Consider the following 288,358-nt stretch of genomic DNA (forward strand, 5'->3'; position numbering starts at 1 on the left):
CAAGCGTTCCAAGCAAGCTCTAATGGCTACCTCTCACATAGCCGACACGCCTTCAAACCTATGAATGTAGTGAGCTTACCTCAATGCCAAAATGAGTTGCCTCCTCCTTTACACACACCGGTAGCTCCATGATCCTTGATGCTAGCTCAAGCACCCTCTCAAGCCTCCTCCATCAAGCTCCATCCACCATAGCCGTGCTTGTGCGAGCAAGGAGAAGAGAGGAGAAGAAGAGAAGTGGAGATGGTGAAGAGCTTCACCCTCTTGATCCCTCACTCCCATACACTCACTCCCTCACACTCTCACACTCCCTCCCTTAAGAGCACACACGCAAGCAAAGAGAAGGGAAGAAAGGAAGAAGAGAGGTCTCTTGTTAGCCACACACCAAAGAATGAGCTTCCATTCACTTTTTGAACTTTATATATACAAGCCCTAAAATTCCATGGGCGCCCATCCTTTTTACATGACTGGCCTTGGCAAGGTCCTTTCCCCTATTCCTCTTTTCTCGCCTTATACCTTAAACCTACACTCATTCATTCCTTTACAAATGGGACAGTAGGGAGCCTAGCGCTCTTTTACAAGAGTTTTTAGAGTTTTTTGAGGTGCCTTCTCTTTAAAATTGTGATTTTGCCTCAACTTAGTCTTTTAAGGGCCGCCTTTGTGCCCTTGCTCTTTTTTTGTTTTTTTTTTGCTTTTTGCTTCATTTTTCCATCATCTTGAACTGAGGTTAACATTACCCCCTTCCAAGACGGGTGCCAATCCCATGGCACTTCGAGGTCTCGCTTGTGGAAGGGTGGATTCTGGGCAAGGGTTGGGGGACTCATGCAATTGGGAAGCTTCAAGAATGATTGGGGTCACGGAGAATTAAGGGGTGTAGAGTGGATGATGGGGGCCTCTGAAGTTGGTGGGTCGCAGCATCTTGTTGTACCTAAAAAGAGAAGGTGCTCAACCTAATGGGGGTGTCTATCTCGTCGTGCAGTGTTTGGTGCTCATGCTGGTGGAATAGGGAGTTGGGTGTAACCCTAGGTAATCCTGGGTGATGTCCCACACTTGAGAACCCTGTCCGTGTAAGGGGAGGTGCATTGTGTGTAGCTTATGATGACAGGTCTAATCCGAGGCTGGTGTCAACTCCTTAGGTGTGTCCTACCCTTGGGGTGCCCTAAGCGTGAAGTGGGGAGGCAAAAAGGGATAGGGAGTTGGAACAGGAACGGCCGACTGAGGTCATTAGACGTGCCTAACTTAAGGACCCCTAGGTGTAGTGACTGTGAGCCATGCACCACGACTTGCATGCGGATTTTTTTTTTTTTGCTTTTTTTGTTTAGTAGTAGGGAATTGTTACTCCTCATCCTAAGGAGGGAGTGGTGAAGGAGATTTAATGGAGCGGCTCAAAAATATCTAGCTCTGCATGAAATTCTTAAGGTTCAAGTGAACTTGGAGGGGAGTGGTGGAGAGGAATGGATGGCTGCAGCAGGTGAACTAGTTGTCGCTCATATCTTCAAGAACAGCAAGGCAGAAAAAAGGAAGGAGGCTGGCTTGCATCATCAGGCGGTCATTGCGCAGCTATCAATTGCATTAGGATCAAAAAAGAGTGGGGGAAGGCCACGTTCAGCCAGGGTTGGGTCCTACCTAAGTAGGATTTTTAGGAGCCTAAGATAGTTGCAAGTGGTAATGAAGGTAGGATTTGAGCAAGATGAGAAATCAGCAATAAAGCATGTCATGGTGGCATCTAAGCTTTCGAAGGTTATATATGACAGGGAAGTTGTAATGGCCATGGGTGTTTGCATCAAAGTCTACTCCTATTCTACGAGGGTATGCCATGTAGGTAGGGTTATTCCTCTCCGAAGGGAGAGTGTTATAGAAGGCCATCCATGCAAATACATTATCGCCACAGATGCACCTCCGCCACATTGGTTGGCACTCGTATATGGGCACGGACCGAGGCACTTCAAAAACTTTATTTTGCCAGTATTCCGCATCCTCGGTGCCCTAGAGGGTGGGATTCTTCTCTCTTTCCTTCAGCCACTGCTGGCTTAGCCAACTTTCAACGTTGATCACCTCGTCCACTATTTTAGGGGGAAGGACTCTGCGCAGATATTGGGGATGAGGAAGCTAAAGTTGAAGGGCTGCTTCTCCTTTTCTTGTCTCTCCGAGATTATGAGCTCTGCATGAAAACTAGCTGGCATGTCATGTGGGCATGGTGGGAGGGGTACAGATGGCTAGGCCATAGGGTTAGCCCTCAATCTTTGTCTAGCTTCTTCCACCAATTTCCTCCTCTTCTCCCTTAAGGTGGCTTTCTTTTCCGCGGATGTATCTATTAGCTACCCATGCCCTTCAAGATGGGGTGAAGGGGGTTGTGGGATCACTTCTTCTTCAAATCCGCCTAGGTCGATTTGCAATTTGGCCTCACTCTCTGGGTGCTCTTGCTATTGTACCTCTTCTACAAACCCTAGAGCATCAATCTCCTGGGGGGTTAGGCCAGCCGATAGCACGTACCTACATTGTTCCTCTGGGCTTAGCCCAACTGTAATGCTCCGCTTCTTTTTTACCACCTCCAAGGACTCCCCTTCCTCCGCATGAGTGGCATCCATCAAGATATTCACGAAGATTTGTTGTTGAGTGTTGAAGGCCACTTGGGCTACCTCTGCTCTGCCTTCTGCTAGAACTTTCTCTTTTTCCACAAGAGCCAGGCGATGCGCCAAGGTCTTCACTCTTTGCTCATTCTGGCCTGCCCACACTGTCTCTCTTTTTCATTTCCTCCATGCCTTCTCCTTGTCGTTGCACCAAGGCTATGAGCATCCGCTCTTGGTTTTCCAATTCCCTGCTCATTCTCTCCTACTCCTCTCTTTTGAGGCTCAGCCTTTTGGTCATAGTTTCCATTTCTCGGTGGTGTTCCTCCTTTTCTCGCTTCCTTCCTTCCTCCCCTGTGGTAAACTCTTTCATGCCCTATTCAATCCGACCTATTTTTGCTGCTAGATCCTTGTGTTGCCTGATCAGAAGCTTATGCTCTCCTTGCATCTTCTCGAGCTCTTGATTTTTGTCTATGAGCTGTCGCCGCTAGATTTTCTCCTTTTCTTCTTTGGTTTTTAGTTCCCATTTCAAGTCGAGTGTTGCATAGCCATTTGCCTTGTCTTTTCGAGCTGGAAGGCCGCTACTGCCTCCTTTTCTGCTTCCAAGTCGGCCACTGCTATCCTCCTTTCCTCCCTTGCCCTCTCTAACTGAGAGAGAAATTCATTAACGTACTCGTCATGGTTTTCGGGTGGCGTCATAGTGGTGGGGATTGGAGTGGTCGAGGCTTCCATTTTTTGGCTTTTCGGATCTTGCCTAGACTTAGCATCTGTAGTTGGCCTTTTTTGCCTAGTGGCTATGGTCTCCCCGCTCTTTCCTTGTGCTAGTTCCTTATTGATAAAGTATTGCATCCATGCCACAAAACTGCTCACATCAGTGCTGGTTGGGATGCTTGGGGTGATGGTGGTTGCTTCGGTGGCAGGAACCAAGAGGGGCAGGATGGGATGGATGGGGGCCTTACCCTTGCCTTCGATGACTATGGGCAACATGGCTTCGGGTACTTGAGTGCTAGAGCCGGGCATATCTTACCTAGGTGGACTTAAAGCCTCTAGGCCATCGAGTTGGCTATGTTTTTCTATGGACCGGCGAGATGCTTCCACCATGTCTTCCTCCTCCTGTCTCCTCAACTCTGCCTCCTCCTCCATAGCTCTTCTTTCTCTCTCTTCTTCTGTTTTCCTTGGTTCCTCTACCAATTTTTCAGCTTCTTCCTTCTCCTTCTTTTTCCACTCCACTGCCTCTCATAGGGATTCCTTTTTGGCTCTTTCCAGATCTTCTTTTTCCTTTTTCCTGCCCACCTTCTATTTCTTCTTCTGAGTTGCCTTCCTAATGGACTCCTTTGTTTCTCTTCTTCCAAGTTGAGTCTCCCACTCCTCCTTCTCTGTCTCGGTTTCTATCCTATCGCTCGATTGCTTGTCCTTTTGATGGGTCGGCAACCTATCTGGGGTCTCATCCACTCCTTCGTTTCCTTGTTGGGCTTCTTTCATAGCCTCCTGGATGATGGCCATCAGCACGCTTCCATGCCCGATGAAGGAGGATTTCGAGGATGGTTTCTTCCTCTCTATATTCTTAGAGGCTGGGATTCTCCACCTGCCTGTCTGTTGCCCATGGCTAGTGCTTTGGTTGCTTAGTCTATTGGCTTGCGCACGTAGTCATTCCAATCCACCTCATCCAGGGTGTGGGCTACAACATTCTCTAGTACAGGTATACTGATCCGATGCATGAGGGAATTATAGCGTTGGCTAGAGAAAAGGGAGTGCACCAACTTTGCTTGTATGCGGATCTCAGCATCGGGGATATCCTGTATGCTGATGTCATTGTTTGTCAAAACCTCTTTCCTCTTCATCTTCAGCAGAGCATACACATCCCACTTACGTTTTTTCTCCACCTTAGGTTCCAGCCCCAGTGTCTTCTCCACTAAGGCCAGGTTCTTGTGTTTAAATGTTGACTAAGGTTTTCACCGCGGTGTGGCTTTTCCTCATGTGTTTATGTGTCTGCTTGATTTTGTTGGTTCCCTTCCTTACCTTACCTTACCTTTGTTAGATATGCTCAATGCCCCACCCTCATAAGGTGCCACCAATGATCCATGGTGCTCAAAGTTGTAAGGCCCCCATTATGAGAAGAAGCCAAATGTGAGCCTAGACAGTGGTTGAGTCCTAACTTGTATATCAGATGAGGTCTATGTGACCGGATGGCAAAAAGGTGACCATTGTGGGTCTAATCTTTGGGTTGGACTGAGTAGTTAAGTTGGTAGCAACTTGAGGCACATTGCATCGAGTTGTGGTGTAGTTAAGTTGGAATGAGTAGTTAAGTTGGTAGCAACTTGAGGCACATTGCATCGAGTAGTTAACTTGGGTTGGACTGAGTAGTTAAGTTGGTAGCAACTCAAGGCATATTGCATCGAGTTGTGGGGTAAGGGAGTTAAAAGGAGCCCTTATTTTAAGGTCTGGGGGCCATGGAAGCAGCCCTTGGTTGGGGGGTTCGCGAGGGGACTAGCGACCCCCTTGGTGGGAGTCTAGGGGGAATGCCCCCGGCCTAACGATAAAGGGAATATTGCCTTGAATATTCCATGGCTGATTAGTGGAGGCTCATATGTTAGGTGGGTCATGCCAACCTAACCACCTTTGCGGGATATAAAAGCTAAACCCTTTCACATCCTCTGATCATCTATCTTTCACCCAGTCAGATTTGTTCTAGCTAGCCTTAAGCTCTTCACCTATCTTATATCTAGATCACCATCTAAGCTTCACAGTGGAAGCGCACGGGTGGACAGAGCCATCTCTGTATCAGTTGTTTGGAGCTAAAGAAATTTTCTAATTCTCCTCTTATCTGTTGTGTACTCTCTATCTCTATCTCTTTCTCAGATTTTGTTTGCTGTGTCGTGTAATTTTTACATGGTATCAGAGCCCAGGGGGCTCTAGGGATGGAAGAGTGCAGAAGAGGCAAAGGCTTGAACATCAAAGAGGAACAATGTCACCTTTCGGAAGCAGTTCTAGTGCATTAGGAAACAATGCAAGAGGTGGTGGTGTTGTACCAGACACTGAGCATTCGTCCACCAACCTTCAGCAAAGGAAAGTTAGATGGTATAAACTACTATACCTTGTGGAAGTTCAAAATTATAACTATCCTTGATTCTTATGAGCTTTTGGAGACTGTGATGGGGACTGATGTAGAACCACAGCCTACCCCCGACCCATCAAATCCTAGTGTGATGATTCCTCCGAATGTAGATCTTCTACAAGCTTGGAAACAAAGGAATGCAGATGCATTGTGTGCCTTAGTTACAAGTTGTTCTGACAGTGTTCTGAATTTGATTCAACATACAACCAAAGCATCATAGGCTTGGAATGTATGCGAAACCAAACAAGGATTGAAAACTTGGAGAATCAACTAGCAACGGAGAAGTTTGCTAAAGGAGAGACAATTGAAGCATTCATCACTTGGATTAAGAATCAACGTGACCAGATGACTGGTGCTGGGATACAAAAGACTAGCGAGGAGCTAGTTCGGAGGTGTCTTCGGATTTCTCCACAAAAGTTTGATGGACTAGTAACTACTCTTAATACTCAGGTGAGACCTCAAGCTTTGAGTTTTGAGGAGTTTTTTGCATTATTTCTTGAGGAGGAGTTGAGGCTGAAAGCTTGAGAAGGAAGCAACAATGGAGATGCTGCATTCTCTGCGAATGCAAAAGGCAAAGGTGGTTCCTCCATCCAAAATGATGGTGACAAAAAGAAGAAGGGCGGTAAGAAGAAGTTTCAAGGAGAGTGCTTCTACTGCAAGAAGAAAGGACATGCAATTGTAGATTGTCGTGTTAAGAAGGCAGATGAAAAGAATGGTACCCTTAGAAGTAAAGGGAAAGAGACAGCCAATACGGCTAAAGAAAAGCTAGAGTTATTCATGGCGACCATTGAGGAGGTGTGCTCCTCGATGCAAGAAGAATGTACCACTAACTCATGGGTGTTGGATAGTGGGGCTTCCCATCGCATGACCAACAAGAAAGCTCTATACATTTCTATGTAGCCTCTACAAGAATCCATCATTGTGATGGTTGGAAATGATGCAAAATGCCCTACTGTGGACATAGGTACTATTTCACTTATTGCTACAAATGGTGATATAAAAAAGCTTTCAAATGTGTTGTATGTTCCCGAAATTAAGAGAAATCTGTTATTAGTTGCTGCCATAACTGATCTTGGTCATGGAGTGAGGTTCAAGAAGACAGGTGTAGAAATTCTTGACAGTGATGACAAAGTTGCTAGCAAAGGAGAAAGAAGGAACAACCTATATGATCTAAGTGCTCTTATAGCCATTGTTGGAGTAGGCACAAGTAAGCTTTGGCATGAAAGGCTTAGACACATCGGATTTGCAGTATTGAAGGAGATGCACAAGCAAGGTATGGTTGCTCACCTACCTGCAATGAATGAATTGAAGGAACCTTGTGAAGCTTGTATGATGGGCAAGCAATAGAGAAAGGCATTTCCACAAGAAAACAAGAATAGAGCATAGGCTTCTCTAGAGTTGGTGCATGCTGACTTGTGCGGAAAAATGCCTACACAGGCCTTGGGGGGATCTTTTTATTTTATGTTGATTGTCGACGATTACAGTAGGAAGATGTGGGTGTACTTCCTTCGTGCTAAGGCTCAAGCTTTTGGTAAGTTTAAAGAATGAGTAAAACTTGTTGAGAATGAAACATGGAAAAGTGTGAAGAGATTTAGAACAAATGGTGGTTGTGAGTTCAACTCAAGGAGTTTGAAGACTTTTGCAAGAGCAAAGGGATCAAGCGTCAATTGACAACGCCTCACACACCTCTGCAAAACGATGTTGTGGAATGTAGGAATCACACCATTGTGGAGATGGCATGATGCATGCTAAAGGGCAAGGGATTACCTAACCATTTTTGGGCTGAAGCTGTTAATACTACAGTCTACATTTTAAATTGGAGCTACACAAAGGCTCTCAAGGGAAAAACATCTCATGAGGCTTACACTGCTAAGAAACCATCTGTCTCACACTTCAAAATTTTTGGATGTGAATGCTATGCACATATTCCAGATGAGAAGAGAAACAAGTTACAACCAAAAAGAAGAAAATGTATCTTCTTGGGTTATAATGATGAGCAGAAGGCTTACAAATTATATGACCAAGAGGCAAAGAAGATCATCGTGAGCCGTGATGTGGTGTTTAAGGAGCATCCACATATAGTGGAGGAGGAGAAGGCAAGTTCTTCCACTTTATCATCAAGTGAAGAAGTAGTCCACTATGAACCTGTCCCGAGAGCTATCCCTATCCTTAAGGAGGAGGAAGCATCATCTTCAAATGATGAGGAAAAAGTTCACCAACCTGACATCATCCCACTGAAAAATCCATTGCCACGTTGGGTGAAGCAGCTTTATGACCACAATAATCCTATGCCCACATCTTTGAGGAGAAGGCAAACGGACCAAGGATGTTTGAGAGAATAGAGGAGCAAAGGAGGGCTTCTGCTCACATAGTCAATATGGCCTTGATGGCTAAGATTATGAGAGAAGTAAAGGAGCCAACTGACTTAGAAGAAGCACTTGCAGATCTAGCATGGAAGTCAGCCATGCAAGCTGAGTATGACAACATAATGAAGAACGACACTTAGGAGCTAGTCAATCGACTAGCAAAGCAGAAGGTTATTGGCACCAAGTTGATCTAGAAGGTAAAGTACAAGGCTGATGGTACTTTAGAAAAGTACAAAGCTAGACTAGCTACACAGGGTTTTTCACAGGTTGAAGGGTTTGATTTTCAAGAGTCATTTGTCCCAACTGCTAGAATGACCACTATTTGCACAGTACTTGCAATGGCCGCCCACAAGCAATGGCCAGTTTACCAAATGGATATTAAGTCAATGTTCTTAAATGGTGACCTCAAGGAGGAGGTGTATGTGGCTCAGCCACTAGGGTTTGAGGCCCCCCATTCTGAGAACAAATTGTATAAGCTGAAGAAGGCATTGTACGGGTTGAAACAAGCCCCCAGAGCATGGTACCAATGCATAGATAAGTTTTTTTAAATCTTAAACTTCAAAAGATGTGCCTCAGATGCTAACTTGTATGTTTACAAGGATGGTGAAAAGTCTATAGTGATTTTCCTATATGTGGACGACCTTCTTATTACAGGTGACTATGAAGATATGATCAACCAAACTTGAAAGGCTTTGAGTTTTGAGTTTGAAATGACAAACTTGGGCTTGCTGCACTATTGTTTGGGAATTGAAGTTTGGTAAGAGCCAGGAAAGATCTTCATCTCTCAGAAGAAGTATGCATGGGAGATCTTGAAGGCATTTGGCATGACCGAGTGCAAGGGGATAGCTACACCTATGGAGGTGAATGCAAAGTTATCCGTTGAGGACACATCATCACTAGCAAACATTGGGAGGTACAGGAGGATGGTTGGTAGTCTAATCTACTTGTGTAACACCAGACCAGATATTAGTTTTACTATTGGTGTTTTGAGCAGGTTCTCAAACAAACCTCATGAGAGTCATTGGAAGGCTGGGATGCGGGTGCTCAGATACTTAAAGGAAACTCTTGACTATGGTATCACATACAGTTCTGGAACTTTTGTGACTCAGATTGGGCAGGAGACAGTGACTCTAGGAAGCCAGTTTCTAGTTATTGTTTCTCTTTGGGTTTAGGAATTTTCTCTTGGATTAGTAAGAAGCAACCAACAATGGCATTTTCTTCTACTGAAGCAGAGTACAAGGCAACTTGTTTTGCTGCATGTGAAGCAGTATGGTTGAGAAGATCCTATGGTATATGGGAGTGCAGGATGAAGAACCAACTATACTGAGATGTGATAATCAGAGTTGCATTGCCATTGCCAAAAATCTAGTGTTTCATGCATGCACCAAATATATAGAGATCTAGTATCACTATGTGCATCATTTGATGGAGGATGGGATAGTGGACTTGGTCTACTGTCAAACAAAGGAGAATGGAGCGGATATCTTCATCAAAGCACTAAAGAAGGATCTGCTTCAAGTTCATCTTCAGAGACTTGGCATTGGGACGAGGAGATAGTTCACCTATGGGTGGACATTGAAGGGGGGTCTTAGATATGCTCAATCCCCCATCCTCATAAGGTGCCACCAATGATCCATAGTGCTCAAAGTTATAAGGCCCCCATTATGAGAAGAAGCCAAATGTGAGCCTGGACATTGGTTGAGTCTTGACTTATATATCAGATGAGGTCTATGTGACCGAATGGCAAAAGGGTGACCATTGTGGGTCTAATCTTTGGGTCGCACTGAGTAGTTAAGTTGGTAGCAACTCGAGGCACATTCCATCGAGTTGTGGGGTAAGGGAGTTAAAAGGGACCCCTATTTTGGGGTCTAAGGGCCGCAGAAGCGGCCCCTGGCTGGGGGGTCCCAGGGGGGTCAGCGGCCCCCCTAGCAGGGATTTGGGGGCAACGCCCCCGACCTGATGGTAAAGGGAATATTCCCTAGTTGACTAGTATAGGCTCATATGGTAGGTCGGTCACATAGACCTAACCGCCTTTGCAGACTGTAAAAGCGAAGCCCCTTCACAGCCATCGATCATCTATCTTTTACCTAGTTAGAGTTGTTCTAGCTAGCCTTAAGCTCTTCACCTATCTTCTGTCTAGATCGCCATCTAAGCTTCACAGTGGAAGCGCACAGGTGGACAGAGCCATCTTTGTATCAGTTGTTTGGAGTTAAAGAAATTTTCTAATTCTCCTCTTGTCTATTGTGTACTCTCTATCTCTATCTCTTTCTCAAATTCTGTTCACTGTGCCGTGTAATTTTTACAACCTTACCCCCCTTCCCTTCCAGATTTGGGGAGAATCCTTCCTAGGATTGAAAGCTAGTAGGCCCAGGGTTGTTAGCTTACGGTCGAGTGTTTACCTTTGCATGAGCTAGGCGTAGAAGCCTGGATTGTACTCTAGGTGAGCATTGCGGTCCATATCGAAGTGTCAACAAGAGGAGGTCAAGTTAAGGGTGTCCTTTGATGTGCTCTTCTAGGGGTTGGTCACGAATAGTGGTTAACACCCTATACGAGGTGGGAATGACATAAGTTGGGTCATATTCCAATGTCTTGATGGTTCGGCGCTACTCATCATTGGTCATTATTTGGCATCCCTTGAGTTCCCATTGCAATTGAAGGGCGTACCAGCTCCGTAGGAATGGGGATTCGATCTCAGCAAGCTCCACGATCCTCTAAATGACCAATGAAAAATTGAGACAACTCGAAGGCTGCATTACTAAAGTCCATATGACCATTGCCAATGTAGAATGCATTCTGGACTATAGGGCCATTAGTTTTGCAGGGTGACCTAGCTATCAAGTATTGATTGGCAGGCCATGCATCTTACAAGTAGATTTTCTGGATGATTGAGGTGCCAGATGTGTAGTAGTAGATGCTTATCCTGAATCTCCTTAGAGTGAGAGAGTTCCTTTATCTTTGTCAGAGTTTGATACGCTAGATGCTCCATTTGCTAGTGAGACATCATCAAGTGATGAATCCTATGAGGGGTCTACTATAGAGGATATTTATCAAGTGACTTTGAATGAGCCAATAGAGGCTCAAGAGAGGATAAGGGATGCATATGTATTTGAGCTTGACCTTGGCATGATGAATGATTCACAACCAATTAAATTAGGGTCCATGCTCAATTTAGAAGAAAGATAGGACTATGTGTCCTTAATTCAAGAATTCTGCAATATTTTTGCTTGGAGTTATGATGAGTTGAGAGGCATTCCTCCCAGCCTGGATGTTCATATGATTCCTTTGAAGAAAGTTAGCTACCCTATGTGATAGAAGGTAAGGCATATACCTTTTGAATTAAGGGACGGGCTATTTGAAGAATTGACAAAGCTACGAAAGGTTGGCCTAATATTTTTGGTTCAATACACAGAATGATGCTCACTAGTTGTTATTAGGAAGAAGAAGAACAATTAGATTTGCATAGATTTTAGAGAACTTAATTAGCAAACAATTAAGGATCACTACCCATTGACATTCATTGATCAGATTGTGGATTAGTTAGCAGGTAGGAAAATCTATTCGTTTATAGATCGCTTTGCTAGATATAACTAGATGGCTATTGTGGAGGAAGACAAATTGAAAATGACATTTATTACTATCTTCAGTACCTTTGCATATCATGTGATGGCCTTTCATCTATGCAATGCGCCTAGATCTTGGTAATGAACTATCAATAAGACCTTTGGTAAATCTCCCCAAAGGAGTTAAAATTCTTTATTGATGATTTGGGGTAAGCCACTACAAGGGAGCAACAACTAATTATTATGAGGAAATATTTTGAGCGTTATAGATAATTTTGCATTGCTCTTAACCCTAGGAAGTGTGTATTTGGAGTGCCCTATGGGTTGTTACTTAGCCATGTGGTTAGTACGGTTGGTATTTTGACTAACCTTGAAAAGATAAAGTTTATAGTCTCTATGAGCCCGTCACGTACTCCAAAAGAGGTGCACATCTTTCTGTCATCAAGGGGATATTATCGAAGATTTATCAATGCACTGGCAAAAAGAGCCTTGCTTTGACAAACTCCTATGCTTTTAACTGTCCTTTGAGTGGAATGAAACCTGTCAAGTATCCTTTGAGGATGTGAAGCAGGGATTAGAAAAAGTGCCAATCCTAAAAGCACCCAGAAGAGGTGAAGTTTTCTACATATTTTCAATAGAAGCCACAATGCATAGTATCTAGCTCAAATTTGGGAGAAGAAATGGTATCGTCGAATTGCCTTTGCTAGTAGGAAATTGGGGATATCCGAATTTAAGTATACATATATGGAGAAATTGTGCCTTGGAATGGTCTTTGCGACGAAGAAATTTAGTCATTATATTCTCTATGAGAATGTAGTATTCTTTACGAAGGCAGAAGGACTCAGATTGTTGCTAAACAAGTTACAACCATTTGATCGTTTAGCAAAGTGATTAATCACTTTATGGGAGTTCGATTATGAGATTAGGAGAAAGCCATCAAAGCTATAGGGTATTGCAGAATGCCTTGTGGATTTTGGGGAGCCAAAATAAATTCTGGCTGAAGGGAGTGATATTGAAGGTCTATTTAAAATTGATACAGCTTCCATCCCTTCCTGGTATGCAGCTGTTGTTGAGATATCGAGCTCCACTCGTGATATGCCAGGGTGACCTTGTGCATTTATATCACCGATGTGTTAGTTGCAGATGCGGTTGGTACACCGCCCATGAATAATAGCTACATGACAGCTATCCTTATCTACTCTAGTTCGTGGCTCAGTTAGTATGCCACCTTAGTTAGTTGAGTTTGGTTTGAGACCCATATTTAGGGTTCTTCTATTTCTTTGTATGAGAGTTCTTTTGGCTTACACAACTAAGAAGAGGAAAACTGTTTTTCAGCCTCCACCTCTATGTGTATTCCCCCATTGTGCAAGCAAGAAAGCTACAAGTGAGACTCCTTCCTTCTCTCCCACAATCTTGACATGGTATCAAAGCCTTGTTCGTGGTAAGGAGCTCAAGAAAGCAAGCCAAGCTCGCGGTGTTCTTGTAAGAGGAGTAGTGTTGCTTTCATTTTCTGTTTTGGGAGCAGATCTCTGCAGGTAGCACAGCCGGAAATTGCAAGAGTGCACTGTCTCAGGTTGAGACGCCCTTCGCGGTGAAGCAAGAGGGCAGTATATGCTGCCGGTAAGGGCTTTAGCCCTTGGCGACCTTGTTTTTTTGATTTGAGGCCATTTCGGGGCCTGTTTTGGAGGCGGAAGTTTTCTGCACGTACTCAGGAAAAGGCTCAGTTTTATGCTGTGCAGCCACTGTTCTACAGGTCGGTGAAAAGTTACTGTAGAAATTGCATCGTATGCTTGTGCGCAGAGACATTGGGAGCTTCAGAATCATCCTTGGTTCCTGTTTATGTAAAATCATCACTAGGAAGTGACTGTGTGGTCAAATACCACTTTCGCCAGTTTTGCAGATTTGCCCTTGTGAGGGTGAAGCTGTGTTTTTTGCAGTGACAGAATTTTTTGCAGTATTCTGTAATGGCGTCTGATTCTCTTTCACAGATTGTCACTGAAAAGATTGATAATAATAACTTCCAAGCATGGAAGTTTAGAATGACGAATTTTCTTATGGGAAAAGGATATTGGGAATTTGTTGCAGGAAATGAAGAAGAACCAGTTCTTCCTGATGTTCCCAATCAACAGCAAATGCAGGCATTTAAAGCATGGCATGAGAGAGCCAGGAAAGTTATGTACTGGCTGTCTATCAGCATTTCAGACTCTATGATTGTGCATATTCAAGATGCAAGTACCCCAAAGGAGGCATGGGATACTTTGTCAAAAATGTATAGCACAAATACGCAAGCCAGGAAAATGCAGCTCAAGCAAGAGTTGCACAATGTGCAAAGAGAAAATATGAGCATCAATGACTACCACATGAAGGTGAAGAAGATTGCAGATGCACTTGCTTCCATTGGGTCGCCAGTGGAAGATGATGATTTAGTTTCCGTGACCTTGAATGGTCTAGGAAAGGATTATGCACAGTTTCGGACATCCATTTCAGTTCGTGAAAGATTTCCTGATTTTGAGGAGTTGATTGCTCTTCTAATTTCTGAGGAGCAGAGAAATGGTGGTGCATCTTCTTCAGGAGGAACTTCAAATGAAGCTGTCTTCTACTCAAATACTGGAAGAGGTAGAGGCAGAGGTAGAGGAGGCCGATTTGGAGGCCGTGGTAGAAATCAGAATATGCAGCAAACTCAAGAAAACCAGTTCTATGGAGGAGAACGTGGTAACTCTAGAGGCAGGGGGAGCCAAAGAGGTCGTGGTGGATGGCAAAGAGGCCAAAATGCAAACAGCAATGTTGAATGCTACTACTGTGGTAAAATGGGTCATATGACTAAAGACTGCTATAAAAAGCAGAATGACATCACGAATGGGAAATTGCAACAAGGGAATTATGCATCTTCTAGTAGACAGGGTGATGACAGAAATGAGCACTTGTTTATGGTGCAGCACATGAACAATTCTGTGACAAGTGCAGAAGAAAGCAATGATGTATGGTATGTTGACTTAGGTGCATCAAACCACATGACAGGTCATGCAGAATGGATGGAGGATGCAAGGAAAATGGAAAAACTAGGATTTGTGGAGACTGGTGATAATACTGCACATCCTATTGTGCAGATTGGAAAAATTCCTTTGTCTATGCAGGATGGGAAAAAGAAATACCTGTCGGATGTATTTCATGTTCCGAATATCACCAAGAATCTGGTTTCTGTTGGTCAAATGGTTGAGCAGGGCTTGCAGGTTAGATTTAATCCTCATGGATGCTTTGTTGAGGATATGAAAAATAAAGGTCGCTTGATAGCAAAAGGAAAGAAGAAGGGCAGAATGTTTACGTTGGATGCAGACATGTCTGAATTGAGTGCAGCAATGTTTGCACATGGGACCGGTGTAGTTGCAGATATTGATATCTGGCATAAACGCATTGGTCATGTTAATGTACAGCGACTTAAATCAATGCAGGCCCAAAATATTGTTGCAAGATTGCCTAAATTCAAGGTTGCAGAAATGCATAAGGTATGTGAAGCCTGTCAGTTTGGAAAACAGGCAAGGAAACCATTTCCTAGACATGTTCAAGAGAGTAAGAAGCCATTGGAATTAATCCACTCTGATGTGTGGACTACTAAAGCTGCGTCTCTTGGAGGCTGTCATTATTTTGTCACTTTTATTGATGACTATAGCAGAAAAGTTTGGGTGTATTTTATGAAAAAGAAAAGTGAAGTTTTTGGGCATTTCAAAACTCTTAAAGCTATGGCTGAAAAAGAAACAGGCCTGCAGATAAAATGCCTAAGGTCAGATGGAGGGGGAGAGTACCTCTCAAATGAGTTTGCAAGGTTCCTGTAGGAGCATGGCATAAAGCAGCAATATTCATGCAGTCATACCCCACAACAAAATGGAATTGTAGAAAGAAAAAACAGGCATATTGGAGAGGTATCTCGTGCCATGCTCAATGAAAAAGACTTGCCAGATTTTTATTGGGCTGAAGCAGTTGCTACAGCAGTCTACATAATGAACAGGACTCCCACTGCAGCAATACATGGAATGACTCTAGAGGAGAGGTATACTGGTAGGAAACCAGATATTTCCTGAAAATTTTTGGTTGCATTGCCTATGTACATGTGCCAGATGAGTTGAGATCCAAGTTGGATCCAAAAGCTGAGAAGTGCATCTTTATTGGTTACTCTCTGCAGCAAAAAGGGTATAGATACTATAACCCTTCTACTCGTAAGTTTACAGTGAGCAGAGATGTTGTTTTTTATGAGATGAGTAGCTGGTATAAACCAGTAAATGTGATTGATGATGTAGATGCACAAAATGGTAATGCTGCACAGAATTCACAGCAGCAGTCACAAAATATTAGTGGACCTGGAGCGTCCTTTAGCAGTGGTTCACATTCTTCGCCATGGACAGGTAGATTGAGATCAGGAGAATCTTCTCAAAGCAATGCAGATAGTGGTATGCAGGTATCACGAAAAGGAAAAGAGAAGGTTGATTAGCCCATGTTTGATGTGAATGCAGGTCACTCTTATGTGGATGGTGAATCCAGTGGTTCAGAACAGAGCATTGATGATGAGTTGGGTATCCCCTCTATTGTTACACCTGGAGTAAGGAAGACTAGGGATATTTTGAGAGCACCTGGGAGTGAACCTACTTTGCGCAGGTCTGCGAGAGCTAGGTATCCTGTGGATAGGCTGAAATATGATGGATTTACAGCCATTCACTATGCATATATGGTCAAAGTGATACAGAAACCAGAACCCACTTCTTTTGAGCAAGCCATGGGAAAAGAAAAATGGGAGAAAGCCATGGATGAAGAAATGGATGCCTTGGAAGCAAATGCTACATGGGAATTGGTACCTTTGCCTAAAGGTAAGAATGCAATTGGCTGTAAGTGGGTTTATAAGGTGAAGCACAATGCAGATGGTTTTGTGAACAGATACAAGGCAAGATTAGTAGTCAAGGGGTATGCACAAACATATGGCATTGATTATGAAGAAACATTCAGTCCGGTTGCAAGGATGGCAACCGTAAGAGCAGTCATTGCTATGGCTGCATCAAAGGGATGGTCTTTACATCAGATGGATGTAAAGAATGCCTTCTTGCATGGTGATTTGCAAGAAGAGGTATATATGGAGCAGCCACCAGGTTATGTGCATGCTGTTCATCCTGAGTTTGTTTGCAGGTTGAAGAAAGCATTGTATGGCTTGAAGCAAGCACCTAGAGCATGGTTTGACAAGATAGGACAGTATCTTGTCACTATTGGCTTTCAGATTTCCAAGGCAGATTTCTCACTTTATGTGAGAAAAACAGAGAAATGTATTATGCTACTTGTCATTTATGTTGATGATTTGATTATGACAGGTGACAGTGATGAAGATATCCTTCATGTGAAAATGCTATTGAAGCAGAAGTTTGAGATGAAGGATTTGGGAGAGCTGCATTATTTCTTGGGCATTGAGGTGATTAGATCACCAAGTGGGATACAACTCTTGCAGAGGCAGTATGGATTGGACATGCTATCCAAATATGGGATGACAGGCTGTAAGCCTATTTCAGTTCCTTTGGAGCAGAATGTGAAGCTGAGCGCAGATGCAGGTGAGCTTCTGGAAGACCCTACTATGTACAGACGCATAGTAGGAAGCTTGATTTATATGACTATTACCAGGCCAGATTTGAGCTATGTTGTTGGATTGGTAAGTCAGTTTATGCAGGCTCCAAGGAAACCGCATTTGGATGCGGCTAGACGCATACTCAGGTATGTGAAGTCCACATTGTAGTATGGACTATTTTATGAGACTGGGGTTCAGATACAGTTGCATGGATACACTGATGCTGATTGGGCTGGTAGCATTTCTGATAGACGATCTACCAGTGGGTATGTGTTCTCTTTTGGGAGTGCTGCAGTCACTTGGAGCAGCAAGAAACAGCCTACAGTTGCCTTGTCGAGCACAGAGGCTGAGTACAGGGGTGCAGCAATGGCTGCATGTGAGGTAGCTTGGTTGCATAAGCTACTTTATGATATGCATCAGTCTACAGATGGGCCAGTTGTCATTTATTGTGACAACATGAGTAGTATACACTTGGCAAATAACCCAGTCTATCATGCTAGAACAAAGCACATTGAGGTGCATTATCACTATGTGCGGGAGAGGGTTTTACTAGGTCTTATTGATCTAGTTTATGTCAGCACAGAGGATCAGGTAGCTGACATATTCACGAAGGCATTGGGCGCAGAGAAGCTGCGCAAGTTCAGAGACCTGCTTGGTGTGCAGGAATTGGGATTGAGCTCGAGGGGGAGTGTTGAGATATCGAGCTCCACTCGTGATATGCCAGGGTGACCGTTGTGCATTTATGTCACCGACGTGTTAGTTGCAGATGCGGTTGGTACACCGCCCATGAATAATAGCTACATGACAGCTATCCTTATCTACTCTAGTTCGTGGCTCAGTTAGTATGCCACCTTAGTTAGTTGAGTTTGGTTTGAGACCCATATTTAGGGTTCTTCTATTTCTTTGTATGAGAGTTCTTTTGGCTTACACAACTAAGAAGAGGAAAACTGGTTTTCAGCCTCCACCTCTGTGTGTATTCCCCCATTGTGCAAGCAAGAAAGCTACAAGTGAGACTCCTTCCTTCTCTCCCACAATCTTGACAGCTGTAACACATTATTTATCTACAAGAGGATTTGGGGCTACTTTATCGAAGTCTGAAAAGAGAAAGATCAAGCAACAAGCATTATTCTTTTCAATTATAGCGGGTGTCTTGTATTGTAGAGGAGTAGATAATATCTATTGTCATTGTGTAGTACCTAATGAGGTACCATTTATTCTTGAGGAGTGCCATGATTCAACATGTGGGGGACATTTTGCTAGAGCTGGCTTATCGCCCAAAAAGATCTCCGTGCTGGATATTTGTGGCCATCAATTTTTCAAGATGCTTTCAGTTATATTAAGTGTTGTGATGTCTGTCAACAAAGGCACCATGCGAGGGAAAACTGTAGTGACCTCTAAATCCCATTTTTGTTACTTTACCCTTTGAAAAATGGGGTATTGATTTTGTGGGACCAATATACCCGTCATCAACTATGCGAAAGTGGTATATCATTGTAGCAACGGATTACTTTACAAAGTGGTATAAAGCTTGAGCAAGGCTGAAGGATAATGCTAAGGAGATGGCCAGTTTCCTCATGGAGCAAATTGTTTGTCGCTTCAGTCCACCGAAGGAGATTGTGTCTAATCAAGGGACACACTTATTGAACAAGGTTATAGTGGCCCTGACTGAAGCTTTGAAGATTAAGCACAATAAGATTACCCCATATAATCCTCAAGTGAACAGTCAGGTTGAGAGTACAAATAAACAACTGGTGGGAATCTTGTCTAAGATCATCATTAGGGCCAAAAACGCTTAAAAAAATGGCACTTGTAAGAAAGTGATTAAGTTGCTAATTAGTTGAGGTTTAGGAAGAATAAAACCTCTAAATTTGGTTGTCCAGATGTGATTAATGAGAGAATATTTGGTTCATTGAAGAGGTCGGCCATTAATTGCCCTCATCTTTTAATCCAGGTCAGGGGTCACCTTTTCGGCCATTTTTGTCTTGGAACTCGAGAGATTTTGTATTTTCGAGATTTTCGTACGAACTTCGCATTTGTTTGCTCCTGCGTTTTCTTTCTACACACTATTCTCTTTTACCATTCCTTTTGTTGCACTTGCTTCCTATCACTGTGAGATTCTTGCTCGGTTCATTTGCTAGAATGTCTAGCAATACTACTTCAAATAACACAAGCACAAGCATACGTAAATACAAGCTATCTATTCAGCTAGATCTGATTTACACATCTTGGAGAAGTATACATCATCGAGTATTGATAGATGAGATTGAAGCCAACAGGTTGCGAACACAAGGAATGAAGCATATAGATTTGTGGGTGGATGGAAATATTTATCCCAGGGATCCTTCTACAGGTAAGCACCTCCTTTTTTCAATGTCCATGACTATATAAGATATGCTGGAGAAGGTTACAATGGAATGCTTGGCTATTGTATGAGGTTATACTCTGTGTCTTACACATATATAGCTCAAATGCACGAAATGAAAAAAGCACTAGAAACTACACAAACAAATATTTTAGAGTTGACAAGTCAGATTGATATTTTGAAAAATATTAACAAGCCATTGTAGGATAACCTAACACGCTTGAGAGAAACTCCAGTAGGATTTAGAGAGAGGAAGAGACCATTAAAAAATATAACCAGCTTGTGTGAGAGAGCAAAGAAAAGGAGACTAAATCTTACAAATAAATATGTCTCTAACATATTAGGCATAAATATTTGAGAGAATGAGGAAAGAATCAAACTTTTGAAGGAAACCATGAATAAGAAAGATATTTTGAGGATTCTTAAGTCACCCGAAAATGCGGATTTGAGAGGTCCAACTCTCAAAGAGTTAGTGAAGGATTTAAAAGGCACGGTGAAAGCAAATGAAATCGTAGAGACATGTGGTACTGTGGGTATAAGTCGAAAAGGTTATCGTGCTATCTCTGGATTATGGTTTAAAAATCTTAAACGCAATAGGGTAACTATATTTGGATTGCCTCGAGCCCTTGCAGTTTCGACTGCAAGAATTGCCATGAATCGCAAGATTCCACATGTTTTTGGAGATTACATTCACATCGAAAGGTCTATGTCCTATGAAAAACAAAAAAAACAGGCAATTTTTTATTACAATGCATTTAACAATATATGGGTTGATCTAAAAAAGGTGCAAATTGCAATGGTTCACATGTATAAAATCACAGTAGAAGAAAGTTATGGTGTTCTAAAGTTTGCCTTGAAGTTGGATGAAGCACATATTCAAAAGGGATAGAAGATGGAAAGAATTAGCATTTGCCTCATGAACATGGCATTGGACCATAGCAATGGTGAGGGCCAAGCTCCATTGCATAAGATCCAATCCGAGATGGAGATTTGGTGGATTGGTGCAGCCCAGGTACCAATTGAAAATCATCAAACGTTGAAATGGTTGTTCAACCATTCAAGTATTCCAAATATCATTAAGTCTCAAAGTGAAGGCGAAATGTTGGTAGTTGATGGGGTTGGTAAATTTAATGTGGAATGGCATGTGAGTGCTGATTTGAAAACTATCAAATGTATGCTTGGAATATGTAATGGTGCAAATGCAAAATATCCTTGCATTTATTGCATGGAAAGTATTGGATCCAAAGATTGGAGTAGTTTGCGACAAGTAAGAAGAGCCCCAAATAGAGACTCTATAGATTTTAGTAAACTTAAAAACATAGAAGACATCTGGGATCCCATTCTTTCCATCTCTCTTAAGAATGTTCATATTTGTACTTTGCATGCAGAGATTAGAATAATCGATAAGCTTCTCAGGTTGCATCTTGACTACGCATATTCCATTAAGCCATTATCTTTATCAGATGAGTGTATTGATAGATGCGAGGCATTACTATCAAAAATGGGATTTCATGGGGGCCAAGTTCACTTGAGAAAGGATCCAATACTTTCAGGAAAAACAAGAGATATCTTGGCCGATGTCTCTATGGGAGGCTCAAAAGCTAGACGATTCTTAGGAAACCATTTAGGAAGGCAGGTGAATGCGGCTTGGGAGTGTTGGAGAGAGCTATGTGAGATCACAACAAATGTTGCAAGCACGCTGAGGCTTGCGTTTCTTAGAATGGAGGTCCGGATACACCTTGATGTTTTTCTGAAACTCCTCAGGCAACATAAGACAACATATACATATGCGGAAGAGTTCAAAAGATCAATCACAAAGCTTGTTCACGTGATAAAAGAGGCATGGGGAGAAAAAGATATCACTTTTTATCTGGTAAAGTAACAATTATTTAATATGGGCTTATTTTGACAGGTTTTTCAATTGGTATAAAATTAGTGTTACTTTGTATTGCAGCATATTCTTCATATTCATGGACCTTACTTTGTGAAGGAGCATGGCCCCTTAGCAACTTATAGTAACCAAGGCATGGAAAAATCCCACTATCAAGCACGCACAAGTTATTTTCGAAGCACAAGGCATGGGGGAGGAGTTACAAAAAGCAATGCTTTGGAGGAGCTATTCAATTGGTTTTTTCGACGACAACTTCAAAGAATGCAGATAAAAGACGGCAATGACACATGAGCAATCACACTTTTATATATAAGAAAGAATATATACAAAGCTAGTTTTCCAAAACTCTCACATTCTCTTCCTCCTCAGGAATCTTTCCTCTATAACGTAGAAATTTTTTTCTCTTGTAGCCAGCTATAGATTTTATATCAGTTCGGTTTGCAGCCAAGGCATAGGATGTGAACGCCAAAAAGTATCCTGCTCTAGAAGCAAAGTAACCTGGACCGTAGCCAAAAATCCTAATTGCTGCAGTCTTTTCCAAAAACATTACTTTGTGGGCATTATATTGTAATCCTGAGAAACCTAGAAGCCTTATAAGAGCTTTAATACAAAGTATGGGCCATGCTGCATCCTCTGAGAAACTACTATGAAGTACTAAAAAGGAATCAGGGTCAATCCTAGCCAAGTACTGGCCGAGTGCAATGTCTTTGAATGTACTACCAACAGCTCTCGATCCTTTGCCACGTCCCAAGAAGTTATCTGTATTAGCAATCTCCAACTGCAAATAAAACCCATACTAAATGAGCATGAAATGTAAACCTACCAATGTGTAAAAGCAAATTCAAAATTATCTTACCACTTGATTTTCATCGTACTCCAATTTAATTGGATTCCATAAATTTATTGATGATGGTGTCTCATTGGTGTTAATCAATTCTTTAACATATTCAGACTCCTCTCTTCCAAAATTGGAAATTCCAAGCTCGCTTTGAATGCGATCGAAGTCCTCATCAGTAATACTCAACTCTTTCTCAGCTTCTTTGGCCTTTTCAAAACAAAGAGAGAGGGCCTCACCAGCATCAATAAACTTATCGTCTAGAGTTTCTTTATCAAGTTTGAGTATCTCTTTCTTTGATTCATTCTCTGTGTCAATTATCCCATTTGCAGCATCAGAAGCCTCTGCAATAATTGCTAGACAATAATCTTCCCTGAGATTAAAAAGTTTTTGAATATCTGACAGTAAAATGTACTCCTTGTCCTTGAAAGGTATAGGAAGTATATTTTGGATGTAATTTGTATTGAATAGCTTTTGCTATTGAGACTGCAGGGCATTGGTCTCCTCTCTCACTCTCTATCCACTTCTCTCTGCGGAACTATTTGCAAAATCTGGTTCTAATATTTCACCATTTTTTCGTAGCTTCGATAATGTGACAAATTACCACATCTTTTTCCCTTATGCAGAAATGTATTTTTCTTTTTCTGTAGAGGAAATTTTATATTCATTTGCTTTCACCCTTCTACTCACCTCTTTTATGAATTTGCAGAGGGCATTGGAGTCTCATCTACATTAATTGTCTTACAAAAGAAATTATCTTTATGAACTCACTCAGCGGTGTTCATGGTCAAGCACGAATGTATGTTGAAAGAAAATTACTTACTTTGATTTTATTTACAAAAAATATTTTGAACTTACAAAGCTTCCTTTTGCAGTGCTGGTAGACTTCTTTCTACATTTTTGGATACTACATATGAGGATCTTGCTGATCCTCAAAGGCCTTATACGTTTCTTCTACAAGAAGTTCCATTGCAAAGCGAAGCGTATTCTTGTGGATGGAGAGTTATCTCAAATATTTGCAGAACAGTGGATTCAAAGTTGTTACAAATAGAAGGAGTGAATGTAAGTTAATTTCATTTGATGTCTGTGTAACCCTTATCATGATTTCTTTTCACTAACTTATAACATTTATTCTTACAATGTAGAGACTATCCTGATTCATATGTTTGGTGGATAAGGGAGAGATGCATTGAGCTGATTCTGGACAAGGCAATCACACCATATGATCCTGACTCTCCTCTTCCTCCCAAAACTTCAATGGCCAAGGGCACAAGCAAGGGAAAGGGCAAGGGAAAGGGTAAGGACAATGGCAATGGTAAGGGCAAGGGCAAGGGCAAAGGCAATAGGACCACTACTGCAGAGTCTAAAAAAAAAGGAATGCCAATGCTTTCTCCTCTGAAATTTGATCCATCCCCTCTTAAGCCCCAAGAAAAGAGACTACCTGTAAAGGTGAAATTCTTTCAACAATCAAAGAAAGGCCCTGTGAGAAAAAATATCTTTGAAGAAATCGATAAAGAATCAAAATAGCAAACATAAGCATACACGAGCCTTATTATTTTGGCTTTGTACATTTATATGAAATTTTTGTACCTCATGGTGTAATGAAATTTTTCACTTATAAATCGAATGTAATGTACATTTTATTTATATACATTCGAAAGGCAACTTGCTTCATGATAGCTTATGAGTTGCCACTAAAAAATATCTTAAGGACAGTCTATTAAGATAAATTCCTGCAAAGTTTTCATTCTCAAGGCTCAAAACTCACAATTGTGGGAGACAAAAAACTCGTACAAGAGAAAGAGCACTCGGCTCTTTTACCAATTGTTACGCCATTCACTTTGAACTTATATCTAGGGGATGTATTGTCTAGCAATTCCAAGGTATCCCTCACATCTTTTAGAGGGAACCACATACTGTGCATAATATATAAAAACCTTGCATTCACTAAAAAAAGACACAGTTTGATCGACATAAATAATGTCTGCCAATACCTTATGAATGGCATGGAAAGTCCCACTTAGGCTTTCCACAGGTTGCCATTCAATACTTGTTGACGGAAAGATATCTACAATGACGAACCGTTTGTTAGAACTTGCATAAATGGAAAAGAATTATATACGTTATTCAACTAATAACTTACAATGTGTTTGTTGGGGAACACGTTCGTTTGGAGGCAAGTGCATATCCTTGGCCATGTAAACATGTTGCACCTTGACAACCCAGCCTTCGGGCATAATTTTGAAGGCAATGATACGCCCCTTCCAGTGATGTTTTATATCATCTCGTTTTCTTCTTTTCACCTTATGAGAGCCCTTGCAAGATGGCAGCATGGTAACCCAATCGTTTACAGCAAAGGTTTTGGGCTCAAAATTTCCATCTGCTCCCTGGCTATAGACTGTGCAAGAGTGTATTAAACGAGAAGGGTGCCTGGAGGAAGCCATGAAAAGAATGAAAGTGCAGAGAAAGAAGCTCAAAGAGGGGTGAATGAACTAAAAAGTAGTGCCAAGAACACAATGAGTATGTATTGGGCGCCAAAAACAATATTGAAAGATCTCCTGACTTTCAAAAAACTCATTATTAATTTCATCACATCTCTGTCACGTATTTTGTCAGATTTGTAAGTAAATAACGTCTTTGGGACTCCAAAACATGTCAGACTTTAGGGGTTTTGGCTAAAAAAGAAGAGAGAATCACAAAATGGACTCCACTATCTCTAAAAAAGAGGAGACAAGAATACCATATTCTTGCACATGTGGCAAACTCTCTTTGGCCCTTTCCTTAATCCTGTGATTAACAAAAGTGCATTTTTTGAAGCATTTTTGGCCATAATGTATTAGAAAGCAAGCGCGATTGGGATAGGAAATTATATGTGGCAGTGTAGGCTTACAACACAACATTCAAGAGAGTCACATGCCACACCTCATTCAAGTTAGTGTGTGGGGAGATCTGTGTTTTGCCACTAGAAATAGAGCTTCCCACTGTGCATTTTTCCCTCAATCATTCATTGGGAGAGGAAGAAGTGTTACAAGAATGCTATACTTCTCTGGCACATCTTGATCAGATTTGATTGCAGGCTTTATTACATTAAGAAGTAGGAAGGAGGAGAATGAAAGCCTTGCATGATCTTCGGGCTAAGAAGTACAAATTTGTGAAATGTCAATTAGTGTTGTATCATGATGCTCATTGGGAGCTCTTTCCAGGAAAACTAGAACCCAAATGGGATGGACCATACAAGAGTGTATGATAAGGAAAGAATGACTCTACGTCCCATTTAGCAGATTTGCAAGGGGTAGAGTTTAAGACTAAAGTTAACTTTAATAAGTTGAAGCCTTACTATGTGTAAGGGTTGATGTTAGGCTTGGTGCTTGTGCAAGTCCTACATGATTCAGCCTTAATGTACAGTAGGTACCAAGACGAGTAGATGGGACATATCATTCCCTATCTGGAGCATCCATACCTTGAGCAACATTACCACCAAGGTTGAGTGATCTGGTGGAGCAAAGGGTATTAGGTTATTGAGTGGAAAGATGGATCCTTTACATGGGAAATTAAGGTCTACTTCCACCATTGTCAAACGACTTTTGACTAGCATTCCTATCAAGTTTAGCGAAGGAGGGATTGTTCTTGTTATCCATCCTCTCTCTCGGCTTGATTTTGGTTATCATAAGTGTTGAGATATCGAGCTCCACTCGTGATACGCCAGGGTGACCGTTGTATATTTATGTCACCGACTTGTCAGTTGCAGACGCGGTTGGTACACCGCCCATGAATAATAGCTACATGATAGCTATCCTTATCTACTCTAGTTCGTGGCTCAGTTAGTATGCCACCTTAGTTAGTTGAGTTTGGTTTGAGACCCATATATAGGGTTCTTCTATTTCTTTGTACTAGAGTTCTTTTGGCTTACACAACTAAGAAGAGGAAAACTGTTTTCAGCCTCCACCCTTCTGTGTCTTCCCCCATTGTGCAAGCAAGAAAGCTTCAAGCGAGACTCCTTCCTTCTCTCCCACAATCTTGACATGGTATCAGAGCCTTGTTCGTGGTAAGGAGCTCAAGAAAGCAAGCCAAGCTCGCGGTGGTCTGGTAAGAGGAGCAGTGTTGCTTTCATTTCCTATTTTGGGAGCAGATCTCTGTAGGTAGCACAGCCGGAAATTACAGGAGTGCATTGTCTCAGGTTGAGACGCCCTTCGCGGTGAAGCAAGAGGGCAGTATATGCTGCGGGAAAGGCCTTTAGCCCTTGGCGACCTTGTTTTTTTTATTTGAGGCCATTTCGGGGCCTGTTTTGCAGACGGAAGTTTTCTGCACGCACTCAGGAAAAGGCTCAGTTTTATGCTGTGCGACCACTGTTCTACAGGTCGGTGAAAAGTTACTGTAGAAATTGCATCGTATGCTTGTGCGCAGAGACATTGGGAGTTTCAGAATCATCCTTGGTTCCTGTTTATGCAAAATCGTCACTAGGAAGTGACTGTGTGGTCAAATACCACTTTCGCCAGTTTTGCAGATTTGCCCTTGTGAGGGTGAAGCTGTGTTTTTTGCAGTGACAGAATTTCTTGCAGTATTCTGTAATGGCGTCTGATTCTCTTTCACAGATTGTCACTGAAAAGCTTGACAAGAACAACTTCCAGGCATGGAAGTTTAGAATGACGAATTTCCTTATGGGAAAAGGATATTGGGAATTTGTTGCAGGAAATGAAGAAGAACCAGTTCTTCCTGATGTTCCCAATCAACAACAAATGCAGGCATTCAAAGCATGGCATGAGAGAGCCAGGAAAGTTATGTACTGGCTGTCTATCAGTATTTCAGACTCTATGATTGTGCATATTCAGGATGCAAGTACGCCAAAGGAGGCATGGGATACTCTGTCAAAGATGTATAGCACAAATACGCAAGCCAGGAAAATGCAGCTCAAGCAAGAGTTGCACAATGTGCAAAGAGAAAATATGAGCATCAATGACTACCACATGAAGGTGAAGAAGATTGCAGATGCACTTGCTTCCATTGGGTCGCCAGTGGAAGATGATGATTTAGTTTCTGTGACCTTGAATGGTCTAGGAAAGGATTATGCACAGTTTCGGACATCCATTTCAGTTCGTGAAAGATTTCCTGATTTTGAGGAGTTGATTGCTCTTCTAATTTCTAAGGAACAGAGAAATGGTGGTGCATCTTCTTCAGGAGGAACATCAAAAGAAGCTGTCTTCTACTCAAATGCTGGAAGAGGTAGAGGCAGAGGTAGAGGAGGCCGATTTGGAGGCCGTGGTAGAAATCAGAATATGCAGCAAACTCAAGAAAACCAGTCCTATGGAGGAGGACGTGGTAACTCTAGAGGCAGGGGGAGCCAAAGAGGTCGTGGTGGATGGCAAAGAGGCCAAAATGCAAACAGTAATGTTGAATGCTACTACTGTGGTAAAATGGGTCATATGGCTAAAGACTGCTATAAAAAGCAGAATGACATCATGAATGGAAAACTGCAACAAGGGAATTATGCATCTTCTAGTAGACAGGGTGATGACAGAAATGAGCATTTGTTCATGGTGCAGCACATGAACAATTCTGTGACAAGTGCAGAAGAAAGCAATGATGTATGGTATGTTGACTCAGGTGCATCAAACCACATGACAGGTCATGCAGAATGGATGGAGGATGCAAGGAAAATGGAAAAACCAGGATTTGTGGAGACTGGTGATGATACTGCACATCCTATTGTGCAGATTGGAAAAATTCCCTTGTCTATGCAGGGTGGGAAAAAGAAATACCTGTCCGATGTATTTCATGTCCCGAATATCACCAAGAATCTGGTTTCAGTTGGTCAAATGGTTGAACAGGGCTTGCAGGTCAGATTTAATCCTCATGGATGCTTTGTTGAGGATATGAAAAATAAAGGTCGCTTGATAGCAAAAGGAAAGAAGAAGGGCAGAATGTTTACATTGGATGCAGACATGTCTGAATTGAGTGCAGCAATGTTTGCACATGGGACCGGTGTAGTTGCAGATATTGATATCTGGCATAAACGCATTGGTCATGTTAATGTACAGCGACTTAAATCAATGCAGGCCCAAAATATTGTTGCAGGATTGCCCAAATTCAAGGTTGCAGAAATGCATAAGGTATGTGAAGCCTGTCAGTTTGGAAAACAGGCAAGGAAACCATTTCCTAGACATGTTCAAGAGAGTGAGAAGCCATTGGAATTAATTCACTCTGATGTGTGGACAACTAAAGCTGCATCTCTTGGAGGCTGTCATTATTTTGTCAGTTTTATTGATGACTATAGCAGAAAAGTTTGGGTGTATTTTATGAAAAAGAAAAGTGAAGTTTTTGGGCATTTCAAAACTCTTAAAGCTATGGTTGAAAAAGAAACAGGCTTGCAGATAAAATGCCTAAGGTCAGATGGAGGGGGAGAGTACCTCTCAAATGAGTTTGCAAAGTTCTTGCAGGAGCATGGCATAAAGCAGCAATATTCATGCAGTTATACCCCACAACAAAATGGAATTGCAGAAAGGAAAAACAGGCATATTGGAGAGGTATCTCGTGCCATGCTCAATGAAAAAGACTTGCCAGATTTTTATTGGGCTGAAGCAGTTGCTACAGCAGTCTACATAATGAACAGGACTCCCACTGCAGCAATACATGGAATGACTCTAGAGGAGAGGTATACTGGTAGGAAACCAGATATTTCTCATTTGAAAATTTTTGGTTGCATTGCCTATGTACATGTGCCAGATGAGCTGAGATCCAAGTTGGATCCAAAAGCTGAGAAGTGCATCTTTATTGGTTACTCTCTGCAGCAAAAAGGGTATAGATGCTATAACCCTTCTACTCGTAAGTTTACAGTGAGCAGAGATGTTGTTTTTGATGAGATGAGTAGCTGGTATAAACCAGTAAATGTGATTGATGATGTAGATGCACAAAATGGTAATGCTGTACAGAATTCACAGCAGCAATCACAAAATATTAGTGGACCTGGAGCGTCCTCTAGCAGTGGTTCACATTCTTCGCCATGGACAGGCAGATTGAGATCAGGAGAATCTTCTCAAAGTAATACAGATAGTGGTATGCAGGTATCACGAAAAGGAAAAGAGAAGGTTGATCAGCCCATGTTTGATGTGAATGCAGGTCACTCTTATGTGGATGGTGAATCCAGTGGCTCAGAACAGAGCATTGATGATGAGTTGGGTATTCCTTCTATTGTTACACCTGGAGTAAGGAAGACCAGGGATGTTTTGAGAGCACCTGGGAGTGAACCCACTTTGCGCAGGTCTACCAGAGTTAGGTATCCTGTGGATAGGCTGAAATATGATGGATTTACAGCCATTCACTATGCATATATGGTCAAGGTGATACAGGAACCAGAACCCACTTCTTTTGAGCAAGCCATGGGAAAAGAAAAATGGGAGAAAGCCATGGATGAAGAAATGGATGCCTTGGAAGCAAATGCTACATGGGAATTGGTACCTTTGCCTAAAGGTAAGAATGCAATTGGCTGTAAGTGGGTTTATAAGGTGAAGCACAATGCAGATGGTTCTGTGAACAGATACAAGGCAAGATTAGTAGTCAAGGGGTATGCACAAACATATGGCATTGATTATGAAGAAACATTTAGTCCGGTTGCAAGGATGGCAACCGTAAGAGCAGTCATTGCTATGGCTGCATCAAAGGGATGGTCTTTACATCAGATGGATGTAAAGAATGCCTTCTTGCATGGTGATTTGCAAGAAGAGGTATATATGGAGCAGCCACCAGGTTATGTGCATGCTGTTCATCCTGAGTTTGTTTGCAGGTTGAAGAAAGCTTTGTATGGCTTGAAGCAAGCACCTAGAGCATGGTCTGACAAGATAGGACAGTATCTTGTCACTATTGGCTTTCAGATTTCCAAGGCAGATTTCTCACTTTATGTGAGAAAAACAGAGAAAGGTATTATGCTACTTGTCATTTATGTTGATGATTTGATTATGACAGGTGATAGTGATGAAGATATCCTTCATGTGAAAATGCTATTGAAGCAGAAGTTTGAGATGAAGGATTTGGGAGAGCTGCGTTATTTCTTGGGCATTGAGGTGATTAGATCACCAAGTGGGATACAGCTCTTGCAGAGGCAATATGGATTGGACATGCTGTCCAAATATGGGATGACAGGCTGTAAGCCTATTTCAGTTCCTTTGGAGCAAAATGTGAAGCTGAGCACAGATGCAGGTGAGCTTCTAGAAGACCCTACTATGTACAGACGCATAGTAGGAAGTTTGATTTATATGACTATTACCAGGCCAGATTTGAGCTATGTTGTTGGATTGGTAAGTCAGTTTATGCAGGCTCCAAGGAAACCACATTTGGATCCGGCTAGACGCATACTCAGGTATGTGAAGTCCACATTGCAGTATGGACTATTTTATGAGACTGGGGTTCAATTACAGTTGCATGGATACACTGATGCTGATTGGGCTGGTAGCATTTCTGATAGACGTTCTACCAGTGGATATGTGTTCTCTTTTGGGAGTGCTGCAGTCACTTGGAGCAGCAAGAAACAGCCTACAGTTGCCTTGTCGAGCACAGAGGCTGAGTACAGGGGTGCAGCAATGGCTGCATGTGAGGTAGCTTGGTTGCATAAGCTACTTTATGATATGCATCAGTCTACAGATGGGCCAGTTGTCATTTATTGTGACAACATGAGTAGTATACACTTGGCAAATAACCCAGTCTATCATGCTAGAACAAAGCACATTGAGGTGCATTATCACTATGTGCGAGAGAGGGTTTTACTAGGTCTTATTGATCTAGTTTATGTCAGCACAGAGGATCAGGTAGCTGACATATTCACGAAGGCATTGGGCGCAGAGAAGCTGCGCAAGTTCAGAGACCTGCTTGGTGTGCAGGAATTGGGATTGAGATCGAGGGGGAGTGTTGAGATATCGAGCTCCACTCGTGATACGCCAGGGTGACCGTTGTATATTTATGTCACCTACTTGTCAGTTGCAGACGCGGTTGGTACACCGCCCATGAATAATAGCTACATGATAGCTATCCTTATCTACTCTAGTTCGTGGCTCAGTTAGTATGCCACCTTAGTTAGTTGAGTTTGGTTTGAGACCCATATATAGGGTTCTTCTATTTCTTTGTACTAGAGTTCTTTTGGCTTACACAACTAAGAAGAGGAAAACTGTTTTCAGCCTCCACCCTTCTGTGTCTTCCCCCATTGTGCAAGCAAGAAAGCTTCAAGCGAGACTCCTTCCTTCTCTCCCACAATCTTGACAATAAGTACAAGTGAGCTGATTATTATGGCGTGGCCTATCAATGAAGCTTGAGTTTATACTCTGTATTTTGACGAAGCTTCCAGAGGTCCCACTAAACATGCGAGCATTGGTGTGGTCATTAAATATCCCTAACGTAGGGTCATCATGAAGATGGGAGTCTATTTAGGATCCTATTTTACTAATAATATGGCAGAATACAAGGCCTTGATCATGGGATTGAATGTAGCCCAATGTGGTGGTATTCGCTGATTATTGGTTAAAGGTGACTCGGAGTTAGTAATCAAATAGCTAAATGGGACCTATAGTGTGTAGGATCCCATCTTAAGGATGTACCGTCATGCAGCTTAGATATGTTGCATATCTTTGAGATAGTGACTTGTTAGTTAGTTCCTCAACAATGGAATTGCTTTGCGGATTCCTTGAATAACTATGCTTTTGTGGAAGATGTCCTTTTCAATTTTGGTCAAGGGGAGCCCTTACAATTATCTCCTAACATTAGCCCTGGACTACTTTGGGGTCTTCTTGCTGACACATCATATCTTGACCACTGATGGTTTAGTTTGGGTTATGAGTTAGGTAGCAAGTGAGCACCTTTCTACTCCGTCATGGATGCATAGGATTGTGCATCTTCATATTCATCAGACATCCCTTGCTATTTATGTAGGGGGTTAGCTAATAATCTAATGCACTTAGTGTAGGGCCTGAGATGCCTTATCCTTGGTTGGTTTTGTGCTTTAGTAGAGTAACGTTAGTACCAAGGGATTGTTTTAGTAGTACGCTGTGCTGAATGGCATTTAAATGTTATATTTCATAAGGCCAAGAGGGCCATCTTTTTCAAGTTCTAATTTTTTATTTCATAAGGCCAAGAGGGGCAGTTTTGTTGGTTGTGAAATGTTATATCTCTTTAGGCCAAGAGGGCCGTATGTCTGTTTGGTGTAGGTACATTTAATGGTTTTCTGTTTCAGTAGTTGGATCACACAGGTTGGATGAAGCGCCTAGAGGGAGCCTTTGTTGTGGAGGAGCTTCTTGTGGCCATTCCAGGTGGTATCATCACCTTTCCAAGTTTTTCCCTTTAGCTGATAATGTTATATGTGTATGTGGGGGTTATTTTCTTTTTCTTTGTGGGGATCAATAATCAAGGCATGAAGTCTTAGGGTTTGGTTTGGTATATCTGGGGGAGATTTGAGTAGTTTTCTACCTCCTGTTAGGACATTGTCAGGCATTAGAGACCTATGATAGAGGATAGTCCTTGTGATCCTATCCTTCTTGCCTTGCTAAGTAGTTGTCCTATGAGTCCATGCTAGTGTGAGGTAGTTAGAGAAGCATGCCAAAATATCAAAGGAAAGCAATTTTTGAATATATCTAAAGATGAAAATTGCACATGTATTTAAAAAAGTGTTCTAACCTCTCAATAAGAAAAGAAAAATAAAAAGAAGGAAAATTCTTACAAGCAGTTAATTATCACCTTGTAGAGGCGGCCTGGTAGGTTCCTATGGTGGATGAGTCCGACGACCTGTCGATGCCTTGTCTTCCTAGGGATAGTAGTTGCAAAAGAAAAAGGAAGGTTGGATCGAAATAAAAATGAGTAAAAGAAAAGGATTAAGTGTTGCCTTGTGAGAGCTTTGTAGGTTCCTGGGTACCAAGTCAGGACTTGAGGCCGATGCCCTATTCTCCTTGGGTCACTCTATGCTCAACTCCCTCCTTTTTACATGCCCGCATATAGAAACCTTGAAAAAAAACATGTTACAAAAAAAAAAGATTCAAAAAAAGGAAGCCAAGCAAGAAATAAAAGAGGAAATGCCAAAACTGCAAGGGTGACCACAAAGGTCAAGTTGAAGGTAAAGTTGCATTTTATTATGCAAAGGCACCACTAAAATTTTGTAAAAGAGTGCTAGGCTCCCTCCTATGCAAATTTTAAAACATTGGCATAGGTAAAGGGATAAGGTAACTAGAAGGGAATAGGCAAAGAGGACCTTGGCAAGATGCCAGATCATGTAAAAAGGGGATGGACATCCAAGGGATTGAGGGCTTGTATATAAACTCAAAAAGTGAATGAGAAGCTCATTCTTTGGTGTGTGGCTAAAGTGGCTTCTTCTTCCTCTCTTCTTCTCTTCTCTCTTCCTTGCTTCAGTGTGCTTGTGCTTGAGAGAGGCAGTGTGAGAGTGTGAGGGAGTGAGTGTGTGAGGGTGAGGGTGAGGGACCGTGGTGGAGAAGCTCTCCATCGTCTTCTCTCTTCTTCTCTTATCTTGAACCACACACGGCTATAGAGGATGGAGCTCGAAGGAGGAGGCATGAGATTTCTTGAGCTTGCAACTAGGATCATGGAGCGATTGGAGTGCTTGTGGGAGGAGGCCACTCACTCGGGCATCAATGTAAGCTCACTACACCCATGGGATTGGAGGCACGTTGGGGCTAGGTGAGAGATAGCCATTCGAGCTCACTTGAAACACTTAAACAATAGGCAGCGCGTGGGTCTTGGAAGTTGAGCATGAGCTCCCACATCATTTTGGTTGTGTTGTTAGGACCAATTGATTCAAGCTTGAGCACTTGCACACTTCAAATCAAGCCTTAAAGTAGGGTTTCATCTCCGAATTGGTGCTTGATATAGGTAGGATATTCTGGGTTTTAATCTTCAAAAGAAGTAAGTATTTTGGGTTTTTGATGATGAGGAGACAAGTAGGATAAATTACTTTAGTATTTAGGTTTTGATTTTTATTGTATTGGGAGTAGGATAGGATCAAGAAATCGAAGCGAATCACTTTAGAATTGATGCTATAAAACATGCCTAAACATGGCACAAACAAGAAAAAAATGGGGGAAAGGAGTACTTGTATGTGTTGAAATCACAAGGGGAGAGATTAGAGAGGTCAAGGATGAGAGGGGCAAGGGTTTAAGACCCCAAAGAGCAAGGGTGAAGCTTATTTTCACCTACAGCATTGAGAGAGAGAGAGAGCTTGAGAGAGAGAGAGAGAGACCTACAGCTTCCAAGGGATCAATTGTCTTCCACATGCATTTTTTGTGCATACCAAGTATATACAAACCTTGTTCTTGGTCCATACTTGCATTCTAGAGATCCTTATAGGCTTGCATGTTGTAAATCATTGCATGGAATTGAATTAGTGTCATCACTGCCTTCATGTCATCGGAATTAGACACAGGCAACAGAGTTTGATTTTGGTTAATCGGACACTCGGACCTATCTAGCCTATTCAATTGGACACTATCGTCCAATTTGAAAAATTGAACTAGGTCAGATCAGACACTTGCACACATCTTACCTGTCCGATTGGTGACCCATTCAATTCTGAAAATTGGACAACCTATTATCTACAATCAGACAAAAAAATCAGACGAGGTAGAATTGGACCAATCCAAATTGAGCAGTTGGGAATTGGACCACAAAAATCGAAGCATCCTCACTCAGACATCTCATTTTGAGAATCCGACACTACAAAATCAAACAATGCATAATAAGACCAAAAATCAAACATCAAAAAAATTGACAAATCTAGTGCATCTCGGGCAAAGCAGAACACCTCCCGCAAAAGGGGAGCCCTACAAAATCCTTACAAGTGCACTTGACCTTAGAAATTGCAACTAGGTGGCTAGAGACGGCCACTGAAAGTCATGTCAGTGTTTAGCCCCTCTTAGAGCCATAAACTGACATGTAGACCCCAATTAGACCTTAAGTGAGTTGGCAGACGCAACACATATCCTAGAGACTAGTGAGAGTAGCTAGCAATAGAGCCTAAAGCTATATTCAATCAAAAACATAGAAGGAAGTGCGGAAGCTGCAATTACCATTGTGCATTGCACCCCACATTTTTTGACACTTGAAGTGTACTTTAAAATCAAATTGAAAGCCTGATTTGGCATTGTGCATGGAAAGAGAACCACACACACACACAAAGTGAACATAAATTGAGGCATATCTATAAATAACAAGGAACCCACTTAGACTTAACAAACAGAATGAACCCACCAATAAGAGACAACCCTCAGACCTAAACGGGTGATCAAGAACCCCAATCTATAGAACCAAAAGAGAGACCCGACACGGAAAGCAAGACACATAGAATGATTGATACCATTGGAGGTGCAATACTACCTGACTTTATCAACCTCATCTACAACTTGGTGGAGCAAGAGACCATAGATATGGCAGAAACTAGTATGAACTAGAGAAATGAAGAGCTCGACTTGGGAGATTTCCCAATCAAAATCCAACAAATGGTGAATAAATATGATGCACATACCAGAATGGACCACCATGGTAGGCCATTAGAGGACATCATAACAAACCTCGAAGAGGAGAGGAAACTAGTGCGAAAAGCCTTGCAAAGCATAGCAGCATACAACCAGGAGCAACAAGCTAGGAAATTGCACCAGACATAGAGATGCAAGAAGTCCAATGATTGTTAGACCTAGCAAATAGGAACCATACAGGATGACCAAATGTAGAGAGAGAGAGAGAGAGAGAGAGAGAGAGAGCTCTAAAGGTAGACCTAATGCTGAGTGATCTCATAGACAATACAACGACAGATGAAAGAGTAGTAGCACTAGCAACCTCATTGCTTGAGGGATTAGGAGTTACTCAGGACTCCAAGAGCCAATCAAAAATCCCTATAGTTGCAAAGCAGCTAGATAAATACCAGGCTCGACGATAACCCTTATAGCTTCGTGGAGCAATTTGAGTAGGTATGCAAGGCTAATGGCCTCACCGATCCCACTCGCACTCGCAAGCTTTTGGCCTATGCTTAGGTGATAAGGGTAGGATGTGGTACAAAATCCTAGACATTACGAAGCACAACAACTTCAACAACCTCAAGAGTATCTTAATTAAGAGATTCTTTGAGGCTGGGTACTCTAATAATGTCATAGTGTGGCTGATGAACATTAAGTAGAAGGACAAAGAAGACATCAGGGACTATGTTACCATGTGCAAAGTCTCTTTAAGAGAATCCCAACTAACGAATGACCCATTTAGGGGGCGGTTTCCACAGTCTTTATCAATGGAATTTGTAGCGAGGAACTCTACAAGGCCTTGGAAAGCAACTCGAGCTTGCAGAGAGATGCACTAACTAGGATATTCAAAGAGGCCATAGGAGTGGACGACCAACTTGAGGAGAGGAGCTCTAGGAGCTCAAATCAAGACAAATCCAACTCTAGAACCTCAAAAAGGGTGATGACATCTAGCAAATGATCAGTTCCAAGCACTCAAGATAAGGGAAAAAGCATTGACCAAAGTCAAGAGCTATTAGAGATGAAAATGGAGCTAGCCAGACTACAAGAGATGATGAGAAGACATACACAGTCACATGTCCAATGTGTGTATTGTTATGGAAACCACCTTTGGTCTAAGTGTCAGGACCCTAGGTCTCCCCAATTGCAATAGGTTTGGTCACGATGCCATGCATTGCAAACTACCAAGGAGACTCCTATACTCATAGCCTCATAACTAGACATGCCTAGGGAATACGCCTCCAAATTTCTTTGGGAGAGGAGTCCCATTAGATCATCCAACACTGAACAACATGAAACCAACCATTCCTAAGATGGAGATCAATCCCATAGGCATACCTAGGCTACCTGGACCTTTTGTAACCCATCCACTGAGCGACGCTCTAGTTTGCTATGTGGAGGAGCCAAATGATGAGGAGCCTTATGTGAACCCTTATGTCTCATACGATGAAGAGGTAAATCTAGTTCTCATGGACTATCTACCAGTTCCAGTGTTGGCGTTAGGAAGAGAAAGAGGCAGAGGCTTAGGAGGGAAAATCCAAGAGCTGATTTTGTATTGGACTTGTGGTCACCTATGACATCTCTTCACACTACCTTGAGAGGGAGCAAGCCAACTGAGATAATGCTAACCTTAAATATGTAGAGTGTGGAATCACTCACCTCTTTATTGATTGCCCTAGATGGAAACCACCCTCTATTTTGGCAATTATATCTTCAATACCATTGGGGCTGTTTGAAGTCAAGAAACTCGAAAGAGGCCATGCCTATCCTATTGCATGTTATGACCCAACCATAAACAAAGTGGGCCTAGACATAGCTTCGATAGGGAAGAAGAGCCATAGGTAAAGATAGAAGAAAATCGATGCAAAGGTCATGCTTAAAACCAAGAGCACAACAATACTACCTATTGGAGAGAAATTCAAAGACGTAGAGGCAAAAACATCCATTCCAAAGACTATTGAGAAAGGGAGTGGTAAGGTAGGGGAGTACCCCAATCCGAAGTGCCAACTTGAAGCTAAAGAAAAGTCAAGGAGTGGGTGAGAGAAGCCTAGGAACACCTAAAGGATGTTGAGCTCATCTTGGATGATGGGATTGATGATATCTCTAGCATAAGCACACCAATCTCTCCCACATGATTAAGAGACGTATCTACACCTCAAGTAGTGCTGCCTAGAAGGAGCTTGAATGCCACATGCCAGCAAACTAGTCAAGGCCATTGGCCAAGGAGCATAGAATTAGGAGAGAAGCAAGCAACCAACAATCTTCTAACAATGCTAAAGGCCACGCCTATAACTTTGAGCTTAGGAGACTTGCTTAGGTAGCATCTGACACTATAGAATACCATATTGGGGAATATGGGAAATTCCCATAAGTTTGGGACATGTGGTCGAATCTTTGGATTTGTCATAACTCCAACACTATAACTCCAAATCGAGCACTCTATAAATTCCATTTTTCAAGTGCTTTCCAATGATAGGCCACATCATATCGTTTTGAAAAACTTATGGGCATGTTATCTGGGTGCCACCTTTTTAGTATTCAAAAAATGGGAATTGGGAATTCCCAAACTCACTAATGTTGTGTTATAGCAAGAGTTAAAGCAGTGGGTAGAAGGACCACTAGAGCAAAAGACAATTGACTTGCAAGACCATGACACAGTAATGCAAAGACCAAGCCTGATGCTACAATCAGTCCCAAGTCCTTGTATGTTAATGCTTTTTGGGAACGCACAGAGATGCACGTAGCCTTGCAGGTCCTAGCTTTAGATGATACCATGAGGAAATGAATTGTAGACACGAGGGCAAGATTCAGTGTGCTTAGCCATGCAATACTCCTGGTTTGAGGTAGCCCACCTATCTAGAATGCTAGATTCAATATCACATTGACTAAGAAATAAAAGTAAATCCATTCAGAGTGCTGAAAATTTTGCCATTGAAGGTCATAGGAGTCTAGTAGAATCAGAGACTCATGGAAAGCCCATATATGCCTAGCCTCCAATGGAATTGAATAGAGTCAATCCAATTAAAATTTTCAAGTAATTGAATGGATTGGCTGTGAATATGGATTCTCTATAGACTTCACAATCATGAAAGGAGTAGAGTATGACATCCTATTAGGCCGACCTTGGATGCACAATCCAGGAGTCATAGAAGATTGGGGAAAAGATTTGATATTCCTAGGAAATCAAATGGAAGTGCTAAGAGTGGAGATGGATACTTCGAAGACTATACCAATCAACCTAGACACCATTTTCTAGGCAACACTCAGATTAGAAAATCTTATAGGCCATTGACCAAGTATATCCATTGCCCTAAAGATGAGCGAGATTGGATACATGTGTTAGCCACAATCGATCAACCATTCTCAGACAATGATGAGGAGTACGAACAAGCTACCAAGATAGTTGGTGAGTCAAAAGCCGTTGCCATAACTCTTCAGCTGAATTAGTTTGTTGAAATCTCTGCAAGAAAGCCGCCTTCAATCCTTCGCATTCAGCTCTTTGGGCCGAATTAAGAGTTTGGAACCACATTCTAGCTTCTTCCTTGAGCACCAAAGGAAAAGCCCTCAACTTTAATGCTTCATCATCCCTCCCAGAGACAAGGAAGGCTATCTCAAGGTTGTCCAAAAAATCCAATGCATTTTCTCCATTGCGCCCAAAGAAGCTTGGAAATGCCATGTTGCCTTAGTAGAGTACAAAGATGAACACGTCTAGACTTAAGTTGTATTTTATGAGGGGAAGGATGAATGGGTTTACAGATGCATTGATTTCAGCAAGACGTCTAGGCCCCAATATACTTCTAATAATGCCTTGGAATCTAAGCTTTGTGCTGGCTACAATATGCACAGTTTGCATAGCAAGTGGACGGATAGGTCCATACAACTCGTTGTGATTCATGAGAAACTATTATAATAGGATAAAGACATGTACATTGAAGGATGCATTGTAGTCTAGCATTGGGTAAGATTATAGGTTCTGGTGATACAAGAATCTCCCTTAATCTTTCAGCCCCAAAGTACATGACAAGACGCTGTTGGAAGAAAATCTTCCTAGTGATGCATACATTAACTTGGATGTTTTGTACAGAGTGGAAGGTGTAGAAATTCGGGCCATTATTATTATTCATGAGTAGAAACTACTTAAGGGAGTAGAGGGAATGCAATTTCTTGAATTATGAAGGATTTTTCCCAGAATGTTTCTTTTTGGATCCCACCAACTTTGCTATACGGAGAATTTTGCTCACCATTGATTGTTCTTGCCTTAGTGTGTCCATCCTCGGCGACATATATTTCATAAGGTGTGATGGCCACCTTTTCAACCACACCCAACCTTCGAGCTAACAATAGTTGAAGGTAGTCTTCATACTTTACACTTCTACAAAATTCCACACCGTTCATGCACAGTTGTCCTCCTTTGATGTGGATTAGGCCAGAGAGAGAGAGGGATTTGATGATTTGGAGATGAGGACCTCCCGGAAGGGCCTTTACTTTGTTTGCAAAACACTCACCACAATTATGAGAACCTAGCAATTGATGGCAACATGATTTTTTCCGTTGTGAGAAAATGGAATTTTTAAGGTGAACACCTTTTACCCGCATACGTACCGTCATCCGATAGGCATACTTCCTTTCTTGCGCTTCCTTGGGAGACCATTGTGGGAGTCGTGGACTTCGACCAGCTTCAAAAAGAGTTGGTGAAGGCATTGGAGAAGAGCCACTTGGAGTACTTGTTGTAGAGGATGCACCACCATGTGTTGTATCGTCCCGCATGGATGAGAATGTCCTCAACGGGGGCACCAATTTATGACGAAGGAAATTCGGTATGGCAGCCTCTATACTATGCAAAACTCCCTTTTGCCACAAAGTGAATGAGGTAAGGGCACCACCTAGTCATGGAAGAGCGGACTAGGACGCTATGCAAGAGGGAGAGGAGATTGTGAGGGAGAAGAGAGGAAAACTAAGAGAGAGAGAGAGAGAGTGTGTGTGTGTGAGAGAGAGTGAGTGAGAGAGAGAGAACTACGAAAAAATAGATGAATCAATAAACTTAAGAGATGGAGAACCCTCGGGACATAACCAAGATACACAATATGGACACCAATATCATGGGCTTATTACATTGTAGAGCATACATAAGCTATAGCAAGGGAAGGAATTTCATAAGCTCATGAGGGAGAATGGGGAAGGCTCAATAGGGCTGAAGGAGGCCTCTTTGCTCTCTCTCTTCTTCTTACAAATTACAAAGGAGAAGGCCTCTTTATATAGGCCTTGAGGGTGTTTAGGGAGGAGGTTAAGATGTAATAGGAATTAACACCACCAAAGCTACATTAAGGCGGTTCCACCAATGTGGAAGCTCCATCTGGATGTTTTGTTGACCAATTTGTACTTAATCAAGCTCCATCATAGGTGAGTTGTCTCCATTCTCCCCCCCATAGCTTGAGTCCAAGAGCTCTCCTATAAAAAAATATAGAGAATCTTCATAAAATAAGATCATATCTAGCAATAATAGAGAGAGAGTAATGAGAGTTCATACATTACTACTACAACTAAGAATGATTTGAGGGTGATTTAGGAGGGGAATTCTAATGGTTTATTAGCTTGAGAGAGAGGATAAGAGAGGGGAAAGGGTTGGGGGTCTAATGAATGATGTTTTATGGAAGTGTTAAGTGTGGGGAAGAAAGTATGGATGTGTATGAAATTGGGAGGTGGTCTCCACTGCAGTTGGAAAAAGTTGGCATCCACCATTTTGGCCATATCTCCCAACTCATAGCTCCAAAAAAATTATCAAAAAATACCAGCCAAAACTTCAGCTCACGCGCTACAACTTTTATGTTGAAAAGTTTTTTTGGATCGGAGTGGAAATATTTTTAAAAAATCTTACAAAATCATGTGCCTAATTTTTCTTCCTATAATGCTTCCAAGAAGGGTCCCATTTGGTTGAATTGTCATAAGGCTCCAAAGTCATGACATTATGAGCCTCACATGCCCTTTGGATGGCTCCAAATCCATTTCATATCTTTCCTTTTCACATTATACATTTTCCCTTCACCTTCCTCCATTGATCTTTACTCTTCACCCCCCCTTGGTAAACCGGTCCATGAAATATTTTCATCCAGTGATTTCTTGGATTTCCCAAGAGGTTGTTCCCACCCTCTTCTTTATTTCAAAGCTCCAAATGTACAAAAAATCAACAAAATGTTAGACAAATATTTTTTTGTGATTTTCTCGGGTCAAATCCCAAACACACTCACGCTATCAAAGAGGAAGTTGATAAGCTGTTGAGAGTAGGATTCATTTATGAAATTGAGTAGACGGATTGGATTTCACCCATTGTGATCATATTGAAGAAGAATGGAAAGATCAGAGTGTGCGTCAATGATAAGAAGGTCAATGCTGCTACAAAGAGAGACAATTATCCACTACCATACACTAAGCATATGCTCAAGAGAGTAGCTAGTAAAGAGGCTTACAATTTTCTAGATAGCTTCTCATAGTAAAATTAGGTGCAAGTACATCCAGATGATAGACATAAGACTGTATTCGCTACCGAGTGGGGTGTCTTCATTTACATAGTCATGCACCAGTCACATTTCAATGGCACATGTGTGCTATATTCAAGGGCATGCTTAGGCGAGAGTTAGAAGTGTTCATTGATGACATGCGTGTTCACTCAAATTGAAAAAAACCCCTAGACAAACTCCAACTAGTCTTTGAATGATGTAGATTATATCATCTCTCATTGAACCCCTTGAAGTGCCAATTTTGGGTGAAGCATGGATGTATCCTAGGGCATGTGGTGTCCAAGAATGCCATTGCCACCGACTTCTCAAAAGTTAGGGTTATTTTTTACCTGCCATCACACCAATTGATTACAAGGGAGTTCAATGCTCTCTAGGCCATACAGGATACTATCGGCAATTTGTGTTGAACTATATATTAATTGCTAGGACTCTATACAAATTTTTGATAATATTTGAATGGACTAAGTAATGCCAATGTGCAAATGAAGAAGGCTCTAACCACCGCACCAATCCTAAGAGCCCCAGACTAGACCATAACCTTCCATGTTCACATTAATGCCTCTAAGTTTGCCCTGGGAGCTATGTTATGCTAGCCTCATGAGTAGAATCTAGACTATCCAGTGAAGTTTGCTAGTAGACAACTCAAGGATACAAAGATGAACTACTCCAATGCAAAGAGAGAGGGTTTAGCCATGGTGTTTGATGAAAAGAAAATTTGGCACTATCTTTTGGCTATGCCTTTTTCCTTTTTTGTTGACCATCAAGCCTTACTTTATCTCATTAACAAACCATGTGCTATCTCACGCATTGTTGATGGTTACTTTTGCTATTAGAATTTAACTCTCTCAATGGTTGTACGCAAAGGGAAGTAGCGCTACATGGCTGATCATATGTCTCGCATACCCACAAGAGAAGTTGTTGGACAGAGCAACACAGATGATTTGCTAGATGCACATTTGTTTAATCTGTCTAGCGAGATGGATTTTTTTAGAGCTGATTTGATGCCATATTGGGCAGATAACATAGTCCAAGGTGCTAGAATACAGACTACTTGAATGACCTATTGATGAGAAGGCCCGACTTAGGCAACTCATTCTCAAGACACAACCCTATCAGTTACTAATAGGCAAGCTTTATAGGCTAGGGCAAGACAGATTGCTACTAGATGCATGTGCAAATATGAGATGCACAGTGTACTTGTAGAAGAACATGGGAAATTTTCTAGAGAACACTTTAGCGGAGACACAATAGCCGCATGATTTCTAAAGCACTATGATGAGTGCCAATGGAGTAAGGTATCTATCTGCAAAGACCAGATCAAGCTAAGTCCAATCATTGCAAGATAGCCTTTCAAAAAATAGAAAATTCACTTCATTGGTCCAATCAGTCCTGCAACACAACACTCACAGGCTAAGTACATTATAGTGGCCATTGATTATCTCACAAAATGGACAGAAGCATGAGCCACCAGAAAAAATGACGCTAGAACTACTGCTAAGTTCCTTTGGGGGAAAGTGATCTCACAATTTAGCTGCCCCATTGAGCTAGTTAGTGATCAAGGCACACATTCATCAATGAAGTGATTACTCATCTCTTGTTGACCTTTCTGATCATCCATCAAAAATCCTCACCCCACTACCCCCAAGTGAAGGGCCAGGCTAAGTATACTAATAAGATCTTAGTGAACATCCTGACCAAAGTAGTCTCTGCCTCACGCAACGCAACTAGGACAACAAACTGATGGCAACCTTATGGGCCTATCAAATAGCCTATAAAATGTCGGGGGATGGACTCCCTTCAAGTTAACCTGTGAGACTGAAGCTATTCTACTTGTAGAGTTATTTGTCCCGAGCCGGAGAGTAGCCATCCAAGAAAGATGGGATGGAAAGAAGGCATGGATGGAGCGCCTAATCAAGCTAGAACACTTATTCGAGACTCAACTTTTAGCCACACATGCACTGATTTGTGAGAAGGCATGATGCAAGAGTTGGATTGATAAGCATGTCAAGCAGCAAGAATTCTAATAGGGTGACTTAATGTTGTTGTACTCAGTGCCACAGAGCTTGTTGAGCCCAAACTGACTCAATCTAGCACTGTTAGTGCCCTAAAGCCTCACAAACATTTAACAACACAACATTAAATCAAAAACCATGCTTAGCACATAAGAGGCTAGACTCCACACTCAAGATTAGCCGCAATGGTAGATGTCAGCTATACTAAGCTCTAAAGCCCAGTCAAAACCCATAGCCTCTGGCTAGCCTTAAACCCCGGCCTTAAACCCTCCTACGAATGGTGATCGATTCGTACCTTGGCCTCACACTTAGTTGAAAATACGGGGGATGACTTGGTTGTTTTCCTTTGGCGATTGGATGCCACATTTACCACACTTGCTAAAATCTATGACCGATTAGACCTAGGTCTTTTAGATGAGCCTTTTGCAACGGAGGTATGCACACTGCCTTGTTTATGGGAAGAATCGGAATTTGTATTTGTTAAGGTTCTCCATGTAGATAAGGAACTAATTGCCACCAAGATTTCCCACAAACAAGCACGCAAGAAATGCCTCATTATGTCTTACGATAAGGGCATGGTCCTTGCCACTAACTAGGAGATTGAGGAATTGAAACAACTTGCCTATAACAATTCCTCTTTCTTGCAAAAATGGTATGCTCTCAGACTTCAATGGGAGCAAGAGGGCTACCAAATCATGACCAATGTTGTGGAGTAGAGATGTGCAATCAAGACCTTGAAATATGACCCAACTTATGTAGCTCCAACCTCCTAGAGGGTGTTGACCACCATTCGCAATCGATCTCTAGAAGAGCACATCATGATGCATCCCTACTTAGATTGCATTTGACAAAGGAGGAGTTACACATTGCCAATAGAATAGACTTCGATAATTTCCTAATGGATCACCTACCTCACTCATATAAGCATCCAACCTTTTGACATGGATCACTATGCTAATATAGAGTACAACCCAAACTTCTACATTTGTCCCATGCAAAAGTGAAGCACTGTGAGCATGTGTTGAATGCCCTTAACCTTTCAAATCCTAAGAAGGATTCTTCTCATCTCCCAGGAGGGGGTAAAGTGTGGAATATAAAATAGACTAGAAGAAAAGAATGGATAAAAACAACTTGGGATTGAGAAAAAGTATTATAAATTTTTTTGGAATGCATGGACTAACTGAAGGAAAAGTCTCTTTCTGTACTTAAGCATTTCAAATTTCCATAAGCACACAACCATTTTCTACATGTCTTTTCACAATAAATTGGTTTAACGGACACTAATGATGAGTTGTGGCTTCATGATAGGCACGTACAATGGCTGGGCTAGAAAAAACTAGTAAGTTGCTATTCTCAGAGGAAGAGCAAGCAAAGTATAACCTCTCAGTGGAGACAAGGGCCTAAAACCAACTCAAATTTAGGCATATCCTAAATTTGGAGGACGTAGTCATGGAGGAGTAGGCCATAAGGCAAATCGTGAAACAATGCAAGTTGCAAAAGAACATGGAAAAGGTTGGTCAAGCCATCAATTATGAAAAATGTGTGGAGTTTCTCCAAACCTTCATCAACAAGTACCGTGGCACTATAATGATGCACCAAGGAGAAGACACTTGCCAAGTGGAAGTTGAATTAACCTCGGAGTTGGTGGAGAGGGAGTTGGGCCTAGCCAACAAGGTGGAAAGATAGCAAAAAATGGATCTATATAGCATGCTTGGAATGGACAAAGTTTTGATACACACGATGATGGCATTAGCTTGGTAGATATCCTTAATCGAGAAGTCAAGTTGCAAGCCAAAATGGTGCATGCTCTATTTTCCAGCCAAAGGTACAATGCACTGATGTGCAGGATCAATGTGCCGATGTTGGAAAGCATTGTGGCTTAGTCTCTAGATGAACTAAACCTGAACAGCTTCATGCAGAAGACCATTGAGACTTAAGCAAAGACATTGGCCTTAGAAGGAAGACCTATAGGTGGAGTCTCCCTAGCCTCTAGGGCAAGAAAGACATCATCCTCAAACGCCTCAACCATAGGATTTGGTGGGGTCTTGATGGCTATCATCAGGGAGGAATTGCGAGAAGCCCAAGGTGGAGAAGAATTCAATTAAACACTAGACATGTCACCACCTCACTGTGAGCAAGAGAAATCCAATGAGAGAATGGTGAGTGACGAAGAAGAAGAGTAGGAAGTGCAATCTAGTAATGGAGGGTCCAAGAAGTCAAAGAAAAAGACTCCAAAGGAGAAGGTCGAAGAAGAGAGCAAGAAGAAAGAGAAAGCAGACCTACAAATAGCCCAAAGAGAGTCCAAAAACACTGAAGAAAAAAGAAAAAGAAAAGAAAAGGAGGAGTCAAAGAGGATAAAAGAGGAATCCAAGAGGGCTAAAGAGGAGAGAAAGAGAAAAGCAAATGAAGAAGCCGAAGAGATCAGGAGAGGAGAGAAGAAGAAGACATAGCCAAGGCCATACACCTATCAGTGGAGCAACCCTCTAGAGAGGAGGTGCTGGCTACCATGAGCCCTCATGAAGAAGAATGCTTGGGGACAAGCTCCCAGGTACCCAAAAGCATGCCACCTCCAATAGAAAAGGGCAAGGGCAAGGGTTTAATTGACCCCATTCCACCTGTCCTAGTGCCTACTACCCAATCTATGCACCCACCCAAGGCACTTCTACCATAGTAGATGCCAGCAACATTATGGCTTGGGTGTAGTTTCTAGTCAATAAAGAGATAACTCAAGGTGCAAATGGAGAAACCCTAGTGAGTAGAGACAAAATACTGGTAGTTTTTGTGGATGTGGAATCCAAACAAGATCCCAAGAGACAGAAGATAGAAGCATCCACAACGACTACTCCTATAGCACTATCATCATCCACCAACTATGATGATTACATCAAATAGGTCATTTCACAACTAGAAAGAGAAAAGGAGGAAAATAAGGTGGTATTGCTTAGCTAGAAGCCAAAAAGGATACGTTAGCAGCCTTCTAGCTCGAGAAAACCCACCAAGTGGCCATGTTTCAAAAAGAGATAAGTGAGCTTAAAGCCAAGATCAGGGCCAAGGAAGGAGAAGAAGATAGATGATAAGCAAGGCTCGCCAAAGAGACACAAAATCTCTTGAGCCTATGATGACGTTATGACGATCTAGTAGTGCTACATAAAGACTTGCAAAGGGAGATGAAAAAAGTCCAGGATGCCACAAAGGAGTTAGCAACATCAAAAGAAGAGAGGGGCCAAGAGTACATAGAAATTTTGAAGAAGAGGGTATCCTTAGAGCTACTAGAAGAGTAGAAAAGATTAGAAAGAGAAATTGAGGAACAAGAGTAGAGAATAATGATCCTAGCTCAAAGGTAGGGTGAAAGCTTGGAAGAGATGAACAAGAGAGTAGATGAATGGGTGGGCAGAAGTGAAAGAAGAGTCAAAGACCTAGCACACCATCTAGCTTGTGCAAAAGGTAACAAGGTGTTGGTAGAGAGCAAGAAAGAGTCCACACAAGTAATCTTAGAAGCCCAACAATGCACCTTCCTCAACATTATCATGAATGTTACCCAAATAGAGGAGGAGGAGGAGGAGGAGGAGGCTGTTGAGTCATTAAAAAGAAAGCTAGGAGTCACCTACAGGGCTCTGAGATAGGGGTTTCATATGCCACCACAAGTAGCAGGAGTCAATCTAAGCCTACAAGGTCAGAGGAGCTATTTGCTAAGGGCATGATTGAATGTACAAGAAATGGATGCCTTGGGATTCATCAAAGGAGCACCACAGGAACATAGAGAAGAGGAAGGACTAGGACCAAGCTATGAGATGGGACAACAAGATGATGAGCTAGTCCCACCGCCTCCCTCTTCACAACCTGAAGTACAAGAGGAGGTGGACACCTCTACTAAGAGGAAACAAGAGTTCAAAAATAAGAGAATGATAATGCTAGAACATGCATGAAAAAGGCTACAATCTTAACTAGCAATGGTTCCATCACCGCTAATCCCGCCAAGAGAAGACTGCTTACAAATTGGAATGCAAAACTCATAGTCTGGGAGTAGCAACATCATCATATTTCAAGGTTTAATCAGTGAGTGTTTTTGTTCATAATAGAATAGTTGCAAAACATTTGACTTTAATTTCCGATTCCCCACCACTTTCAGCAGAGTGTTATTGATCAAGGTGGTGAAAGAGGTGATTAATGTCAGAAGGAGGTTGGGAGACACATGGACCTCTAAAAGAGAAAAGAATCCTAAACTATGGGGAATAAAGGCTTCCAACTACTAGGAGAATAAGGTCCTGGAAGTGCCTAGAACAATAAAAGGCTATGAGTGCCAACCAAGATGGAGGAGGAGAATCTGAGAACCTATATGTCGTATCCTAGAAGGGTTGGGGTGGACTATAATCTAGACATCCATGGCAAATATGATTTCCCAAAAATATACAACGTGAATGCCACCATGACTGACCTTCAACAAGAATGACTTATATGCTTCTATTGACCATTTCCTTAGTGAGTCTTCCTCTTGCCCATAGACCTTGCCTTCCTCACTACTTGTAATTATCTTAGATTCCTTAGAGTACTACTCAAGCAAGATCCTACCTCGCAAGAGTACCACCTCCCACCACTCTTTTTTTAAACCTTAATGGCGGCCTAGATAGATGTGCCATGTGTAGATTGATGATGTGAGCTGCTCTCTTACCATCCTTTTGCATGGCCTCTTAGAGGACATGAACAATAGTTGCTTCACTCCTCCCCATTCCTATCCACCACTCCTATTAACGTTTGAATGGGCCTAAAAGGATACATCCAAAGTAAACAATTTCTAAGTAAATCCATTAAGCCTCCAACTTCTCCATCGCATGACCATGACGACGAAGATTAGTTCTTCATTATAATCAAAAAAATAAAATAAAAGATAAGACAAAGAAAAAAGGAAATGAGAAAAAGAAAAGAAAAGGATAAGAGAACAAGAGAAGAAAATAACAAGTGAAAGCTAATGAATCACCTCACTACATGTAAGCAATAATCACTATCCTTCAACATTTCGGCCCCTCTTCATCTAACTCTTAGAATTTTGCATCGTTGGTCGGTTAGATAGGGTTTCTATGCATTTCTCCCTTTTAAAAGAATGATAAATACGCACAAAACATAGAAACGGGGACAAACCGAGGCCAACCTCGTGCTTTGCCATTGTTATACATTGCACAAACATAGATATAATTTCCCATAATTTTCCTCAGCCCATTTTCTATTTTTCCCTAATTTTAAACCAATTTTTTCCATTTTTGGACATTTTTCCCTATTTTTCTTTTATAAATAATGACTGAAAATGAAAGTTGATTGTGGGCTATGGCCCTTAGATTCATTGACAGCAAAACTCAGATCTAGTTGGTGTGACATAATATATTTCTCATTTATATAGGAAAAAAACCCCTTTTACCCTTAAAATATGTGTTTTTCATGTATTTTGACACTAATTCCGGCCATGTAGCCTTGTATTTTTTGATTTTCAGGTTGCAAACAGTTGGAACTCATGGAAAAAAATATCATAATGAACTTTCATCCCATATGAACAAGGTTTCATAAAGCAAATAGCATTAAAAACACATTTTTCTTTGTAAAAATAGCATTACCGCTTATTTTCGGGTTTCGGTTTTTTGTTCTTGGTTACGGGACTGATTTCCAGCATGCATTTAATGCTCAGCATGACCCTGCATTGCCGTCTCCAGCCCCTCTTCATTCATGGAGCAATCCGATCTTCGTCGGAGCATCTGCCATTCCTTCTTCTTCTTTCTTCTTCCCGCATGCACCGCCCCTTAGAGGAGAGAGAAAGACTAATTTTTGTTCTCTCTCTACAATCCATCATTCCATGCACAAGAGGTGGTGATTTGAAGCGAAGAATCAATGTGTTTTCTTGCTACCTTCATTGCTATGGCTTCTTCATAGCCATCTCATCTCGATTTTTTGGGGGGGCGCCATTTTTTCGTCGCGCTGATTAGTGCATCGACATACTCCTCTACCTCACGAAAAAATTGAGAGGGGGGTCCCAAGAGCCACCCCCTTTGGTCCTCCTCTTTGGCCACCTCTTCATTTCTAGCCTTTTTTCCAGCCTTTCCTACGTCCGGTGTCCGATTCGCAATCTAAAAAATCTTGGGCGTCCGTCTCGGCATCCTGGACTGGCCGGCAGCTCCCGCAACTTGATCCGGTGGATGGAAAAATTACTAAAAATCTGCAAGTGTCACACGGGCGCCTTTAAAGCACTTGACGCTTAAAATCATCCTAGGTCGAGGCATCGCCTTCATGATTGAACATTTTTATGCTAAATTTCACATTTTTCCGCAATTTTTAGGCCCATTTGCCGCCCTAAAATCCATCTTTCATTGGTGACCACGGGATATGGCGACTAAGCTCGTCGAATCCCACAATAGTTTTGCACAAAACAACCAAAGGAAGCATCGAGTTGATACAAAATAAATACATATGAAACACAGCCCAATGCTCACCCTACCCCTAACAAACCAAGGCATGAAATCCGCAAGGAGTAGGCCTAGCATAATCTGATAGAAGGTCCGAAGCTAGTCACTAACCAACTGCTCTAACACAGCCAAACTAAAAAGAACTATCAAAGAGGTTGCCCTAAGTGGTAGTCTGAACTACCTACCTAACTAAGGACAACACAACCAGGAGCTCCTACTAGGCGAGGACTCCTATAGCCTGATCAAGAAGTATTTTCTTTCAGCACATTTCTTCTTTTAGGGTTTTATTTTCCCCCATACTCGGGCATGTAAAAATAAGGGAGCTGAGCATAGTGACCCAAGGAGAACAGGGCATCGGCCTCAGGACCTGTCTCGGTACCCAAGAACCTACCAAGCCCTCGCAAGGCGACACTTAATCCTTTTCTGACGCTCACTTTTATTTTCACTCCAACATTCCTTAATTTCTTCTTTTCTAGCAAGACGCCACCCCTAGGAAGACAAGGCATCGGCCCTGGGTCTGACTCATCCCCAGGAACCTACCAGGCCTTCGCTAGGTGATGATCAACTGCTTATAAATTTTCATTTATTTTCTTTTCTATTTTTATAGGGGTTAGAACCCCTTTTTACACACCTTTGTATATATTTATTTTCTTTTAAGATATTCAAGGTTTCTTTTCATCATCATTATTTTCTTCTGGCAGGCTTCTCTAACTGCCTCACAACTAACAAGAACTCCTAGAATGGCTGCCTAGCAGGTTAGCAGAACAGGATCACTAGGAGTACCTCCTAAAACAGGTCTTTCCATGCCTGACAATGTCTTTACAGGAGGCAATGACTACTCAGACCTCCCGCAAACATACTTAACCTAAACCTGGGACTTCATGCCTTGGTCTCCGGTCCCCAACAAGAAAAGAAAATCCCCTACAAGTACACAGACACATATAGCATAAAAACATGGTACTTATAAAGGAGAGATATCACCTGGATAGGGCCACAAGAAGTTGCCGTGCAACAAAAGGCTCCTTCCAAGCTCTTCTTCCGAACCTGTCTAGCACAAAACTAAAACAAGAAACCATTAACCGTACTTGCACTAAACAGACAACTGGCCCTCTTGGCCTAATGAGATACAACATTTATTTACAAAACTTGATCGGCCCTCTTGGCCTAACGAAATAAAACATTCAAAACCTCGCAAAACTGGCCCTCTTGGCCTAACAAGATCAAACAGAATAGCACCTACACATCCCTCCCCGAAATAGTACAGATATACAATAATAAGCTCCTTTCCAAGGAGGAAAACGCAGGGCTTGCAGCCCTAAACTAAATGCATAAGGTTATGACCCATCCCTCCTGCATATATAGCAAGAGACGTACGCATAACATGGTGTCTAATCAGCCTATGGGTCTAGGATAATAATGGTAGATTGGTCTCGACTATTCTTTGCATCACCCATATCAACCATCGTCTGCCATATATTGCATGCTCTGATAGCATTCCCCACAAGTGACCGGGTCCTGTTTCATCATTGATAACAATATCCAAACTAGGACCACAGTTGAAGAAAAGGCCTTCTTCATAAGCAAGATTTGCGAATGAATCCGCAAACTGATTCCAGTAACGTGGAATCAGCTGAAAAGACACTCTCTCAAACTTCTCAAGTAGGGTCATTGCAGTTCAATGATACATACAAAGAATGGGATTCCGCACTGTGTATGTCCCATCTAGCTGATTCATGATCAACTGGGAATCCCCTTTTACTAACAATCGTTGAATACCACCTCGTTTGGAAATATGCAGTCCCATAATCAAGGCTTTATACTCCACCATATTGTTGGTGAATCCTACCCCGAGATAAGTAGCTAACTTCATCGTAACTCTACGTCGGGGATCTCGGATTACTACTCCAACACTCCCTTTTTTATTAGGGCCCTTGGATGCTCCGTCAAAATATAATGTGTACGTCCACAATGGGTTTACACAGCCTACCATCACGAACTCCTCTATTCGTAATTATGATAATCAAAGTTCAGCATGTTTAGAGGGTGAACTGACAGCTCCATCCCACCTTCTTCATTGAACTCAACAGGGATACTTGTCACCAGTCGTAAGCAGTGATGGCAGAAGACTTTGATCTCCCACACAAAGGTTCCATCTTCTTGCTCAATCACTTTGTATCCTTTACTCCACCAGATAAGTTTCCCCTAATGGTATCTCTGCTCCAGATATGGGTGCTCCAAATAAGGAATTAACCGACCCATCAACCAGCTTTAAGCTCTTTTGCAGGTCTCAAATCATCCCTAGCATGAACTTGCAATGCATTTCTCCAGATTAGCATACTTAGAAATAATAAGGTTTCATCTTATTAAGATTAACCTTATTTTTAAACTCTACTCCTTGCAGATCAGCTAGTAAAGCCGTAGACCTATTTTTCCCTAGCCTCACAATCTTGTAGGGGCCATCCCATTTAGGTTCCAGCTTCCCTAGAAATAGCTCCCTACGCGCATCATAATATAGAACTAATTGCCCTTTTTTAAAGGTATACTTCTTCGCTCTAAGGTCATGCAACTGCTTCATCCGATGTTTAGCTATCTTTTGGTGTAATAAGCTCTGCAACTTCAGTTCATCCAGATGGGCTATGGTCATAAAACATTAAAAAAGGGAATCCTCATCTCCCAAAGAGTGGTTAATTACAAACCGTATGGTTGGCAACTCAATTTCGAGGGGTAATACACACTCTTCCCCATAAACTAATTTAAATGGAGTATGGCCGATAGCTCACTTGAACGTTGTATTATACGCCATACTGCCACATACAACTTCCTATCCCAGTCTCGTTTCTTCTTAGAGACTATTTTAGACAAGATACCCACAAGCTGCTTATTAGTACTTTCGACTTGTCCGTTTACTTGCGGATTATAAGGGGTTGTTTTATTGTGCTTGATTTGCCAAGCTTCACTCAAGCTTTTAATCACTTTTTTCAAAAAATGGGTTCCACGGTCTGACACTAATTCCTTCGGTGGACCGAAACGGCAGATAATCTGCTCTAAAAGAAAACTTACAGTCTATTTTGCATTGTCCTGCCTTGTCGCCCATGCTTCTAACCATTTTGTGAAATAATTAGTTGCTACTATAATGTACCTCTTCTAGGTAGTAGACAATGGGGTGATAGGACCCACAAAGTCAATGCCCCACTTTTCAAATGGAAGGATAGCCATTATAGGCGTAAGTGGGCGTTTCCTATTCTCTCTGTTGTCATGTCTTTGATAGGTATCACACCTCTTAACATACTCAAAAGAATCTTGGAAGATGGATGGCTACCAATATCCAGCTCGTAAAGCTTTCTGCACCATCAACCGTCCCGCAAAGTGCCCTCTACATGCAGAGTCATGGCACTCTTCCAAGATGAAAGGAACCTTGTCAGGCATCACACATCGGCGATAGATATCATCAACACCCTACCGATATAGTGTTCCTGCGATCAAGGAAAACTTCAAAGCTTGTTGTTTGATTTTCCTCTTTTTTGATTTTGACAAACCAGCTCCAGTCTCTCCTGTTGATAGATAATGCATAATAGCAGCATACCAAGATGGGATAGAAGCTGTATCAATTTTAAACATTCCCTCAATATCACTTTCTTCAAAGTCTCTTCAAAATCTACAAGGCATTCCACAATACCCTGAAGCCTTGATGGCTTACTCTTAATCTCATAATCGAACTCCTGCAAAGTGATTAACCACTTTGCCAAACGATCAGGCGGTTGTAGCTTGTTCATAAGCAATCTCAGCCCTTCCATTTTCCTATAAAACACTACCTTTTCATAGAGGATCTAGTGCCTGAATTTCTTAGTCCCAAAGACCATCGCAAGACACAACTTCTCCATGCAGGTGTAGTTGATTTCTGAAATACCCAATTTTTGACTAGCAAAAGCTATTAGACGATACCACTTTTCCTCCGAGATTTGGGCTAAACAGCAGCTGATACTATGCATGGTGGCTGCTGAAAATATATAGAACGCCTCGTCTCTTTTAGGTGCTTTTAAAATGGGTGCTTTTACTAGCTCCTGTTTCACATCCTCAAAAGCTACCTTACAAGGGTCGCTCCATTCAAATAGACAGCTAAAGGATAATAAGTTCGTCAATGGCAACGTCCTTTCTACCAAGGCGTTTATAAACCTCCGATAGTACCCTATCGATGACAGAAAGCTATGAACTTCTTTTGGAGTGCGTGGTGGACTCATAGCGACTATGACCTTGATCTTTTCAGGGTCAGTTGCGATTCCCACTGAACTGACCACATGGCCTAGCAATAGCCCATAAGGTACTCCAAAGACACACTTCCGTGGGTTAAGAGCGATACAAAATTGTCTGCAGCGCTCAAAACACTTTCTTAAAATAACCAACATCCTTTCCCTTACAGTGGCTGCCCCCAGGTCATCAATAAATACTTTTAGCTCGTCTGAGGAGATGTCACCAAAGGTCTTGTCTAATGTTTGTTGCCATGATTCATGTGCATTGCACAAACCAAAGGCCATCACATGGTATGCAAAAGTACCAAAGATAGTAATAAAAGTTATTTTCAACTTGTCCTCTTCTGCAATTGCCATCTGGTTGTATCCTGCAAAGCAATCCATAAACGAATATATTTCCCTACCCACTAATTGATCCAAAATCTGGTCAATAAATGGCAACGGGTAGTAATCCTTAACCGTCTGCTTATTCAACTCTCTAAAATCTACACATAGTCGGATCTGGTTGTTTTTCTTCTTCCCGATAACAACTGGTGAACACCATTCTGTGTGTTGTACAGGAAAGATTAAACCAACTTTCCTTAGCTTCTGTAACTCCTCAAACAGACCGTCCCTTAATTCAAAAGGCATACATGTTACCTTCTGACGCACAGGATGACTGCCTTCTTTTACAGGAATAGTATGAACAGCTAGGCTGGGAGGAATGTCTCTCAGCTCGTCATAACTCCAAGCAAAGATATCGTGGAATTCTTGAGTCAAGGACACATAGTCCTCCCTTTCTGCTGAACTAAGCATGGAACCTAATTTAATTGGCTGCGAATCATTTGGCATGCCAAGGTCTAACTCAATCACATCCGCATACCTTATCCTATCCTGCGGCTCTATCGGCTCATTTAGAGTTATCTGATAGATATCCTCTGGAGTGGAGCCCTCTTTAGATTCATCACTAGATGATGTCTCACTACCAGATGGATCATCTACTATTTCTAATTCAGTAGAAGATAAAGGAGCTCTCTCACTCTGAGGAGACTCAGGGTAAGCATCGACTATCACTCGGTTAGCATCTCTACCTAGAACCACTCGACCAGCGGGTATATCAACTTGACAGTCTATTCGTAAGATCCAAGGTCTACCTAGCAAAACTCGATAGCTAGGACGTCTTGCAAATATTATCACCCTAAAGTCCAAGAAGCATTCTACACTTGCCACTGTAACGTGGACTTTAGTAACGCAACCTTCTGGTTGTCTCAGACTATCATCAGCCATTCTAAGAAGGGTGGAGCTGTCTTTTTGGATGCCTAGACCCAACCTCTCCATCAATTCTAAACTCATGATATTGATAGAGGATCCCGTTTCTACAATAGCATGCTCCACCAATATTCCATCCACATAAGAGCTGGAACCCTAGGGCAATTCTTTTCAACATGATCAAACCAATCTTCCCCTACTCCTGCTATGCCTAGAGGTTCTACAATATACCAAATACACAGGATCTTCTTAAATTCCTTGCGTACTCCTGGAGATAATTTAATTAATTGCAAGAGGTTCACATCCGGTTTGACTTCGCAAAGAGAACTTGCTAAATCAAAGTCATGATAGGTGGCCAAAGCTCTCTTTTCTCGCCAAACCATCCTCTCTTTTGGTCTTTGGACCGGCTTTGGTGCTTCTTTCTTAGCTCTTGACTTCTTTCTTGGCACTTCCTCATCCTTCTTAGGGTCGCCTTTTCTGTCAACCAGCCTTAGCGGTCCCCCTTCCATGCTAGGACTCTGGACTTGCGTCCCCTTATCCCCTTGTTTAGGGTTTGCCTCAACCAATTTTGCATGATCTTTATCAACCTCTTTAGCCTTTTGGCCTCTTGTCACAGCTCTTAAGTTAGAGGTTTTAGCATCATTGACTCGTACAGCCTCAATAAGGCTAACTCAGTTGCCTTGTGGCAACTCTTCTACAGTGGTCTTTCCCCTATGCAATATTTGTCTTGGTGCATCATTCTGCTGCAAGTTCTTTCCTTGCGCTCTATGATTCACAGGGCCTGGCTGTTTACTCCCTTGTTGGAGGGAACTAATCTTACTCCAACATGTAGCAGCTAAATGGCCAGACTTCCCACAAATATCGCATTTAACATTTGGACAGTTTCTTGGGAAATGTTGTCCACCACACCACTTACAACTGAATCTTGAGGGTCCACCCTCTTCAAGGCGTCAACTCCCTATCAGATTCTGCTGCTTCTTCAAGAAATTAACATCGACAGCTATTTGTCGATATTGTTTGGAAATCATATCGGTATAATGCTTCATCATGTCCTTAACTTCACCAAGGACATTAGATGCACTCGATTCGTAGCCTCGATCGTCTACCCGTCGTTCCATTGGCCTAACCATCTGATTTAGCATTGGTTATTGACCCACAGGAACAACATTAGAATTCAAAACTTGGCCTCCAACGTTTGGTGGAGCCAACTAACTTGCCATAGGCATAGTCACACTAGGAGGAGCTGGCAGCAAGGGTACATTCTGAACCATACTTCCTCTCCCATTAGGGTTAGTCATAGGCATCCCTTGACTTCCATTCGTCAATGGTAGATTGCCTACAGGTACTAAACCCGCATTAACATCATTCAAGAGGAGTAGGCCATTTGTAATCGTGCTTCTACTCTCTCTGCCCGCGTAATAGCGGTGTCTATATCTACCAAGGCCACACTGCTAAATTGTACTTGGATATTAAAATCCAACCCATGCAAAAAGTATTGCAATTGAGCAGCCAACGAAATGGGAATTTAAGTTTGTAACTTACGAAATACTTCCTTCAACTTCTTGGCATAAGCTTTCATATTCTCATGCGGGTCTTGGCGTGTTACATTCAAGACACACAACCAATATTGGCCATCTCTTTGAGGGTCATATTCTCCTCGGAAAGCTGCATAAAATTGATCGATTGTGGTTATGGTTCCAGACTCTATGCTGTGATACCATACCGCAGCCCTTCCTTTTAACGTCATATTAAAGAACATCATGAGATGTCCCTCGTCTTGGATGCGATAATTGAACATCAATCTTTGGAACTCACAAATGTGAAATTCTGCATCCTCTTCCGCTAACCCATTAAAAATGGGCAAGGGAACTCCTAAAGCTAGTAAATCCGGTGTCCCTGCTCTGCAGGAATTGCAACAATGGGTTGTGCCATGGCGAAAATCGGATTAACAATAGGAGCTTGAACGGGTGGATTCACCTCCCCACTTGAAGTGGGTAGACTTGGTGGAAGAGAGGAAGAACTCACGATTCCTCTTGTGCCTAGCGGGCTATGTGGAGTAGTTGGGTGACTAAGACCATTGCCTCTTATACGTACCGGGCTACTCGTTTGAGGAGAATAATGACTTACAATCTCTAACCGCCGTCTAGCCCTCTCAGCACATTCTACTTTCTGGATTTCGGCTTGACGGTCCTTGTCAGAGGACATAAACCAACTTTCTTTTGATCCCTAGAAACCCTAGATTCGAGAACCACCACTTATTGGTAGCTCCCGACAGATGCACCACTGACGGGACCTGAAATGGACCGGCACTGGCTATGGCACTAGCCGGACCTCATGCTCATGACACACAAACACCCTCATGGCCTCGCAGACCAGGAGCGTCTATCAAAGGTGCACTAAATGCGTTCGTAACTTATAGTCCAACGTTTCCCTTAAACTCCTCGGAGGGCGATCCCAAAGTACATAGGCATAACGCCTCATCACACGCACATAGGAGGCACTCCACCGACTAATAGTCGGAGCCCCACTGCAGCTCTCCTACATCGCAAGGATTGGCCCTTTGATGCGATGCTAAACATATAACACAAACAAACACAAACTCCTCTCTTTTATATTTCTCGTATTTCCAGGAGATATACCATGCTTTCTCACTTAACAGTCCCTTAGGAAACCGCCCCTCTATCCTACGGCAACAAGGGATAACCTCACACTCTCAATCGTGGGTCAAAGTCCTAAGAAAACAATTGCTATGCAGTCCAAGAGATTTTCCTTTGATACCATGAACCATGCATTGTGCATAATGTGAATGGATTAGTGCACAAACAAAAGAAAATTAGCATCGTGAATGGTGCATAAAGCATTCTTTCCATGAATTTTACTAGTGCATGCTGCGTTGAAAAGAGCCACCGATCCATATGCTCATACTACCATCCTCTTTATTTAAACCATTTCCTATATGCCAAGTGCAATGCATAAATCAAATATTTTCTTTATCCTTCAATGTTTCAGCCCCTCTTCATCTAACTCTTAGCATTTTCCATCGTTGGTCGGTTAGATAGGGTTTCTATGCATTTCTCCCTTTTAAAAGAACGATAAATACGCACAAAACATAGAAACGGGGACAAACTAAGGCCAACCTCATGCTTTGCCATCGTTATACATTGCACAAACATAGATATAATTTTCCATAATTTTCCTCAGTCCGTTTTCTATTTTTTCCTAATTTTAAACCCATTTTTCTCATTTTTGGGCATTTTTCCCTATTTTTCTTTCATAAATAATGACTAAAAATGAAAGTTGATTGTGGGTTGTGGCCCTTAGGTTCATTGAAAGCAAAACTCAGATTTAGTTGGTGTGACATAATATATTTCTCATTTATATAGGAAAAAAAAACCATTTTTACCCTTAAAATACTTGTTTTTCATGTAATTTGACACTAATTCTGGCCATGTAGCCTTGTATTTTTTTATTTTCAAGTTGCAAATAGTTGAAACTCATGGAAAACAATATCATAATGAATGTTCATCCCATATGAAGAAGGTTTCATAAAGCAAATAGCATTAAAAACACATTTTTATTTGTAAAAATAGCATTACCGCTTATTTTCGGGTTTTGGTTTTTTGTTCTTGGTTACAGGACTGATTTCTAGCATGCATTTAATGCTCAGCATCGCCCCACATTGCCGTCTCCAGCCCCTCTTCATTCATGGAGCAATCCGATCTTCGCCGGACAAGCATCCACCATTCCTTCTTCTTCTTTCTTCTTCCCGCGTGCATCGCCCCTTAGAGGAGAGAGAGGGAGGAGAGAGAAATACTAATTTCTGTTCTCTCTCTACAGTCCATCATTCCATGTGCGAGAGGCGGTGATTTGAAGTGAAGAATCAATGTGTTTTCTTACTGCCTTCATTGCTATGGCTTCTTCATAGCCATCTCATCTCGATTTGGGGGAGGGGGGGCACAATTTTTTCATCGCGCTGATCAGCACGTTGACATACTCCTACCTCACGAAAAAATTGAGAGGGGGGGTCCCAAGACGCACCCCCTTTGGTCCTCCTCTTTGGCCACCTCTTCATTTCTGGCCTTTTTTTAGGCCTTTCATGCATCCAGTGTCCGATTCGCAATTCGAAAAATCTTGGGCGTCCGTCTCGACATCCTGGACTGGCCGGCAGCTCTCGCAACTTGATCCGGTGGATGGAAAATGTACTAAAAATCTGCAAGTGTCGCATGGGCACCTTTAAAGCACTTGACGCCTTAAATCGTTCTAGGTCGAGGGGCCGCATTCGTGATTGAACATTTTTCTGCTAAATTCCACATTTTTTTGCAATTTTTAGGCCCATTTGCCACTCTAAAATCCATCTTTCACTAGAAGGGAATAGAAAAAGCGGACCTTGGCAAGATACCCGGTCATGTAAAAAGGGGATGGGTGCCCAAGGGATTAAGGGCTTGTACTTAAACTCAAAAAGTGAATGAGAAGCTCATTTTTGTGTGTGTGGCTAAAGTGGCTTCTTCTTCCTCTCTTCTTCTCTTCTCTCCTTCTTGCTTGAGTGTGCTTGTGCTTGAGAGAGAAAGTGTGAGAGTGTGAGGGAGGGAGTGTGTGAGGGTGAGGGATGGTGGTGAAGAAACTCTCCATCATCTCCTCTCTTCTTTCTCTTCTCTTCTTTTCTCTTGAACCGTGTATGGCTACGGAGGATGGAGCTTGAAGGAGGAGGCATGAGGTTGCTTGAGCTTGTAACTAGGATCGTGGAGCTATCGAATGCTTGTGGGAGGAGGCCACTCACTCGGGCATCAAGGTAAGCTCACTACACCCATGGGATCAGAGGTGCATCAGCTAGGTGAGAGATAGCCATTAGAGCTCACTTGAAATTATTGAGCAATAAGTGGTCTGTGGGTCTTGGCGGTTGAGCATGAGCTCCCACTTCAAAGAATACCAATACAAATTCAAATTTTTGGATATCTCTAGCCTTGCACTAAGTGCAAGATATTATAGAGAACACCAATATAAATTCAAGACATGGGAGTCCTCCTTGTGCAAGATGGTTATCTCTCTTGGGAGTCCTCCTTGTGCAAGATCTCCTTGGTTTAGAACTTGGCCCTATGCTCATGCCTAGACCTAAGCGTGAGCTTATTTGCTCTTTATAATTTTTGGCACTAGGGGCAAGATTTTTAGATCTTTTTGGATATCTCTTGCTTGTCATTGGGTACAAGATAGCTTATATAACACCAATATTATAAATTCAATACATGGGAGAGCTCCTTGTGCAAGATAGTTATCTCTCTCTTGGATATCTCTTTGGCATGTAGAGCATGGCCTTGTGCTCATGCCCATTTTATGAAATGGGAGTTCTCCTTTTGCTATATAGTTCTCTCTCTCTTGCAAATCTCCTCCATATAGAGCTGTATTGATAATACAAATATATGGTTTCTTTTCATGATAGGTTTTTAAATAAAAACAATGCTATTTTGTAATATTTGCCTTTGCTTTGACTATTGATGCAAACTCATAAGTTAATATTGCTTAAATCAACATAATTTTTGCATAATATATAGCATGTTGAGATGAGGTAGCGACATAATGACATAGCATGATGATGACATAACACGATGGAAAATATCTTTGTTGACAATGATGACTACTTTTACCATGACATCAGATATAGCATGATGGCAACATCACTACAATTTCTTATTGTGGTGTTTCATGGAAAGCCAAGTGGTTTTATAAGTGACTAGAGCCTTTATCATTGAGTAAAACACATTTTATCTTACCGGATCAATGACTATGCATAATTTCTTTATATTAATTATGTTACTTGGGAGCAAAGAGATAGGGACAAGCAAGTGAACCAATTGAAGGGCTTGCCAAGGTCAAGGAGATTAACTTAGCAGGGGAAGGGGAAAAGCCTCGACCCACGTTTATAGCTGATGATTGGACTGAGTAAAAGAAGGCTAATCTTGTTTCTCTCTTGCAAGAGTACATACGTATTTGCTTGGTCCTTAGACATGTCCTTAGACAAAACTTAAGGGAGTCGATCCAAGAGTCATAATATATAACATCCCAATCACTCCTGATGCAACCCTAGTGAAACAATGACCTTACCCAATGAATCCAAAGCATTCTCATGCCATGAAAGAAGAGATCCATAGACTATTAAAGGTTGGATTTATTTACGAGATTGAGCACATGGGCTGGGTGTCACCCATTGTGATCATCCTGAAAAAGAATGATAAAATGCAAGTGTGCATGAACTACAAGAGAAAGTCAATGCAGTGACTAAGAGAGACACTAACCTATTGCCCTACATAGAGCATATACTAGAGAGAGTAGTAGGAAAATAAGCCTATAATTTCTTGGATGGCTTCTCAAGTTATTACCAGGTTCAAGCACACCCTGATGATAGACATAAGATAGCATTCGCCACAAGATGGAGCATATTTGCTTACATAGTCATGCCATTTGGGTTGAGGAACATGCCTACTACCTTTCAATGTCTAATGTGCACCATTTTCAAGGACATGCTCAAGATAGAGCTAGAGGTATTCATTGATGATCTTTGCGTACACTCCAGTTGAAAGGAACACCTAGACAAGCTTCATGACACTATCTTTGAATGATGTAGATTGTATAGTATCTCTTTGAATCCCTTAAAGTTCCAATTCTGGGTGAAACACGAATGTATCTTTGAGCACATGGTGTCCAAGAATGGCATTGCCACTAAGTTCTCCAAGATCAGGGTCATTGTCGACTTTCCACCCCCAACAAACTATAAGGGAGTTCAGTGCTTTCCTGGGACACAAAGGGTACTATTATCGGCATATTGTCCTGAACTATACACTAATTGCTAGATCTGTTTAAAAGTCGCTAATTATATTTGAGTGGACCGAGGAGTGCCAACATGCTTATGAGGAATTGAAAAAGGCTCTTACCACATCACTAATCTTTCGAGCCCCAAATTGGAACATAACATTCCATGTGCATACTGATGCGTCAAAGTTTTCCATGTTGGGAGCTATTCTATGTCGGCCTGGAGAACATGACCTTGACTATCCAGTGAGCTTTGCTAGCAAAAAAACTCATGGATACTAAGATGAAATACTCCATGATAGAGAGAGAAGGCCTAGCTATGGTATTTGCTGTGAAGAAATTTTGGCATTATCTTTTGGTCACATCCTTCACCTTCTTTGTTGACCATCAAGCCTTGCTTTATCTTGTGAATAAACCTTGCTCTATAGGACACATAGCTCAATGGTTTCTTTTTCTTTTAGTTTTGACTTCGTTGTGCTTGTACATAGACCACATGTCCCACATACCCACCATAAGAGAAGCTGCTGGATAGGGCATTGTAGATGACCTACCCGATGCACACCTTTTTAGCATGTCTAGTGAAAATGACTTATTTAGAGCCGATTTAAGGCCTTACTGGGAAGATGACATAGTTGATATCCTAGAGCATGGATTGCCTAAAAGACCTATTGAGAAGCCTAGGCTAAGGCACCTTATCCTTAAGATTCAACCCTATCAATTGTTCATCGGCCAACTTTATTGGTTAGGACAAGATGGCCTATTGCAGAGATGCATATGTGAGCACGAAATACATGTTGTGTTTACTGAAACATATGTTGGAATTGCTAGAGGATACTTTAGTGGAGATACTATAGCCCGCAAGGTGCTACAATCTCAACTGTGGTGTCTCACCCTATTCCATGATGCTGCAAAGTTTGTCAAGCATTGTGATGAGTGCCAAAGGACCAAGGTCCCTACTCATAAAGATAAGATGGATTTGACCCTAGTTATAGCATGATAACCCTTCATAAAAATGGGACATTGACTTCATTGGACCAATTAGCCCCACAACACAATACTCCCAAGCCAAGTGCACCATTGTAGCAATAGATTATCTCACAAAATGGGCTGAATCTCAAGCCACTAGGAAGAATAATGCTAAGGTAAGTTCCTTTGGAAGTAGGTTATCTCACAATTTGGTTGCCCCATTGAACTAGTTAGTGATCAAGGCACTCACTTCATTAATGAAGTAATTGCCCACCTGATTTCCACCTTCTTGATCATCCATAGGAAATCATCATCGTACTACCCTCAAGCTAACGGTTAGATAGAATCCATGAACAAGATCCTAGTGAATGTGCTGACTAAAGTAGCCTCTCTGCCTCACATAGAAACTAGGACAATAAGCTCATGGAAGCACTATGGGCCTATAAGATAGCCTATAAGATGGCAATCGAACAAACACCCTTCAAGCTTACCTATGAGACTGAAGCGATCTTTCCAGTAGAGTTTTTCATTCCTTGTCTAAGACTAGCAGTGTAAGAGAGAGGAGATGTAAAGGAGGCATGGACAAAATGCCTAATAGAGCTAGAATGTCTCTCTAATACACAACTTTTAGCCACTCATGTGCTAATCTATGAGAAAGCAAGACACAAGAGTTGGTTTGACAAGCATGTCAAATAATGTGACTTCAAGCAAGGTGACCTAGTGTTGCTATACTCAATGAAGGGTCATAAGCAAAAGATGAAATTTTATAGGATTAGGGTCTCTCAAAGTCCGTGACATTAGTCAAACCATAAATGTAGAGCTTGAGACCTTAGAGGGAGAGGGCATGGGCTTCTTTAATGGTAGTTTCCTCAAGAAGTAGTACCCTCCAACCCATCCATTGCATGAGCCACCAATGGCTACAACCAAATGTCAATGTGAGAGTAGCCACAATCATAGAAATTGAGGATACGAACAAGGAAGAAATGAAACCTATTTGCAAGTGACGGTCCATTGCTCAAAAAATGCACACCTTTGATGTGATTATCAATGAGGGAGCTAACTTCAACATCCTTACCCATGAGCATTGGCCTCTCATTGGTTAGCCCCAATTGCAGCCCACTAATGCAAAGCTCAACCCATTTGGGGAGAGTCCTTCCCACTGCTAGGAAAGTGTAAAGTAACTGTCTCTATTGACATTAAAAACCTACCTATTATTTTCTATGTATTTCCTAACTCTAAGACTATTGGTAAGGAATTGCTGCTAGGATGCACATTTAAAAAGTAAGCATAGTGCAATGCTGACTATGACATGAAGCACATTCACCTTACTATTGGCAATGTGCAAATAGTGATGACTTTCAATAAGGGCTGTGTGGCCCCATCTAAGCCCACAGTGCCACCAATAGAAGTACCTAGCGCAAAGTCTAAGGAGGGGGTTGTGACTTTGTCCTGCCCTGCCAAGATTGACCAGCCACAAACCAAAGAAAATACAAGAAATCCCACAGAGAGTCATAGCTCCAATGGGTACCTAAATGACACCCATGGCCACCCAAAATCCAACCGTCAAGGGTCCATCATCCCAAACATCATGCCCTAAAACTAGAGACATAGTTGGCACTATAGAACCAAAAAAATGGCCAAGCTATGATGCGTGCCTAAAGTTGTGTTGCGTGCCTAAGGCTATTATGAAGGCAACAATTGGATTTTGTTACGTAAGTCTATGAGTGCCATACTTGTCCCTCATCCGTCTACTATTAGCCCATCTCTAAGACCTTGTGAGCCACCTAGAACTGACAAGCTGCTTGAGCCAAAAGCCACCAAACCCATAGAATTATAATGGGTCTCTCAACCAATACTGCAACATGTTTCCCCTAAATTGAATCAACCTAATGTTGCTAGTGTCCCAATGAATTCAAAATTAGCAAGCATCACAATATCTACACCACAAATTACATCTATCACACAAGTGGCTAACATGTATCCTAAGGATCAACTAAACCAACAGACACCAATTACTAAGTTATCTAGCCGAGTCAAGCCCCAACCTCTTGTAGGCCTTAGACCCTTGTATGAATGGAGATCCATTCTTACCTTGGCCTTTGATCTAGCTCAGAACATGGGGGATGACTTGGTCACATGCATTAGATGCTTGGATGCCACCTTAACCATGCTTGCTAAAAGCTATGACAAGTTGGAATCAAGTCTCCTAGATGAGCCTTTAGTAAAGGAAGTACGCATGTTACCATGCACCTGGGAAGAATTGGAATTCATGTTTGTCAAAGTCCCTATGGTAGAGATGAGGAGAAAATTTCCAATGAAATCTCTCAAGAGAAAGCTTGCAAATGACTAATCACATACTATAGCAAGAGCAAAGTCTCTATAGCCACTCAGGAACTAGAAGAGCTGAAAACATTGGTTGGCTATGACTCTTCTTTTCTACAAAAATGGTATGCTTTCTCTCTCCAATGGGAACAAAATGTGGGAGCCTTCGCTCAACTGCCAAGACCTACGTACCGCTTATTGTTTCAAGTGTTCCAAGCCGAGCACTAATAGCTACCTCTCACATAGCCAATGCACCATCCATATCTATAGGTGTAGTGAGCTTACCTCAATGCCGATCGAGTTACCTCCTCTCTCACGCACTCCGGTAGCTCCATGATCCAAGTGCAAGCTTCAAGCAAGCTCCATCCTCAAGCTCCACACTCCAAGCTCCATTGTCGCGAGCAAGACAAGAGAAGAGAAGAGAAGAGAAGAAGAGAGGAGAAGATGGAGAGCTTCTCGTCCCTGGTCCCTCACCCTCACACACTCACTCCCTCACACTCTCACACTCCCTCTCTCAAGCACAAGCTCAAGCAAGCAAGAAGAAGAAGAAGAGAGCCACTTTTGGCCACACACAAGAATGAGCTTCTCATTCACTTTTGAACTTTATATACATAATCCTAAATCCCTTTTGGACGGTCATCCCCTTTTTCACATGGCCGGCCGTGGCCTAGGCTCTTTTCCCCATTATCCTTCTATCTTCCTAGCTTCCTTTCCACCGCCCATCTACATTTACAAATTGCACGGGTGAGAGCCCCGGCGCTCCTTGAATTAAACCATGATGCGCTTGCGCTCTTTTACAAAATTACTGACTTGTGCTTTTCCTCCGCGCCTTTCTCCCTTATTTAGGATTTTTCTCCTTGTGCGTCTTTGTCTTCCATTTCACTTTGCCTTGGACTTTGTCTTTTGCTTTAGCTTTTCCGGATTTTCCACATTCGTTCATTTGAGGGTTAACATTACCCCCCTCCTAGATGAGTGCCAGTCCCATGGCACTCACCGTCGTAGGTAGCAGGCTTTAGCATGCACCAAAGACGTGGGTGGCAAGGACGTCTCTGGTTGCCATGGAGGAGTGTTGGTAGTGGTGGGGAGGAAGGTCGTTGGGGGCACGTTGGTGGTTTAGGTGGCTCGTGGTAGGGCTATTATTTGTGAGGATTGCACTGATGGAGTACAAGTGGCGGTTTGTTGGGGATTCTGCACATGACGATTCTTGGTGGGCTTGCAAAATGATAAAGGATAGGAATTCAAAGTGGAGTGTCGATGAAGAGTGAACAACGCCTTCGTTGGATTCTTCAATACCTGCTATTGAAAACCTCTCATAGATGGTTTCTCCCTAGGGGTAGTGCTAGTCTTCTCTATCGTGCACAAGACAGTTTAATTAGTTTGGGAGACAGGTCAAACTCTAAGCAAGCTGAGAGTATTTTCCTGCACTTGAGGACCCAAACTGTGTATATATTTTGGTGTAGATATTATGTGAGTGCTCGTTCATACTTAGATATTATGTAGTTAGAAGACCGTGGGCTGGTTTCTCATAACAATGTGGGGATGAAGCAAAGTTGTCCATGTTGAGAAAAAGTACATGTGAAGGTGGATGCAGCATCCTTTTCATTGTGACTGCACAACGTAATATAATTGAACACAGGGACACTGCACTATCGGTAGCTAGTAGCTATTGGACTTGCGTGATGAGGACAATGTACTTTTCATGGCCATTTGTGTGGTGCTTACCACAATTGATTGCAATGGTATTAAGGCAGAGGGCAAGAGGGAATCGTGTGAATGGGTCAAGGTGACAGGTCTAACCATAGGCGAGACAAGCTCCCTAGGTATGTCTTGCCCTTGATGTGCCCTGAACTATTGTGGGTGATGCTAGGGGGCTAGGGGATTAGGGACGGATCCAGCCGACCAAGGTCACTGGACGCATCTAATTTGAGGACCCCTAGGTGATGTGCTGTGATTGTGGATGCTTCTGATCATTTCGTTCTTTTCTTTTCTTTTCTTTTCTTTTCTTTTCTTTTTTGTTTCTTTTTCTTATGATTTTTTCTTTCTTTCTTTCTTTCATTCTTTCTTTCTTGTTTTTTGACATGCCCGAGTACAACCATTGCAATATATTGAGGCTATTAGCCTTTCAATGGGTTGGGAAATGTCAAGCTTTGAAGGCTCAGGAAATGGATATTACAGTGATGATTGTGCCCTAGCCTCGTTGTTAGAGAAGCAGTTTTTGAGATGGGGAGATACACTTGAGATACTGCAAACCTCTTTGCGACACGCGATGTTGGTACAATTGAGGTGACAACTGTCGTGAGCCCACTATAGAGTTGGACCCAAGAAGAGAGTATAGCCCATGACTATGCTTTGGTTCGTGTGATGTGGGCACTTGCAAGGATAATTTTTTGCATTTGCTAGCATGGATTTGTCGTGGTTCTTTGCGAGGTTGGTGGTCTTGTGGTGGCTTGGGCATTGAATATGTTTGCACAAAGACCTGTGTCATCCTGCATCCACTTGTCACTTCATGAGAGTATATGCAAGTCGCATGCGTCAGGTACAACGAGCAAATGCAATCATGTCAAGATATAACTTTTTCAAAATCCTATGATGCTGATTGCGATGCCTATTCCAATGCTTGTTAAAGACATGGCATATATTAGTGATAGGTAAGGGAAGTGTGTACAAGTGGGGAGCCTGCCCCTTTAATCATCAAAAGACAAAAAATTATGGCAGGATGTCTTGTTAAGTTGCTTGTATATCATAGGGCTACTCGATGTACGAGGCGGGGTGAGTCCGGGTGGTCAAGCGACTGAGGCTCTGCTCTGGTGAGGGGCTCCTGTGAGGTTGGGCAGGGAAGATGTCAGCCGTGACCTAAATGGTGTAGTATTTGGCCGCAACCATTTCCAAAATGTTTTTAAACAATGCATCGAAGTCTTCCTTGTCTCTAGCTACCCTTTCTGCCTTTGAGCACCTGGTGCCTGAGCATCTGTTGGGGGCTTGCACAACCAGTGTTGCCACACCTTGTGTGCTTCTTTGAGCTTCTACTCCCCTGGCCTGGGGATTCTTCGGCCTATGTCTGGGGTGGTGTCGCTTGGGACCTCATTTCTTTGCATACCTTTTGAGGGTAGGCACGTAGCGCACCAATGGAGGAGCTTGTGCTGCATGTTCCCTTTGACAGTGGAGAGCGTCTTTGCAAGCCAGCTGCCCTAGGTGCTCCATGTCTTCCACGTAGGGGGACCTACAAAATGCGAACCTAGGATTAGGCCTTGATATACGATAAAACCATTCGCATGAAAGGGATTATAGTGTGGGTTATCAAGTGCATATGATGCGAAGGGGAGGGGTGAGGCATGCAGTGTTTGATATAGAGGGATGGCCCCCATGGTGATGTTCATTTGGCCTCCAGCCATTAGCAGATCTTGGCTCATGCTAAGTTACGTGGGTTGGTTGTCATGGAGTGGGGCAGGGCACATCCTTAGAAGGATAAACCGGAAAGGGGAAAGGTGTATTGGAAGGGACGATATCCTGTCTACACCATCAGAGATGTTGGTCAGGGCCTCTTATGGTGGCAATGAGGGTTGCATGCCCTCCTCCTGGAGGTGGGAATGGTCACACAACTTCTAAATGTGTGATGAGAGGAGGACCTGAGGAGCTTAGCCTGTTGAACCCAACTCTTCTCCCTGCGCTTGACTATTATTGCTTGTGTGTGTTGATAGGGTCTATACAGGGTCACAAAATTCATTGTTTATTTATATACATATCCATGAATCCATGTCACGTCACGAGGATAAAAGCCAGTTGTAGAACTTTGGATTGTACTGGAGCGTGGCACATGCATCTAGTACTCGTGGTAGCTTACTCAATACCGATAGATCTTTTGCAACATCGAGTAGCATGGAACCTTGTCCGAGTCTACTGGCAACATGTAACTCCTCCTCAGTGAGAACCTTATCAAATAGAGAGTTGTCTTGGCTAGGTTCAGTTAAGTCCGCTCCCCAAATGGCAGTTAGCACTTGAAAGGAAGTTGGTGCCACATAGGTTGGGTCTCGTTGAGATCGCCATTTGGCCAATTGCTCCTCTGAGATTGTCATGATCTGGCCTCCTAGTTTGGACATTGCAATGCGGTTTTTACACCAACATTTTTCAAATTGACTTCGACCCTCTGGTGGTTGCTTTAGTTGCTCTATCTCTAAGAGGTTTGGTTGGTAGAGCACATCATTGAATGTGACACTTAAGTGTAGTTCGTCAGCTTCCTCATCTGAGATGAGTCGCATGCGTTCATACAAAAGCCTTTTATAATGCTCGTCAAGATGTTATTGCTCTTCCCAGGATAAGGAAAACGGCAAGTATTCTTCAAGCTGCTCTTTAGGGAATGCGCCCATGTCTGTGAGGACATAGACATGTGCAAACACTTTGAGCTTAGCATCCAACTTGGTTACGCATTGCATGACACTCCTATGTTCAATGAGGGCTTGCTTGGTTGCTATCTCATGCAAGGTTCCAGGAGTTTGCCTGGGCTTAAGCATAGCTGGGGGCTCAGGCCTAGACGAGCAGGTTTGCTAGGATTTCTCATTCTCTCGGGGTTTCCATGTTTCTTCTGAGGCTTCGTTATTACATCATGGTTCTCCTTGGATGTGACTGGTATAGATTTTTCACCCTATTGTGACAACATTGTGTCCACTCTTGATTGGTCAATGCGAGTTCTATTGTTGGTGGATTGAGTGTTGCAAGTAGCCATTGATGGTATCAACTGCTTTGATTTTTCAGAGCACACGGATGTGTCTGAGGTTTCACTGCTATCAGGAGTGGCATCAATTGGTTCAGTGGTGGATGGACTCGATGCTTTATTCCTCAGCTCTCTAGCGCTCTTCGTCTCAATGTTCTTGGGGTCTACAACCACGTGCAACTGCTGGTGTTTTCGTTGTTTTCTCCTCTTTTTCTTGGTCAATGAAGGTGTATCTCTCAATGACTCAGGACCCTAAACTAGGTCAACCATTGATGTGCTTGGTTGGGCCTCAGCATTCTCTTTCTCTCGTGTGTCCTTGTGGGGCATAGCCGTGGCCTGCTGAATAACCTTGCTAGGTTGTGAGGGCACAACTGCCTCCCTTTTTGGAGAGTCTAGCTCTTCAACCAATTCCCTTGTGTTTAACTCCTTCATCCTAGGCTTTAGGCACTTTGCTGGAGTTGTCAAGGAAGTTGGCTGTGACACCTCCTCCACAGGTAAACTACTAAGGACACATTCCACAAGGGCATTGTCACGGCCAAGGGCTGTGACTGCTGTGATCCCTGATTGGAAGTAGTAGTAGCTAGTCCCATGGGCTAGCTACCCTTGGTGGATTGCGGTGTCAAGTCCCTAGGGTGATTGGAAGTAGTCGTGTCTTTTGTTGCCCTTTGAGTATTCATCTATGTAGGTCGAGCATGAGTTGATCTAGTCACATTAGGCTGCTCAGGCATATCCTTGGGCCGAGAGCTATGGATGGTGTCATGTCCCACCTCTTGGACATTTGGAAGCTTAGATGGAGATAGAGACTGGGATTGAACAGTCGCCTTTGACAACTGTTGTAGTACTTCCTGTGTCTGTTTGGAAAAAGAGGGTGTAGGAGATCTAGGACTCTTAGGTGGACTTGGCACTAGCTAAATGATTTGCTCAAGGCTATTAGACGATTTTGATATTTTCTTTGTTGAGCAATCAGCCTTCTCACAAGCAGCGTTGTGCCTCTGGTGCTCATTATCCTCTCGGGAAGTCAAAAGCTCCTTGAGCACTAATGGTCTTTGTGCACGCTCAATGGTTACATATGACCTATGCTTATTAAGCATGCTAGGCCTTGGCTCTTTCTTTCGAATGCTCATGTTTTGTTTCTTGCCTCGAGACTTGAGTTTCTCTTAGGTTTCCTCCTGCGCCTCATTGCTTTTGGTGCAACCTGGCCTTCAGCTGATAGAGGTGGTTTAGCAGGGGGTTTTGGTATCCAAATCCATCGGTTACCTGCATAATACCCTTGAGCACGTAGCAACGCTTTGGATATTCATCGCGGCGTTGTGCTGACCCTCCATCGATGCCTTCGTCTATAAGGCTTGGGCTTCTTTTGGGGTCTTCTATGATATTTGTAAGTCCAAAGCCAGTCCAAAGCCCGTCCTTGGCATTGTCTCTTGACCTTCTTATTTCAGGCATGACCTCACTCATTGGTTCTCGTTGTTTGACCTGTGCTTGTATCAACTCTTCCAACAAGTCCTTGCTCTCGTTAGTAGACTTGAGTATTATATCAACACCTTCCTTGCCTTTCCCTCGAGGTTCAATGAGGTCACCCTTGGTAAAGGTTGTGACTATCCTCACACCCGGTAGTGTCAGGTGTATCCTCTGTGCTACATAGTCAGTGGTCACCCTTTTGAAGGGTCTTCCAAGGAGGGTTTCCTTCCCGTAACTAGCACTATTTGGAGGAACATGAAATAGGATAGGCAAGCTTTCAGTTTCAATTCTCATAAGGATTTTTCACTTCCCTATGAAAGCTTGTGGGTGTCCCCTGTAAGGGCTAAGAGTTGCATTAGTCAGTGTGAGCTCTGGTTGGCCTAGTAGGGTCCATGATTCATAGGTCAAGATATTAAAATCTACTCCTTCATCAATCAGAGCATCGATATTATGCTCTCTTTTCACGGTGAGTTTGACCCTAAGATAAGCAGGTAGTACTATGTCTTCATCTTCCAGGTCTTGGCTTGTAAATTTAAGCCTTCTGACAGATGCCCTTGAGTCCCCAATTGCATGATCAAACGTGGATTCTCCACCAATGTCTTGGGTCGTCTGTGCAGTGTTGCTCAAGGTACATCTCTCGTCAAGAGTGTCATGTCTAGTCATCTTGGCATTTGTAGCTTGCTGATGTTGCATTTTGCTCTGACTAGACATGGTTTGAACACAATGTCTTTGTGTTCTCATGGTATGGCCTTTTTGCCCTTGATGGCTAGATTGGCCCATTGATGTTCTAGGGTCTCTGTTTCTCTCTGTTCGGGTGTGGGCTTTTGGTTTCTCTTTTGCAAACTCATGTAGAGCCATTACTACACTAGGGTCCAATTTGGAGGACCTGTCACGGCACGCATTTTCTCTCCAACCTACTTGGGGGAGGTGCAGAGGGGGCAGAGCCCCCTCTGTGGGGGTCCGAGGGGGCAATCCACCCTAGCTCGTAGGGCCGTTATGGTAAACACCATGTGCAATTTGGAGGACCATTTATAGCCAAATTTTGAACTTCTTGCTCTAAGTTTTAGCCCAGTGATGGACCTGTGATGTGCCTTTAGCTCTACGTAGCCTTTGGGGTCAATTTTGGGGTTTAGATGTGTCAAATTTTTGTTCTAGACACCTGTCTGATTTTGATAGTTTTCTGTCCGATTCTCAAATATCCGATTTTCAGGAGTCTGATTATCAGAGTCGGACGTCCAATTTTGGTTGGTCCGATCGGCCCAATGGTCCGATTTCAGTCACGTCCAATTTCTGGAATCGAATGTCCGATTTTGACATGTGTCTGATTTTGAGTGGTCCGATTCTAGGAATCAGATCAGACAGGGTGGTCCGATTCTAGTAGTCGGAGGGGGGTGGTCTGATTTTTAAGGTGGTCTGATTTTCAGAGTAGTCCGATTCTAGGACTGGTTCGATTCTGGGGGTGACTACATTAAATAAGTCAGGTTAGTAGTCAATTAGTGACCTGACTAGAGTTAGTCTGTCTAGTCTACACTTACACTAGGTCACTTTATCTTTGTATTGTGTGTGCTTTTCAGTTTAGTGAGTGGAACATGAAGGAATGAGCTAGAGAGCCTGAAGGCTCATGGATATGGTGTTTTCCCTGTCTCTCTCTCCTCTTTGAACATGGTATCAGAGCTTTGCCAGGTTGAGCTCTCTGGAGCAGGAGGGAGTCAAGAAGACTTGAACAAGCTGAAGAACAAGGTTTTTTGAAAACAAGAACAGGCTGCCATTACTCTGTCAAGGTATGTATTTGCTCATTTTGGACTCCATGCTTTATCATAGTGGTTGAGGCCTTTCTGGGAGCCTTGGTGGGCATCCTTGAGCATATGTAAGTGGTCATTGAGCCTCATGATGAGGAGGACCATATGTCAACAAGGTCTGGAATTATGTGTGAATTGCGCTTGTTGATCTGGGTGGACTGCAACCTGTCAATCTTCAGTGGGGCACTTGGACAAGACTCATATGGCATGTATGCTCACTCTTGAAGATATCTGAAGTGTACAAGAGGTAAATGCTTGTGTGGGAGCTCTGTTATAAGCTGGAGTAATAGACACAGACCTGTAATCAATTTTGAACTACTGTAAACATGAATGGACAGCATGCATTCAGTCATTATTGACATACAGGAGCCTTGTACTACACTCAGAAGGCATCCTTGGAGCACAAGAATGTGTCAAAGCATGTATACATTGGATCAAATGTCTTAGAGCTGAGATTTCTTGCTCAGAATACTCAAATATGAAAATCATTGACAGGCTGAAAACTGTCATACACAGTCCATGACAAGCATTGTGTATTACTGAAGCAATACAGGTCATCTTGGGGGTTCCATCATCTATATGAACTGACCTATACATGCTGAATGTATGGAGGATTGAAGCAAGCAATGAGCATCATTGAAAACTAAATTTTGAAGCTGAAGTAAATACAGTCACACTGTCTTGGTTAATTACAAACAGCTCATGAAATTTATGCCATTGGTCAATGAAGACAGGTTGTCTATGCCTACTCAGATGCTCATGTATTGAACTTGCCACTACAAAGTAAATGTATGACATGGTCGGAAGACATTTTGGAGCTGCTTGGAGCTTGGAATGTTGAATTTTGGTTGACTGCAACCTGCAACTAAATTTGTTGACACTTGTATGTGCTGGTTATGCACTGTTCTGTGCCTCTATGCTCATGTCTTGACTGCCAAATGTACTAGCAGCTACGTGGGAGATTTTGGAACATGTATGACATGATTACCACTCAGTTTTGGACTTGAAATTGCTGTTGGTTACTCACAGTTTACAGTTTTCAGACTGCAAGTATGTACCCTGGCAGTGAGGTTACAGAAGCTTAAGCTGAAGCAAACACATAGCTTATGTATTGACAGTTATATCTACAGTTGAGACCACTTGTTTGTGGGTTGCTTTGGGGTGTCAGTGGGCTGAAATATCCTATTTTTTTTCTGCAATTTAGTGCAAAAAACTGTCATAAACTGTTATGGACTGAACTTAGTCAGTCATACTTATTGGTCTGCAGGGAGTTAGGCACTTGATAGACAGTCTATTGCATCATGGATAATGCACATGGGACTGGCAATATCACTCAGATAGTTGGAGAGAAGTTGGATAACAAGAACTTTGCATTATGGAAATTCAGAATGAAAAACTTTCTGGTTGGCAGAGGTTATTGGGATCTATGTACAGGAGATGAAGTTGCTCATGAGTTGTCTGCACATAATCTAACAAATGAACAGAAAAGAGCCTACAGGCTATGGAATGAAAGAGCATGCAAGGTGTTGCATTGGTTTTGTTTATGTATATCTGATGCTATGGTAATTCAAATCACTGGATGTGAGACTCCGAAGGATGCTTGGGACATATTGATGAAAAATTATGGAACCATGACACATGCAAGGAAGATCCAGTTGAAACAGCAGTTCAACAACATGTCTAGGAATGGCAAGAGCATCCAGGCATATACCACGGAGATTAAGACCATAGCTGATCAACCTGCTACTATTGGCTTAAGTGTATCAGAAGATGATATGATTGCTGTTGCTTTGAATGGCTTAGGCAAAGAGTACAAAGCTTTTGACACTTCCATTTCTGTCAGAGAAGAGCCCCCTAGTTGGGAAGAGCTAGTTGCCTTGTTGCTGCATGAGGAAGTCAAACTTGGTTTGAATACAGGTTCCAGTGCATCTCAGAGTAGAGACACTGTGTAATACTCTAGCCAGCGTGGCAGAGGATCTAGAGGTCGTGGTTCATTTCGAGGTCATGGTGACACTCGTAATGCTTATGGATAGCAGTAGCAACAGAGTAATTGGCATGGTGCAAATACACAACGCCAGCGTGAATCTGGTGGGTTTAGAGGCAGGGGGAGATCACCCCAAGGTAGAGGTGGTGGATCTGGTTCATGACAGTCATCTGATCAGTCCAACAGGGACAAGGACTGCCATTATTGTGGCCGGTATGGGCATATTGCAAAGGATTGTTACAAGAAGCAGGGAGATATGAAGGCAAAGGGCAGACAGCATGGGCACTATGCATCTTCCAGTGATGCTCATGATGAGCCAGTTGATAGACTCCTTGCCATGCAGCATGTATCTAAAAATGCATCGAGACATGATAGAGATGATAGATGGTACATTGACTCTGGAGCGTCAAATCACATGACACCGCATGGAGAGTGGTTTGATGAGATGGTTGCAGGTACACATGGTCATGTATGTACTAGGGATGACACCCAACATGACATAAAGCATAAAGGGATTGTTCCTCTTATGATGCCTGATGGCAAGAAGAAAGGCCTGCATGATGTATTACATGTACCAACCATAACAAAGAATCTGTTGTCTGTGGGTCAAATGGCAGAACAGAATTTGCAAGTGAGGTTCAACAAAGATGGGTGTTTCATTGAGGAGTATGGAAATGGCTGCAAGTTAATTGCCAAGGGTAGAAGGGATGGCAGGATGTTTACATTGGATGCGACCATTCCGGGACTCAAGGCAGCCATGTTTGCTCATGATGAGAGTGCCATTCGGGATGTAGAGATTTGGCACAAGCAGATTGGACATGTCAATGTACAAAAGCTGAAATCTATGCAGCAGAAAGAAGTAGTACTTGGATTACCTAAATTAAAGTATAATGATTTTGGTCATGTATGCCCCTGCATGTCAGTTTGGGAAGCAGGCACGGTTTCCTTTCATGAGACATGTAAAAAACAGCACTAGGCCTTTACAGTTGGTGCACTCTGATGTCTGGGGTCCTTCACATAATGCTTCTTTTGGCGGTGCACGGTATTATATCTCATTTATTGATGATTTCAGCAGGTACACTTGGCTTTATATCTTGAAGCATAAGGATGATGTGTTTGATGCATTCAAAGACTTCAAGAAACATGCTAAAAATGAATTGGGTTGTTACATATCATGCTTGAGATTAGATGGAGGAGATGAATATGTCTCAAACTACTTTGACAGGTATCTTGCTAAACATGGGATCAGAAGACAGCTCACATGCAGTTATACACTACAGCAAAACGGTGTTGCAGAGAGAAAAAACAGGGTCTTGATGGAGTCAACTAGAGCTATGCTGAATGAAAAATGTCTACCAAATGGTTATTGGGCTGAAGCAGTGGTGACTGCTGTCTTTGTGTTGAATCGAACCCCTACAGCAGGGATTCATGATGTCACTCCGTATGAACGGCTGTATGGTCATAAACCTGATATTTCACATTTGAAGGTATTTGGCAGCATTGCATATGTGCATATACCGGATGAGAAGAGGAAGAAATTGGATCCTAAGGCAGTGAAAAGTGTGTTTATAGGATATGCATAGGAACAAAAATCTTATAAGTGTTATGTACCTTCTACGCATGAGACACTCATAAGCAGAGATGTGGTATTTGATGAGTTAGCATCCTGGTATGGGAATCTTGTTGCAGTGCCAATTGATGGCTCACCCAGTATGGGTCATGCTGAAAATACTCCTGTAGAGAGTACTTCCGTGAGTGGTTAGACAGGTGATGTATCATCTACAGTGAGTCCTTGGATAGGACGATTGCGGAGTCGCACTACTGCATCCACTGACACAGATATGTCAGTGAGGGGGAGAACAGATAAGGGAAAAGAAAAGGTTTTTGAAGATGTAACAGGTCCACTCACTACAGGCTATGATTCATCTAGTAGTAACAGCTTAGACAGTGAATTGGGGATTCCGTCTGTTATGACGCCAGGTACTAGGCAGAGCCGTTATGTGCTGCCTCATGAGAGGCAAGCTCACAGTAAGCCACAGCTCAGGAGATCAGAGAGGGTCAGACGACCTGTTGACAGGTATACTTACACTGGATATTCAGCCCGTCATTATGCTTGTTGAGAATCTGCCAATCACACCCTATGTATGCCCCTTTGTATGGAACAACTAGGCTAGGAAGATGCAGTTCATTCTAGGAAGAGAGACAGATCCCATAGACATAGTGATGTAGTGTGCTACCAAGCAATCCTATATAATGATGTACTTGACTATCACTTTCATATGATGATAATGCAATAGTACTTGTCTCTTTCTATCAAGTGTCTGTGTCATTGTCAGTACTACACAAGAATGTCTTTATGAGTCCAAGTCTCAATCTTGGAACCTAATTCACTTGTGTAATAACAATTGTCTTCTTTGTCAATGTCATCATGAGTTCTCTCTTCATCTTCCATCCTCCATAGCTTCCGCATCTGCCATGCTCTAGATCCCGCATCTCTGACATGGTATCAGAGCCCAGATGGGCATGACATTACTCCTTTAGCTCCATTTCACTTTCATCTAGCTCAGCTTGAGCTCAGCCCAGCTCAAGACTTCATCTTCTACTCTTTTTTCTCACTGCTCTGTTTGGCAGCCATAGCCAAACCTACACCTACCTGCTTTTGAGGCCTTGGATCTCCCAAACAAAGCTATATCTCCACATGCTTCCTTCTGGAGGATTGTTCCTAAACTCCCTGCGCTTCCCTCTGTTGCATAACAGTCTGACATTGGTCCGTCTATGCTCCAGCATTGCTCAGATTCGTGATCGCTGTCCAGATCTGCGCCTGTGCGACTCTACCTCTGCGCTGCGCGATTTACCCTGCGGGCTTAGGGCTTTTGAAGCTTACCCCATAGGCTTGCTTCTCATCAACCAGCATGCCGAATAATCCATCCCACGAGCTGCAGCAGCCCAAAAACCAGTCGGCCTGACTGCAGAAACCCTAAAGCTCCACCATAGCAATGTCAAGTTCAAGCTCATAAACCACTTGAAATTTTCACTCCTGTCAAGCTATTGGCACTTAGACAAGGCTATTGCAACTCAGATCTGAAGCTTTCAGCATCAAATCAGTAAAGGAAGATTCGAAGATATCAACACCAAGTCTCAAGCTTCTTCCTCCATTTGGCAAAGCAAGTACTATCACTCTGATCTAAGTATTTACTCAGTGTTCAGCAAGATTTTACCAGCAAGGAGGGGACTCAAACAACGGGTTCATCAAGCAAAGGATCGGCATCAAGAATCACCATCTTCAACTCTAGTATCCCTTGATACTTAAGAGTGTTGATTTAACACTATCTTCACTTGTGTCTTTTGATACATCGAAGATCAACTTGGTTGCCATTTACTCACAGATTTGAAGCAGATTCTTGGTCATATCTATGATAACCAAGAAGATTTCTATGTGGATACACTTCATGAAAAGCAACATGACTTGTGTTGCTTATCTACACTACATAGAAGATTTTTGTGATCTACTTGCAGAGAGACATGGAGTTGCTCATACTAAAGTGCAATCAATGATTCCATCTAAAGTTTTTGAAGACACTCCAGCTACCTTGGCCATCATGAAGAATGAGATGTCTTTGCTTGAGGGGGACAAAGACATGGACATGAAGACTGAAGCTGCAAGCAAAGTCCATGGGGAACCAGACCAAGAAGACCATAAGATCAAAGAGCAAAGGAAGAAGGACAAGAAGAAGATCAGCCATGAAGACCAAAAGACCACATCATTCAAAGCTGAAGAACCAAAGATGAAAGACAAGAAGATTTTCCATGCTGACAAAGAGAAAGCATATGCTGAAAAAGACCACAAGGGCCTATTGGTCCTTGTCTCTCATTTTCTGTTTTAAAAGCATTGTACCTGCCTTAATGTTCCTTTCATAAGCTTGTCAAAACTCCTCATGTAGCCTTGTACTACAGCCTCTGTACACTTTGTGAGGCCCCTGTTACAGCCTCTGGATGTCCACCATGTTTATGGTACCCACACTTAGCCTTTTCTGCGACAGCCTCTGGTGTTTTGCCATGTTTGTGGTATGCCCACACTTTGCAGGTGTTGCTCTTGCTAAAGCCTCTACACACTTTGTACTTTCAGTTTGTGATTGAGGAGGGGTGTTGAGAATCTGCCAATCACACCCTATGTATGCCCCTTTGTATGGAACAACTAGGCTAGGAAGATGCAGTTCATTCTAGGAAGAGAGACAGATCCCATAGGCACAGTGATGTATTGTGCTACCAAGCAATCCTATATAATGATGTACTTGACTATCACTTTCATATGATGATAATGCAATAGTACTTGTCTCTTTCTATCAAGTGTCTGTGTCATTGTCAGTACTACACAAGAATGTCTTTATGAGTCCAAATCTCAATCTTGGAACCTAATTCACTTGTGTAATAACAGTTGTCTTCTTTGTCAATGTCATCATGAGTTCTCTCTTCATCTTCCATCCTCCATAGTTTCTGCATCTGCCATGCTCTAGATCTTGCATCTCTGACAATGCTTATATGACGAAAGTAACAGGTTTTAGAGAACCAAGTAAGTTTGATGAGGCAGTTTTGCAGATGAGAATTGGCGTGCTACTATGGATGAGGAATATTCAGCTTTGGCTGAAAATGGTACATGGGATTTGGTACAATTGCCTGAGGGCAAAACACCTATTGGATGCAAGTGGGTGTATAAGGTAAAATGTAAATCAGATGGATCATTGGAAAGATATAAGGCCAGGCTGGTTGCAAAAGGGTATGCACAGCAGTATGGTCTTGATTATGAGGAGACTTTCAGCCCTGTAGCAAAGATGGCTACAGTTAGAACTGTGATTGCTTTGGCAGCAGCTAGAGGCTGGAAACTCTGGCAAATGGACGTAAAGAATGCATTTCTCAATGGAGAATTACAGGAAGAGGTTTACATGGAACAAGCTGAAGGCTATATACATCCAGAATTTCCAGCACATGTATGTCGGCTGAAAAATGCACTATATGGGCTGAAACAGGCACCCAAAGCATGGAATGCTCGCATCAACAGTTATTTACAGCAACATGGTTTCCGATTGGGAGATGCTGATCATAGCCTGTTTGTGAAGAAGACAGATAGTGGCTATGTTTTCCTAGTTGTCTATGTTGATGACTTAATCATTACAGGAGATGATGAAAATGGGATTGCAGAAATAAAGACATGTTTACAGGCCGAGTTTAAGGTCAAGGATCTTGGAGAGCTGAAACATTTTTTGGGGATTGAAGTTGTCTCTACACCTCAAGGCATATGGCTGCTACAGAAGCAGTATGCTCATGACATGTTATAGAAATATGGTATGGCTGATTGCAAGCCTATGGATACACCTTTGGAGCAGAATGTCAAGCTGCAGATTGATGTTGGGACAGAGATTGAGAATGTTACTATGTATAGACAGATGGTAGGCAGCTTGATCTATCTCATGATCACTAGACCTGACTTGAGTTATGCTGTGGGGCTGATCAGTCAGTTCATGCAGAAGCCTCACAAACCACACTTGGATGCAGTCAGAAGAATTTTGAGATATGTAAAGAGTACCATAGATCATGGACTGTTTTATGCATATGGGAAACCCCTTGACTTGATGGGGTACACTGATGCTGACTGGGCTGGTTGCACATTTGACAGGAGGTCAACCAGCAGCTATGCATTTGGATTGGGTAGTAGCATGATCAGTTGGCAGAGTAAGAAACAGCCTATAGTTGCATTATCTAGTACGGAAGCAGAGTATCATTTTGCGGCCTTAGCGGCCTGTGAAGCTAAGTGGTTACAGAAGTTGCTGAATGACTTGGGAGTACACTTGGATAGCAAAGTCAAGCTGTACTATGACAATTTGAGTAGTGTTATGTTAGCAAGCAATCTTGTTTATCATGCAAGATCAAAACACATTGAGGTTCACTACCATTTCATCAGGGAAATGGTTTTAGCAGATCAGATTGACTTGGAGCATGTGAAGATTGAAGACCAGGTAGCAGATATCTTTACCAAATCACTTGGTAAAGATAAGTTCATTCACTTTAGACAGCTACTTGGAGTGATGCAGATGATTTGAGTTTTGTTTTTGAGCTTGAGAGGGAGTGTTAGAAATCAAGCTCACCGTTAGTGTGTCTTTATCTATGACCGACATCTATGACAGCTAGTGTGTGCAGCTGTCTACATGTGACTACATTAAATAAGTCAGGTTAGTAGTCAATTAGTGACCTGACTAGAGTTAGTCTGTCTAGTCTACACTTACACTAGGTCACTTTATCTTTGTATTGTGTGTGCTTTTCAGTTTAGTGAGTGGAACATGAAGGAATGAGCTAGAGAGCCTGAAGGCTCATGGATATGGTATTTTCCATGTCTCTCTCTCCTCTTTGAACAAATTCTATCAATCCATAGTACTAGCACAAACTCTTTTTGGGTTACAAGAGAGAGAGAGAGAGAGAGAGAGAGGATGTGTGTTTTGTGAGAGGAGAGAAAGAGAGAGAGACAAAGAGAATGAACTACTTACATGGAGAGAGAGAGAGAGAGAGAGAGAGAGTGAGTGAGTGAGTGAGAGTATGTGTGTGTGTGTGTGTGTGTGTGTGTGTGTGTGTGTGTGTGTGTGTGTGTGTGTGTGTGTGTGTGTGTGTGTGAGTGAGTGAGTGAAGGTGGTGGCAAAGGAAGTGATGGTGGTAGAGCTAGCAAGGATAGCGGTAGTGGCGACGGTGGTAGTGGCGATGGCAGCGATAATGGTGGTGATGGTGGTGGTGGTGGAAATGGAAGTGGAGGTGGACACATCTAAGGCTGGAATACGTGAACTATGTGGAATAAGAATAGAGAGGTTGCAAAAAAAATCCCACTCAAAAGCTTGCCCAAATAACTCGCTTCTTGCCCTTTCTCCATACTCTCAAATTGTGGCGACACTATCTACTTGGAAGCAAGTTTACTTTGGTCACTGACCACAAAAGTCTCAAATGGATCTTTACTCAATCACACCTCAACATGAGGCTGCGTTAGTGGATTGAAGTCTTACAAGAATTTGTTTTTGAAATCAAGTTTAGACTTGGAAAAGAGAATGTAATTGCTGATGCAGTAGGTCATAAAGCTTTTTTGAATGCACTTATCATGGAAGAGTCGTCTAAAGAAGAGACTTTAGCTACCACGATATCTACCTAGAAATCCAGTCATTGAGCTAGCCAAAGAAGAGATAGACAAGGATCCAAAGTATTAGCTAATGCTTAGAGAAATCTTAGTTAAGGATACTGATCCTAAGATTAGAGTCAAATACCAAAATTTCATTGTGGATGATGGACTTCTCTATTTCAGGACAAGGTTATGTATTCCCCTCAGTCAAGTGCTAAAAAATAAGATATTATGGAAAGCCCATGACTCCACGTTCTCAGGACACCTTGGATATGCAAAAACTCTTAATCTAGTCATGAAAAGTTACTATTGGGAAATACTGAAGCATGATGTACTCAGATATGTTACTGAATGCCTAAGTTGTCAATGGGTAAAAGCTGAGCATGCCAAAATGCCAGGCAAGCTCCAACCACTTGACATTCCATAGATGAAATGGGAGTTCATCAGTATGGATTTCATAGTTGGCTTACCTTATGTTCAAGGAGGGTGTAATTCAATCATGGTGATTGTGGATATGCTAACAAAGGTCACTCATCTAATCCAATGAAGTCCAACTACAAAGCTTCAAATATTGCACGACTATTTGTGAAAGAAATCTTTAGGCTTCCTGGATTGCCTAAACAGATCGTTAGTGACCACGACTCTCTGTTTACATCACATTTTTGGAGAAGCCTATTTGAAGCAATTGGAACCCAGCTTTGCTTTAGCATAGCTTACTATCCCCAAACTAATGGTCAAACAAAGCGTGTTAATTAGGCCATTGAAGATATACTGAGAGCTTATTGTTCCAAAGAATCGTCAAGGTGAATATAGTATTTGCCCTTAGTAGAATTTTTCTAAAATGCATCATATCACCAAAGTATTTAAATGACTCAATTTCAAGCATTGTATGGGCAAGATTGTTTGACACCATTGAATTTCTTTGATCCAACCCTAAAGGTTGAAGCTTCTAAGAAAATGCTAGAAAACATGAATGATTAGGTCGAAACTATCAGATAAGACATTCAAGCTGCCAAAGACCGCTAGAAAGTTTATGCTGATCTAGGACGACAAGAGTGTATTTTCCAAGAGGGAGACATGGTTTTCATCAGTGTACACCCAAAGAAGAGTTCTATGCCATTAGGAAAGTGAAAAAAGTTGAGTCCAAGGTATTGTGGACCATACAAGGTTCTCAAATGCCTAGGAGCTAATGCCTACAAACTACAACTTTCTGATCATGTGAAAGTCCACAATGTATTTCATGTTAGTCTTTTGAAAGATTATGTGGCAAATGAAGATCATATTCTTGATGACCAAAAAATTGTAATGCCTAGACAAGGAGCCCTTGAACTCCAACCTAATAAGATTCTAGAACTAAAGGAGAAACCTCTGAGAAACATAACCATTAGAGAGTATCTTATCCAATGGAAAGACTATCCTCACGAGGATGCCACCTGGATAGGAGAGACAGCTCTAAAAAAATAGTTTCCCCTGTTATTTTTGAGATGAGGACATCTCGATTCCTCTAAGGAGAAGAGGATGTAATATTCCTGCCACAGCACTTCATATCAAAAAATGAATTTGGGCTTGAGGCACTTTAAAAATTACTCGTCGAGTTGTCACATAAGTGACTGCATTTAATTTTTTAAACGTCAAGTCTTGCATTAAATCAATTCTGTAATCCGACATGAGAAGATGCCTCAATGTTCCCTAAAACATGGTAGTTCAACCCTAAAACATAGTTTCAAAAATCCCATTTGAAGCAAGGGAAGCAAGGAATGCAGCCAATGGAGAAAATGATGCGGTAGGAATTGGCGAAACTTCTGTTATAGCAAACCTAAGAGAGATAACATCTCATGGGTTTGGAAAATTTTAATTTTTATAAGCTTATCGCTATGTTTGGCTTTAAACGATTATAAATGCATTCTAAAGAAAATGCATATGAACTATCGCTTAGAAAAATAACTTAAGTAATATAATAATTAGCTATTCAGTGAAAATACTATTTCACTTGGAAAATGATTATATGCCTATCATTAAGAAAATATCTTAATTATGATTTATTTCGTAATATTTTTTGTTATTTCATTAATGACGCTTGTGATCATAATAATAGAAAAAAGTAGACGATGTTAGGGATGAGAATATTTTATATTTTTTTCTAAAAGTGACTATCTCTATTTCATTTTTCTAATGATAACTATTTGTATATGAATTTTATAAGAATTTATAGAAAATTATTTAGATAATATCATGAAATCATCAATGCATTAAATCAATAGAAAATTGTATGGAAAAATATATACTAGATGTGCATAAATTAGATGCATAGTAATATAATTTGATGTTTGAAAGATGAAAGAAAAAATTAACTTATGATTTACATTGTCAAGAATAATTTTTTCAAAAAAATAATCAGCATTGCACTTAAGACATAGCTAAAAGAAAATTGATATTTCTAGATAGCGTTAAAGGTTCGACAAATGGTCATATATTGTTGATTAAACCATAGAATATGAGTAGAATAAAATAATTTTTTAAAATAAAAAATACATGTAATATTAATATTAATTATTATATTAGCGAGAGTGTCAATATCATGAGTTGGCTCATGTATGAATTAATGATAAAAGCTGACCTAAAATATCGAGAATGTTGAAGCAAAAATAACTATTAAATACTTGACAACCCTAAAACTATTAGTATTAGGAAATTAAATAAATATAAAAAATGTGTAGGACTTGTTGGTCATTGAAAAAAATTTGTTGATACAGATTCTAAATTCTAAACATACTTTGAAAAGCATTTGAAATCCTGCTAAGTGCGGGTTAGGGTAGGGCAGTACATGAATTGCTTGCCATAGGTATAAATGCCCATATTATCTTTTAGGGAAAAAATACTAAATTTTCATAATGATAAAATAGACTTCAAATTCACAAAATAACTTGCAGATCCAGAAAAAGACTTGCAAGTAGGAAGCCAAACCCTAGGAATAGAATGGGACCTTAAAAGAGAAACCCTAGATTTGGGTGGGGCTGCTTTCTATGCTAAAAACACTTGTTGTTGTTTCTTTTTTATTTGTGCATGCATTGATGGTTGCACATGAAAGATTGATTGTGCTTGCAATAGTTAGATCTGATTGTAAATATATAATCAGGATAATAAGAGGAAATATCGTGTTATGCCTTCCCCACGGCTAGACATAGAACCATGCTCCAAGGGGGATTGTTTTTTACTATTGCGAGAAGCTTTGGACCACGGCCCCGACAAGAGGTCACTCGATGAGGAATCCATTAGGCAGGAGGAGGTGGGAGTGCCAAGGGGACTTTGGCTGTAAATCTCTCGATCACTCTTAGGAAGTGCATGGCCCTCATACGAATCAAGATGGGATCCTGGAGTCCCCGATACTAGTGAAGGGATGAAAAACTTGGAGGTGTTTTTTTCTTCTATGAAAACAGAACATATTTTCTGATGAATAGAGGTTTATCTTCTATATAGGAAAAATGAAAAAATCATTGTAAATAACTTTGTGAAATATGTTTTGCCAAAAGACTATTTTCTCAATCTTTGTGTTGTGCCCTAAAAATTACGTGAGTGATAACATGTTAATTAATAAATCTACTTTCATATGTCATAACTTAATGTGATAAGTAATTAGAAAACTAAAGAAAACCATTTGTGGAAAATGAGTGGGTGAGATCCCTGATGGATCTATCCTATGGATGGGTGGTCACGGTAAGTAGGGAGCTTCTCTCAAGAGATTGAATGAAACATTCATTAGAAAAAATTAGGTAGAACCAAGCATTGACTTACCTAGAGTTATGTCTTAAAACCTTGATAAAAAATTATCTTAGGGAAAAGGTGTAGTGGTTGTGCCAGAAATCCCTTAAGGTTCCATGAATCCTAACGTGGATTTGTTTTGTGAATTGGTTTTAGGATGTCTATTTTTTACCTACCCTCAAAATTGTATGGAAATTGAATACTAAAGATGATTCTTCACAAAATACAATGAGGTCTTGATACATCAACTAGCTCTATCGGAGGTGTCCCACAAGGGCTTCTCGTTCAACTGGAGCAATCACTCCTTATTACTACTAGTGAATCCCCCGTGCATACTTCCCCCTTTCATGGTTCACACTAACAATGACTGTAGGTAAGAGAAAATAATGTTATTGTCCACATCTAGAGATCCACATATGTGAGTGATTTTAATGCATGCCTTGAGAATGTGTGCAAAGGCATAACTCATTTCAAGGTGTATATCCCCCTTGGGACATAGGAGCTCCAAGAATCAAGCCATAAAAGTATGGCTCCTCTTCATGTCTAATTTCCAATTTCCACCATCAAGTCTCATAGAACTTGTTATGGTAGACATATATAGATGCATAAGATTGTCAATCAAATGTATGTGGAGGGCTTGAAAGAATGGTATGCTCTATATAACATATACATGGGAGTCCATCCCATGGTTTTGTATCATGAACAACATTGATAGTGTATATTACGAGAACACAAGGTGTCTCAAGTTAGTAGAAATTAACCACATACTACAAACACTAGGCAATGGGCCTTAACTAGGAAAACATCAACATCAAAGCACCCAAAAAGGGCACATGCTCAACCATCACTCAATGGAATATCTCCAAATCAAAAATATGGGTGTATCTCTCCACCTAGCCAATATACACCCCTGCACAAAATACAAGACATGATGTAAAGAAAATTGTTATCTCACTCAATCTATTACAACTATGATACACACGTTTAGTTTGTAAATACTTGCAAATGAGGCTATAATCAATAACCAACAAGAATCTACTAATGTGGAGGTAGCAAGGGTAATCATGAAGCATGCATAGTCCTTTGATAGTCTTCCCTGGTGAACATGTCTCATCATTGCAAATGAGAGCAATGTAAGAAATCTCCAAAAATATAAATTTTGAGGCCCATAACACCACTTTCCTTTCCTGACATACTTTCTCTTAGCAAATATCATCTAGATATGAAGTGATGATGTATTATGTAAATATAGGATCCTTCATGTTGCTTGCAAAATATTTTTCAATGGATAGATAACCCCAACAGATAATACTTTTATTTCCAGGGTCAACCATAGGAGCAAGTAGTACATTCTCCTCTTCTTCTCTCTATCTATTTGCATTCCAAAGTAGTGTTGTCTAAGTAAATACCAAGATTCATCCTTTTTGTAAACTTCTTCGATGAGATTTCTATTCTTATGTGGCAACTCATTCATCTTATCTTCATTGTTAGCAAAATAAGTGTTGGCCATATTTATCAACTCATCACATATTTAAATTGCATAAAATGATCCAGTCATACATTCACTATTGGATTGCACTAATAAGAAGATAAAATAAATAGCAAAACTTACTAATTCATTCATTGGAGACTAGAGAGAAGTACAATATCATTGACCCTTGTAGAATCAATGAAAGTGCAAAGAATCCTACGATGCTTAGGCCTTGTCTTGATAAAGCTTTCCTCTACAAGAGTTGTCCAAGCCACCATCCTATTATTTCCCTCCCAAACATAGAGGACCTTGCCTAATAATAACTGATCCCCACCCCCAATCTCACTCTCAAACTCATCATTTTATCACTCATCATATGGCACATTAGGGGAAATGTAGACTCAAAACTTGAGCCCTTTAGCTTGAGAGGTAATGACTCTCTTATAATGACATGAGATTTGAGATGGACCAATGAGAAAGGGGGGGATGTGCACATTTTATCCACTCCCTTTTTCCCCTTGGGCCCACCAAAATTAAACTTGTCCCCCTATTTCCACTCCCCCCATCTCCCCTAACTTTTACCTTTGAGAACCTTGTCACCCATCCTAGGTGGGCCCCACAAGGTGTAAGTGGGAGGCAAAAATCAAAAGTTTTCCCTCCTCTCCCAAAAGTCTCTCTCAAAAAACTCATTTCATGCTGTGTAGACCCTTTTTCTTTGTCTCTTTGAGAACTATTACTTCTTTTGGCATTCTTCCTTTCCATTGCACAAATCTATCCATCAAATCTTTCCACACAAGGGCACCATTGTCAATTGGTTCTCAAGAGCCACCATTTCTCCCTTTCTTTTAGTTAGCTCCTTGCCTTTCTCACAAGAACTACAAGTTCCTTCTTACTGAATCATTCTAATGGAATTTATAGGTCATCAACAAAATCCTTGAGATTTCATTGAGGCTGGCTATGTTTATAATACAAAGGATGAGCATGTACAATGGTTAGGAGCAACGTTCAAGAAAGACCCATGGATGTACATGCAACCAAGAGCAACATGCCTTCATAGAGTAAGACATCATGATTTATTAAAGAGTCATTGGCAAGGTAGATTGTTTCGATTGAAGGAGGTTTGAGAGGGAGGTTTAGTTGCAATAGTACAACATGTTTACACTACAAAGAATTTGAAACTTGTGCCCCTAGTTCACATCATATTTTTCCATCTAATTATAAGTCTTCATGCTAATACTCTTTTTCTTGGTTTAGTTGCTTTGTCTTCATGAATTTAATTTGCTTACATGTATACTCTCTCCTTACATATATCTTTCTATCAAATTTAATAGAGTAATAACCTTTGAGGAGCCTAACCGGAACTATGAAGCTTTGCATGTTGATGTTAGAAAACTCTTGATGGCTAGGAAGCCTTTGCAGAGCCTTCTCTACTTAGAAATTTTCATTTATGAGTATAAATATTTGGTGCCTATATCTCCAAATCCATATGGTGCTCTTGAACTTCTTCCTTGCCCACCCTTTGGTTCAATCAAGTGGTCGATCCTTGATCAATGGTCCATGGAGCTCTTGCAACAAAAATGTTAAATGATATTCATAGATCCATGAAGTTCTCTAAAGCATCAAGATTTGTGGGACTCTCTTGGTCTCTTCCAATTCATATTTTTGTGCATATTTTCAAGGATACTCACATTGTTGCCCTTCTATGTACATTTGAAAAGGTATAGGTGAAACATTTCTTACATCTATGTGTGAAGAAGGTTGGGATCAATTGAATGGTGTGCATAGAGATGATGTATACTTACGTTGGGTCCCTGATAGAAGCATTACATTTCAGTATTTGATTTCATGTTCTTCTTTGTATATGTACTTCCATTATCAATTGTTGATAAAAAAGTAATTAGATCCCTCTAGAGTCTAACAAATATGGTAGACCAACCAACCTTTGACATTGAAATTTGTATGCCAAATGGGTTGGTGGAGAAAACCTCAATGAACAAGTACTAGAGCTTATTTAATATATGTGAACATTTTGCTCTGATGGGGAGTGTGGATACTTTACCTTTGAGTTTATCTTTGATCTTCTATGTTTTGATGCATGCACAAGAGTTTTAATTTTTTTCAAGTGGAAAAGAGAATAGAAAAATCTTACATGTTATATAGCTTTGAATAGAGTTGAGATCCATGTACAATTAGATGATGGAAATGAAAACAAAGAATGATATATTGTGTTATTCATTACATTGCTTTTGCTTTGGTTGTAAATCTTGCTCTTCTCTAGATTTTAGCTTTTTAATGCTTGTGTTTTACTTTTTAATTTTTTTCCAATTTTTTAATGATCTTATCTCCGATCCTATATATACGAGCTCATTGGGCTCTCATTCTCACTTTTAATAGCTTACTTCTCGCCTCCCTCTCACCCAAGAATTCCTACCTTGAATCCCTTCACATCCATTGTGTGTAAGCATGGACTCCCAACTAAGAGAAACTTCATGGCCTTCTTGGAGAAGATAGAATTTAGAGGTCATGAAGATCTCTTTTAAATTTTCGACCCTCCCATCTCTTATTATGACATAATGCTTTGGCATGGATCTAGTCTCAAAGGACCAACCATATACATGAGCACCCACTTTCTTATTGGAGAGATCCTAAGAGGATTGGGTTCCCATTAACATTAATGCAGATGATGCCTTCAAAAAGTGTCTCACTAGGTTTGTGAAGAACTTGACCCCTTCCTTTTACAAAAAAATTACTAGCCAAGATGCCAAGGCACTTGGCATTGTGCCATTTGGTCAACAATTTCTTTTTTAGACTGCTACATTTGTCCTATTGCTAAGTGAGCAAGATGATCTCCCTACTATGCCAATCAATGTGGGTAAATGTAGTGGGAGCTCATGCTCAATCGACAAGACCCACGGACCGCTTATTGCTTCAAGCATTTCAAGCAAGCTCTAATGGCTATCTCTCACCTAGCCGACGTGCCGTCAATCCTATGAGTGTAGTGAGCTTACCTTGATGCCAATGTGAGTAGCCTCCTCCCTCACACACCTCGGTAGCTCCATGATTCTTGATGCTAGCTCAAGCATCCTCAAGCCTCCTCCATCTCCAAGCTCCATCCTTCATAGCCGCGCGCACGAGAAAAGAGGAGAGAAGAGAAGAGAAGAAGAGAAGAGGAGATGGTGAAGAGCTTCACCCTCTTGATCCCTCACTCCCACACACTGCCTCTCTCAAGGGCACACACAAGCAAGAAGAAGAAGAGGAGAAGAGAAGAAGAAGAAGAGAGCTCTTGTTAGCCACACACCCAAGAATGAGGTTCCATTCACTTTTTGAACTTTATATACAAGCCCTAAAATCCCATGGGCACCCATCCCCCTTTTTTCACATGACCGGCCATTATGGCAAGGTCCTTTCTCCATTTCCCTCTTCTAGCCTTATGCCTCTAGCCTATGCCTGTCTAATATTTTACAATTGGCACAGGAGGGAGCTTGGTGCTCTTTTACAAGAGTTTTCCAAGTTTTTTGGGGCGCCTTTCGTTTAAAATTGTGCCTTTGGTCTCGGCTTAGCTTTTGGAGGTCGCCTGCGTGTCTTTGCTCTTCTTCCATGCTTTTTTCGCTTTTTCCTTCATTTTCCGCCATTTTTCGCCATCTCATTAACATTACCCCCTTCGAGACGGGTGCCAGTCCCATGGCACTTCTTTGTTGTTGTAGGGTGGTAGGGACTTGGGCAATGATGGTGTAAAGGGAAGGGCCACATGTAGATTCAGGTGCGTGTGGAAGTTGATGTTTGTTAGGGAAGCGAGATGGATAGCGAGTGGTTGACGGGGCCTCGGAAGTTGGTGGTTTGCCACTTGTGTGATGCCTAAAAGAAGAAGGTGTGGTGCTCTTCCTAAGTGGAGTGTCTACCTTACTGTGTTAGTGCAGTGTGCTCGTGCTAGTGGAATGGGGAGGTGGGTCTAACCGCAGGCAAGCCAGGGTGATGTCCCACACTTGAGGACCCCATTTGTGTTAAGGGAGGTGCGGTGCAAGTGGCTTAGGGTGACAGGTCTAACCATAGGCGAGTGTTAGCTCCCTAGGTATGTCCTGCCCTTGATGTGCCCTATGCATGAAGTGGGGAAGCAAAAAGGGGTAGGGGGTTAGGAGAGAAGCCGGCCGACCAAAGCCACCGGGCACGCTTAACTTGAGAACCCCTAGGTCCAGTGATAGTGCTCTATGTGGTGTTTAAGTGCTTCTGCAACAAGTGAGTGCTTGTGTGCTTTTCCTTTCATGTTATTCTTTTCTTTGCTTTGACTTTTTTTAAAAAAAAGAAGTTGTGGAATGACAACCAGGCCTAATTTTCTTCATCTGAATGAGGAGGGGAAGGGGGTCGGGTGGATTTGCTCAAAAATTGGTAGCTTTGCATGTATCCTTTTAGATTCATGCGGACGTGGAGAGAAGTGGTGAGAGGAAAGGGTGATTGCACCTAGTGAACTGGCTGTCATTCATATCTTCTAGGAGGGCTAGGCAAAAAGAGGGGAGGAGACTAGCCCCCATCATAAGACGAGCCATGGCATAGCTGTCAATAGAGTTAGGGTCAAAGAAGAGGGGAGATAGGCTGCGCTCTTGTGGAGTTGGGTCTTGCTTAAGAAGTAGCTTAAGTAACCTAAGGTAATTACAGGTTGTTACAAAGGCGGGGTTAGGGCATGAGGAGAAATCTGCAAGAAAGCGTGTCATAGAATCATCTAGGCTTTTAGAGTTAAAGAGAAGGGCATGCTCGAAGGATACTACATTAGAGTTATAAATAATAGGGAAGGCGTACCACCCGTGAAGGGTGGCATCAAAATCCACACCTACCCTTCGAGGGTATGCCATGTAGGTGGGGTTGTTCCGCTCGAATGGCAGAGTGTTACAAAACGCCATCCAGGCGAGCATACTGATGTCGGATACTCGCCTCCTCCACAAGGGTTGGCTTTTGTAGCCCTATATAGTGTGTGGAACTTCAAAAGCTTTGTTTTGCCAGTAATCAGCCACTTTTGTTCCCCAAGAGGTCGGGGTTTTTTCTCACTCTTCTAGCCATCTTTGCCCCAACCGGCCCACTAATCGCGATCATCTCATCCATCAGCTTGAGTGGCAAGACCCTTCGAAGACTGTTGGGTAGGAGAAAACTAAAGGTGAATGGATCCTTTTCTCGTTCTTGTCTCTCCCACAGCACCAGTTCTGCATGGAATCTAGCGGGGATATCATCACGGCAAGGTGGGAGGGTTGCGGATGGCAGCACGGCTGGTTTGGCTCTCAGTTGTTTCCTGGCTTCCTCTACTAGCTTTCTGCGTCTTTCCCTAGATGAGGCTTGTCTTTCCGCAGATGGGTCCTCCTGTGGTGGCTCTTGAGACTGCGGTAAGGGGGGTTGTGGGACTACATCCTCCCTGAATCAGTTCATGTCGATCTCAAGTTCTGCTTCCTCCCCCTATTGTTCTCCATGTGGTGCTTCCTCTTCGAATCCAAGGGCATCGATTTCTTGGGGGGTTAGGTTGGCTAGCAATAGGTATTTTCGTTGCTCGTCCAAGCTCAGCCTAACCTCCGCAGGTTGGGGTGGCATCTGCAATCTAGCATGTAAGGCTCTACGTGCGATGCTGAGCTTTCTTTGTGTCACCTCCAACAACTCTCCTTGCTCTGAGCGGGTGGTGTCCAGGATGGTGTCGAGGAAGGCTTTTTGTTGGGCACTGAAGGCCACTTGGGCGGCTTCTGCCTTGCTCTCTACAATGATTTTGTCCTTCTCTACTAGAGCAAGGCGTTGTGCCAGTGTCTTCACCCTCTTTTCATTATGCACAGCCCACTCCTCTTCTCTCTTATTCATTTCCTCCATGCTCTCTCCTTGCTTCAAGGTTAGTATCATGAGCCTTTGCTCTTTGTCCTCCAACTCCCTGACCAGTCTCTCTTGCTCTTCTTTTTTAGAGTTTAGTTGATCTGTCAGGCGCTCAATTTCTTCTTGCTGCTCCTCTATGTCTTGTTTTCTCTCCTCATCTCTGGCATTCATCTCAGCCACACAAGCACATCAACATGAGCAGATTTCGTAGTGAGCTCCTAGTATTGCACTATGAGGAGCTTGTGCGCTCTTTGCATCTTCACTAGCTCCTGTGTTTCATTCTCGAGTTGCTGTCTCCAGTGCTCCTCCCTGTCATCCTTAGCCTTTATTTCTTGTTTGAGATCTGCGATCTCCCTTTGCTGCATGGCTATCATCCTCGTTTTATCCAGCTAGAAGGTGGCTACTGATTCCTTCTCAGTTTGCCAACTCAGCATGGCTATCTTGCATTCCTCCTTAGCTTTCTCCAATTGGGAGAGTAGCTCGGCGATGTACTCGTCATAGTTAGTCGATGGCATCATTGTGTGGATGGGTGAGGTTGAGGCTTCCACCTTCTGCCATTTAGGATCTTGCCTGGATTCTGCATCAGTAGCTGGCCTCTTTTGTCCTGTGGCCGTGGTTTCTGTGCTCTGTCCCTGGGCCATCTCTTTGTTGATGAAGTATTGCATCCATGCTACGAAATTTGACACGTCGACACTGGTCGGGATGCTAGGGGTGATGGTGGTGGGTTCAGTGGAAGGCACCAGGAGGGTAGAAATTGGATGAATTGGGGCCTTGCCCTTGCCCTCAGTGTTGCAGGTGGCAAGATCTCCGGCACCTGTGTGCTAGACCCTGGCCCTTCTTCTCTATGTGGGCTCAAGTTCCCCAATTCATCAACTCAGATTTGTTGCTCGATGGACCGACATGTGGCTTCAGCCAGGTCCTCTTCCTCCTTCCTTCTTAGTTCTTCCTCTTCCTCATCAACCTTTCTTCTCCTTTCCTCCTCTGCTTTTTTCTGCTCTTCCTTCTTTTTCTCTTTTTCTTCTTTTTCCTTTCTTTTCTTCTCCTCTGCTTCCTGTTTTGATGCCTTCTTTGCTTTTTGTAATTCTTCTTTCTCCTTCTCTTCCTCCTGTCTCTTCTTCCTCTCTCTCTCCTTGGCCTCTTTTAGGGACTCTTTCTTTGCCCTTTCCAAGTCTTCTCTCTCCTTCTTTCTGCCTTCGTCATCCTTCTTCTTTCTCTGTGTTGTCTTCTTTTTGGGCTTCTTGGTTGTCTTTTTGCTTGTTTGTTCTTCCCCTTCTTCCTCTGTCTCAGTTCTATCGGTGGACCTATCCTTGTCCTGGTGAGGAGGCGACCTTTTTGGTGTTTCTCCTTCTCCTTCTTCTACATCCTGTGCTTCCTTCACTACCTCCTGGATGAGTGCAGTCAGGACACCTCCATACCCGATGAAGGAGGCTTTGGAGGAGGCTTTCTTTCTTTCTGTAGCTTTAGAGGCTAGAGATTCTCCTCCTACTGGCACACTTCCTAGGGCCAATGCTTTGGCTGCCTGGTCGATCATTTTTCGCACATACCCGTTCTGGTCCACTTCATCTAGGGTATGGGCTGCTACATTCTCCAGCACAGGTACGCTAATTCGATGCATCAATGAGCTGTAGCGCTGGCTGGAGAAGAGCACATGTATCAGCTTTGCTTGCATCCTAGCTTCTGCGTCGGGGATATCCTGGATGCTTATGCTGTCATTTGTGAGCACATCTTCCCTCTTCATTTTAAGCAAGGCATAAACATCTCTTTTCTGTTTCCTCTCCATCTTTGGCTCCAACCCAAAAGCCTTCTCCACAAGGCTAGGTCTAAGCGGACCTGTACCTGCTTTGCATTTTCTCCTTTGCCCACTGTCACAGTGCCACATTCCTGATCTGGGTTGTACGTTCTGAGGAACTCCAGGCACTTCAGGTGGTCCGGCTCCTGTGAGAACTTTTCAAGATACTTCGGAGGTTGCATTGTTCAACCACCCTCCTAGCTGCTTCCTCCTTGGCCACCACAACTTCTACATTGTGGATGGTTCAAAACTTAAGCTGGCTGAAGGCATGGTTCTCTAGGTAGATGCGGTATTGCTCTCTTTTCTTGTCTGTGAACGGGAGTCGGTGGATGCGGTCTTGCTGCGACATTTTATGTTCCTGCCATAAATTGTAACTTTCATTAGTACTTTCCACATATTAATTCACTGATTGCTAGAAAAGAAAAACTCTATGCTTTTTGAATGAATTCATTAAGAAGCAATGTAGATTTTCCTTTTCAGACTTGGACTTTTTGCCCTTTACTTCAAAGTTTTCATGCCCATTTTCCTAACCCATCCATTTTTTCATAATATATGTTTATGTTTTTCACTGATTTTGCTTTTGATTTACCCTCTTTGATTCATTTCTCATCTGATTTGTTTTGCCTTACCCCCTCCCCTTCCATCTTGAGAAGAATCCTTCCTAGGATTGAAGGTCAAAAGGTCAAGGGCTTTCAACATGTTGGTGTAGGAGTTACTTGTGAAGGAGCCAAGTATAGAAATTTGGATTGTATTCCAATTGAGCTTTGCGGTCCAAATCAAAGGGTCGAATTCCCACGTGCGTGATGTATGTGAGAACATCTGTGAGGAAGTCACCCAAGTCGACATGGCTAGCAATGTGTAACTCTTCCTTAGTCAACAAGCGATCGAGGTAGGGGTGTCCTATGATGTGTTCTTCCATGGGTCAGCCCCGAAGAGTGGTTAACACTCTATACGAGGTGGGTGCGGCGTAAGTGGGATCATAGTCTGCTGTTTTGATGGTGCGGCGGTGCTCAACGTTGGTCATTATGCGACATCCTTCAACTTTCCATTGCAACCTAAGAGTGTACCACTACCTCAAGAAAGGTGATCCAGTATCAGCGAGTTGTGATAACTCCGTGATTTCTTGGTCAGTGATAGCAAAAGTGGTTCGTGGAGCGTATGACGTGATAAGGCGCTGTTTGAAGTTTTGCTCCTTGGAGATTTCGCTGTTAAGCAACTCAACAGCGGAGCGAGAAGCTTTTGCGAATGTGAATTCAAAGGTTTTCCAAGAGCAAGGCATATTTTGCACTTCAGTTACAAAGGGTTCTTCTAATAGACCTAAGTCCAAGCGGTTGTAGCTTAGCGCGAGTGACACGAAAGTGTCATCTAGTCTTTTAATACAATCCACCACGTCATCCCCAGTGTCCTCAGCAAGGTCAACGGCTAGCGCTAAAAAGGATTTTCATTCATAGGAGGGCATAAGGCCGACAGGTGGTTGAGGTTTGACAGAACAAGAGCTTTTGACAACGAAGATGGGTGGTTGGGAGGGTTTGTGAGTTTGTGGTTGGGCCGCTTGGATGGTGAGTGGATTAGAAGCAGCCACGACGGACAGGCTACTGCAATCAGGTTGGAGTTGGGGAGGCGGATTGACTTCGGCAGGTGATGACTCTTATGACGGAGCCTGCAGTTTGGGCCGATAGGCTTGTGGGGCTCTCTTGGGCCTAAGCATGGATGAGGCGGATGGTTGTGGTTCAGGAGAGCACTGCAGCTTGTGGTTTTGAGGGTTTATGGAACGCGGTTTAATCAAGATTGAGGGCGGTGTATGAATGGTGTCTTTGGCCGTGTGGGCCTTAGGGATCCACAACCAGGTATTTCCCTCATAGTAGCCTTGTACATGTAAGAGGGCTTTAGGGACTCCTCTTTGCTTGATCATGCGGTACTTTTTGTGACTGCATCTTGGCCTCCTAGGTTTAGAGTTTTTGGTCTTATGAGGATAGGAGCATCGACTCCTAGGCAGTGGTTGCAGCTGCTTAGGCTTCCATTGAAATCTAGGCTGTTGAGCCTTATGTTTTGCTACTGTGGGCTGTGATTCCTAAATTCTAGGAGGTGGCGGCCGCACACTACCCCCCTCCTTAGATTTGGTTATGGAGAATTCTATCGGTGGCTTTGCGGATGGTGATGAAGTTGTGCAGCCCTTGCTAAAAGCTGTGACAATGCGAACGTTTCCTATTGCGAGGTGGATGTGCTGCGACTCATAATCAACATTGCAGTGAGTCTGCTTTTTGAAAGTGTGCCCTAGTAGTGACTCCGTGCCTACGTCTTTAGCATTTGGCAACACGTAAAAAAACATTGCGACAGTTTCAGACTCAATAGAAATGGCTACTTTGGACTTGCTGAGGAGTGCGTAGGAATGGGCCCCATATGGGCTTAACATAGCATTCGTGGGCTGAAGTGGTGGTCTGCCAAGTTTGGTCCAATGATCGTGAGTTAGGACATTGAAGTCTGCTCCCTCATCGATCAAAGTGTTGAAAGCGCAGGTTTGTTTTGCAGTGACCGTTATATGAAGGTATGTGGGCTCTATGGCTTCCTCATCCTCGTCATCCATCTCAGTGATTGTGGCCACTCGTACTTTGAGGCGATTCTAACATCGGGGGCTCGTGCCAAGGATGGGTGGGAGGGTAGTACTTCTTGACATGACTGCCATTGAAGAAGCCTATTCCCTCACCGTCTAAGGTTTTGAGTTCAACATTGCTTGTGCGGCTGATCGCACAAACTTTGAAGGGTCCACGGCCTCGAAATTTCATTTTCTGTTTATGTCCCTTAGCGGAGTAGAGGAGCACTAAGTCGCCCTGTTCAAAGTTGCGCTGCTTGACATGCTTGTCAAACCAACTCTTGTGATGAGCCTTCTCACATATAAGTGCATGGGTGGCTAGAAGACGGGTCTCTGATAGGCGTTCAAGCTCGACCAGGCGTTGTGTCCATGCCTCCTTCCCTTCCCATCATTCTTGAAGGGCTATTCTCAGGCTAGGAATAAAGAATTCTAAGGGTAGGATTTCTTCTGTTCCATAGGTCAACCTGAACGGGGTTTGACCAACAGCCGTTTTATAAGCTGTACAGTAAGCCCACAAAGCTGCCATAAGCTTATTGTCCCAGTCACTATGTGAGGCTGAGACTACTTTGGTCAGGACATTGACAATAATCTTATTCATGAATTCTGCCTAACCATTTTCCTGAGGGTAGTATGGCGATGATTTGCGATGGATAATGAGAAAGGTGGACAGGAGATGCGCTATCACTTCATTGATGAAGTGCGTGCCTTGGTCACTGACCAGTTCGATGGGGCAGCCGAATCGCGAGACCACTTGCTCCCATAAGAACTTGGCAGTCGTCCTAGCGTCGTTTTTTACGTGTGGCTCTTGCCTCTGTCCATTTCGTGAGGTAATCTGTGGCCACAAAGATGTACTTGGCTTGTGAGTACTGCGCTGCAGGACTGATGGGTCCTATGAAGTCGATTCCCCATTTTTCGAAGGATTGTCGAGCAATAATTGGGGTCAACTCCATCTGATCCTTGCGAATCGAGACTTTTGTCCATTGGCACTCGTCACAATGCTTGACGAATGGCGTGGCATCACGGAAAAGTGTGGGCCACCATAGTTGAGATTGCAGCACCTTCCTTGCTGTCATGTCTTCGCTAAAGTGTCCTCCCATAATGCCGTTGTGTGCCTCCGAGAGCACAGCGTGCATCTCATGCTCACATACGCATCTACGCAGCAATCCATCTTGCCCCAGCCTATAGAGTTGGCCTGCAATCAGCTGATAGGGCTGGATCTTAAGGATTAAGCACCTAAGTCGGGCTTTTTCTATTGGTCGCTCAGGTAGTCCGTGCTCAAGCACTTGGACTATGTCATCCACCCAATATGGCGTCAAATCAGCCTTAAATAAATCTCTCTCGCTGGGCAGGTGGAATAGATGGGCGTCGGGTAATTCATCAACGATGCCTTGTCCAGCGGCTTCTCCTGTGGGAATGCGTGACATATGGTCAGCCACGTAGTGTTGTTTTCCTTTCTGCACAACCACGGAGAAATCGAATTCCAAGAGTAGAAGGAGCCATCGAGCTATGCGTCCTATAGCACAAGGTTTGTTTACTAGATAGAGTAGGGCTTGATGGTCCACGAAAAAGATGAAGGGTGTGGCCAATAGATAATGTCGGAATTTCTTCACAGCGAACACCATGGCTAATCCCTCTCTTTCTGTTGTCGAGTAGTTCATTTTCGTCTCAGTGAGTTGTCTGCTAGCAAAGCTCACTAGATAATCTAAATTGTGCTCACCAGGTTAGCACAACACTACCCCCACGGCAAACTTAGAAGCATCGATGTGCACGTGGAAGGTAATGGTCCAACAATCTGGGGCTTGTAGAATTTGTGTTGTGGTTAGAGCCTTTTTCAACTGTTCGTATGCTCGTTGGCATGCCTCGGTCCACTCGAAGACAATCAGTAGCTTGTACAATGGTCTGGCGATCAACGTATAGTTCAGTACAAACCGTCGATAGTACCCCATATGGCCTAAGAAGCATTGAACTCCCTTGTAATTAATTGGGGGTGGAAGGTCAACAATAACCCTAACTTTTGAGAAGTTAGTGGCAATGTCGTTCTTCGACACCACATGCCCTAAGATGCATCCGTGCTTTACCCAAAACTGACACTTTAAGGGGTTCAAGGAGAGACGATATAAGCAACACCGTTCAAAGACTGCGCGGAGTTTGTCTAAGTGTTCAATCTAGGTCGAATGGACTCACAGGTCGTCAACAAAGACTTCTAACTCCTTACGAAGCATTTCCTTAAAGATGGTGCACATGAGGCGTTGGAAAGTGACAGGGGCATTAGTCAACCCGAAGGGCATGACTGTGTAAGCAAAGACGCCCCACTCAGTGGTGGCAAAGGCGGTCTTGTGCTTGTCCGCACAATGCACTTGCACCTGGTTGTACCCTAAGAAGCCGTCCAAAAAACTATAGGCTTCCTTGTCTGCCACCCTCTCAAGCATGTGCTCAGTGTACGGCAATGGATAGTTGTCCCTCTTTGTAGCAGCATTCACCTTCTTGAAATTGACACACACTCGGATTTTTCCATTCTTTTTCATCACGATGACTATGGGTGATACCCAGTCTGTGTGCTCAATTTCGTAAATGAATCCCGCTCTCATCAGCTTGTCAATTTTCTCTTTAATAGCATGAGCGTGTTTTGGATTCATAGGGTACGGTCGCGCTGCTTGACCGGCGTTGCGTCTGGCGTTATGGGTATGTTGTGAGTCACGACACTCGGATCTACCCCCTTAAGCTCTTCCAAGGACCATGCGAATACGTCTATGTACTCTTGCAAGAGAGCAACAAGACTAGTTTCTTCTTCCTCAGTCAAGTCGTCGGCAATGAAGACTGGTCGGGGTGTTTTCCCTTCCTGGGCCAGATTCACCTCCTTGACCTTGGCTGGTCCCTCGATTGGTTCGTTGGTTTGTCCTTGACGTTTGGCACCTAACAGAACTACTACCCTATCCCCTTTTTTGAATCTCATGAAGCGCTTAGGGAGGTCCTGCGGTTTTCGCTGTTCTTTCGTTCGCGTATCCCTGGGTTGTTTTACCTTTTCCTACCTTAATCGTCTGCGCCTTAGGTGGAGGGGTAGGTCCCCCTTTGTGTGTCTAGTCGTGGGCAGCCTAGGGATTTCTGGATCACTGTCCGAACTAACCTCCGACTCAGAGTCGAACTCCCCGTCTTCGCTAGAAGAGGTAGTCTCCCCTGGTGGACGTAGTTCAGATGGTGATTCTGTCCTAAGGACTGGTGTCGTCCCTAGCTAGGCTAAGCCTGCTTGTTCAAGGTCTATGGCTCCTACGTATTTCAACCAGGCACGGTCACATTCCATGCGCATGACCCCTCGCTCTATTCTAAAGTTATTTCTTTTCTACGGCTTGAAGTCTGCTTGTATTTGCTCTATTTCTTGTTCTTTAGTGTCGTATTCTACGGTATCTACTTCACTCTCAGTTCCATCATTGAAGGATTGGCAGTCTTCGTATTCGTCGTTAGAATCCCCTTCATCAGACTGCTCGTCATCTCCTAGGGCTTGGTACACCTCTTGTCGTTGGTCATGGAGTAGGGCCCAGAACTATACATGAGGTTTAAGTCATGCACTCTGGTCCATTGCCACTTGGATTCACCTAAGAGATCCTAGAGTGGTTTGAAGTTTGTAGCTGAATTGCCAGCTAGCTTGTCTGTCAAGCATTCCAGCATCTCCAGGAGTTCCCTTTTGTTAGTTGGGACTTGAAAGTTGACAGGCTTAGGCTTTCCCCGAAGGGTTCCTACCATCATACAGAATGGTACGGAGAGTGTGTCGCTAGGCTTGCCAATCGTTTTGATGGTTTGCTGATGGTTTTCTCATACGCCTCATGATCTGAGAATGGCATGTCGATTGTAGCAAGAATGTGCATCCAATCCTGCTCATCCTTTGGGCATGGGATATACTTGGTCAAGGGCCCATAGGACTCCTTGACCTGAGTGTTACCATTGAGCATAGCAGAGATGGCGTCTAGGTCGACTGGTGAGGTCTTCCAAGTATCCATCTCTATCCTTACGGCATCCGTTCTATTGCCAAGGAAGATCAAGCCATTACCCCAATCTTTGATGACTCTAGCATTGCACATCCAGGGTTGGCCTAATAGGATATCGTAGTCCACTACCTTCATGACTATAAATTCAACAGAGAACTGGACGCTTGCAATCTTCACTGGCCAATTCTTAAGTATCCCGAATGGCTTTACTCTCATACCATTTGCTAGTGTGACATTAAACCTAGCAGTTTCGACAGGCGGGTTTCCCCAAGTCTAAAGCACTACGTGGCTCAGCACACTAACCCCAGCTCCCATGTCTACAATTCCCTTTCTTGTTGTGTCACCTAGGGCTAGGACCAGTAAGACTGCATGCATCTCAGAACCTTCCCAGAAGGCAATGACCTGCAAGGATTTAGGCACAGAGTGCAGTGTCAAACTTGGTATTTGCATTTCTGCATCATGGTCTTGAGGGTCTGCCATGACCTGCTCTCGTGACCCTTCGACCCACTGCTTAAGATCTTGCCATAGGGTAGGATGCTGTCTAAGTAGATCTCCCAGGCTAAGTGTTACAGGGGTAGTCACTAGCGTGGTCAGGAGATCGTTGGATACTCGTCTACCCCCGAACTTGGATTGTCCTGGCCAATGGCCGTGACTGATCTACGACTCTGTGGCACCAAGGCTTGGTCTTAGCGGCATTGCTTGTGGCACGGTTACTTTTTTCAACTTAGGTTGAGGCGGTGATATTGGCATGCTTATGCTGGAAAGATTATCGATCTCATCCTCTATGATGGGCTCAGCGTCCTTGAGATGCTCTTGAGCCTCCTTCACCTTTTCTATGGCCTCTAACTGTCGCTTCAGATGCGGGTATTCCCCTACCTTAGCGCTTCCCTTTTCGACCGTCTTAGGGGCTGAAGTTTCTGCCTCTACGTCTGAAACCTTCTTTCCAACAGGCAGAGTCGTAGCACTCTCAGTTTTTAGTGTGACTTTAGCTTCCAATCTCTTCTTTTTCCACATGCGGCTTTTCTTCCCTATCGAGGTTGTGTCAAGATTGCTAGGTCCTGGCAAAGAGATGCCGGCGTGCTTCGTTTGGGCTTGAGTCATGACCCGCAATGGGATAGGTGTGGCCTCCCCATCGAGGTTTTCGACACCAAACAGCCCCAATGGGACAAATGGTACATTGGCTGAGCTAGAAGATGGCTTTTGCTTTGGGCAATCTACAAAGAGATGGGTGATTCCGCACTCTGCACACCTTTTGTCAGCCTTGTCTTTGTTTTGTTGCTCTCTTTCAGGGCAGCGTGATGAGACATGACCGGGGTGACCATAAGTCCAACAGATGATTGGATCCTGCATCTGCCCTCCTAGGCCTCTACCTTGTCCTCTTCCTAATGCCATCATCGACATGGGTTGATAGTCCATGAGGATAGCGTTGCCTCGTCGTCATGTGAGATGTAAGGGTATATGTAAGTTTCTTCCTCACTTGGCTCTTCCACGTAGTGGACTGGAGCATCGCTCAGTGGATGGGCCACGTAAGGACCAGGCAGTCTAGGGATGCCCGTAGGTTTTATTTCCATCCTAGGAACATCTGGCTTCATATCGTTAAGCGTAGGAAGGGCCAATGGGGCTCCCCTTCCAAAAAATGTTTGCGGCTTGTTCGCTAGGTAAGGCTGACCGTAGGGTTGCGAGTACGGAAGTCATCTTGGTAATCTACAATGCGTGACATCATGGCCAAACCTACCGCAGTTAGCACAAGGTCTTGACCTAGGGTCTTAACACTCGACCGGTAAGTGGTTTCCGCCACAGTACACGCGTTGGACGTGCAGGCGCGCTGGTCGTCTCAACATGTCTTGCAACTTGGCTAATTCCATCTTGACATCAGCCAAGTCTTGGTCTGTCTCGGTGGCCTTCCCCTTATCTTGGGATGATGGGATCGATCGCTCACTAGAGGCTGACGCTCTCTCTGAACCTCACGAGTTGGTCTCCTCTACGTTCGAGCTCCTGGAGATCCGCTCTTTCAGCTGATCATCGACTCTGATGGCATCCTCAAACACTCTAGCTATCGCTTCTCGCTGCAAGCTTGAATTGCCTGCCAAAGCCTTATATAACTCCGCATCTCGAATTCCACTGATGAATACAGTCGAAACTGCTCTTTCAGTCGGTCGCTCGCCCAGAGGGATTCTCTTGAAGAGACTCCTCACGATGCCATACTTGTCAGCTACCATCTCGTCCCCCAAGCTTAAAGAGATTGAGGGTGCAATTGATGCCCTTGTGTGGTTGTAGTTGACATTGTTGAGGAATTTGTTGTTAGATTGAAGAATTCAAGGCCACCCATGCTAGGCTGGATATCATGAGACGCCCCATGCTTGCACCCAATATGTTAGGCCCCCAACACAATCAATGAGGAAAAATATAGCTTGGACCTAACAAAGGAGGCCAAGGTTGAGGTTGATGAAGTCCAGGAGGTAATTTAATAGCTTATGTGTGTCTTTATTTATCTTAGTGTATTTATCTAATGGATACAAGGGGCCGATAGGATTTTTGAAGAAATGCCTCCTTAGCTTAGTATATGTTGAAATTCAACAATCACACTCACTAACAGCCTCTTTGTATGGAGCTTCAGGGCCAAGGACATGCAGGCTTGCCTATCCCATATGCACAGTGGTGCCTATTGCACTTTCCTACTTTCCTATAAAGCATTGTACTTGCTTCCTTTTCTTAATGCAATGATTGTACTCTTTTCTTATCAGTAAAGTGTCAATGACATTGTCCACATACACAAGATTGTGTTTATGAGTCCAAGTCTCAATCTTGGAACCTAATTCACTTGTGTAACAAACAGTGTCTTTGTCTTCTCCATCATGAGTTTACTCTTCTTCTTTCATCCGCCATAACTAACTACCATGTCCTATATCCGTGTTTCTCAACATGGTATCAGAGCCCAGTCGGGCATGGCTCAGCTCGGCTTAGCTCTCCTCTTCTCTCTCTCAGCTCATATTAATCTCTGGTCAAATCAGTTTCATCCCATGACTTCATCTCCCAACTCTACCTTCACTTGAGCTTCCATGGCAGCCATAGCCAGCAGTACCCTGTCAGATTGAGTCGCTTATATCTCACTCCACAGGTCAAATATCTTGGAGATTCCTTCTGGAAAAGTGTTCTCTAACTCACAAAGCTTCCCCGTATTACATCAATCCATGACATTTGGCTATCTGAAGCTTAGCATTGTGAAAATTCCCAGTCAACTGCCATAGTCTTCAACTGTGACCTGCAGGACATACCCTCCATGGAGCCTTCATATCTCTCTCTGTAGAGTATATATTCATGAACTCTCTTCTAGACATATCTTCCTCTACTTAGGACTCTCCCTCTTGGCACAAAAATCATCCAGATTGTTGATCAACCAGCACGGTATTGTCGAAATTCGTGGCTGCTGACGAAATCTGCGCCTGATCTATTCGTCCGCTCTGTGCGTGCCGTACATGCTGTGATCTTGACGAGGAGGATAGGGCTTTTGAAGAGCTTGAAGTAAGCTTCATTTCTATAAAAAAAAATTTCAAAATGATCAACTACAGCTCCTACAATCTGCAAAAAACCAGGCCCCTGTCTAAAACCCTAAACTGTCAGCCATAGCCAGTTTCATCAAATCTCAAAAATCTCATCATTTTCTCTATCTTGCCACTTGGAACAACCCACTATCACTCTGATCTACTGTCCCAGCACCAAATCAAGGAGGGGAAGGACTTGAGAAGATTGAAGAAGGATCAACGACCCCGAGCAAGGAAGATTCAAGCTCCTACCTATGATAATATATCAACCACAAGTCTACCATTACTTGTGTCTCTTGACACATTGTAATCTGATCCACTTGTAAAATCTGAGAATCTTGGAGCTGATTTGCTACTGCTCCAGCCATCCAACATGGGAAAAGACTCTCCAAATGCTCAATTCAAGGGAGTCGGGTTTCATACCTGGCAAACCCGCATTAAGCTCATCCTGATGAAGAAGGGTCTCTAGGCCATCACAAATGGAAAAGAGAAGAAACCTCGAGATGCAGACCTTGCAGTTACTTGGCAAAAGAATGATGACAAGGCACAAGCCATCATTAAGCTCGAATTGGATGACAGCTACATCCATCATGTGGATGCCTGTGACACGTCCCATGACACTTGGGACAAATTGGATACCTTATTTGGTGCACAGTCAAAGTCGTCTAAGTATGGTCTACTGATTGAATTTTTCCGACTTGATATGAAGCCTCATACATCCCTGGCATCCCATCTGAACTACATGGAAAGCCTGCTTACTCAACTTGCAGGGATAAAGCTAAAAATGGATGAAGATGTTTGTATTGGTGTCTTGTTAAAAAGTCTACCTCCTACCTATGATAATATATCAACCACTCTAACCAATATGCCTGATCCTCAACTTCTTGATATTAAAGCCTCTCTGCTAGAGGAAGAAAAGAAACTTAAAAGCAAAGAAGAGCCTAGCACTTCAAAGGATGAACAAATGTTATATGTAAACAACAGATACAAAGGTAAAAAGGAACCGCTCTTCTGTGACTTCTGCAAAAGGACCGGACACACTGAGAAGTTCTGTCATGCTAGGAAGAGGTCCCAAAAGGCCTATCTTGCAGCTGTGAAAGAAGAAGAAGAGCATGGACCAAAAGATGAAGATGAAGATGAAGATGAAGACCACCAGGATCGGAAGGACAAGACTCATCAGTCCTTCTACTCTCATTACTCTGATAGACTGTTTTAAAAGCCTTGTATTTCCTTGCCCTAATTCCTCTTGCCATTAGCTTTGTAAACTCCTCATGTAACTTGGCACTACAATCCCTGTACACTTTGTGAAGCCCCTGTTACAGCCTCTGGATGTCCATCATGTTTTGGTTCCCACACTTAGCCTTTTTTGCGAGCCTCTGGTGTCTACCATGTTTGTGGTGTGCCCACACTTTGCAGGTGGTTCTCATTACATCCTCTACACACTTTGTGCCTTTTTAGTTGTGATTGAGGAGGGGTGTTGAGATTCAGCAATCACACTCACTAACAGCCTCTTTGTATGGAGCTTCAGGGCCAATGACATGCAGGCTTACCTATCCCATATGCACAGTGGTGCCTACTGCAGTTTCCTACTTTCCTATAAAGCATTGTACTTGCTTCCTTTTCTTAATGCAATGATAGTACTCTTTTCTTATCAGTAAAGTGTCAGTGTCATTGTCCACATACACAAGATTGTGTTTATGAGTCCAAGTCTCAATCTTGGAACCTAATTCACTTGTGTAACAAACAGTGTCTTTGTCTTCTCCATCATGAGTTTACTCTTCTTCTTTCATCCACCATAACTAACTGCCATGTCCTAGATCCGTGTTTCTCAACAGTATACAGGGCAGATCCCCCCTCATTATATTGTTGTGATGCATACTGACTTCACCCTTACCACACATGCCCAGCTTGCCATCTTGAAAGCACTTTTGAAGGTGCTTTGTGTCTCCAACATCACTGTAAATGCAAACAAGATTATCCTTGTGGAGAAGGAGATGGTGAGATATGTGTTTGGCACATGCTTACGTGGGATGGTGGTCAACTCATTTGCATTAGGGAGGACATTCGATGCTCCAAAAGTGGAGATGGTGGCACGTGTGTTGGAGGGACAATTATCTATAGCTAAAAGGCACCTCAAATAAGCTTGGAACCATCAAAAATTTGATTCTTTAGAGAAACTAATGTATTTAAACTTATTGCCTTGTACTTCCCATGCTTATACACTGGTGCCTAGCTCAAAAGCTACTAAATCTAAAAACAAGTTATATTATATTAATACATTTTTCTTTTCATATGACTTCTGTTAAAAACATGATGTCCTATTATTGTTCCAATTCAATTATCTACATGCAATATGGTAGAAATTTGTTACCAAACTCAATGTGTTGTACTTGAAGAGCCCAAATAGTGATGTTGGGAGATCGCCAAGGTTGTGAGGGGGGATGCATGGAAAAAAGCCCACCATGTCATGTAAAGTAGCTAGACAACAGCATTTCACACACCATGGCGGGGTTTTTTACCCTACCCTTGGCAACCCTACCCAACATTGCTATTTGGGCTCTTTGAGTGCTATCTAGTGTGTTCGACAACAAATTTCTTATGTATTTCATGCCTCACCCTAAATTTGATCCCATGGTATGCCGAACACACCCCGGACCCTTGTTAACCCTTCCATAGTACAATTCGTGCTGTTCAAGTAAAAACTAGTGCTCTGATCATGAAAGAAAAAAATATTTATTTGTACACACCTTTGCTACATTTATCACAGGAGTACTATAAAAAGCATTAAGTACATTTGGTCCATGTAAGTAAAAACACACATTACTAAAAACATCACTAACAAATGTGAAAGAATATGTACATAAAAAAAAGAATTACATTTCATTAAAGTAAAAACAAAAGGCTCTGCACATGGATTATAAGCTGGATTTATCACAAGATTTTTGTAATTGAAAGGACTCTAATCCCATTCCCCTCTAATCCTCCTAGCTAATTACATGTTTGTGTGCATGATGGTCACATGCTTTGCATGTATTTCAAATAGATACACATCCTCAAACAAGCTTACTAAGCCTCTATTGCCTCTTGCAAGGCCTCTAGTGCTACACCTTGCATTTGCTTGTCATCTCCATAGCTCCATAAAATTTACTTTACAGTGTGCAAAAATGGTGCTCTGCAAATTAGAAGGTCTATGATTTTCTAACATTTTCTTATCTCTCTAAGCAACTTCAAGTTGTAGTTCCTCCTCCTCCTTTGTTGCCTTGGCACTTGTGCTATCGGAGATCTTCTTGTTGACTAACCCCACATGTATATGGGCTTGTAACCTTGTTGACTAACCCCACCTATATCACATGAAATTTGAACTTTTTCTATTGATAAGCTATCAAGAATATCATTAAGAACCTCAAATTTCAAAGTAGCAAGGCAAAGGGCTCAATGTCAAGGGTCTCTCAAGATTGCAATAAGATGCTTACATTTTAAGATCACCTTTAGAAGCTCCAATTGTTGGTTCTCACATTGACCTCTAGCATCATTAAAAAAGTTCCTTTAAAAAAGGCACACATTATTAAGAAACGCAATTACTTCTAAATTGAATTTTAGTCAATAGGAGATTACAACCTTTATACTTGCACATGTTTTTTTTGTGCTCCACTGTTAACGAATAGTGACAATATTGTTAGTAGTCAATGTTTTCTTTCCTTATAAACCATGGGAGTTTGCTTACACCTTTGCAATTTTGCTTCTACAATGTTCATGTCCTTCTCTGTTTTCTCCAAACATGATTTCAATAAAGCATTCTCCTCTTCCAAGGTCAAAGTTTGTTGCATGTTCTTTCCCATTTCTTGTCCCTTGTCTTTGCATTGCTTCAAATTTTCTTCAAGTTTTGGTTCTTTGTTTCCATGATCTTGAAGGGCCTATTTGCAACACATTTAGAGAACCTTAGGGTAACAAAGATTGGTGAGTGTTATATAGCATTTATTGGTAATATTGATACAATTAAAGATTGCCACCCGAGCATTTCCAATAGCCTAGTAGAGCTTGTTTACCATCCCCAACAAAGGTGAGCAACAAAGAATAGGACTTAAAAGGTGGATTTAGCCTAGTGCTAGGATTGTCAGGATACAAGGAACCTTATACCTTTGCAAAAATCAATATATTTATTTCCCTCTAACTGATATTGCGAAGCAATTGTTGCCTTTAGACCACACTTACTATAAGGGGTCTTTGTAAGAGCATACTCTTCATCCACTTGAACATACAAATCTGTTTTTCTCTTACAATTATTTATGTCCCTAAGTAGTTCCATTAGGAAATGAAAGTTAGGTGAGAGAATTGAGTAAAGTAAGTTTGTTGCAATAATAGTGATTTAGAATGATTGGAGAGCAAAATTATACATGAACAATGGCTAGATGTGTATATAATAAGGTTAGGTATCATTAGAGATACAACATACCAATTTTTGAGAGGAAAGAAAAAAGTCACTTTTTGGGTGATAATTAATTTACCTTGAAGATGTGGCACTTATGAGGAGTAGTGGGGTATAAAGAGGGTATGTAACTACCTCTATAAGGGTCCCAATAACTACTTATGAGGATATAAAAAAGTATAAGATGATTTTGATGCAAAAAGCTGTGTTAAAGTTGAGTGTTTCAACTTGCAATATGATTGGGCACATTTTAAGGGAAAAAAACTATTTTTTGTAAGAAATTTTAAAAAGTCATTTTTTGGGCCAAAATAAATCTAAGTTACTAATGTGGTACTTTTGGAAGATTGGTTGGAGGATGAAAATAGCTACTTACTAGGGTGAAAAGAAACAGAGACACCCTCCTTTCTAGGTTGGACCTACAATAAAAAGTAGGGTGGAGCCTAGGCCTGTTTGAGGGCCATGGGACAAAAAAGCTTGAAATGATAACCATGGGGAAGAGAGATTAATCTAAGATTAAGGATTCCTAATCAATTTCTTATGAGGCCCTTTTTTTTCCATATATTCCCTGATGTCCCATCTTTTCACAATATTATCATCCACAATAATTACTTCATTTTTGCATTACAAACTTTGAAAGAGCACTATGAGCAATTAGTAGGGGTGCATTGCTTTCTCTTTCCCTTCGCTAGTACTCTCTCTTTGTCTAGCCTTAGCTAGTTTTGTCTCTACATGCTATACCACAAATTCCTTCTACTTTCTCATGTTCTTTTCAAAGAATGTTCTCTTAGCCTTTGCTAGTACTCTCTCTTTGTCTAGCCTTAGCTACCTCCTATACCAAAAATTCCTTCTATTTCCTCACGTTCTTTTCAAAGGACATTCTCTTAGCCATGAGGATATCTTCACTTTCCATGGTGCAAGTAGCTTCTCTAGCCTTAAAATATTTTGTAAATTATTCTAGTGTAGAATAGAATTCAGTTTCTACTATTTCACTCCTAGAGGTTGACTTTTTGTGACTCTTCTTTGTTCTCTCCTAATTTCTCATTCCATCCTTTGCAAGTTCACTTGTATTCCAAATGGGAAATGCTAATATAAATGTGAAGCATCATCATGAAGGGCTCTAACTGGAGCATATGGAATCAACCTATAAAATGTGGTATGGAAAAGAAAAGAAAATAGCTAAATATTTGAATCTTCTTTGTAATGTCTTCAATTTTTCCCATGTACAACTTTGTATCATCAGCCTTATCATTAAGGAGCCAACATTGGGCTAAAACACATAAAGTAGTATTTGCATCTTTGCTTCTAGTGGATCACCATCATCTTCGTTATCTTGCACCTTCTCTTGTGCCCCATACTCAATATTCCAACTCTCACCATCATGTCATTGATCATGTGCATCATCATGCTCCAAGGATGTATCCATTATACTTGATCTATTCCCTCATCAAAAAAAATTATTGTCTCTCCTCATCAAATAAAGCTATTAGCTGCTTTTATCATATAAAGCTATTGTATTCCCTCTCTCTTGTGACTATGGGTATATTTTGCCTTTGTAGATGGACTATTTGCCAAGAGTAAATAGAGAGCCAAGAGCACTATGTTTGCAAATCTCAAACCTACAATATGGTCTAAGTTAGGTACACCACAATATCTAGGAGGGACACCTCCCTCAAACAAGTCATAGAGTCCCTTGACCAACACCACTTGGGCTAGTTCCTAGTTGAGATTTACAGGCTCTACATATCATTATTACAAATACTTACTCTACAGAGAGGGAGTGATAGTCACACCTCACACTTATTTCTTCTAGATAGTGACCTCACACACAATACCACATAGAGGGGGTTGACAGTCTAGAGAACTAATGAGATTAGAGTAGCACATTGATCGTGGAGGGAGATCCACTATGACACAAGGAATACCTAATAGAGTTGAGAGATAGGTTAAGAAGCTACCCCCATACTATTTCATTGTTAGTGTATCATATTCATATACAGACATAGTACTAAACATCTACTACATCATTCTCCTATTGTATCCCTACATAGGCATTGTATTGTCTTGCACATCATTTTAGTTGCTTTGCATACTATATCACGGATTATCTTTTGGCATGTCACACCTTCATGTCTAGTGATGATCATCATTATGCATGGCTTTTTCTCATAAGATTATTTTTGCCTCAAATGAAAAATGTGTGTGTGCATGTGTGTAAATAGATAGATAGATAGATAGATAGAGAGAGAGAGAGAGAGAGAGAGAGAGAGAGAGAGAGAGAGAGAGAGTCTATATGGTAACACACACACACACACACACATGTATATCCTTACATGCACATGATGCCTAAAAAATCTCCTCCTTGCATGAGATTTTTCTCCAATAATAAGCCCAACATTAGGTTGTAGGAGATCAAAAGCCATCCATCTCATCCTCCCTGAGAAGCTTGCCAAGGTGCTATCTCCTAGTTCACTGAACTCAAAGAGACATGAAGGTTACCAAATAGTATTTTCAAAATGTTTTATTTTACAAAAAAATTGTGGACCTATTACAAGGGGTGGGTGAGGATTATCCAATATTTTGAGGAGTTCTTGCACCTTTGCAAGGTTGTGCCACATTCTACTCTCAAAAATTTGTAGAAATAAAAAAAGGATGGTCATAGGATCCTATCCATTGCTAGCATGTGAACCTTGGCCTTTGAGTCTATGAGGTGCATTACCATGAATACCCCTCCACTCCCTAAGCAACCAAATGTGTTACCCTAATTGCCAAAACTTGATCGTGCACATAGCTAGCCAACCCATAGTGTAGAGGTTAGTGGACCAGGTAGTTGAGATACATAGGGTGACTTTTCAAGTGGAGCCTCCTATTACAATATAGCTAGCCCAAGTTAGATATCTTGTTGTAGCTTTGTTGATTATGTATTGGCCCAGGATCCCCCACCTATTGTGTATGATCATGATGTTGGAGAGAGGATAGGCCATCATACATGTCTCACATCAAGTTTTGATATGCTCCACTAGATCCATGTGTTCTCCTAATCATTTTGAGCCCTTTTGTACATTATTCCATAGTAATAGATATTGGTAAGCCTCTCACTTATGAGGAGGCTATGTGTAGAGGTAATAGTCACTCTTGTTGGGAGAGGGCCATGTAGTTTAATTATTATTCACAATTAAAAAAATCACATATGGGATTTAATTCCTTTTTCGAATGAAAAATATGTATTGCCATGCAAGTGAGCATACAAGTTGAAGAGTACTTCTTATCTCCCTAAGCTAGCATATGAGGCCAGATTGGTTGCTAAGGATTTTAAGTGATGGCAGAGGCCCATCCCATGTGTGCATAGGGAAACAAAAATGTACCAAATGCCAATTGTTGTAACATCCCTCAATCCTCACCTCTCAATTGTTGATGAAAGGGAAACCAATCACACTCAATCACCTCCTCTTTCTCATGCTCTGTTGATAGATACAAGAGGGAAACCGAGTCCCTCACACCCATTGATGTAATTCTCATTGCCAATTTCTTATAGGTTATATACCTTGGGTGCAATTGATGGTGCAACAATGCATCCTGCCCTCTATTTCGTCATATGGTGCGAGAAGGAAGGCCACGGAGCCTTATAGTGTTGTACATAAGAGCAAATATTGTGTTGTGAATTGAGAGGCCCAACTCGTTGTTGGAGCATTTGGGGTCAAAAGTCTACCATGGGGGTAAGAGACAGTAGGGTGAAGGGAGATTTAGAGAGGAGAGGAGTAGATGGAAGAGAAGGGGTTTAAAGAAATAGAAGATTTAGAAGAATACTCACAGAGGTGAAACTTGCCATTTTTGCATTATGAGAAGATAAATCTCTTGTAGATAAAAACGTGCATAAAATAATACATTCCTCTATGTTTCTCAAATCGCCAATATGATGCTTCCATTGGCTCCGAAAGAGGGGTAAAATACTAGGACACCTAACCAAAATTTTGCCAGATCACTCCTTCTTCATCTCCCACTTTAGAGTGCTTCACTACCTAAAAACAACGGTTGCACGTCACACGATTTCACCAATCTTTCTTTTTACATAAATTCCTCTTAAAATGGCTGAAAGCTACCTACTTTCTTTTACATGTCATCCTATTCTAGAAGTTATCTATAGTTTTATGGATTTTTACAAAAGATAATATCTAAAATATCTAAAATTGGCTAAACTTGTCCAAAAATCTAATATTTTTGAACCATGGACACTAACACTAATGTCTAAAATGGCATTGGCTCTCTAGATTAATAAGAAACCACACTCTAGAGTTTTTCATATGGTATGCATGTAGTGGCAAGACATCCACCCCCTCCTAACCTACACATCCTTTGGCATATGCCAAAGTCTTATGGATTTGTAGTTTTAGAAGAAGTATCCTCTACCATGTCAATGTCTTCATCTTCTACCTCCTCTTCTTCCATATTCTCATGTTCATGCTCAATATCCAACTCATTTAACTCATATACTGAAGATTCCCTACGTTTGAAGAGCTTGATACATTTTCCGGCCACCATTGGAATCCTTAGAGATATCCCTGGTGCGCAAATCGGATGCTGTATGCTCACGTAGTGAATGCTGGAAGGTCCCAAGAACAAAAGAACTCTACTTTTTGCACAAAACTCAAGGTAAAAAGCATGCACGACATGAACAAGAGACCAATTGGGTGCAATCTCCCCCCATGCCTTGTATGAGCACTCCACAAAGCATGTATGTTATGTATTAATCATCTTCAAGCTCAAATAATAGCCCAAATTACAAAATAGCACGCTTTTGGCTTTTGAGTTTGCTTTAGCACAAAATAGAAATAAAGCTAATGGGCGGGTGCCCAAAGAGTCAGGCGTACCCAATACAATGTCCAAATACAAATATCATAATCGTGCGCCCATGCGCATACAAAATAATAAATAAATATCCAACACCTCAATAAATAGGTGCGACAAAATATAGGCGCCATGCCTAAGGTATGCGCCCATTAAAATATAAGTGATAACTCAAATACACGCTATCCTCCAATGCTTTCCTCCGCCACTGCTGCTATCTCTACACATCAACTGAAGCATTCACAATCATTAGTAAAATAATACAATTAAATCGACAAAAGTGAATACCTAGCAGTCTTCAGCTACATAAATAAATCAACTGGTTAGAAATCAATCCTAACCTTAATTTATTACGAGTGCGCACTCTAAACTCATAAACGTTTATTAATTTAATATGTATTTTGTGGAATCACCCGCTATGGAATCACCCATGTACACACTAAATTAATGAAACGCCCAAAAAGGATAGGCGTCCCCATCGACTTCTCGCACAAAGAATCCACTTTGTGTATGAGCCCCGGTCAACAAAGTTTACGGAATCCACCGTAAAACCTCACGGAATCCACCGTGGCACGGAATCCACCGTGAAATATGCCTCCTGGCATCATACCCCCGGGGTGGGATAGCAATTGACCTCAATTGCTATTAGCTCAATGTGGAGCTAACAGAGTGGGGAAAGCATTTAAGTCTCTAGCATGCATCCATTGGGCTTCCTCTACATGATGGTTTTTAAACTTGACTAAATATCTAGAATATCTTCGGCTAGTTCTAGTGGTCATAAAGTCTGTATCTAGAATAGCTTCAGGTTCAAGTATTTGAGTCTCTTCATCTAACAAAGGTGGGTTTTCATAAACAGGGTGTACAGGTAATTGGCCTCTAAAGGGTCGTAATAAACTAATGTGAAATGTGTTGTGAATTTTCCAGTGTGGTGGTAATTCTAACTTGAATGCATTGTCATTGATTTTGTGAATGATCTTAAATGGTCCATAGAATCTAGGTGCTAATTTCACAACTAGGTGTTTATCTACACTTTGTAATCTATGTTTTTCTATTCTCAACCAAACATAGTCATCGACTTTGAAATTCATTGCTTGTCGTTTCTTATTGGCTTGTTTGGTATATGATTGCTGGGCTTTGGCAATCATATCTTTAACCTCATAAAAAATAGTAGCGTGCATAGTAGCAATATCATCAGCACTCTGAATTCTATTTGATAAAGATGCAACAGGTGTAGACAATCTATAACCATAAATCACTTCAAACGGTGCTTTCTTTGTAGATGTGTGTGGTGTATTGTTATATGCAAACTGTAGTAAATGCAAATGTATGTCCCATGTCTGTGGTTTAGAAATAGTATAAGCACGTAAAAGATCTAAAATAGTACTGTTAGTGGTTTCTGTTTGTCCATTAGTTTCAGGATGAAATGCAGATGAGAAATCAATCGTTGTTCCTAAGTTAGCCAACAAAGTAATCCAAAAGTTGTTACAAAATCTAGAATCACGATCAGAAATAATAACTTTTGGTAATCCATGATTAGTGAAAATAGTTTTCAAAAACAATTGTGCTGCCTGAGATGCTGTTAAAGTTTTCTTACATGGAATGAAATATGCTTGTTTACTAAACCTGTCTACTACAGTCCAAATCATGTCATGGTTAGCTTTAGTATTAGGTAAACCAGTAATAAAATCCATAGAAATTTGTTCCCATGGTCTTGATGGAATAGATAAAGGCATAAGTAATCCATACTATTTACCATGATATCTCTTAACTCTTTGACAAATAAGACATCCAGTTATTTCCAACTAATTTATTCCAATCAGCATGAAAAGGAATGTCCTGGTGATAAGTATCTTTCATAGGAGTTAGAGAATCAAATGATATAACAGAGATATTATGAATGGTGGGTCTTCTACTTAATGCATTGGCCACTACATTTTCTTTACCTGGTTGATATTGAATAATGGGATAAAAACTCTGAATAAAAGCTGCCCATTTGATATATCAGTCAGATATTTGAGGTTGACTAAGTAAATGTCTAATACTTTGTTGATCAATCTTAATCATAAACTCAGAACCCATTAAGTAATGTTTCCATTGTCTTAAAGCTTGTACCACAGCTAATAATTATTTATCGTATGTGGAATATTTAAGTTCGGAGGGTTTCAGTTTACAACTAGAATAGGCTATGGGATGATTATATTGCATAAGTACGGCTCCTATTCCAGATCCGCTAGCATTAGTAACTACTAAAAAGAATGGTCTATTAAAATCAGGTAGTTCTAATACAGGAGCATGGGTTAATGCATGTTTCAATAAATCAAAAGATTTCTGTTGATTATCAGACCAATGATAAACAACACCTTTCTTTAAAAGTTTAGTCAAAGACAAAGCAAGTAATGAAAAATTTCGCACAAATTTCCTATAAAAACTAGCAAGACCTAGAAAAGAACTTAACTCATGCACATTTTTAGGTATAGGCCAATTCAATATTGCTTCTATCTTCTTATGGTCAACTGTAATACCATTTGATGATACAATATGACCTAAATATTCAATTTCTATTTGAAAGAACTCACTCTTTTCCGGATTAGCATACAATTGATTATCTTTCAACAACTTAAAAACCAAGGACAGATGTTCATAATGTTCTTTCTCATTTTTACTAAATACCAAGATATCATCAAAGAATACAATAACACAATGCTGATATTTCAAAAATATATGATTCATCATTCTACTAAATGTAGCAGGTGCATTAGTCAATCCAAAAGGCATCACTAAAAATTCATAATGACCAAATTGTGTTCTAAATGCAGTCTTGAATATGTCAGACTTATCTAATCTCACCTAATGATAACCAGATTTAAGATCTATTTTACTAAATATGGCAGAACCTTACAGTTTATCCATAAGATCATCGACTCTAGGAATTGGATATCTATTCTTTACTGTAATCTTATTTAAAGCACGATAGTCAATGCACATACGATAAGTATTATTCTTCTTCTTTACCAATAAAACAGGTGCACCAAATGGAGAACTAGTAGGTCTAATCAATCCTCTATTTAGTAATCTTTCAACTTGATTTTGAATTTCTTTTTGCTCTATCTGGTTATGCCTATATGGTGCTTTACAAGGTGGTTGTGTACCAGGAACTAAATCTATTTTGTGGTCTTCAGGACGTGAAGGAGGTAATCCAGGTGGTAGATCTTCTGCAAAATAGTCTTTAAATTGTGCAAGAAATTCTTTGTGCCTAGGGTGCATATGTTTTTCTTTATCTTGCAGTTCATTCACCCAAATTAGATAAGATTTACTACTTTTGCGTAATGCACGTTTAGCTTGAGTATGAGAAAGCAGTGGAAAAGCATTAGATGCATGCATACCATACAATGTAATATGTTTTCCTTGAAAATGAATATTAATTGAATGCGTGGAATAATCTATATCAGGATTATGCTGATGACACCAAGGCATACCTAAAATAATATCACTGGACTGTAATGGTACAACTAGAAAATTCCTTCTTTCAATGTATTCACCAATTTGAATTTCTAAATCATGCACCTCTTGTGTTCCATTATACCTTGTGCCTAAGAATGCTGCTTTAATGCGATAATGCGTAGAAACAGTTGGTAATGTCAATTCTTTCACTAATTTTATAGAAATAAAATCATGTGTACTACCATCATCATGCAAAATGATCTTTTCTTTTCCATGCACTAAACATTTCATTGTCAATAGAGAATGTGGAGTTGGCATACCTAGTAAAGTATCCGAAGGAGTGATAATGTCGTCTTCATCTTCCGTAAAGTCAGGCATTTCTTCATGTTCTTCATCTTCCATTGCTCCAAGATAGTTGATATGGACAGGTGGCTTCTTCGATTGGCAATTGGCTGCCAGATGTCCAGGTTGGTGGCATTTGTAACACACTATAGGTTTGGCTTTAGACACATTGTTTGCAATGACAGGAAGTCTAGGAATATTAGGATTTGGCTATGAAGTTGGCTTAGGGTTTTGATTGGTATATGATGACAAAGCAGGTGGTTTTGCCCAAGACTTATGGAAAGATGATGAAGAAAATTGACCTTGATTGAATCTTCTAAAATTTGAATTGAATTGCTTAGATCCATAGTTACCATTGGCTTGAAATTGTTGTGGACGCTTGTCTCTTCCTCGAATCTTGTCTTCAGTGTCATGAGCTAAAGAAATTGCATCTTCAAGAGTTGCAGGCTGGAATATATTGACTTCAGCGTAGTAATGCCCAAGTAATCCAGACATATACTTGCGCTTATGAGTCGCTTCAGGTACATCTTCAAGCATGCGTAACTGGAGTAATGCATTCCAAAAGCGTTCGGTGTACTGAGGAATAGGCTCACGATCTCTTTGCTGAAGAAGGTCCCATTGCTTTATGGTTTTTTCATGGAATTGTGGAGGAAGGAAATTCTGCATAAACTTTTTTTTGAAACTCTCCCAGGTAGTGGGACAATCTATGCTCTTACGAACCACGGTCCACCAAAGAGATGCTCTATCCATTAAATGATTAGTGACACACTTGATTTTATCTTTTTCAACGTATGTTTCCTCATGAAAGTAATCATCAAACTGATTGATGAATGCAAGAATAGTTTTTCCATCTCGAGTGCCATTGAAAGTACAGAATTTGAAATTTCTTTTACTTATCTTTGTTTCTTTGCGGATAGATTGAGCTTCGAGAGTCGTATCGATGGTACGTTGGATAAGTTCTTCAGATTGTGGTTCCTCTTTGTTGGTAGTCGATCTTTGTAAATTGGCCAATTGAACTTGCAATGCTTGCCGGGCTCTTCGTTCTTCGTCCAACTGCACCATAATTAAATCTAACTTTTGCTCCATCGTAGGTTCAGGAAGATCGCCTTCAGCCATCAAATCATCCATATTTTGTTCCGTCATCCTGCAAAACTTCAAAAGACCTCACACTCTCAAAATCCAATTAGCGGGATGAGCGTAGCTCAAGATCGGGTGTACAAGGCTTATATTTATTTTTTTTGTGTGGCTTTCACAGTCTTCGTCTTTGGCAATTACGGGATTTGAAATCTTTGAAAAATCTGTGTTTTGACCTTCTGTGTGTGCTGAAACTGGTTCAACAAGTCTGTGTATGCGAACAGTACCTTCCAGGGAACAACTTTACAGTTCGGTACTTCTGCGCAGGAACAGTCCTTATAGGAGTTTTGAGCACAAGTCAGTTTTGACTTCAGGTTACTTGACTGACTTCGAAAGTTGCAGAACTTATGAAACTTGCAGAGTTTGTGAAGCTTTATATGATTTAGGACTTAAGTAACTAAGCTTTAAGCTTAGTGATTCAGCAAAGCGTCGAATTGTAGGGGGGGTGTTTTTTCTGACGCCGATTCTGCCCAGTACATGCCGCGATACTAGACGGAATATTTAAGGCCTCTTAAGCTTTTAGTTAAGCTTATTAAGATTATTAAGCTTATAGAATTTGGAGACTTATCTCTGTATATCCACGACTTGGAGAAGAGGATGTAGGAGTGGTCCTCCACCGTTGCAGGCTGGTCCTTCGCGATCAGAGGCTGGAAACAGAGGTTCTTGATCGCCAGGAATCCATCCGTATCGACCGTTCGAGATGAGATTGACCGTAGAGCTCAATCGTTCCAGGAGCTCCGCCTTCGCACAAGATTGGTAGCAATTGGAAGCTCTTGATCTCAGCTTCGCTCTGATACCACTGGTGCACAGATCGGATGTTGTATGCTCGCGTAGTGAATGCCGGAAGGTCCCAAGAACAAAAGAACTCTACTTTTTGCACAAAACTCAAGGTAAAAAGCATGCACGACATGAACAAGAGACCAATTGGGTGCAATCTTCTCCCATGCCTTGTGTGAGCACTCCACAAAGCATGTATTTTATGTATTAATGATCTTCAAGCTCAAATAATAGCCCAAATTACAAAATAGCACGCTTTTGGCTTTTGAGTTTGCTTTAGCACAAAATAGAAATAAAGCTAATGGGCGGGCACCCAAAGAGTCAGGCGTACCCAATACAATGTCCAAATACAAATATCATAATCGTGCGCCCATGCGCATACAAAATAATAAATAAATATCCAACGCCTCAATAAATAGGCGCGACAAAATATAGGTGCCATGCCTAAGGTATGCGCCCATCAAATATAAGTGATAACTCGAATACACGCTATCCTCCAATGCTTTCCTCCGCCACTGCTGCTATCTCTACACATCAACTGAAGCATTCACAATCGTTAGTAAAATAATACAATTAAACCAACAAAAGTGAATACCTAGCAGTCTTCAGCTACATAAATAAATCAACTAGTTAGAAATCAATCCTAACCTTAATTTATTACAAGTGCGCACTCTAAACTCATAAACGTTTATTAATTTAATATGTATTTTGCGAATTCACCCGCTATAGAATCACCCATGTACACACTAAATTAATGAAACGCCCGAAAAGGATAGGCGTCCCCATCGACTTCTCGCACAAAGAATCCACTTTGTGTATGAGCCCCAGTCAACAAAGTTTACTGAATCCACCGTAAAACCTCACGGAATCCATCGTGGCACGGAATCCACCGTGAAATATGCCTCCTGGCATCATTCCCATCCATCTCATTTAATGCATAGGTAGCATTATCAGAAGCAAACCTTACCACATATGGACCAAATCATCACTTTGCCATCTTTCGACTAGCACTATGCTGATTTTCCAAGCTGCTATCATAAACCAACATCCAATCCCCTTCTTGTATAGCTCATGGTCGAAGTCTATGTTGCTTGTCAAACCTCTTCTTGTTCTTGATCCTTACAGTCTTCCATTTTTTTATGGCTATCTTAATGTCTTCAGGCCTTATTTCTAACCATCTAATGTGTAGGACCAACAACTCTTCTCTATTCAAACCCTCTTCCCATGTAGAACACTCCAAGTAGCAATAGTCTCCTCAATAGGCATGATTGGATATTTCCCATACATTAATTCAGCAGGCATATACCCTGTAACTATACTATGAGTGGTCTTATCAGCCCACAAAGCAAAGGGTAACATTCTTGACCACTCTTTCATCCTGCCCTTGCATGACTTTGCTAATGCCTTAATGGTAGGATGATGACCTCTTTCACTTTTTCCATTTTCTTCAAGATTATAGGCTGACAACTTGATACCCAATCGTGAAAAGAAGTCACAAGCCTCATCCACATCCAATTCTCCTATATCTGCAATCACTTTACCAACACAACCATACTTGCAAAATACTTCTTCTAATAAGACCCTACAAATTGCTTGAGTAGTCTTCGTACTAAGAGCTTGACCTTCCACTTGATTTGTTAAGTCTTCTCATGCAAGCACAAGATATCTCATATTCCATAAACCTGTAGGCATGGTAACCAAATCAACTACCCATTTGCAATGCATAGACAATGGATAGGTTGGTTGCAACCCATCTTTATGCTTTGCCATGGAATACATCTGATAGACACTGCATGATTTCACATAATGCTCCACATATTTATATATGTTTTGCCACCAATACTTCTCTTTGATCTTGGAAAATGTGCCCCAAACTCCTCTATGTCGAGCCCATAAGCTTTCATGAAACTCCTGCATCACCTGTTGTTGAGAAGCCCTATCTCCCAATACACGTATTGGAGCTCCTCTCTTTTTCTTTGCATGCTTCCATAAATATCCATCTGTCAAGAAAAACCCATAAACTTTTCTTTTAATCCTTTTGAATTTAGCTTCAGACCACTCAGCCTTCTTTATCATGAGGCTAAGATATTGGCCTATTTTCAGCCAATCATCATCATACAACTCTTCCAAAAATTGTGACCTCACTGAAGCATAACACTGATTATGCTTTCTCTCTAATGCCCATCTCTTCTCCATGGCTGTAAGCTCTTTTTTTACTACTGAAATCCCTGTTACAATAGTTGTACCTGCACTAACAGATGCTGCATACTCATTCCCTGTTGTCATAAAGTCATTTTCAACACCTATCACATCATCCTCTTCATCTTCCATCAGCTCCTCTTCATCTTCAAACCTTGCTTGTGAAAGCATGTCAGCCACGGGGTTTTCTCTACCCGCAATATGCTGAAAATCAGGGTTAAGCGACTTATATATACAATGCCATTGAATTGGTTGCTTCCTGTGGAAGCGTACACATCCTAACCAATCCAAGTGGTGTCTTCATGGTAGTGATATCCCAACTTTCCAATGCAAGCTAGAAATGATCATATCCTGAATATAAATCACCCATAGAGTAAATTGCATTGCCTACAAATGCTTTTGCAAATTCATCCACTATCGGGTCTGATCCAATATTCCTTATGGTGACCTTATTAACTGGTTGTAAATCCTGTATAAACCTCAAATGACCATTTTTCTTTGGAAAAATGAACCACCAATTTGAATATGGAGCTGAAGAGGGAATCTGTATCCTGATCTTCTTGTTCAAAAGCTCTAGTAGCTTAGGTAAATATGCCCGAGGTATTGGAATAGGCTTTAAGTTCCATGGCACATGAGGTACTGTAAAGATCACCATAGGTGTAAGATCAACATATCCAATTTCATCTGGCTAAAATGCAAAGGCTTTCCCATGCCTTGCCAACATCTGCAAGAAATAAGCTTTTTGTATAGGTAAAAGAAAGCTTATATCACCAATTTTTAGCTTTTGTAAAGTTTTGGCTGTAAATTTATATCCTACTCCATGTGGATCCCGTAAACTAGACTGTTGAGCACTTTTTTAGCCAACCCATCACTTTCAAGTGGTAAAGGCAAAGCCACATGCTTAACCTTCTTTGCAACTGTTTTGTACTTTCTATCCACCCTTGCTTTAGTCCTGTTTTGCAGCCCATATTGTAGCCCATAACATTCATGCTCAACAAACTCTTGAATGACTTTATACATCTCTAAAGTGTCAACATAAAAAACCCCTAATTTCTGGCCTATTTTTAGCGTTAAGTGCTGCAAAAATTTTAGCCACTGTATCAACATCAACTAGCCATGAGAATGGCCCTGAAATACCTTCATTTACAGCCATCAAACCATATGTCTTCAACTCTTTTTCAGCCCATCCTACATATTTCTTTTCAGTCCTGCACATGGTTGAAATATTTTTAAAATTGCCAAGACTACATGCTGTCCATTCCTGCAATCCAGATACAAACACAAATTTCCCCTTTCTTGGAGGCATAATTATGTTCCTAGAGGCACTGCCATAGCCTCCACTTATAGCAGTGTTGTCTAAAAACCCTTAAACTCTCATGCATTAGGTGGCATAGGATTATCCTGCAGCCTATCCCGATTGCGGGGATGATTCACACAAACAGTGAGAAACTGTACCATCTTTGTATTGTCTTTACTCCGAACCTAAGCATATGAAAAACATCATCCAAGGCTTTTGTCTCGAGCCTTGATTCTGAAATATAGGGCTTCCCCAAAATCATCGGATAACTACATTGAATCCTGTACAAAAAAAATGATATTCATTTCAGCCAAATAAGCATAGACTGAAAATGAATCCACTAGCGCACTCCATCCTATTATCCCTTGTATACTCTGACTTGCATCAGCCAATTCAGACTTTGTTGTTTTGCCCTTTTCCATTCAATCTAATGCTTGCATCCAAACACAATATTTTCTTCAGCCATCCTCCTTTACGAGATTCATAAGTCCTTTCAATTCTCAACCCATATGTGGCTGCATCTATGGCAACAAATGATGTCCTTACAGCCATATCTTTCAACCTCTTTTGCATGCCACCATTTCCAAAATTTGGCTCTATTGGAAGACCAATTTCTATTGCATGCATTTTTCCATCCTTCCAAAAGACTAAAAATTTTTATACCACTTCACGGTAGGCTGTACAGTCTCGCTTTTCATGCTGTAAACTATCACACCAAATGCATCTCCTCTTGTATCCTTCTGTATATGGCCTTTGGGTTGTTGCCTGGCCCTTCTCCTCTACCTTGACATCCAAATTTTTTACCTTTGTATAGATTTTTGTCAAATTCAGTCTCAAATCACATATGCCTTTGATTAATTCATCCACAACATCACTTTTAAGAGCCGGACCAATAGGTATAGCCAGTTGTTCTACCATAGCTACATGTGCCTTGGCACAATTTCAGTCCCCTTCTAAGCATGGGTAGATGTGGTACATGTACCCCATCTTCTAAACAATCAGTTAGCTTCTCCTGCAAAATAGGATTTACAGCCTTAAAAAACAAATCAATTTTTTGACTCTCCAATGATTGCTACTTATTGGCATCCAATTGCACATATCGACTTTCAAATTCATGGAATAAAGCTATAGCAGTCAACCCTTTATTGGGCTTTTCAATCTAATCTATAAATGTTTTTTTAGTTACCAATCTTGCATCTTCCAAGAAAAACTCTTCTCTCAAAGCTTTCTTGAAGTCTCCCCAATCATCATCTCTTCTATGTAAGTCATCAATCTAATCATGCAATGCATGCATGGTCAAACGAGCGAAATATTGACTCCATGCATACTGTGGTACCCCATGAAACAACATATTTTCTTCATACAACCAGATGAAGGCCGAAACATTTTGGCCTTTAAATTGCTTCAATTCTTGTCCCACTGCTGCTTGCAATGCATTCACAGCTAAGGAATCAATTCTTTCTGCTTCTTGCCAAGTTTTCATATATTGTTGTAACAATAACTAGTGTTGTTGTTGTTTTTGCAACAAAGAAATCATTAGTTGTAAAGCATCACCACCTCTTGAACCAGTAGAATCCCCCATCCTTGCTAAGCATGTCTACTATAACCATAATTGAATTGTAGCCTCCTTGCACTGAAAGTAACCCAATAACAAAGTCCATGCTGATGAATTCCCACTTCATTTGGGGAATATCGAGAGGTTGCAACTTCCCAGGCATCATGACATGTTCTGCCTTAATGCATTGGCAAGAGAAACATTCCGTGACATATTTGAGCACGTCTCCCTTAAGCCTTCCTCAATGGTAGCTCTTTCTGACGGTGTTGAGGGTCTTGACATATCCGGGATGGCCTGAAAAGGGGGAGTCATGTGCTTCCCAAAGTATTCTCTGTTTGAGTTTCTTGCTCGAGGGTATGCATAATCTTGTCCTAAAATAGATAAGTCCCTCATTGACAGAGAATTCTTGATATTCGACCTTAAGTTTGGGGTTTTGGTCCTTTTCCAAAATTGGGGTATGCATAATCTCGTCATAAAATAGATAAGTCTCTCACTGACGGAGAATTCTTGACATTTGACCTTAAGTCTGGGGTTTTGGTCCTTTATCATCTCTAGATATTTTGGATCATGGCTAGCTTCTTCCTCGGCTAGTTCAAGGATAGGGTTGCTAGGCATTGACACCATAGTTGCCAATGATTCGGCCATTGAGGGTTTCTCCATGATAAGAGAGTTGAGGAACACCTTGCAACAACTTAGGGCATTAGCAATCACATTCACTTTGCCAACTTGATACCTAATCTCAAAATCATACTCCTTTAGAACTTCTATCCAATGACGTTGCCTCATGTTGAGGTCAGTCTAGGTGAAGATCAATTTAAGGCTCTTATGGTCCATGACCAAAGAAAACTTGTTACCAAGCAAGTAATGTCGCCAAAGTTTGAGGGCATGAATCATACTAGCAGTTCCAGGTCATGAGTGGCATAATTCCTTTCATGGGTTTTTAATTTTCGTGAGGAATAGGCTATAGGATGACCTTCTTGTGTCAGTGCACAGCCCAATGCAAGTGATCTAGCATCTGTGACAACTTCAAATTCCTTGCTTAAGTCAAGGAGCTTTAGAATTTATGATGTCACCAAGCTATGCTTGAGTTGATCAAAACTTGCTTGTTGACAGATGATTTTTTGTGTTGAGAAGTACTTAAAAATAGCCAAAATTTTCAAATTTCAGAGGAAAAATAGACTTCGTGGAAGGCGGCGGTGGCAATCAGTATGATTTTAAGTGACAATGCCTGAAAGTGCTTAAAAGACCCACTGGACAACAATTTGTGAATTTTCATAATGTTTTGGCATGTTAGACGAGACCTTGGGAGATGCCCGGCAGTGGAGGACTTCAAGATGGATGCCCAAGATTTTTCAGATCACGATTCGAACACCGGACGTAGAAGAGGGAGTGCCCGGGAGGCCAAGCCCAAAAGGCCAAGTGTGAATAGGACTTAAGAAGTCCAAAAGGCATGCCTTTTGGGGGTTCCCTTTGAGGAGCCCCAAAAATTTCAAAAAACGTGGGGGGGGGGGGGGGGGAGGGGGAGGGCGCCGTTTTTTTTAAGTGCATTCTGAGAGAGGGCCCCATCATCCATGATTCAAGGAGGGGGCTATGGGGGCTGTAAACAACCTCCCCAATTGATCTTAGGCCTGATGTACATTCAATCTACACTTCCAATCGCTAGTCTCTACTCCTCCATTGGCTACTTGGTTGTGGAGATCAAAAACCATTCTTTCTCTCTCCTCCCTCTCTCTCCTGCATAGAGGCACCATGTGGCAAGAATCAAGAAGAGAATCGGGTGATGGATGCTTATCCGAGAGGCACCGGATTGTTCCAAGAGGCTGAGGAGGCTGAAGGTTGAAGATGGATGCTGAAATCCATGGCTAGTTGGTCGATATACAATCCCAATTAAATATTCAAGGAACCCCAAATACGCAAAAAGACAATATACTCTATTTTATGAAAGAATTTTGCTTATTTTTTTATCGTTCATGGTCTAAATGATGTGCGCATGGACTGAAATTTTATTTGAATGTTCCTTGCATTATGTTTGAGGGCTGCAATCACTGTTATGCAAAACCCGTATTGATTTATAGCAATTATAAATTTTCAAAACCCGAAAAAACATTACTTTTGATGAAAATTGATAGTTTTTTTTATTTTGAGTGGGAAAAAATGAGCGGACATGGGATAAAATAAGGAAAAATGTTGAGTTTTAGTTAAAATGATCAATCATTAAAAAAAAGAAAATACCTATTTTTATTAAAAATAAATAGAAAAATATGAAAAAATAGAAAAAAATAGGTTTTTTACGTTTGAAAAAAATGAAAAAATAAGATCCATATATGTGAATATTGACGAGGCTAAAGCATGAGGTTAAGCCTCAGTTTGGCATTTTTCCTTTGTGTTAAAGTGTGTGTTGATTGTTTTTACATTTAAAAAATGACATTAAAAACCCTCTACACCTATACACCGTAGCAAAATTTAAACGGTGAGGGGGAGGATGATGTTATACAATAGTTTAAGCGCTGAAATAATAAAAAGTCTTATTGTTTCCTTTATGCATAACATTTAGGATGCAGTTTATTTGAATATAATGGATCTAGCAACATGAGGTTAGCCTTGGTGCTAGGTTCCTACAACGAAGCATGGCATATTAGCGGAAATTCATTAAAAGGGTTGTTTGCACGACACATAGGCTGATTTTAAACCATAATTGTTTGTGCACAAAAAAAAAAGGCATTCACCATTTCATGAATCATACACATGTTATCTATTCCTGGTATGCACAGCAATTGGTTGAAGTATAAATGACCCACTCTAGAGAGAGTAAGGCACCCAAGCTATAGGTCTAGACAGTGGGTCCAAGGGGACAAGTACATGAGGATTGGTACATTCCTAGAACGATATAATATTGGTACCAAGAGCGCAGTCTGTTTCGTATGTGTTATATGTGTTAGCGACGCATCGAGGGGCCAATCCCCAAGGTGTAGGAGAGTCGTAGTAGGGGCCACGGCAATTAACCGAGGGGTGCTTCCTATGTTGTTCTACGTGGTGGATTACACCAAAATGTGTAGGGTCTCCCTCTGAGGAGTCTGAGAAGGTTAAGGGTTGGACTACAAAACATGATACAAACTCAAAATGTATGTGCGATGGCAGGGCAATGTGTCCTATAGACGCTCCTGACCGTGAGGCCATGGGGCTGTCTTGTTCATGTTAGAGGTTCCGGCTAGTGCTATAGCTAGTGCTTGCCAGCCCATTATAGGTCCCATCAATGGTGTGTTTGCCGGGAGCTGCCAACAAGTGGTGGTTCTCGAATCTAGGGTTTTCAGGGACCAAATATTCGGTTTATGTCCTTTGACAAGGACCGTCAAGCCGAAATACAAAAAGAAAAATGTGTTGAGAGGGCTAGACGGCAGTTGGAGATTGTAAGATGCTATTCTCCTCAAAGGAGCAGCCCGTTATGCATAAGCGGTAGTGGTTCTAGTAATCTAAGTTCACAAGCAGCACTTCCCTACTTCCAGTTAGTCGACCCACTTCAAGTGGGGGTGTTGTAACACGTCAAGAACCAAACGAGAATGTCTAGGCCTATGCCAAGAAACTAAAGCAAGTTCTTTGCAAACTTAATACTTAGATTCCCATTCTAGTGGCTGCACAGTTGCAATATTTCCTACATGGATTGGATCTTAATATCCAAGTGTAGCTTAGTAGTGTCGCTTTGGCTGACATTGACACTAGTATTACCCAAGCAGAAGGAGTAGAGTCACACTTGCAAGCGGCTTATGCAGCAAGGATAAATTGGAATGGTAATAATTTGGCCTTGACCAATGGGAGTCAAGTTGATCCCATGTCAAACGCGAATGGAAGAGGGAGTATCCTGCCAAATTCGCCTATGTTAGGGATATTTAACAAGAGTATATGCAATGAATGCAACCATTTTGGACATTAGCCTGCATTTCCTAGAATGAGTAAAACAAAACAAATCTGAGCTACAAAACCGGTCAAGTGAATGAGCTGTACACTTTCTTAAAAACAAAGCCTTCTCTGAAGGTGAGTTCCCAATAGGTATATGAACATATTCCTTTGCATACTTTTCAACTACTGGAAATGCAAGACTTTCAAACTTAGTAAAAACTTCTTGCATGAGTTCAATACACGGTCTAAATCCTAGTCATGGTTGAAAATATCCATTGCAATTCCGTAATAAGATGACTCCATGCCATTCTGAAGAAGAAAGTCTAGAAGCCTTTCTGATGGAGAAACCTCTGTGATCTGAGACATTCCAGAAAACATCAATGGTGACTTGCCTTCGACTGGAGACTTCCTAGGCATTCCCACACTTACTGTTGAACAAGGGGAAGAAGCTGTGGGAATTTCAGGAGAGAAGACAGCACAACCAGAAGCCCTTGTTGACCCTGATGACAATCTTCTTCTTTTCTTATTAGGGGTTATCTCCTCTTGGAAGCTAGCAACATCCTTAGATTCAAACATGAGTGAAAGAAAGAAATGGCACGAAAGTGTGCACCCAACCTCACAAACAATGCCTCCTCACTTTGTATTTGCAAATCTAAGATACGGCGTGAAATTCGACAAGCGACCTCAAGGAAAATACCTGCTCGCTTCGTATTTGCAGATCTACGATACGGCACGAAATCAAGGGATACTACACGAACCTGTGCAAATTGACATATGAAACACTGAAAGTGGACATCAATTCTAGCTAGGCTTGATAATTTGCAAAAAAAAATCATAATAGCCTAATTACTTGTTTATATAGATAGTCAAATATATGCCACATGGAAAGCCATGTTGACAGCCATGTCGATGGCCCACGCAAACCCTAACCAATTAAACAGTGCCACATGTTGCCATTCTCGCAGGTATAAAAGATCAATGCCAACCTACGTGGCTCACTTTTCAAATCTACAAGTGTCGAGATCAATGATTGTCGCATCGTGCTATACCAGCAATTTGCAAATATACGGCGCAAAAATGTGATTTTTAATCCTGTGCTTGATTGCATTCACACCATATCGGTAATTTACAAATACGGCGTGATGAGATTTTATTCCAACCAACACTTTTCTCTCATTGTGTCGTATCAGTATTCCACAGATACGGTGCGAAAAGCTTCATATTCAAGGTTATCTTTTTGCCTATCATGCTGTATCCTCATCCCTATGATTCCAATCGCGTTGTATCGTCATCCGTATGATTCCATTTGTGCACTTCATTCCTCTCATGCCCCACAAAAACGGCATGAGTAGCTTGATTTCAAATGCGGGTTGCACTCCTCTCACGCCGTATTTGTCATCTGAAAATAGGCACAAGTAGCTTGATTTTAAATGTGCACTTCACTCCTATCGTGCCATGTTTGTAGGTTTTGTTTTGGATTTAAGATTTTTTTAATATGGTTTTAAAATGTTCTAACTTAAACTTTGTCTTATTTTCCAGCAGGTCATGGCTTAGGACAAAGCAAACTGCAAGGAAGGTGTATTTAGACAGCAAAGAGAGTGAGGAAGAGACAAGACCATTAGCTCCTCAATCTTTCCCTCCTAAGATCCCACCTACCCCTGGTTGCCCTCAATCTCCTTTCATGGAATCTAAACAATCAAGTGCAGAGACAGTGTCTTCTCATGCCCATAGTAAGCTTCATCATGTACAATCCTCCCCTACAATTTCCAACTTTCCAACCTCCCTTAGAGCCCCTATTCAAGAGACAGAGCAACCTAGACCCTCTTATGCCCATGCAGAAGAAGACCCTTCCAAGTTCAAGATAAAGAGAAAGTCTAGATTTTATTATGTTCAGAAATTTTTTAGTGAGATAAGGAAGACACAAAGAGATACCCAGCATGTGATTCCAAAGACAACATTTATAAGAGTTGTCAAAGATATTTCTTATAGATTATCAAGGGTGTCAACTGAAGTTGGAATGCAAAAAAAATGGCAACTTGTAGCCATTCTTTGCCTTCAAGAGGCTGCTGAAGACTTTGTTATTGATTTTATGAGCGATGCTTGCATCGCTGCTGCCCACGCTCATAGAGTGACTTTGATGAACAAAGACTTTAATATGGTCAATAGAATCAGGTATAGGTTCAACAAGATATTGAAGCCCTTGCCCACTACTGATCAAAAAGCATTTGAGATCCTTAGCATTCCTCCAAAATTGTCTAGGAGAGTGAAACGACCAGTGATTGAGGAGGTGACACATTTATACCCTCCATAGATCGCCCCCAAACAAGTGTCTTCCCATCAAGAACCTGAACAAGTGTTTGCCCATTGAGAACAACCACAAGAGATTTTAGAGTGAGAGGATGAAGTTTGCAAGAGGAAAATCACTGTCCTTGGTCTTATTAATCTGAAGAGAATGGGGAAGGTATATGGAAAAATGGCTATGATTGTCTATTGCACTTCTTCAGAAGAAGACTATCTTAGTATTTCCCCTGAGGAAAAATCCATGTTTGTTAAGAAAGATTCCTTTGTTTTTGCTACTAGTTTTAGGGTGTTGATTGCTTCTCTAAGCCAAGAAATCTCTAAAACTATATTTATCTATAATCCACTATTATCAGTGGAACTATTTTCAAGATCTTGTTCAAACATAGAATTATTTTTTAGAACTTTCGATCCAATCACAAACTATAATATTTTTTTTCATTACGTTGAAATGTATGCAATTTTTCAAAGGGTTTATGGTATACTTATTTTTAGTAGTATGCATTCCCTACTAACATTTTACTTTGTAGAGGACATTGGAGCTTAATATATATTTATATTCACATTAGAGAAATTATCCTTATGAACTCTCTTACTGGTATCCACAGCCAAGCAAAAATGTGTGTTGAATACAATAATCCTCACTTTTTGGTATTGTTCATTTTATTTTATTTTATTTTTTTTAACATGTTTCCATTTACAATGCTGGCAGGTTGGTGGTTACCTTTTTGGACACCTCATACGAGGATCTTGCTGATTCTCAAAAACCATATAGCTTTCTCTTACAAGAAGTGCCCTTGCAAAATGATGTGTATTCTTGTGGATGGAGACTAATTTCAAATGTTTGTAGGACAATAGATTCAAAGATTCTCAAGATAGATGGGGTTAATGTAAGTATCTTTCACATTTTTTTTAGCAACACGTCTTTCAATTTTCAGTTTTCACAACTGCTACACTATCATCAATTTTTTTATAATCATTCCATTTCTTTGTTTTAATTCCCTACAAGTACAAATTTATCACTGCCCTTACAACTTATTACAACTTTCCTTGTAGTGCAAAGATTACCCCGATTCATACACATGGTGGATAAGAGAGAGATGTATTGAGTTAATTTTGGACAAGGCAATCACGCGTGTTGACCCCGACTCTCCTCCACTTAAATCCTTAACTAAGAGTAAGGCAAAAGGCAAGCCGTCTGGAAAGACAAGTAAGTTAAGCTCCAAAAAGACAAAATTGCCAACACATCCATCTCCTCATTAGCCACCTAAAGAGAAGAGGCCCCATGTCCAAGTCAAATTCTTCGACCAACCAAAGAAAAAATCCACTGCAAGGAGATTAGATATCTTTACAGAAAGTGATGAAGACATTACAAAGTTGAAAGAAGAAAAATAGATGCAAATGAAGCAAGATCCTTGTATATCTACACTTCAATTTCGTAACTCTTCATTTAATGAAAAGCTTTTTGTCAAATGTAAATGTCATCAATGTTTTCATATTTATGGCTCGAAGCTTACAATTGTGGGAGGCAAGCAACTCATACAAGAGAAAGTCCTTTCAGCTCTTTTCCTGACTATTTTACTATTTACTTTGAACTTATATTCTGGGGATGTACAGTCTATCATCTCCAAGGTATTACATCTTTAAGATTCCAATTGGAAGTGATATTTATCTCCTTTTCTATAACTTGCACCTTAAGATTGAAGCGCACACCATCTGTATCAAAATCCAAGGGAATCCAGATGCCTAGTTTATGTTTGTATCTCTTATAATCAAAACCCAAAGCAAGAGTTTGTCATGCTATATTATAACACAAAGACAAGGATTGGGGGCATACAATACACCTCATGGTGTCGCCCTTATGGTCAACCTCTCTAGATTTCCAAAGCTTTCCTATAATGTTATCTAGTTCTGCTTCTGCAAAATTTCTACCTAGCCAAGATACTTTTGTTCTCTATAAGTTAGCTATTTTGAAGTAGCTCACAAAGATATGTAAGGGGATAAACCATGGCAGGCATATTCTTCTTGAGATCCTTCCAGTTGTCATGGACTTTTGAATATCTTGACATATTTTGAATTTAAAACTATGCATGGTTGCCTTATCAGGAACCTTCCAAATTAGAGATGAGAGACTTGGCAATGGCAAATCCTCGATACGTCCATATGTACCCTCTTTAGATAGAACCACATATTGTGCATAATATATAAAAATTCTTCTATCACTAAAAGAATCGACAGTCTCATCAACATATATAATGTGTGCAAACGCCTTATGAATTGCATTGAAAGTTCCACTCAAACTCTCCACAGGTTACCATTTAGTACTTATTGATGGAAATATATCTACAATCAAAGTTTGATATTAATACTTTCTTAAACGAAAAAAAAATCATATATGTTATCAACTTTAGACTTACAATGTGTCTGCTAGTAAACATGTTCATTAGGAGACAAGTGCATATCCTTGGCCATGTAAACATGTTGCACTTTGACTAACCACCCATCATGCGTAATTTTGAAAGCAATGATATGCCCTTTCCATTGATGTTTTATATCCTCTCTTTTTCTTCTTTTAACCTTGTGAGAGCCTTTGCAAGAGGGCAACATGGTCACCCAATCATTTATGCAAAAGGTTTTGGGCTCCCAATTTCCATTTACTCCTTGGCTATAGACAGTGCAGGAGTTTATTAAACGAGACATGTGCCTTTTGGATGCCATACTTAGATTGAATTCACAGAGAAAAGTGCTCATTGAGAAAAGGAAAATGAGCAAAGAAAGAAGCTCATCGAGAAAGACGAATGAACAAAGAAGAAATACTGAAAAGACTAATGAAAATATATTGGGGGCGCCAAAAGCTCCCAACTTTCAAAAAATTCATTATTAATTTCACATCTTTATCATAACCAGTTTTGTCAAATTTTATAAGTAAATAAGGATTGCGGAACTACCAAAACATGTCAGTGTTTGGAGATTCTGGCTAAAAGAGAGAAGATAATCACGAAGTGGACTCTACTATCCCAAAAAGGAGGAGACAAGAATACCATATTCTTGTATACATGACAAACTCTATTTGGCCATTTCCTTAGTCTCGTGATTAACAAAAGTGCATTTTTTGAAGCACTAATGGCTACCTCTCACATAGCTGACATGCCATCCATATCTACGGGTGTAGTGAGCTTACCTCCATGCCGATCGAGTTACCTCCTCTCCCGCGCACTTCGGTAGCTCCACGATCCAACTGCAAGCTTCAAGCAAGCTCCATCCTCAAACTCCACGCTCCAAGCTCCATTGTCGCGAGCAAGAGAAGAGAAGAGAAGAGAAGAGAATAGAAGAAGAGAGGAGAAGATGGAGAGCTTATCCTCCCCAGTCCCTCACCCTCACACACTCACTCTCTCACACTCTCACACTCCCTCTCTCAAGGACAAGCTCAAGCAAGCAAGAACAAGAAGAAGAAGAAGAAGAAGAGGAGGAGGAGGAGAGCTACTTTTGGCCACACACAAGAATGAGCTTCTCATTCACTTTTCAACTTTATATACAAAACCCTAAATCCATTTTGGGCGGTCATCCCGTTATCCCCTTTTTTACATGGTCAGTTGTGGCCTAGGCCCTTTTTCCCATTGTTCTTTTATCTTTCTAGTTTTCTTTCCCCCACCCATCTACATTTACAAATTGCATAGGTGAGAGCCCGGCACTCCTTAAATTAAATCATGATGCGCTTGCACTCTTTTACAAAAGTAGTGACTTGCGCTTTTCCTTGTGCACCTTTCTCCCTTATTTAGGACTCTTCTCCTTGTGCGTCTTTGTCTTCCGTTTCACTTTTCCTTGGCCGTCTTCCGTTTCACTTTGCTTTGGCCTTTATCTTCTGCTTTAGCTTTTCCAGATTTTCCACCTTGTTCATCTAAGGGTTAATATTACCCCCCTCCTAGAGGAGTGCCAGTCCCATGGCACTCACCGCCGTAGGTAGCAGGCTTTAGCGTACACCAAAGACATGGGTGGCAAGGACGTCTGTGGTGGTTGCCATGGAGGAGTGTTGGTAGTGGTGGGGAGGAAGGTCATTGGGGGCCTATGTGGCAGGTGGTAGGGCTATTGGAGTTGGTGGTAGGGCTGTTCTTTGTGGGGATTGCACTGATGGAGTACAAGTGGCAGTTTGTTGGGGATTCTGCACATGACGATTCTTGGTGGGCTTGCAGGATGATAAAGGATAGGATTTCAGAGCTGAGTGTCGATGAAGAGCGAACAACACTTTCATTGGAGTCTTCAATACCTGCAATTGAAAACCTCTCCTAAGTGGTCTCTCTCTAGGGGTAGTGCTAGTCTTCTCTATCGTGCACAAGACATTGTTTAATTGGTTTGGGAGACAGGTCGAACTCTAAGCAAGCTGAGAGTATTGCCCTACACTTGAGGACCCAAAATGTGTATATATTTTGGTGCAGATATTATGTGAGTGCTCATGCATACTTAGATATTACGTAGTTAGAAGACCGCGGGCTGGTTTCTCATAACGATGTGTGGATGAAGCAAAGTTGTCCATGTTGAGAAGTACACATGAAGGTGTCTCCGACATCCTTTGCAATGTGACTGCACAACATAACATACACACGGACACTCCACGATCAGTAGCTGGTAGCTATTGGACCTACATGATGAGGACAGTGTACTTCTCATGGCCATCCTGTGGTGCTTACCACAATTGATTGTAATGGTATTAAGGCAAAGTGCAAGAGGGAATCGTGTGAATGGGTTAGGGTGACAAGTTTAATCATAGGCGAGACAAGCCCCCTAGTTATGTCCTGCCTTGGTGTGCCCTGAACAATTGTGAGTGATGCTAAGGGGCTAGGGGACTAGGGACGGAGCCAGTCGACCAAGGTCACTGGACGCACCTAATTTGAGGACCCTTAGGTGTTGTGCTGTGATCGTGAGTGCTTGTTATCTTTTCGTTCTCTTTTTCTTTCTTTCTTTCTTTCTTTCTTTCTTTTCTTTTCTTTTCTTTTTTCTTTTTCTGTTTTCTTTTTTTTGTTTCTTTTTCTTATGCTTTTTTTTTTACTTACCTGAGTACAACCATTGCAATATGTTGAGGCTATCAGCCTTTCAATGGGTTGGGAAATGTCAAGCTTCAAAGGCTCAGGAAATGTATATTACAGTGATGATTGCACCCTAGCCTTGTTGTTAGAGAAGCAGTTGTTGAGATGGGGAGATACACTTGAGATCTTGCAAACCTCTTTGCGACACGCGATATCGGTATAATTGAGGTAACAACTGTCGTGAGCCAACTGTAGAGCTTGACTCAGAAAGAAAGCGTAGCCCATGACTATACTTTGGGTCATGCGATGTGGGCACTCGTAAGGGTGATTCTTTGCATCTGAAAGCGTGGTTTTGTCGCGGTTCTTTGTGAGGTTGGTGGTCTTGCGGTGACTTGGGCATTGAACACGTTCGAACGAAGACCTGTGTTATCCTACATCCACTTGTCACTTCATGAGAGTATATGCAAGTCACATACGTCAAGTACAACGAACAAATGCAATCATGTCAAGATATTACTTTTTCAAAAACCTATGATGCTGATTGCGATGCCTATTTCAGTTCTTGTTAAAGACTCGGCACATATTAGCAATAGGTGAGGAGAGTGTGTACAAGTGGGGAGCCTATCCCCTTAACCATCAAAAGACAAAAAGTTATGGCAGGATGGCCTTTGCTAAGTTGCTTGTATATCATAGGGGCTACTCGATTTTCACAAGGCAGGGTGAGTCCAGGTGGTCAGGCGACTGAGGCTCTGCTGGTGAGGGGCTCCTGTGAGGTTGGGCAGGGAAGATGTCAGTCGGGACCTGAATGGTGTAGACTCTAGCCGCAACCGTTTCCAAAATTCTTTTGAAAAATGATTCGAATCCTTCCTTGTCTCGAGTTGCCCTTTCTGATTTTGAGCACCTAGTGCCCAAGCGTTTGTTGGCGGCTTGCACAACCGGTGTTGCCACACCTTATGTGCTTCTTTGAGCTTCTACTCCCCTGGCCTGGGGATTCTTTGGCCTACGTCCGGGGCGGTGTCGCTTGGGACCTCATTTCTTTTCATACATTTTAAGAGTAGGCACATAGCGCACCGGTGGAGGAGCTTGTGCTGCATGTTCCCTTCGACAGTGGAGAGTGTCTTTGCAAGCCAACTGCCCTGGATGCTCCATGTTTTCTAAGTAGGGGGACCTGCAAAATGTGAACCAAGGATTAGGTTTTGATATAGGATAAAACCATTTGCATGGGGGGGTTTATAGTGTGGATCATCAAGCACATATGACGAGAAGGGGAAGGGTGAGGCATGCAGTGTTTGTTGTAGAGGGATGGCCCCCATGATGATGTTCACTTAGCCTCCATCCATTAGCAGATCTTGGCTCATGCTAAGTTACGCGGACTGGTGGTCATGGAGTGGGACAGGGCTCATCCTCGGAAGGATAGACCGAAAAGGGGGAAAGGTGTATAGAAAGGGACGGTATCCTATCTACGCCATCAGAGATGTTGGACAAGGCTTCCTATGGTGGTAATGAGGGTTGCATGCCCTCCGCTCGGAGGTGGAAATAGTCACACAACTTCTAAATGTGTGGTGAGAGGAGGACCTGAGGAGCTTAGCCTATTGACCCCAACTCTTCTCCCTACGCTTGATTATTATTGCTTGTGTGTGTTGATAGTGTCTATACAGGGTCACAAAAGTCATTGTTTATTTATATACATATCCATGCATCCATGTCACTTCATCAGGATAAAAGCCAATTGTAGAACTGCGGATTGTACTGGAGCATGGCACACACATCTAGTACTCGTGGCAGCTTACTCAATACCGATAGATATTTTGCAACATCGAGTAGCATGGAACCTTCTCCGAGTCTACTAGCAACATTTAACTCCTCCTCAGTGAGCCTTATCAGACAAAGAGTTCTCTTGGCTAGTTTCAGCTAAGTCCATACCCCAAATGGCAGTCAACACTTGAAGGGAAGTTGGTGCCACATAGGTTGGGTTTCATTGAGACTGCCATTTGGCCAATCGCTCCTCCGAGACTGTCATGATCTGGGCTCCTAGTTCAGCCATTGCAACGCGGTTTTCACACCAACATTGTTCAAATCGACTTCGACCCTCTGATAGTCGCTTTAGTTGCTCTATCTCTAAGAGATTTGGTTGGCAGAGCACATCATTGAATGTGACAATTAAGCGAAGTTCATCAGCTTCCTCGTCAGAGATGAGTCGCATGCATTCATACATGAGCCTGTTATAGTGCTTGTCAAGATGTTCTTGCTCTTCCCAAGATAAGGAAAATGGCAAGTATTCTTCAAGCTACTCTTTAGGGAATGTGCCCATGTCTACCAGGACATAGACACGTGCGAATACTTTGAGCTTAGCATCCAACTCAGTTAAGCACTCTGTGACACTTCTATGTTCAACGAGGGCTTGCTTGGTTGCCATCTCATGCAAGGTTCTAGGAGTTTGCCTAGGCTTTAGCGTAGGTGGGGGCTCGGGCCTAGACGAGCAAGTTTGGCCAATGCTAGGATTTCTTATACTCTTGGGGTTTTCATGTTTCCCTTTAGGCTTTGTCATTGCGTCATGGTTCTCCTTGGACGTGACTGGTATAAATTTGTCACCGTGTTGTGACAGCGTTGTATCCACTCTTAATTGGTCAATGTGAGTTCTATTGTCAATGGATAGAGTGTTGCAAGCAGCCGTTGATGGTAACGACTGCTTTGATTTTTCAGAGCACACGGATGTGTCTGAGGTTTCACCGCTATTAGGAGAGGCATCAATAGGTGCAGTGGTAGATGGATTCGATGCTTCATTTCTCAGCTCTCCAGCACTCTTCGTCTCAATGTTCTTGGGGACCACAACCACCTGCAAAACTGCTGTTGTTTTCATTGTTTTCTCCTCTTTTTCCTGATCAGTGTAGGTGTATCTCTCAATGACTCAAGGCCCAGGACCAGGTCAACCGTTGATGTGCTTGGGGCCTCAGCATTCTTTTTCTCTAGTGTGTCCTTATGGGACATAGCCGTGGCCTGCCGAATAGCCTCGCCAGGTTGTGAGGACACAACTATCTCCCTTTTTGGAGAGTCTAGCTCTTCAGTCAATTCCCTTGTGTTTAACTCCTCCAGCCTAGGCTTTAGGCACTTTGGAAGTGTTGGAGTTGTCAAGGAAGTTGGTTGCGACACTTCTCCACAGGTAAACTACTAAGGACATGTTCCACAAGGGGCATTGTCACGGCCAACGGCTATGGCTGTTGTGATCCCTGATTGGAAGTAGTAGCGGCTAGTCTAGTGGGCTGGCTACCCTTGGTGGATTGCAGTGTCAAGTCCCTAGGGAGATCGGAAGTGGTCATGTCTTTTGTTGCCCTTTGAGCATTAGATGGTGTCATATTTCACCTATTGGGCATTTGGAAGCTTAGATGGAGATAGAGAGTGGGATTGAGCAGCCGCCCTTGACGACTACTATTGTGCTTCCTATGTCTGTTTGGGACAAGAGGGTGTAAGAGATCTAGGACTCTTACGTGGACTTGACACTGGCTGAATGATTTGCTCGAGGCTATTAGACGATTGTGCTATTTGCTTTGTTTAGCAATCAGCCTTCTTACAAGCAACGTTGTGCCTCTGGTGCTCATTATCCTCTTGGGAAGTCAAAAGCTCCTTGAGCACTAATGGTCTTTGTGTACACTCAATGGTTACATATGACCTATGCTTATTAAGCATGCTCGACCTTGGCTCTTTCTTTCAAACGCTCATGTCTTGTTTCTTGCCTCGAGACCTGAATTTTCTCTTAGGTTTCCTCCTGTGCCTCGTTGCTTTTGGTGCAATCTGGCCTTCAGCTGATAGAGGTGGTTTAGCAGGGGGTTTTGATATCCAAATCCATCGGTTACTTGCGTAATATCCTTGAGCACATAGCAACGCTTTGGATATCCATCACGGCGTTGTGCTGACCCTCCATCGATGCCTTCGTCTATAAGGCTTGGGCTTCTTTTGGGGTCTTCTACGATATTTGTAAATCCAAAGCCCGCTGTCCTTGGCATTGTCCCTTGACCTTCTTGTTCCAAGCATGGCCTCACTCACTGGTTCTCGTTGTTCGACCTGTGCTTGTATCAGTTTTTCCAACAAGTCCTTGCTCTCGTTAGTAGGCTTGACTGTTATGTCAGCACCTTCCTTGCCTTTCCCTCGAGGTTCGATGAGGTCACCCTTGCTAAAGGTTGTGACTATCCTCACACTTGGTAGCGTCAAGTGTATCCTCTGTGCTACATAGTCAGCCTCACACTTGGTTGCCCTTTTGAAGGGTCTTCCTAGGAGGGTTTCTTTCCTGGAGCTAGCACTATTTGGACGAACATGAAATAGGATAGGGATTTTGGATTTCCCTATGAGTGCTTGTGTACTACTTGCTCTAAATTTCAGCCCAGTGATGGATTTTAGCTCTACGCAGCCTTTGGGGTCAATCTTGGGGTTTAGATGCGTCAAAATTTGTGTTCTAGATGTCTTTCGATTCTGACAGTTTTGTGTCTGATTCTCAGATGTCCGATTTTCAAGAGTCCGATTATCAGAGTCAGATGTCCAATTTTGGTTGGTTGGATCGGCCCAAAGGTCCGATTTTGGTCACGTCCGATTTCTGGAATTGGACGTCCGATTCTGACTGGTCCGATTTCGACTGGTCCGAATTTTGGAGTCGGACGGTCCGACTCTAGAGATAGGGCAATCCTATTCTGGGACTCTGACGAACTGGTCCGACTACGACCGACAGCTCACGAGTTGCACACGACACCTATAGGCTGACGTCTACTTCACCGAATCGTGCCATGTCGCCTAATTAGATGAAAAGCCACAGAGGGAAATGCCTGGCGTACCTGAAAATGGTGTTGCGCTCGAATCGACCAGCACACTGACGATCTCCCCGCAGGTCTCTCTCTCTCCCTGGCTCTCAGGCTCACTCTCTTCTCAGAGGGCAGGATGTCAAATGTGGCCTATCTTGGTTTCCTGGGCCTCTTATTGCCTCATCCCAGCCTGCTGTGACCTCAAAGGTTAGTCCCTCATGCTCTTCCCACTAGAAATCCGAATCTGTGCCCCTATTTCCATGTTTCAACCTGTTATATAGCAACAGAAAACCCTACTGTTTTCCTTCTTTTTTCCTATCGTAACCTTATCCTAATACAACAAAAATCAAAACCAGAGATGGAGATGGATGGTCCTACTCTAACATTCAACAACAAATCAAAAACCTACTTGCTAGGAGATCGAATACCTCTTCAAACTCCCTCGCTTCCTACCTATCTACCTCAAGCACCGGTTCGGGGAAAACCCTACTCCAATGCTCGATTCGAAACGCGCAAGCACTCAAGGCTTGAATCCGTTGTCCCGGCAACGGAACCAAAATGTGGAAGCTTTCGCTCAACCGCCAAGACCCTCGGACCGCTTATTGTTTCAAGTGTTCCAAGCCGAGCACTAATGGCTACCTTTCACATAGCCGACGTGCCATCCATATCTACAGGGGTAGTGAGCTTACCTCCATGCCGATTGAGTTATCTCCTCTCCCACGCACTCTGGTAGCTCCATGATCCAAGTGCAAGCTTCAAGCAATCTCCATCCTCAAGCTCCACGCTCCAAGCTCCATTGCCGCGAGCAAGACAAGAGAAGAGAAGAGAAGAGAAGAAGAGAGGAGAAGATGGAGATCTTCTCCTCCCCAGTCCCTCACCCTCACACACTCACACTCTCACACTCCCTCTCTCGAGCATAAGCTCAAGCAAGCAAGAAGAAGAAGAAGAAGAAGAAGAAGAAGAAGAGAGCTACTTTTGGCCACACACAAGAATGAGCTTCTCATTCACTTTTCAACTTTATATACAAAACCCTAAATCCCTTTTGGGCAGTCATCTCATTATCCCCTTTTTTACATGGTCGGCCGTGGCCTAGGCCCTTTTTCCTATTGTCCTTTTATCTTCATTAGGGGAGTTTTGAGTTCTCGAAAATGCCCTGTAAGAGATCCTAGAGAGAGAAAATAATTTACAAAATAAAATTATTTTATAGAATTTTTAAAAGGTTTATATTTTGGTAAGTTAAAATATCAAAATTCGTTAATAAGTCATTGTCGTGATATTCTCGTGGTCACATCAAACCTAGAAATCTAGGTCGCCATAAAGTTGGCAAGGTTGTCATAATGAAGATCTTACCTCTCCTCATTAAAGTGAAAAGTAATATTCAATTTGAATTTTGGTGGATACTCAATTGCCTCCCTCCATCGTTTCTCCATCGTTTCTCTCTTCTTTTTTTCTCCTCCTTATTAGTCTCTTCTTTGTTTTCGTTCTTGCTTCTAATCATATCCTTAGCTATGGATCAATCACCCAATGATCTCTGTAACTCAGCTATGGATCAATCATCTAATGATCTCTGTAGCTCTCATAAAAGAGCTCTCTATCATCTTCATATTGAGTTGGATAATGAGTATGAACTGATAAGAAAGAGAACAAAATCTATCACGGTTACAGAGTCTATGAAACATATACTGAGGTTTGAAGGAAAGAAGAATATTGATCTTTGGTTAGATGGAAAGCTATATCCCAAAGATCCTAGCAGAAATAGCACTCCTCCTTTCTATAATAGCTTGTCATTAATGAGGTTTATTGGTGATGGCTACAATGGATTTTTAGGTTATACACTTAATCTTGTTGCAGAAAAAGATATCCTTGGACTAGAGAATCATCTTTTGATGAAACACAATATAGAGTTGTTGCAAAAGCTAGAGGATTGTCAACAAAAAATTCATTCATTGGAAAAGCGTATCAAAGCTTATCAACAAAAGCAAACTTTATTAGGCCTTCGAAATCGACAAAGAGCTCTTAAAAATATTGAGAATCTCAAACGAGGAGGAGGAGGCATGGTAAAAGAATCCAAGCAGCAATGTATTTTTTTTTCACTTGAAAAATCTTAAATATGGCTTTATTTAAACTACTTGCATTGATTTGTGATGTTAATTTTGCTTAGATCTCTTCTACAACCAAATGCAAGTGAAAGAGATTCTTTAAAAGCAGCTCAGTTTTATTATCATCTTCTTCCTTCAGTGGTTTCAAAGGATATTTTGGAGAAGAAGAAATTTAAAAAGGCAAAGAAACAATGCTTGGAGTCATTTGTGAAGGATCATTCTTTGGATTCTGAGTTGGTACAGAAGACACTGGATAGTATTGGTATCAGTCGAGATGCTTATATGTAACTTTTCCAACTTTTACAATCAAATATGAAGCAAGGACAGATACACAATTGCATACTTCCGAAACCATTTGTGGTTAGGACTATCAGACAGAGAGTTAATAACAAAGTGATGGAGATTCTAGGTGAGCCTTTTCATATCAAGGCTAGCTTCAAGGGCAAGAAAAAGGAGGTTACATTCAATGAATTTAACAATATTTTCCTTGACTTGCCCACCCTACAATGCTTAATGATCAAATTTTATGATCAAAAAAGAGGCACAGGGAGTGGCTAGATTTGTGATTAAACTTGATGAAAGTGAGATTCTGAAATGTAAAAAATTGGAGAGAATCTCTATCACCTTGATGAATAGAGCACTTTCGTCAAGTCATTGCAATCACTCAACATCATTTAGTGTTCAATCTGAATATAACATCTGGTGGCTAGGAGCATTTGAGGTAGATACTGAGAATTTTGATATACTATATTGGGTTTTTCATCAAACATCAATACCTAATGTTATTCAAAGGCAACAAGCAGGAGAAGAGCTATTTGTTGAAGGATTAGGGAACTACAAGATTGAGTGGCACATAGCTGGTGACCTAAAGACACTCAAATGTATGTATAATGTATCAAAGGGAGCTAACTCGAGATCTCCTTGCTTATACTGCATGTCACCAGCTGTAGAGTTAAACTCAAGCAATTGGAATAGAGCTCCCTCTAGGCACAATAAAGATCCACAGTTTAAACCAGTCTTGGACATTCCTTTAGCGAATGCCCATATTTGTACACTTCATGCACTTTGCAGGATAATCGAAAAGCTTGTTCATCTCTATATAGGATTTGCATGGAAGTTGAAGCCATTATCAACTAGAACAGATGCTATTACAAAGGTTGAAAAAGTTCTCTCTGCAATTGGTTTGCATGGTGGCAATGTTGTTATTGAACCAGATCTTCAAAAGTCTAAGGATGGTAATTGTGTCCCAAAAAAACCATCTATTGGTGGAGTGAAGGGTAGAAGGTTTCTAGGCTTTCATGGGAGACTTGGCAAGATAAACTCGAGAAATGGTGGCTCAACTATTAAATTTAATCAGTGGAAATCCCTACATAATGCAGTTAAGGATTACACTGATAATGGACAAGCTCGAAATAGAAAAGCTAAAGTTTGGGAAACACTAGACAAAGTGTTTTTTTATTGTGATAAGACTGAATGGAATGATGATGATTATGTTTGTTTCTTCATTGTCGAACTCATATAATGTTTTTTAATAACTTTCCTTATTTGTTGACTATGCAGCATATTCTATACAACCATGCTCCATACTTTATTAAACAATATGGATCTCTATCTATCTGGTCAACCCAAGGTATGGAAAAATCACATTATCAAGCAAGAACAAAATATTTCAGACATACAAGACATGGAGGTGGAAGACACAAAGCCAACAGTTTATTAGAGGTCTTTCAATGGTTCTATCGACAAATTTGGCATAAATTCAAGCTTAAAGATACAACCACATCAAGCAATACATCATCTTTAGCAAGGACTATACAAATTGTTACCCAAAGAAGAAAAGATAGATATTTAAATTCTTGCGCAAAGCAAAGATTTACAGAATGGTTACAAACCAAACAAAGAGTTGGGAAAAGATGGGTTTCAAGAAACCCTTAATCTTTGGCATCTTCTAGTCTAATTGTGTTGCAGAAGAGTCCTTAGTTTCAGGCACCTCAACAGGGCCTTCAGAGGAGTCCTTGGTTTCAGGTAGCTCGACAAGGCCTCTAGAGGAATCTTTTGTTTCATCCCACTCAATAAGACCTCTGTATTTCAAAAACTCTTGTTTCCGATAGCCTGGAAGAAGCTTCAAATTCTTACTATCTCCTACATAAGAGAGCAAATAGGAGCCAAGAACTCCAAAATATCCAGCTCTAGATCCACTGTATCCAGGCATAAATCCAAAAACTCTTATGGCTTCTTCCTTCTCCACCAAAATGATCTTGTCCAAACCTCTGCTGAAAACTTGAGATCCAATTACATTTGAGATAGCTCTCAAAGCCATCATTGGTAGACTTGGAGAGCTTGACAATCTACTATGATATATTACAATTGTTTGATTGTTTAAGTTTCCAATATAATGGCTAAGGCTTTGATTTTTTCCAAGCTTCATTGGCCTAGAGCCCTTGGCCCTTCCAAGAAAGTTGTCCAGATCTTCAATCTCAATCTATAGAACAAACCACAACAGTACAAGATATAAGATATTTATCTATAATGCATAATAAAGTCTAACATAAACTTAATGGGTAACTTCGAATTATATTTCATACCTTAGGGTGTTCATCTTCTTCAAGAAGACTATCATCATAAAGATTTATTGAACTCTTGGGCTTCTCATCTGATGGAGACTTCAATCTCTCTTCCTACCTTACATCATCAATATGAAGTTTCTTCTGGACCTGCAAGAACTCTTCTTCTGTAGGTAGCCCCCCCTTTTCGTATTCTATGATCTGATTAATACATGTATGTAAGGCTATAGAGCTATCTTGGAAATTCTCTCCCTCAACATCAAGACTTGCTAGTGGTTCTTGTTCATAACCTATAAAATTCATGTCATTTTTGCCCCAACCTGCAAGGATTGCTAAGCAATAATCTTCTCTAAGATCAAAAAGATGTTGAATATCATTTAGCAACACATATCTCTTCTTGTTGATAAGATAAGTGGAAAATGTTGGGACACAGGCAAGAGGACCTTCTTCATCAACCTGTGCACTTGGCTCAATCTCCTTTTCTTCCACCATTGTGATATTGTCACTCTTGAATAAACCTACATCAAAACCTTGGACAAGTTGATTCTCAACATCTTCTTGGAACATCTCCTCCTTCTCTTCGACCTCCTTATCCATACTTGCAATATCCTCTAGCTTTCTCTGTTGGTCTATATCTGGAGAAGAATTTTCCATGTACTAAAGATACACAATAAATCCAACGTCCTTGTGGATCAGAAGGCATTGGTGTTGGTACCTGTGGAAAGGGCAACATGTTTCTTTCTTTCTGAATTCCTCATCAATGAGGTTGAACCTACCGAGCAAAGTTGACCTGGATGTATTGGTGGCTCCCATGACATCACTATAATGAACAAATCCATTGACTTCCAAACCTTGCACATGTCTATCATAAAAACATATGTACTCCTTAAGTTTATCATCAAGATCCTCCAATAACTCCTTCAAATCAAAAGGAACATTGAAAATTTCCCTGATATAGCAAAACTTGGAAGAATTTCCAGTGGTGTGTAAAAAATCAAAGAGCCTATCATCAGATGTCTCAATTATCTCCTCCTCATCCATTCCTTCCAGAGATAGCTTTCTCTTTGTCATCTTGACCAGAAAAATATTTATCCCTGAAAAAAAAAAAGCACAATAGAACCAATATCCAATAAAACAAGATGATATCATGGAAAGAGGCCCCAACATTGATTTTCCAAGACAAAAAAATCAAAACAGGAGAATTTTTTTAGTTGACCGGTGAAACGCGAAAATTCAAGTGTGTAAGGCAAATGCCTATGAAGAAATCGTGTTTCATCAGACACTAGCTTGAAGACAAAAATTATTCTAATATGTGGCGGTGAAACGCGATACTAAGCAAAATATCATCAACAGAGACATTGTCTCGCGTTTCAATGGTCAAAAATTGCAAATGAAGAAAAAAAACATGAACAATAAATAAATTCTATGGAAACACACAAATTGATGATATAATCATTTTTGGAAAAGCTATGCTGCTTTTGAAAGATAGAAAGCACATAGCATCTTTAATTGTTCAAGTGTTATAAAATATTCTTTCTATATTAATCAAATTTATTTTGTTAAAATGCTTGTAATAAAAAAATTTGTTACCTATCAAAGATTGTTGAACTGCTCTCCACACAGGATGCAGGGACCTTGAAGGGAAGTCGAGACGAAATTTTGGCAGAGAAGACGACAATGTCGGAGAAATGGGTTTGAAATGCTTTTATATCGACCGTTAAGCATGTGGTGATAGTTCCAACGAAAAAGTTTGTGTAATAATGGAAAAATACGTGTACACGTGTCTGACTTAACACAGCGTAATAAACTCCTCAGAAGACGTGCGCATTCTCTTTTTTCAAAAATACGTCACACGTGTGTTAAATAACCCTTTTCCAAGTAAATAAAAAATTTCGGTAAGTGAGAGTACGTCACACGTGTGTTATTAACACTTTGCGAAGAACGTTGAGTCCATGCAAATTCACCGCCTTCACCTTTCATCGCATTTCATCGCTACTCCATCTTTGTTTTTGGTGTTCCTTCCAGTCTCCAAGCATTTCCTTCCAATCTCCAACCATTTCACTGCTTCCCCAACAAAGCAAACCTTCAAGCATATTGTCATCTTTAGGCTGAGATTGTGAAGAACAAGCTAAAAAGAATGTATGATTTCTGCATCTTGCTTTTCAATAACAAACTCTATTCAATGCATTGTTTTGATATTTTTCCTTAATCCTTTATGTTATTATTAGCTCTAGACCACTACAAAAGAATTTTTTCCACAGTGAAAGCATTCCTTAATATTGTGGATATTTAAGGAAATCTTCAAATTTCCTCCCTAATTCTGTGGATATTTTAAGTAATCTTAAAATCTTTCCTTGGATCAAAGCTCTTTTTTCTTGGTTTTGTCAATTTTTATGCTATTCATGAGCTGTCCGGTGAAACGCGAAAATAAGGTACTTCAAGCAGGTTTCCTGGCTTAAATTCGTGTTTCACTGGACACAATGGACAACAAGTCCGGTGAAACGCGAAAAGAAGCAGCTGCAAGGAGGCGCCTTGCTTGACACTCGCGTTTCACTAGACAGCTCGAGGAAAATTCAGCTGATACGAGAAAACACCATGCAGCATAGATAACTCTTGTCTGGGACTCGCGTTTTGCTTTACAAGCTGGAGAAGAAGTAACATATGTTTTTTTGGCAGATGGCTAGGACTAAGGCAACAGCAAGAAAAGAGAAGATTGATCCTAGGGATTTAGCATCAAAGTTTCATCAGTCTTCAAAGCCTCAGAAGCTCTCTAGAAAATCAAAGCCAAGGAGAAGGTTTTCTCAAAATGTCAGGTGTCTAAGGGAGATTAGGAAGGCAGTAAATGCTCTTGACAATGCAATTCCAAAGTTGTCTTTTCAGAGGCTTGTCAGGGAAATTTGTGGCAGATATAGTTTAGATAGTTTCAGATGGACAAGAACAGCTCTTAATTGTATACAAGAAGCCACAGAGGATTTTCTAATTGAGTTTTTCCAAGATGCCTACATTTGTGCTGCTCATGCTCATAGGCTCACACTCATGGACAAGGACATGATAATTCTTAGGAGGCTAAGACATAGATTTTCAAAGGTCCTTGAGCCAATGCCCCTCACTGATATGAAGACATTTAATATCCTTAATGTGCCCCCAGCTAGAAGAAAGAAAGATGATTCTGGTATCAGGGTTGAGGATGTCACCCATGAGAAGGATACAAGGCAACATGAAAAAGAGGAGAAGGCTAAAGAGCAACAAGCAGATAAATGGAGAGAGTATAGGAGGCAAAGGGTTGAAGAAAGGGAAATAGAGCAACTAGAGTCCTTTGAAAATGAGCTAGCCACCCTTCTTGAAGCAGCTAATCCAAAAGGATTCAGTGTGTTTTGTTTCTTACCTGGTGACTTAGGCAAAAGAACCGAGGTTATCTCCTTTGATGCTGCATGTGTTCAGATTCTTAAGGATAAAAGAAGAGAAGTAAATGACAGTCTTATTCTTGCTGGCCTAAGGTATGTCCATCCATAATTACTTATACTTTTTGATATTTTTTTAGCAATAAGATTTTTTTTGTTTATACTCACTATTTCTATGCCTTTTCTAGGTGTATAATGCATGAGTTTCCTTTGGATATACAACAAAAAATTGAGGTTTTTGATCCATCTATCTCATTCTTTATGAGGAATGAGCTTGATGCAAGTTTTATTGAGCACTGGCTTAATTTGATTGACTTCGATACTTTGGAGCTGCTTATAATTCCATATAATGAAAAGTAAGTGATTCAATATTCTATTAGAGTTTTTGAGATTTTATCCTACTAATTTGTTGATATATGATTGGTTTTAGTTCTCATTGGAGCTTGATTACAATAGACCTTGTGGATAAGCAATGCTTTTTAATCAACTCTATGAAAGGAAGCCATGGAAATGCTAAATTGTAAGTTATATTATCCAAGGGCTCCTTGATATTTCAATTCTTTTTTTTGTAAGTACTCTAAATTTCAACATATTTTATATACAGAGGTGCCAAAAGATTAATTGAAGAGCTAGAGAAAAGACCCCCTATGCCATCTGATTTGCTTGCAACAATGCAATATAGACAAGTTGCGGTAAGTTATTCATTAAAATAATTGAAACATGAGTTTATTCTATGAACTACCATTCGTCCTCTTTATAGTTTTACTTTGTGTTGGTGGTTGCAGTGTCCCCATCAGGATGATAGCCATTCTTGTGGCTGGAGGGTGATTGCAAATGCTAGAAGAATGGTTAACTTTGTTTATCTTAATGATGATAAACATGTAAAGGTAATATGAAAGATGCTAAACTTTAGGATAGATATTAATTGCAAATAGTCCATTGATGATAAAAATATAGTCTATTGTAAGAACAATAATGAGCTAAAACTCCTTTTTTTATAAATGTGTGACAGTTTTCGAAGGATTGCTATACATCTGAGCATGTTTGGTACATCAGAGCAAAGCTCTTGAAGTATATGATGGTCAATTGTATACAACCAACAACACAGATTGGTGGGATTTGCACCATGAAGGAGATGCTGTGCCTATAACCACGGAAGGCAAATCCACAGCTTCAACACCTTCTATACCCAAGACATCAAAGAAAGGCAAAAGGACTCCTAGAAAGGATAGTTCTCCAAAAAAGAAATAGCTTTGCCATATCGCCTTGTAGGCCTTCATATATAGAAATTTGCCCTTCAGCCCTTGTATATCTCATAGAGATGGCAGATAGACATCTGCTACAAAATTTGTACATGTATTTTATATTGATAGTAAAGATATCTTTTCTTGAATGTCATTGCAGTGTATTTTATTTTCTCTCCTTTTCGATATCTGCAAAAAATAAATTACAAATGTTTGTTAGTTAGAAAGTGAGATCTTGATATACATCTAAGTAGATATAATATGATGTGAAAACTTACTCGTTTCTTGTCAAGTTGGAATACAAAGGAGCATGGTAGTTCAATGTCTTCATTTTGTAAATCCATCCTCACTTGATGTAGCGTACATGATTTTCTGATCTTTAAGATTGCAATAATATCCTCTTGAACCAAATATCAAGATCCACAATAGGATCCTTGCTGAAATCATTAAGATTCTGGTCTAAAGCAACTAGACTACTACCAACAAAATGCCATCGACTATAGTAAAAGCTAAGGATAAAATTTTGAGTAGCAATCATATATTTACAAGCTATAGAGTCTTGATCTATCTTACATATAATTTTTCCTTTTGTCCTTGTATCCCATCCTTCATCAACAAATTGTATGATATGATCATATGTTAGTCTCTTCACTGAAAGCATGGTTTTTGTTATTCTTATCTCCATATTAGAGAAGAAATCAATAAATATATTAATAGGCATAAATAAAGTAACTTTGCTTAGCCTATTTGAGATATTAGATTTTAGTGCTTTCTGGATCTCAGAAAATATCTTACATCTATAGCCCTCACTAGTAGCTGGACTTGGCAAAGGCCACTCAAAGCTTGAAAAATCTGGCAAAGGAATGAGTTTTATTGATCCCCATTGGCAACGCCGCATAGGAATAACATAAGAATGGTCATAAAAGAATATTCCATTCTCTGCAAGCTCTGTCTTCTTTCTACCTCTATACATTTCTTCTCCAATTGAACCATGTATAACATCAATAACATCAATAATAGATTCCACTGGTTGCCATTCCTCAAGATTAGAGGGATAGACATCTACAAGACAAACAAATATTATAATGGAAAAACCTAAACCATGTTTAAGAAAGAAAAACTTTAAGAATCAAATTCTTATAATTTGGCCTATGCATTGGAAGCTTTGAAGATCCAGGTTTCAAACACAGCTCTTTATGCATGAACACATGTTGCACTAGTACCTCTTTGATACTATTCTTATTTGCTCCAAGCTTAAAATCTCGGATTCTGCCCTTCCAAGCAGAGATAAACGAGCTCTCATGTCTTTGCCTTTTTCCACGTTTTGCTTGTTGCATGGTGATCCAACTACCTTTGCTAATGATAGTAGGAATCCATCTTCCATCAGTTTGGAATGAGTTAAACACTGATATGGATGTGATTTGGGAGCTTGGACGCCTTGTTGAAGGTCGAATTTCTGTATCCATGGTAGAAGAGAGAGATACATGCACAGAGAGAGAGAGAGAGAGAGAGAGAGAGAGAGAGAGAGAGAGAGAGAGAGAGAGGGGGGACTAGGCTATCATAACGGAGGGAAAAACAATAGAGGAATAAAAGAAAGGAGGGAAAAAACTGAGCGTCATGCTTTTCACCAATTTGAATTTTGATTACATCAGTCATTATCATTAATCTAGAAACATCATTAAATAAAAGTAGCCGAGACTCTATGCCATTAATGCAAAAGATGTCATAATCACGAATATAAGAGACTAAAAATACATAATAAAAATAAAAATTCGTAATATTATCATATTTATATATTTTTGTAAAATAATTTTTTAACTTTTTTTAAATAGAAGTTCCGTTACGGAGGCTTTGCTCTTACTGGTCTAGAGCACTCTCTCTCCACATCCTAAAAGGCATTTTCGAGACCTCAAAACTCCCCTAATATCCTAGCTTCCTTTCCACCACCCATCTACATTTACAAATTGCACGGGTGAGAGCCCGGCGCTCCTTAAATTAAATCATGATGTGCTTGCGCTCTTTTACAAAAGTAGTGAGACTTGTGCTTTTCCTTGTGCACCTTTCTCCCTTATTTAGGACTCTTCTCCTTGTGCGGCTTTGTCTTCCATTTCACTTTGCCTTGGCCGTCTTCCGTTTCACTTTGCCTTGGCCTTTGTCTTCTGCTTCAGCTTTTCTAGATTTTCCACCTTGTTTGTCTGAGGGTTAACACTATGTTGCAAGCACTTTAATAACTATGTGTGCTAAATGTGATGCTCTTGCAAAAGCACATCAAGAGTTTGGCAAACATATTGTTCATGAATCATGATGGATTCTCTTAGACTACACTGATTGCAAGAAATGCAAAAAAGGGTCGCATTGACGAAGCTCTAAAATGCTTTGATAAGATGCAGGTTATTTGTGCATTGAAAGCATGTGCCAATGTAGGAGCACTCATTAAAGGTGAACAAAATCATAATGAGATTGTCATATTAATGTTGTTGGAGAAATATAACATTTGTGGCAATGCTTTGGTGAACATGTATGCCAAGTGTAGCACATTGGGAAAGGGACAAGGACTCTTGGATGAGCTTCTCATCCAAGATTAGTCACTTGGAATGGACTAATTATAGGGTATGCACAGTATGGCCAAGGCAAGCAAGCATTGAGATGTTTCTATACAACACAACATGAGGGGCACAATCCCACTACAACAATAACCTTTATTTTTGGATTGAAAACATGTGCCAATGTAAGTGCACAATACAAGAGCTGTTCAAGTCAAGCAATTGGGAAACACAAACTTTAATGAGCTTTAATGTGAGTTTTATTGTCGTGATGGAAGAGGGAAGCCATCACTTTTACTCATGGCTCCCCCTCTCCTTCCTTCTCTTTCATTGGGCCTTTATTTCTGCATGGCACGTCAAGGCCAAATGGGCATTAGAATCAGCTCTCCTCCAGGTTCTTCCTCTCTCTCTCCCTCTCTCTCTCTCTCTCTCTCTCGTGATCACCATAGCCTCTTCCAATCATCCTGACTCCTCTCCTCCAATTGTTGAGTAGCAACCTATGCCTCTTCCAGTCGAGCAGCAGCCCCTGCGCCATAGCCTACAGTAGCCTACGCCCCAGCCCTCTTCCGATCGCCAATGCTGCTTGATGCCTTTTCCAGCCTTCGCCTCGGTCCTCTTCTAGTCTTGCCAGTCAACCTCTTCCGATTGCTATAGTCGCCTCGGCCCTCTTCCAGTTTGCCAACTCGCATCTCAACAGTCTCCAGTCGCTCGTCGTCACTAGTCTCCTCTGCCTTCTTCCAATCCTTGCCAGCTCACTGCTCTTCATAGTCTCCAATCGCTCACCAATCGCCAGTCGTCAGTGCTACCAATCATCAATGCTAGTTGCCAGCTCACTGCCAGTCGTCGCTAGTTGCCAGCTCATTGCAGTCAGTAGTTTGCCAGTCGCCACAGTGCAGTGCTACTTGACACCTCTTCCAGCTAGTGCCTCATCCCTCTTCTAGTCAACATAACAGTCATTATTGCCTACAGCAGTCCTTGCGCCTCCTCCAATTCACCATAGCCTGTACCTCTTTCAATTGTCCTCACCTTGAAAACGAGCAGGTGCCAGCGTCCAGGCTTCTCTCTCTCTCTCTCTCTCTCTCTCTCTCTCTCTCTCTCTCTCTCTCTCTCGTTTCTGCTTAGTCTGTGCCTCAGAGGCCATGATTCTCAGATTTTGCAAACATCGAAGCATGCCTAGGTGATTAGTTTTTTTGCCCTTATACTAAGCATTTGTATATAATACATTTAAGTAGCTATAAACTTGTTGGTCACCAACAGAGTCAAGGTGGAAGCAAAATCAGTAGATGACCATGCAAAAATGACTCGTCAGCAAGCACAGGAGGCAAGTCAAGTGTTTTCCTTGTTGATGGTTGTTTGTCCTTCTACCATGCCCTCAACTACATCGTGGCTATTGAGTTTTGCATGCTCGAGATTTTATTGCACCGTTCTTGTACTTTTGATTATGTATACATTGCCAATTTGCCCTTCAGCTACATGCTCGGTACTCCTAGTTTGAGATACACTCAACTGTTTGATATGTAGAGGTCATCATTTGTGTAGGACTATGTAGTTGAAATTTGATGCTTTTATCAACAATACATGTGAATAAACATTGACATCTACAAGTGCACATCTCATGTTAGGGCCATAATGTATATCTCAAAGCTAAATGCAGTTTCTATCTTATATATGTGATCATAATTTAGTTAAATGCAAAACTTATTTTGCCTAGGTTAAGATAATTGTTAGATTTGAATATACTAACAAAGGTAAATGACAGGAAAGGAAGGTGGGAAGGTTCATGATTCCTACGGAGGACTACTAAATTGACTATTGTTTTGTTTTGGGTATCTAGGCTCATGAAGTATATAAAATGAGGCAAGCAACACAAAGGAAACTGGATGCCAATGTTGGAGATGATTCCTTTGAAGGATCTAGATTTTTTTCCATACCTTAATGACGAAGGGCTAATAAAAATTTGTAGTTTGCCATATGCAAAAGCTAGTGTTTATGCAATCTTCGATAATGAGAAAATGCTACACTACATTGGTATCTCAAGGCAGGTGTGCAACGTTCCATAAAAGCTCATCAGTTGTGCTTTGATTTCTCAACTTGATGTCTGTAGGATTTATTACATGGATGTTTAGCCATAGGCTCTTTTCCAGAATCCTAATTCCTAGGTAAGCAAATAAGGAAAAGTATAATCCATGTGTATGATGGCTCCAGTAAAAGTGTTATCTTCCCCATTATCTTCCCCATGAAATAATGGTGGTTTTGACATTTGGCTCTTGACTTTTCTTTTTTGATGATCTAGATGAATGTTAGATTATTTGCTTGTCACACTTGCTTTGTAACTTTTTCAAGGTTGCATGGAACACTTAATGATCTTCTCTTTCTACTTTTGATGGTTTCTTCCTTTTCTTTAACATGTATGAGAAATCTTAGTAAAGAGACTAGGTGCCAAAGAATAAAATAGCTACACATACCTATTACCAACTCCAAAGGCATCCCATGAAAGTGTGACATGTCAATGGAAGCATGAATTCAATATAGCTTTATAGAAGGAAGAGTTGGTTGCTTCAATGTATGTATGCAAAGACCATATGCCTAATGTCTAAATCAAGTAGTTGCACAAATGAGGATGTACCAATCTTTAAAGTGTGCATTGTGACATTGTTTAACAAGCCCAAAGCCATATAATCATGAACCTCACCTTATCTACAAGGAAATGTTTAGCTAGAAATATATATATATGCTAGGATTTGTGTTTTGGGTATGACTTGTATTTGGGTGTGACTCGCTTAGATGGATTGTAGCTCGCACTTTTTGCTATATGTTGGCAACCAACTTCATTTAAGGTAGCAATGAATCTAAAAAAGTGATGTTGGCACAAATTCATTCTAGGCTATTCAAAGGTAAGGGATTCTTGGAACAACTTTAAGTACACACAAACATTTTGAAGCAAACCACATAGGGATTGGATTGGGACTAATGCTAATGCGAGGTGGTGCTTACCATTAACAGTAGGATACCTTACCACATGCCAATTGTTTTCAAGAATACCATTAAAAAAATATTAGAGAGTAGGTGGTATGGTGTGTGTGGCAAGAGAGGCATGTTGATTGGCATGCATCGTGAATTCGGCGTATGCATGTCATGAGATAGTCCTTTCTTGTCACGATGTGTGCATGTGTGTGTGTGTGTGTGTGTGTGTGTGTGTGTGTGTGTGTGTGTGTGTGTGTGTGTGTGTGTGTGTGTGTGTGTGTGTGTGTGTGTGTGTGTGTGTGTGTGTGTGTGTGTGTGTGTGTGTGTGTGTGTGTGTGTGTGTGTGTGTGTGTGTGTGTGTGTGTGCATCCACCTGTGTGACAGGAGAGGCCATTTGGCTGGCATGCACTGTGAATTCGAGATATGCATGTCACGAGAACCGATAAGGCAATCCTCTCCTATCACTCACTGTGCAAAGGTGTATACTCTTCATATGCACATGTATGGCAAGGGATCGTTGACTGGCATGTATGTGTGTCATGAGATGGGTCTTCCCATGCATTATTTATATCTTTGAGTTTTTGTACGTATGTATTTTGTAGTCACTTGTGAGATACGTGGATTGGCATGTGTCGTGTATTCGACATATACATGTCATGATACTTGTCTCATGATGGGGGTGTGTGTGTAGGGATGAAAGGTGCTTGTCAAGTAGGCACTCAGTCGTGAAGTCAGCAAGTGAGTGTCTTTTGACAAGTATGTCACAATTGACTTGGCATTGTGTCGTGAACTCGGCATAGATGTGTCATTTTGATTATGAGACCCTCCCTTCCACCTTGGGTATGGATAGGCACTTGGCCGTGAATTCGGCTAGATAGTGTCCTGATGGGCTATAAAAGAATAAGTAAGTGATGGGCATTTGGTCATGTTTTCAGCTACATAGTGTCCTAACATGTTAGTTATTTGGTGTTGCTTGATGGGATGGGCATTTAGGTCGTACACTCGACCATAAAGTATCCTCACATGTGTAGATCTTTAAAACTATATCAATCTTTTTGTGTATTTATGCTTTTATGAGGAAACAACTTAATGCAATCTATGTTGCATCTTCATTGTTCAATGTCTAAATGATATTGTGTAATTTTAACTCAATTGAAGTTTACATACAACACTAGTATAACCCAAGATTGATATCATGTAATTTTGTTTTGAAACAAGGATTGTATATCAAATGTTTTTATTCAAGTGATGGAATCTAACTTACAATTGGGAGGCAAGGTCTCGAGTTCCATGCTTATATGCTTTTTTTCCTTTGTAAGAGACTGGGGAGAATTGGCCTTGTTGAGATGGCTCTTAACGTTGCCAAAGCACTCCGCATACTTGATAGAGGCCATATCGTCCAGTACAGAAGAGCAAATATATTTCATTAATAGCAACGATGTTGCATTTGTCAACTTTTGCAATCGAGCATGTATAGCTATGTGTGCCTTGTTGCAGCAACAAGGGCTTTCACACTTAGTTACTGATGCAGTCATGGATCCTGAGAAAAACTTGCAACTTTGTCACACATTGCTCGAAAACGCACCTAAGATGCTTGAAGATCTTAGGGAGTTAGTACCATCATTTGTATCAAATGAGAAGTTGGCCTTGTGGAACACAAAGTGGAGAGAGGAGGTGGCACTTTCAAAGCAGGTGAAGGACTTGTCTAGTGTCTCCTCTCTACCAAAGTGTTTGAAGGTTGCAATAGGTGCAAGTCCTAGTCCCAAGTCCAAAAGACAACAAGATGATCCATTGGGGGCAAGAACTATGTGTCAAACATTGAGGAATCACCAATGTGTACCAACAATTGGCATTCCTTTTGATGCAATCAAGCCAAGCAAAGACATCGATGAAGGCTCCTTCAGGCAGTGTTGTGTGGAAGCCACAATAGATAATATAAGTTATTTTCCTTCAAATTTGAAAATTTGTGCCAAAATGTACAAGGACTTTAATAATGCCAAGTTACAATAGTTTCAAGTGGAGCGTGGGATGCAAAAGGTCAATGCATCAATTGTGCGATGCATTGCCTTCACTTTTGAGCCCCCTTGCGTTACGGTCTTTCCTTTATTCAATGGTGGTACATTGAATGATGTATTGATGTGGAGTCCTTTCAATGAATGTAGATATAGAAGAACAATCGAGTGCTTGTGTAAGACATCTGTAGAATTCAGCCCTAATCCTAACAAGGTGCCCAATGCAAAGGAGAAAGCTAGGATTGTGGATGTTATCAATAATATGCCGAGCATTATTCATGCACTAGTGAATGGGATGAAGACCGTGCATAGTGCCAGCATCATCCATTCAAACTTTCATGCTAAGAACATGGTACTAGACTTTACCAAAGAGAACATCCCTAGGGTTGGCATCATAGGCTGGGGTCTAATACTCATTTCCGACATGACAAGATCAGCAATCAAATGTGGTGGTCCAAATGATCCCATGCACCTCATCGATGAGCGTCGGCGAAAAGGAGAGTTGGAAGGGAGAAGATGACCTTGGATTGCACCTGAGATCTACGACCCATTGTGCCTGTCTGCCTATAGCAAGGAGTCTAATGTGTATGCAATTGGTTGGCTCATCATCTGTCTTGTTGAGTTTTGGCACCTAGACAAAACTTGTGGTTGTGTAGGAAGCCAAGGATGCCCCAGATGAAGTGATCATGCATTTGATAGAGTTAAAGGCAAGTGATTACATGTCGGTATGATAGGGTTGCACGAATATCCTTTGCAAACCTCAATTACTTTTTGAGGGTAGAGTGTGGGATTGATCATGCAAAGGCACAGAGACCCCTTGTAGAGCTTGGTCCTATCTTAGCTCACCCCATTTGAGTAACCCGACTCCCACAATCTCTACTTGCATTTGTAAAATAATCTATAAATTTTTGGAGTTTCCATGACGTGAATCCAAACATGTCTTGAAAAGATTGGCAACTTTGTAAAACTCTATATTCCATGGAATGGGACTCGTATATTGTGCCTATAGATTAAGTTAGTTAAGTGCTTTTAATGTTTAGGAGTAATTATTTTAAAATTTCGTGTCTATATCATTCATGATTTGTTTTGTATGATTGATAGTTTTTTCAAGATTTGAAATTCACTTTTTGTGTCGTGTCATGTTTTATATTATGGTGAAGATTTTATATCTATAAATTGTTTCTAGTTAGCAAATGTGAAACACTGGTGAGTATTCTAATGCATACATGAGGTTTATGAGTGCAAATAATCATATCTTGATATTTACATCATAGACCACAAGGCTTATCATAATGCACTTAATAAAGGTAACACTTAGAAAATTTCATAGTCACTAGAACCATTGAGAGATTTTTATGAACCTTTGAAACTAATCTTTTATGGATCATAGTTAAGTTGGTAATGGTCTATATGTTTCTTTCAATTTCAAGTTATATTTTCTTTTATATGCAACTAGTACAAAATGCGCAAAGATGTGTATGAACACACATTTAAGGGTGATGTTCCTTGTTGCAAAAACAAGGAGAATTAATCTAAAGACTTGAAACCAATCTTTTATGGGCCGTGGTTAAGTTGGTAATGGTTTATGTGTTTCATTAAATTCCAAGTTATATTTGGATTTATGTGCAATTGGTATACAATGTGATCATATGTGTGTGTGTGCCCACATGTGTTGTGTGTGTTGTTTCTTGCAAACAAGTTGCTTTGATCTAAAAGCTTGAAACCAATCTTTTGGGAGTTGTAGTTAAGTGGTAATTATTTGTATACTTCTTTGATTTTCAAGTTATATTTGGATTTATGTGCAACCGGTATTCTTTAAAAGTTGATATAATTTTGTAGTAGCATTATGAAGGAACAAAATCTTAGGTATTGTTTTGTGTGTTTTTCTACAGACATGGGTAGATTAAAGAAATAGAAAATTTGTGAGGTTTCAAAGGGAGATATTGCAACATTTTTCGGCAATCCAATAAATACCCCTGCAACCACAAATGTTATTAATGATTTGCAGACATCAACAAATCAACCAAATACATCTATTCTTGGAAATGAAGCAAATAATGAGACTGAAACACCATATCAAATAGCAAGATATCAACAAATTTGTGCCACTACTAGTGTTGGAGTAGTTGGAACACAAGTTACACCAATTGTACAAAATGCTCCATATCAACCTATACAAACAAATGAAGAAGAGATGTCAAGTTCCTTGAAAAGCAGACAAGCTAGTGAGAAGAAAAATAAAAGAATTTGGAGCCTTGCAAATCGTACATTTCAGCTAGATTAGGTTAGTAAATTTCCATTCATTGAGCCAGTTCTACTAGATGATGATTCTACTCCAAAAAAGGCTCGATGTATTAGTTGCTCATGGAAAAAGGAAGCTAATTACACACTTCAGCTCAAAATTGACACTATAGAGAAGCATGTAGGCAAGGCATATGAAAAAGCCATTGTTGATGGGCAAGAAGTAAGTCAAGTAAGATGGAAGTCTAGTGAGGAGTGTCTACATCTAAAGAATGTAGGACTATGTGAGAAACATTTGCTTGAGCAAGTGTGTGAGAAGTTATCGATTAACAACATGTTCAAAAAAATGCAAGATAAGACCTTGCAAATTAAAATCCTACAATTAAATGTATTTTTTTATCATTTAGATTTATTAATATATTCATAACATGTTTTATATTGTGTGTAATATCAAATTGTAACGGTTTTTTTACGTGCAAACTATTTTTTATATCTTAAGGCGATCTCGAGTATAAGGAATTCTTGTCACAATTTCCTATTGATAAATTTTCACAATTGCATTGGTCGCACAGTAATGGATGGGATTTGGCAGAAGCAGTAGATGAGGTTGTCAATTAAGATTTGAGAGAAAAAAATCAAATCTTCTCAATTTTTTGCTCTCTTGCTAGATGAGACCACATCTAGAGATAATATTATTTGGGTTTGCATTACTATTTATATTGTGGAAAATCATGTTCGTCGTGCATATTTTCTTACAATAAACTAAATGTAAAGAGATGCCACAACAGAGAACCTATTCTTGTTAGTTGAAGAAAGCTTGATGAGTATGTTACAATTATCAAGGGTTGAGATTTCAAAAAAGCACGAGGAGAGATTCAAAAGATGGCATGAGATCATGAACTTTCAATCAGAACCTAGCAAGAGCTTTTTAAAGATAAACAAAAATGATACAGTATGCATCAAAGTACATTCAAGGTTGATACATCTTTATATATCTAGGAAGCGAGTTCGAGGAAAACTTGTTAGACGATAGCCTGTAAAGATGGAAACTTTTAATAATGTAGTGGAGAGTGTTAAAATCATATTAGCACAAGTTGCACGGTCTGTGTCACAGGAAATAAGAGAACGGTTTTCAAGAGATGAACTATTGGAGGCAATGTCAATAGTTTATCCACAGTTTTGGAACCATCAGCAAGACGTGTGCTCTTCAAGTAGATTTGAAGAAAAGAGTTCATGTTCTTAAAGATCACTTTGGGAAAATGTTACAATTGCAAGGGTTTGATGCAACCTTCTCGGTGATAGATGGAGATACACTTTTGCAACAATCACAATGCTTTGGAGAGACCATATGGTATCAATTTACAAAACTTGTAGAGCCTACAAAATCTGGTGCAATTACTCGATTATGGAACAAGTTGAGCATGAGTCAAGTTCTCCAAGATCGTATGCCTAAATATTTTCTACTTGTTGACTTGGCTCGAACAATGATTTTAAGATCTAGGGAGGATGAAAGAATGTTTAGTGTTATGGTGTTTTTAAAAAACAGCGCAACAAGTTAAGTACAAACTTGGATACTTGCACAAGATTGTAGGTTTCCCATCAGTACTCAGTAGAGAACTTTCCCTATGACCGAGCTTTGGCATATTGGATATCAATCAATATTCGAAGAAATCAATTGGATATCAACACAGGGTTGACATCAGTACCATCATCATCATCAACAAAATACATGAAAATGATGAAGTTCCTAGTACTGATGGATGGCAAGCCTAAGATAATCAAGTTGCTCTTTGTGTAATCAACCTAAATGGTTAAGCTTTTGTATAGACAATCCAAGTGAATGTTGCACTGTGGCTCATCAATACATTATTTATAGGTATTTGCTCACAGGAAAGTTGAGCTTTAATCAATGTGTATTGACTTGATTTACCTTGCTTTAGTTGTCCTATTTTCTTTGCAATAACATGGCCATTAGTTGAAATATCTTTCATTCAATGTTTTTTCTATGTTATTATTAAGAAAACTTTACCATCTTGATTTTAAAATTAACACTTTAAACATTTTTTATTACTTTATTATTTTCATAAGAAATATTCACCAACCGATTATAGGATATATTTGATTTAGAGAACAAATCGCCACACTTTCGAAGTTTAAAATACAAGTTTTGCCGCATATTCTATAACATGAAAGTATACATTAGCTCTTAAAATCATCTATGGTAGTTAGGCTCAAACAATTGGACAATGTCTCTAGAAACCTCCTTTGATTTTGAAGTAGTGACAAATTCAAATTGCATGAAGTCTCATGGAACATATGTACTTTGCCAAAAAAGAAGGGAGGACTTCCCAATTTGGAGTTTGATAGCCATAAGAATGGCTGCTAAGTGGGTGGTAAGAAGATTTCTTTTCCCTAATGAATGCTGGGCTATACTAATCCAGTGTAGTGCAAGACAATTTAAACCACTAGCCGGGGGGGGGGGTTCGGCAAGATGGAAAGGTCTTAGTCCTTTCAATATGGCCTTTAGCAAAGTCCAAGTTTAAATAAAGGAATGTTCTCAGTTAATTAAAAATCTCAAGCAAGCATAGTTTAAATACTCCCACAGTCTTACTTTATCTCCTCAATAAAACTTCACCCGAAGGGGGGGGGGGGGGGGGGGGGGGGGGGGGGGGTTGGGTTCGGCAAGATGGAAAGGGCTTAGTCCTTTCAATGTGGCCTTTAGCAAAGTCCAAGTTCAAATATTAAAGGAATGTTCTCAGTTAATTAAAAATCTCAAGCAAGCATAGTTTAAATACTCCCACAGTCTTACTTTATCTCCTCAACAGAACTTCACCCTCCCATGGTGTTGGTGGCTAGACTCTATGTGGTTTAGTTGCATGTAGAGTCAGACTAGATGCAATCAGCATTCAAGTTGTTAAAGAATGGCATGAGAAAAATGGGAAGATGTGTATGGAACAAAGAAACAAGGGACTGGATGGACAACACCCTACCGAAGAATAGATATAATCTCAAGGATAACTTATATTAATGCATATTACATTAACCTTATATTAGTATATTTATTTATTGTGTATTATAAATACATTAATAATAATCATAATCGAGAGAGAGAGAGAGAGAGAGAGAGAGAGTCTCCCCATTAAAACCCCTGCAATTGATACGCATGGGATCTATTCCTTTCTAATTTTTTGGCGAGCATCGCGCCATCTGCCGATGATTGCAGGTCTCGCTCTCAGATACATGAAGCCTTGCATCTCTCACATTCTATCCAGTTTGCGTCTTTGCTTCCGCTCGAGTTCGCCGTGTGCTTCTACAGCGATGGCTCTCATCACTACGTCTACCACTGCTTCCCAGGTGACTAAATGTCCTGCTGTCGCCACCAATGCTACCGCACTTGAGCTTGCATGCAGGCTCTCTTGGCAGCAAAATGCAGGCTAATTCATGCATAGCAATACACCTCCACGCATCGATTTGAGTTGTCGAGTAAGCAGTAAATTAGATGTTAAATGATCCGTATTTCTAAATGTATGTTTGTAGCTCTGGTCCTGAAAACCTGATGGAGGTCTGCACAGCACATGCAACAGTTAATGGACTCCCATTAATCCCACTTCCTTCTAATGTCATTGAGTCTCAAGATTTCTCTCTTATAGACCTTCATCTTCTCGACCTACAAGAAGAGAGAAATATCTCATCTCTCCCTGCAAAGGCGGCCAAAAATGATGTAAACATGACTATTCCCCCTACCTTTGTTGGGGTAGCACCCCTTATCCCCCCTAGACAATTAGAATTGGATTCTATCCAACTTGAACAAAAGCTATGGGATTTTGAAGTAATCAACCATTGTAGTCCCTTTACCATCCAGTCTCTAGCTTTGATTTGTAGCTTGTCACAAGAAGCTATTGACCAATGTAGATCTTCTGCAATACAAACAAGGCAATTATTATCTTCAAATCTCCCATTTGATCTTCACCTGATCCGATTTGGAATGCACAAGCGAATGTCTCCCATTGTAGATCTTCTACTATACAAACAAGACGATTATTATCTTCAGATCTCCCATTTGATCTTCACCTAATCCGATTATCTGAACTTGATAACAACAAATGCACAAGCGAAAATTTCCCAATGTGGATCCTCTAAACAAACAAGACAATTATAATCTTTAGATCTCCCGTTTGGTCTTCACCTAATCCAATTATTTGAACTTGATAGCAACAAATGCACAAGTGAATGACTCATTGCACATACTAAAGGTGCATTGAACTCAAACAAGATTGCCAAACTAAAAAAGTTCCTAAAGAATTGTTGGAACACATTTAGACATTTTATTAGATGCAAATGTGGATCATCAAATACCCCATGTTCATCATGAATTATATGGGTGTTCCATCTACTCTCGTACGTATTCCAACGTCTTCCTAAATTCTTCCCTTTCTCATCTGGACATGTCCAAGTTTTTGCCTTCATTAGATGGTTGTCTACTATCCCACTAGTACATTAGCATTGATCATATACTATTTCTTTCATTCCTTTATGTTGGAAGTAGTCAAGAACTTATATTATGCAGCATCAACCACATCCCTTGTTCCTAAGTTAATCCATACCCTAGCAACTGTTATAGAATCCGAGATACACGCTCGACTTTCTTATATACTTAAAATATATATGGTGAATATTATGTTGGCACAAAGGGAGAATAGATGAGAGAAAAGAAAGATGTAGAGAGAGAGGTAGAGAAATTGGCAACACACTAGGAACTGGAAGATGGGTCAGTCCCCCCCCCCTTGTGGAGTTATATTATTGACAAGGAGCAAGCTCCTCCATTACACATAAGCCAGTTCTTACTCGTAGATCTTGGAAACAAGATCACTGTTCCTTGCACGGTATACAACCGGCTAACACTTGCACAACTTGGAAGTTGGCACCTTTTGATCCTTCTTGAGTCTCCTTCTCTCCTACAAAATATGTGTAGGGCTCTCCTCTTGGCGCTTGATTTCAGTAGAGATTTCGCAACGCTTGCACCTTCTCTTCTCCTCTTGGAACTTGATTTCGGCAGAGCTTTCACAGCACTTGATTTCAGCAGAGCTTCCGCAGCAGTTGCACCTTCTCTTCTCCTCTTGGATACAAGCAAAGTGATGCTTCCTTCACTTCTCCTTTACACCCAAGGATAGCCTCCTCTTTTATAGGCTTTCAAGAGCTTCTCTTCTTGGAGAGAGAGTTGAGTTGATCTTCATGCAAGATGTGGTTGTTCCACTCTACATCACTAATTTCGAGATATCTCTTTGTGCATTGTTTGGATGAAAAAATGTCCAACACAAAAGTTGTAGATCGCGTTTTTTTCGTTAACCCACGCGGCCCATTTTTAGAGATCGTTTTTCTATTGCAAGACATTTTAAAAATGGATTTTCGAAAAAACAGCTTTTTAAACTGTACTCTTAACTTGTGGTCCATGCAACCACCTTGAGTCATAGATAAGGAGAGTTCATTACATTGCCTTGGGCCTCAACCTTAAGATTGAATTCCACACAAAAGCTTGTATCATTTTAGGCCTTAGAAAGAGAAAATCACTTCTCTCCTCACTTCCAGACGATCACGTCTCTCATCTTTCTTAGTGAGAGAATTCCCTCTCTCGTTTTTCTTAATGAAAGAAAAGACCTTAAACCTTGACTTGTAGGGGAGAGGATGACCCCAAATGAATACAATGCTCATTACACACAAGTAAACATTCCCAGGCGTCCTTGGATGCACACATAAATACATATACACAATACTAATGCGCTTCCTCTTCTTAGAACTCAATCCATCTTCATTTATGTGTAACTCCTTGGTCCTTGTGTACACTCTTACACTTGCCAGACACTTCTTTCTCCCTTCATAACTTGTACTGCCTATACCAGATATCCCCGTCACAGTGCTCTGATCACCCCATTAAGTGATGCACTAGGAATACTGGTCTCTAAATGGTCTCATGGCCATGCTAGATCATCATCAACACTTAAAGAAAAGTGAGTCATTAATTTATTGACATAAATTTATTAAATAGAGAATGCGTAATAAGCAATCAATTTAGTGACATCCCTCTGGCTTCTAAACAGTTGACCTCAACTGTAGAGGGGATACATAGTCCTTAAGAAGATTTGGAAAGTCTTGTAGTTCTCTCTCAGTCATAAACTGAGCGTCCAATGGGGGATAATTCTTAAACTTAACCAGATACTTCCGTAATACCTTACCTAACCTTAGAGTATTGTCCTGATGGTGTAAAATTCTTTTAGGCACAAGGAACTCTTCTGTTTCTTCTATGTCATGTAAATCTTCCTTGATTGGTTCCATTGGAGGTTCTTCAATATAGGGACATATCAAACTTATATGGAAAGAATTACGAATGTTCCAATGACTTGGTAGATCCAAACAAAAAGTCACATCGTTTATCTTATCTGTGATCTTGAAAGGGCCATAATAGCGATTAGAAAGCTTAACCACTTTACCCTTTTGACCTTTCTGCTTTTTCAAGTGACTTCTCAAACTTAAGAAGAACATACTGTCCCAACTTGAGATCTAACTTACAATGATGCTTATCTACTTTGTGTTTATGCTTCTCTTGTGTCCTTTGGATAGCAGCTTTTACTTAAGTGAAAGTTGTATCAATGTCTCTAACAAACTCATCTGCTACAAAGATATCATAAGAAGAATGGGTGGTAAATGAGGCTTACCATACATGATCTCAAAGGGTGCCTTACTAGTACTAGAGGGCACCGTATTATTGTATGCAAACTCTACTAAAGGCAAATACCTTTCCCATTCTCTTTGATTATCAGAGACATAGGATTTCAAAAGGTCCAAAATAGTAGAATTATCACTTTCACTCTGCCCATCCGTTTGAGGATGATAAGATGAAAACTTTAACTTTGTCCCGAGATACTCGAAGAGAGCTTGCCAAAAGAGGCTGGCCATGCAGGAATCTCAATCACTTATAATGGACTTAGGCATGCCATGATGATTGAAAATATGAGCAATGAATAGGTTAGCCATATGATCAGCTTTGATTGTCTTTCGCACAGGTATAAAGTGAGCTTGCTTACTAAATCTATCAATAATAGTCCAAATTGCATCATTGCCTGCTTGTGTGCAAGGAAGCTCCATGATAAAGTCCATGGCTATACTTTCCCAAGGCTCATTGGGAATAGGTAATGGCTTCAGTAGACTAGGTGGTTTATGCCTGTCATACTTTACTTTTTGGCATATCTTGCACTAGCGGACATATCTTTCAATGTTAGATCTAAGAGTGGGCCAAAAGAAATATCTTTCCAATGCTTGAGTAGTGGGTAGAATACCCCTATGTCCAGGATATGGAGATACATGTGCATCCATTACCTTGTGTCGCAATGGTAATGCTACACAAATTGCTTGATGATGATAAAATCTTGTAATGCCAAGGCATGCCTAAGATAACATCACAGTTACATATGGGTGCAAGTAGAAAAGATTATTGGTCGTGGTAATCCCTAATTCTAAGATTCAACTTCCCTTGAATAGAAGTAGAATTGGTTGTTAGTCCTTCAAATGCCAAACCTGATCTAATTGGTGTTCCCAATCGATCCAGTGGAATTTTTAGCCTTTCAACAATATCTGCTGACACAAAATTATTTGTGGACCCTAGATCAAAGAGTATCAAAACTCGTTGATTGTTGAGTGTCCTCCAACCCTTTAAGAGTTGTCTTTTCTTCTCATTTGAATGAGTGTTAGCTTGCAAATCCGAAACAGAATTTGAGGATGGCGGAGGAGGATCTTTAACCATATTTTCTTCCTTCCTTTTGTGAGGACAATCAGGCTTCATATGCCCTAACTCACTACAAAGAAAGCACCTTCCTTCCTCTTTGTACTTTTGTATCTGAGAGGGTGAGAGATACTTGCACTTCTTCTTGTTAACCTCTAGCTTTGAATATTGGTCATGGGTAAAGGCAGGTCTTTTTACTGCTCTTGACCCGAGAATCCTTCTTCCTTCTAGGAAGCTTCTCAGCAATTGGATGCTTTGCATCTTCACCATCAATTGGTGCAATGGTGTTTCCTCCAGTATCACCATCTTTTGGAGGATTCGTTCCTTCATAAGTAGCTTCTTCCCTTGCCCTTAAGCTGTCAATCAATTGACGTACTTCAGGAGTCTCCACCAAGCTACGATACTTTGTCAATTGAGCCTGTAATTGCTCACTTGTAGGTGCTTCATCAGTTGCCGTCTTTACCTTTTCTTGCAAGGATCGCCTTTACTTTGAGAAAAGCAAAGAGACATGCTCTGATACCACTGTTATAGAATCCGAGATACATGCTCGACTTTGTTATGTACTTAAAATATATGTGGTGAATATTATGTTGGCATAGAGGGAGAATAGATGAGAGAAAAGAAAGATGTAGAGAGAGAGGTAAAGAATTTGACAACACACTAGGGACTGGAAGACGGGCCAGTCCCCCCACCTTGTGGAGTTATATTATTGACAAGGAGCTCCTCCATTATACATAAGCCAGCTATTACTTGTAGATCTTGGAAACAAGATCACGGTTCCTTGCACGGTATACAAACGGCTAACACTTGCGCAACTTGGAAGTTGGCACCTTTTGATCCTTCTTGAGTCTCCTTCTCTCCTACACAATATGTGTAGGGCTCTCCTCTTGGCGCTTGATTTCAGCAGAGCTTCCGCAGCACTTGCACCTTCTCTTCTCCTCTTGGAACTTGATTTCGGCAGAGCTTCCGTAGCACTTGATTTTAGTAGAGCTTCCGCAGCACTTGCACCTTCTCTTCTCCTCTAGCTTCTCTTCTTGGAGAGAGAGTTGAGTTGATCTTCATGCAAGATGTGGTTGTTCCACTCTGCATCACTAATTTCGAAATATCTCTTTGTGCGTTGTTTGGATAACGTCCAACACAAAAGTTGTAGATCTTGTTGTTTCCAATAGCCCACACTGCCCATTTTTAGAGATCGTTTTTCTATTGCAAGATATTTTAAAAATACATTTTTGAAAAAATAGCTTTTTAAATTGCACTCTTAACTTGTGGTCCATGCAACCACCTTGAGTCATATATAAGGAGAGTTCATTACATTGCCTTGGGCCTCAACATTAAGATTGAATTCCACACAAAAGCTTGTGTCATTTTAGACCTTAGAAAGAGAAAATCACTTCTCTCCTCACTTCCAGAGAATCACGTCTCTCGTCTTTCTTAGTGAGAGAATTCTCTCTCTCGTCTTTCTTAATGAAAGAAAATACCTTAAACCTTGACTTGTAGGGGAGAGGATGACCCCAAATGAATGCAATGCTCATTACACACAAGTAAACATTCCCACGGGCGTCCTGGATGTACACATAAATACATATACACAATGCTAATGCACTTCCTCTTCTTAGAACTCAATCCATCTTCATTTATGTGTAACTCCTTGGTTCTTGTGTACACTCTTACACTTGGCAAACACTTCTTTCCCCCTTCATAACTTGTACTGCCTGTACCAAATATCCCCGTCACAATGCTCTGATCATCCCATTAAGTGATGCACTAGGAATACCGGTCTCTAAATGGCCTCATGGCAATGCTAGATCATCATCAACACTTAAAGAAAAGTGAGTCATTAATTTATTGACGTGAATTTATTAAATAGAGAATGTGTAATAAGCAATCAATTTAGTGACAGTAGCCAACACTAATGAGTTTTGATATTAGGGCTGCAGAAAGAAGATATAAGTAACAAGAGAGTATTTTTCTCAACATCATGAAGTAGAGGATCATCATCCAGCAAGAAACCAAGACAATGTAGGGGGGATATGGACATGTAGGATGTTACCAAGGCATTGGAACACTCAGAGAACTTTCAATAGGTAAGATTGCTAAACAAAAGAACAAACAAACCTTTCAAGTTTCAAGTAGAAGATCCATTTATGTTAGATTTGATAACAAAGGATTTGATTATATCATAGCAAAGGAAGTATTTTGTGAAATAGTAGCTAATTTTGGGCTCAAACATAGTATAATGGATGAATGGATTGCAATAGGGTGGAAATATACTAGCAATATTAGCAAATTGGTTTACAAATCTAGGGAAGTCTTTTAGAATCCTTTTAATATCTCAAAGCAATGCATTTGCAATAAATCCAAAACATTTCAACCCTTCTGTAGGAAAATTGAGAACTTTGGTACCCATTTCCTTATTGAAGATGTATGTTTATTTCACCACCCCTTTTGGAGGGTAAACCTTAGAAAAGGGCTCCATCATATACCATTAGTCTCTCTTAACCCCTTCAATTTAATTGAGGAGCTTCAGACGGCTTGGAAAAAAATATGCCATATGGTAAATATTGTAATATTTTAGGAACAAAAAAGTTGTTGCATAAGTATGGTCTTTAGAAAGTTTAATGATAATTTTGTCACTCCTTAAAAATATGCCATATGGTAAATATTGAAAGTTTAATGGTAATATATCACTCCTTCACCTCATAATGAAACAAACTATAGATATGCATTGTTTCACCTATCAAATCAAATCATGCCTTACACCATATGACAGATCGCTAGGCAATCTCCTTATAAAATGGCAACTTTAGTCTCATCACTATGTTTTATGATCAAACCTCTCTCTACTCTAAGAGGCAAAAGGTAGCTACTATTTTCGGCAAGTCCTATGGCTCACAATCTTCTAATCATGTGGATTTGGCATGATGTGAAGGGGATGACAATCAAGGTGGTCCCCCAACATTTGCAACTTGACAATTCTTTTTAGATCTTACTAACTAGTGTTTTCAATTGCTTCCAGCAAGTACTAGGATCACCTCCTTACCATGTGATTTGTGATTTATTTTGAATATTGTAAACTTATTATTGATAAGCTTTGGCTGCCCACACAATTCCAATATAATCTCCTGTTGTGGATGTTTGTTCATAACTATCGTCTTTTATATCATAACAAACTTTGTTTTTTGAGCTATTATCAAAAGTTTATTATTTGAATAATTTGCAACAAACATGGTGCATCCTACTGACAAGCAACAATCTAAGTATCTTTGGTAATGGATTTATTGATAACAAACACACACACACACACATCACTATATTGGTGCCGAGTTGGGGGGTTGAATTAGGGGATATTATAATGTGTGTGTGTGTGTGTGTGTGTGTGTGTGTGTGTGTGTGTGTGTGTGTGTGTGTGTGTGTGTGTGTGTGTGTGTGTGTGTGTGTGTGTGTGTGTGTGTGTGTGTGTGTGTGTGTGGTGCGCAAATCGGATGTCGTATGCGTACGTAGCGAACACCGGAAGGTCCCCAAGAACAAAGAACTCTACTTTTTGCTCAAAATCCAAGAGATTAGACTTGCACGACATGAAGCAAGAAGACCAATTGGGTACAATCTTCCCCCATACCTTGTGTGAGCGCTCCACAAAGCATGTATTTAATATATTATTCATCTCCAAGCTCAAAAATAGCCCAAATTTACAATTAGCATTCTTTAGCTTTTGTGTTTGCTTTTGTCCAAATAAAGAATAAAGCGGTTGGGCGCCCCAAGATTCGGGCTGTGCCCAAATACAATGACCAATAATGAATTATTAAATCATGTGCCCATGTGTATACAAAATAATAAATATATGTCAAGCGTTTTAATAAATAAGCACGTCAAAATAAATATTGGCACCACGCCTAAGATGCGTGCCCATCAAAAATGATAATTTCTTCTAAATAACTTGAATACACGCTATCGCCCAGTGCTTCCCAGTGCCACCGCTGCCTACTCTACACATCAACTAAAGCATTCACAATTGTTAGAAAATAATAAAATTAAACCGACAAAAGTGAATACCTAGCAATCTTCACCTACAAAATAAATAAATAGGTTGGAACTCTGTCCTAATCTTAATTTAATATGAGTGTACACTCTAAACTCGTAAACCTCCATTAATTTAAATATGTATTTTGCAGAATCACCCGCTATGGAATCACCCACTTGCACATTAAATTAACGAGACGCCCGAAAAGGACAGGCGTCCCCATCGACTTTTCGCACAAGGAATCCACCTTGTGTATGAGCCCCGGCAAATAAATATAATTTTACGGAATCCACCGCAAAACCTCACGGAATCCACCGTGGAATATGCCTCCTAGCATCACTTCTTCTATGGTGATTTTTCTTATAATGGTGCTAAACTTTGGTTGTACCACTTGGATAGAATAGAAAGGGAGTTTGCAACATTTCTTTTGAACTAGATGGTGGGTAACAAAGGTTGGAGATTAATAGCATGGACATTGTTGAAACTATCAACAAAGAAGAAGGTACATTAGATGCACGGGGGATTCACTAGTAGTAATAAGGAGACGTCACCTACATGCAAGTAATATATGAAAATACCCCTTATCTACCCCCTATTTATGGGACCTTACCTTATAAAATGTACCTTATTTCCCTTAAATAACCCCCCTCCCTTACACTCATGTGGTACCATATGGTAAACCCTAGTGGACCCCCCAGGATTAGATGTCCATAAGCTTCCATAGAAAGCCCATATGCTTCTCTTCAACATATTCATAAGAATAGAATGCTTGCAAATGTAAAGATAAAAAAGGTAACTGTAATAGTCTATGATGGTGTAGGATGAACTCGTCTTTGGGAAAAGAGTTGATATCAACGAAGTCTTAGGCCTCCCAAAAGCTGGTTGAGTTGTGGCAAGTCATCTTAGATGTGCTACATGGGTAGGGGTAGGGGGATAGGACTGCAGGGGTGACTCCTCCTAATGGAAGTAATTTGGAATTATAAATCTGCTTGACCCACCCTTCAGACCCATTAATGACAATCTGCAAATGGTTAAGGGGTTTCTTGCTAAAGGACTACCTTGATGGAGAGATATTTGGGATCCAAGCACCATAGAATTTTCAAGTGTGGAGTGCATCAAATCTCAACATCATTTGATGGATGAGGAGAGAGATTATTTGCAACAAGTACTAAAAAAACCACAATATGATTGACATATGGAAACTTAGGTACCATGAAAGCAACATAAGCAAACACGTGACAACCATCATTAACAAGTTGCTTTGGAGGTGCAAAAGGAGGAAGGACTTTTGTAGGGAAGACTTTAATCATATAACTAAAATAATGTATGTTTTCCTAACACAACTATATGCTAGACTTAGATGTTATCATGCAAATTGATTCATGTGCTAATCATTGTTTGATATCTCATGGCATCTCACAACGTAAGCATCCATACCATACCTATCTCACTCACCTAGCCTATCCAAGAAAGCTAGTTTATTGATGCACCAACAAACAAAATAAAGCCCAAAAAAAGGGGGATAGGATGAGGGGATTCACTAACTTGTAGTCTAGGAAATTTGAGTTAGATCTCAAGCAATCCTATTGGTCAATAAATCCCAAGCTCTGCACTTTCACCTCCATGAGCTCACAGGCGAGTAGTCAACTCTTCAGCTTACACTCTCCAACGCTGAATGCAATCTCTCTCTCTCTCTCTCTCTCTCTCTCTCTCTCTCTCTCTCTCTCTCTCTCTCTCTCTCTCTCTCTCTCTCTCTCTCTCTCTCTCTCTCTCTCTCTCTCTCTCTCTCTCTATGTGTGTGTGTGTGTGTGTGTGTGTGTTGAACTTGTGCTTTTTGCTCAAGCCATCTTCTTCCTATGTTGCTCCTACCTTGATAATTAGTTATACTGCCCTTGGAGGGATCATCTCTCTCTCTCTCTCTCTCTCTCTCTCTCTCTCTCTCTCTCTCTCTGTTGAACTTGTGCTTTTTTCTCGAGCCATCTTCTTCCTATGTTGCTCCTGCCTTGATAATTAGTTATAGTGCCCTTGGAGGGATCAGCGTTTTGAGTTTTCATGGGAGGTTGCAAGTGAAGGTCATAGGTTTTGCCTATGGCTCCCATGCCCTAGGGTGAAGATTTATCCTTACTAATTAGCTATTATGGGATTTATAGCATTAAGAAATGGCATTGCTAGCACATATTGGGGAGAGGCTATAAACTTTCCCTTGATTCCTTCTATTTTTCCTCCTCCTCTACTTAGGATCCATTTTTTATTCTAATGAGACATGCTCATCTAATGAATAATTCTTCTTCAAGATTTAATTCTAGGGCTTCTGTTGCCTCCCACTCATTTATGTCCATTGGTGAGGGTGACAATGTTGGCTCTTCTTTGCTTATGAATCCCATTTTTCAAATCTCGTTATCTATATGCACCTCATCCCTGAGCTACTGGATACGTTTCCCTTTTGGAAACTTGTACTTTGGTTGAGGGACTATTGTTTCATTGTTGGTCCTAAGAGCTTCCATTGTTGTTTGAAGATTCCTCTTGAGTTCCTTAATCGTATCATCTTTATACGGGTCTATGGATTTAGTCAAGATGTAGGTGAGGCTTTTTTGTTGGATCTTCATTAGAATTTCTATGACCTTGGCTCTTTGATTAGCTAGATTTTTCTAATGTCATGCTTATGCCAATTTGGCAGCTATTTGAGGATGGTCTCCAAGCTCTCTCATCTATTTGCTCAATTCTTCTCCTAGCATATTCCAACCCCCTACTCTACTACTTGGACAATGTCTTTAGGGTCAAATTTTGTTGTAGCTTGGCCTATTTTAATTTTGCATTTTCCTTTACCTACCTCCTTCTTCAGAGTATATCTTGGGTCCAAACCACTCTTTTGAAATTTTTTTCAAGTTGTTATAGCTTTTGCTTCCCTTGCTTTGTGAGCTCCTTACCTCTCCTTAATTGTTTTGCTTGTTTGCTCAACTCATCCTCTACGTGACCCTTTGCCTTCAAGGTAGTCATGTCTTGTGCTTCTATCTATATCTTATTTTTCTCCTCTATGTTGTACTAATCTTGGGATTTATCATACCTCTTATATTTGGCTTCCTTCTCCTTCACAGTAGTCACTTCCTTTTGAAGAGCATATGTATCCTTGAAAGTTTACTTGTAGCAAGTTGCAAAGGCTTCCTTCTTACTTTCTAAGGCTAGCACTTCCATCTTCCTTTCCTTGCCTTTTTGGCATCTTGAGCAAGTCCTTTGGTGAGGAACAGTATGGAGGCTAAAGATCCTTTGATCCCCTCACGACTCTGGATTCCCGATGTTTGAATTTTACTTCACTAATGAGCATTATCCTTTTAGAACCTATAACAATTATTTCATTTGACCTTCATTGGGAGAAATCCTTATATTGCCTATCCTTGGTGATAGTGTTGGTCTTCCCTTTTCCCTATTTGACAACCAATGGAGTCTCCCTAAATTTAGCCTTTTGGGCATTCTTTTTCTAGATCGGTCCTTGTGGCCTCCTCTACTCTTTTCTTCCAGTATTCTCATAGCTTTTTCTATCTTTGGTCTACACCATCTCCTTTTTGGGCTTTATGGGCTAGTTGACTTTACTTCTTGCTAATTGGCTTTGTTTATGGATAGGTTCCTTTAGGATTACTACTAGGAAGCCTCCAAATCCTACAATGGAAGCTTTTCCAATGTCTCTTTTCCTTATTGCCCTTGTGCTTACTACTGGTTTATTGTCTAAATCTTTATTGCCTCGCTAACCTCTCTTTTCCTTACCATCCTTGTGCTTGCTACTTTGATATTGTTTAAATCTTTAGTTCCTTGTGCTTCTAGGCTCAAGGCTTTCACAATTGCATGGATGGTCCCTTGTATAGGCATTAAAGTCCTATCTCTCAAAGCACCATGTCACCAAGTCTTCCAACAATTCTATGTGAATCCTATTCATTGTGGAGTTATGATTCATGTTGGAGAACAAAGCATGGGGTTTAGGTATAGCTTACATCTTCACTCATTGCTCACTTCCTATTTTGATAGTCCAAATCTAGCAAAGATATCTACCTTTTGTGTGGGCACTTTTTCCAACCTTTGAGGCAATTTCAACGCTCTCTATACCACACCTACTCTTAGTGGTATTTTCACTCTATGCAATCCTTCATCTATCTCTACAATTACTTTTCTTCTTTATGATCATAGCTTTTTAGTAACTCAATGCACTTGTAGTTGTCTATTTCCCTTTAAAACCAAATATATACTTTTGCAAGGCACATTGCTCCACCATCTCCTTTGTCTTCGGCTCCATGGTTGCAGCCTTGCTAAGGTTTTGGATTCTTTTGATGTCATAAGTTGCAATGCTTCCAAATATTCATATTCATGGTATATTTAGCCTATTGGTCATCTGGTTGGAAGGAAGTTGGGGTTTGCCAAGTCTCTCATGCATGACGTTGTTGCTAGTTCCTACCATTTCTTTTTAGAGAACCTAACAAGGAAATTATGATGAGAGATCCAAATATTTTTAAAGCTAAAAGTTCATTTGGTTTTCTAAGCCATTATACCCAAAGTGTAAGTGCCCCTAGAGTGTTTGGTACACACTTGAGATTTTCCAATTCTTTTCTTGTCCAATGTTACCTAGAGTGTGCTAATTTTCAAAATTTTGAGAATTCCTTTTTTTGCCATCTCTCTTGTATGAAAAGCCACAATACTTCCTAGCACTACAGGTGATGACTAGGGGTTGGACTATTGGGAGATTCACTTGGTGCTTGTTCCTTTTTAATGTTTGAATATTAGTACAATGAATTTATTTATGCACAAAGAAAATGAAGTTTATTGACTTAGAAATTATCCGTGTCATGCAGCCTCATGTTATATAGGTCATGACATTGGTAAGGAAGTCACTTGAACCTAACCTACTAGGGCTACATGAAATTCTTCCTCACTCAACATTCTATCCAAAAATGGATGAAACATAATGTGATCTTCTAATAGTCTATTACAAGTTAAGGCAAGCATCCAAAGTGATGTAGGAGCAACATTGGTTAGGTCATACTAGTTTATCTTGATTTCTTATTACTGTCTAGATTGATCATGATCTAACAATAAGTTTCCTTCCCATTGTGCTTTTGTTGAGTAAACCACGTTTGTAGATATGACAATTTTGATTTTGCTAAGTGGTCCAAATGTCTAAGTCTTCATGTGTGGTGTGTAGAGATAGCTAGGTTTGGAAGAAGTGATGAAGCAACCATACACAACTCTTTCCCTTGATATGTGTCATGTTATCATCTCTTCTGCTCTGGTGGTATGTTTAGTATATGTGTGAATTTATACTATTTCCATCAACAAGGATGCATTCTAATGGCTTCAACTATTTTGTCACCCCCAAGATCTAGGTCCCTCCCTTCATCATTGCAAGCAAAGAAGGTGAAAGTATCATTAAGGAGTTTGATGCTTGTGACCATAGTTTCACTTGTATTGACAAGCATGTCAGCAGTGGCCTTGTTGGGTTTTAACTTCTAGTAGGAATTATCATTGAAGATTGAGAAGGGATAAGGGAAACAATGGTAGTTTGTGGTTTGTCATAGACATTCTAATCAAATTTAGAGTAGAGTTATCAGTTGTAAGTGAGGCAACAATGGAAGTGCCTTTTATTGCATGGTCAAGGCTTTATCACATCAACTAAGTTTTACCATTGCTATGATTTCCTATTGCCACATATGATTGTAGCATCTTTTTTTTTTTGGTTGAGGTAGCATGAGGTTGCATTGAGGTATCTTTTAGTGGCAAAACATGTTAGTTTTTTCTATAAATAATTTTAGGTCTAGTAAATTACTCCATTTTGAGGGTAACAATTTTATTTGAGATTTATTTGGTAGGTTGAGGTAGTTATTGATTGTTTAGAGATTGTTGACACTCTATCAATGATGATGTCCTTATAGCTTGAGAAGGGACATGCTATTGAAGCTTTAGTAACAATATCCACCTATTTCTAGCATAATATTCTTGAGCACACAATAAGCTCTTGGGAATCCATTGTGGCTTGGTATGGATCCTTCTCCTACATTGGTGACATCCCAATCTTTTGAAAATAGGAAGTGGATTCATTTTGCATTTTCGTCAATGCTTTTGCATTATGCTTTGGGGATCCACTTCTATTTGATGGTTTGTGGTCTAGTTATTTCACTCATGAGTGTCTATTTGTTGTGTTGTACCTTTAGCAAATCTTTGACCAAGGTTTTATCCACTCATTAGAGGAATTTTTGGGTTTTGCTGAAGACATTGATGGTAGATCCTACTCGGTAGGAGAAAGATTTCCCTTGTTGAAGGTCATGGCTAAGCAAGTTTAGGTATATGCACTGATTCTCATAATTGACATTACACTTGGCATGTCTTTTCAATTTTCTCCCTAACAGATTTTCCTTCCCAAATCCCTTTGCATTTGGTAGCACATAGAAATTAGGGGGAGACCCTTATTCTTAATGCTTGGCATCACTTTGCATTTCCCTAGCAAGGTCTACAAATTTCTTCAATATGAGTTTATCAATATGGATTGATCTTAGCAAGGTCTACAAATTTCTTTATGGGTTGATCTTAGTTGTTGTTGGGATCAAATGAGGTTCCTCAAATTGTATCCATGCATCATATGTCAAGATAATATAATTGGCTCCCTTGTGTATCAGAGCATGGAGAGTGTGATCTCTTTTTCCAATGACTTTTGACCCTAAGGTGTATTGGTGGTATTGGTCCCTCATCTTCTTGGTCAATTTGTGCAATGCTCATTGCACACACAACAATTGATTATAGTAGCATAAGTGGCTTGTGAAATGTGTGCATAGCTATGTAGTATTTGTTTATATGGCCCCTTTTTAAAAAATTGATCCCCTTGCCTTCATGGTTGTAAGCTCCATATTGCTTGTTTCTCTCACTCTGTGTATGCGAAAGGAACTAAGACATCTGAGTTTCGTCTTTTGTTTGTGGTCCTTACTGGACTAAAGCAACACATGGTCAACTTTCTCGAAGCCTCCAACCAATAAAGCCATGTCTTTCTATGAGTCTTTTTTGCATGTGTAGCTAACAGTAGAACTTCCAATAAATCATTTTAGCTTCATTAGATTCCTGATCCTAGCCTATTTACTCTCCCATTGTTCTTGTATTGCATTTCAAAGACTTTGAACAAGATCTCACTCGATAGGATTGCGTTCACTATATAAGTCTATTTGAAGGGAGTTTATCCTATTGCAATTTTGTAGGCTATCCAATATACCTACAATGCTACCATTATCTTATTATCCTAGTCCCTTTGAGAGGTTGAGACAGTCTTAGAACATAAATTAGGATCTTGTTTTTTTCTTCAACTCGGCTATTAGCTTGAGGACATTAGGACAAAGATTTCTTGTGAATGCCCATGAATGTGAATAATAGATGGCAATTATCTCATAAAATGATAAGTACATTGGTTGCTTACACTATCTTGATGGGGTAGCCAAATTATGAGATCACATGCTCTCATAAGAACTTTGCCATTATCTTAGAGGCATTCTTTTATGTGGCCCTCACCTCAACCCAATTCATTAGATAGTTGATTACTACAATGATGTACTTCATTATACTAGCCTACTTGGCTGATAGGTCCAATAAAATCACTACCCCACCTCTCAAAGGGTAATGGGTAATGGGCTACGATCGATATCAATTTTATTTTATACTTCCTAATTGGCACTTTTGTGTGCTTATACTTATCACAATGCTTCATAAGAGCCATGTCACTGAATAGAGTATGCCAACACAATTGAGTGTTGTTGTGTCTCCATTGAAGTGTCCTACAATTTTCCTATGTGCTTCAATGAACACACAATGCATCTCATTTTTGCAAATGCATCTTCTCGTAAGACCCTTCTAGCCCAATTGATACAATTGGCCTACAATTAGTAGAGCTTGCAATTAGCTAATAGGGTTGCGTCTTAATGAGGAGACACTGAAGCCTTGCCCTCTCAATCAGGAAATTAGAAATTTATTCCTCAATAGTTTTAATAATGTCACTAGACCAATATGGAGCAAGGTATGCTTTACATAACTCTTCTTCTTTAGAGATTCTAAACAAGTGCTCATTTGAGACTTATCCATGATCCCTTTTTCTGTGGCTTCCCCATTCATTATCCTTTACATGTGATCCACCATGTAGTGTTGTTTGCCCTTACAAATGATGACCAAAAAATATATTTCTAAAAGAAGTAATAACCATCTACCAATGAGTCTTGTTATGCATAGTTTATTAATAACAAGGTAGAGCAATATTTGATGATCAACAAAAATGTGAAAGATGTTGCCAAAAGATAATTGAATTTTTTTTAAATGAAAAATGCATTCATAGGCCTTCCCTTTTAGTAGTTGAATAATGTATTTTTGCATTGGTGAGGTATTTATTTACAAACATGAAAGGGAAGTCCATGTCATACTCTCTAGGTTGGCACAACACTGCTCCAATAGCAAACATAGAACCATCAATATACACATTAATGTTATTGACTAATCCATGACTCTTAAGATAGGAGCTATGGGAAGATAAATTTTCAAATCTTTGTATACTTATTGGCATTCTTTATCCACTCAAATACAATAACTACTTTGTACAAAGGCCTAGCAATCAATGCATAGTTTGGTACAAATTTCTTGTAATAGCCCATGTGACCTAAAAAGCATTGAATACCCTTGTAGTTGGTTGGTGGTTGAAGCTCAACAATCACTTTGAATTTTGAGAATTCCATGGCAATTCCATTCCTTAACACAACATGCCTTACGATGCATCTCTGTAACCAGAAACTAGAATTTCAAGGGGTTCAAGGAGATATTGTGTTATCGACATTTTTTAAAGACTAGTTGGAGTTTCTTTGAGTATTCTTCCTAAGTGGTATGGACATAGAGGTCATGTATGAATACCTTGAGAAATGTTGGTAGAATGTACTTGAAGATTATACACATAAGCCTATGGAATGTCGTATGGGCATTCCTAAAAGCAAGGATTGTGGTGATGCGGCTATGTTTTTGTTATCTTAAAATAATAGATTATTATTAACTCTAATAGCATGATGGATTTGTGGGATATCAAAGAAGCTCGTTGGGCCATCTAGACTTGGAAAAAAACCTCTATGTATAGAGGATCTTGATTGTGTTTATCACTTCCTAGCTTATGGGTGAGTCTCTTGAGGAGTGCATCCTTTTTGGGTGAAAAACTCTTTTATAGGGGGAGACCTTTGAGAGTATTTTGTGCATTGATGAGTGGATGGTTTAGAGAATCTTTTTATAAGTCGAGTTTCATTATTATGGAGATAAAAACAAAGAATCAAAGCATGTGATAGGTAAGATCAGGTTGCATAATCCAATGTGAGCAAGAGGTAATCCTTGATTGTTTCCTAGTCTTAGTTCTTATTATTGGCATTTGACTAATCACAAAGTGCTCTATATCTTGTGTGTATATGATCCATCTATGGGCTACAATCATAGAGATGAAGCATTATGTGCTTTTTTTAATGGACTAACATTCTAGCTTAGGCAATTTTAATTTGTGGTATGGTAGTTGTTTAATTCTAATTGGACTATGTTGTTCCTAACTAGTCAAAATTAATTCATTAGCATTTGTCGATGGTCATTGGTTTAAACATGTACTTTAATGTTATGCTTATTGCTTACCTGTATTCAACTTCATCATTTTGTTTGTAGATGGCTAGGCTCTAAGTTACATTATGTTCAAATATTGTATGCATATAAATATAGTTACTTATACATATTACAAAATAAGTATGTGTAGATAGTACATATGCATGTGTTAGTGCATTTTTGTAGGGTGTAAAAGCTTTCACCTTTTAGAGTATTGTTGCATGCTTATTTACTTGTGCATTTCACATCCTTTCATATTGCATGCATAAGGTGTTCATTAAAATTAGATAAAATATTAGAGTCAAATCAAAATACATTTGTAAAATATTAATTGATTACAAATGTTTACTTCAATGTAAAAATGAGTAGTGTGTGTGTATAGCTATTGAAGTGGTGTAGTGAGATCATTCACATGTGAGTATACACATTTTGATTTTTAATTGTACTTCCTTTTGTATGTTTAGGTTTTAGGGCTTAAATGGTTGATTGTTCCATGGATTTTTCTATTTCCATTTGTCTATTTGTTTGATGGATTGTTCCATGTATTGCTTATTCATCTATTCTATACTATTATGAGCATTTGATGTGGTTAGTAACATTACAAATTAGTGATAGTTGATCAATTTGTTAGCTACATGTGCATTGTAGTATTGACAATCCAAGTGCACCAATTCCCAAGATTTCAAAGATAATTAATACTTTATTCTATGAATAGCACAATGGAAAATTAGATCCTAGTAGGAAAAAAAGTCATTGGGGATAGGATAGCAATTTTCAAAAGACATGTCAAGTGGATATACATTGGGAGGAAACGTTTTGGTAAATTCCAATGGGGAACCTTCCATTGGGGATCACTTTCTTTGTAGCATGAAGAAGTCCATACTTGTATGTCAGCATCTAGCTCATATGCTAAGCTTGAGGTGTTTGACTCACATAATGGCATTGTCAACCAAGAAAATGCTCCTTAGTCTTAGACACCCCTTGCTTCTAACTCTAGAGAGATTCAAGTACAACATGATGGGGCAAGTTGCCAATTTAAGAACAAAATGAGTGACCATTGGACTTCTCTCTCTATGAGATTTTGTGTGTGACACTTTTAGAAGAATTATAAATTCCTTGGCTAGGACTATCACTTTTCAAGCCATGCAATGACAATTATAGATAATGATCACTCGAAACATGCATGGAACCTTGTCTCATCACTCAATATGGCATGGAAGAAGATCACCAAAAATTTTGGGGAAGGCTTTTCCCCATCATCTTATCACTAAATGTGGAATGATTTTCTTGATAATTTCTAGCAAGAGTTACAAGAGTGGGTTGATAGGGTGGTTCTACAAGCCTTGGACATTGTACCAAATAGTTAGTCCAATGTTCAATAGTGATTGTTAATGAACATCATGTTGGTTTCATCAATGTTGAGATGGCAAGCTCAACACGTGCAACGATTGATGATGGACTGCCTAGCTAAATGGGTCTACCACATCCCTTTCCTAAACTTGAGTAAAATTCTTGGGCATGTTCACCATTTCTTTCAAATGAGTCACCTTGCATATTGATCTCTTCGGTAATCATAAGAGAGACCAGCTCATCAAAATCTGGAAATGACTTCCATACGTATAGAGAAGTGACAAATGATTTCCATGCCTTCTCATTATTAATGACCACTCAAAGTGGATGAAACCTAATTATCATCATCAGGCATTGCATCCATCGCTGCTAAAGCATCTGCAATGCTCCTCACCTTCAAAACATACTCATTGACATACATTTTCCCTTTCTTCAAGGTATTCAACTCTTGCTTGAGTTGAATCTTCCATGCATTTGTATTTACTAAAAACATGTTCTCAAAATTTGTTCAAGCTGCATGTGAAGTTTTTGCATTCCTGATATGTCCTAGCATAGTATTATCAATGACTACAATAGCCAATGCATCATCTTTTTGTCTTTTGTATTCCATGCCTTTAATTCATCTGTAGTCGGAGGGATACCCAGCTCTGGCACCTGAAACAAATTCATAAAGGCATTTTCCAATGATGAAGTTCATCACACAGAACTTCCATGAGGGTAGTTGTTCTTGTCGAGCTTCTCAATAATGGGATTTTCATTTTTCTCTATCATTATCATAAAAAATGATACAACACAGCAAGCTAGTCTTCTACAACCTTTCACAACAAGTGCATAGCAATACACTAAGCAACCTTTTTCATTGATTGCTCAATAGTATATGTAATCTGCAACCTATTTGCAGATAAGCCTTATGTTTGCTTCCTGGGAAAAATGCCTCAAAAATCACAAATTCAAAATCTATAACTTGTTTACCCACTTTCAGTCAATATAGCCGAAATCATAGTATACCTTGAAAATGTTGTCCGCAACCTTATGGCTCCAAAATGGGGCCTGAAATGGCCTCCGATGCATACACCAAATTTGATGCATACAGCTCAAGAAAGTCCCTCCATCTCTCTTCTTGTGTTCTTGAGTGAGCTTCCTCTTGTCTATACAATGCTCTGCTCACACACCAAATCTTATAGCAATCTGAAATTTTCACTCTACCTTGCTTTCAGTGCCTCCATATGCATTACCCAAGAGAAAGAGTGGAAGAATGGGAGAGCTTCTTACCTGTTGCTTGCTTGCTCAAACCTTGCTTCGTTTCCTTCACTTCAATCTTCAAAATTAGCCTCTCTCAGTAGCACCGCTCTGGTACCATGTCAAGAATCGTGTGGTGGGGGGACTTGCTTTAGCTGTTGTGCCAAACACACACTGTATACACAAGAGGAAGGTCACTCAAGACACAAGAAGAGAGATGGAGGCAAAAACGTTTTCTTGCTGATTTGTTCTTCTTTTTTCACACACTATACAATGTACACAAAGTATGGATAAGATACAACATAAAGGAAAGTGGCATGCTAAGTCAAACACTGCATAACAAACTACACTAATCAACCTGGCACTATATCTTTGCCAGCTATAGGTAGGTGTAACAAACTACTAAGTCAAACAATGCATGACAGACTACACTAATGTATTGGAACTATGTCTTTGCCAACTATAGGTAGGTTTAACAAACTAAATATAATAAGTGATTAATCAATGGCCATGTGAGTATCATAATGACCACCAACATGCTAAGTGTATACGTGCGGACCCATCTAGGCAGTCCATCATCAATGTCCGCACATGTCGACACTCCCCCTCAAGCTCAAATCTATCTCTGCAACTCCAAGTAAGCTTCAAAACTTTTGAAGCTTCATTGCACCCAATGCCTTTGTGAAAATGTCAGTTATCTATTCCTGGGTGTTGACATATAGCAAGTCAATCTCTCGTGCAAGTACCTTCTCTCTCACAAAATGGTAGTACACTTCAATGTGTTTTGTCCTAGCATGGAACCCTGGATTCCTAGCTAGCTATATGTTGCTCATGTTGTCACAATGAATGACAACTAGACCATCTCCCTGCACATCCAAATCAACTAATAACTTTTGTATTCATACCACCTCACATGCTTCCATAGCAGGACCTCTATACTCAGCCCCTTTGTACTCGATAAAGCAACTATGTCAAGAATCGCGTGGTAGGGGGACTTGCTTGAGCTGCTGCGCCAAACACAATCTGTATACACAAGAGGAATCTCACTCAAGAACACAAGAAGAGAGATGGAGGCCAAAACGTTTTCTTGATGGTTTCTTCTTCTTCTTCCACACACTATACAATGTACACAAAGTATAGATAAGATACAACATAAAGGAAAGTGGCCTACTAAGTCAAACAGTGCATAACTGACTACACTAATCGACTGGTGCTATGTCTTTGCCAGCTGTAGGTAGATGTAACAAACTAAATATAATAAGTGATAAGCCAGTGGCCATGTGAGTATCATAATGACCACCAACGTGCTAAGTGTAGACGTGCGGATCCATCTAGCCAGGCGGTCCATCATTAATGTCGGCACGTGTTGATCTTGCCATTTCAACACTCCCCCTCAAGATCAACTCTATCTCTGCAACTCCAAGTAAGCTTCGAAACTTTCGAAGCTTCTCTGCACCCAATGCCTTTGTGAAAATGTCAGCTATATGATCATGTGTGCTGACATATATCAAGTCAATCTCTCCTGCAAGTACCTTCTCTCTCACAAAGTGGTAGTGCACCTCAATGTGTTTTGTCCTAGAATGGAACACTGGATTCCTAGCTAGCTGTATGCTGCTCATGTTGTCACAATGAATGACAACTGGACCATCTCCCTGCACGTCTAAATCACCTAATAACTTTTGCAGCCATACCACCTCACATGCTGCCATAGTAGCACCTCTATACTCAGCCTCTGTACTCGATAAAGCAACTGTAGGTTGCTTTTTGCTGCTCCATGTAACTGCTGTACTACCAAGGGAAAACATGAATCCACTTGTAGATCTTTTGTCTGACATGCTACCAGCCCAATCTACATCTGTGAATCCAAAGACATATACGTCCTTACCTGCCTCATAAAAATGTCAATTGTTAACCCTCAAATGAATGAATGTGGAAAATCCAGAAAAGCTAAAGCAGAAGACAAAGACAAAGGCCAAGGCAAAGAGAAATGAAAGACAAAGACTCACAAGGAGAAAAGTCCTAAATAAGGTAGAAAGGCGCACAAGGAAAAGTGCAAGTCAATACTTTAGTAAAAGAGCGCAAGCGCATCATGGTTTAATTCAAGGAGCGACGGGCTCTCACCCGTGCAATTTGTAAATGTAGACGGGCGGAGGAAAGGAAGCTAGGAAGATAGAAGGGCAATGGGAAAAAGGGCCTAGGCCTAGGCCGGCCATGTAAAAAAGGGGAAAAGGGGATGACCGCCCAAAAGGGATTTAGGGTTTTGTATATAAAGTTGAAAAGTGAATGAGAAGCTCATTCTTGTGTGTGTTCAAAAGTGGCTCTCCTCTTCTTCTTCTTCTTCTTGTTCTTGCTTTCTTGAAGCTTGTGCTTGAGAGAGGGAGTGTGAGAGTGTGAGGAAGTGAGTGTGTGAGGGTGAGGGACTTGGGGAGGAGAATCTCTCCATCTTCTTCTCTTCTCTTATCTTCTCTTCTCTTCTCTTCTCTTTCTCGCAGAAATGGAGCTTGGAGCTTGGAGCTTGAGGATGGAGCTTGCTTAAAGCTTGCACTTGGATCGTGGAGCTACCGAAGTAACGCGAGAGAGGAGGTAACTCGATCGGCATGGAGGTAAGCTCACTACACCCATAGAAATGGATGGCGCGTCGGCTATGTGAGAGGTAACCATTAGTGCTCGGCTTGGAACGCTTGAACAATAAGTGGTCTGAGGGTCTTGGCAGTTGAGCGAAAGCTCCCACATCCATAATGTAAAGTGGACTTCACATACCTCAATATACGTCTAACTGCATCCAAATGAGGCTTTCTAGGCATCTGCATAAATTGACTGACAAAGGCCAACAGCATAGCTCAAGTCTAGCCTTGTGATAGTCATGTAAATCAAACTCCCTACTATCCTCCTAAACATAGTCCAACATGAGCACTCAGCTTCACATTTTGCTCCAATGGTACTGAAAGAGGCTTACATGCTGTCATACCATACTTGGATAACATATCCAAGTCATACTGCCTTTGAGATAGCCATATACCATCATCACATCTGATCACCTCAATACCAAGAAAGTATCTTAGCTCACCCAAATCTTTCATCTCAAACTTCTTCTTCAAGAAGTCCTTAACTTTAGCAATCCCATTGTCACTATCACCTGTAATAATCAAGTCATCCACATAGATGACTATGATGACCAAACCTGCATCTCCCTTTCTCACATAAAGTGAGTGATCAACATCAGAAATACAAAATCCAATATTGACAAGATACTCTCCAATCTTGTCAGACCATGCTCTAGGTGCTTACTTCAGCCCCCATAGAGTGCCTTCTTTAACCTGCACACATATGTGGGATGCTCTAAATCCTCATAACCTGATGGTTGCTCCATATACACTTCTTGCAATTCACCATGCAAGAAGGCATTCTTAACATCCATTTGCTGCAAACTCCAACCTTTGGCTGCTGCCAAGGTAATCACACACCTAACAGTTGCCATCCTAACAACTGGACTGAATGTCTCTTCATAATCTATGCCATATTTTCGAGCATAGCCTTTTGCAACCATCCTAGCTTTATACCTGCTAATTGAACCATCTGCATTATGCTTGACTTTGTAAACCCACTTAGAACCAATAGCTTTCTTACCCTTAGGGAAGGGTATCAAATCCCAAGTCTTATTGGCTTCTAATGCAGCCATCTCCTCATCCATTGCCGCATCCCAATGAGCATGACCAACAACATCCTCAAAACAAGTGGGCTCAACATCCTCAATTAGTTTCACCATATAAGCATAATGATGAGCTACATAACCTTCAAAATCAAATCTTTTAATAGGGTATCTAACCCTACTAGATCTGCATACCACTCGATCACTCAATGGAGCCTTTACATTACTATGGGCTCTCTGTACACCTGGTGTCCTGACTGAAGGAATACCAAGCTCATCATCCAAACTCTTTGAACCACTGGAATGTCTGTCAAATCCCAAATGGCTGGTAGATGCATCATTACCATCCAGCACTTTCTTCTTTCCTTTGTCCTTCCTTGCAATACTTATAGATCCACTTAAAGATGTGGGGCTACTCCTTAGTCTCCCAGACCAAGGGCTCACTGTAGGTATAGTGCCAGATGATGTTTCTGGTCCACTAAGACTCTATGATACTTGTTTTTCTTTTTGCATATAGCTGTCTTGATCATTATCATCATCTAATACATCACCAGTAGGTGCATACCAACTACCCATCTCATCAAAGATAACATCCCTGCTCACTTTGAACTCACATGTGATGACAGGGTTATAACAACGATACCCTTTCTGCTCTAAAGAGTATCCAATAAAAATACATTTTTCAACCTTTGGATTAAGCTTCTTCTGTAGCTCATGTGGCACATGAACAGATGCAACACATCCAAATACCTTCAAGTGCGATACATCGGGCTTCTTGCCAATAAAGCACTCTTCAGGAGTCATCCCATGAACTGCAGTTGTGGGATTTCTGTTCATAATGTAGACAACAGTATGGATAGCCTCAGACCAAAAATGTTTGGGCATATTCTTTTCAGCCATTAATGCCCGTGCAACTTCTACAATATGCCTGTTTTTTCTTTCTGTAACACCATTTTGTTGTGGGGTATACCTACAAGTAAATTGCCCCTTTATCCCATGAGTCCTCAAGAAACTACTGAACTCATTAGAGAGATACTCTCCCCCTCCATCTGATCTCAAGCACTTTACTTTTAAGCATGTTTCTTTTTCAACAGCTACCTTAAAAGATTTGAAGTGCTCAAACACATCACTTTTTTCCTTCATGAAGTATACCCATAACTTCCTTGAACAGTCATCAATAAATATGACAAAGTATTTGCTGCCACCAAGAGATACATTCTGTGTAGGCCCCCAAACATCTGTATCATGCACTACATCAAGTATTTTTCTACTCACTTCTCTGTCATGCGAGAAGGGTTATCTTGCCTGCTTACCAAACTGGCATGCTTCACAGACTTTATGCAATTCTGCAACTCTAAAAGAAGGTAACCATGTAACTAATCCTCTGGACTGCATTAATTTCAGCCTTTGCACATTTGCATGTCCAATACGTTTATGCCATATTTCAATATTTGCAACTATTCCTTTTCCTTTAGCATATATAGCAGCATCCATTGCAGGAATTCCAACATCTAAAGTGAGCATTCGGCCAACTCTACTTCATTTTGCGACCAACCTATACTTATCATTAAAGTCTTCTACAAAACAACCTTTTGCATTGAATCGGACCTGCAACCCCTACTCTACCATTTAGCCAACAGACACTAGATTCTTTGTAATTGATGGCACATGTAGTACATCTGTCAGACTCTTTGTCTGGCCATCATACAAGGACAAGGGAACCTTTCCAATGTGTGAAATTGGGTGGCATGAATCATCACCCGTTTACACATAACCTGGTTTTTGTAAGTTTTGCATCTCTCCAAACCATTCAACATGACTGGTCATGTGATTAGATGCACTTGAATCAACATACCATACATCATCATGTGTCCCCTTTCCTATAAATGCATTCATCATATGCTGCATAACAAATAGACGCTCATTTTTGTCTTCATTCCGTCGTGAAGACGATGCATAGTTTCATTGCTGTAATTTATCACTGTGAATATCATCCTTCTTTGCATAGCACTGGGCTGCAATATGGCCTGTTTTGCCACAATAATGGCAAACAATAGCAGAATTCCAGAACCTCTATTCTGCCATCCATCTCTTCCTCTAGAGCTCCCCCTACCTCTAAAGTTTCCTCTACCTCCAAGAACCTGCATTTCAGCAAACTGTTGATTGAACCTGTTTTACTGGTTATCGCCAACACGTCCCATACCATGGCCTCTCGAAGAGGATCTACCACGTCCTCTTCCTGAACTTGAGTAAAATACTTGGACCTGTTCACCATTTCTTTCAGATGAATCACCTTGCATATTGATCTCTTCAGTAATCATGAGAGAGATCAACTCATCAAAATCTGGAAATGGCTTCCGTACATATACTGAATTAACAAATGATTTCCATGCCTTCTCATTGTTAAGGCCACTCAGAGTGGATAAAACCAAATCATCATCCTCCGGCATTGTATCAATTGCTGCTAAAGCATCTGCAATGCTCCTCACCTTCAACTTATACTCATTGATAGACATTTTCCCTTTCTTCAAGGCATTCAACTCTTGCTTGAGTTGAATCTCTCGTGCCTTTGTATTTAGTGAAAACATACTCTCAAAAATTGTCCAATCTACATGTGAAGTTTCTGCATTCCTGATATGTCCCAGCATAGTATTATCAATGACTGTAGATAGCCAGTACATCACCTTTTTGTCTTTCGCATGTCGGAGGGATACCCAGCTCTAGCTCCTTTTCTTCACCTAAGACAAACTCATAAAGGCCCTTTCCAATGAGGAAGTTCATCACACGGAACTTCCATGAAGGGTAGTTGTTCTTGTCGAGCTTCTCAATAATGGGATTTCCACTATTCTCTGCCATTATCACAAACAAGGATACAACACAACAAGCTAGTCTTCTACAATCTTTCACAACACGTGCACAGAACCAAGCAACCTTTTTCACTGATTGCTCAGTAGTACATATAATCTACAACCTGTTTGCAGATAAACCTTATGTTTGCTTCCTGCAAACAGCTCAAAAATTATAGATTCGCAATCTGTAACCTGCGCACCCACTTTCGATCAATACAGCCGAAATCACAATGTACCCTAAAACTATTGTCCACAACCTTGCAACTCTAAAACGGGGCCTGAAACGGCCTCAGACGCCCAAAATAACTGCAGTAAGCCATAAAGGGTATTTTTACACAATATATAGTGATCTACTCGCACACCAAATCTCACAGCAATCTGAGATTTTTGCTCGACCCTACTTCTGGTGCCTCCATATGCACTATCCAAGAGAGAGAGTGGAAGAATGGGAGAGCTTCTTACCCGTTGCTTGCTTGCTCGAACCTTACTTCTTCTCCTTCACTTCAGCCTTCGAAATCAACCTCTCTCAGTGGCATGGCTCTGATACCATGTCAAGAATCGCATGGTGGGGGGACTTGCTTGAGGTCCTGCGCCAAACACACACTGTATACACAAGAGGAATCTCACTCAAGAACACAAGAAGAGAGATGGAGGCCAAAACGTTTTCTTGCTAGTTTCTTCTTCTTCCACACACTATACAATGTACACAAAGTATAGATAAGATACCACATAAAGAAAAGTGACCTACTAAGTCAAACAATGCATAATCGACTACACTAAATTGACTGGAGCTATGTCTTTGCCAGTTGTAGGTAGGTGTAACAAACTAAATATAATAAGTGATAAGTCAGTGGCCATGTGAGTATCATAATGACCACCAACGTGCTAAGTGTAGACATGCAGACCCATCTAGCCAGGCGGTCCATCATCAATGTCTGCACGTGTTGAGCTTGCCATCTCAACAAACTGTAGGTTGCTTTTTGTTGCTCCATGTAATTGCTACACTACCAAGGGAAAACATGAATCCAATAGTAGATCTTCTGTTTGACATGCTACCAGCCCAATCTGCATGCATCTGTGTATCTAAAGACATCTACATCCTTACTTGCCTCATAAAAAAATCCATAATGTAAAGTGGACTTCACATACCTCAATAAACTGACTGATAAGGCTAATAGCATAGCTTAAGTCTGTCATTGTGATAGTCATGTAAATCAAACTCCCCCTACTATCCTCCTAAACATAGTGGGTTATTCTACCTCATCCCAAACATCAGCACTCAACTTCACATTTTTCTCCAATGGTACTGAAAGAGGCTTACATGTTGTCATACCATACTTGGATAACATATCCAAGCCATATTGCCTTTGGGATAGTCATATACCATCATCACATCTGATCACCTCCATACCAATAAAGTATCTCAAGTCACCCAAATCCTCCATCTCGAACTTCTTCTTCAAGGAGTCCTTAACTTCAACAATCCCATTGTCACTGTCACCTGTAATAATCAAGTCATCCACATAGATGAGTATGATGACCAAACATGCATCTCCCCTTCTCACATAAAGTGAGTGATCAACATCAAAAATACAAAATCCAATATTGACAAGATACTCTCCAATCTTGTCAGACCATGTTGTAGGTGCTTGCTTCAGCCCATAGAGTGCCTTCTTTAACCTGCACACATATGTGGAATGCTTTAAATCCTCATAACCTATTGACTGCTCCATATACACTTCTTCTTGCAATTCACCATGCAAGAAGGCATTCTTAACATCCATTTGCTACAAACTCCAACCTTTGGCTGCTGTCACCAATGCAAACATGCATCTAGCATTTGCCATCCTAGCAATTGGACTAAATATGTCTCTTCATAATCTACGTCATATGTTTGAGCATGGCCTTTTGTAACCAGCCTAGCCTTATACCTGCTAATGGAACCATCTGTATTATGCTTTACTTTGTAAACCCACTTACATCCAATAGCTTTCTTATCCTTAGGCAAGGATAACGAATCCCAAGTCTTATTGGCTTCTAATAATGCAACCATCTCCTCATCCATTGTTGCATCCCAATGAGCATGACCAACAACATCCTCAAAACAAGTGGGCTCAATATCCTCAACTACCTTCACCATATAAGCATAATGGATCTGCATAACCTTCAAAACCAAATCTTTTAACAAGGTAACTGACCCTGCTAAACTTTCATATCATTGGATCACTCAATGGATCCTTTACATTACTATGTGCTCTTTGTACACCTGGTGTCTTGACTGAAGAAATACCAAGCTCATCATCCAAACTCTTTGAACTACTAGAATCTCTATCAAGTCCCAAATGACTAGTAGATGCATCATTATCATATCCAACACTTTCTTCTTTCCTTTTTCTTTGCCTACAACACTTATAAATCCACTTGAAGATGTGGGGCTACTCCTTAGTCTCCCAAACCGAGGGCTCACTATAGGTTAGTACTAGATGATGTTTTTGGTTTGTTAAGACTCTGTGATTCTTGGTTTTCTTTCTACACATAGCTATCATGATCATTATCATCATCTAATACATCACTAGTAGGTGTATACCAACTGCTCATCTTATCAAAAATAGCATCCTTGCTCACTCAGAACTCACTTGTGATGACATGCTTATAACAAGGATACCCTTTCTGCTCTAAAGAGTATCCAATAAAAATACATTTTTTAAACTTTGGATCAAGCTTCTTCCACAGCTCATCTAGCACATAAACATATGCAGCACAGGCAAATATCTTCAAGTGTGATACATCGGGTTTCTTGCCTGTAAAGCATGCTTCGAGGGTCATCCCATGAATTGCAGTTGTGGGAGTTCTGTTCATAATATAGACACCAATATGCCTATTTTTTCTTTCTGCAAACCCATTTTGTTGTGGGATATACCTACAAGTAAATTGCCTCTTTATCCCTTGAGTCCTCAAGAAGCCACTAAACTCATTAGAGTTATATTCTCCCCCTCCATCTAATCTCAAGCACTTAACTTTCAAGCTTGTTTCTATTTCAACAGTTTCCTTGAAAGATTTGAAGTGCTCAAATACATTACTCTTTTCCTTCATGAAATATACCCATAACTTCCTTGAACAGTCATCAATAAATGTGACAAAGTATTTGCTGCCACCAAGAGATACATTCTGTGTAGGCCCCCAAACATATGTATGCACTACATCAAGTATATTTCTATTCACTTCTCTGTCATGCAAAAAGGGTTGTCTCACCTGCTTACCAAACTAACATGCTTCACACACTTTATGAAATTTTGTAACTCTAAAATAAGACAACCATGTAACCAATCCTTTGGATTGCATTAATTTCAGCCTTTACACATTTGCAGGTCCACTACATTTATGCTATATTTCAATGTTAGCAACCACTTCTTTTCATTTAGCATACATAGTAGCATCCATTACAGGAATTCTAGCATCTAAAGTGAACATGCGGCCAACTCTACTTCCTTTTGCGACCAACCTATACTTATCATTAAAGTCTTCTACAAAACAACATTTTACATCGAATAGAACATGCAACCCTTGCTCTACCGTTTGGCCAACAGACACTAGATTCTTTGTGATTGATGGCACATGTAATATATCTGTCAAACTCTTTGTCTGGCCATCATGCAGGGACAAGGAAACCTTTTCAATGTGTGAAATTGGGTGGCATGAATCATCACTCATAGACACATAACTTGGATTTTGTAAGTCATGCATCTCTCCAAACCATTCAACATGATTGGTCATATGATTAGATGCACCTAAATTGACATACCATACATCATCATGTGTCCCCTTTTCTTAACTACATTCATCATATGTTACATAACAAAAAAATTCTCATTTTTTTCTTCATTCTATTTGAAAGGTGAGAAGGATCGAAGCTTGCTTGGAAGAGCTATGGTAGGAGAGCAAGAGCAAGAAAGAGAGAGAGACCAAATGGGAACTCCAAAAGTCACAATGTGTGACCGTGCCTTCCTTTATTTGAATTATCACTAAAAGAATAAAGAATAAAGTGACAGTGATGGGCACTCACCACCTGCAATGTGCAGTGGTGGGTACTATTGGTGTAGTAATACACGGGCAACTAAACAAAGGCGCCTTTACCCCCAACAACCTCCCACTTAAAGGCAAATCTGCCCTAGTGAGGAGTGAAAAGAAAAAGAAAAGACAGTACAATGTACACATGTACAACAAGATGAGGAAAAATGTCATCTCATCCAATGCCCATCAATCTCCTGAGGAAGGCAAAGCGCTCAGCAGTGAGGCTTTTCGTGAGTAGATCTGCTGGATTTTTGTCAGTGGAGATCTTGACAAGGTTAATAGACCTATCCTCCACAACCCCACATATGAAGTTATACCTCACCTCAATGTGTTTCATCTTCGCATGGAAGACCAAATTCTTGGCTAGCTAAATAGCACTCATAGAATCCGAATGTAGTGTAGGTATAGCATCAATCCCAAGGTCATGAATCAAACGGCCTAACCATATGGCCTCCTTGCAGGCCTCAGGTGGCTGCAACATACTTGGCCTCAATGGTAGAGAGAGTCGTACACTTCTGAACCCTAGATATCCAAGATACAACACCTCAGCATAGTTGAATACATAGCCAGAAGTGGACTTCCTACTATCTGCATGTCCTGCATAATCGGAGTCTATGTACCCCACAACTCTTGTATCCTGGCTACCATAGCAAATGCACATGTCTGTTATGCCCTTCAGGTATCTCATGATACCCTTCATGGCATCCCAATGCTTCTTGCCAAGTGTAGCCATATAGCGTACCACAACACCAACTGCAAAGGCAATATCGAGTCGAGTGGCTATCATGGCATACATCAAACTGTCCACAGCTGATGCATAAGGAATCTTAGCCATCTTGGACCTCTGCTCATTTGTCTATGGACAATCGACATGTGAGACCTTCACATGAGAAGGTAATGGATAGCCAATAGGCTTGACGCTCTGCATGTAAAAATGCTCAAGGACTTTATGAATGTACTCCCTTTGTGAGAGGTAGAGTAGTCCCTAATGCTTGTCGTGCTTAATAACCAAGAATATGAGAGGCCTGTCCCAAATCCTTCATCTCAAAACTCTTCTTCAGCTAAGATTTAAGAGCATCCAGCTCATCATGAGCTTTCCCTGCTATCAGCATATCATCCATATAAATTACCAAAATAACCAATGAGCCATCACGGGCTTTCTTCGTGTAAAGGCACGGATCCATAGCACTCCTGTTGTAGCCGTGTGACTGCATAAAGGCATCAAACTTATGATACCACTCCCTAGGTGCCTGCTTCAAGCCATAAAGACTTTTCTTCAACTTGCACACTAGGTGCTCCCTACCAGGTTCTGCAAAGCCCTTAGGCTGCTCCATGTAAATCTCATCATGCAAATCCCCATGCAAGAATACAGTCTTGACATCCATCTGTTACATGTCCAAGTCAAGCTATACGACTAAGGCCAAAACCAAGTGTAGGGTGGTCATCTTGACCATAGGAGAAAAGACTTCATCAAAGTCAACTCCATGCTTCTGTTTAAAACCCTTAGCAACAAGTCTTGCCTTATAAGCCGGCTTGGGATGTCTAGGGGTACTTTTCAACTTGTACACCCATTTGCATGGCAGAGTCTTCTTGCCAGCTGGTAAGGAAACCAAATCCCAAGTCATATTCTTATGCAACGAGTCTATCTTAAACTGCATAGTCCTCTCCTAGGATTGACTGTCACCCCTGCACATAGCGTCATCATAGGTGAGAGGCTCTCCTGCATCTGTAACCAAGACATAATGCATCAAGGGCTCAAATTGATCAGGTGGATGTCTAGCTCTAGTAGAACGTCTCACTCTAGGCTCTGTTGCACGTCTAGCATCCTGTCCAACACCCTGGCCATGTGTACCAACTACTGATGCAGGCCATCTAACTGGATGTGCAGGAGCACATGGCTCCTCCTGGAATATAATCCTGTGTATCTCTACTACCTTCTCAAGCTACCTATGCATCTTGTCTTCATGGGAGACTACATCATGGCTGTAGATGACTTTTTGCTCCTGTGGATCCCAAAGGCGTTAACCCATCTTGCCTGCATCTCCATAGCCAAGGAAAATGCATTTGACACTCTTAGGATCCAACTTAGTCTACTTGTCCTTGGCCACATGGCAGAATGCCTCACATCCAAAGACACGTAGATGCACATAAGACGGAGGTTTCCTAGTCCATACCTCCCCTACAACCTGGAAATCCAAACCACTAGAAGGTGAACTATTTATGACATGCACAGCTATACTGACTGCCTCAATCCACAAGTTCTGTGATAGGCCTGCATGGCTAAGCATACTGTGTACACACTCATGGATGGTTCTATTCATCTGCTCAGCCAAACCATTCTGAGGTGGGGTATAGGGAGCGGTCAACTAACACTTAATACCTCCCCTTGTCACATAGCTGCTCAAAGGCATGTGACACATATTCTCCCCCATTGTCAATCTTAAGGCATTTCATCGTATGCCCAGTCTGGTTCTCAAGCAATGCAAGTCATCTCTAAAACATAGCCAAGACATCTAACTTAAGCTTAATGGGGTAAGCCCAAACTTTACGCTAAAAATCATCAATGAATGTCACAAAATACTTTGCACCACCTATAGACAGCATGGACCCATAAACATCCAAATGTACCAATGCCAGGGGCTCACTCATGCGTGTCCTACCAGACTTCTTATGCGTATTCATAGTCTGTCTACTATAAAGACAATGCTCACATGAATTAAAACATGCATAGTCAAGGGGTGGTAAGTACTGCAAACCAGAAAGCATTTTCATTCCCTTCAAGGACATATGGCCCAAATGGACATGCCAAAGAGATACATGTGGGATGGAACTGACTGCAAAACATGGTCAACAGAGGACCTATCAACTACAAGAGGATAGAGGCTGCCAGCCTTGGCAGCTCTAGCAAGCACAAGTATGCCATGGGTGATCTTCCAAGCTAAATCCCCAAATAAAACATGAAATCTAGTGTCATCAAGCTGCCCTGCAGACATAACACTGCATGTAAGCATAGGTACATGACGTATATCCTGTAACAAAAAAGTACTACCAGTAGACAACTACAGCTATACATCCCCAATGCCAACAATAGCAAGTGACTTGTCATCACCCAAGCAAACTGAACCAAAGACACTACGGTAGGAATGGAACCACTCACGACATAGTGTAACATGAAAGGAAGCACCAGAATCCAAAAGCCAGCACTTTGCATACATCGAGCGAACCTCGGTCAATGGCATAGCATCACAAGAACTAGCTGCAAGTATGTACTCCCCATTGAAGTCATCAGTCTGCATGACATTTATCTCCTCAATTTTCACACTAGATTTCGTAAGCATAATGCTGCGATCAGATGAATTTTCCTATACTTTGTCTTTCCCCTTCTCTTTGTGCTTCTCATTGCACAACTCATGACACTTTGCGCGTATGTGACCCTTCTTACCGCAATGATGACATGTCACATTAGCATTTCTTCCACAAGACTTGTTGCGTAACTTAGAACTAGACTTCTGCGAGTCTCTACCACATCCATAACCACGGTCATTCTTTCCATTACCATCTCTGCCTCTAACAGTCAAAGCATGCAACACACGAGAGGCATCCAAGTTCTTACGGTTGATCTCTTCCTACAAAAGAGCACCCTCTACATCAAGCAAGTTCAAAATAGTAGCAGGAGCACATAAGGCAGTGCAAAATACATCCCATGACTCACTTAGAGTCCCAAGCAAAAACAATGGAGTAACCTCATCATTAAAGGTAATGCCCTGTGAAGTCATGGAACTGGTTAAAATGAGCAGACATTGTCATATTCTCCTTCCTGCGCAAGTCCATAAGTTGTTTCAGCCAATACATCTGACTTGCTGGACTTTTCTTGTCATAGAGGTTCTCAATTTTATCCCAAAGCTGCCAAGCACTCTGTGCTTCCTCAACCACATTCTAATGCACATGTTCAGTGAGAGACAAGATGAGGATGGACTTGCATAACTCATCAAGCTCATCCCATTCATCATCAGTCATAGTTTCAGGTTGCTCGCCATGCATCTTTAGTGGCTTTATCTATGATTTTTGCACCAATACCTACCAAAATTGGCTCTTTTAGTAGGCATAATTCATACCATCAAGCTTAATGATGTTGAAGATAGCACTATCGATAGAAAAAAATGCCATACTGCAGTCCAAAACGGTGCAGATAGTTCAAAACTACTTGCTTTTTTATGTTGTAAACATCGAAAATACCACCAAAACCAAGGCAAAATGACTGTGAATTGATAGCTAATGATACTGCCCACCAAGTACCATCAAAAGTACATAAAATCAGGATGATTCGGCATGAAAATTCCATGTTAGTCCATGCATAATTGCTTGCTGTAATAAATTACAGCCAAGTATAATGAGAGAAAATTGTAGGCAAAATGAATGCACCAAGTCAACCACTGACTGTCAAAGCATAACCAGCATCAAGCGGGCATCAGCCCATGACAGTCATACGGACATCGAGCAAACACCCAAGCATGTCAAATGAATCCTCAATAAGTCGACACACCCCCTCTGTGATAGAGCAAAGTGTACACAACACTGGCAAGAACTGACACAAAAAGGTGTATGCTCAGGGAGTGCAAAGCCCAAATCAGCCCAAGTACATCTATGAGGACCACAACATATCAATCTTGCAACATCCAAGTGAAGATCCCAGTCTCAAGTATTCGAATGCTCAAGTAGCATAAACCGCCTGCTCAATGTCTATCAAGCATATCACGGTCCCACTGGCACAAAGGTCGTAAATATCAAGCAGAGAAGCTCAACAAGGGCATATGATAGCACCAGTGCTAGAAGATCCAAGATCAAGCATCAATAAGACCTCATGAGCATATAAGTCGTGTAGCATTCGTACATAGCATCTATAGACATCAAGTACATCCAAACTGTAATGCTGGCAAGCTGAGAAATAGCCAAAGTAAGCTCTGGGCAATCGAATGTCAAAGCCAAAGCAAGGCTCAGTAGCATCCATCTCCATACAATGTAACAGGCATGTAGTATTGGCATAGGCCAAGCATGTCAAGATCGCTCAAACATAAGAAAAGTACATGCCATAAGTACATCAGAGATGAAGATCCAAATGCTATGCGAAGTGAGCTCAAGCTCAACCAATGATTCGAGAGCAAATCCAAGCTCTGTGTCGATCCCCAAGAGTCACTACATCAATGTATACATCCAAGACATAGCCCGAATGCAATATGCATATCCAAACATAAGCAAAAGAGCTTCAGCCCTGAATATTCCAACAGCAAATAAATGTTCAAAATTGAGCAAACAGTGGCTCAATCCAAGCTCAAAATCATAGACAAACCATAGGCATACTTTTCCATATGTATAGGCACCAACCGGGCATAATCACGCATCAAATGACTATGTAGCATGAGCATAAAGTGTAATGACAGAGGGCTGCCCTGTTTTGGGCTACCTATTGATCTACAAGGGACAACTAGGAAAAAAAAGATTCACGACTCTCTCTGAGAGTATTGTCACAAACATAACTAGATATACTAGGTAAGACTACCTCTAAGTACGCAGTCACCTCTACTACCTAGATCGACCCATATAGTGAATCAATATTTATTGCTTCCAATATTCTAAATTCAAAATAGGATCTACATAGTCACAACCCTTGGTTGTGACCAAATCCATCATTCTTGATAAGGATAAAATATAATACTTCAAGTTTACAAATGAATACAAGCTTTACAATAGAGAGCATGATGAATCTAATGATTCATAAGACATGTTCTTGTTGACTAGAAGCTCTAGTGAATTTGAAGCCTAAGTTGATCAAAAGATCCCTCATAGAGTCAACACAAGAGAAAGTGCAAAAAGAGGATCAATTAATAATTAAGTGCCACAAGAAACTAGATGATACAATGACATCATTTTCTCATGCATATGTTCATGTAACATGGGAACTCCAATAGAAGAATATAAGAAGCTCTTGGAAATGCCATTGATGTGGGAAGAACAAGAGCACATTTTCTTGCATTATCTAGTAGTCCTAGATGAAGCCACAAGGCTTATACCAACAACTAAGAAAAATGAGCTTCATTTGATTCCCTCATCCTATATTGATTGCTATAGGACAAGCAAAGAGGAAGTTGAAGCATTGTAATGAAGTCAAGGAAAAAGTGTGCTTGAATAGAAATGGTATTCTATTTGAGGTTTAGCAACTAGAATTGCAGTATCCTAATGACCATTGTTGAGCAAAAACATGTGTGTTGGACTTCATTTTATGATTTGATATATGTAGCCCCTATCTCCTTGAGAGTGCTTGCAATTTTCCATAGTGTCAACCTTTTTGAACTTACCCAAAAACATCCTCATTGTGACAAACTCCTTTCATAGGAAGAGCTACATGTTGCTAATCAATTGGAACAAGGTAGCATGTCTCATGTCATCATGCATATATTTTTTCTCACTCAAGACTTGCAAATTTTTTATGCTTATACTCCATTTCAATAATCCCCTCTTCTTTAAATGACTTATTTTGAGGTTGAGTGAGACAACACCAAATCTTTGGTCTACTTCTACTGCTACAAAAAATCAATCTTCATCAAATGATGTGAAGTAGAGTGCCATACATACAACTTCTATTAACAAAGTAAAATAGTAGAAACTAGTATACTCAAGATTCTAGATCCTAAGTGAGAAGTTATTAAGTCCCTACTAACCCAACCTACTAGTTGAACCAAGCTCAACCAATTGAATCCTAAGATGCTCTTGATGATGCTTCTTAGACTCACCTATAGGTTAGCCCCACTAAACTTTATCCTTATACTAATATTAAGCCTAACCTTATTGACTAAACCCTTAGTAGTATGGTTGAAAAGTTAGTCAAATGAGATAATTCTCTTCAAATAGAGAAGCTGCTCCAACTTGGCTCTATGTTTCATACATTTCCCAAACTGTTTTTATGATAGATATGGGTATTCTTGATGCTAACATGTGATTCAACTTACTTCAAAATGGCCATCCACTTGGGAATAAGACGAGTATATCTTTCATAAAATCAACCTTATTTAGAACAAGTTTTCAAAAACCTTTCCATAGGAATAGTTACAGTCATCATGCATTATCCTTTCTTATGCTTTTGTCATCAAGCGGAGCAACCAATCAAAAATCAAGAAGCATAAGAAAATAAATAAATCCCTTAGGAATTCCTTCAGAGGTATTGGAGCTATCTTTTGTTATTTTACTTCAGCCCACATGTTTTGTGAAGTAGGGCAGCCATGTCCTCTTGCTTCTTGTGATGCCTACTCTCTATCGGTGACTTTGCCCTTCAAGATGGAGCTCTTGGGGGTCCTTGAATGCTCCCCCAACCTTGCCTTGACCTTGCCCAGACCTTGTCCAAGACTATTTTCCACATTCCACAGGCAGCCACAAATAGTGTTACATCAGCACTTTATGTTTATGCTTGGTTGGCATTGACATTGGTTGCTCGGTTGATAGTCCCGAAATGTCCCATGTGGTTTCTTATAAATAGTTGAGGGCTTTATCATATCCTTTATTGGAATTTCTCCTTCAACCTAAGAACATCACTAGGGAGTGACTACTTGGTCTTTACCTCTTAGGTTGATGGCTTCTCATGGATTAGCAAATTCCTCTCATGGATTAGCACCTACATGAAGTTGTTTCCCTTCCATGATTATTATAGGCTCAAGTATCTCTGGTCGGTAGCCAAGAATTGGCTTTTCATTAACAACCATAAGCTTCTTAGTTTCTGATGGGGCAGGTTTGACTCCTCATTAGCCTTGTTTTTTTATATACATCTACATCTGGATCTTTTCCTCTTTCTCTTTGATTTTGTTATGGGGCTTGCCTTGTGATTAGCAGAGATAGTTGTGCATGTGGTTTTGATAACCAAATCCATCAGTTTTTTATATAAAATCATTGAGCATAGAGAAATTCTTTGGGATCCCATTGTGGCTTTGTGCTAATGCTTTTGATTGTATGATTTGCGTCTCCTTTTTCTTTAGGATGCATTTATTTTCTTGATAGATTTAGATACATTTGTAGTTTTTCTAGCAGTTGAGTCTTTCCTTTTGGCCCAGGAGGATTCAAAGTAAGTGATTCTCTCTTGTCCTCTTGTGCTTTGAGTAATTCTCTTAGATTTCTCTCATGTCCTCACCATGGTTCTTTTCTAACTCTTAGGCATTGTGATTCTACCTCAAAGGCATTGGAAAGAGAGGGAGAGAGAGAGCTCATGATGACAACATAATTAGAGAGATGCTAATAGCCTCTCATAAGGCTAAATAAACCTTATCTTAAAGCTAAGGAGGCTAGACTTTTTTAAGATTTGGCAAATCCGAGAGAGAGAGAGAGAGAGAGAGAGAGAGAGAGAGAGAGAGAGAGAGAGAGAGAGAGAGAGAGAGAGAGAGAGAGAGAGAGAGAGAGAGAGAGAGAGAGAGAGAGAGAGAGAGAGAGAGAGAGAGAGAGAGAGAGGAGAGAGAAGAAGGGAATATGGGAGGAGAAAGAAGAGAGAGAGGAGATAAAAGAGGAGGAGAGGAGGAGAGAGAGAGGAAGATAGAGGGGGAGATAGTGGAGAGAGGAGAAAACAAAGGTAATAAATGAGGATAAGAGAGAAAGACATGGATAGGGAGATAGAGATGGATAGAGAGAGAGAAGGAAGATAGGGAGTGAGAGAGAATGAGAGAGAGAGAGAGAAAGAAGATAGGAAGTGAGAGAGAGAGTTAGTGTTAAAAGGAGAGAGACAAAAACAGAGACAGAGGGAGAAGAAGAAAGGGATATAGATAAAGAGGATAAGAAAGGACATCTCCTAATGAAAATTAGAAGGGCAAGCCTTACACATACACCTTGGAGTCATATGGAAGCTCTATTGAGATTGAAAAATCTAGATGACAATATGATGATATTAGTGAAGTTTGAACTCCCAATAGAGCCACAAATATAGAGTTTTACATTGCAAAGCACTCCAATGCAACAATATATTCTAGCTACAACCCAGAAAGCAAGCTAAGAGGTCTAGGATATAAAAGAAGTTGAGATGCCTCCAACCTTAGGAGAGGAAGAAATGCAGCTTATTCTCAAAGAAAGAAGAAAGATAAAAATGGTGTAGTAAAGGCTACCAAACATGGCACATGGGCAAAGAGAATGTCCCACTACCTAACACAACAGATGGACAAACAGAATGCATCATTACAGGTAGCAGCCTATATAATGGTAGAGAGTGAATCATGATAGTTGGTTGGTATTTGAGCATACTTATAGTCCTCAAGGCCAAGTAGTAAGGAGTCCTCTTGCTCCATGCCTCTTGCTCCATGCCATATCCCACCTGATTCTTTCTGCCAAGTCTTCTTTAACTAGCATCCTGGCTACTCTCACAACAAATATTATCTTGTATTGTTTCCCTAGTCCTTGTGTTCAACAATAGTATTGGCCTAGCCATTTTCGGCAATTGTTTAGTCCCTTGTATTTTGTTACAACCATTTGGTCCCAAATTGATTCATTGGTCTCTATTTTGGTAATAGCTTTTGGATTGAGTTTGAGTACACTTTGGTTTGATCTTTATGCTATGATTGTGTCTTGCTCTCCAACTTGGGCACTATATATTGAAAGTGATGTTAATGTTTGTTTGTGGTCTAGCTGAGATAGTTTTGACATTAGGCCATTCATAGCAATCCCACTCTAGACAACATCAAGTGATACCACCTTCTAAGGATATTCTATTCCTCAACAAGGACGTATACAAAGCACAAAAAATTTCTCTAGCATTTTGGAAGCATCATTTGCATTCCACTCCTCCAATGGGGAGTAAACTTGGCAGTTATATCTTTCTATCCATTACACCACTAAATCTAGTAAATCATTTCCTAGTTTCACTCAAAATCAATGGGTGTTCCAACCATAGTCACAACTCCCCCTATCCTTCCCACCCCACTGGCACACCAACCTAGCATATCCCTCCCAAAGCTCTTTGGATCTTCCCATGAAGATGCAAATGCCTTTCTTTAGTAATCTAATGTGGCATATATAGTCAAATACCCTAGCCAAGTCAGGCCCACAAAGTTATCGTATTCAAATCCTTGATGTAGAATAAGGCTGCAACTTGGCAATTAGCGAGAACACTACTAGCCATCATGGAATGAAGCCCTAAATACTTTTTGTATCCGATTCCAACCAGACCGAACAAATGCCCAAAATTTTGAACGACTTCATCATCTGATGCAAGGTGACCAATCAATCCAGGCATATACCACCAAGTTCACAATCCTAAACAATTTTATTGATCCAAATGCATAGCCAAAGGATGAAATGATAAATACCATGTATGTCCAAGGTTTTAATAAACTTGTTTGGAAACCATTTACTTTTGATTATCTTTTGGTAATAGCATTGACCCGTTTTATAAGAAAGCTCTCATATTAGAGTAGTTCTTGTCCAAAGAAAAGTCAAGAAAAGGAAAGAAATTCAAGAAATCCACTGCAAAGCACCAATAGGATGATAGCAATGAATCAACTTTTGATTCTAACCTAGAAGTATAATCTAGCAGTAGAGAGTTCAATCTCGAGGAGGAGAAAGAAACAAACAAACAAAAGAGCAAGAAAAGAGACAAAGGGAAGAAAATTTTAGAAAACACCAAGAAGAATGAGGTCAAAAACCTCTAGTGCACACAATGCAACAACCCCAAACATGTCTAGGCTTAATGTAGCTTAAACCAAAGATGGTGCAACATTTGCAACATGGCCATGCACAACACTAAGTATTGCTAGTACAATGGCAAGTACCAAATGGCTTGTCCCAATGGATGTCAGGGGACTGGAGCAGCCAACTCCAACAAATGGACAAACCTCTAGGCCAATTTGGTTCCTATCTGGGCCATGGCATGTCAATCAAGACTATTCGCCACACCCGATAATGGTTGTGATGGGCATAATAGGCTTAAGAGGCCAAGGGAATATCTAGGCCTTTGCTAAACATTGCTTCTTTTGCATGCAAGATGAACACTAATGCACTGAGTATCCTGATGCCCAAGCATACGATCCTCAAAAAAGACAAGCACAAGGCCTAGCACATATGCTCGGAGTCAATATAGTGGAGATCAAGGAACCAGAGGTGCATATGTTTACCTAGTTTGTCAAGACTTACAAGGATGCCACATTGTGACCCACATGCACCTCGTGGGTTGAGCAAGAGAAAGTTAGCCACCAGGTGGCAAGACAGATTGTAGGCGCACCAATGGCCATGAAACATTCAGCCCTGAGTTTGAGTCTAGAGGATAGACCCGGCAATCGTTTTTGCAAACTCCAAAATGCCATAGTCTACTTAGCATATCCCACACATTTAGGGATTATAGTAGTCTGCAAAGACTCACTCCCACCCAGCATGGAAAAACCCAAATCCCAACTTAAGCATCATCTGGAGTCTACAAACTTCAAACTACATCCAAATTTGACACAAAGAACAACTAATCCACCCCAAGAGAAGAACAAACAAGCTGTGCGAGAAGACCCACAACCCATTAGAGAGAAGAACTTGGGTAGAAGCCCTAGAGGTCAAAAAGGGAAGCTGCCTAAAGCTCATCCTAGCAAGTAGAAAATTCAGATTCTGGATGCCCACTCTAGCAAAGCCCAAAAGAAGAATTTGGAGAATCAACCCTCAACCTAGACAAAAATAGAGTACATCCATGGATGTTAATCCTAGTGGTAGTGAAAGTTAGAAGAAGGAAGTTAATCTCGCAGCACAACAAAAGGAAACATGCCAAGCATTTCAGCTATCTTGAACACATCCGGAGCATGAACCAAATAGAGTCTTGTTAATATTACTATCCCACTAGGGAATTTACTCAACCTAGTCCCCACTTTCAAGGATCATATCTTGAAGATGATTCAACTCGAGCACCCAGTATTACTAGAATTGAAAGTCACAACCATAACACCCTAGCCCTTTGAAGGAAATAGTCCACAAGATTCAACAATAGCCTATCCCAATAGGCCCCCTATATGATCTAACCATTTTGGTGATTCTTGTCTAATGTAAGGACTTAATCATTCAGAACATCTTGCTCGACAACAGATCAAGGGTGAATACCATCCCAGTGGAAACTTTGCTAGAATTAATGGAATGGAAACTAACTAGAATTTTGGTGATTCTTGTCTAATGTAAGGACTTAATCATTCAGAACATCTTGCTCGACAACAGATCAAGGGTGAATACCATCCCAGTGGAAACTTGCAAATAGCTAGAATTAATGGAATGGAAACTAGCTAGAATTTTGGTGATTCTTGTCGAATGTAAGGACTTAATCATTCAGAACATCTTGCTCGACAACAGATCAAGGGTGAATACCATCCCAATGGAAACTTGCAAATAGCTAGAATTAATGGAATGGAAACTCACCGTCTTCCTCGTGAGGATGGCCAATCAATAGACCAAGTACAGCCTTTGGGCATCATCAGGTCCGTACTTCTAAAAATTGCCACAGTGTAATTTCTAGTGTCTTTAGTAGTCTTAAACATGGAGTATGCTGGCCAAGATTATGGATTGCTATTGGGAAGACTTTGGATACACCCAATCACAACATGGATAAGGAGATAAACTGACTATCTGGAGAAATCAGCATAAGGTAATAGTCTTCTTGATCAATGTTTCCCCACCCGCCCCACAGTGTTGACCAATTGTAGCTAAAATAGTCAAGATGATTGAGGGCTTAAGCAATGATGATGATGAAGAGTTCCTAAAGGTTAATACCAATCTACAGCCCTAGTGTCTCATTAATATTCTCCAAATTAGTGAATAATATATGCAACCTAGAGTCTACAAACTCAAGCCCCCAAAGTGCAAAAATAGGACAATGGTCTAGACGGTTCCAATGGAACTCAAAGCCTAGACTACACAGAAGCAACAACAACACTAACGGAATTGTTGATACTGATATCAGTGAAATCCTAAATTAAGAGTGCAACTTTGAAGTGAAAATGTAGAAAGTAATAAGAGTCAAAGAAGATGAGTTGGACATAGTCTATCTGGGTCCAACCAATCAAGATTAGTGCCAAATTGCAACCATCTTTTTGTCAGCAACTCATTAGCTTGCTACCAAAATGCAAGGATGTGTATACATGGGAATATCCAAATATGAAAGGGTTGAATCCTTGTTTCTATCAGCCAGTTTGGATGCAATACTACAAAATGAATGGATTGCTCATATGGCTAAGCAAGTCAAAGAGGAGTTGGATCGACTCTACTCAGAGTAAGTTTTATTGCTTCAGTAGATCACATGGATTGGATATCCCCAATTGTCATTGTTTCAAAGAAAAACAAGCTCCAAATTTATGTGGATTATCGAAAGAACTTTTTGTGAATGAAAAGGTTTGTAGAGTTTGTGAATCTTACCAAATTTGCATACGAGTAGCCTCAAACTCTTGAACAGAGGCCGAAATGTGCCAAAACTTGAATCCAATCACACACACTCACACTGGAGGTCTATAACATTCCCTCAAATACTTTAAACTTGTGAAGATGGCTCGTTAATTGGAGATCACATGAGAGAGATCTCCACATGTTTGCTCCATAGTAAGGTTTCCTTGTAGGCTCTTATGCTTGTGGCTCACACCTCCTTGCTTGAACACTACTTCGATATCATGAAAACATGGGGGGAGAGAAACAATCAAAGCTCTTTCAACACAAACACGCACACACACACACACACACACACACAAAGCTTGAGCTCTTACAATGCACAAAGCACGCAAAGAGAATGCACACAAGATAGAAAGTCGAAACTCTAGTCTTTCTTCTTCTTCTTCTTCTTCTTCTTCTTCTTCACTATATGAGTCTATCAAGAATAAGAGAGATTACAACATATATAGTATACAACTAGTCCATATTCTAAACACACTAAGTAGGAATATAGCTATATAGATATCTCATGACCTGAATAGGTAGAATAATAGATGTCCTTTTGTAAAGTATCACTAGAATAATATGCTGATATAGGTATCAACTACAAAAGTTATATGAATGTGAAAATGATCATCCAAGTCTGTGAGTGTCAGCTCATGTTAATCATGACATCTCAACAAGATTGCAAGATATGCAACCTACCCAAAGTGGCTCATCCAACTAGAAAATCAAAGTAGAAAAAAACTTTTGGGTATCCTTCCCTATATTAAGACAACCATAGTTGGAAGAGATTACTAGTTGACATATTTGGCGGTGAACCCTAACTCCTATGGAACATTTATTGAGATGAAAAGCTCAACACATGCGGACATTGATAATCATGGACCACCTGGTTAGATGGGTCCACATGTCTGCACTTAGAACATCAATGGTCATTATAATCCTCACATGGCCACCAACATATCAATTATTTGATAGATATGATCAGTGCCCCACCCTCATTAGGTGCCACCAATGATCCATGGTGCTCAAAGTTGTAAGGCCCCCATTATGAGCAGAAGCCAAATGTGAGCCTGGACATTGGTTGAGTCTTGACTTGTATATCAGATGAGGTCTATGTGACTAGATGGCAAAAAGGTGACCGTTGTGGGTCTAATCTTTGGGTTAGACGGAGTGGTTGGTAAAGGGAATATTCCCTAGCCGACTAATGGAGGCTCATATGGTAGGTCGATCAGGCCGACCTAACGGCCTTCGCGGGCTATAAAAGCTAAACCCCTTCACAGCCATCCATTATTCATCTTTCACCTAGTCAGAGTTGTTGTTCCAGCTAGCCTTAAGCTCTTCACCTATCTTCTGTCTAGATCGCCATCTAAGCTTCACACAGTGGAAGCGCACGGGTGGATAGAGCCATCTTTGTATCAGTTGTTTGGAGCTAAAGAATTTACTGATTCTCCTCTTATTTGTTGTGTACTCTCTATCTCTTTCTCAGATTCTGTTCACTGCGCCGTGTAATTTTTTACATGGTATCACAGCCTAGGGGGCTCTAGAGATCAGAGAGTGTGCAAGAGGCAAAGGCTTCAACAGCAAAGAGAAACTATGTCGACTTCCAGAAGCGGTTCTGTGCATAAGGAAGCGGTGCAGGAGGTGGTGCTACTATACCGGCTATTCAAACACTGAGGATTCGTCTACCAACCTTCAGCAAAGGCAAGTTAGATGGTACAAACTACACCTTGTGGAAGTTCGAAATTACAACTATCCTTGATTCTTATGAGCTTCTGGAGACTATGTTGGGGACTGACGCAGAACCACAGCCTACCCCCGACCCATCAAATTCTAGTGTGATGATTCCTCCGAATGCAGATCTTCTACGAGCTTGGGAAAGAAGGAATGCAGATGCATTGTGTGCCTTAGTTACAAGCTGTTCTGATAGTGTTCTGACTTTGATTCAGCATACAACCAAAGCATGAGAGGCTTGAAATGTACTAAGGAGTTAGTGTGAAACACGAAACCAAACAAGGATTCAAAACTTGGAGAATCAACTAGCAGCAAAGAAGTTTGTTGAAGGAGAGACGATTGAAGCATTCATCACTCGGATTAAGAATCTGCGCGATCAGATGGCTGGCACTGGGATACAAAAGACTAGCAAAGAGCTAGCTCAAAGGTGTCTTCGGATTTGTCCACAAAAGTTTGATGGACTAGTAACTGCCCTTAATACTCAGGTGAGACCTCAAGCTTTGACTTTTGAGGAGTTTTGTGCATTATTGATGGAGGAGGAGTTGAGGCTGAAAGCCCGAGAAGGAAGCAACAATGGAGATGCTACATTCTCTACCAATGCAAAAGGCAAAGGTGGTTCCTCCACCAAAAATGATGGTGACAAAAAGAAGAAGGGCGGCAAGAAGAACTTTCAAGGAGAGTGCTTCTACTGCAAGAAGAAAGGACATGCAATTGCAGATTGTCGTGTCAAGAAGGCAGATGAAAAGAATGGTACCCTTAAAAGTAAAGGAAAAGAGACAGCCAATACGGTTGAAGCAGAGTTGGAATTATTCATGGCGACCATTGAGGAAGTGTGCTCCTCGGTGAATCTACCACTGACTCATGGGTGTTGGATAGTGGGGCCTCCCGTCACATGACCAACAAGAAAGGTCTATACAGTTCTATGTAGCCTCTACAAGAATCCATCACTGTGATGGTTGGAAATGATGCTAAATGCCCTGCTGCGGGCATAGGTACTATTTCTTTTGTTGCTGCAAATGGTGAAGTCAAAGGCTTTCAAATGTGTTGTATGTTCCCGAAATCAAGAGAAATCTGTTATCAGTTGTTGCCATAACTGATCTTGGTCATGAAGTGAGGTTCAAGAAGACAGGTGCAGAAATTCTTGATAGTGCTGGCACAATTGTTGGCAAAGGAGAAAGAAGGAACAACCTGTATGAGCTAAGTGCTCTTATAGCCACCACTGGAGTGGGCACAAGTAAGCTTTGGCATGAAAGGTTTGGACACATCGGATTTGCAGTGTTGAAGGAGATGCAAAAGCAAGGTATGGTTGCTCACCTACCTACAATAATTGAATTGAAGGAACCATGTGAAGCTTGTATGATGGGCAAGCAATAGAGAAAGGCATTTCCACAAGAAAGAAAGAATAGAGCACAGGCTCCTCTAGAGTTGGTGCATGCTGACTTGTGTGGTAAGATGCCTACATAGGCCTTGGGGGGATCTTCTTATTTTCTATTGATTGTCGACGACTACAGTAGAAAGATATGGGTGTACTTTCTTCGTGATAAGGCTCAAGCTTTTGGTAAGTTTAAAGAATGGCTAAAACTTATTGAGAATGAAACAGGAAAAAGTGTGAAGAAATTTAGAACAGATGGTGGTGGTGAGTTCAACTCAAAGGAGTTTGAAGACTTTTGCAAGAGCAAAGGGATCAAGCATCAATTGATGACACCTCACACATCTCAGTAGAATGGTGTTGTGGAACGCAGGAATCGCACCATTGTGGAGATGGCAAGATGCATGCTAAAGGGCAAGGGATTGCCTAACCATTTTTGGGCTGAAGCTATTAATACTGCAGTCTACATTCTAAATCGGAGCTACACAAAGGCTCTCAAGGGAAAAACACCTCATGAGGCTTACACTGTAAGAAACCATCTGTCTCACATTTCAGAATTTCTGGATGTGAATGTTATGCACATGTTCCAGATGAGAAGAGAAACAAGTTAAAACCAAAAAGCAGAAAATGTATCTTCTTGGGTTATAGTGATGAGCAGAAGGCTTACAAGTTATATGACCAAGAGGCAAAGAAGATCATCGCGAGCCATGATGTGGTGTTCAAGGAGGAGCCGCATACAGTGGAGGAGGAGAAGGCAAGTTCTTCCACTTTATCATCAAGCGAAGAAGTAGTCCACTATGAACCTGTCCCCAGAGTTGTCCCTATCCTTAAGGAGGAGGAAGCATCATCTTCAGATGATGAGGAAAAAGTTCACCAACCTGACATCACCCCACCGAAAAAGCCATTGCCGCGCTAGGTGAAGCAGCTCTATGACCACAATAATCCTATGCCTGCATCTATTGAGGAGAAGGCAGATGGACCAAGGAGGTCTCAGAGAATAGAGGAGCAAAGGAGGGCTTCTACTCACATAGTCAATATGGCCTTGCTGGTTGAGATTATGAGAGAAGTAAAGGAGCCAACTGACTTGGAAGAAGCACTTGCAAATCCATCATGGAAGACTGCTATGCAAGCATAGTATGACAGCATAATGAAGAATGACACTTGGGAGCTAGTGGATCGACCAGCAAAGTGGAAGGTTATTGGCACCAAGTGGATTTGGAAGGTAAAGTACAAGGCTGATGGTACCTTAGAAAAGTACAAAGCTAGACTGGTTGCCCAAGGATTTTCACAAGTTGAAGGGTTTGATTTTCAAGAGTCATTTGCCCCAACTGCCAGAATGACCACTATTCGCACGGTACTTGCAGTGGCTGCCCACAAGAAGTGGCCAGTGTACCAAATGGATGTTAAGTCAGCGTTCTTAAATGGTGACCTCAAGGAGGAGGTGTACGTGGCTCAGCCACCAGGGTTTGAGAAACAAGCCCCTAGAGCATGGTATTAGCGGATAGATAAGTTCTTTTTAAACCTAAACTTCAAAAGATGTGCCTCAGATGCTAACTTGTATGTTTACAGGGATGGTAAAAAGTTTATCGTGATTGTCCTATATGTGGAAAACCTTCTTATTATAGGTGACTATGAAGATATGATCAACCAAACTCGAAAGTCTTTGAGTTCTGAGTTTGAAATAACAGACTTGGGCTTGCTGCACTATTGTTTGGGGATTGAAGTCTGGCAAGAGCCAAGAAAGATCTTCATCTCTCAGAAGAAGTATGCATGGGAGATCTTGGAGGCATTTGGCATGACCGAGTGCAAGGAGATAGCTACACCTATGGAGGTGAATGCAAAGTTATCCGTCGAGGATACATCAGCACTAGCAGACATTGGGAGGTATAGGAGGTTGGTCAACAGTCTAATCTACTTGTGTAACACCAGACCAGATATTAGTTTTTCTTTTGGTGTTTTGAGCAGGTTCTCAAACAAACCTCACGAGAGTCATTGGAAGGCTGGGATGCAGGTGCTCAGATACTTGAAGGAAACTCTTGACTATGGTATCACATACAGTTTCGGAACTTCTCTTGTGGGGAACTGACTCAGATTGGGCATGAGACATTGATTCCAGGAAGTCAATTTCTGGTTATTGTTTCTCTTTGGGTTCAGGAATTTTCTCTTGGATTAGTAAGAAGCAGCCAACAGTGGCATTGTCTTCTACCGAAGCAAAGTACAAGGCATATTGTTTTGTTGCATGTGAAGCAGTATGGTTGAGAAGGATTCTATGGCATATGGGAGTGCAGGATGAAGAACCAACTGCGCTGAGATGTGACAATCAAAGTTGCATCGCCATTGCCAAAAATCCAGTGTGTCATGCACGCACCAAACATATAGAGATCCAGTATCACTATGTGCGTGATTTGATGGAGAATGGGATAGCGGATCTGGTCTACTGTCCAACACAGGAGAATGGAGCAGATATCTTCACCAAAGCACTTACGAAGGATCTACTTCAAGTTCATCTTCAGAGACTCGGCATTGGGCCGGCATTGGGCCGAGGAGATAGTTCACCTATGGGTGGACGTTGAGGGGGGTGTTAAATATGATCAATGCCCCACCCTCATTAGGTGCCACCAATGATCCATGGTGCTAAAAGTTGTAAGGCCCCCATTATGAGGAGAAGCCAAATGTGAGCCCGGACATTGGTTGAGTTGTGACTTGTATATCAGATGAGGTCTATGTGACCAGATGGCAAAAAGGTGATCGTTGTGGGTCTAATCTTTGGGTTAGATGGAGTGGTTAAGCTGGTAGCAACTCGAGGCGCATTGCATCGAGTTGCGGGTTTCATGGCCCCTGGTTGGGGGGGTCCTATGGGGGGCCAGTGGCCCCCCTAGCGGGGGTCCCGGGGCGCTGCCCCCAGCCCGATGGTAAAGGGAATATTCCCTAGCCAACTAGTGGAGGCTCATATGGTAGGTCGATCAGGCCGACCTAATGGCCTTCGCGGGCTATAAAAGCTAAACCCCTTCACAGCCATCCATTATTCATCTTTCACCCAGTCAGAGTTGTTGTTCCAGCTAGCCTTTCTTTTTTCTAGATCGCCATCTAAGCTTCACACAGTGGAAGTGCACGGGTGGACATAGCCATCTTTGTATCAGTTATTTGGAGCTAAAGAATTTACTGATTCTCCTCTTATCTGTTGTGTACTCTCTATCTCTTTCTCAGATTCTGTTCGCTGCGCTGTGTAATTTTTTACATTATTATATTTGCTTTATTATAGCTACCTATAACTAGTATAGTTGTAATGCCAGTCAATTAGTATAGTTAGTAATGTATTGTTTGACTTAGTATGCCACTTTCCTTTATATTATATATTATTTATACTTTGTGTACATTGTATTATGTGAGGAAGAAAGAATAAAAACCAACAAGAAAACATTTTGGTCTCCATCTCTCTCTTCTTGTGTTCTTGAGTAAGCTTCCTCTTATGTATAGTAAGTGTATTCAGTACAATAGCTCGAGCAAGTCTCCCCACCACTCAATTGGTGATATGGTATGAGTGGAACTACTAAGAGAGGCTAGTTTTGAAAGTTGAAGTGAAGGAGAAGGAGCAATGTTTCAAGCAAGGAATCAATCAGTAAGAAACTCTCACATTCTCTCTCTCTCTCTCTCTCTCTCTCTATATATATATATATATATATATATATATATATATATATATATATATCTCTCTCTCTCTCTCTCTCTCTCTCTCTCTCTCTCTCTCTCTCTCTCTCTCTCTCTCTCTCTCTCTCTCTCTCTCTCTCTCTCTCTCTCTCTCTCTCTCTCTCTCTCTCTCTCTCTCTCTCTCTCTCTCTCTCTCTCTCTCTCTCTCTCTCTCTCTCTCTCTCTCTCTCTCTCTCTCTCTCTCTCTCAGATAGTGCTTGTGGAGGCACTGAAGCTAGGCAAAGCAAAAATCTCAAATTTCTATGAGATTTAGTGTGCAAGCGTAACAGTCTATATTCTATAGATCGACCCTTTAAGGTTATCCCACTATGATTTTGGCCATCTGAGTCTATTTCAGGCCCCATTTTAGCTTTGTAGGGTTGTAGATAGTAGTTTGTGGCATATTAATATGTCAAATGTCTTAATCATTTTTTGGTGCATATGTTACAAATTCTAAATGTGTAAGTTTTGAGGTATTTATCAAGAAGCAAACACAAGGTTTATCTACTATAAACAAGTTGCAAATTGTGTATATTATTGAGTAGTTACTGAAAAAGGTTGTCTAGTTTATTTGCTATGCACATCTTCTGAAGGGTTGTAGAAGTCTTGCTCGTTGTTTGGTACTCAGTTGTATCACAATGGTTGAGACTAGTGGAAATCCAATTATTGAGAAGCTAAACAAGAACAACAACCCATCATGGAAGTTCCCTTTGATGAACTTTCTTATTAGAAAAGACCTCTATGAGTTCGTTTCAGGTGAAGAGAAGAAATTAGAGCTGAGTAATCCTATGGTTGCAAAAGAATTAAAGGTGTGAAAAGAATGAAATGCATAAGACATTAAGATAATGTATTGGCTATCTATAGTCGTTGATAATATTGTGCTCAAGTATATAAAAAATGCAAAAACTTCATGTGCAACTTGGAAAATCTTCCCAAATATTTTTTTAGTAAATAAAAAGGCACAAAAGACTCACATCAAGCAACAATTGAATGCCTTGAAGAAAGAAAAGCTGTCTATAAATGAGTATGTTTTGAAGATGAGAAGCATTGCAGATGCCTTACTAGCTGTCAATGCAATGCTTGTTGATGATGATTTGGTTTCATCTACTTTGGGTGATCTCAATAATGAGAAGGCTTGGAAATATTTTGTTACTTCTATGTATGTATAGAAGTTGTTTCTAGATTTTGACAAGTTGGTATCTCTCATGATCACTAAAGAGATCATAATATGCAGGGTGAATCATTTAAAAGAAATGTTGATGAGGGGGAGCCTTAGAGAAAGAGGCAAATGGAAAAACAAAGGTTTTAATAATTCTAGTATTTTTTGTCATTATTGTGGAAGAACATGTCATAATTCAACCATTGTTTTGATAAGAAGGATGGCATTCATAGTAGCAAGTTGTAAGAAGGAAATTATGCATTGTCCTCAAGATAAAATGATGATAAAAATGAGCATTTATTTGTCATGCAACATATGATGAATGATGTTATAGGAAAAGGAGCATGTGATGATGTATAGTATGTTGATTTAGATGCATCTAATCATATAAACAACCATGTTGAATGGTTTAGATAGATGCAAGATTTAGGGATGAGGTGGACGGGGTGCACAAAGATGACACCTTATTTTATATAGAGTGGTGACCACTATAGTATTAGCTTTTATTACTTACTTACACATTCATTGTTGTACATGCACTTCTATTACCAAGGTAAAAATTAAGGGCAAAATTTTGTGCAAATGCTATTTTTTTTAGGTTTTCTTGGTCATCAAGCTAATTTTTTAAGCTTGAAAACTCAAATAATAACCCATATATACATAAATTTACATATTTTGACTTAAAATTTGCCCAAAAATAGCTCAAAAATAAGGTTTTTTTCTTGAAATTCTCCCAATTTTCTAAAGTCTTCACCGTTGATTAGCCAAACATTCACCCACCTATCTATAAACTAAAAATCTAAGGGGTTCCTTATCTTTTGTCATGTCTATTACAAATGCTAGATGAAGAAGATGTGCTAATGGATTCCCTTAAGAGTCTACCAAAGTTATGGGACAAGCTTATGATATTCAAATTAATGCTTAATTCAGTCACAATGGAGTGATTATTGGAGTTTACGAAATTTGTGGGAGCATCTTGTACTAATGGTGGGAAGTGTAAATATGGAGAGCTTTAACTTTTGGATTGGTGATACAAAGGTGAACTTATGTTGAAATGTTAATATTTTGATACTTCTTAAATATTCTTTTCTTTTTAGATGGACAAAATAACATAGAATAATTATACAATAACGAGTGCTTTGCAAGATTTCAAAATTTGTATGGAGATAGAGATGCATTGAAAATTCATTATGAAATTATTAATGATTTTTAGTTTTTACTTTTTACATGCATTTTTTATTTGTTAACATTGAATAATTTGGTTTATTTTATGATTTATTTATTTACTTTTCAAAAATCTATTTAAAATTTTCTATGGATTCTTTTTTTAAATTTAAAGTCCATTACCTGTATAAATCATTAACTTGCCTGATTTTTACTTTTTGACTCTCCAACTTGTACTCCTCTTTCAAACACCCCTTGTAGTTCCCTGCTACCTATGCTCTTCATTGGATCACGCTTTTGCTAGTTTCATGAAATTTCTTCAAAGCATAGAGTTTGCAAGGAGATCAAACTTGTACCAGATCTTTTGTCCCAATATCAAATATTATGATATCATCTTACAATATGCTCCAAGCTTGCAACACTCTATCCAACCAATACATGAGTACCTACCTTTGAATGTACATTGTAATCTTTGAGGATTGCCTTGGGACAAAAAAAAATTAGTGAGCTTGCTTGGGGGACATTCTTTAAATTAATTGAAATTAGGCAAGATTTTCTACCAAGGTGTATATATATTATATCATGATTTATTACACATTTATGATATCATGATTTATTACACATATTCATCTCAATAATATTGCAATCTACAACTTCATGAACAGTTACATAAGATAACTTATACCATAAGTTGGTCTATACCAAAATCAAGAACTTTTGTAGACGTCTTAAATACAAAGCATTTGGACCCTAGCTAGGGATCTCTCTCTCTCTCTCTCTCTCTCTCTCTCTCTCTCTCTCTCTCTCTCTCTCTCTCTCTCTCTCTCTCTCTCTCTCTCTCTCTCTCTCTCTCTCTCTCTCTCTCTCTCTCTCTCTCTCTCTCTCTCTCTCTCTCTCTCTCTCTCTCTCTCTCTCTCTCTCTCTCTCTCTCTCTCTCTCTCTCTCTCTCTCAGTCTCTCTCTCTCTCTCTCTCAAAACGTCATTAGACAATGTTTTTATATCAACTCAAGAGCTTCAAAATACATGAGAAAAATGAAAGGAGAAGGAGAGGATAGACAGAGGAGGGAGTGAAGGAGAAGAAGAGGATAGGTAGAGAAGAGAGTGAAGAAGGAAAAGGATAGGAGGAGAAGAGGGTAGCCAAGGTCCTTAACAGAGAAAATATTTTAAATAATACTAGAATTTGGAAGTGCCATTGTAATACTTTTTTCAATTTTGGATTGCGAATATAGTAAATATGACTCATCTTTTGGTGGAGTTTTGCTTACAATGAATGGAGATCATAGAGTTGCGAGGTAGGGATCAAACATGAGGACATTTACAAGTACACCTTTGTATAATTTTTAACATCACATAAATTTTTGCTATCAATTGAATTAGAAATTAAAGACCATATAAATTATATCATGAATACAAAATAAAAATTCAATCGAAGTATTGAGACCATATAATTTATATCCTTAATAAAATAAAGCTTTAGTCAAAGTGTTGAGAATATTGCTTATTTTTTGCAAATGCATATTGTAACTTAAGATGGTGGGTGAGGAGGAAGCATCAAGAGAAATCTATATGCATCCCACAAGTAGGAAAGACCTCACGAATGATAGTTCATAGAAATGGGGGATATGGGTGTAGTGAGGCTTTAGGTGTTGATGTGGTCATTGATTTAAGCGAAGGTGAGTCAAGGGATTCCAACATGGAGGGACATGGGGAGGGTAAGCATGATAAGGCCAACATAACCATGTATAGAAATATGATTGAAAACATCTAGATGTACAAGTAGCCCTTGATATATGCTTTGTATTCTAAGCACTTTTTATCTTGGAAGGGGTTAGGGCTACCATTAGTTATGTCCTATATTGGCTTGTTGCACTTGAATCTATTGGACGTGCATTTAGCACAAATTCAACATGTCTTATTTATTCCTTTAATACTCCATCTTATTTAGGGATAATGGGAAAGTTATTGACTTCCATGAGAGTTCCATGGAGAACACTGGTGATCAAGTCATCACTAGAGGCTGCCCACTACACCCTGGTGGTCATGTCATTTGTTGGAGCTCTACATGGACTAAACCACATTGCATGGATTCCTTCGTTGGTGCTATCCAAGTTATGTAAAGACAAGTGATGATTCATGTCATCCGGTTTCACAAATTGGAAAAGTTCCAATGTGCTTGCATGATGGTTAGATAAAGTATTTGCTAGGTGTTTTAGATGTGCCATTTATTATAAAGATTTTGTATCTATTGGGCAAGGGATGCAAGTTAGATTTTATGAAAATGGCTATTGTTTTGAAGGCTTTAATGATAAACATAGGTTGATTGCAAAAGGAAGCAAAGTTGGCCACATGTTTACTTTGGTTGCTAGAACCTCTGCTATAAATAGTATCATGTATGCTAAAGACAAAGGTGTGATTGCACACATTTAAATATGGCACAAACATATTGTGCATATAAATCTACAAAGGTTGAAATTAGTGAAATCCAAAGGGTTGGCTACATGTTTGCCTACATTCAGAGTTGCAAATTTATATAAATAGATTTGGGTGGTCTTAGTCCATTAGAGCTCTTATGTGAGGAGCTAAAACGGGACAAAGAATTGGCAGTTCAAGAAAAGTTGGAAATGCAAAAAATGTATGATGAAGAAAGAACAGCTCATCAAGAGTTTTTGAGGTACTCAGCCCAACAACTACATGACCTACAAACCCAAATCTAGAGCATAACAAGGAGATAGAGAGGTTGAGAGGATAGCTACAAGAAGTTGAGATTGTGAGAAAAAGGGAAGAAATTACCCATGCTTTGATTGCATATCTTACAGTCTAGCTAGAAGAAGAAAATGCAAGGACATCATCTCTCACCAGAGAGTTACCATCAGCATATTAGACTCATGCACAGATGAAGGTAGCCTTCATCGAGTTACAAGCTACAATCAGAAGGAGTCTAACTACCACTGTCAAACAAGTTGAAGAGAGAGCCAATAGAGCTTATGAGGAGATGCTACAACAACTACTCACAGACTTGGCAAAATCCCTTCTTAAGAACATGAGTTTAAAGTTCATGCAGCTACCTATAAAAATGCATTGTCATTATAGCAAGAGCTCTATTAGCAAGCTATTTGCACTATATCATCCAGAAGCACAAATAATGTGGAGGAGATCAAACCTCAATTTGGAATTGCTACATGTGTCTTGGCCACCATTGACCAGGGGAAGGAGCTTAGATTATTGATCTCAAATCCAACTAGAAGTCAAATGATTGATCACTTGCATGACATAGACTATAATGATCAAGAATTGAGAGATGTAGAAGTGGTGCAACCCATATCCATTGAGTCTTGTTCCGTATAGCATGACTCACTTGTTGAAGATCCCATTGGAGTAGAGCCTCTTGAGGACGTAGTTCCTTCTTTTGATTATATGGTACCCCAAGATTTTGTTGAACAAGAGGAGAGAACTATATAGGAAATTCAAGAACCACCATTAGTATGAGACATGGCATCTAAGCTCCAAGAGCCCTTTGATAGGATGATTCAAGCCCTTCAAGCTAACCCTTAGGATGTGCCAAAGTATCCCATTGACATGCATGTGACAAGGAAAAAAAGGAAAGATTTTTATACATTGTATCATGAGCAGTGTGGAAGATAATCCTCTCACACAACTTAAAGACACAAGAGAAAAGGAGCACTGGTATGGTTCGTGGCTTAGTGCTAGTTTCTAACAACCGGTAATCTGGTAGGTACATTATGGGACACTACTTCTAAAATGTAAAAGGACATAAGTAACTAAAATTTCTTTCCTCGACAACACCACCCAGCCATCATAGAGACTTCAAGATCCTAAGGGCAATAACATGAACAAACAAGAAGTGCAGGTCTTGAGCTCAAATTTATCCACAACACCCAAAAAAAGAACAATTAGAATAGTTCCTCTTGTGGCTCAAAGAGAACATTAACATAACCAAGAAATAAAAAATATCCACTTCTTATAAGATCATCAAATGACTACCCAACCTCTTGGATAATCTAAACAAGCATACATGCCTTGCTACACACACAACACCACTCTCGCACTGAACATTAACCTTGCCTTGCTTCCAGCTAAGATTTGTACAGGTGCATATGACATCTCGTTCTAACCCACAATGCTAAAGTTCATTAAAAAATATTTTTATGCATCTACTTGAACATTGATTATTCATCTTCAAGGTACCCTAGCATAACAAGCAAAGTGAGTTCCATGCTCACTACTAGTCACCTCTGTCATACCTGCAAACCCAACACAACAATAATCATGCTGACATTCCTTAACAATAATCGCAAATTAACACATTCAATCTTGCAAAATCACGATAGTAGCTTTTTGATCCCTTCATTAGCTACCCTCTCCATCTGACTGCAAATTCTCAAATATCACGATGGTGGCCTTCATCTAGCGTCAACATGATGAATGCCTATGGCATCATAGCTTCCTAATGAAATAACATGTAGTTCATGATGACCTTCTAATCCACATTCAACGTGATGAAATCTGCCTCTGCCTGCTCATATATATGTGATGTTTACACCTTACATGACTCAAATAAGATCAATATCATGTTAGATATGCTCAATGCCCCACCCTCATAAGGTGCCACCAATGATCCATGGTGCTCAAAGTTATAAGGCCCCCATTATGAGGAGAAGCCAAATGTGAGCCCGGATATTGGTTGAGTCATGATTTGTATATCAAATGAGGTCTATGTGACCGGATGGCAAAAAGGTGACCATTGTGAGTCTAATCTTTGGGTTGGACTAGTTAAGCTGGTAGCAACTTGAGGCACATTGCATCGAGTCGCAGGGTAAGGGAGTTAAAAGGGGCCCCTATTTTGGGGTCCGAGGGCCGCGGAAGTGGCCCCTGGCTACGGGGGTCCCAGGGGGACCAACCGCCCCACTGGCGGGGGTGCGGAGGCAGTGCCCCCGGCCCGACGATAAAAGAGAATATTCCCTAGAATATTCCCTAGCCAACTAGTGGAGGCTCATATGGTAGGTCTGTTAGGCCAACCTAACCACCTTCATAGGCTATAAAAGCTAAACCCCTTCACAGCCATTGATTATCCATCTTTCACCCAGTCATAGTTGTTCCAGCTAGCCTTAAGCTCTTCACCTATCTTTTCTCTAGATCGCCATCTAAGCTTCACTATGGAAGCGCACGAGTGGACAGAGCCATCTCTGTATCAGTTGTTTGGAGCTAAAGAAATTTTCTAATTCTCCTCTTATCTGTTGTGTACTCTCTATCTCTATCTCTTTCTCAGATTCTGTTCGTTGCGACATGTAATTTTTACATATCAGTCATTAGACATCCCCACAAAATTGTAGACAATGGCCAACAATCTAGAAACCATGTTACAGTCATCCCCTCAAGATAACAATAGCTTGCAAGCTTCTCTTTCTACTCATTTCCCCTTGATGCTAGAAATATTGGCTTCCCTCTCAATCAACACTTTCGCCATTAGCACATCATCTTCTTCCTCATAATTCGATTTTCCTCCGCTCTCTAGTAAAACCACATCTCCCCCCCTCAATCATGACCATGTGCATGCTTTTAAAAGCTCCCCCAATCAAATCTAGCATGCTTTTTAGCCTTCAAGACCTTTGTTGTTTAAAAAAATGGCCCATCTAACTTTAAAATAGCACTTTCTAAGGCTCTAAACCTTCATCCCAAACACACATCTTAACCTCACTCATTTAAAAGTTGATAAACATATCAAAGTGTTTTTTGTGCATATTTTCTTCTTCCTTATGTTTGATAAACTTTTGCACATTGACACCATTCACTATAAGAAATTTTCTAACTTGTTTAAGGTGAATAGAGATTTTGCAAAAAACAGGTGACACATTTAGCCCTCCCCTAGTGCACAAAAATTTATGTGTAGCACTCCATCTAGATCAAAACTGTTAATAGTTCCACTCTCATGGTGATGACCAACAATGAAGATTTTTCTAGTACCTAGATCAAAAACCAAAATAATTGCTCTCATCAAACTTCCCTATAAAGTGTACTTTTTTATCTCATGAATCAAATACATATATAACATCCTCACCATTCCATGCAAGTCACTTCTCTAGACCTAATTATAAAATAGAAAAACCACATAACTCATATGCATATGAATACTCCATATAACTCACTTCTCTAGACCTAATTATAAAATAGAAAAACCATATAACTCATATGCATATGAATACTCCATGTTAGAATATGCGGGATCTAGAGCATGGCAAATGCAGAAGCTATGGAGATTGGAAGAGAAAGAGTGAGTTCATGAAGAAACTGACATGACTGACTGTTACACAAGTGAATTAGGTTCTAAGATGGAAGCTTGGACTCATAAACACAATCTTGTGTATTGACTACCGATGACATAGAGACTTTACTAAATGACAAAAGTACTATGACATTGCATTAGAAAAGAGAGCAAGTACAATGCTTTATAGGAAACTGGATGGTAGCACTTCTCCTATTGTGCATATGGGATTCTAGTCCTGAGCCCCCTCACTGCTCCTTACAAAGAGACTGAAGTAGGTGTGATTGCGAACATCTCAACACCCCTCCTCAATCACAACCAGAAAGTACAAAGTGTGTAGAGGCTTTAGTAAAAGCAACACTTGCAAAGTGTGGCACACCATAAACATGGCAAAACACCAGAGGCTATCGCAAAAAAGGCTAAGTGTGGGTACCACAAACATGATGGTCATCCAAAGGATGTAACAGGGGCCTCACAAAGTGTACAAAGGCTGTAGTACAAGGCTACATGAGGAGTTTACAAGTTTATGTCCAAAGAATTAGGGCTAGGCAATACAAGGCTAAAAGATTCTATCCGAATAGAAGGACTGATGAGGTTTGTCCTTCTCTTGGTGATCTTCTTCTTCTTTTGCTCCGTGTTCTTTTTCTTCTTTAATAGCAACTAGATAGGCCTTTTGGGACCTTTTTCTGGCATGAGAGAACTTGTTGGTGTGTCCGATCCTTTTGCAGAAGTTGTAGGGGAGCTACGGAGCTCTATCCCGAGACCTACGGACCGCTTATTGATAAGCATTTCAAGCCGAGCAGCCATGGCTACCTCTCACATAGCCGACACGCAATACCTACCTTGCGGGTGTAGTGAGTCTACCTTGATGTTCAATCGAGTCCCCTTCTCTCTCACACACTCCAGTAGATCCACGATCCTTGTGGCAAGTTCAAGCAACCTTAAGCCCCCTCCGTCAAGCTCCATCCCCCGTAGCCACGCGAGACAAGAGAAGAAAAGAAGGGAAGGAACGATGGAGAGAGAAGATGGGGAGCTTCTTCTCCACGATCCCTCACTCTCACACACTCACTCCCTCACACTCCCTCAATCCCTCACTCAAATACAAGCATGAAGGTAAGAAGCAAGAGAAGAGGAAGAAGAAGCTTTAGCCACACCCAAGAATGAGCTTCTCATTCACTTTTGAACTTTATATACATGCCCTACCTTTTGGGCAGTCATCCACACTTTTTTACATGGCCGGCCATTATCCTAGGCCCTCTTTTCCTATTTCCCACCATTCCAACTCATCCTGTTCCCACTAATGCATACAATTTGCACAGGAGTGAGCCCGGCGCTCTTTTTACAAAGATTCGAGAGTGCCTTCATATTTAATGGCGCGCTTTTACTCTTTTCTTTTCTCGAGGTGACACCGTCATTTAAATCATTCAAATTTCCAAGCTTCCATTTTTTCTGCACTTCTGCTCCATTTTCCATTCCTCTGTGCTGTGGTAAACATTACCCCCTCCTAGCGGAGTGCCAGTCCCATGGCACTGAGGTGGGGAGCAGCAGCAAGTGGTGCTAAGTGGAATTGGTGGGCAGATGACCATGATCAAGAAGGTGCTGCTGGGAAAGGGACATGATGGGGTGTTGATTCCTGATGATTTGGAGAGGTTCCGACTTGCTTTGATCTTCATGAAGGTGCTCGGCCTTTGTTACCCAGTTGGAATTTGGCATTGGCGATGAATGTCACAACCGGGGCTCCGTAGCTGTGGAAAAACACATGGTTCCAAGGTCTATGCCAATCGTAGGCCCCGATTGAGTTACAAACAACCTGCAAGAGAAGGATGTGCACTCCCTAAGGGGTGTGTCTGTCTCTCGGTGAGGTGTAAGTGCATGTGCAGTGGAACTGGGAGATGAGTCTAACCTTGGGCAAGCCCTTTATAATGTCCCACACTTGAGGACCTAGTTTGTGTGTTGTTGGAGGTGCAGTGCAAAGCTTAGGGTGACAGGTCTAGAAGTCCTGCCCTTGATGTGCCCTAAGCATGAAGTGGGGAGAGGGGCTAGGGGTGAACCCTAGGTGTGGTGAGCAAAGTGTGTTTTTTTTTTTTTTTGGAGACGATACACATAGAAGGTGTTTGGCTAGTGCCGATCACCGTCAGCCGAAGCGCGGGGTGGTCACAGGCATTGGGATAGAAAGGCACGGCTTTGGAGGTATTCTTTAATAGCAGCCCGGGCCTTTAGAGGTGTGGATGACAAAAAGGGATGGTTACACCTTGTGAAGCGAGAGTCATTCATGTTTTCTAAGAGTTCTAAGCAAAAAGAGGGAAGGAGGGTTGCCCTCATCATTAATCTAGTCATAGCTCTACTATCTATTCCTAGATTGATGTCAAAAAAGAGGGGGGGAAGGTGGGCTTCCTCAGCGGTAGGCTTCTGTATTAATAGGAATTTGATCAACCTAAGATAATTGCATGTGGTTAGGAAGGCAAGATCCAGGCAGGAGGAGAAATGTGCAAGGAAACAGGTGATGGATGGAAGGATATCCTCTACTCTAAAAACTAAGCATTCCTCGGGAGTTTGGGCATTTACATTATATATTCTAGGAAAATCAAAATCCCCATGAATAGTGCGGTCATAATCCACTCCATGCCGGCGGGGATAGGGCATGTAGGTGGGGTCATTTCGTTCCTCGGGGAGTGAGCTGCAGAAGGCGGTCCAGGCGTCAAAATTGGCATCCCAAATCCTCCTCCGCCACTTCGGCTGCACCTCGTAGCATTGGATGGATTTGGGAATCCGATTCACCTTGTCATGCCAGTAATCTGCAGGCTCTTGCCTCCACCTGGTTATAATTAGGCTCCTTTCTTCCATCCATCTGTTTGCCAGGTCATTGGCTAGATCCTTGATCTTGGATAGGATACTGAGCGGCAACGCCTAGTCCAACGAGCGTGGATAGGAAAAGGACAGCTCAAAAGGTCTCGTGTGGAACTCCCGGTCACGCCAGATGATCAATTCTTGAGGCCAATCGATGGGGTTGGGGTCCCCTCATAGTGGTACCGGCTCGTCAAAGAATTGTCTGGGTAGTGACCGTGCTCTGCATTGTGCGTCCTCTACCAGCTCCTACCTCCTTCTTCTAGCTGCCACGATGCGCTCCGGCATGTGGGCATCTTCAGGCTCGTCTAGTGGGAGGTCTGGTAAAGGGAGAATGGGTGCTTTTTGTTGTTCTTCATTGGCCTCCTAGTCTAAATCCGGTCCCTCCTTGATATCTTGTTCGACCACGGCTGGGGTCATTTGTGGTGGTGTTTCGGGTGGCTCTTGTTCTTCAAACCCCAGTTCCTTGAGCTCAACAGTGGAGAGGTCGGCACTGCGCAGGTAGTGGAATTGCTACTCCTTGGTGAGTCCCGTGCTGGTGGGGAGCTCCCATTCCTGAAGGCCGTACCTTAGCGCCCGGGTAGTCAATTGCAGTTTCCTTCTCACCCTTTCCACTAAATCATCACCCTGTGCTTGGGTGACATGTAGCATGGTGCTGAGAAAGGCTTGCCTTTGTGCATGGGTGCATACATTGGCTGCTTCAGCTCGGGATTCGGCAAGCACTCTCTCGCACTTTGCCACTACCAAGCGCTCTGTTAATCGCCTGATTCTTTCAAAGTTGTTTACTTCCCAAGCGTTGGCCCTTTCATCTTTCTTCTTTCTTCTTCCAGCGCACTTGCTAGTGTGGTTACAATCTATTTGTTGTTCGTTCGTTAAGGCCCAGAGTTGGTGCCACTCCCTGGACTTTCGATCCAGTTGTTCTTTGGTGATTTCCTTCGCTTGAGTTGTGATACTGAATTTGTGTTCTGCCTCAGCGATTAGTTCTTATCTTTCCTATGCTAGTAGCTTCTCGTGGCTCTGGATCTCTGCAAGGTGCAGTCTTCATTGTATGAAGGCCATGGCCATGAGGGCCTTTGTGTCTTCCTTGGCAACTTCCAACACACCTTGCAGCCATTGTGCCTCCTATTGTTGTTCTTGTGCTTCCGTTGTGAGGGTTGCCAGCCGGTCCCGTGCTAGGAACTCTATCTCTCTCTCTAGCCTATTTTGTTCCTCAAGCTCATACTGAAGCTTTGCCATGGCATCCCCCTGCCACTCACTTGGATCACCTTCTTGAGTTGCCAATAGTCCATACCCCTCTAGTCTGGCCGTTCTCTACTCTAGGTCAGCATATTGCTGCATTAGCAACTTTAAGCTCCCTTGCTCGGCCACCAAGTTTTGTTCTTCGTCCTCTAGCCTCTGTCTCAGGCGGTTTTCATTATCCTGGGCCTCTTTCTTTTTTGCCTCTAGCTGATCTTGTAACGCCTTGACCTCCCTTTGCCGATTAGCCTCTTGCTTTGAAACTTCGAGCTTCAGGGCCACCGAGGTTTCCCTTTCCTTTTCCAGCTCCAGCAGGGCCACCTTCTTTTCCTCCTATTCCGCCTCTAGCTGTGCTAGGAGCTCGATCACGTAGGCATCATAGTCTACACCCGATGACAGGGGGATAGGAGCTGTGGTGGTTGATGCTTCGAGTTTTTTCCGTTTCGGGTCTTTCCTAGATTCAGCATCAGCAGTGGCAGGTCTTTTTGCTCCAAGTTCTGGGACAATCTCCACCACCTTACTGATGAGCATCTGCATCATGCTCATTAGCTGGGCCGTGTCCAGAGAAGGCGTGGGTTGTGGGTCATTTGGGGTGTCTATTGGTGCCGGCACGAAGGAGGGAGGCAGGGGTGTAATAGCGACTTTCCCTTGCTTGCAATCATCGGGGCTCCCCTCGTGCTGCCACTTGCTTCGGCCTCATGGTGAGGACCATAGGGGTTGATTTCTCCTCTTCCTTGAGTTTCTTCAACAAACCTGCGAGTGGCCTCAGCCAACTCGGCCAGTTCCTTCATGCTCAGCTCGTGGGCTTCCTCTTCCGCCCTTCTTTGTCGTTCCTCTTCCGCCTTTTTTGACTCCTCTTTAACTCTTGCGAGTTCTTCCTCCTCCTCCTTCTGTAGTTGTTCTTCCAACCTACCTGACTCTTTTCGAGCCCTCTTCTCCTCGGCCCGCTCCGCTTTGCTCATTGTCTTCCCCTTCTTTTGGCTCTTGCCATCCTTCATTTGCTCGGCCGTTTGCATGGGTGGTACTTCAAGCTCTCCTTCATCGCTAGCCATCCTTTCGCTCGAGCCTTCCTCCTCTCGACGTGGTGAGCCTTTGTGCTCAATTTTCTCTCCCTCCACGCCTGCATCCTTGATAGCCTTGTCAATGATTGCTGTAAGGATACCTCCGTACCTGATCATAGAGGCCTTGATGGCAGGTTTCTTCCTCGTGGATCGTGCGGTGGAGGCCGGGGATTCCCCACTGGCTGGGGTTGCGGTTGGAGCTAGAAGGGCTGCTGAACTCTTTATAGTCTTCTGGACAAAACCATTCCAGTCCACCTCCTCTGGGACTCCTGCCGCAATGCTTTCCAGTAGTGGCACGCTGATTCTATTCATGAGTGTGTTGTATATGTGGTTGGCTAGAGAAGAGAGAATGGATCATCTTAGCCTGCATCCTTGTCGCCAGGTCTGGAATGTCAGCTAGACTAATTCCATCGACCGTGTGCACATCTTCTTTTCTGACTCCCAGCATGGCGTACACATCTCTTTTTGGGCGTCTTTCTTTTTTGGGCACGAGTTCCAGGGCTCTTTCGACAGTGATTGCATTAAGGGGCACCTGTACCCATCTTTTTTTATTACCTACCCTTACTGTGACCGTGCCACAGCTTCGTCCTTCATCGAAATTTCTTAAGAAATCTACGCACATGATGTAGTCTACAGCCTGCCCGACTTTCTCTATGTACTTTTGGAGGTTGCATTTGTCCACCAACTCTCTTACGGCCGACTCCTCCGAGATGGCCTCATCCAGGTTCATGGTATGCTTGAACGTGAATTGGCTGAATCCCCGCGTCTCGATGCTGATTCCATATTTCATCATCTCCGCTTCTGTAAATGGAAGTCTACCGTGTCCTGCCATGGTAGGTGCCTGTCATTACCCAAGTTAGCATTAGAGTTACGATTTGATTCATTCCTAGCATATCCCAAGAAAAAATGTGTGCGCCAGTTTACCGGGCAAATTTAAGGGGATGAAACTTTTTAGAAATAATTAACAACCAACATCTACTTCCTCCTTGCTTTCTTTCCTATTTGAATTTAGTTGAGCACTATTAGCCTTTACACTTCTTGCTACATCACTTGGTTAGTCCCTTGTTGTCACTGGCTCTTCCCCCCTCTTTCCTAAGTGGTACACGGAGGGGGGAAGGCTCACATGGGCTGTGTGGGGTGAGCGTTGCATTCAAACTGGGCATGGCGATCAAGTTCTCATGGCTGCAGGGAAACTTGAGTGATGTAGGTTAAGACGCCATGAAAGATGTCCCCCGAGTTGAGGCGACTAGCAACGTGCAACTCCTCCTCTGTGAGGAACTAGTCAATGTACGGATGGGCCAACACCTGATCATCTAAGTGTAAGTTGCGTGTAATGGCCAAAACTCTGAATGAAAGAGGTGCCACATACGTAGGGTCACGTTCAATTGTTTTGATTGCCCTCCTTTGCTCAGCATTAGTCATGATCCTGCGGTCTTTTTTCTCCCATTGGATTCGTAAGGTGTACCACAGTTGCAGGAATGGAGAAGCAGAGATGGCAAGCTACACGAGCTCCTCCAGTTCTCATTCAGGAGTAGAGCGAGCGGGTTTACGATACAAGGTGACTAGTCATCTGAGAACAGCTTGTTCCTTTAAGATTTCTCCATTAGCAATTAGCTCGACCGCAACTTTGGGAAATTTGATGGTCATGAACTCGTAGTCTTTCCAAGTGCATGGTAAAGAGCGAACATCAGAAGCGAGGGGTTCGTCAAGAAGTCCTAGGTCAAGCCTCTCGTAGCTTCTAGCAAATGTAGTGAAGATGGCGTCCAACTCCTTGATGCATGTCACTACGTCATTCCCTGAGGTCTCAGCAAGATCCTTGGCCGCAGAAAGGAAGGATCGTCTTTCGTAGGAAGGCTTAAGACCTGTTGGTGGCGATGGAGTAGTTGGGCTGGACAGTAATGACTCCCTTGCAGGCGTCGTCAATGGGACTTTGCACTCTGGATCATTTGGAGACACTGCGGCGGGCTCCCGTGCCATAGGAGGCGTGCTGCAATCCATTCGAGCGGGCATGGGGGTGTGCACCTCCTCTGACCTGGATGGTGCTGGATCATCCGGTTTGGGACACTGAATGTGTTGGGTGGCCTTAATCATCACCGTTGCTAGTTTGATGTTCTTTGCGACTTGTGCTTTGCCTGTGCCAATCTGTCCAGCTGGAGTGGGGTTGCTCAAAGTTGATCCTTTTGGGTGTCTGCCTTTAGGCACCCATATCCAGGGGTTGCCTTCATAGTATCCTTGTGCTCGCAGAAGATCTTTCGATATCCATCGTGGCGTGGCGGTGCGCCCATGTCGATGGCGCCTCGGCTGCCTCTTAGGCTACGACTGATAGTTCTTGCATTTAGGAGCGTGCTTCTGCGGTCTACCAAGAGGTGGTGCTCGCCGTTTTGGCACCCATATGTGTGTGGGCTCCCTGGCCATGTGAATGGCTTGGGTGGGTTTGCTTTTGGCGGTTGGGGCACGGGGTAAGATATCCACGCCCTTCTCCTTAGGCTTGGCCGTGGGGGTCTCTATCGGTGGCTCTGCAGTTGTAGAAGGCGCAAGATGGCCCTTGCTGAAAGTAGTTACTATGCACACATTGCCCACGGTCAGGTGAATGCAGTCTAGGTTGTAGTCCACATTGCAGTTTTTCTGCTTTTTGAAAGTGCGCCCTAGTAGTGATTTATCACCGGCCCCTTTAGTTTTTTTGTAACACATAAAAGACGACTGGGATACTTCCAGACTCGATGGAGACAGCCGCTTGGCATTTCCCTAAGAGAGAGTAAGTGTTGCCTCCAAATAGGCTAAGTTTCGCGTTTGTGGGCTGTAATTTGGGCTAACCAATGCATGTCCAATGGTCATGTGTCAAGACATTACGGTCGGCCCCTTCGTCGATCATGGCATCAAAAGAATATGTCCATTCTACAGTGACCGTGATTTGGAGGTAGGCAGGTGCTACTACTTCTTCATCTTGATCTGTTAGTTCAGTAATTGTGGCCACGCAGATGGTGATGGGGGCTTCGTGCATTGGTGGCTCGTGCAACGGATGGGAAGGAGGATAGTACTTTTTCATGCGACTACCATTGAAGAAGCCTATTCCTTCCCCTTGGAGCGTCTCCAACTCGACATTGCCCATTCTGCTAATTGCACGCACCCAGAAAGGTCCCAGCCCTCGAAATTTCATTTTTTGTTTGTGCCCTTTCACCGAGTAGAGTAGTACGAGGTCCCCTTGATCAAAGTTGTGCTGGTTGACGTGCTTGTCAAACCACAGCTTCCGTCGTGCCTTTTCACAGATTAGAGCATGGGTGGCTAAAAGCCGAGTCTCTGTGAGGCGCTCTAGCTCCTCTAAGCAATTAGTCCAACCCTCTCTTCCCTCCCAACACTCTATTCTTAAGCTAGGGACAAACAACTCTAAAGATAGAATGTCCTCCGTCCCGTAGGTCAGCCTAAAGGGAGTTTTCTCGACAGTTGTCTTATAAGCCGTCCGATAAGCCCACAAGGTTGCCATCAGTTTATTATCCTAGTCTCTTCGTGATGTGGATACTAACTTAGTAAGCACTTTGACCAGGATTTTATTTATGGACTCCGCTTGGCCATTTGCCTGAGGGTAGTAGGGAGAGGACCTTCTATGAATGACTAGGAAGGTTGAGAGCAGGTGGGATATTACTTCATTAATGAAGTGTGCGTCTTGATCACTTACTAGTTCGATTGGACAACCAAACCGTGAAAAGACCTGTTCCCACAGAAACTTCGCAGTGGTCCTAGTGTCGTTCCTTCTAGTGGCTCGTGCCTCTGCCCACTTCGTCAGGTAGTCCGTTGCCACAATGATGTAGCGTGCCTTGGAGTATTGAGCTGCTAGATTGATAGGTCCGATGAAGTCAATGCCCCATTTTTCGAAGGGCTGTCGTGCTATTACAGGGGTTAACTCCATCTTATCTTTGCGCATGGGCACCTTAGTCCTTTGGCACTCATCGCAGTGTTTGACGAACTTAGTGGCATCACGGAATAGGGTGGGCCACTAGAGTTGGGATTGTAATACCTTACAGGCGGTCGTATCCCCACTAAAGTGCCCGCCAGCTATCCCGCAATGTGCCTCTCTCAACACATCGTGCATCTCGTGCTCGCACACACATCTACGTAACAGCCCGTCCTGCCCCAACCTATAGAGTTGGCCAGCAATTAGTTGGTATGGCTGGATTTTTAAGATAAGTCTCCTTATCCTGACTTTCTTAATAGGTCTCTCTGGCAGGTTGTTTTCTAATACTTGGACAACGTCGTCTACCCAGTAAGGCATCAAATCAGCTCTAAACAATTCCCCTTCGCTAGACAGGCCAAAGAGGTGCGCGTCTGGTAAATCGTCAGGGATGCCTTGTCCAGCAGCTTCCCTTGTGGGTATGCAGGACATGTGATCTGCCATGTAGTACTACTTTCCTTTAGGCACAATCACTGAGAAATCAAACTCCAGTATGAGAAGTAACCATCTTGCTATGCGACCTGTGGCGCATGGCTTGTTTACAAGATACAGCAAGGCTTGATGGTCCACGAAAAAGATGAAGGGTGTGGCCAACAGGTAATGCCTAAATTTCTTTACGGCGAACACCATGGCTAGCCCTTCCCTTTCTGTAGTGGAATAGTTCATTTCTGTTTCGATGAGCTGCCTGCTGGCAAAGCTCACAGGGTAATCAAGACTATGTTCACCAAGCTGGCATAGAACGGCTCCCATAGCAAACTTGGAGGCATCTATGTGTACATGGAATGTTACACTCCAGTCTGGGGCTCACAAGATTGGTGCAGTGGTGAGAGCCTTCGTTAATTGTTCATATGCGTGTTGGCATTCCTCAGTCCACTCGAATACAATCAACAGCTTGTACAATGGTCTATCAATCAACGCATAGTTCAGTACAAAGCGTTGGTAGTATCCTGTGTGGCCTAAGAAACACTGGACGCCCTTGTAGTTGATGGGCGGTGGGAGGTCGGCAATGGCCCTGACTTTTGAGAAGTCAGTGGCAATGCCATTCCTTGACACTACATGCCCTAGGATGCATCCGTGCTTCACCGAGAACTGGCACTTCAAGGGGTTCAGCGAGAGTTTGTATAACCGACATCATTCGAAGACAGCTCCCAGCCTTTCTAAGTGTTCGGTCCAACTGGAGTGTATGCACAAATCGTCTACGAACACCTCCAGCTCGCGTCGCAGCATATCCTTGAAGATCGTGCACATTAATCGTTAGAAGGTTGCAGGAGCATTCATTAGCCCAAAGGGCATAACGATGTAAGTGAATACACCCCACTCCGTGGTGAAGGTAGTCTTGTGCCTGTCGTCAGGATGCACTTGCACTTGATTGTAGCCAGAGAAACCATCCAGAAAGTTGTAAGCTTCTTTGCCTGCTACTCTCTCTAGCATGTGCTCGATATATGGCAAGGGGTAGTTATCCCTTTTCGTAGCGGCATTCACCTTCTTGTAATTCACGCACACTCGAATCTTACGGTTCTTTTTCATAACGATCACTATGGGCGATACCCACTTTGTGTGCTCAATCTCATATATAAATCCTGCCTTAATGAGCTTATTGATCTCTTCCTTCACCGCATGGGCCTGTTTGGGATTCATAGGGTAAGGTCGCTGCTTTGTTGGCACCGCTTCTAGGACCATTGGAATATTATGGGTCACAACCCTAGGATCGACTTCTCTCAGTTCCTCCAAGGACTAGGCAAACACATCGACATACTCTCGCAGGAGAGCAACCAGTCTAGCCGCCTCCTCCTTGGTCAGGTCGTCATCAGCAATGAACACATGTCGAGGTTTCTTGCCTTCCCCTGCCAGGTCGACTTCCTTTACCCTGGCGAGTCCCTCAATTGGTTCACTGGCTTGCCCTTGTCTCTTTGCTCCTAGCAAAACCACCACTCTATCAACCTTCTTAAACTTCGTGAAGCGTTTGGGGAGGTCCTGTGGTTTCTTTTGCCTCTCTACTTCTGAGTCTCTAGTTTGCTTCCTGGCTCCCTCCTTTATCCGTCTGCACCTTAAGTGGACTGGCAAGTTCCCTTTGGTGCATCTGACCTTAGATGGTTGGGGTATTTTGGGATCACTCTCTGTAGTACTGACTTCAGACTCCGAGTTAAACTCACATCCCTCGCTAGAGGAAGGGGTTTCGCCCGGGGGTCATAGTTCAGTAGGTGAATCCGTCTTCAGTATTGGGACTACCAGCGATTGCGCCACCCCTGCCTGCTCATAATCCATGGCTCCCACCTGCTCCAGCCATGTCCTATCGCATTCCATCCGTATGACTCCTTTTCCATTCCTGCCTGCCCTTTCCCTTTTTTGCCTAGAATCTGCCTTGATCTGTTTGATTACTCTCCCTTCAGTGTCATAATCTATCGTGTTATTCTTCGCTCTCGTCCTTCTCAGAGCAACAGTGCTCGTACCCCTCATCACCGAAATATTGCCCCTCCGACTACTCGTCATCCCCCAGGTTTTCCTCTCTGATCTCCTCTTTGTCGGTGATTAAAGCCCAATTGTATAATAGATTAAGATCGTGAACTTTGGTCCGTTCCCATTCAAGCCGAGCCAAGAGATCACTTAGGGGTTTTAGATTAGCCGCCTTGTTGCCTTTCAGTTTAATGGTCAGGTGCTCTATGATTTCCTGAAGCTCGAGCTTGTTAGTGGGGATGTGGAATGAGATCGGTCTTCCTGGGTCCCGTGAGCTTCCCGCCATCATGCAGAGTGGCACAGTGGGCTCCTTTGATGGCATGTTTGGTGAGTTAGCAGCTTGCTTATACAACTCTTCCTCATCTGAGAATGGCAGGTCAACGGTTGCCAAGACATGCATCCAATCCCTCTCGTCCTCAGGGCAGGGGATATACTTGGTCAGTGTCCCATAGGGCTTGCGTGCCTGGGCATCACCTTTTAGCATGGTCGAGATAGCATCGAGGTCGGTTGATGTAGTCTTGGCATGTGTTGTATATTTGATATATACATGTCATGATATCTATGTTCTATGATGTATGTGAGTAGGGCCAAAAGGTGAATGTCTAACAAGCAGTTGAATCTGGCAAGTGTGTATCTTTTGACATGTATGTCTCGATCATTTGGTATGGTGTCATGAAATTGGCATAGATGTGTCATTTTGATTGATACCCCTCCCTTTATCTTTGGGCGTGGATAGGCATCTTGTGTGAATTCAGCTAGATAGTGTCCTTATGGGGGTAGATAGAAATAAACCAATGGGGATTTTGTCATGTGTTTGGCTAAATAATATCATGATACATAAATTTGTTTGGTATTTCTTGATGGCATGGGCATTGTAGGTCATGTATTTGGTCTGAATATATCCTCACCTATGTGTTGTCTCATTTCAAATCTTGCAATGTTTTTGCGTACTTAAACTTAATTGTGAACTCATACAAGTGCAATTCTTAAATTAAAAAATATATACACATTCAAAAAACTTAAATTAAAGTATCATAATTATAGTTTTAATTAAATATTATATGTGATTTATTAATTAACTTAAAATCATTTCATACAATCACGCTTATAACTAAACATTGTACAAATTGTCTTAAGAATAAAATAAGATAGACATGCATATACACATATTTTCATACATACACACACACACACACACACACTCTCTCTCTCTCTCTCTCTCTCTCTCTCTCTCTCTCTCTCTCTCTCTCTCTCTCTATCATTTTTTTAAACTCAATGTGGAACGAGTTGATGTATTTATCATAGTATTTTAAAAATTTATTATATTATGCAATTGAAAATTATAATTGAAAGTTATAGAGTTTTTTTAATATGTTTATTCTTTATCAAAAATTATTTTTTACTATAAAACATAATAAAAAATCATAAGCCATTATTTTCATACTTGTTTTTATTTACTATAGAAACTTGGGAGTTTATGAGTCAAAGATGGCATTAAATCTAGCAAAAGCCCTCCATATTTTCTTAGTGCAAGCATTATCCTAGAGCACATAGATCAATGGTTAATATTTATCAATAGTGATGACAAGATCGCACTTGTAAACTTCTGCAATGGGGCATGTGCGAGAATGCACTTACTATTGCATAGTGCAGCATTGGTCACTTGGTTGCTAAGGTAGTTTGAAACACTAAGAAGAATTTGCATTTATGCTACACTTTATTAGTATTATGAATTGTTGAGGGTTGATATGACTATGTTTTTGCCTGTTTTTTGTTGGGTTTTTGAGTGATTTTTGTAGATTTGAATGATAATTGATTGGTTTCAAAGTGTTTAAGAGAGTTTTGGATAAGGTTGAATTGGTTTGAGAAGCTCATGATGTTTTTCAATGGAGACATGATGTGCTGGAAGGTTCTATTGAGTGTCTGATAAGTTCTGATTGGTTTTGTTTAGCTTCTGTTGTTGCTCTAATTTATTTCTATATTAGCGGTTGAAATGATAATTGATGGAGTTTAAGAATGTTTGAAAGATTATTGAATGATTCTTGATGTTTTTGAATGGTTTTACTTGAGTTGAATGCTTTTTGATGACCTTCTGTATGGTACTGTAGACCTTCTATTGAGCTTCTATAGAGCTTCTGTAGATCCTTTGTATGCCTCTATAAGTGTTCTGTGTTGAAGGCTCAAGTAAAGATTGAAGTGATACTGATATTGTTGAGCTACGAAAGGATAGTGTAGCGGCTCTAGTGAATCTTCATATTAGACATACCTCTTGGGAGAGGTATACACAACCAAAGAGAGATTATGGAGTCCTATTCTTCATTATTCCAATATATTATTGAGAGAGAGAGAGAGAGAGAGAGAGAGAGAGAGAGAGAGAGAGAGAGAATATGAGATATATCCAATTTTCTATGAGAAACATTGTATCTACATGAGAGAGAATACGGAGACTATGAAGATGATGAAAGATGAATACTATGTGATGATTTCTATTCAAAGTTGATCTTTCTTTTGTGTCATTGTGATTCTTTGATCGTTTCTATGAAAAATATGAAGAATGTGTTGATGTTCTATTGTGATAAATCCGTGGGAGAATTGTTATATGATGCTACATGAAGATTGGAGAAGATTAGTGTTGTTTTTCTTCTTGTGGTTGATTAAACTACGAAAAACATGCTCGTTGGTGAGACAATATAGATTTTCTTACAGTAGATTCCCTATTTTTGTTAGTGTAACTCTTGCGGCTCCATGTTTTTGGTATGCAGCTAGGGAAATTTGCCATCAATAAGCACCAATAGAGGCTAAAAATGGAAGAAGTGGCACTGTTAAAGAGGAAGAAAAGCAATGGAAGTTTGGAGAATCCTTACAAGTGTTGACGAATTGGACATCTTCATTGCCAAAGCCACTTTCTACAAGAAGTGCATCCCTAAATGGTAGAAGTATGTTACTATCTTGATGCGGGCTCTATGTGCAAATTGATTCCATTATCTTCTGAAGCTAAGAAAGTTATATCACAATAGCCAATTGTTTTCCACAAAACTGAAAAGAGAATAAGAAACAAGGAGAATGACGATCCATGGGAGATTTGGCCTTCGTTGAAGAATTTTCAAACATCATGAAGTGGGAGATTGTGAAGAAGCTTCAAGAGTTGTGGTCAATTGAAGTTCACAAGAACACAAAGGAAAAGAGTTGGAATCTGTTCATGGTGGATGCTCAACTACAAGATACGTGGGATGCTTGATGCATGGAAAATGTAATGTCCCCATTACTTAGTTTATTTTAATGTGCATATACATTCCAAAGAAAAGTGATTTATTATGAAATTGACTCTCATTATGAAGATAATTATTATTATTAATGAGGTATTATATGTCAGTTCATGGAAGAAAGACTTGGGAGACCCTCCCAAGACCAACATCGAAACTGATATATCTGGTCTAGTGTTACACAAGTAGATCACACTATCGACCAACCTCCTATACCTCCCAATGTCTGCTAGTGCTGATGTATCCTCAACGGATAACTTTGCATTCACCTCCATAGGTGTAGCTATCTCCTTGCACTTGGTCATGCCAAATGCCTTTAGGATCTCCCATGCATACTTCTTCTGAGAGATGATCTTCCCTGGCTTTTGCCACACTTCAATACCGAAACAATAGTGCAATAAGCCCAACTCTATCATTTCAAACTCAGAACTCAAAGCCTTTCGAGTTTGGTTGATCATATCTCCACATATAGGACAATCACTATAGACTTTTCACCATCCCTGTAAACATACAAGTTAGCATCTGAGGCACATCTTTTGAAGTTTATCCTTAAAAAGAACTTATCTATCCAATGGTACCATGCTTTGGGGGCTTGTTTCAGCCGATACAATGCCTTCTTCAACTTACACACTTTGTTCTCAGAATGCTGGCTTAACATCCGTGAGGTCACCATTTAAGAATGATGGCTTAACATCCATTTGGTAAAGTGGCCACTACTTGTGGGCAGCCATTGCAAGTACTGTGTGAATAGTGGTCATTCTAGCAGTTGGGGCAAATGACTCTTGAAAATCGAACCCTTCAACCTATGAAAATCCATGTGCAACCAGTCTAGCTTTGTACTTTTCTAAGGTACCATCATCCTTATACTTTACCTTTGAGATCCACTTGGTGCCAATAACCTTCTGCTTTGCTTGTCGATCCACTAGCTCCCGAGTGTCATTCTTCATTATATTGTCATACTTAACTTGCATAGTTGCCTTCCATGCTGGATCTGCAAGTGCTTCTTCTAATTCAGTCGGATCCTTTACTTCTCTCATAATCTCAGTCAAGGCCATATTGACAATGTGAGCAGCAGCCCTCCTTTGCTCCTATATTCTCTGAGACCTCCTTGGTCTGTCTGCCTTCTCCTCAACAGATGTAGGCATAGGATTATTGTGGTCATAGAGCTACTTCACCCAACATGGAAATGACTTTTCTGGTGGGGTGATGTTAGGTTGGTGAAATTTTTCCTCATCATTTAAAGATTATACTTCCTCCTCCTTAAGGATAAGGACAACTCTCAGGATAGGTTCATAGTGGACTACTTCTTCGATTGATGATAAAGTGCAAGAACTTGCCTTCTCCTCCTCCACTGTATGCGGCTACTCCTTGAACACCACATCACGACTTATGATGATATTCTTTGCCTCTTGATCATAGAATTTGTAAGCCTTCTACTCATCACTATAACCTAAGAAGATACATTTTCTGCTTTTTGGTTTTAACTTGTTTCTCTTCTCATCTGGAGCATGTGCTAACATTCACATCCAAAATTTCTAAAATGTAAGACAAATCATTTCTAACCAGTGTAAGCCTCATGAGGTGTTTTTCCCTTGAGAGTCTTTGTGTAGCTCCGATTTAGAATGTAGACTGTAGTGTTAACAACTTCAGCCCAAAAATGGTTAAGCAATCCCTTGCCCTTTAGCATGCATCTTGCCATATCCACAATGGTGCAATTCCTATGTTCCACAATAGCATTCTGTTGAGGTGTGTGAGGCATCGTCAATTGATGCTTGATCCCTTTGTTCTTGCAAAAGTCTTCAAACTCCTTTGAGTTGAACTCGCCACCACCATATGTTCTAAATTTCTTCACACTTTTCCCTGTTTTGTTCTCAACAATTTTTAGCCATTCTTTAAACTTATCAAAAGCTTGAGCCTTATCACAAAGGAAGTACATCCATATCTTCCTAATATAGTCATCGACAATCAACATAAAATAAGAAGATTCCCCCAAGGCCCATGTAGGCATCCTACCGCACAAGTTAGCATGCACCAACTCTAGAGGAGCATGTGATCTATTCTTACCTTCATGTGGAAATGCCTTTCTCTGTTGCTTACCCATCATACAAGCTTCACACGGTTCCTTCAATTCAGTCTCACTACAAGTAGGTAAGCAACCATACCTTGCTTGTGCATCTCCTTTAACACTTCAAATCCGATGTGTCCAAACCTTTCATGCCAAAGCTTACTTGTGCCCACTCTAGCGGTGGCTGTAAGAGCACTTAGCTCATACATATTGTTCCTTTTTTCTCCTTTGCCAACAACTTTGCTAGCACTGTCGAAAATTTCAGCACCTATCTCCTTGAACCTCACTTCAAGACCAAGATCAGTTATGGCAGCAACTAATAACAAATTTCTCTTAATTTTGGGAGCATCCAACACATTTAAAAGCTTTTTAACTTCACCATTTGCAGCAATAAAAGAAATAGTACATGTGCCCACAACAGGGCATTTTGCATCATTTTCAACCATCACAGTGATGGATTCTTGTAGAGGCTACATAGAACTGTATAGACCTTTCTTATTGGTCATGTGACAAGAGGCCTCGCTATCCAACACCCATGAGTCAATGGTAGATTCTTCTTGCGCTAAGGAGCACACTTTCTCAATGGTCATCATGAATAACTTCAACTCTGCTTCAGCCGTATTGGTTGTCTCTTTCCCTTTACATGGGTACCATTCTTTTCATCTGCCTTCTTCACATGACAATCTGCGATTGCATGTCCTTTCTTCTTGCAATAGAAGCACTCTCCTTGAAACTTCTTCTTACCGCCCTTCTTCTTTTTGTCACCATCATTTTTGGTGGAGGAACCACCTTTACCTTTTGCATTGGCAGAGAATGTAGCATCTCCATTGTTGCTTCCTTCTCCGGTTTTCAACCTCAACTCCTCCTCCATCAATAATGCACAGAACTCCTTAAAAGTCAAAGCTTGAGGTCTCACTTGAGTATTAAGGGTAGTTACTAGTCCATCAAACTTTTGTGGAAAAATCCGAAGACACCTCCGAGCTAGCTCCTCGGTTTGTATCCCAGCACCAGTCATCTAGTCGCATAGATTCTTAATCTAAGTGATAAATGCTTCAGACGTCTCTCCTTCATCAGCAAAATTCTCCGCTGCCAGTTGATTCTCCAAGTTTTGAATCCTTGTTTGGTTTCGCATTTCATACTGACTCCTTAGTACATTCCAAGCCTTTGATGCTTTGGTTGTATGTTGATGAATAAAAGTCAGAACACTGCCAAAATAGCTTGTAACTAAGGTACACAATGTGTTTGCATTTCTTTGTTTACAAGCTTGTAGAAGATCTGCATTTGAAGGAATCATCACACTAGAATTTGATGCGTCAGAGGGGGTAGGCAGTGGTTTTGCGTCAGTCCCCAGCATCACAGTCTCCAAAAGCTCATAAGAATCAAGGATAGTTGTAATTTTGAACGTCCACAAGGTGTAGTTTGTACCATCTAACTTGCTTTTGCTGAAGGTTGGTGGAGGAATCCTCAGTGTTTGAATAGCCCGTACAACAGCACCACCTCCTACACCACTTCTTGATATGCCAGAACCGCTTTCGAAAGACGACATAGTTCCTCTTTGCTATTGAAGCCTTTGCCTCTTGCGCACTCTTCAATCCCTAGAGCCCCTTGGACTCTAATACTATGTAAAAATTACACAGCGTAGCCGAGCAGAAACCATGCACTTCCACTGTGAAGCTTAAATGGCCAATCTAGATAGAAGATAGGTGAAGAGCTTAAGACTATTTGGAACAACTCTGACTGGGTGAAAGATAGATGATGAAAACTGTGAAGGGGTCTATCTTTTATAGCCTGTGAAAGGGGTCATGATGATTACCTTCTATATGCACCTGTGTCTGTTGACTTTCCATGTGCACATGTATTTGTTGACCTTCCATGTGCACATGTGTCTATTGACCTTCCATATGCACATGTATCTGTTGACCTTCCATATGCACATGTATTTGTTGACCTTCCATGTGCACCTCCACTAGTTGGCTAGGGAATATTCCCTTTACCATTGGCTAGGGCCCCTGATAACTCCCTTACCCCACAACTCAATGCAATGTGCCTTGAGTTGCTACCAGCTTAACTACTCTGTGTAACCCAAAGATTAGACCCACAATGGTCACCTTTTTGCCATCCGGTCACATAGATCTCATCTGACATACAAGTTAGGACTCAACCAATATTCAGGCTCACATATGGCTTCTTCTCATAATGGGGGGCCTTAAAACTTTGAGCACCATAGATCATTGGTGGCATCTTATGAGGGTGGGCATTGGGCATATCTAACAGATCCAAACCTCCTTGATGCTTCCCTCTTTTTGGTTGAAACTATAACTCCATGGTACGTAGATATAGGCAACCTTTTGATGGCCACTCAACATTATCCTCCTAGCATCTTTAGTAGAGAGAAGAAGAAGCTTCTACTGGAATCAAACCCCTACACCCTGTTAGGCAGCACTTTGTACAAGAGAGACAAAAAGAAGGCTCCTCGAGGAGAGAGCTTAACAGATAGTTAACTATCCATTTAGTTCAGATCCACCACTCTTCACTTTCTCGCTTTTTCCTTTTTCCATTATGTTATGCTCATTCACTGAGCCTCAACGTTACATGTTCTGTATCTGTCACCTCTAGGGGAGTTGTCTTTAATGCCTTTCTTAAATGCACTATAAGGCTCTTTAATTAGACATGTGCTTGGTGGGCTCTCAAGTGCTCAGCCTCCACACCAAACCAAGGCTCGTGTGGTCCTCAATCAATAGGGCTACTCTTCCTAGTAGAAATTAATGAGCAGATTACCTTGTTTTGATCGGTTAACATATTTTTTACAAGTGCAGCTATGTGATGTTTTATAAAAAATTTTGGGTTAACATAAATTTTTTTGGATTATACACAAGTGTGTGGAGACACGTATGTCAGTTTCTTGATCATTGCGTTTGCAAGCTAAAAGGTTAGATTCTAGTGAAATGAAAATGAAAGAAAACAATATTTTGAACGTATAATGAAAATGAAAGTGTAACGAACTTTCGAACGTACTGAAAAAAACAAAAATGTACAACTTCAACAAATCGGATATTTTGAATGGATGGCACCTTCTCCCATAATTATTTAATTACAAAGAGATTTGTACCAACTCTTTAGCATGCTATATGGCATGTTTTCTCATTTCATGTCCTTCGTCTTTTTAGTTTATTAAGGTTAGATTCAAATCTTCGTCATTCGTTCTTTTAAGGATTTAAAAATTGTACTGAAACAAAAATGAAAGAAAATTATCTTTTGAACGTATGGTGAAAACGAAAGCGTAACAAACTTTTGAACGTACTGAAAAAAACGAAAACGTAAAACTTCAACAAACCGAATATTTTGAATGGACGGGGGAATGACACATTCTCCCATAATTATTTAATTACAAAGAGATTCGCGCCAACTCTCCGGCATACTATATAGCATGTTTTCTCATTTCATTCAGTTTTTTAAAAGTTAAGTATTGTTATTGTTTATAGATTTCATTTATTTATTTCATTAGAATTACTATTAAGAAGAAAAAAAAATCATCATCCTTACACGTCGAAAAAAAAACTATCTTTTAAAAAAATGAAATTACGAAGTATAGCATGTTTTTTTATGAACAAGTATACTACAGTTTTATGCTAGAAACATATTGTTCTCATCAGCATTAATGGATGCTACGAAGAAACAAAGTCACAAGGCATCCTTCAAGACTTTGGAAAAAGGAAAACTATGGCTTCTAGAAAAACATTACTAAAATTATTTGCTGTAACTTGGTACGACATAGAAAATTTTGAATCATCTTAGGCGACAGAATATGAAAGCATCATTGGAAGACTAACAATGTGCGCATCATGTGTGGTATAGTCACAATGCAACATCATGCTATCAACTCGCAAAAGAACGATCCATCTACATAAGAAATACAAGTTACAACGGCTTTGTCAAGCACTATTCTCATCCTTGCATGCCAACAACACGGAGTCAACATGATGATAACTGAATGCCAACCATGTCTTGCGAAGAAAGAGAGAAACAAATATGTGGTATTACTCTTACCAAACTATATAAAACGAATTCTCATTGCAAAGATGTTACAGCTTCAACTATTGAGCATCATTGATATATCCATCTTGGTCTGCAAAATGACAAGAGCAATTGCAAATGAAACCTTGGACTGTCGATCTATTCTCGATAATCCTCTAGTCTTTTGGAATGATGGATCGCTTTCGCAGCCATCTACTAGAATTGACTTGACTACATGCGATATTGCGGATGTGTTTGCTTTCAGCATGCTACATAATCCACTGATCCAGAAGTACATGGCTATAGCAAAACATCCACATCCAAGGACATGGCTTTCCATCCTTGAACATGCAATCCATCGAAAGGATTTTAAAGCTCCACTGTGAAAGCTCTCCATTCGACCTATGCTCTAAGCAGATCACAAGAATGAAATATGGTATAGTTTGCTCGAAAATGTAGTCAAGCCAAGCCGACAACAGGCATTCCAAAGAGCCGATTAGCACGAGTTCGCATGCATCACATTGCCGTATAATAATCATCTCATTGAAAGAACAACGATGTTCACGATGGATAGCCTGCTGCCTGCAAGAACCTCACCCTGCCTAGATATCACCTTGGAAAATGCAGTGTTTCCGTTCTTATTCCCACATAGCCATGGCGCCTACAACCAAAAGAAATGTAAGCATTCAAAATCACGATCAGTGACTCAAATTACATATGCATACATATTCTCCTTTCGATATCCTCTATGTATTTAGACAACACAAAAGCTTATTTACAAACGTACTTTGCTTTGAAACACGATGCGTGTCTAAACACCATCAGTAAAACGGCTACATGACAAACATGCAGGAACTGCATATAGAACTTCAAACTCCTTCACTGAGCTGGACATGTCAACCTAGTTAAGAGTTATTTTGTTTTTTAATAATCATCGTGCTGATAATTTTTTGAAGCTGTTTGAAAAGGAAGGCATATAATCGCTCCCTGTTAAATTATTGTTATTGTCATGTTATCGTGATTATCTGCCGTCTGACAGCAATGCCACCTGTTGGATATTTTACGAAAGGGCGGACATTGGCTATGGCTGAAGAGTCTGTTTGAGAAGACGGAAAACCATTGAAGCACGCTTACAAGGGTGACGATACCTTCATCGGTAAGCTGAAGAGCTTTTAACTGTGGTTTCTGTTATGAGGGATTACTCTCTCGCTATGACGGTATAGCTGGAGACTGATGGATTAGCGTCTGGCATTTCATGGCATACCTGGTGTGTCTTTAAAAAACAGGAAGGGTCCATACCTTCTGCAGAAGAAGGTTGTCTGTCTCTGAAAACAGGAAGGGTTACACCTTTCTGTTCCTGTGTTTTTGTGACCATTGTTCATTGCCATGGGGAAGTCAGGCAATAAGAAGAAGAAGCCAGCTGGCCCTGCGCCTGCTGAGAATCTGGCTGCCGCCAAACCTGACACCATAGCCGCAGCCAGGAAGCCTGCTGTTCCTCCACCCGCTCCGCAGGCTTCCCCTCCCCCAGCTGTGCCCTCCGCATCAAAGATGGAGCAGTTCACCGCAGTATTCCTGCGCCGTGCTCATGAGCTGAAGGAGGATGGCAACCGCCGCTTCCAGAGCAAGGACTACCAGGGTGCCATGGAACGGTACGAGCAGGCCCTTCGGCTCACGCCCCGCAATCACCCCGACCGCGCCATATTCCACAGCAATCGAGCCGCCTGCCTGATGCAAATGAAGCCTATTCAGTATGAGACTGTAGTGTCAGAGTGTAGCCATGCCCTCGAGGTTCATCCTCGGTTTGGACGCGCTCTATTCCGCCGAGCTAGGGCTCTGGAAGCGCTGGGAAAGCTGGAGCCGGCCTTGCAAGATGTGCAGTTACTGCTGCAAGGAGACAGCAATCATCAAGATGGACTAGAGCTTGCTAAGCGGCTTCGGATTGCTCTAGGCAGTCGAGAGGAAGCACAACAGGACATGCAAGGTCGATCGCCATCTGCGGTGTCATATGCTGGGACATCACCGGCTGCAGTTGGAGCCTCTGTTGTCAGAGGCAGTCCTGTAGCTAGTAGAGGTCCATCTCTTCCGGCTCGACCTCCTTTAAAGAAAAAAGGTGCCAAGCCTGAGCAGCCTTCTCTCAAAGTCACCATTACTGACACCAAACAGAATGGAACTTCCAGCCCTGCAAGCCCTCACAGAGAGTCTTCTGAGCCTCAGCTCCAGGTTCATAGACCACGTACTCTGAGAGCAAAGGAGCCCTTGCAAGTCAAGGTTTCGAATGGAAGGTTGGATCAGTGTGCTAATTATGCATCAGGAGGCTCATCAGAGAAAATCTTGCAGAGTAGAAGTGAGAAGGTTCAGAAAAAACCGACTTTTCAAAATAGGCCATTGAAGCTGATTTATGATCATGACATACGATTGGCACAAGTTCCAGGGAATTGTAGTTTCCGTGCCTTAAGGGAATTGGTTAAGAAAAGGTTCCCTTCATCAAAGGCAGTTCTTATTAAATATAAAGACATGGAGGGGGACTTGGTAACAATAACTTGCACTGATGAGCTCAGGCTGGCAGAAGCTGCAGCCTCATCAGAAGCTGAACAAAAGAAAATCCAAGATCAACTTACACAGAAAGAGCAGACTAATGTTGACAGTGGCAGGCCAATTTCATCCCCCAGTTTAGAACAACTTAGGCTTTATGTTGTGGAAGTACCTATAGAGCAAGAACCCGTTGTGGAAGAAGAAGAAACAATGGTCGATGCTAATGTGAAGGAAACCGAACAAAGCACCGATGGAGGAGAGACAGATGCTGTGGTCGGTGATTCTGCTGCGGTGTCAATTGACTCAAATGGATTGAAGTCCGTGGGTCAGAAGGGGGAAACTGGGGAGGATAGTAATGGTAAGGAGTTTGAGATTGATGAATGGCTGCTAGATTTTGCGCAGCTGTTCCGCTCTCACATAGGACTAGATCCTGATGCTCACATAGATTTGCATGAGTTGGGAATGGAGTTCTGCACAGAAGCTTTGGAGGAGACTGTAACAAGTGAAGAAGCACAGCCACTTTTTGAGGCTGCTGCCTGCAAATTTCAAGAAGTGGCAGCTCTAGCCTTCTTCAACTGGGGAAATGTTCACATGTGTGCAGCAAGAAAGCGCATACCTTTGGAGGAGTCCAGCAATAAAGTGGAATTCCACCAACAACTACAAGCAGCATTCGACTGGGCACAAGGACAGTACCAACTGGCTAAGACGAAGTATGAGGAGGCTCTTCGTGTAAAGCCTGACTTTTACGAGGGCGTTCTGGCTCTAGGACAGGAGAGTTTTGAGAGTGCAAAGCTTCGGTGGTCACTGGCTGTCTCTAGCCAGGTGGATTTGAGTACTTGGGACTCTTCAGATACCCTAGGCCTTTTCAGTAATGCAGAAGAAAAAATGCAACTGGCATCCAACATGTGGGAGAAACTGGAAGACCAACGGTTGAAAGAATTAAAGGGCTCCCTGTCTGCAAAGAAAGATCTGCTGAAATCTGAGGCACGAGGACTGAAAGATCCCCGTCATGATCTGACTGAGGCTGAAATTCGTGAACAGTTTCTGGTCATGAGATATCAGATTAATCTATTTTGGGGAAATATCTTGTTTGAGCATTCTCAGGTTGAGTTTAAGCTTGGTTTGCCATTTTGGAAGGAGAAGCTGGATGCAGCAGTGCAGAAGTTTGAGCTGGCTGGTGCATCACCTTCAGATATTGCTGTTGTCTTGAAGAACCATGTTTCAAACCCTGGGGGTCCTTGTGCATCCGCACTCTGTCAGCACAAATGTGGGGCTAGGGAGAAGTCAGAAGCACAGGATGTTGCAGTTACAACTGATGGCTTTAATAGCTTGAAGCTGCAAGCACAAGAAATTGAATATGGTATTGGTAGGGGTGAAGAACCAGAGATTATTGTTGACAGTGATTCAATTTTGGAATAGCATCTCTGCTGATCTTAGCAAGATCAATCTAAAGGGCGATCTTCACATGACAAATGCTGTCCATGGCCAGTGATGGAAGACAGATCAACAGGAAGCTGTTTTCTATTGCTTTGAAGTCCAACTTTTCTTCCACAAAGTGGTGGTCTTTACTGCAGACCCACACACTCTTGACAAGTTACACTCAGAATGAATGTTGTAGTTCCTTACAGCAAAGACTTTCAGCAGCTCTCCAGTGCTTTAATTTGAAAGGCTTGATACAGAATGTGACTGTGTTAAAGCTTTTGGCTATGCCTTATGTGTTCTATTGCACATGTGTGTTTTAAATTTTTGTTACTTATGAGCACTTGGAGGAGGTAAGTCACAGAGCAAAGAGGAGGGACTGTAACCATGAGAGCTCATCATAAGTTATGTGTCAGAACATTTTTAACATGCTCAAAGGACTGGGCATGCCAGATGCTGTAGCTTTAGGGAATCCTTTCATGTCATGCCTAACAAAAAACATGTTAAGGGTGTACACTCTGCGAACTAAACATTTGAGAAATGATGGGAGCTGTGTAATATTAATAATAAACAGGTCCTTTCCAGATTACAAGTCTTGCTGCATACAAAATGCTGCGATCTTTTGAGGTAGAAACATGCAGTGTTGTGCTCTGTGATTTCTGCTTCATTTCTCTTAGTGCTCATGAAATTCTAACCTTCTGCATTAACATCCCATTGGTAGTGGGCTTTGCCAGATGCATTGAAAGCCACAATTGTGCTGTTTTTTTAATCAAAGGTTTCCATGTTATATAAGGGATTGACTGTGTGCCGTTATCCAGTCACTTTGCTTTACTGTTTTACTGGCGAAAAGAACATAGACACCAACACCTGTACATGCCCTTCATTTTCTATTTGTGCAAGATGTCACCTGTCATTCGTATCCTACCATATTCAAATAAAGACATACTGTCATGATTTTGTTATTGAGTATGTGGCAAAACCTTGTGATAGATAGAAATAATGATATGGGCTTTTGGGTTTTTTGGGATCACTGAACGTGGAAGATTGATTCAAACATACATGGGTTTTGAAAGAAGCTTTTCCACTAAAATGTTGCCAGCAAATTGGTAGCTCAAATGCACCAAGATAGCAATTTTGTTTGGTGCTTTTGTCATTTTCATTGTTATTCTTTACACTACTAAAGTTTCATAGTGTGTCTTTGTGCTTTGTATTCAATAGAAACTGCAAGGTGGTTGTGTTGATTCTAGAAATTTTGTAACTATATCAAGATCCAAGAGGCCAATTAATGCTACCATAAAGTACAAGGAAATTTGGACTTTGGGTCAATAATTATTTTCTTGGGGGGAAAAGTCCACTTCTAGAGGCTAAGAATGAAGTTTAAAACATGCGATCATGACTGTATGAAGCTTTAGCACAATTACACTAAACAATTGTAATGTCGTACAATGTTGCAAAAGAATTTTGGATAATGGTTACACAACTTTTGATGATTGGGATATTGTGAAACTTAATGTTGACAAATTTCAAAACTAGTAGAAGGCTCATAAAATAAAAGGAAATCCTAATTTTGGGTTAATTTTTTTGGGGGGAAAGGTCCACTTTTACAGAGGCTAAGCATGAAGTTTAGAAGTTGGGAATAAAAATGGTATGAAGCTTCAAAACAATTACATTAAACAATTGTAATATCATAGAATGTTAAGAAATGCTTTTGGATAATGTATGATTACACAACTTTATATGATTGAGACGTCGTGAAATTTAATGTTGACAAATTTCAGAATTTACTCAATACATAATAACATAAGATGGAATTTGGAAAATGAATATAAAGAATAACTTAGTGCCATTTTTAAATTAAAGACAAGAAAAATAGCTGTGTATATGTTGTTCCTATCATAAAGTCAAGGAATAACTCGTGCTCAGAAAGGGGGGATGCCATTACATTGGAGTATTAAAGGGATATATAATAACTTTGGAGTTGTAGCATTAATCTGCCAACCAAGGATCTTGTCTCATATAAAAATATACGTGGCACATCTAATATGAAAGGTTGAGTATGAGTATGTTTTCAAAATTTAATGGATGTTCCTACTCCAGCACAAAAGCGGAATACATCAATGCAATTAGGATGTTTACAATTAATTTAGGGGTTAGGTCATTACGTTGCTCTATAGAACATTACTATGTTTTGCAAGTGGCACATGGCACATCACATGGATACACAAATTGCACCATGTGAAAGAGCACTATTGTATTAATAAAGCCAATTTTATGAAACTATGTTATTATTTAACATGTCAATCCTATTTGTGTTTCTTTAAAGAAATAACGGTGCATGTCTCGCTTCAAAGATAGCACTCATGCCACATGTCCTAAATACAAGGATATGGCTATAACACTTCTCCAACATGCAATGTGAGAGAATAATATTTTATTGGTTGTGTTTGAGAGGTTTTGCAGCTATAAATTGAGCATTTCAACTTTACTTTCAAGCATAAAGATCTCATATAAAAGCTAAGATCGTATACGATAAGAAGGATGCAAAATGAGGCTTTTTACTGTTGTGATAGTTCCAAAAGACATGCATGTTGTTGGTTTTCATATCCACTTCTAGAGGTTAATGCTCTTGGCAACCTCTTCTTCTCTTTCTAAACTCAAGATCCCAACCCAAAGGAAGCAGTGATGGGCTTGGACTATTGAGAAGTAGTAGCCACAATTTCTTCTCATGCTTTTGTTAGAGACCAACAATTTGGCTCTATCTTGCTAACATGTATTTTCAGAATTTGCACCAAATAGATCATGTTGGTGACCTATAAAACTACCAAAAGTATTTCTTATCAAGAAAAGGGTAAGGGCCTTTGAATTCAAGTATGCTTTTGGTATTAATGTTCTTGATGTCATGGTATGACAAGTTTGGGACGATATATTGTGTTAGCAAACCTCAAGCATATTGAGTACAAAAGCAAAAGCTATGTGGGTCTAATAAATACTAAAAGATCATTAGGATTTTCTTTGATTGCTTGCTACCTCAAACTTGTTTTTGTTAGTTTGATTCTTGTCAAATTGGAACAATAAAGTATATCGATAACCTTTATACAAATCTTTTTTATTAGTTCAAATTAGTAAAGCCCAACGAGCCTTGTGCATTGCAAATGGGGTGGGGGTGGGGGGGGTATCATAAGAACATACCCTTTGTTTGGTGTTAGTAGTGACTTTTCCTTGTATACTTCTATTTTATCATAATAACTTGATATTTTTGAAGTATTTTATAAATGATAGACTATTTTTTAAGTATCTACTTTGAGTTGTTCGTTAATAATGACCAATTGGATAAGTCTCGCTATTGAAGCTATTTCAACAAAGGACTTGAACTAATTATTAGTTTTATGTTGGATCACTAGTCCATCAAGATGAAAAAGTTTGTACATGGTTGTTTCAGTGGTATCACTTGTTAGTTATCTAGTTTCACCAATTGTTAGTTCTGCTTAAGGAGAACAAGACATTGTGGATTTGTATTGATATTCAAAAGTTGAAATTTGACTATGTGATTGATCCATTTCCTCTTTCAATTACAAATTAGATTTTGGATACTCTAGCAACCATGGAATGTATTCTTGCTTGGGTGGGTCTGATGGAAATCACATCTTGATGGTCCTAAAGATTAAAAGAAAACAGTGTTTGTCCTTAATGTGGATTGTTTACTTTGCGCAATCATGTGGTCCAAATTGAAGAATGCTCCAACAAACTTTTAGAAGTTGGTCTAAGGTATTTCTAGCCATTACTTAACAAGTTCATTGCAAGTCTTTTTGGATTACTTCAATGTGTTCAATCCAAAAGTCAACAAATCATTTGCATCACTTGGCGTTTGTGTTCTGGTCAAGGGCTGTGAAGAAGCGAGTTTGACGTTGAATACAAGGAAGTGCAACTATGCATTTCAAAGCGGTACATATAGTCAAAGTGGAACATATTTCTGGTACATAGCAAATCCAAGTTTGATGCTAAAGATGGTGATTATACAACATGCCAATTGAAATCGATTTCTAAGATTTTTGGAGGATTAGATTGTCCCTCTTCATCAGCTTATGAAGCCAAATGTGGAAATTTTTAGACATTCAAGTACGATATTGCATTCTAGCATGACATTGGTTCCATGAACAATGTGAGATTTGATTCTTCATCGAACAATTTGCAATACTTTCCCTATTTGGCAAAAGTTTCCAAGATGCACATGGCTACCATATTCTCAAAAACTATCCTTAAACACTCCATGCGATCATGTGTTGGTCAAAACCCTTTTTTTACGAGGGTGGACAAGAAGCAACATCACCATTACCCTAAAATTTATTGCTAGAATTGGAAAGTATGCCTCTTGTAACCATTGCAAATATTCCATGTAGACAACTAGGGACCAAGAATGTCATGTTAAATGAATGCACATGTTACTATATTCACATTGGATTGCAGGCACATACCAATTCAGTAAGGTGTGGGCAAATACCAATCAATAAGGCATTGACCTGAGTGTTTCGAGGCCATCCTTGGCGAGTAAAAAACTTGTAACACTATGTGAGAGAGTCCTCTAAGGATCATGCCACATGGAAATAATAGCTGTACTAATCTAGAGTCTTGTAAGTAAAGGAGTCTTCTTTTATAGTATTCCTTCTTTACAACATTCTTCTCATGTAGTAAGTAAGAGGGTTACACAAGGTGCCACATGCAGATTACTTTGACAGCTAGACTTCCAGAGAGTATAGCAAGTCTGTGCGTGGCATGGCACTAGGCAATATAAAAACAGTATATGAGGTGAGCGTGTGAGACCAAGCCTCCGGACGCACGTTGCTGGTAAGGCGAGTGACCTGAAAAGAAATGAACGGGTAGAAAGATTCTGATATCACTTGTAACGAATGTCTGGGAAACCAAATTTTAATCTAAAAATTCTTAAAAAAAAACATTTACCACAACGTCTAGCACTGGTGGTCTAGTGGTAGAATAGTACCCTGCCACGGTACAGACCCGGGTTCGATTCCCGGCCAGTGCAATTGTCTAACTTTTTGAAGCGTTCATTTGCGAATAGAGGCGCTAAGACGATATCTTGCTTGGTTGATGCCATTCAAAACCTTTTACCTTTTCTAAAATTATGTGAAATTTTATGAATAATAGAAATACATGTCATCAAACAAATAGTGCCAGGTTCGATTCCCGGCCAGTGCAATCGTCCAACTTTTTGAAGCGTTCATTTGCGAATAGAGGCTCTAGGACCATAACTTGCTTGGTTGATGCCATTCAAAACCTTTTACCTTTTCTAAAATTATGTGAAATTTTATGAATAATAGAGATACATGTCATCAAACAAATAGTGGGGATGCACCTTAGCTAGTGTAACTTGGCAAACTTTCCTTAGAGTTTTATAAGCTACTTTATAAGTAGAGTCAGTGAATGAATTTTTTGGGAATGATACTCAACCTCAACAATTGATAATTGATTACTTGTCATGTAGTTCATTGTGAAAGTCATTTTAAGTGAGTTGCTTGCAAATTGTAATAGGGACACTCATAGAAAATTAGATGAGACAATTCGTAGACTATGAAAGTGGTTAAAGGCATAAGAGCCAACTCCATGGCATAGTTAGGGGAACAAGAACCCAAGGTAAAAGTATGCCCAAGGAAGAAAGCCCAAATATAAAAGTTGAAAATAAAGTAATAGAGATCTTTCTTGCGTGTGCGCCAATTGTTTCTTACTATCTTGCTCACATTTATTCTTGTGTGAGTGCACTCAAATCGAGTGTTAGAGTCTCAACCCTCAAGTTCGAGTGGAAGGAGGGAAGATAAAGAAAAAGGAAAGGAAGGGAAGGATCCCTTGAGGGCCCTCGGGTCTAATCAAGAAATAGAGAGAAAAAGGAAGTGGAAATTCGGAATCAAAGAATTAAAAGAGCGGAGCATTAAAATTTATTAATGTGGTTCAACTGCATTGATATGACCCTAGATTTAATGAGTTAGGAAGGACATAGAATATTTGACTATGACGGATATGATGATGTGTAACTACTAGGTGCATGCTACTCAGCATGAAGCACGAACATGCTTAATGAGCTATCTAGGAATGAAGAGATATCACATTAATTGCCTTCAATGGTCCATAGACCCCACAATCACACTGGAAAATAAGGCTCCCAATCGCTTGAGCTCTGATTGGTAAACACATGCCTCATGCTATTGCACTTCAAGAGGTCAAGCTAAGTGATGAAGATTGTACCAAGGTGGAAATCATTGACTACACATGCTTCTATGATACATCAAGCCATGGCCATGGAGGCACAATTTGATTGATTAAGGACTCCCTCGTCCCACTCTAGTTGTGGAAGTCCAATGATGGGAGTGGCATTGATGTAAACATTCGGATAGGAGGTGAGGAGATCACCTTGGTTTTGATTTATGCCCCCCCCATCTCTCCTGTAAGGAAGACCTTGTGGGAGAAACTAAGGGTGTTGACCGAAGGTAGGCAAACCAAGCAACTCTCTAAAGTGACTAAACTTATCTTTACTTAGTGACTTGGTAAATATATCAGCTATTTGGACAACAGTTGGACAAAAAGGAGATATATTTGCCTTGCAAGTACCATCTCTCATATGAAGTGATGGTGTACCTCTATGTGTTTTATTCTAGCATGATACACATGATTTATAGCTAGAAGTACACTACTCATATTGTCACAATATAATGTGACTGGAGCATCTATCTGCATAACCAAATTTGTCACCAACTTTAGCAACCAAGCAACCTCATATGCTACTAATGTAACACCTCTATACTCTACCTCAATACTAGAGAGTGCAACTGTAGGCGGCTTCTTGCTGTTCCAACTAATCATTCCATTGCCAAGGCTAAATGCATACCCATTAGTAGATATTCTACCATATAGATAACTCGCCCAATTTGCATCAATATGTCCCATGAGCTTCACATGCTTACCACTCTCATAAAAGATTCCGTAGTCTAGTATAGCCTTGACATAGCTCATATCTCACTCTTTGTGAGCGTCTCAACTATGTTGTGTTGCTAGATTCCACTCTTTCATGAGGCGGTACATATCTACTTTGCCTAGCTCTAGGAGTACCAATCTCACTATCTTATCTAGGTGTCAAAATCCCAGGAGCATCATCAAGAACTTTCTCTTTGCCTTTGCCTTCATTTCTCCTCCTCACTGACATAGTATTGTAAGTGGATGGTGATGCATAATTGTGTAACCTGCCAGTCCAAGGAGATACACTAGGAGATATATCACCTATAGGCCCAGACATAGTAGCACTCTATTGTGTGAAAGCTCAATAGTTACATGGTTTGGAGATACATAAGGTGGAATAAAAACTAGTGAGCCATACCACAACGCCAACACATCAAAGACAACATCTTTGCTGATGATAGTTTCCCATATAGATAGATTCGCTCCTGTCCATAGCCAATGAAGACACACTTATGTGCTTTAGGATCCAACTTCCTTCTTTTCTCATTTAGAATGTGTATAGTATGCAATGCAGCCAAAGACTTTCAAATGGCTAATGTTGGGCTTATGTCCCATACAACTTTTGATATGGTGTCATGTCATGAATCCCTACTGTAGAAGTACGATTCAACGCATACATAGGTGTCATAACTACTTTAGCCCAATAATATAGTTGCATACTCTTCTAATTAAGCATCGCATGTGCAGTTTCCATAGGGACCCTATTCTTCATTTCTGCTATTCCATTCTATTGTGGAGTGTAACTGCAAGTAAGTTGCCTGCAAATGCCATTCTCAATTACGAATCAATCAAATTCGTTGGATACATATTCACCGCCAATGTCAAATCTCAAACATGAGACAGAGCAATCAAATTCCTTTTCAACCTATTGCTTGAAGTCCTTAAGAATAGCAAACACCTCATCTTCATGCTTTAGGATATATACCCATGTATACCTGTTGAAATCATCTATACATGTCACATGATACTTGGATCCTCTAAGAGATGCATTATGGACTAGACCCCAAGTATTAGAGTTTATCAACTACAATGCCCTATAGTTGTTCCATACATATTTCACAAATGGAAACCGAGTTTTCTTGCCAAACTGACATGCATCACTACATGATCTAACTTAATGCATGCAAACTTTGGCAAGCCTATAACCAATTGTTTTCTTTGATAGTTTGCATCCTTTGAATATTCACATGACCAATCCTCTTGTGCCAGATTTCAAGGTCTTCGAGAGTGCCCCGTCCATGTGCAAAAATGGCTAATTTCAGCTAAGATAATGTAGCATCCAGTGTAAATATCCGACCATGTCTTTTGCCCCATGCAATAATCAGCTTGCAACCAAATTCCTCTATAAAACAACACGCTTATTAAAGTGAACATGCAAGTTCTTCTCTATCATTTGGCCAAATGACAATGGGTTCTTTGTAATAGAGGGCACATGTAATACATCATGTAGACTTTTCTTTTGACCATCATGAATTACTAAGGGAACTACACCCTTATATACTCAATACTATGTTGAGTGGCATCTCCTATACAAACAAAACCATGCTTATCTGGAACCATGCTAGTAAATCATTCCCCATGTGATGTCATATGATTGGATGCCCCATAGTCAATATACCATACATCATCTGATTTATTCTCTTTAGTAGCACAATTCCAAACATAGATCATAGCAAACAACCTGTCAGTAGCATGACTAGATGAAGCATAATGACCCTGTTGCTTGGCTTTTTAATTTGCTTGCTTCTTCCAACATTCCCTGGCAATGTGGCTATAATTTCCACAATAGTGACAGTCCTTATCCTTGTGCTCTACCTTTAGAGTTGGATCTCTTGCTTGCTCAAAAGTATCCACCACCTCTATCATTATGTCCCTACTGATTATTTACATTATGAGATGCATTTTGCTAAGTTTCTCATGCATGAGAGAACCCTCTGCCGTAATTGCCATGACCTTTTTTATTTGAATAAACTACTACATCTCTACCTTTCAAGATACTTGAGTTAGTAGTTAAACCCAGTTTAACCTCTTCATGAATAAGCAATGAGAGTAGATCATTAAAGTTAGGCCTCTTAGATCACACTAAGATAGATGTATCAAATGATTTATATTTAGATCCAAGACCATTTAGTGTAATTGTAAGTAGATCCTCATCATCAACTTCATCTCCAATAGATGCTAGCTAATTAGTGATGGTCTTTATCTCTGTGACATATTCTTATATTAATCGACCTTTCCTATCCATGGTATTGAAGGGGGTAAGCCCTAGAGTGGAAGCATGAGCGGGAGCAAGAGCTATGGTGGAAGGAGGAAGAGCAAGAGAGAGAGACACACACACAATGTGGGAACTCCAATAGTCACAATGTGTGACCGGCTTTCCATTTATTCAAATGTCATTGAAAGAATAAAGAATCAAGTAATAGTGATGGGTGCCCTTCGCCTACAATGTGTCGGTGCGGGTAGTGATACATGGGCGGCTAGGCAGAGGCACCTTTACCCTTGACAACCTCCCACTTAAAGGTGAATCTACCTTAGTGAGAAGCGAAAAGAAAAAAGAAAACATAATACAACATATACATAGATACAACAAGATGAGGAATGATGCCATCTCATCCAATGCCCATGAAGCTCCTAAGGAAGTCAAAGCGCTTTGTAGAGAGGCTTTCGTGAGAAAGTTCGTAGGATTCTAGTCAGTTGAGATCTTGACAAGGTCAATAGACCTATCCTCAATGACTTCACGAATGAAGTGATACCTCACCTCAATGTGTTTCATCTTCGCATGGAAGACTGGATTTTTGGCTAACTGGATAGCACTCATAAAATCCAAATACAGTGTAGGGGTACCATTTGCAATACCAAGGGCAACCCAACAACCCAACCAAATGGCCTCCTTACAAGCCTCACTGGCTGCAACATACTCGGCATTTGTAGTAGACAAGAACATGCATTTTTACACCTGGGACATCCATGAAACAGTACCTCTAGAAAAAGTGAATACATAGCCAGAAGTGGACTTTCTACTATATGCATGTCCTATATAGTCAGAGTCAATGTATCCCACAACTCTTGTATCCTGGCTACCATAACATATGCACATATCAGCAATGCCCTTCAGGTTCCTCATGATACCCTTCACAGCATCCCAATGCCTCTTGCCAGGTGTAGCCATATAACATGCCACAACACCAACTGCAAATGCAATATATGGACGAGTGGCTATCATGGCATACATAAGACTGCCCATTGCGGATGCATAGGGAGTCTTGGCCATCTTGGCCCTCTGATTATCTTTTTGCTGATAATCAGCCTATGATACCTTCACATGAGAAGGCAATGGGGACAACCAATAGGCTTCACATCCTACATACGGAAGCACTCAAGGACTTTATGGATATACTCCTTCTGTGACAGATAGAGTAGTCCCTAAGACTTGTCATGCGTAATGCACATACCAAATATATGAGAGGCATGTCCTAGATCTTTCATCTCAAAGCTCTTCTTGAGCTGAGACTTAAGAGCATCTAGTTCATCATGATCTTTTCCTACTAAAAGTAGGGCATCCACATAGAGTACCAAAATCAGTAATGAACCATCACGAGCTTTCTTTGTGTACAATCACGAATCCATAGCACTACGGTTGTAGCCCTGTGATTGCATGAATGCATCAAATATGTGGTACAATTCCCTAGGTGCTTGTTTCAAGCCATAAAGACTCTTTCTCAATTTGCACACTAGGTGTTCCCTACTCGGCTTTGCAAAGCCCTTAGGCTCCTCCATGTATGTCTCATCATGAAAATCCCCATGTGAGAAAGCCGTCTTGACATCCAACTGATACAAGTCCAAGTCAAGCTGCGCAGCCAAAGCCAAGACTAAGCGTAGGGTGGTCATCTTGACCACATGAGAGAAGACCTCATCACAATCAACACCATGCTCCTGCTACCAATCTAGCCTTGTATGCTGGCCTGGGGTGTTCAATGGTACTTTTCAACTTGTACACCCACTTGCAAGGCAAAGCCCTCTTACCACTAGGCAAGGAAATCAAATCCCATGTATGATTCTTATGCAATGAGTCAATCTCAAACTACATAGCCCTCTCCCAAGAGTGACTGGAACCCTTGTGCATAGCCTCATCATAGATGAGAGGCTCTCCTACATCTATAACCAAGACATAATTTATGGAGGGCTCATAACAATCAGGAGGTCATCTATCTCTAGCAAGACACCTCAATGTAGGCTGTGCTACCTATCCAACGTCCTGTCTAACATCATGTCTAACATCCTGGCCATGAGGATCAATTGTTGGTATAGGCTGTCTAGTTGGCAATGCCAAAGTAGGGGGCTCCTCCTGAAAGATAACCTTGCATATCTCAACAACTTTCTTAGGTTGCATATGTATTTTTTCCTCATGGAACACAACATCATGATTACAGATCACTTTCTACGTACCTGCGAATCCCGAAGACGATATCCCATCTCACCTGCATCTCCATAGCCAAGAAAAATGCATTTCACACTTTTAGGATCCATCTTATTGTGTTTGTCCTTGGGCACATGGCAAAATGCCTCACATCCAAAGACATGCAAATGAGCATATGAGGGAGGCTTTCGTGTCCATACCTCCTTTGCAACCTAGAAGTAAATACCACTACAAGGTGATCTGTCAATGAGATGCACGGCAATAGAGACTGCCTTAGCCCAAAAATACTGTGGTAAGATTGCTTGGCTAAGCATATTGCGAACCCTCTCTTGGATAGTCCTATTCATACGCTCAACCATACCATTGTGGGGAGGGGTGCAAGGAGTGGTCAACTGATGCTTAATACCCCGCTCATAAGCATATATGATAACCTGTATCATCAAGTTGCCCAATAAACATAAGGATTTTAGTCAGTGCGGGTACATGACGTACATTATGCAAAATAAAAGTGCTACCAGAGGGAAATTGTAGAGTGACATCACCAATGCCAACAATAGCAAGAGACCGTAAGGGCACAGTACTAGATACACTGCGATAGATATGAAATCACTTACAGTAGGGGGTCACATGAAAAGATGCACCCAAATCCAAGAGCCAACACTGTGCATGCATAGGATGTGGATGCATAGACTGATCCTCGGTTAGTTGAGAGGCATCACATGAAGAGGCTGCTAAGATGTAGTCACCATCGAACTCCTCAGGCTGCATGACATTTATCTCCTCAATATTTATATTGGACTTTGTAACTATAATGCTACAATCATTGGATTTCTCTTGCACTTTTTCTTTCCCCTTTTCTTTGTGCATGTCATCGTGCATCTTATGGAACTATGGTCATATGTGTCCTGCTTTCCCAAAATATTGACATGTAAGATCGGACTTACGTCCCCCATGGGACTTACTACATCCATATGACTTAGGTCATGACTTCTAAGAGTCCTTCCCATGACACTCGTTATCTTTCTTGCCACTTCTGCCACCTCTAATGGATAAAGCATGTGTATTCTAAGAAGCGTCATTATTTTTCATGTTAATTTCTTCAGTCAAAAGAGCACTCTAGTGCTAAGCAGAAACAAAGGATGTAGATTATCCTGAAACTCAATACCATGTTGAAGCAAATTCTTCATGATAGAATGAAAGTGGCTAAAGTGAGCAGACAATGGAGTCCCCTCCTTCATGTGGAGATCCATCAATTGTTTATGCCAATACATCTGTGAAGCAGGGCTCTGCTTTGCATAAAGTTCCTGAATCTTTTCCCATATATTCTATGCACTCTAATCTTCATCTTCAACAACATTATTATGGACCTCTTCAGGGAGTGATAAAATGATAGTGGACTTTCATAGTGCATCTAAATCAGCCCAATCATCATCATCCATATTCTTGGGTTTAATACATTTGTTTCTTAGTGGCTTAATTTGCAATTTTTGCACCAAAAACTCCCATATTTGAGACTTCCAGTAGCTATACTTGGTGCCATCCAGCTTGGCAATGTTAAACAAAGTTGTATCTTTGAGATTACCAACCATCATGAGTCAAACAGAGGCAAACTATGCATAAAATAGCATGCTGTAATTGAAAGGGAGCGACAGATCAAAGGTTGGACTCGAGAGCTATGGCGGGAGAGCAAGAGCACGAAAGGGAGAGACTAGAAATGGGAACTCCAACAGTCACAATGTGTGATCGGGCCTTCCTTTATTCAAACTGTCACTAAAAGAATAAAGAATAAAGTGACGGTGATGGGTGCCCGCCACCTGCAGTGTGCAGTGCCGGTGCCTGTCAGTGTAGTAATACACAGGCGGCTAGGCAGAGGCGCCTTTACCCCCAACAACCTCCCACTTAAAGGCGAATCTGCCCCAGTGAGGAGTGAAAAGAAAAAGAAAAAAGACAGTACAACATGTACACATGTACAACAGGATGAGGAAAGACGTCATCTCATCCCACACCCATCAACCTCCTGAGGAAGGCAAAGCACTCTGTAGAGAGGCTTTTCGTGAGCAGATCTGCAAGATTCTGGTCAGTCGAGATCTTAACAAGATCAACAGACTTGTCCTCAACGACCCCACGTATGAAGTGATACCTCATCTCAATGTGTTTCGTCTTCGCATGGAAGACCGGATTCTTGGCTAACTGAATAGCACTCATAGAATTCGAATGCAGTGTAGGGATATCATCAATACCAAGGTCAGCAACTAAACGACCCAACCAAATGGCCTCCTTGCAAGCCTCAGTGGCTGCAACATACTCGGTCTCTGTAGTAGAAAGGGCCGTGCATTTCTGCACCCTAGACATCCAAGAAACAGCACCTCCAGCATAGGTGAATACATAGCTGGAAGTGGACTTCCTACTATCTGCATGTCCTGCATAATCAGAGTCAGTGTACCCCACAACTCCTGTATCCTGGCTGCCATAGCATATGCACATATCTGTAGTGCCCTTCAGGTACCTCATGATACCATTCACAGCATCCCAATGCTTCTTGCCAGGTGTAGCCATATAGTGTGCCACAACACCAACTGCAAAGGCAATATCGACGAGTGGCTATCATGGCATACATATGACTGCCCACTGCGGATGCATAGGAAACCTTGGCCATCTCGGCCCTCTGCTCATTTGTCTGCGGCGGACAATCAGCCTGTGATACCTTCACATAAGAAGGCAATGGACAGCCAATAGGCTTTACGTCCTGCATGCGGAAGCGCTCAAGGACTTTATGAATGTACTCCCTTTGTGACAAGTAGAGGAGTCCCTGATGCCTATCGCGTCTAATGCGCATACCGAGTATGTGAGCAGCCTGTCCCAGATCTTTCATCTCAAAGCTCTTCTTGAGCTGAGCCTTAAGAGCATCTAGTTTATCATGAGCTTTCCTTACTATCATCATATCATCCATATAGAGTACCAAAATCAATAAAGAACCATCACGGGATTTCTTCGTGTAAAGACACGGATCCATAGCACTCCGGCTGTGGCCGTGTGATTGCATAAAGGCATCAAACTTATGATACCACTCCTTGGGTGCCTGTTTCAAGCCATAAAGACTTTTCTTCAATTTGCACACTAGGTTCTCCCTGCCAGGTTCTGCAAAGCCCTTAGACTGCTCCATATAAATCTCATCATGCAAGTCCCTATGTAAGAAAGCCGTCTTGACATCCATCTGGTATAAATCCAAGTCAAGCTGAGCAACCAAAGCCAAGACTAAGCGCAGGGTGGTCATCTTAACCACAGGAGAAAAGATCTCGTCAAAGTCCACACCATGCTCCTACTTAAAACCCTTTGCTACCAATCTAGCCTTGTATGCCGGCTTGGGGTGTCCAAGGGTACTTTTTACCTTGTACATCCACTTGTATGGCAAAGCCTTCTTGCCCGTAGGCAAGGAAACCAAATCCCAAGTGTCATTCTTATGCAGGGAGTCTATCTCAGTCTGCATAGCCCTCTCCCAGGAATGATTGTCACCCCTGCGCATAGCCTCATCATAGGTGAAAGGCTCTCCTGCATTTGTAACCAAGACATAATGCATCAAGGGCTGAAATCTAACAGGTGGACGTCTATCTCTAGTAGACAGTCTCATAGCAGGCTCTGCTACCTGCCTAGCTGCATGTCCAACACCCTGACCATGAGCGTCTACTGCAGCTGTAGGCTGTCCAACTGGCTGTGCGGGAGCTCTCGGCTCCTCGTGAAATATGGCCCTGCGGATCTCAACAACTCTCTCAGGCTGCCTATGCATTTTGTCTGCATGGAAGACTACATCATGACTGCGGATGACTTTCCGCACCTGCGGATCCCAGAGACGGTAACCCATCTCGCCTGCATCCCCATAACCAAGGAAAATGCATTTGACACTCTTGGGATCCAGCTTACTTCTCTTGTCCCTGGGCACATGGCAAAATGCCTCACATCCAAAGACATGGAGATGTGCATAAGAGGGAGGTTTTCCAGTCCATACCTCCTCTGCAACCTGAAAATCCAAACCACTAGAAGGTGATCTGTTTATGACATGCACAGCTGCACTAACTGCCTCAGCCCAAAAGCTCTGTGGTAGGCCTGCATTGCTAAGCATACTACGTACACGCTCCTGGATGGTTCTATTCATCCGCTCAGCCAAACCATACTGGGGGGGGTGTAGGGGGCGGTCAACTGATGCTTAATACCCCTCTCATCACATAATTGCTCAAAAGCACGTGAGACATACTCACCCCCATTATCTGTCCTTACGCATTTTAGCCTATACCCAGACTGGTTCTCAACCAATGCAAGCCATCTCTGAAACACAGCCAAGACATCAGATTTCAGCTTAATGGGATAAGCCCAAACTTTTCATGAAAAATCATCTATGAACGTAACAAAATACATTGCACCACCCATAGACTGACAAGGCATGGGCCCACAGACATCTGAATTTACCAATGCCAATGGCTCACTCATTCGTGGCCTACCAAACTTCTTATGTGTAGACCTAGTCTGCTTGCCTGCATAACAAAACTGTTGCCAGAAGGAAATTGCAGCCTAACATCACCAATGCCCACAATATCAAGACAACTGTCATCACCCAAGTGCACAGAACCCGAAACAGTACGGTATGAATGAAACCACTCTCGGCAAGGTGTCACATGAAAGGACGCACCTGAGTCTAAGAGGCAACACTGTGCATACATAGAGTGTATCTCTGTCATCCTGCGAAGCACTAGAAGAAGCTGCTAGGATATAATCATCATCATCAACATTCTCAAGCTGCATAACATTGATCTCTTCAATTTTAACACTGGACTTTGCAGGTACTATGTTGCGATCAGAAGACTTATCTTGCACTTTGTCTTTTCCCTTATATTTGTGCCTTTCATTGCGCAATTCATGGCATTGTGGCCTAATATGGCCCTTTTTCCCACAATGGTGACAAGTAACATCTGTATTCCTGCCATGGGATTTGCTACATGATTTTCCACGAGACTTGGACTGAGATTTTTGAGAATCCCGTCCACGGTCACTATCACTGCCATGCTTTCCATATCCATCATTCTTGCCTCTAACTGTCATAGCATGAGACACACGAGAGGCATCCAAATTCTTACAATTAACCTCTTCCTACAGAAGAGCACTCTCAACATAAAATAATTTCAAGGTAGCAGTAGAGGCACATAATGCAGTGCGGAATACATCCCATGACTCATTAAGAGTACCAAGCAAGAAAAGAGGAGTGACATCCTCTGCAAAAGTGATGTCCTGCGAAGTCAAGTTCTTGAGTATAGTATGGAACTGGCTCAAGTGAGCAAACATAGTCACATTCTCCTTCATGTGCAGATCCATAAGCTGCTTCAGCCAATACATCTGACTTGCTAGACTTTTCTTGTCATAGAGATTTTTTATCTTTTTCCACAACTGCCATGCACTCTGTTCTTCCTCAAAGACATTATAGTGAACCTGTTCTGTGAGAGACAATACAATAGTGGACTTGCATAACTCATCAAGCTTAAGCCATTCCTCATCTGGCATAGTTGCAGGCGAATGCCTGCTTAACCTCAAAGGTTTGATCTGCGATTTCTGCACCAATACCTGCCAAATCTGGCTCTTCCAATAAGAGTAATTCGTACCATCAAGCTTAGTAATATTGAAAATAGCATGATCAATGGATGAACTCGCCATAATGCAGGCTGGAAAACTATAGACAGTTCAAAACTGCTTGCTGTTTATTGCAGAAAATGACCAAAAAATCACCAAAATCGAGGAAAAATGGCGAAGAAAGTGAAACCAATGTTGTTGCCCACCAAAACTAGTGAAAGTACATCATTTCAGAGTGTTTCAGCATGAAAAATCCATGTCAGTTTACACATATATGCTTGCTGTAATAAATTTCAAATTTCAGTAAAAGAGAGCTAACAGTGCCAAAATCGAATCCCAAGGCAATCAGATACTGCCAAGACCAAAACCGGCATCATGCGGGCATAGCATAAGCATATGATGGTCGATAAGCATGAACCCAACATCCAAGTATGTCATATAAACATCTGCCAGTGTGAGTAGGCACACCCCCCAGTCAACGGGGCAAAGTGTTCCTACCACAACCATAACTTGACACAAGCAGGTGTCAGCTCACAAAGATACGGATCCAAAACTGAGACTTAGCTCATAAGCATACAGTGAACCAAGACATATAATGTATCATCCCAAATGGTAAGAAATCCCAAAGTCTCAAGTGTCTATAACTGCTCAATAGCATGTAACTGCTCAATGCATAAAAGTACCACCTGCTCAATGTCTGATAAGCATTCAAGAATGCTCCCACTGGCACAAAAGCTGTATGTACGAGCTCAAGAGCTCAAGCCAAGGCAAGACACAGTGCCAATGACATAAGTCCAAGACAATACATCAATAGTACATCCCGAATATGTAGGCGATAGAGCATTCGTATGTAGCATCCATAAGCATGTAAGACATCAAGTACATCCCAAGATACAACTCTGGCAAGCCAATAAATAGCTCAAGTAAGCTCCGGGAATCCAAGGTCAAGCCAAGACCGAGCTCCAGTAGCAATAGGCTCCAAACAATGTAACTAGCATGTAATAATGGCATAGGCTAAGCATATCAAGACCGGTCAGACATAAGCAACATACATGCCATAAGTACAACCAAGATGGAGCATCCAAATGCTTTGCAAAGCGAGCTCAAGCTCAACCAACGATCCCAAATCAAAACCAAGCTCTATGTCAAGCCCCAAGTGTTAATACATCACCATGTATGTCCGAAACATAGCCCGAAAGGCATAGGCATAAGTATACATGAGTAAAATGACTTCAGCCCAACTGTTTACAGCAGTGATTTTCTGTTCAAAACTGAGAATTTCAGCACCAAAATCAGCTCCAAATGGTTGCCAAACAATAGGCATACATTCCCCTAACATCCGGGCATCAAACGGGACCAACCAGGCATCAAATGACAATGCCAAACAAGCTATAGCATCAAATGTCAGTGTAACACTATCATAAACTGCCTATGGACTATTATGACAGTCCCAAAACAGTGTTAAATTAGTCCAAATGCTATGCCAACACATCAACCATCAAAACCAAGCATCAAAGCATGTTCGTATGCCCGAAATGGAGCCTTTCCAAGTGCTAATGGAGGGGGAGAGCTGCTGTTGTGACTGTCAATGCTGAAGACACATATGGGAGGGCTGTGTGATTCTGCCAACTGTAAATGCTGGTCCTAGGGCTGCAAAAAATGGTGGCCAAGCTTCGGAGGGGTCCGGTTAAAGCCAAGGAAGGCCTCAAACAAGCTCCATCAAGTCTTGTTCAAAGGCAAGTGAGATATGAAGCAAGGGAGCTTCAATGGTGGCTGCCCCAATCTTGTTTACAGCCTGTGAGACCAGAGAACTGAAGTAAACCCTGAAGAAAATGATCAAATACCTCTGATGTAATGCCCTGAAGGTGCCCAACAATGCCGAGAAGGTGCTCGGGAAGCCGTGGAGTGACGAGAGCTCAAAGGAGTCGGATATGGCTGCCGGGAAGGAGACCCAATGCGAGTGGGGAGTTGATGGGAAGCTGAGAATGCCATGAACCAAGCTCAAGAATTGGAAAGCAAAGCTCTGATACCAGTTGAAAGGGAGCGACAGATCGAAGGTTGGACTCGAGAGCTATGGCGGAAGAGCAAGAGCAAGAAAGGGAGAGACTAGAAATGGGAACTCCAACAGTCACAATGTGTGAGCGGGCCTTCCTTTATTCAAACTGTCACTAAAAGAATAAAGAATAAAGTGACGGTGACGGGTGCCCGCCACCTGCAGTCTGCAGTGGCGGTGACTGTCAGTGTAGTAATATACGGGCGGCTAGGCAGAGGCGCCTTTACCTCCAACAGTAATTAGCAATAAAACATGCCAAAACCACTACCAAAATAAGCTGAAAATAAGAGAAACTGCTACAATGACCAGCCGTCCACCAAATAGTTCCAAAAGTACATCAAAATGGTATGATTAAGCTCAGTAAATACATCATTGTTAGCTCACTAACCAATGTACTAGTATCAATAGTATACATCAGGAGTGCATATAGAACACTGGAATCATAGCCAGAAGCAATAGGCACATAAAATCCATGTTAAAAGAGATTCAGTCCCACTGTATACAACAATGAATACACTATCAAACCAAGCTATTTCAGTACCAAAATCAGCTCCAAATCCAACCCATAACACGGGCATAGCATTCCCATACATGTAGACATCACTTTAGCATAACCGCGCATCATAAGACCAACAAAGTTGACCATAGAAGTGAAAGAAAAGTAGAACCCATGAGGAAGAAGCTTGGCGATGAGAGCTATGGCGGATGGAGAGCAAGAGCCAAGAGAGAGAGAGAGACTCAAAAGTGGGAACTCCAACAACCACAATGTGTGGCCAGGCCTTCCTTTATTCAAACTATCACTAAAAGAATAAACAATAAGTGATTGTGATGGGCGCTCGCCACCTGCAATAGTGTGCATTGGTGGGTACTGTCAGTGTAGTAATACACGGGCGGCTAGGCGTAGGCACCTTTACCCCCAACAACCTCCCACTTAAAGGCGAATCTGCCCCAATGAGAGAGAAAAAAGAAAAGACAGTACAACATGTATACATGTACAACAGGATGAGGAAAAAGGCGTCATCTCATCCAATGCCCATCAATCTCCTGAGGAAGGCAAAGCGCTCAATAGTGAGGCTCTTTGTGAGCAAGTTTGGGTAATCAGTACATAATCCATAGAAGGCACAAAACGGTCAGGAGGTCATCTATTTCTAGTAGAACGCCTCAACCTAGGCTCTGCTGCCTGACCGACATCCTGTCTAACATCAGCATGTCTAACATTTGGGCCATGAGCATCAGGTAATGCTGCACGCTGTCTAGCTGGCCGTGGAGCGGGCTAAACGGGAGCAGGTGGCTCCTCCTGAAAGATAACTCTGCATATCTCAACCACTTTCTCAGACTACATATGCATTTTGTCCTCATAAAAGATGATATCATGGCTGCGGATCACTTTCTGCACCTGCAGATCCCATAGATGGTAGCCCATCTCTCATGCATCTCCATAGCCAATGAAAATGCATTTGACACTTTTAAGATCCAGCTTATTGTGTTTGTCCTTGGGCACATGGCAGAATGTCTCATATTCAAAGACACGCAGATGATCATAAGAGGGGGGCTTGCTTGCCCATACCTCCTTTGCAACTTGAAAGTCAATGCCACTACTAGGCGACCTGTTAATGAGATGAACTGCAATAGTAACTGCCTCAGCCCAAAAGTGTTGTGGTAAGCCAACCAAGCTAAGCATACTACGGACCCTTTCCTGTATGGTCCTATTCATGCGTTTAGCCATACCATTCTGGGGAGGGGTGTAAGGGGTGGTCAACTAACACTTAATACCCCGCTCATCACAAAACTGCTCAAAAGCATGTGGTACATACTCACCCCCATTATCTGACCTTAGGCATTTTAGCCTTTTCCTAGACTGGTTCTCTACCAAAGCAAGCCAAAGCTGAAATGTGTCTAAGACATCGGATTTTCTCTTTATGGGATAAGCTCAAACCTCACGTGAGTAATCATCTATGAAAGTAACAAAGTACTTTGCCCCACCAAGTGACTGACAGGGCATGGGCCCACATACATCTAAGTGCACAAGAGCCAAAGGCTCATCCATGCATTTTTTACCAAAATTTTTATGTGTATTTCTAGTTTGCCTACTACACGAACAATAATAACAAGAATCAAAATGCGAAGAGTCAAAAGGCAGAAGATACTACAAAGCACGGAGCATTTTCATTCCTTTAAGAGACATATGCCCTAAACGAGCATGCCAAAGGGATACATGGGGAATAGAACCCACAGACAAAACATGATCCAATGTAGCTCTAGATACAAGTAAGGGATAGAGGTTGCCAGACTTGGCACCTCTTGCAAGCACAAGCCTGCCACGAGTAATCTTCCATGCAGAGTCTCCAAAAGATACAAAATACCTTGCATCATCAAGCTATCCAACTGACATAAGGTTGTGATTCAACGTAGGTACATGGCGTACATCATGCAAAACAAAAGAACTGCCTGAAGAAAACTGCAGCCTAACATCTTCGATGCCCACAATGTCAAGAGATCTGTCATCACCAAGACATGCACGAACCAAACATGATACGATAGGTATGAAAACAATCTCTACAGGGTGTCACATGAAAGGACGCACCCGAATCCAAGAGCCAGCACTGCGCATACATAGAATGTATCTCACAAGTTTGTAAGGCATCGCATGAAGAAGTTGCAAGTATATAATCATCATTTGAATCAGTGGCCTGCGTGACATTAACCTCTTCTATCTTCACACTGGACTTTGCAGGTGCAATACTACGCTCAGAAGACTTTTCCTACACTTTTTCTTTTCCCTTCTCCTTGCGCTTATCATCGAGCATTTTATGGCACTGCGGCCTAATATGTCTTGCTTTTCCACAATAATGACAGGTAAGATTAGACTTCCGTCCACGCGACTTACTGCGACCATGTGACTTGGACCAGGACTTCTAAGAGTCCCTGCCCTTATGATCATTATCATGCCTGCCATGTCTGCCACCTCTAATAGTCAATGCATGTGAAGAGCGGGAAGCATCATTGTTTCTCCTATTGATTTCCTCAGTCAATAAAGCACTCTCAACATCTTTGATTTTCAGCCCATCAAGCTTGTTCGTGCATATGGCAGTACGGAAGACATCCCATGATTCAGGCAAGGTGCCAAACAGAAAAAACAGGTGCAAGTTGTCTTTGAACCCAATACGCTGTGACAATAGACTCTTCATAATAGCATGAAACTGACTGAAATGAGATGAAAGGGAGGTCCCCTCCTTCATGCGAAGGGCCATTAATTGCTTCAGCCAATACATCTGTGACGCAGGACTTTGCTGCGCATAGAGCTCCCGAATCTTCTCCCATAAATCCCATGCACTCTGATTCTCATCTTCAACAACATTATGATGGACCTCTTCTAAGAGTGACAAAATAATGGTAGACTTGCATAGCTTATCAACTTCCATCCAAACATCATCATCCATATCTTCAGGTTTAACACCCTTGAAATGCAAGGGTTTAATCTACAATTTCTACACCAAAACCTGCCATATCTAGGACTTCCAATACCCATAGTTGGTACCATCCAACTTGGCAATGTTAAAGAGAGCATATCTTTCAGATGACCAACCATACTATCCCAAATCAATGCAAAAAAACCAAATTGCATGTTGCTGTAATTAGCAAAAAATACACTAAAACCACTGCTAAAACTAGCTAGAAGAGTGGATATCACCAAGAGAAGCACCTGTCCACCAAATTTGACCAAGATAACATCAAATAGTAAGCATTACCCTCATAGAAGTGCTCAAAATCTACAGATTTCAGCTTGCTGTAATAAGTGATAGCGATATGTAAAACTGTCCCAAAATGAAGCAATCACTGATACATATGTCATTGCAACTGCCAGGTAGCAAGATACATCCAACAATGAGTGTCCAGGGGCAAGAAGGTACCAAGAACTGTCAAACCAATCACCTGTCAGGCAAGAGACATCTCATAGGTCTAGAATTCATGCATGTAATGGGTCTCGGGGTAAGAGAAGAGACCAAGCACAAGCACAACTGATAGAGCAAGAAGCTCAATACATAACCATCCAAGATGCATATAGAACTGACAAACCTGTGATAGAGATAGGTGCATGTCCCAATAGGCGTATCAAATCAGCCCACTACAGACAAACAGCAGACATAAAGAGAGCAAATGCATGTAAATGTCCCACAAGCTCAAGATCGTTTGTAAATAAGACTCTGTGTAGATCCGAATATACCAAGAGGCTCCCACTGGAAGTAAAGTCAAATGCAAAGAGAGCAAGCAATGCTCTAATACATCGAATACATAGCATCACACATGCCAAATCCTAGTAGGTACATTTGGAGCATAAATCCCAAGCTATCTCAGACCCGTAAAGCATAAGCCTGAAAGCATTCAAAGAGCATGTAACTGACAACCAAATGTAATGCCCAGTAGATCCAAAATTCTCAAATACATCTGAAGACAGATCTCCAAGTAACTGTCAAGCATGGGAAAACCAAGTGGCATCCATATCTGACCAAAGCATAAATGCAAGAAGCCTAAATGTCAAGCAGTGACAATAGGCATAGACCAGTCCAAAGCATGCCAATTGAAACCAAATGCCAGTGATGATGACCAAGGCGGAGCCTATTCCAAGCTCAAAAGCATTCTAGAACCAAGAAGAAGCATTTGACAACCTCTAAATACATCGGTATGATCATTCAAAACTCGAGTAAGCACCCCGTATCCATGAACCAATACATACACCAAGTAAATTAGCTTCAGCCCACTGTATTACAACAAGCAATTTACAATGAAGCTCAAATGGTGCTCAAATCTGCTCCAAATTAGTCCCAAAGCATAGGCATAGCATCCCATAACATTCGAGCATCACCGGGCATCAATAGGCATCAAACGGGCAATGCCAAGCAGTAAATGTCAAGTGATGCCCTGTTTTGATAGTCGTGGGACTTGTGGGCTGAAGGGGAAAGCACTCGAATCGATCATCGGGAGCCAAGCACTAATGCCAAGGAGTCAAGCAATGGTAAGGAAGGTTGCCAAGAGTGTCGAGAAGCCAAGAAAGAGTAGGGAAATGCCAGGAGCAAGCCAGCCCAGCCCCCTAAAAATGCGCCGAAAATTGCGTTGGTTGTTCCTGGGGATTAGGGGATCTGCAATAGTCCTTGGGGACACTTGACAATGTCGAGGGGGCTCCAATGCAACCCAGGAAGAAGCCGATGAAGGTCTAGAAGCTCGGGGAGGAGGCGAAAGATCAAAACATGCCTGCAAATGAAGGTGCCATGGCTGCCATTGAAGCTCGGGTTGAAGCTCTTCAAATTCGGGTTGAAGAGAATGTCGGGCAAGCTCCAACGCCTTTGCTTTGATACCAGTTGAAAGGGAAGTGGAACCCAGGAGGAAGAAGCTTGGCGGTGAGAGCTATGGCGGATGGAGAGCAAGAGCCAAGAGAGAGAGAGACTCAAAAGTGGGAACTCCAACAACCACAATGTGTGGCCGAGCCTTCCTTTATTAAAATTGTCGCTAAAAGAATAAAGAATAAGTGATTGGGACGAGTGCCCACCACCTGCAGTGTGCAATGGCAAGTACTGTCAATGTAGTAATACATGGGCGGCTAGACGGAGCCACCTTTACCCCCAACAAGAAGCATCAAATAGAGTGTTTCCCTATATTTCTAGCTAGCAAACCTCAGCCAACAAACCTCAACCAAGACAGAGTAAATGAAGTGGTTAAATCAATTCAAAATCAACTCCAAGCAATGACATAGCATCCTCGAATATATAAGCATCAATCGGGCATAACTGGGCATCATCCAACGAATGGCAATGAGTGTAGACATCAAAGATAAGTGCTTCCATGTTTTATAATAGTCTGTGGACTATTACAATAGTCCAAAATTGAAGCTTAGTACTCAAATTGAATGCCAAGAGTGGAAGGATCAATGCCAAGCATCATTTGACTTAGAGTTGTCCTCTTGCATAAGTTTTGAATATGGAGACAATGGGACACAAAGTCTTCCCCCTCTCCATATTGCAATACTTCAATGGCTTCCTAATGTATATCTTTTGAGACAAATAGAGTATCATTTTATCTCTATCCCACATAATGTGTATGCCAAGATGTTACTAGCATTCCCTAAGTCCTTTAGGTCAAAGGTTTCATGCAAAGGTTTCCATCCTAAGCCTTTCTAGTGTATAGAGTCTCACTTCTAGTGTACCCTTGAGACCACATAAAGGCATCAAACTTATGATACCATTTCTTAGAGGAGCTTGTATCAAACCATATAAGCTCTTATACAATTTACACACCAAATGTTCCATATCTTCCACAAGAAACCCTTAAGGTTGTTGCATATAAACATTATAACCCAAGTCTCCATGCAAGAAAGTTATCTTTGCATCCATTTAAATCAACTCCATATCCTCTTGGGCAACCAATGCAAGTACCGTATGAAGGGTGGTCATCTTGACTACTTGTGAGAAGATCTCATCAAAGTCAATCACCTTCTTCTACTTGAATCCTTTAATCATTAGACTTGACTCAGGAAATAGATCACATGGAGATACCTTCAATTTATAGACCCACTTGCACGAAAGTGCATGTTTGCCCTTAGACTTGCCCTTAGACAAGGAAACTAGCTCCCAAGTAGTAGTTTCCACCAAAGAATCCATCTTTGATTGCATAGCTCTCTCCCACTTATGATTGTCATCCCTAATCATAGCATTAACATAACGAGAAGGCTCTTGTCGCAATCTATAACCGTGACATAATTTAGAGACGGAATGTATCTATTTGGCGATTTAAAAACCCTAAAAGACCATCATAAAATTGGCTCAAGAGGCACCTATAGCTATCCCACCTATCCATCTAGTAAAACATTAGATTGTCCACCTACCTATGATACTGCCACAATAACATTAGCTAGTTGTCCAAGCCCTACATCATGTGGAACATGCTAGACATACTACTCATATAGTGGCTATCCATACTCCTAGAATGCTATCCTATATATTTCCATTATTTTAATGGGCTATATATACATATTATCCTCATTAAAAATAACATTATAGCCTCGAACCAAAATCCATTAGTGAAAGCAGCATTAGAACTACAAACCTTGCTCTATATTATGCTATTCATCTTCTCAACCAAACCATATTAAACAGGATTTTCAAGAGCTATCAACTCTCTTTTGATACCACTACTAGCACAAAACTTTATAAAGGCATGAGAACTATATTCGCCACCATTGTCAGTTCTTAAGCACTTAATCTTTTTGCCTCCCTAATTCTTTGCAAATTCCAAAAGCTTTGAAATGCATCTAGCATGTCACTCTTCTTATGAAGAGGGTAAGCATATACCTTCCTAGTAGTATCATCCATGAAAGTGATAAAATATGAAGCTTCACCCATTGAGACCATGGGCACAAGCCCACACTATGAATCAAATCCAAGCACTCTGATATTCTAGTACCATCACCTAAAAGACGTAAATCAAGTTCAAATTTTAAAGCTAGAAGGTAATTCAAATGGGATAAAGCTTTCATTCTAGTGTTGACATGTGCTCCAAATGGTGATGCCATAAAGAAACTAATTATTATATAGTGATAGCTACAATATAGTCTTTAATCTCAAAAACATGCTAGGCAACCAAGACATGGTCAATTGCTGCAAGACCAAAATTTGCAAAACCAAGGAATCAAAACAATGATAAAGACAATACCATGATAGCCCTTATACTTTTAAATGTATACCAATCTTTTACAATACTTTTTGGAATTTCTCAGCTATTAATATGGGGTTAAAAAATCTCCAAATCACAAGTATCTTTTTTTTGTAGTGTGAAATTTGGCTCCAACTCAATTGGTCTTAATCCAAAGATTACAAAAAATGGTTTTTAGTGAAAAATAAATACCATGTAGCTTCTAGAATATGAAAAAATGTGGAAAAATAGCATGAGAAACCCAAATCACTAAGATACATCAACAAAGCTTGTTTTCATCATAAACAACATCTCATGCATCTTGATGAGCAGCACTGTCCATAAAAATCATAATCTTAGCAAACCATCAAGTCTCTCTCTATCTCTTTTATTTTATCTCTTACAAATTATAGCAGGTCCCCTTGCTTAAAGGCCCTACTAAATCTTCATACTTAAGCCTTGTGCTTTTAACAAGTAAGGTCTATGCTTCTAAATGACAAGATGCCCCTTGCTTAAGCAAGCCCTATGCTTGCATACGTTAAACATGTGTACTAAAAACCCTTCTTGGTCATCTAAGACCAAGCTATTTTGCTTCAATTTCAGCCACTAATTGGTGCCCAAATGCAACCAAATTGGGCTATGGAAGTCCCCAAATTGAGCCTTAATGGCTCTCCTCAAGCCAAACACCTATTTGACTTAAATAGAGAGCTCGTTGATTAGAATAGTACATCTATGAAGATGTGAGCAATAAGCAAAAAATGTCATAGAAGAAGCTCGAATCCTCAATCTTCATGATGAAGCTTCACTCCTTGCACTCCTTGTTTCAAACATGAACTCTCTCGAATGCTGCTCTAATACCAACTAAGAGGGAAGCAATGGTAGCATATTATGAAATTATGGTATTTATGGTATTATTTACTATAATTCACTATGAAAATAACTTGACTTTTATTTTTTTTATTTTTGTGGATTTTTTCCATTTGCCACATGATGCGTGACTCATTACACAAGCACACACATATGATATTGGTCGCATTATGTCTGATAGATAGATGGAGGGATGCTAATGTGCTTTATGTTATGGTCAGCAAATTATTAGATGGAGCTGTATTGGATAGATATTTTGAGGCATTGCATTTTAATATGTAAAAAATAATTACGATTGAGAAGTTCATGGTGTAGAATTATTGTATTTTTGTGTTCTTAGTGCAAGAAAATTGTAGGCATACATGCACAATGTATTTATTTGGATATGATTATTTTGTAAGGCCTAGAATGCTTGGTTATTATTTTTTTACACCTTAATTTAGATGCATTTGATAGAATTTAAGTAATATTGGTGTAAAAACATGGCATTTATGCAAGGAAAGCAAAAGCCCAAAAAGAGATGCTTTTCAATGTTATTTTTAAGCACAAAAGCCTAATACAAATTATAAATATATGCATAGGGGATGTGCTCACCCATGCACAGGGGAAATTGTACCTAATCTTATGTGGTGCACACTTCTCTATTTCTCTTCTCTCTTATCTTTATATTCTTGTTCAATTTGTATTTCTTTCAATTTTGATTAATAATTGGTTATTATATTATAAATGAGCCTCAACATTGGTATTAGAGCAACGTGATTAGTTTGCACATCAACATCACTATGAAGGCATACATCCATCCTTGAAGACTACATCAACTCCATCTTAGCATCAACCTTTTATCTGTTGGATAAAAGTCTTGCACAGTGGTTTATGAATCATGATCCAAGTCCTCTCTTTCTTTTTCAAGTTGGTTGTACAACCCCTTTTCCAAGACAACAAGTCTCTTTTCTCTTCACCCAACAAACTTAGAGAGTGGTCAACATTAATCGAAGAAGCTAATGAGTGTTGAGAATGCATGGATCTAGAGCATGGTTATGGCAAATGGAACACCAAGACAATGTTCATGATGACATAAACAAGAAGTATTGACTATTACTCAAGTGAATTAGGTTCCAATATGGAAGCCTGGACTCATAAACACAATCTTGATTATGACATTGACTATGACTGAAAGGACAAAGTACAATAGTATTGCATTGAAATAAGAACCAAGTACATTCTTATGTAGCCTTTGGGTTGTTCCACTCTCCTCACTGTGCTTATGGGATACAAAGCATCTCTTCCTAAAGCATACATCATTTGTCATATCTTTCAACACCCCCCTCAAATGATGAGTTCCTACACTTGCTAGCTTTTCCCCCCCCTATATGATAACATGGCTTGGGAGACTAGCCATAGGCAGCCTAGTCAAGTTAAAGCTTGAAACCGTACATCTTTGGCAAGGGTTTTTACAAAACAACATCCACTAAGGGAAACAAAATCCACTTTATCAGAGTTGTTGTTGATAGCTTCTTCATCTTCTTCATTCATGAATTGATTCTGATGGTTACCATTTTGCACCTATTGTACTCTTTTCATGTGGAAACATTACTAACCATGTGTCTAGTCTTACCACAATAATGACATGTGACCCAATCCTTATTGTTGATGTTGAATCCTCATCCACATACTTTTTCTCCATAAGTTCCCTTGGTATACAAGAGATTGTCCTTTGAGTGATGATTTCTTTTTCATCCTTGTTTTTAAGTTTACTTTCTCCATCAAGTTGAGAATGCTCAATGTCTTTGAGTGAGAGATTAAGAACATTACTGAGGGTAGACACAAGTTTCTCATATGGTTCTTGATTTACACTTGATAATAGCACTATTATGACTTCATCCTCATCTATGTTCTTCTTTAAAGTTGCAAGTTGAGTTTTTAGGCTCTTAAACTTGTTAATGTGCATGGTCATATGAGAACTATCTTTTACATCTAGCTTATAGAACTACATGAGTAATTTTACTTTTGAGTTTTTAGCTTGAGTTCCAAAGATCCTATAAAGCTCATCCCATGCCTTTTTTGCATCTTTGATGTCGAAGATATGGTGCAATATATCATCAAATAGTCCTCGGGCAATGATCCCTAGAGCCTTGTTGTTTATCTTTTTCCACTCTTTTGTCTTGAGTTGAACTTCTTCAACAAACCCATCTTCATCATCTTCTTTCTTGCCATCTACATCTCCTATGTCATCCTCAAATAGATCCCAGAGGTCTTTCCTCATGAGATGGTACATTGTCTTTTCTTTCCAAGCATGACAGCCTTCACTATTGAATTTGGCTCTTTGCTCAAGTTCAGACATTTTGAAGGTCTTACCATGAGTATACTTGGGCAATGTCTATCCTTTCACAATGAGATTGAGGCTTACAAGGGATTTAATCAATTGGGCATTCCACATTAAAAATCTTCATGTTTTTCATTGCAAGAACTGAGGTAAAACTAGCAAATGAGTTGTTCTTAAATGTGCTAAAAGCACAAGTGCCAAGAAGCACTAGATAAGTATCAAGAGATACTTTCTTGATGAGCTTGATGTTTATGGTTGATCTTTTTATTGAGCTTGAGTCTTTCAAATCTTCCTAATGAGGGTTGCACACTTGCTAGAAACTGAGCAGTTTTGAGTGGTAGGAACTCCAGTGGTTAGGCTTGGAGGAGTGAGAAAATGATGGGATTTTTAAGCGTGAGGTTGAAGAAGCTCTGGAGGATTAGGGTTTTACAGATAGGGGTTTGGTTTTTTTCTGATTTCAGCATGTAGAAGCAATCATTTAGGAGATGTCTAGTGGGTAGAAGGCCTATGAGGTGGGCTTCAAAAGCCCTATGGTTGCAAGAAGATCGTAGCATGTACTTGCAATGACAACAATACGACATGATGATGGCACAAATATGGCAATGATCACAAATTCAAGCAATGTCGGCTCCTACAGCATGCAATGTTGAGCTATAAAGTGGTAGGATGCACCCTAAGTCCAACAAGAAGTCTCCAAAAGGAAGCTTAAAGAGATTTGGCTTATATGAAGAGATATGAGAGCTCTAAGCAGGGTAGGTGCAGGCTGGCTATGGCTACCATGAAGGTAGAAAGTGTAGACAAAGTTGAAATGAAGTCAACCACTTGGACTGAGCTAGATAGAGATGAAGAGAAGCTGAGAGAAGAGATTTCAGAGCTGAGCCATGCTCACCATGGCTCTAATACCATGTTGAGAATGCATGGATCTAGAGCATAGCTATGGCAGATGGAACATCAAGACAATGTTCATGATGACATAGACAAGAAGTATTGACTATTACTCAAGTGAATTAGGTTCCAATATGGAAGCTTTGATGTGTAGATCGGATGTTGTATGTGTGCATAGTGAATGCTGGAAGGTCCCCAAGAACAAAGAACTCTACAAACCTTCATAATTGCAAGTAAAAGGCAAAAGGGAATTTGCACGACATGAGACAAAAAGACAAATTGGGTGCAATCTCCCCCCATGCCTTGTGTGAGCGCTTCACAAGGCATGTATTTATAGATTTATTTATCTTTAAGCTCAAAAATAGCCCACTTTATAAATAGCATGCTTTTGCTTTTACTTTTGTCCAAACATAGAGTAAGGCGTTTGGGTGTCCAAAAGTCGGGCACAGCAGGCTGTGCCCAAATACAAATATCAAATAATTAAATATTTAACGGAGCGCCTTTGCGCATACAAGATAATAAATGTTTTGTCAAGAGATTTAATAAATAAGTGCACTTAAATAAATATTGGCACCACGCCTTTAGTGATAAGGCACATGTCCATCAAAATAGTAATTCTTCTAGGCATTTGGATTCACACCATCGCCCGGTGCTACCCGACGCCATCATCGCCTGCTCTACACATCAACTGAAGCATTCATAATTGTTAGAAAATAATTAAATAAAACCCAACAAAAGTGAATACCTAGTAGTCTTCAGCTATAAAATAATTAAATAGGTTGGAACTCTATCCTGACCTTAATTTAATTCGAGTGTGCACTCTAAATTTTTAAACATCCATTGATTTAATATGTATTTTACAGAATCACCTACATGCACATTCAATTAATCTGATGCCTGAAAAGGACAGGCATCCTCGTAAAATTCTCGCATAAGGAATCCACCTTTTGTACAAGCCCCGGCAAATAAATATAATCACAGAATCCTCCGTGAAATATGCCTCCTGGCATCATACCCCCAGGGTGGGATAGCAATTGTCTTCAATTGCTATTATCTCAATGTGGAGCAAGCAGTGAGGGGTAAGCACTTAGGTCGCGAGCGTGCATCCATTGGGCCTCTTCAACATGATGATTTTTAAACTTAACCAAATATGTAGAATATCTACAACCGATTCTAGTGGTCATAAAGTTAGTGTCTAGAATAGTTTCAGGTTCAAGGATTTCAGTTTCTTCTAATAAATGAGGATTTTCATAGACAGGGTGGACATGTAATTGGCCTCTAAAAGGTCGTAACAAACTCATATGAAAAGTATTATGGATCTTCCAATGTTTGGGTAGTTCTAATTTAAATGCATTGTCATTAATGTTGTGAAGTATTTTGAAAGGTCCATAAAACCTAAGTGCTAATTTAATAACAGGGTGTTTCTCAACACTTTGCAATCTTCTCTTTTCAATGCATAACTAAACATAATCACCAACATTGAAACTCATGGCTTGTCTTTTCTTATTAGCTTGTTTAGTATATGATTGCTAGGCTTTTGTAATCATATCTTTAACTTGAACAAAAGTAGTAGCATGCGTATTGGCAATATCATCAACAACTTTAACTTTAATTGACAATGATGTGACAGGTGTAGGTAATCTATGTCCATAAATGATTTCAAAAGGTACTTTATGAGTAGTTGTGTGTAGTGTATTATTGTATGCAAATTGAAGTAGATGTAAATGTGTGTCCCATGTTTGTGGCTTTAAAATTGTGTATGCACGCAAAAGATCCTGAATTGTACTATTAGTAGCTTCTATTTGCCCATTGGTTTCAGGATGGAATGCAAATGAGAAATCAATCTTAGTACCCAAATTAGCAAACAAAGTAGTCCAAGAATTATTACAAAATCTAGAATCACAATCAGAAATAATAACTTTTGGCAAACCATGATTAGTAAAAATAGTCTTCAAAAACAATTGTGCTCCTTGAGATACAGTTAATGTTTTTTTGCATGATAGAAAATATACTTGTTTACTAAATCGATCGACTATAGTCCAAATCATATCATGATTAGCTTGTGTATTAGACAAACTAGTTATAAAATCCATTGAAATATGTTCCCATGGACGGTCAAGAATTGGTAAAGGCATTAACAAACCATATTACTTACCATGGTGTCACTTGGCTCTTTGGCAAATTAAACACTCAGAAACAAAGTTAGAAACATCAGATTCCATTTGTAACCAATAAAAAACTTCAACCAATGTTCTTAAAGTGAAAATAATATCTCTATGACCTTGATATGGAGGATTATGAATTTCGTGCAACACAAATGATCTAAATTGAACAGTGACACAGAATCTTTTCTCATAAAACATAAAGAATCAATTGGAATCCAGTTATTAGCAACTAATTTGTTCCAATCAGCTTGAAAATTGGGGTCATGGTCATAGGTATCCTTCATAGGAGTAAGGAAATCCAAAGATAGAACGGAAATATTATGGATACTTGGTCTTCTACTCAAGGCATCAGCAACAACATTTTCTCTTCCTGGCTGATATTGGATAAGTGGATGAAAACTTTGAATGAAAGCAGCCCATTTAATATGGCGGTCAGAAATTTGTGGTGGCTGACTAAGGAGATGTTTGATACTTTGCTGGTCAATTTTAATCATAAATTTAGATCCCATCAGATAGTGTTTCCATTGACGTAAGGCTTAAACTATAGCTAACAATTCTTTATTATAGGTGGAATACTTCAACTCATAAGGTTTAAGTTTGCAACTAGAATAGACTATGGAATGTGAACCTTGCATGAGGACAACTCCTTTTCCTGATCCGCTAGCATCAGTGACTATTAGAAAGAATGGCCAATTAAAAGCAGATAATTGCAAGACAAGTGCATGTGTTAAAGCATGTTTCAACAAATCAAAAGACTTTTGTTGGTTGTCAGACCATTGATACACAACACCTTTCTTTAACAATTTCGTCAAAGGCAATGCAAGCAATGAAAAATTTCTCACAAAATTTCTATAAAAGCTGGCAAGGCATAAGAAAGAACGTAACTCATGCACATTTTTAGGGATTGGACAATTCAATTTTTCCTCTATATTTTTAGGATCAACACAAATACTAAACATGCATTGAGAAAAGTTAGTAATCTTATTTAATATAGGTGAATGAAATTGAAGCTAAGGAAAATCAGATGCATCCTAGGCATGCACAATTTCTTTCACAATTTAAAGATTGTTTTGCTACTGATTTACCACCTGGTTTACCATCTACACGTCCTAAAGACCATAAAATAGACTTAATTCCAAGTTCTCAACTACCATGTAAAGCACTTTATAGACACAATCAAATTGAACAAAAAAGAAATCCAAACACAAGTTGAGGAACTGTTGAATTGAGGACTCATTAGGCCCAGTAGTTCTCCTTTTGGTGCACTTGTCCTATTAGTTAAGAAGAAAAATAATACCTATAGGATGTGCATTGACTATCGTGTCCTGAACAAAATCACTGTTAAGAATAGATATCTAATCCCTAGGGTAGACGACCTCATGGATAAACCACAAGGGGCCACTTTTTTTAGCAAGATAGATCTCAAATCTGGATATCATCAAGTACGTTTGGATACACCTGATATTTTTAAGACTGCATTTAGAACTCAGTTTGGTCATTATGAATTTCTTGTTATGCCTTTCGGTTTGACCAATGCACTAGCTACATTCAGTCATATGATGAATCGTATATTTTTGAAGTATCAGAATTGTGTGATTGCTTTCTTTGATGATATTTTGGTTTTCAGTAAGGATGAGAATGAGCATTGTAAACATCTATTCTTAGTTTTCAAATTGTTGAAAGAGAATCAATTGTATGCTAATCGTGACAAGAGTGAATTTTTCCAAACCTAGATTGAATACTTAAGTCACATTGTTTCTTCTAATTCCACATTGAGCTAATAGCAATTGAGGACAATTGCTATCCCACCCCGGGGGTATGATGCCAGGAGGCATATTCCACGGTGGATTCCGTGAGATCACAGTGGATTCCATGAGGTTTTGCAGTGGATTCCATAAAACTATATTTATTTGCTGGGGCTCATACACAAGGTGGATTCCTTGTGCGAGAAGTTGACGAGGATGCCTATCCTTTTCAAGCGCCATGTTAATTTTATGTGCACGTAGATGATTCCATGTGGTGGGTGATTCCGCAAAATACATATTTAAATTAATGGACATTTATGAGTTTAGAGTACACTCGTATTAAATTAAGGTCTGGACAGAGTTCCAACCTATTTATTTATTTTGTAGCTGAAGACTACTAGGTATTCACTTTTGTCGGTTTAATTTTATTATTAAACAATTGTGAATGCTTCAGTTGATATGTAGAGCAGGCGGTAGTGGCAATGGGAAGCACTGGGCGACAGCGTGTATTCAAATGACCTAGAAAAAATTATCATTTTTTATGGACGCATGTCTTATCATCAAATGTGTGGCACTAATATTTATTTAGACATGCCTATTTATTAAAACAGTTGACAAATATTTATTATTTTGTATGCGCAAGGACGCATGGTTTAAATATTTTATTATGGGACATTGTATTTGGGCACAACTTGACTTTTGGGCCACCCAACCACTTTATTCTTTCTTTGGACAAAAGTAAACACAAAAGCTAAAACATGCTTATTGTAAAATTAGGCTATTTTTTAGCTTTGAGATAAATAAATTTATAAATACATGCCTTGCGAAACTCTCACATAAGGCATCGGGGGAGATTGTACCCAATTGGTCTCTTTTCTTCATGTCGTGCAACTCTTCCTTCTTGTTTTTTGAGCTTAAGTAGAGTTCTTTTGTTCTTGGGGACCTTCTGGCGCTCGCTACGTATGCATCCAACATCTGATTTACACAACACTCTAAGCTTAACATTGCACTAATCATGAATTGTTTTCTCTGTGATAAAAACGTCTTGAAGAGGAGACTTCCCGAGTGGTCCTCCGCCTACTTTGAGAGGTCCTTCATGATCAGAGCGTATAGCAAGGCGGTCTTCACCACCAGGAACACACCTATGTTGTTAGTTCGTCACGAGATAGCATGTAGAGACAGTTTATTCCAGGAGCTTCTCCTTTGTGCGAGATTATAATCGATTGGAAGCTCTTGATCTCAACTTTGCTCTGAAACCATTGGTGCGCAGATCGGATGTTGTATGCGTACATAGTGAATATTGGAAGGTCCCCAAGAACAAAAAACTCTACAAACCTTCATAATTGCAAGTGAAAAGCAAAAGGGAATTTGCACGACATGAGACAAAAAGACAAATTGGGTGCAATCTCCACCCATGCCTTGTGTGAGCGCTTCACAAGGCATGTATTTATAGATTTATTTATCTTTAAGCTAAAAAATAGCCTACTTTACAAATAGCATGTTTTTGCTTTTGCGTTTGCTTTTGCCCAAATATAGAGCAAGGCATTTGGGAGTCTAAAGTCGAGCTGTGCCCAAATACAAATATCAAATAATGAAATATTAAACCCAGTGTCTTTGCGTATACAAGATAATAAATGTTTTGTTAAGTGCTTAAATAAATATCAGCGCCATGCCTTTAGTGATAAGGTGTGTGCCCATCAAAATAGTAATTCTTCTAGGCATTTGGATTCACGTCATCGCCCGGTGTTACCTAATGCCATTACTGCCTGGTCTATACATCAACTGAAGCATTCACAATTGTTAAAACATAATTAAATCTAACAAAAGTGAATACCTAGCAATCTTCAGCTACAAAATAATTAAATAGGTTAAAACTCTGTCATGACCTTAATTTAATTCGAGTGCTCACTCTAAACTTGTAAACGTCCATTAATTTGATATGTATTATACGAAATCACCCACATGCACATTCCATTAATCTGACCCCAAAAATGATAGCCGTACTCATTAGTTTCTCGCATAAGGAATCCACCTTGTGTAGGAGCCTTACCAAATAAATATAATCACGGAATCCACCATGAAATATGCCTCCTGGCATCAAGCTTGGACTCATAAACACAATCTTGAGTATGACACTGACTATGACTGAAAGGACAAAGTACAATAGTATTGCATTGAAATAAGAACCAAGTACATGCTTATGTAGCCTTTGTGTTATTTCACTCTTCTCACTATGCTTATGGGATACATATCATCTCTTCCTAGAGCATTACAAGGATACAGGAGTATAGCGACGGCCATTTCTGGCACAAATTAGCGGCGTCGCTATTTGCGTCACATCACATTTGCGACGCAAATAGCGACGGTACTCAGGTGAAAAAAAGTGGGTTGAAACCCGAGCGCAGCATTTTACGTGGACGAACGAAAGAGGGAGCGAAAGGGAGAGCCAATTGCATCTTGCATTTGAGAGGGAGAGGGAGAGAAAGAGAGAAAGATGGAGAAGGAGAGCATCTTGCCGCCGCCACCGCTGTTTGCGAAGAAGAGGAGGAAGTGTACGGAGGGCGAAGAGGAGCCGCCGAATCCATCCTCGAGCCTTTGCGATGAGTGCATTGTTTCCTCTTGCTTTGTTTTTATTTTTTCTCATTTTCCTTTGCTTGTTTTTATTAAAAATGATGTATACTGAGAGAGAGAAAGAGAGGAAATGAGAGAGGGAGAGGAAGAGAGAAAAAGAAAGAATGAACGAGAGAGAGAGGGAAAAAACATTAAACATAATAGAGAAAGAGAGAAAGAGAGAGAGAGGGAGGGAGAGAGAAGAATGAATGGATAAAAAACAAAGAGAGGGTAAGATCATGTTCTTTAATTTCTTCTTTTCTTGTTTGTAGTAGTACTAATAGTAGTAATAGTTCTTTAATTTCTTCTTTTCTTGTTTGTAGTGGTAGTAGTAGTGGTGGAGGTGGTGGTAGTAGTAGTAGTAGTAGTAGTAGTAGTAGTAGTAGTAGTAGTAGTAGTAGTAGTAGTAGTAGTAGTAGTAGTAGTAGTAGTAGTAGTAGTAGTAGTAGTAGTAGTAGTAGTAGTAGTAGTAGTAGTAGTAGTAGTTCTTTAATTTCTTATTTTCTTGTTTGTAATAGTAGTGGTGGTAGTAGTAGTAGTTCTTTAATTTCTTCTTTTCTTGTTTGTTGTTATTGTGGTAGTCGTAGTCATAGTCATAGTAGTAGTAGTAGTAGTAGTAGTAGTTTTCTTGTTTATTGTTCTTGTTGTTGTTGTAGTAGTAGTAATAGTTTTTTTTTCTTTTCTTGTTTGTTGTTGTTTAGTTTTCTTGTTTGTTGTAGTGATAGTAGTAGTTGTTGTTGTTATTGTTGTTTTTTCTTCTTTTCTTATTTGTAGTAGCAGTAGCAATAGTAGTAGCAGTAGCAGTAGCAGTAGCAGTAGCAGTAGAAGAGAGAGAGATGTTTTGTTAAAGGAAATAAAAGAGGGAGAGGAAGAGAGAAAAAGAAACAAGGAACGAGAGAGAGAGAGAGGGAATAAACATATAACATAATAAAGAAAGAGAGAAAGAGAGAAAGAGAGAGAGAGGGAGGAAGAGAAGAGAATGAATGGATAAAAAACAAAGAGAGGGTAAGATTTTACTCTTTAACTTCTTCTTTTCTTGTTTGTAATAGTAGTAATAGTAGTAGTAGTGGTGGTGGTGGCGAGGTTTGGTACAATACTACGAGACGGAAAACACTCCAACATACATTAATTTGTGGGTGGGTGGAGACTTTACATACGTTAATTTTGTTGAGTTACAAGAGAAGAAATCCATTCTCAAACAATTTAAGAAAGAAAAAAAGAATGATAACAAAAACAAATTGTTTGTCGTTGTTCAAATTCATAGAGGCAGATAGATGTCAGACAGAGTGA

General features: G+C 40.9%; 1 non-coding gene and 1 pseudogene across 2 annotated transcripts; both read left to right on the plus strand.

Moving 5' to 3' along the window:
• The first annotated feature begins 246,754 nt into the window (after positions 1–246,754).
• On the plus strand, positions 246,755–249,975 carry LOC148028944 (protein CLMP1 pseudogene; annotated as a pseudogene). The gene is made up of 2 exons (XR_015692346.1): positions 246,755–246,892; positions 247,023–249,975. The product of XR_015692346.1 is annotated as a protein CLMP1 pseudogene (transcript).
• A 4,679-nt stretch (positions 249,976–254,654) lies between these two features.
• On the plus strand, positions 254,655–254,725 carry TRNAG-GCC (transfer RNA glycine (anticodon GCC)). The gene has a single exon. It is a non-coding gene; the product is annotated as a tRNA-Gly (tRNA).
• The last annotated feature ends 33,633 nt before the right edge of the window (positions 254,726–288,358 follow it).

This window comes from Lygodium microphyllum, chromosome 11, assembly GCF_053477565.2.
Source record: "Lygodium microphyllum isolate KBCC chromosome 11, Lygodium_microphyllum_v1.1.10, whole genome shotgun sequence".
NCBI classification, from domain to species: domain Eukaryota; kingdom Viridiplantae; phylum Streptophyta; class Polypodiopsida; order Schizaeales; family Lygodiaceae; genus Lygodium; species Lygodium microphyllum.